The sequence below is a fragment of the Lepidochelys kempii genome, chromosome 25, assembly GCF_965140285.1.
Source record: "Lepidochelys kempii isolate rLepKem1 chromosome 25, rLepKem1.hap1, whole genome shotgun sequence".
In the NCBI taxonomy this organism is placed as follows: Eukaryota; Metazoa; Chordata; order Testudines; family Cheloniidae; genus Lepidochelys; species Lepidochelys kempii.
In genome coordinates, this window is record NC_136404.1 from 4,744,153 (window position 1) to 4,979,532 (window position 235,380).

Genomic DNA, 235,380 nt, shown 5'->3' on the forward strand with positions numbered 1-235,380 from the left:
ACACGTTTAATCTCATTATGCACTTACCCAGCAAGCCTGAGACAATGATGGCTTTGGCAGAGCAGTGTTGCAAGCCTGCACAACCGTGAACTCTGAGCCCACCTCCATGGATACTGCTTGTGAGTCACCTAAAATGGAATTGACATGAGCAAGCACTTGAAGGAAAAAATGGTGACCTATCTTTCATAACTGTTCTTTGAGATGTGTTGCTCATGTCCATTCCATTCTAGGTGTGCATATGCCCATGCATGCGGCCGTCAAAGATGTTTGTCTTAGCAGTATCTGTAGGGTCAGCTGTGGCACCCCCGAGTGCCACACTCACGCGCCGGTATGTTAGGCACCGCCGGCCCTACATCCTCTCAATTTCTTCTTGCCGGCAACTCTGACAGAGAGGCAGGAGGATGGGTAATGGAATGGACATGAGTAACACATCTCGAAGAACAGTTATGAAAGATAGATCACCATTTTTTCCTTCTTCATCTTTCATAACTGTTCTTCAAGATGTGTTACTCATGTCCATTCCATTTCCCATCCTCCTGCCTCTCTGTCAGAGTTGCCGGCAAGAAGAAATTGAGAGGATGTAGGGCTGGCGGTGCCTAACATACCGGCGCGTGAGTGTGGCACTCGGGGGTGCCACAGCTGACCCTACAGATACTGCTAAGACAAAAATCTTTGACGGCCGCATGCATGGGCATATGCACACCTAGAATGGAATGGACATGAGCAACAAATCTCAAAGAACAACAGTTACGAAAGATAGGTAACCATTTTTTATAATGCCAGTCAGAAAAGGCTAGAACGCCTCATCTCCTGGCTCCCAGCTCTATGTATCTTCCGTAGGCAGTAGGTATTTTGTGGAGGAGTAGCATCGCTTTTCCATGTGCCCCATTTCTAGTACTGTGTGTATATGATACAGCAGGATCATCAGAATCCAGGAACATGCAGGTTACAGTGGGAACATTCAAAAAATGAGCAAGCATCCAACAAGCTTTAGGGACTTTATAGTGCAGGTTCCTCTCCTTCTGACTGTGCTTCAGAGGTCAGCGCCTATGGAAGAGGTGCTTTCTGTTGGACTGAGAAGGATCTTGGTTGGGTAAAGTACATGGAGCATAGAGTTAAGGGTCTTGATGGAACTCTTCTATTGGAATAAGCTTTCTGGACTTTAGTACTTGCAGTTATACTGAAGAGATTTTTTGAGGCTTAAACTGATTGCCCAAAGTGTTGATGTAATAACACCTTGCTTTTAAGATCTCTCTCCCTGTATTTTTTCATCCCATCACTTCTGAGATGGGCAGGGGCATGCTGTCACTCTGTTGTAAGCAGTATCACAATTGATGTTACGTGTGGGATACCCCAGGTAGGGACATGCTGAAGAGAAATAGTCGTGATGCCAAAGATAACAAAGACACCTGGCAAAAGAGAGAGACTGTTCAGACTCAGCACAAAACTTCTAGCCCCCGTTTTTTGGAAATGAGGAGGGAGTTTGCCTGGGATCTGCCTGAGAGGAGGTATGCTAAGGGCTGCATTAAGGAGGCTGTGTTGGTGAGTATCTGAGTGCCTGTTGTGGGGACAGTTTGACTGTGTGTTTGATTGGTGGTTTGAAAAGTGTGAATAGGGAGTGCTTTGTTCCAGGTGAGCCTTGAGTGGGCCTGACTGTATAAAAGCCAGTCAGCCAGTCAGCTGCGAACCAGCTGAGCAGCGAACAGCAGAGCGGCTAACAGAGGGAGTTTGCCTGGGAGTTCGCCTGGGGAGAGCCTGCTGAGGCTTACATCTGGCTGGCTTCTCTGAGTACTTACTACAACTCCTGAGTGAGCTCGTAGAAGGAAGGTAATATGGATGGGGAGCGTTCAGCTGTTGTGACCTGCACTGGATGTGCCATGTTCCTTTCTTCCAGAGGACAGAAGCGACTTTGTCTGTACAAAGTGCAAGCTGGTCTCCATATTGAAAGAGAAGGTTCAAGGTCTGGAGCAACAGGTAGCAACCCTGCGTTGCATAAGAGAAACTGAAGATTTCCTGGACAGACATCAGGATATGCTTGTACAGGCACAATGTTCTGAAGATTCAGAGCAGGCTGCGCAGTGGGGACAGGAGGATGGTGAAGAAATTTGGCACCATGTGACTCCAGAAGAAGAAAGGGGAGCGTCCATGTACCAGCAACGCAGATACAAGTAAGTAACCGTTTTCATGTTCTCTCCACAGGTACTAATGCGGAGAGTGGACTAGATGATACATCTGAGGGAAGGGAACAGAAGAAGACTCCGCCGATTGGAAGGCATGAGATGCACTGTCCTAGGGTTGGGAGTTCCACGACCACCGCTCCCAAGAGAAGGTGGTGGGTGGTGGTGGTCGGGGACTCTCCCCTCAGGGGGACTGAGTCATCTATTTGCCGCCCTGACCGGGAAAACCGAGAAGTCTGCTGCTTGCCAGGAGCAAAGATTCAAGATGTGATGGAGAGACTGCTGAGACTCATCAAGCCCTCGGATCGCTACCCCTTCCTGCTTCTCCACGTGGGCACCAATGATACTGCCAAGAATTACCTTGAGCGGATCACTGCGGACTATGTGGCTCTGGGAAGAAGGATAAAGGAGTTTGAGGCGCAAGTGGTGTTTTCGACCATCCTCCCTGTGGAAGGAAAAGGCCTGGGTAGAGACCATTGAATCATGGAAGTCAACGAATGGCTACGCAGGTGGTGTCAGAGAGAAGGCTTTGGATTCTTTGACCATGGGATGGAGTTCCAAGAAGGAGGAGTGCTTGGCAGAGACGGGCTCCACCTAACGAAGAGAGGGAAGAGCATCTTTGCAAGCAGGCTGGCTAACCTAGTGAGGAGGGCTTTAAACTAGGTTCACTGGGGGAAGGAGACCAAAGCCCTGAGGTAAGTGAGGAAGCGGGATACCGTGAGGAAGCGGGAGCACGCGAGATGGCAGGGCTCCTGCCTCATATTGAGAAAGAGGGCCGATCAGCGAGTTATCTCAAGTGCCTATACACAAATGCAAGAAGCCTGGGAAACAAGCAGGGAGAACTGGAAGTCCTGGCACAGCCAAGGAATTATGATGTGATTTCAATAACAGGGACTTGGTGGGGTAATTCACATGACTGGAGTACTGTCATGGATGGATATAATCTGTTCAGGAAGGACAGGCAGGGCAGAAAAGGTGGCAGAGTTGCACTGTATGTAAGGGAGCAGTATGACTGCTCAGAGCTCCGGTATGAAACTGCAGAAAAACCTGAGTGTCTCTGGATTAAGTTTAGAAGTGTGAGCAACAAGGGTGATGTCATGGTGGGAGTCTGCTATAGACCACCGGACCAGGGGGATGAAGTGGACAAGGTTTTCTTCCGGCAACTCACGCAAGTTACGAGATCGTAGGCCCTGGTTCATATGGGAGACTTCAATCACCCTGATATCTGCTGGAAGAGCAATACAGCGGTGCACAGACAATCCAAGAAGTTTTTGGAAAGGGAAGGGGACTATTTCCTGGTGGAAGTGCTGGAGGAACCAACTAGGGACAGAGCTCTTCTTGATCTGCTGCTCACAAACCGGGAAGAATTAGTAGGGGAAGCTAAAGTGGATGGGAACCTGGGAGGCAGTGACCATGAGATGGTCGAGTTCAGGATCCTGACACAGGGAAGAAAGGAGAGCAGCAGAATACGGACCCTGGACTTCAGAAAAGCAGACTTTGACTCCCTCAGCGAACTGATGGGCAGGATCCCCTGGGAGAACAACATGAGGGGGAAAGGAGTCCAGGAGAGCTGGCTGTATTTTAAAGAATCTTTATTGAGGTTACGGGGACAAACCATCCTGATGTGTAGAAAGAATAGTAAATATGGCAGGCGACCAGCTTGGCTTAACAATGGAATCCTTGCTGATCTTGAACACAAAAAAGAAGCTTACAAGAAGTGGAAGATTGAACAAATGACCAGGGAAGAGTATAAAAATATTGCTCGGGCATGCAGGAGTGAAATCAGGAAGGCCAAATCACACCTGGAGTTGCAGCTAGCAAGAGATGTTAAGAGTAACAAGAAGGGTTTCTTCAGGTATGTTAGCAACAAGAAGAAAGTCAAGGAAAGTGTGGGCCCCTTACTGAATGAGGGAGGCAACCTAGTGACAGAGGATGTGGAAAAAGCCAATAAAAAGGGCTTTTTTTGCCTCTGTCTTCACGAACAAGGTCAGTTCCCAGACTACTGCACTGGGCAGCATAGCATGGGGAGGAGGTGACCAGCCCTCTGTGGAGAAAGAAGTGGTTCGGGACTAATTAGAAAAGCTGGATGAGCACAAGTCCATGGGGCTGGATGCGCTGCATCTGAGAGTGCTAAAGGAGTTGACGTATGTGATTGCAGAGCCATCGGCCATTATCTTTGAAAACTCACGGTGATCCAGGGAAGTCCCGGACGACTGGAAAAAGGCTAATGTAGTGCCCATCTTTAAAAAAGGGAAGAAGGAGGATCCTGGGAACTACAAGCCAGTCAGCCTCACCTCAGTCCCTGGAAAAATCATGGAGCAGGTCCTCAAGGAATCAATTGGGAAGCACTTAGAGGAGAGGAAAGTGATTAGGAACAGTCAGCATGGATTCACCAAGGGCAAGTCATGCCTGACTAATCTAATCGCCTTTTATGATGAGGTAACTGGCTCTGTGGATGAGGGGAAAGCAGTGGACGTGTTGTTCCTTGACTTTAGCAAAGCTTTTAACTCAGGCTCCCACAGTATTCTTGCCAGCAAGTTAAAAACGTATGGGCTGGATGAATGGACGATAAGGTGGATAGAAAGTTGGCTAGATTGTCGGGCTCAAAAGGTAGTGATCAATGGCTCCATGTCTCGTTGGCAGCCGGTATCAAGTGGAGTGCCCTAAGGGTCGGTCCTGAGGCCGGTTTTCTTCATAGAATCATAGAATATCAGGGTTGGAAGGGACCCCAGAAGGTCATCTAGTCCAACCCCCTGCTCAAAGCAGGACCAATTCCCAGTTAAATCATCCCAGCCAGGGCTTTGTCAAGCCTGACCTTAAAAACCTCTAAGGAAGGAGATTCTACCACCTCCCTAGGTAACGCATTCCAGTGTTTCACCACCCTCTTAGTGAAAAAGTTTTTCCTAATATCCAATCTAAACCTCCCCCACTGCAACTTGAGACCATTACTCCTCGTTCTGTCATCTGCTACCATTGAGAACAGTCTAGAGCCATCCTCTTTGGAACCCCCTTTCAGGTAGTTGAAAGCAGCTATCAAATCCCCCCTCATTCTTCTCTTCTGCAGGCTAAACAATCCCAGCTCCCTCAGCCTCTCCTCATAACTCATGTGTTCCAGTCCCCTAATCATTTTTGTTGCCCTTCGCTGGACTCTCTCCAATTTATCCACATCCTTCTTGAAGTGTGGGGCCCAAAACTGGACACAGTACTCCAGATGAGGCCTCACCAATGTCGAATAGAGGGGAACGATCACGTCCCTCGATCTGCTCGCTATGCCCCTACTTATACATCCCAAAATGCCATTGGCCTTCTTGGCAACAAGGGCACACTGCTGACTCATATCCAGCTTCTCGTCCACTGTCACCCCTAGGTCCTTTTCCGCAGAACTGCTGCCTAGCCATTCGGTCCCTAGTCTGTAGCTGTGCATTGGGTTCTTCCGTCCTAAGTGCAGGACCCTGCACTTATCCTTATTGAACCTCATCAGATTCCTTTTGGCCCAATCTTCCAATTGGTCTAGGTCCTTCTGTATCCTATCCCTCCCCTCCAGCGTATCTACCACTCCTCCCAGTTTAGTATCATCCGCAAATTTGCTGAGAGTGCAATCCACACCATCCTCCAGATCATTTATGAAGATATTGAATAAAACCGGCCCCAGGACCGACCCTTGGGGCACTCCACTTGATACCGGCTGCCAACTAGACATGGAGCCACTGATCACTACCCGTTGAGCCTGACAATTTAGCCAGCTTTCTACCCACCTTATAGTGCATTCATCCAGCCCATACTTCCTTAACTTGCTGACAAGAATACTATGGGAGACAGTGTCAAAAGCTTGGCTAAAGTCAAGAAACAATACATCCACTGCTTTCCCTTCATCCACAGAACCAGTAATCTCATCATAAAAGGCGATTAGATTAGTCAGGCATGACCTTCCCTTGGTGAATCCATGCTGGCTGTTCCTGATCACTTTCCTCTCATGCAAGTGCTTCAGGATTGATTCTTTGAGGACCTGCTCCATGATTTTTCCAGGGACTGAAGTGAGGCTGACTGGCCTGTAGTTCCCAGGATCTTCCTTCTTCCCTTTTTTAAAGATTGGCACTACATTAGCCTTTTTCCAGTCATCCGGGACTTCCCCGGTTCGCCACGAGTTTTCAAAGATAATGGCCAGTGGCTCTGCAATCACAGCCGCCAATTCCTTCAGCACTCTCGGATGCAACTCGTCCGGCCCCATGGACTTGTGCACATCCAGCTTTTCTAAATAGTCCCTAACCGCCTCTATCTCCACAGAGGGCTGGCCATCTCTTCCGCATTTTGTGATGCCCAGCGCAGCAGTCTGGGAGCTGACTTCGTTAGTGAAAACAGAGGCAAAAAAAGCATTGAGTACATTAGCTTTTTCCACATCCTCTGTCACTAGGTTGCCTCCCTCATTCAGTAAGGGGCCCACACATTCCTTGGCTTTCTTCTTGTTGCCAACATACCTGAAGAAACCCTTCTTGTTACTCTTGACATCTCTGGCTAGCTGCAGCTCCAGGTGCGATTTGGCCCTCCTGATAACATTCCTACATGCCCGAGCAATATTTTTATACTCTTCCCTGGTCATATGTCCAACCTTCCACTTCTTGTAAGCTTCTTTTTTATGTTTAAGATCCGCTAGGATTTCACCATTAAGCCAAGCTGGTCACCTGCCATATTTACTATTCTTTCGACTCATCGGGATGGTTTGTCCCTGTAACCTCAACAGGGATTCCTTGAAATACAGCCAGCTCTCCTGGACTCCTTTCCCCTTCAAGTTAGTCCCCCAGGGGATCCTGGCCATCCGTTCCCTGAGGGAGTCGAAGTCTGCTTTCCTGAAGTCCAGGGTCCGTATCCTGCTGCTTACCTTTGTTCCCTGCGTCAGGATCCTGAACTCAACCAACTCATGGTCACTGCCTCCCAGATTCCCATCCACTTTTGCTTCCCCCACTAATTCTACCCGGTTTGTGAGCAGCAGGTCAAGAAAAGCACCCCCCCCTAGTTGGCTCCTCTAGCACTTGCACCAGGAAATTGTCCCCTACGCTTTCCAAAAACTTCCTGGATTGTCTATGCACCGCTGTATTGCTCTCCCAGCAGATATCAGGAAAATTAAAGTCACCCATGAGAATCAGGGCATGCGATCTAGTAGCTTCCGTGAGCTGCCGGAAGAAAGCCTCATCCACCTCATCCCCCTGGTCCGGTGGTCTATAGCAGACTCCCACCACTACATCACTCTTGTTGCACACACTTCTAAACTTAATCCAGAGACACTCAGGTTTTTCTGCAGTTTCGTACCGGAGCTCTGAGCAGTCATACTGCTCCCTTACATACAGTGCTACTCCCCCACCTTTTCTGCCCTGCCTGTCCTTCCTGAACAGTTTATAACCATCCATGACAGTACTCCAGTCATATGATTTATCCCACCAAGTCTCTGTTATTCCGATCACGTCATAGTTCCTTGACATCACCAGGACCTCCAGTTCTCCCTGCTTGTTTCCAAGGCTTTGTGCATTTGTATATAAGCACTTGAGATAACCTGTTGATCGCCCCTCATTGCCAGTATGAGGCAGGAGCCCTCCCCTCACAGACAATCCTGCCTGTGCTTCCTCCCGGTATCCCGCTTTCCCACTTACCTCAGGGCTTTGGTCTCCTTCCCCCGGTGAACCTAGTTTAAAGCCCTCCTCACTAGGTTAGCCAGCCTGCTGGCAAAGATGCTCTTCCCTCTCTTCATAAGATGGAGCCCGTCTCTGCCCAGCACTCCTCCTTCATGGAACATTCTTCATTCTTCATGGAATATCTTCATAAATGATCTGGAGGATGGTGTGGATTGCACCCTCAGCAAGTTTGCAGATGACACTAAACTGGGAGGAGAATAGTTACGCTGGAGGGTAGGGATAGGATATACAGGGACCTAGACAAAGATTGGGCCAAAAGAAATCTGATGAGGTTCAACAAGGACAAGTGCACTTAGGACGGAAGAACCCCATGCACCGCTACAGACTAGGGACCGAATGGCTTGGCAGCAGTTCTGCAGAAAAGGACCTAGGGGTTACAGTGGACGAGAAGCTGGATATGAGTCAACAGTGTGCCCTTGATGCCAAGAAGGCCAATGGCATTTTGGGATGTATACGTAGGGGTATTGCCAGCAGATCGAGGGACGTGATTGTTCCCCTGTATTCAACATTGGTGAGGCCTCATCTGGAGTACTGTGTCCAGTTTTGGGCCCCACACTTCAAGAAGGATGTGCATAAATTGGAGAGAGTCCAGCGAAGGACAACAAAAATGATTAGGGGACTGGAACACATGACTTACGAGGAGAGGCTGAGGGAGCTGGGATTGTTTAGCCTGCAGAAGAGAAGAATGAGGGGGGATTTGATAGCTGCTTTCAACTACCTGAAAGGGGGTTCCAAAGAGGATGGCTCTAGACTGTTCTCAATGGTAGCAGATGACAGAACGAGGAGTAATGGTCTCAAGTTGCAGTGGGGGAGGTTTAGATTGGATATTAGGAAAAACTTTTTCACTAAGAGGGTGGTGAAACACTGGAATGCGTTACCTAGGGAGGTGGTAGAATCTCCTTCCTTAGAGGTTTTTAAGGTCAGGCTTGACAAAGCCCTGGCTGGGATGATTTAACTGGGAATTGGTCCTGCTTTGAGCAGGGGGTTGGGCTAGATGACCTTCTGGGGTCCCTTCCAACCCTGATATTCTATGATTCTATGATTCTAAGGAGGAGCTCTTGGGAGAACAGTCTTGGTTATAACACCTCATTCTTTGGGGCTTAAGCTTATCTCAAACTAGTAGGTCGAGACCTGCAAGGGGGACAGATTGTCCCACATCTGCTTATTATTTCTTGCTCCCTCCCCCTCCTCCCCCGAAGCATTTGGTGCTGACAACTATCAGTGACCAGAACTGACACACTAGATGTGACCTCTGGTTCACTAAGTCTATTATCCTACGTCCCTACATCTAGAGGGAGAGAATGGAATAACAGTCACCCCAGTTCCAGATTGAAGTCAGAGACGAGGTATGCCCCAGCCATAGGAACCAACCTAATTGAGCCACCCCTTCTATGCGTTCACGAGGTAAAAAGGAAAAAGAGGCTGGGGAGTTGAGTTGTAGATACAAGAGATTAAACCACATGGAGAGCTGATTAGAGTGTCCAAGCCAACATCCTTCACAATCACCTGATTTCGCTTCTGGTCCCCTCTCATATTCCCCAAAAGAGATGGACTGGTCAAGAAGCTTCTGTTGCGAGAACAGTGAGGAAGGAATATACATTTCAGCAGGGTTACCAAAGTAGACCAGGAAGGAAACAGGTATTGTGACCTGCAAAGGATGTAGAATCATAGAAAATCAGGGTTGGAAGGGACCTCAGGAGGTCATCTAGTCCAACCCCCTGCTCAAAGCAGGACCAATCCCCCAACTAAATCATCCCAGCCAGCGCTTCGTCAAGTCTGACCTTAAAAATATCTAAGGAAGGAGATTCCACCACCTCCCTAGGTAACGCATTCCAGTGTTTCACAATCATCCTAGTGAAAATTTTTTTCTTAATATCCAACCTAAACCTCCCCCACTGCAACTTGAGACCATTACTCCTTGTCCTGTCATCTGCTACCACTGAGAACGGTCTAGATCCATCCTCTTTGGAACCCCCTTTCAGGTAGTTGAAAAGCTATCAAATCCCCCCTCATTCTTCTCTTCCGCAGACTAAACAATCTCAGTTCCCTCAGCCTCTCCTCGTAAGTCATGTGTTCCAGTCCCCTAATAATTTTTGTTGCCCTCCGCTGGACGTTTTCCAATTTTTCCACATCCGTCTTGTAGTATGAGGCCCAAATCTGGACACAATACTCCAGATGAGGCCTCACTAATGTCGAATAGAGGGGAATGATCCCTACTTATACAGCCCAAAATGCCATTGGTCGCCTTGGCAACAACGGCACACTGTTGACTCATATCCAGCTTCTCGTCCACCGTAACGCCTAGGTCCTTTTCTGCAGAACTGCTGCCAAGCCATTCGGTCCCTAGTCTGTAGCGGTGCATGGGATTCTTCTGTCCTAAGTGCAGGACTCTGCACTTGTCCTTGTTGAACCTCATCAGATTTCTTTTGGCCAAATTCTCTAATTTGTCTAGGTCCCTCTGTATCCTATCCCTACATTCCAGCGTATTTACTTCTCTTCCCAGTTTAGTGTCACCTGCAAACTTGCTGAGGGTGCAATCCACACCATCCTCCAGATCATTAATGAAGGTATTAAAGAAAACCGGCCCGAGGACCGACCCTTGGGGCACTCCACTTTATACCGGCTGCCATCTAGACATGGAGCCATTGATCACTACCTTTTGAGCCCGACAATCTAGCCAGCTTTCTATCCACCTTATCGTCCATTCATCCAGCCCATACCTCTTTAACTTACTGACAAGTATACTGTGGGAGACCGTGTCAAAAGCCTTGCTAAAGTCAAGGAACAAGGCATCCACTGCTTTCCCCTCATCCACAGAGCCAGTTTTCTCCTCATAGAAGGCAATTAGAGTAGTCAGGCATGACTTTCCCTTGGTGAATCCATGCTGACTGTTTCTGATCACTTTCCTCTCCACTAAGTGCTTCAGAATTGATTCCTTGAGGACCTGCTCCATGATTTTTCCAGGGACTGAGGTGAGGCTGACTGGCTTGTAGTTCCCAGGATCCTCCTTCTTCCCTTTTTTAAAGATGGGCACTACATTAGCCTTTATCCAGTCATCCGGGACCTCCCCCAATCGCCATGAGTTTTCAGAGATAATGGCCAATGGCTCTGCAATCACATCCGCCATCTCCTTTAGCACTCTCGGATGCAACGCATCCGGCCCCATGGACTTGTGCTCATCCAGCTTTTCTAAATAGTCCCGAACTACTTCTTTCCCCACAGAGGGCTGGTCACCTCCTCCACATGCTGTGCTGCCCAGTGTAGTAGTCTGGGAGCTGACCTTGTTCGTGAAGACAGAGGCAAAAAAAGCCCTTTTTATTGGCTTTTTCCACATCCTCTGTCACTAGGTTGCCTCCCTCATTCAGTAAGGGGCCCACACTTTCCTTGACTTTCTTCTTGTTGCTAACATACCTGAAGAAACCCTTCTTGTTACTCTTAACATCTCTTGCTAGCTGCAACTCCAGGTGTGATTTGGCCTTCCTGATTTCACTCCTGCATGCCCGAGGAATATTTTTATACTCTTCCCTGGTCATTTATTCAATCTTCCACTTCTTGTAAGCTTCTTTTTTGTGTTTTAAGATCAGCAAGATTTCACAGTTAAGCCAAGCTCGTCGCCTGCCATATTTACTATTCTTTCTACACATCGGGATGGTTTGTCCCTGTAACCTCAGTAAGGCGTCTTTAAAATACAGCCAGCTCTCCTGGACTCCTTTCCCCCTCATATTGTTCTCCTAGGGGATCCTGCCCATCAGCTCCCTGAAGAAGTCAAAGTCTGCTTTTCTGAAGTCCAGGGTCCGTATTCTGCTGCTCTCCTTTCTTCCCTGTGTCAGGATCCTGAACTCGACTATCTGATGGTCGCTGCCTCCCAGGTTCCCATCCACTTTAGCTTCCCCTACTAATTCTTCCCGGTTTGTGAGCAGCAGGTCAAGAAGAGCTCTGTCCCTAGTTGGTTCCTCCAGCACTCGCACCAGGAAGTTGTCCCCTACGCTTTCCAAAAACTTCCTGGATTGTCTGTGCACCACTGTATTGCTCTCCCAGTAGATATCAGGCTGATTGAAATCTCCCATAGAAACCAGAGCCTGCGATCGAGTAACTTCCGTTAGTTGCCGGAAGAAAGCCTCGTCCAGTTCATCTCCCTCGTCCGGTGGTCTATAGCAGACTCCCACCACGACATCACTCTTCTTGCTCACACTTCTAAACTTAATCCAGAGACACTCAGGTTTTTCTGCAGTTTCATACAAGAGTTCTGAACAGTCATACTGCTCTCTTACATACAGTGCAACTCTGCCACCTTTTTTGCCCTGCCTTGTCCTTCCTGAACAGTTTATATCCATCCATGACAGTACTCCAGTCATGTGAGTTATCCCCCCAGGTCTCTGTTATTCCAGTCACATCATAATTCCTTGACTTTGCTGCACCGTGTGTTCTTTCCTGCCTGAAGGCAAGAGACTTTCTGAGTAAGACATGCAAGCTGATGCTGTATGGGAAGAAAAGAACAACTCTTAACCCTACATCAGAGAAACTTCAGGCATCACCACTGTAGATTCAACCAGGGAGCAAAAATCAGCTAAGAATGAGCAGGAGAGAGTAGAAAATAGAGATGATGATTGGCAGTTTGACTATGGGGAAAGGCGAACTAGGAGGAATTCTACATGACTAAAGCTATCTGATCAACATCAAGTGCTTGGTGTGACAACTATAGAGAACGTCTCTGTGAAATCCGCTAGAGGAAAGGAAGAGAGTTGCAGGGGACATAACTGCAGGCAGCCACTTATCTCAAATGTTTGGATTGGGTTATGTCCAAGAGAAGCCATCCATAGGAAACACACCTTATTGGGGAATCCATGTTAGGAAGAGTCAACAAAACATTCTGAAGGGGACAGACACACAGCAGGATGGTGTGCTGTGCTGCTTGAGCTAAGGCAAGGCTGCAAGATTGGACAAGATTCTTAAGACAGCAGGCACGATGTCTGTTAAATTTTGGCACCGATGACTTGGTTTCACAGATAATTGAAGACTTCAGGGATCTTGGAGGGGAACTGGTGACAAGGAAAGTCCAGATGATCATCACAGAGATCTTTGTGGTTCCACAAGCAAGGGAACACAGGCAGAAGATTCTTGGGGTGAACTGATGGCTAGGTAAGTGACTGGAACATCACAGCTCCTCTTCCCATATAAGATGGCCTACAGTTCAGTTCCCCTTCCATTGTGAAGGACGCTGTCTAATCTTGGTTATCGACGGGCTAGACAAGTCAGGTAGGTGTTAAGCTGCGACAGAGGAGGGCATTAAGGGAGTAACCACCATTCATATGCTCAAATATGTAACTTGGTCTCGAGGTGTCATGGATGTAAATCAAAGTATCAAAAGACATAAAAGGAATAAATGTATTTAATTTCTTCTATGTCATTCCCAGGAACCTGTGTATTAAACAGGAGGGATTGGAATTTCTTTCATGTGTAAAAGAAAATTTGACGTTGGTAATAAAAACATGATGGGAAGATTCACATGATTGGAATATTAAAATCACTGGCTATAACCAGGAAGGGTAGAGGGAGCTGGACACATAATCAGAGGCTTTATCTGCACACAGACTTGCACCAGTTCAACTTAGTTTGTTTATAAACTAATGTAGTTAAATCAGTGCTAGTTTGCATGTAGACAAGTCCAAAGATGCGATTACCTGCTTTAGAATTATTGACAACTTGGAAGCACAAGATCTTAAGGAATATTTGGGGATCAATTATAAGGCACAAAAGAAGACATTGAAAGGAGTCTGTTATGGACTACCAAATAAGATTAGAGAACAGGGTAAACAGCTCATTAAGCACCTATCTGTAATGAATAGAAAGAAAAAGTGCATTAGCCAGGGAGGATTCCAACCTGAGAGATTTGATGGCATGAGACCTGTAATAATAGAAAATTATAATTTTGAAAAAAGAAAAGGAGTACTTGTGGCACCTTAGAGACTAACCAATTTATTTGAGCATAAGCTTTCATGAGCTACAGCTCACTTCATCGGATGCATACTGTGGAAAATACAGAAGATGTTTGTTTTTATGCACACAAATCATGAAAAAATGGATGTTTATCATTACAAAAGGTTTTCTCTCCCTCCACCCCACTCTCCTGCTCGTAATAGCCTATGTAAAGTGATCACTCTCCTTACAATAAGAAAAGGAGTACTTGTGGCACCTTAGAGACTAACCAATTTATTAGAGCATAAGCTTTCGTGAGCTACAGCTCACTTCATCAGATGCATATCGTGGAAACTGCAGCAGACTTTATATATACACAGAGAATATGAAACAATACCTCCTCCCACCCCACTGTCCTGCTGGTAATAGCTTATCTAAAGTGATCATCAGGTGGGCCATTTCCAGCACAAATCCAGGTTTTCTCACCCTCCACCCCCCCACACAAATTCACTCTCCTGCTGGTGATAGCCCATCCAAAGTGACAACTCTTTACACAATGTGCATGACAATCAAGATGGGCCATTTCCACCACAAATCCAGGTTTTCTCCCCCACCTCACCCCACCCCCACAAACAAACCCACTCTCCTGTTGGTAATAGCTTATCTAAAGTGATCACTCTCCTTACAATGTGTATGATAATCAAGGTGGGCCATATCCAGCACAAATCCAGGTTTTCTCCCCACCCCCAACACACACACACAAACTCGCTCTCCTGTTGGTAATATTTATTTGAGCATAAGCTTTCGTGAGCTACAGCTACAGGTAATTACAAATGGATAGTCAGATACAGACTATCAGTCCTCATTCTCAAAGGCACCTGCACAACACTTTCAAAAGATGAGCTTTGGAGCTTAAATTCATAACTTTGCTAGACACTAAAAATCATGGTCTTAATAAAGACTGGATTTATGGCATTCTGTTTATGGCAGTCTGTAACTCACTAACATCCCTTTACTACAGGGCCCCTTTAGAATGTGATAATTACTGATGCTAAACTATCTGTTTGACCTTGTATTTAGCTGTGACTCTCTGAATACCTTTCCCAGACCTGAGGGAGAGCTCTATCGTTTGAAAGCTTGTTTCTCTCAGCAACAGAAGTTGGTCCAATAAAAGATACTACCTCACCGTCCATGTCTGTCTGGTTAGCCCGATGCCAGGCATAATAATGGAACTGATAATATATGCTTCTATCAATAAAGAATTTAAGGATGGAAATGCCAGTCAGAAGGGCTAGACAGAATATAGTTCTTGTAGTAAAAATAAAATTTATACTCTTGTAAAATAATTATATCAAGAACAAAGATAATTATGCTGATGTAATTTACTTGTATTTCCTAAAGGCATTTGCCTTCTTAGAACTGTACAATTTTTGATTTAAAAATAAATAAATAAAGCACTGAACCATATTAATGTGTGGTCCCTATTAAATGGATCAAAAATATTATTTAAGTGGGGGTTTTTGAATGGGGCTGTTTCTAGTATGGCCCTGTAGTGAAGAATTAGAGAAAGGATGACCCAGTGGTTAGGGCCCTAGCCTGCAACAATGGAGACCTGGGTTCAGTTCCCAGCTCTGTGTGACCTGGGGCAACTTACATGAGGCCCAGATCCACAAAGGTGTTTAGGCACTTAAATCCCAGTTTTGGCTCCATGGTGATCCACAAAACTCCTGCCAAACCCTATAGGTGTCTAAACTAACTCAGTGCCTACATTTCTGCCTCTGAACGTGCACACTGCCACCTCCTGCTAAGCCTCCAAGTGCCTATCTCCTGCCTGAGCCTCAGGACAGTTCACAAATCAGGGGAAAATAGAAATTTGCTAAAGTTGTGGAGGGGTCTCACCCATTGGATTGGATCCCATTTGAAATGTGGTAAAAAGTGTGCCACCAAATAACTTCTAGCCCAGTGGTTAAAGCACCCTCTTGAGAGGTGGGAGACCCCCTGTTCAAATTCTTTCTCCCCCTCCAGCAGAGAGAGGAATTGAACGTGGGTCTCCCACATCTCAAATGAGTGCTGTAACCACTGTGCTAAAAGTTATAGGGTGGCTAGCTTGAAGACTAATGTAGTTTTGAATAAACTATTGGTAAAACCCATTTGATCTAGAGGCTACCACCTCATTAGTTTTTGTGTCTCAGTTGCCTTCCTTGTGGCCATTGCTTTGGCAGAGACTGTTAATTGGCAAGAAATTCAGTTTACAAAGATGCTTTTTCTATCACTTTTCCTGATGAAATAGAACTCCGGGCAGCACCCAAGTTCCCTCCTGAAGTTGTTTCTCCCCTTCAGTTAGGATATTATTCCCCTAAATTAGAGAAATAAATTTAATGGCATCACCTAGAAGTCTGAGCCATTACATTTTATTAGGGTAAATAATTTTTCAGGAAAACAAATGCTTTACTTTTTAGGCCTGTATTCTTCCCATCCACCAGATCCTACTGTCATGTTAACAGATGCAGCAATCACCAGTTGTGATGCCCTCTAAGAGAAGAGCTCTGGAATACAAAATAAGCTTACATGTTTGTGTGTTAAAATTGAGAGCAATTTGATCACCGCTGATGGCCTTTTCCCCCCTTAGGTACCCAGAAGAGTTGTGTAAATATTAAGACAGTACCATCATGCATTCTATCAGCATTTAGGATGGAACTGGATCTGTCTGAGAGAAAATAGCATCAGTTTATCTTAAGGTCTGATTCTAAACTAATTTTGTTATACTTGTACAAAAGGGCTAGGGATATCCTTATTATGGTTTTAAACAAATTTCAGTTGAAATGGTGCAGCTTTCTCTGGGTATGTCTACACAGCAAAGAAAAACCTGCCAGCTGATTTGGGCTCATGGGGCTTGGGCTGCAGGGCTGTTTCACTGCTGTATAGACTGCCCAATTTGGGCTGGAGCCCAGGCTCTAGGACCCTGTAACATGAGAGGGGCCCCAGTCTTGGGCTCCAGCCTGAGTCTGGAAATCTACTTAGCAATGAAACAACCCAAGTCGGCTGGCACGGTGGCTAGTTACTGTGTAGACCTATCCTCCGAGACAAGGCTTAGGACCAATGGACTCTGTCCCTCAACTGCACTGAAAGGGTTTATAAGACTAGTATTTTTTTTTTAATTTCAAAGATTTTCATTCCATTTTGGATTTGAGAAAAAGAAATTTCTTAACAAATTCAAATTTTGTGTAGGAATATTAGCGGTCTTTATTCCTCCCTGCAATCTTCAGGAGGGAGTGGAATTCTTGATCTGAAGAGCAATTAATAGTATGTAGTATGTAGGTTGTTTGGATTAAGGTGGCTCTCAAAGGTCCCGGTGAATTTAGCGGCAGCCTCCATGACCCAAAAAGCTTTTCAGTCTAACTTGAAATGAAGCAACAAGTGTTTACAAACAGTGGCTTTATCCTTACTCCCTTTTCCCTCAAGGGTATGTAGGTTTTAGTTGTCTTGATTCTGAAAATATAAAAAGGTTTTTTTAATTAATGAAATCTGCTGTCCCCAACTGTCACAAACTGTCCGTTCCTGGCTGGCTGATTTCTGCTAGGTGCTGTGCACCTACAATGGTCGCTGAGGCCCTGCTTACACTTTCTTATTGCAGCCTTGCAGGGCCAACCATCATAAGGCCCAAAGCTGTCATTGACATTTTGATTAAATAAACATTAAAGGAAAATATGGGTTTGGGCAGCACACACCTATTTGCATAATTTTAATAGCATTTGCTTTTGTACTTGCCACATAGAAGATGCAGTTTATATTTTTCTTACAAAAACAGAAAAAAAATTAAGAACACCCCAGAAAATTACATTGAATCATACATAGAAATTTTAGATCCAGCTTATAAAATTTTTGTTCTTGAAATAATAGCCTCTGCACGGCACACTGTAGAATGCCCCTGAGGTATTTCATACATAGCACTGTAGTAAATGAAACCATGAATTCACACCATTGTCTCTCTTTTGGGGTAATGTTGATTGCTAATTCAGTAGAACCACTGAGGTCTAAGTATGACTGTTTTAAATTGTTATTATGTACTGCAAGGAACAGGCGCTTGCATGCATCCAAAACCCCCATGCATGTTAATGGGAGCCTTTCCACAGACTTCAAAGAGAGTCAGATCAGGCCCTTGTGGAATTCACTCAGTGTTTCCTTCTAGGGAATGCAAAATAAATTAATGGGTGTTTGGGAAAGGCAGAGCTTTGTTATATTGGAGTGGTAGCAATACACTGGGATGGGGGAGAATGTTATCTCCTGAAGGATGTAAACTCACTCATGATTCCCCTGTCCGTCCCCCCCCCCCCCCCAAAAAAAAAACAGTCTTGATCTATTAAGGCTGCATTTGGAACAACATTCAAAACAGGGCCAGGTCCTCAGCTGGGAAATCAGCATAATTTTATTGGGATCTGGTCAACTCACTGATGGGGAAAAATTATGTGGGGAGGGTTGGTTCATATGACATGTTTTATACTTGAGGAGGAAGATTGATTCATAAATAAAATATATTCAAAAGCACTGTTTTAGTGCTTGATCATATTTTTAAAAAAACATTTAAAGCCAGATAAAATTGTATTTTCCATTTCCTTTTCATGCCTACATGCAGTTTCCAGTTGCTTGCATTTAGTTCAAATTTATCATGAAGAAACCAAAGATTATTTTGATTCTTGTATTCCACTCTCACCATGCAAATTTTGCCATTCATTCCCAAATCTTATGTTTAGTACCTGCATCTTCACCATACTAGCTGGAGCAGTCATTGACAGAGCCACGAATGGTTGTTGGGAGCCTTATCAAGTGAAAAAATTGGAACATTTCCAAACAACTCTGCTCCTAAATTCTGTGTCCAAAGATGTCCAAACAGCCTGTTCCTTGAAGACAAAATTACATTTGGAATGACAGCAGAAAGTCTGCTTGAAATGTCCATTTTTAGAGAATATAAAATCTCTCTCTAAAAAAAGTTTACCAACCACAATTTTAAAATAAGATGGTCAAAAAATTATCTGCATAATAAACATAATGCAAACTGACAGCAATTGCGAACAGAGAATGGGTGAAGACCATTGCTGGACGGTGACAAAGCTCTGCCTTGTCTCAGCCCCTTTTTAAAACAACCAGCTAAGGTTCTTCTCTAATAACTATCTATTCCTCTGTCCTCGAAAAAGAAAATTGTGTTGAGAAAATAGTGGCATGAAACCTTTAAAAATCTGTTGCTCTGGACTGTCAAGACAACGACTTCATAGATGAGGCCTCGCAGGTTAAAGCCTCAAGCAGTTGGCGCTACTGCTTCCTGTTTAACTTCTGGCCAGTGCAGTTGTGCTGCTGTAGCTCTTCGAAGCCTCCCAAAAATGGATTTTTCTGCCTTTTTTGTGCACAGTAAGGCCCACATGTACACACAGAGTAGAGTGGCTACGTGTTAGCACCAAAATCCTCTTCCTGGGAATGAAAATGCTATGGCCATTACACCTGGCAGATATTGTAATTAACTCCTGTTCGTTCGGACAACGTTTCTACAATCATTTCCATCACGTGGTCTTTGGGCTGGAGAAGGGAGTTCTCGGCAGAAGAAAGCTTCTCTGTGTTGCTCACTGGATCTTGCTGCAAAAACAAGAAAGATCTACTCTTAATTCTGCTCCCTGACCTGCCCACAGTTTTTGTATTTGATTTTAGCTCCGGCACCCCTCTTTTTTTCTCCCAAATGGATATACGTACTTTTTCTGGCTTTGGTGCAAAATCTTTCTGGCAGACATGTGCTATGATGCCCGCAGCCAGTGCATCACCTAGGACGTTGGTCATTGTTCTAAGTCGATCTCTAGAAGAAAAGAGAGCAGTGAGAGCCAGTAGTTTTGGTGAAAGTGCTGATGGTGATCAATATTGGGAAGATTAATCTGATTTCCCCTGCAAGAACACCAGCAAAATAAATAATCTCTTGCATTTCCATACTACCTTTTATCCCAAAGAGATCCCAAAGTGCTTTAAATATATGCACGCACAGTACACTGATTTGTCTCACCTAACATTGCCAGGCGACTGCCTCTGGAGTAACATGCAACAGCTATTCAAAAGGACACTGCCAGGTCATAGAGCCCTACATTTTTGATTTATCAAAATGTGAATTAAAAGTTACAAAAATCTAAAAATTTATAGATATTTTTAAATAAGAATTTTACTTATATTAGTAGAAGTAGATATTACCTTAGCATATGTATTGATGGGACTACTACTGGAATACTGTATTCAATTTTGGTGTTCCTGCTTTTAAAGAGGATGTTGAAAACAGGATTTAGAGAAGAGCTACAAGATTTGAGGTCTCGAAAACACTTTACAATGCAAGAGTTGGGTAAAATCAATAAAGCTCCTTAAAATGCCTCAGGGAGTTTTAGGATTGCAATTCCCATTGAAAGATTTCTGGTCCTAAATCCTTTAAACTAAGGCCTGGTCTACACTTCATGGTTAGGTTGACGCAAGACAGTTTTTATGTAGACCTCCCTATGGATGTATCTACACTTAAATTTCGCTTCTTCTGCCGTAACTGCCCCACTACACCAACTGAATAGCACCACCTCCCCAAGCAGCATAGATTCAGGGTGGATGTAGTTAGGTCGATGAAGTATCAGCATAGATGCTACGATACTTACATCAACTGTTCTTGGCCTCCAGGAGCTGTCCCGCAATGCCCCACATGGCTGTTCTGGTTGCCATTGTGAATTAGTTGCCCAAGGGTCATGTGGACAATATGCTGCTCCTCCCTTTTAAAACCGTGCACATTTTTGAAATTCTTTTCCCTGATTGCTTGGCTTGACGAGCACACCTAGCCTCTCTTCACGGTTGAATGTAACTGCCCAGCTGACCACGCCGGCTACACGCTGCAGATGTGCTCCTGCCTGGGGTATACAGGAGGTTTTGCATCTCCTGGGCCTGGTGGGAGAAGAGGCTGTGCAAGCCCAGCTCCACTCCAGTCACAGAAATGTGGACATTATGAGCAGATTACTCAGGGACAGCAGGAGAGGAGCTACAAGAGGACCAGTGGCAGTGCCTCCTGAAAGCCAAGGAGCTGGGGCAGGCATACCAGAAGGCAAGAGAGGCCAACAATTGATATGGTGCGGAGCTGCAGACCTGCCACTTTTACAAAGAGCTGCATGCTATCTTTGGTGGAGATCTCACTATGACCCCCAAGAGCCCTGTGGATACTTTAAGTGAGCCCAAGTCACAGACCCCTGCCATGAACAGTGAGGAGGAGGTGGAGGAGGAATATGGGAGCCAGGCGACCGGGGAAATCTAGCTGCCTGGTGAGCCAGGACATGTTTTTGACTCCACCACTCAGCCCCAACAGTCCTGCTGAGGGAAGCCTGATGCAGGGGAAGGAACCTCTAGTAAATATGCCATTTTCTTTGAAATTCCAGGGATGGAACCCCCAAAGTAACAGGACACATCTGTTGATTTACCCTTTTTTACTTGTGCTAGAAGAGGTAGTGAAACAGCCAAGAGAGGGGCCACGTGGAGCAGTTTATGTGCCCAGAATCCTTCGTAGAGATCTCAGTGGAACTTGGATGGAGGTACTCTGCAATCCTCTACTAAAGGTTTCTGGGGAGGGCCTTTAAAACCTCTAAGGATGGAAATTCCACCACCTCCCTAGGTAACCCATTCCAGTGCTTCACCACCCTCCTAGTGAAATATATTTCCTAATATCCAACCTAGACCTTCCCCACTGCAACTTGAGACCGTTGCTCCTTGTTCTGTCATCTGCCCCCACTGAGAACAGCCTAGCTCCATCATTTTTGAAACCCCCCTTCAGGTAGTTGAAGGCTGCTATCAAATCCCCCCTCACTCTTCTCTTCTGCAGACTAAATAAGCCCAGTTCCCTCAGCCGCTCCTCGTAAGTCATGGGCCCCAGCCCCCTGATCATTTTCGTTGCCCTCTGCTGGATTCTCTCCAATTTGTCCACATTCTTTCCGTAGTGGGGGGCCCAAAACTGGACACAGTACTCCAGATGTGACGTCACCAGTGCCGAATAGAGGGGAATAATCACTTCCCTCAATCTGCTGGCAATGCTCCTACTAATGCAGCCCAATATGCCATAAGCCTTCACAACAAAGGCACACTGCTGACTCATATCCAGCTTCTTGTCCACTGTAATCCCCAGGTCCTTGTCTGCAGAACTGCCGCTTAGCCAGTCTGTCCCCAGCCTGTAGCAGTGCATGGGATTCTTCCATCCTAAGTGCAGGACTCTGCACTTCTCCTTGTTGAACCTCATCAGATTTCTTGTGGCCCAGTCATCCAATTTGTTTAGGTCACTCTGGACCCTATCCCTACCCTCCAGCGTATCTACCTCTCCCCCCAGCTTGGTGTCATCTGCGAACTTGCTGAGGGTGTAATTAATCCCATCATCCAGATCATTAATAAAGATGTTGAGTAAAACCAGCTCCAGGACTGACTCCTGGGTCACTCTGCTTGATACCGGCTGCCAACTAGACATCGAGCTGTTGATCACTACCTGTTGAGCCAGCTTTCTATCTACCTTATAGTCCATTCATCCAATCCATACTTTTTTGACTTGCTGGGAAGAATACTGTGGGAGACCGTATCTCAAGCTTTGCTAAAGTCAAGATATATCATGTCCACTGCTTTCCCCATGTTCATAGGGCCAGTTATCTCATCATAGAAGGCAATCAGATTGGTCAGGCATGACTTGCCCTTGGTGAATCCATGTTGATTGTTCCTGATCACCATGATTTTTCCAGGGACTGAGGTGTGGCTGACCGATCTGTAGTTCCCCAGGTTCTCCTTCACTTTTTTAAGAAGGGCCTGGGTGGCTTCAGGATGCAAATAGCAGCTGTGCTGTCTGCCTTTGTCACTCTCAGGAGTGAGATACCAGCTAAAATCACCCCTGCCTGTGGAAAACGGTGCTAGTATTCAGTCTCATTGCCCCATACACATATACTCAGGCTTGTGAGCTATTCCCCCCTCATTTCCCCTACCTCCTCCCCCCCTGAGGGCCACATTCACAATGGCAGGATGCTGTGACTGGTGCTGTGGTCTGTCAAGCCTAAGCAGATGTGACAATGTACTGCTTACAACTTTTGGGAAGCAAGGGGAGTTCAGTATCCTAAGTTTTGATTTCCATTGTGAATACACTGACAATGGTACCTCTCTGTGTTGTATCTGCAGCTGCTGCCATTGTGGCCTTCAGGGTCTCCTCCACACCCGCAGAAAGCCTGAGCCAGATAAGGAAGAGAAAGAAGAGGACTTTTGCTGGCATGTTCCAGGAGATCATGCAAGCCTGTGCTGCATCAGAGAATGAGACCAGGGTCTGGAGGATGACCATTTCAGACAGCATGGAGAAGGAAGAGTTGAGAGGAGAAAGGCCTGGGAGTCCAAGCAGGAAAAGGAGAGGGAGATGCACTAGGACATAATGGGGTTTCTCATGCAGCAGAGATGCTGCACTGACTCTGGTAGACCTGCAGGTATAAAAATCCTGTGCTCGCCTCCCTCTGCAGCCCATAGAGAACTCAATGTCTCCTACCTTCACCCCCCTCAACATTCCTCATGCCAGTGTTCACTCTAATTTTTCCCACCCATGTGCAGATTGAATTTTGTTGTGTGCACCACTATGGAGGTGATGTGTGACACATCACCTTCATATTGGTGCACGCAACAAAATTCATGTGGTGGGGGTAGGGCCGAGGGGTTCCTGTGGGAGGGGGCTCAAGGCTGGGGTAGAGGGTTGGGGTGCAGGGGGTGAGGGCTCCGGCTGGGGGGGCAGGCTCTGGGGCAGGGCTGGGGATGAGGGGCTCAGGGCTGGGGGCAGAGGGTTGAGTGCAGGGGGTGCAGGCTCTGGGGTGGAGCTGGGGATGAAGGATTTGGGGTGCAGGAGGGTGCTCCGGGGCTATGGCAGGGAGAGAGAACTCTTTCCCCCTCCTCCTCCCCCTCCCCCCGCCCCAGTGCTCTCTCCTTGCAGCAGCAACTGGGCTGGAGTGGAAGAGGCACCTGTCCCTGTCGCTCTAGGGCTGGGGCTGCAGGATAGGTGCCCCTCCCCTGGCCCCAGCAGGTCCGGGCCAGGGGAGGGCCCTGGCTGGGTCCGGTCCACAGGGTGAGTTTGGACGGGGGGGACCTCGCATGGCAGGTTGGGGGCAGGTCCCCAGCCGGGTTCCCTAAGCGCCTGCGCGGTGCTAAGTAGGCTGCTGTGCGTCCGCGCAGCTTACAGGGAACTTGGGTCACTGCACACCCCTACCACTCCACCCCAAGGGACGTTACAGACCATCAGCTACACATAGACTGACCTGTGAAAGCCATACTTGGTGTATGTGTACCTGAAATGAAAATGTTTTTTTCTTGCCCCTTCATAAGTTCTGTTCCCTTAATTTATTAAGTTTCAAAGGGTTTTGTAATTGCCTGGTTCATATTACAGAATAAAAATCCATTTTTTGGAACAAAATTCATCTTTATTGGTTCACAACATGTGCTGTCTGGTGCTGAGTACGTCTGATAAGCACCAATTTCCTGTTACTTCATTTTGTCACAGAAACCATAACCTCATTCAAGACTATATAATAATAGGTGCATTGGCAATGTTCTATTTCTACACACACAGAATCACCACAAGAATCGTAGCAGGCTGCAAAAGAGCAAGGCCAGGTAGAGCACACTGTTCTGGTTCACTTTTAAATGTTCTTTCAAAGCCTTCCTGAGCTACATCGCTCTGCACTGAGCCCTTCTAATAGCCCTTGTATCTGGCTGTTCAAATTCAGTATACAGCAGCTCCAGCTCCATCACGGTAGAAACTTTCCCCCTTTGACTCTCAGATATTATGCAGAACACAGCAGGCAGCTATCACCATTGGGATTTTTTTTCACTGAGGTCCAATCTTGTAAGTAAACAATGACCCTTCAGACAACCAGAGGCACATTCAACTGTTATTCTTCACCTGCTGAGCTGATATTTGAAGCATTCCTTGGTGCTGTCAAGATGGCCAGTGTATAGTTTCATGAGCCATGGGAACAAGAGGTAGGCTGGGTCTCCCAGGATCACTATTGGCATTTCAACATTCCCCATGGTAATCTGCTGGTTGGGAAAGGAAGTCCCTGCTTGCAGCTTTTTGCACAGTCCTGTGTTCTTAAAGATGCCTGCGGCATGCACCTTCCCTGACCCACCCACATTGATGTCAGTAAAGCATCCCCGGTGATCCACCAGCAGTTGCATTACCATGATGTACTCTGTGGCAAGGTGGTCTGGTGTTAAAATAGAGATGTGTGTGCCATCTATTGATCCTCCAAAGTTCACGAAGCTTATTGCTGCGAACCATCCACTGTGTCCTGCGTAGCAGGAGGTGCATAATGGCCCTGCACACTTGCATGACAGTGGCCTCCATTGTGCATTTCCCAACTCCCAGATGGTTTCCCACTGACCCGTAGCAATTGGGCATTGCAAATTTCCACAGTGCAATTGCCCCTCACTTCTCTACTGTCAGTGCAGCTCTCATTTTGGTGTCCTTGCGCTGGCAGGCTGGGGCAAGTTCGGCACACAGATCCAGGAATGTGTCTTTGTGCATCTGAAAATTCTTCAGCTACTGCTAGTCATCCCAAACCTGCATGATAATGCAATTCCACCAGTCAGTGCTTGTTATTCAGGCCCAGAACTGGTGCTCCACCATCCGCAGCTTCTCCATGAATGCCACCAACAACCTTGAATTGTTTCTGTCTGTGTCCCACAGCGATCTAGTCTTCAAGGAAATGTCGTGTTCCCCGCAGCTCCTCTTCGGGCTCTGCAGATACTGCAAGATCAGGCACCCTGTGCTTGCAATGCTCATGACAATAATGCAGAGCTCTGCACACTCTGTGTGTCTGTCAGAGATGGTGGCCAGTAAGGAGGGATACATGGGTTTATGGGGATTTTGAAGAGGTGTGAAATACTATGGGATGCAGATGAAATTATGGGATGGAGAACACTTCATTATGGGAAGTTGACCCCATGCTCCCAGTCACACCTGTGCAACCCGTTTCTGCTTCATGAAGCATTGCAAAAACTTCCCAAAACATCCTGTGTTGCATGGTGGCAAGTTGCACAGTGAAATACCAAGCCACGGTGCACTGCACTATGCATCAATATGAGCGCTCCTGGTGAGGAGGTGTGTGCCGACACAAGGAGCATAGCGCGCACAAGCGATGTAATAACTGCGGCTGCTGTATGGCAATGTAACTTAAGTTGACATAATTTTTGTAGTGTGGGTATGGCCTAAGGAAGAGATAAGAACATAAGAATGGCCCTACTGGGTCAGACCGAAGGTCCATCTAGCCCAGTATCCTGACTTCTGACAGTGGCCAAAGCCAGGTGCCCCAGAAGGAATGAACAGAACAGGTAATCATCAAGTGATCCATCACCTGTCACTCATTCCCAGCTTCTGGCAAACAGAGGCGAGGGACACCATTCCTGCCCATCCTGGCTAATAGCCATTGCTGGACCTATCCTCCATGAATTTATCTAGTTCTTTTTTGAACCCTCTTATGGTCTTGGCCTTCACAACATCCCCTGGCAAGAAGTTCCACAGGTTGACTGTGCATTGTGTGAAGAAATACTTCCTTTTATTTGTTTTAAACCTGCTGCCTAGTAATTTCATTTGGTGACCCCTAGTTCTTGTGTAATGAGAAGGAGTAAATAACATTTCCTTATCTACTTTCTCTACACCAGTCATGATTTTATAGACCTCAATCATATCTTCCCTTATCCGTCTCTTTTCCAAGCTGAAAAGTCCCAGTCTTATTAATCTCTCCTCATACGGAAGCTGTTCCATGCCCCTAATCATTTTAGTGGTGGGTAGAAAGTTGGCTAGATTGGGTAGATTGGGTTGGCAAGGTGGGTAGAAAGTTGGCTAGATTGTCGGGCTCAACGGGTAGTGATCAATGGCTCCATGTCTAGTTGGCAGCCGATGTCAAGTGGAGTGCCCCAAGGGTCGGTCCTGGGGCCGGTTTTGTTCAATATCTTCATAAATGATCTGGAGGATGGTGTGGATTGCACTCTCAGCAAGTTTGCGGATGATACTAAACTGGGAGGAGTGGTAGATACACTGGAGGGCAGGGATAGGATACAGAGGGATCTAGACAAATTGGAGGATTGGGCCAAAAGAAATCTGATGAGGTTCAATAAGGATAAGTGCAGGGTCCTGCACTTAGGACAGAAGAACCCAATGCACAGCTACAGACTAGGGACCGAATGGCTAGGCAGCAGTTCTGCGGAAAAGGACCTAGGGGTGACAGTGGACGAGAAGCTGGATATGAGTCAGCAGCGTGCCCTTGTTGCCAAGAAGGCCAATGGCATTTTGGGATGTATAAGTAGGGGCATAGCGAGCAGATCGAGGGACGTGATCGTCCCCCTCTATTCCACATTGGTGAGGCCTCATCTGGAGTACTGTGTTTTGGGCCCCACACTACAAGAAGGATGTGGATAAATTGGAGAGAGTCCAGCGAAGGGCAACAAAAATGATTAGGGGACTGGAACACATGACTTATGAGGAGAGGCTGAGGGAACTGGGATTGTTTAGTCTGCGGAAGAGAAGAATGAGGCGGGATTTGATAGCTGCTTTCAACTACCTGAGAGGTGGTTCCAGAGAGGATGGTTCTACACTATTCTCAGTGGTAGAAGAGGACAGGACAAGGAGTAATGGTCTCAAGTTGCAGTGGGGGAGGTTTAGGTTGGATATTAGGAAAAACTTTTTCACTAGGAGGGTGGTGAAACACTGGAATGCGTTACCTAGGGAGGTGGTAGAATCTCCTTCCTTAGAAGTTTTTAAGGTCAGGCTTGACAAAGCCCTGGCTGGGATGATTTAATTGGGGATTGGTCCTGCTTTGAGCAGGGGGTTGGACTAGATGACCTCCTGAGGTCCCTTCCAACCCTGATATTCTATGATTCTATGATTTTTGTTGCCCTTTTCTGAACCTTTTCCAATTCCAAAATGTCTTTTTTGAGATGGGGTGACCACATCTGCACACACTATTCAAGATGTGGGTGTACCATGGATTTATATAGAGGCAACATATTTTCAGTCCTATTATCTATCCCTTTGTTAATTATTCCCAGCATTCTATTCGCTTTTTTGACTGCCACTGCACATTGAGTGGATATTTTCAGTGAACTATCCACAATGACTCCAAGATCTCTCTCTTGAGTGGTAACAGCTAATTTTGACCCCATCATTTTATATGTATAATTGAGATTGTGCTTTCCAATGTTTATCAACATTAAATTTAACCTGTCATTTTGTTGCCCAGTCACCCAGTTTTGAGAGATCCTTTTGTAGCTCTTTGCAGTCTGCCTGGGTCTTAAATATCTTTAGTGATTTTGTATCATCTGCAAATTTTGCCACCTCACAGTTTACCCCTTTTTCCAGATCATTTATGAATATATTGAATATAACTGGTCCCAGAACAGACCCCTGGAGGACACCACTATTTACCTCTCTCAGTTCTGAAAACTGACCATTTATACCTACCCTTTGTTTCCTATCTAACCAGTTACCAATCCATGAGAGCACCTTCCCTCTTATCCTGTGGCAGCTTACTTTGCATAAGAGCCTTTGGTGAGGGACCTTGTCAAAGGTTTTCTGAAAATCTAAGTACACTATATCCACTGGATCTCCTTGGTCCACATGCTTGTTGACCCCCTCAAAGAATTCTAGTAGATTGATGAGGCATGATTTCCCTTTACTAAAACCATGTTGACTCTTCCCCAACAAATTATGTTCATCTCTGTCTGACAATATTGTTCTTTATTACAGTTTTTCAAGCAGTTTGCCCAGTAGTGAAGTCAGGCTTACAGGCCTGTAATTGCCGGGATCACCTCTGGAGCCCTTTTTAAAAATTGGTGTCACATTAGCCATCCTCCAGTCATCAGGTACAGAAGATGATTTAAATGATAGGTTACAGATTACAGTTTTCACAGTAGCAGACGTGTGTTCGTCTGTATCCACAAAAACAAAAGGAGGACTTGTGGCACCTTAGAGACTAAGAAATTTATTTGAGCATAAGCTTTCGTGAGCTACAGCTCACTTCATCGGATGCATTCAGTGGAAAAATCTCCCCACTGTATTTTCCACTGAATGCATCCGATGAAGTGAGCTGTAGCTCACGAAAGCTTATGCTCAAATAAATTTGTTAGTCTCTAAGGTGCCACAAGGACTCCTTTTCTTTTTGAGGTTTCAGAGTGGTAGCCATGTTAGGCTGTATCGGCAAAAACAACCAGGAGTCCTTGTGGCACCTTAGAGACTAACACATTTATTTGGGCATAAGCTTTCATGGGCTAAAACCTACTTCATCAGATGCATGGAGTGAAAAATACAGTATTATAGCACCTAAAAAGATGGGAGTTGCCCTAGCAAGCGGGAGGGGAAGGGGGGTCAGTGCTAACGAGCAATTCAGTTAAGGAGGAAGTGGCCTATTCTCAATAGTTGACAAGAAGGGTTGAATACCAAGGAAGGGAAAATTACTTTTGTAGTACTAATGAGGCCAATGCAATCAAGGTGGCCCATTTCCAACAGTTGACAAGAAGGTGAGAGTATCAGCAGAGGGAAAATTACTTTTTGTAGTAACCCATCCATTCCCAGTCTTTATTCAGGCCTAATTTGATGGTGTCCAGTTTGTAAATTAATTCCAGCTCTGCAGTTTCTCGTTGGAGTCTGTTTCTGAAGTTTTTTTGTTGAAGAATTGCCACTTTTAAGTCTGTTGTTGAGTATCTAGGGAGATTGAAGTGTTCTCCTCCTGGTTTTTGAAGGTTAACAATTCTTGATGTCTGATTTGTGTCCATTTATTATTTTGTGTAGAGACTGTCCGTTTTGGCCAATGTACATGGAAGACTGGCATTGCTGGCACATGATGGCGTATATCACATTGGTAGATGTGCACGTGAATGAGCCCTTGATTGTGTGGCTGATGTGGTTAGGTCCTTTGTTGGTGTTCCTTGAATAGATATGCGGGCAGAGTTGGCAACATGGGTTGTTGCAAGGATTGGTTCTTGGGTTAGTGTTTTTGTTGTGTGGTGAGTATTTGCTTCAGGTTGGGGGGCTGTCTGTAAGCGAGGACTGGGCTGTCTCCCAAGGTCTGTGAGAGTGAAGGGTCGTCCTTCAGGATAGGTTGTAGATCCTTGATAATGCACTGGAGAGGTTTTACTTGGGGGCTGTAGGTGACGGTTTCAGGTAATTGAAGGCTGCTATCAAATTCCCCCCTCACTCTTCTCTTCTGCAGACTAAATAAGCCCAGTTCCCTCAGACTCTCCTTGTAAGTCATGGGCCCCAGCCCCCTGATCATTTTCGTTGCCCTCCGCTGGACTCTCTCCAATTTGTCCACATCCCTTCTGTAGTGGGGGGACCAAAACTGGACGCAATACTCCGGGTGTGGCCTCGCCAATGCTGAATAGAGGGGAATAATCTGCTGGCAATGCTCCTACTAATACAGCCCAATATGCCATTGGCCTTCTTGGCAACAAGGGCACACTGTTGACTCATATCCAGCTTCTTGTCCACTGTAATCCCCAGGTCCTTTTCTGCAGAAATGCTGCTTAGCCAGTCTGTCCCCAGCCTGTAGCGGTGCATGGGATTCTTCCGTCCTAAGTGCAGGACTCTGCGCTTGTCCTTGTTGAACCTCATCAGATTTATTTTGGCCCAATCCTCTCATTTGTCTAGGTCACTCTGGACCCTATCCCTACCCTCCAGCGTACTCACATCTCCCCCATTTTAGTGTCATCTGCGAACTTGCTGAGGGTGCAATTAATTCCATCATCCAGATCATTTAATAAAGATGTTGAACAAAACCAGCCCCAGAACTGACCCCTGGGGCACTCCGCTTGATACCAGCTGCCAATTAGACATCGAGCCATTGATCACTACCTGTTGAGCCTGACAATTTAGCCAGCTTTCTATCCACCTTATAGTCCATTCGTCCAATCCATACTTCTTTAACTTGCTGGTAAGAATACTGTGGGAGACCATATCAAAAGCTTTGCTGAAGTCAAGATATATCACGTCCACCGCTTTCACCATATCCACAGAGCCAGTTATCTCATCATAGAAGGCAATCAGGTTGGTCAGGCATGACTTGCCCTTGGTGAATCCATGTTAACTGTTCCTTATTACCTTCCTCTCTTCCAAGTGCTACAAAATGGATTCCTTGAGGACCTGCTCCATGATTTTGCTGAGGACTGAAGTGAGGCTGACTGGTCTATAGTCCCCAGATTCTCCATCGTCCCCTTTTTAAAGATGGGCATTATATTTTCCTTTTTCCAATCGTCTGGGACCTCCCCCAATTGCCATGAATTTTCAAAGACAATGGCTCTGCAATCACATCTGCCAACTCCCTCCCTTCATTGCGTTGGCCTTGTTAGCGCTACAAAAGTAATTTTCCCTCCTTTGGTATTCACCCCTTCTTGTCAACTGCTGAGCACGGCTCCCAGTGCTGTTGTACTGTCTACACTGGCCTGTTATAGCGCTGAAACTTTCTGTGCTCATGGAGTGTTTTTTCACACCCCTGAGTGAGAAAGTTGCAGCGCTGCAAACTGCCAGTGTAGAAAAGCCCTAAGATATGATCTGGTCATGGTCTGTACATACTTGAACAAGGAGAAGACATCTAAGGTCTTGTTTACATAGGGACACTCGGGAAAATTGAGCTGAATTAACTAAAGGTGTGAGTTTAAAATGGATTAGTTAAACTGCATTAAACACCTGTGTGCATGTTCATATTCGGAAATAAAGTGGACTTAATTTGATTTAGGCCTGGTCTACATGAGGCAATTAGGTCTGTAGGATTTGTGAAAAATCCACAACCCCCTGAGTGATGCAGTTAAACTGACCAAACCCATGGTGTAGACAGCACTAGGTAAATGGGAAAATTCTCGACCCAGCTACTGCCTGTCGGGGTGGTGGGTTATCTACGCCGACAGGAGAACCCCTTCTGTTGGAGCAGGTAATTACAGCAGAGCAGCTGTGTTGCTGCAGCATTTTAAATGTAAACCAGCCCTTGGTTTAAGCAAATTAAGCTAAAGCCACTCTAATTCTGAACGAGAGTGTCCACCCAAGGGTTTAATGCCATTTAATCCACTTTAAAAGTTAATTTGAATTAACTTTTTTGATTGTCCCTGTCTAGACAAGCCTTGATTCTACAGTGCTCTTTAACAGAGTGGGGCACAACAAGATTCAATGGCTGAAAATTGGATTAAAAAAATTTAAACTGAAAACAGGATGCAAAATTTTGAGTGTAATTTACCCTAGGAACAGTTTATCAAGGGATATGGTGGTTTCTCAATCACTTAGTCATCCAACAGATATGTTCTAATTCACCCACAGGTTTTTGGTCTTGAAGCAGAAATTACTGAGTGAAAATCTATGGCTTGAGTTGTGCAGGAAATCAGACTGTGACCATAGTGGTCCCCCTTCTTTACTTAAAACCTATGAATAAGCATAATTTCTGCCCTCTATATCTCTGTCATGTCCCGTCTTATTTGTCTCTTCTCTAACATATGCAGTCCCATTCCTCTTCAAGTGATCATAGAATCATAGAATATCAGGGTTGGAAGGGACCTCAGGAGGTCATCTAGTCCAACCCCCTGCTCAAAAGCAGGACCAATCCCCAATTAAATCATCCCAGCCAGGGCTTTGTCAAGCCTGACCTTAAAAACTTCTAAGGAAGGAGATTCCACCACCTCCCTAGGCAACGCATTCCAGTGTTTCACCACCCTCCTAGTGAAAAAGTTTTTCCTAATATCCAACCTAAACCTCCCCCACTGCAACTTGAGACCATTACTCCTTGTCCTGTCCTCTTCTACCACTGAGAATAGTGTAGAACCATCCTCTCTGGAACCACCTCTCAGGTAGTTGAAAGCAGCTATCAAATCCCCCCTCATTCTTCTCTTCCGCAGACTAAACAATCCCAGTTCCCTCAGCCTCTCCTCAAAAGTCATGTGTTCCAGTCCCCTAATCATTTTTGTTGCCCTTCGCTGGACTCTCTCCAATTTATCCACATCCTTCTTGTAGTGTGGGGCCCAAAACTGGACACGGTACTCCAGATGAGGCCTCACCTATGTGGAATAGAGGGGGACGATCACGTCCCTCGATCTGCTTGCTATGCCCCTACTTATACATCCCAAAATGCCATTGGCCTTCTTGGCAACAAGGGCACGCTGCTGACTCATATCCAGCTTCTCGTCCACTGTCACCCCTAGGTCCTTTTCCGCAGAACTGCTGCCTAGCCATTTGGTCCCTAGTCTGTAGCTGTGCATTGGGTTCTTCTGTCCTAAGTGCAGGACCCTGCACTTATCCTTATTGAACCTCATCAGATTTCTTTTGGCCCAATCCTCCAATTTGTCTAGGTCCCTCTGTATCCTATCCCTGCCCTCCAGCGTATCTACCACTCCTCCCAGTTTAGTATCATCCGCAAATTTGCTGAGAGTGCAATCCACACCATCCTTCAGATCATTTATGAAGATATGATTGTCCATGTGTTTTCTAATCTTGATGCACATGTGTATGAGATCAGATTCTTTCAGCCAGCAGAGTCCATGGGGGCTCATGTCCTCTCTCATCCCCAGCTAACAGCATAAAGCAGGTCCAAGAGTCCCTCAGGTGCTTTGCCAATACAGAATGCCAGAGTCACTCTAGTCATGGGAAGGAGGGCAGACTGTGGAATCCATGTGGACAAAACATCTGGAAGAATCAGTTACTGTAAGGTAAGCAACCAGTCGTTCACGGTTGCCTGTTTGCTTGGAGGTGGATGCTCGGTTAAACAATGACTGTAGGACATCCATATCAAAGTGGTCATCTAATCTGAAAGTTTCACGCTGAGCAGAGATCTTCATTGAGCTGTCTTACAATGATGCCCAGGTTTTTTTCTTAAGTTATTATAGTTAATTGGGAGACTTACACAGGCAGTCCATGAGTCTGCAGTATTCAAATCACTGAGCATAATGGTAAATGACAAGATAATTACCCATTGCCCCTCACATGAACTAATCTGTATAGACTAGATACTGGTTGACAAAGTAGGATCCTACTATTGGAAGAAACACTTGGGAAGCTGGATCAGTCAGAGACCTCAGCTCTGCCAGCCCCATTGTGCCCACTGTGGTTTGTCCTCTCCCTTCTTGGCAGGATAGTTTTGTGCTCAGACTTTGTTATTGCGACACATATTCACACCCTACACATTATTGTAATAATCTTTGTACAAAATGTGCCTTGTGAGGTATCTTTGAAAACTAATAAGTCACTGGTCATTAATATTCTTGTGTGATCATAGAATCTCAGGGTTGGAAGGGACCTCAGGAGGTCATCTAGTCCAACCCCCCGCTCGAAGCAGGGCCAATTCCAATTTTTGCCCCAGATCCCTAAATGGCCCCCTCAAGGATTGAGCTCACAACCCTGGGTTTAGCAGGCCAATGCTCAAACCACTGAGCTGTCCCTCTCCCACATGTGATGTGTGTACATGATGGGTATTAAGAGTTAGAGACATGCTGGAATGATAACTGTTCAAACCAGGTGTGTCATGGGGAGTTGTTAAACAGGTCTGTCCTAAACAAAGGAATTTACATATAAGCAGTAAACTGACTCATCACACTAACAAGTGGGAGAGAAGACAGCATGGCAGCTACACCAGGCAGGAGAGAGATGCTTGGTCTGAGTTTTACTTTTCAGAATCCATTTAGAAGGTGGGCTGCTCTACGAAGATGGGGGAGGGAGGGCTGAATCTCAAGTGATAAGCAATTGAATCAACTGATTGTATGCTGCATTACTGTATTATACACATGTTTAGAGTGAAGTCTTTTCTGAAAGTTGTGACACACTGGTGATTAATAACATTATTAAATGTTTCAGAGTGGGAGCCATGCTAGGCTGTATCAGCAAAAACAAAGAGGAGTCCTTGTGGCACCTTAGAGACTAACAAATTTATTTGAGCATAAGCTTTCGTGGGCTAAAACCCACTTCATCAGATGCATGGAGTAGAAAATACAGTAAGCAGTGTATATATATTACAGCACATGAAAAGATGGGAGTTGCCTTACCAAGTGGGGGTCAGTGCTAACGAGGCCAATTCATTTAAGGTGGAAGTGGCCTATTCTCAACAGTTGACAAGAGGAGGTGAATATCAGGGAAAATTACTTTTGTAGTGTTAATGAGGCCAATGCAATCAGGGTGGACATCGCCCATTCCCAACAGTTGACAAGATGGTGTGAGTATCGGCAGAGGGAAAATTACTTTTTGTAGTGACCCATCCACTCCCAGTCTTTATTCAGGCTTAATTTGGGGGTGTCCAGTTTGCAAATGAATTCCAATTCTGCAGTTTCTCGTTCAAGTCTGTTTTTGAAGTTTTTTTGTTTAATTGCCACTTTTAAGTTTGAGTGATCAGAGAGATTGAAGTGTTCTCCTACTGGTTATTGAATGTTACAATGCATAGAAGCTCTCAACACCAACATTCCACACACAGATGGACTATATGCTGTCAGGAACAGTTTCCCCCAATAATGTCACAGCAAACCTGGTGGCTGAACTGTGTGACTTTGTCCTCACCCACAACTATTTCAGATTTGGGGACAATTTATACCTTCAAATCAGCTGCACTGCTATGGGTACCCGCATGGCCCCGCAGTATGCCAACATTTTTATGGCTGACTTAGAACAGCGCTTCCTCAGCTCTTGTCCCCTTACGCCCCTACTCAACTTGCGCTACATTGATGACATCTTCATCATCTGGACCCATGGGAAGGAGGCCCTTGAGGAATTCCACCAGGATTTCAACAGTTTCCACCCCACCATCAACCTCAGCCTGGACCAGTCCGCACAAGAGATCCACTTCCTGGACACTACAGTGCTAATAAGCAATGGTCACATAAAGACCACTCTATTCCAGAAACCTACTGACCACTATACTTACCTATATGCCTCCAGCTTTCATCCAGACCACGTCACACGATCCATCGTCTACAGCCAAGTTCTAAGATACAATCACGTTTGCGCCATTTACTCAGACACAGACAAACACCTACAGGATCTCTATCAAGTGTTCTTAAACCTACAATACGCACATGGTGAAGTGAAGGAACAGATTGACAGAGCCAGAAGGGTACCAGGAAGTCACTTACTACAAGACAAGCCCAACAAAGAAAGTAACAGAACGCCACCAGCTGTCACCTATAGCCCCCAACTAAAACGTATCCAGCGCATCATCAAGGATCTACAACCTCTCCTGAAGGACAATCCCTCACTCTCACAGACCTTGGGAGACAGGCCAGTCCTTGCTTACAGACAGCCCCGCAACCTGAAGCAGCAAATACTTACCAGCAACCACACACCACACAACAAAAACACTAACCCAAGAACCAATCCCTGCAACAAACCCCGTTGCCAACTCTGTCCGCATATCTATTCAAGGGACACTATCATAGGACCTAACCACATCAGCCACACCATCAAGGGCTCGTTCACCTGCACATCTACCAATGTGATATATGGAGCAATGCCAGTCTTCCATGTACATTGGCCAAACCGGACAGTCTCTACACAAAATAATAAATGGACACAAATCAGACATCAAGAATTGTTAACCTTCAAAAACCAGGAGGAGAACACTTCAATCTCCCTAGATACTCAACAACAGACTTAAAAGTGGCAATTCTTCAACAAAAAAACTTCAAAAACAGACTCCAACAAGAAACTACAGAACTGGAATTAATTTGCAAATTGGACACCATCAAATTAGGCCTGAATAAAGACTGGGAGTGGATGGGTCACTACAAAGAGTAATTTTCCCTCTGTTGACACTCACCTTCTTGTCAACTGTTAGGAATGGGCGACATCCACCTTGATTGCATTGGCCTCGTTAGCACTGACCCCCCCCCCCACTTGGTAAGGCAACTCCCATCTTTTTGTGTGCTGTAATATATACACTGCTTACTGTATTTTTCAATCCATACATTTGATGAAGTGGGTTTTAGCCCATGAAAACTTATGCCCAAATAGATTTAGTCTCTAAGGTTCCACAAGGACTCCTCGTTATTATGAAATGTATGTATTAACACTATATAAGGAATTATAGATACTCATTGATGTTAGGCTGTGCTGACTGCCCAGATAGGAGGAATTGTCACAGCTAACGACCTGTCTCCTATGTAAATTAAGCATGATAGAATCAAACAATGGAAGCCCCATTTACATAGAAATCATACAGGGGAATGGAAACCTCATAGGAAGGGCTACAGGGACTCTTTGGCATCTGTCACTAGACAAACAAATAGGCCAGAGTTCTTGCAAGCTGAGAAAGATGGGCCCTTCAGTGTGGGGGGACCTTGTCTCTGGAACTGAATATTGGTGAGAAACACACTTAGACAAAGGTCTTTCACATAAGAAGACAAGGGAAGCTAGCACCTTGTGCTTTTGTGGACAGTCCTGGCTGAGGGACAGTCAGCCATGACTGGGAAGAATGACTAGTGAGAGAAACCATCTTGAACAAGCTTGTATGTTGCTAGATTAAATTTTCATAGAATCATAGAATACCAGGGTTGGAAGGGACCTCAGGAGGTCATCTAGTCCAACCCCCTGCTCAAAGCAGGACCAATCCCCAACTAAATCATCCCAGCCAGGACTTTGTCAAGCCTGACCTTAAAAACTTCTAAGGAAGGAGATTCCATCACCTCCCTAGGTAACGCATTCCAATGTTTCACCACCCTCCTAGTGAAAAAGTTTTTCCTAATATCCAACCTAGACCTCCCCCACTGCAGCTTGAGACCATTACTCCTTGCTCTGTCATCTGCTACCACTAAGAATAGTCTAGATCCATCCTCTTTGGAACCCCCTTTCAGGTAGTTGAAAGCAGCTATCAAATCCCCCCTCATTCTTCTCTTCTGCATACTAAACAATCGCAGTTCCCTCAGCCTCTCCTCATAAGTCATGTGTTCCAGTCCCCTAATCATTTTTTGTTGCCCTCCGCCGGACGTTTTCCAATTTTTCCACGTCCTTCTTGTAGTGTGGGGCCCAAAATTCCAGATGGAGCCTCACCAATGTCGAATAGAGGGGAACATCACGTCCCTCGATCTGCTGGCAATGCCCCTACTTATACATCCCAAAATGCCATTGGTCTTCTTGGCAACAAAGGCACACTGTTGACTCATATCCAGCTTCTCGTACACTGTAACCCCTAGGTCCTTTTCTGCAGAACTGGTCCCCATTCGGTCCCTAGTCTGTAGCGGTGCATGGGATTCTTCCGTCCTAACTGCAGGACTCTGCACTTGTCCTTGTTGAACCTCATCAGATTTCTTTTGGCCCAATCCTCTAATTTGTCTAGGGCCCTCTGTATCCTATCCCTACCCTCCAGCGTATCTATTCTCCTCCCAGTTTAGTGTCATCTGCAAACTTGCTGAGGGTGCAACCCACACCATCCTCCAGATCATTTATGAAGATATTAAACAAAACAGGCCCCAGGACCGACCCTTGGGGCACTCCACTTGATACCGGCTGCCCTCTAGACATGGATCACTACCTGTTGAGCCTCACAATCTAGCCAGCTTTCTATCCACCTTATCATCCATTCATCCAGCACATACTTCTTTAACTTGCTGGCAAGAATACTGTGGGAGACTGTGTCAAAAGCTTTGCTAAAGTCAAGGAACAACACGTCCACTGCTTTCCCCTCATCCACAGAGCCAGTTACCTCATCATAGAAGGCAATTAGATTAGTCAGGCATGACTTGCCCTTGGTGAATCCATGCTGACTGTTCCTGATCACTTTCCTCTCCTCTAAGTGCTTCACAATTGATTCCTTGAGGACCTGCTCCATGATTTTTCCAGGGACTGAGGTGAGGCTGATTGGCCTGTAGTACCCCGGATCCTCCTTCTTCCCTTTTTTAAAGATGGGCACTACATTAGCCTTTTTCCAGTCGTCCGGGACCTCCCCCGATTGCCATGAGTTTTCAAAAATAATGGCCGATGGCTCTGCAATCACATCCGCCAACTCCTTTAGCACTCTCGGATGCAGTGCATCCAGCCCCATGGACTTAGAATCATAGAATATCAGGGTTGGAAGGGACCCCAGAAGGTCATCTAGTCCAACCCCCTGCTCAAAGCAGGACCAATTCCCAGTTAAATCATCCCAGCCAGGGCTTTGTCAAGCCTGACCTTAAAAACCTCTAAGGAAGGAGATTCTACCACCTCCCTAGGTAATGCATTCCAGTGTTTCACCACCCTCTTAGTGAAAAAGTTTTTCCTAATATCCAATCTAAACCTCCCCCACTGCAACTTGTGCTCATCCAGCTTTTCTAATTAGTCCCGAACCACTTCTTTCTCCACAGAGGGCTGGTCACCTCCTCCCCATGCTGTGCTGCCCAGTGCAGTAGTCTGGGAGCTGACCTTGTTCGTGAAGACAGAGGCAAAAAAAGCCTTTTTTATTAGCTTTTTCCACATCCTCTGTCACTAGGTTGCCTCCCTCATTCAGTAAGGGGCCCACACTTTCCTTGACTTTCTTCTTGTTGCTAACATACCTGAAGAAACCCTTCTTGTTACTCTTCACATCTCTTGCTAGCCGCAATTCCAGGTGTGATTTGGCCTTCCTGATTTCACTCCTGCATGCCCGAGCAATATTTTTATACTTTAGAAGTTTTAGACTTCTAGATGTGTGTGTTCTCTTTTATTTGCTTGTAACCCTTTCTGACTTCATTCCTTTTACTGAGCATCACTTAACCTATGTCCTATTGTTAATGAATTTGGTTTATTTTACTATAAGCCAGCTCAGTGCAGTGTTTAAAGAGAAGGGTGTATTTACCAGTTAAGTTAATAAGCTGTGATGTGTTTTTGTGTCTTTAGAGGGTCAAATGAACCTTATTGTTTCTCTGAGCTGTCCAGGAAAGGGCTGGCCATTTCAGGACACACAGTTTGGGGAAGATTCTGCACTGGGAGTGAGCTGGGGTCACCCTGCTAAGATTGTCCAGATGGGCTCAACACCCTCCGTCTACCTGCCTAGACCTTCAGAAACGGCTTGTGGTACACCCAGCCCTGGGAGCTCTAGGTGCCTCTGTATGTATGATCAGTAACAGAGCAGACCTGAAGGAGCTGAGCGCCTCTGACTGGATGACTCAGACAATACCTCAATCTCATAAGAGTACCTCCTTTGCGTGCTACCAGGATGGTCCATCCCTGGCATGGTGTACTGGTAGAGGGACGTCAGCTAGGGGAGCCAAAATTTCATTGAGCATTTCTTACAGTCACAGTTTACTGAGGGGTTAGCACCTAGTTCCCTAAAAGTTCATGCCTCTGCTCTTAGTCGCTTATGGGCCTCATGTCCAAATTTCTTAGGATAGTCTCTTTCCTCCCTTCAGCCCCACCATCAGGTTTCTGGTGGCACTTTGAGGTTTTAACTTGGTATTCAAAAGTTAAGTGATCCCTCCTTCATACCCTTGTCCTGCTCTGACCTCCAGTTCCTCACACTTAGGAGGTATTTCTGGTGAATAAGGGAACTAGCAATCCTGCCCATCTGATGTTCCACAGCGACAAGTTCATGCTCTGTTCTCCTAGTTTTGTCCCTTCCACTCAAACCAAGGAATTTTCTCTCCCTAGTTCCTGTCCTCACACTAGGAAGAAGAGAATTTGGCATGTTCTCAACCTCAGGTGAGTCTTGAGAATGTACCTAAATGGGTCAGAATGTTTTAGGAAGGAAGAATTCCTCTTCGTTCTATTTGGGGGCTCTAGGAAAGCCCATGACACGCCATCACCAAATGGATCACAACCTGCATCAAAGAGATACATCGGCCACATTTTCAAAATTGGGCACTGAGCCTGGAGCCTGACCTTCATCAGGGCTGAACATGATTCCAGCCAAATGGAACGTCTAAAATCAGGCCCAAGCTGGGCATTCAAAAAGGTTGGCCCCATAAATTACCAGCCACTTAAGAAAATTGTGCTTCAGCGATTTCCTGAGGGTGTCACAAGGAGTCCGTGGCAAAGACAAGAACACAATGCAGAGTTCCTCGTTCCATGCCGTGTTCTATGTCCCCTAGACTCCAGCCACGTCCGTTAGAACTACTGTAGTTATATTTGCATAGTCAAAATACCTAGGGGTCACTGTCCTGAAGACTAAAAGCAGCAACACAGGATATGGGGAAAAAGTACTTACAAAGCCCAGTCAACTGCAATGATCAGTGTGATGTCATCCGTGGGCAGGCCAACAGAGGTTAGTACAATGACCATTGTAACGAGCCCTGATTGGGGGATTCCCGCTGCACCTATGCTTGCTGCTGTCGCTGTTATGCTGCAGAAATAGAAAGGCCACAGCACCTCAGTTACTTGGAAGGCTCTTCGTGATTTTGATTGTTTGGCAAGGTAAATGTCACCTCTTTCAATCAGCATTCATCACCCAGCCTCACCCCCTCCCAGGCTTTCACATCACCCTGGTGAGCTCCGTTGACTAGCTGGGGAACACTCACTCATAAGCCCCTCAGTATTAAGCCTCAGTGTCCCCCCAACCGACTTATCTGCCTGTCTCAACCAGTGAGCCACCATTGCAGATTACAGAAATATTTCAACATATGTCTGATGTTTCTGTGCACCTAGTGGCTTGTTCCGACCCCTGCAAACTTTTCATATAGCAAAGGCTCCTTGAAAATGTATGTGCAGGCTAGATTTGAAAAAGAATGCTTGTAATTAAGCAAAGTTTTAATACAGATTTTTGTGACAGATAGCTTTAGGCCTAGTCCTGCTTCTACTGAAGTCAACAGGAATTTCTTCCTATTGACTTCAGTGGCAGTGAGAAAGCGAGAGAGAGTGTGTCCATCTGTCCATACATAGGTGACAACAAACAACGCTTTAGCTTCAGCTGAAGCAGCAGAGGCCTGCATTTGTGGAGCAGAAGGACATGTAATTATGGAGAGGTGACGGCCTCTGTACAGTTAAGGTTGCAACCATGGTCTCATTATAAAGCTGACTCTGAATCCCCCTTGTAAATAAAAGAGAAGTCTCCTCTCTTGCTGTCATGTTTCTCAGGTTGTCCATTGCTAGCTAGCAGGGCTGGCCTTACCATGAGGTGAACTGAGGCAGCTGCCTCAGGTGCCAGACTGGGCGGGGGGTGCCACTAGGACCTAGAGTGTAGAAAATTGTGTCTGCTGCTGGCGCATATGTATTCTCTCTGCTCCAGATGCACAGAGATGGGGGAGCGCTGTGCTGGAGGAAGGAGGGCACAAGAGACAGAACAGGCAGGCAGGAGAAAAGGTGAGAGGGAATAACAGAAAGCAGCAGGAGTTTCTGGGAGAGAGAGGAGGAGGAGGAGCCTCTTATGTACCTCTATTCGACACTGGTGAGGCCTCATCTGGAGTACTGTGTGCAGTTTTGGGCCCCACGCTACAAGAAGGATGTGGATAAATTGGAAAGAGTCCAGCGAAGGGCAACAAAAATGATTAGGGGTCTGGAACACATGACTTATGAGGAGAGGCTGAGGGAACTGGGATTGTTTAGTCTGCAGAAGAGAAGAATGAGGGGGGATTTGATAGCTGCTTTCAACTACCTGAGAGGTGGTTCCAGAGAGGATGGTTCTACACTATTCTCAGTGGTAGAAGAGGACAGGACAAGAAGTAATGGTCTCAAGTTGCAGTGGGGGAGGTTTAGATTGGGTATTAGGAAAAACTTTTTCACTAGGAGGGTGGTGAAACACTGGAATGCGTTACCTAGGGAGGTGGTAGAATCTCCTTCCTTAGAAGTTTTTAAGGTCAGGCTTGACAAAGCCCTGGCTGGGATGATTTAATTGGGGATTGGTCCTGCTTTGAGCAGGGGGTTGGACTAGATGACCTCCTGAGGTCCCTTCCAACCCTGATATTCTACTATTCTACCTCTATAGCACCTGCAGGAACCTGGACTGATTACACCAGCTTCTCAGGGAGCTTCCTGTTTCCTGCTGCTTCCCTGAACCCATTTGAGGAGAACAGGCAGTCAACTGTAGTAGTAGGAGCCAGTGAGGCCCTTAAGACGCTGATATCTTCCCTCACTCAGGCCCTGCTACCAGCCTGCTTATTTGTCCCCTTCAACTGAGTGTTGAGAGCCAGTATAGCTGGCACGGAACTGCAGTCATGAGTGCAAGAAGAAAACGCCCCTCTGGGGCAGCATTCAGAAAAAGAAAGAAAGCAAAGGATGCTCTCCTGAGAAGGAGCTCTGCTGAGATACATAGACACAAATGTTCATGGTGAGCCTTCTGGTCCCAGTGAGGATGTGAGTGGTGATGCCTGATCTTCCAGTTAGAGTGCAGGTGACCTTGTAGCTATTGCAGCATCCATATCTCCATCTCAAATGGATGTAACCATGCACATTCCTGAAAAAAAGTGTAGCTCAGAGAAGAGTGTGGTGGAGACGCAAGAAACAGCTGCTGCTGAGTTTAGTTCCTTAAATCTAGATGATCCAGGACACTTGAGCAGTAGCCTAAGGGACTTCCTTGTACTGCATTGGCCACAGCAAGTGAAAAACATCATGTTCCCCAAAGACAATGAAAATAGAAGTTTCCATCCAACACATTACTGGTGTGAAATCCCCAATGGTGACAAAGTGCAGAGGCCACGGCTTATGTACTCAAAAACCCAGAATGCTGCATACTTGTACAACCCCCATCATGCACGCAGCGATACTGGTACAGAGGTACCTTTTACCAGCCTGGCTTATTCCTCTTCCTGAATGGGAATGAACTGTACCAGTATAAGCACTTCTATACCAATATAACTGCATCCAGGCTCAGGGAATTGTACTGCTTTAGGCCTGATCTACACTTACAGTTAGGTTGACATAACTATGGTGTTCAGGAGTGTGGAAAAAACCCCACCCTTGACCAACACAGCAATGCCAGCAAAACCCCTAGTATAGACACAGCTTCCTTGCACAGCATTTGTACACCAATAGAGAAACTCCTGTCGGTGCAGGCTGCATTCACATGGGCTATGCCATGGCTATGATGCTCTAGGATCTGTAGAGTTAACATGCCCTTAGAGTATATAGGACCTCAAAGGCACTGCAACAGGTAAAGAAGTAGTGAGATGCTTCTGTGCTTATGATATGCTACCGTCCAAACACGTCTACCTTAACATTGGTCATTCTGTTACATGTCTGAGTGGGAAATTTGGTAGCTGTTATGATACGCTGTCCTTAGATCTGGATAGGGAAGAAAGAGAACAGATTTAGTGTAAATAAAGGAAGAAATGTATTTACCTTATAGTTATAATTTGTCCCAAGTCCAAATCGTACTCATTGACCTGAGCAATAAAGATTGCAGCGACTGCCTCGTACAGTGCGGTCCCATCCATATTAATGGTTGCGCCAACAGGGAGAACAAATCGTGCCACCCGTCTGTCTATTCCATTGTTTTCCAGAAGACATTTCAGGGTGATGGGCAGGGTTGCTGAGCTGCATTGCAAAGAAATAACAATTTCCATTGCTGTTGGTGTCATTGAGGCAGTTAATAAGAAGGCTGCTGGAGGCACAAGGTCACCAGATCTGCTCAGTGAAAATTCTGTACATCAGCTTCCACCTCCCTCTTAAACAATGGTGAAAGGAAAGTGTCAGAACTCTTTGTCTCAATTGGGGTGAACAGTGAGGTGGCAAAGTTTGCAGACAACACAAAAGCTGACCACAAAGAGTTACAAAGGGATCTCACCAAACCAAGTGACTGGACAACAAAATGTCAGATGAAATTCAATGTTGATAGATGCAAAGTAATGCACGTTGGAAAACATAATCCTAACTATACATATAAAATGATGGGGTCTAAATTAGCTGTTACCCCTCAAGAAAGAGATCTTGCAGTAGTGGATAGTTCTCTGAAAACATCCACTCAATGTGCAGTGGCAGTCAAAAAAGTGAACAATGTTAAAAATCATTAGGAAAGGGATAGATAGAAAATATCATATTGCCTCTCTATAAATCCACAGTACCATCCCCATTTTGAATACTGTGGTTCTAGAGTGGTTCTAAAAACCCTTAGCACTGACTGAACATGCAGAAAGAGCAAGGCTTCCTTTAAATTTCTTACCACGCTGACTTATTCTCCCCCACACTGCTCAAACCAGGCAATGGCTCTAATTTTCATGGAGAACAAGGCCCAAGCCACATCTAAAGTTTCAAACTTCAGCTGTTTTTTTGCTGTAGCTTCATTCAAAGGACAGTTTTTGGAGAGGGGGAGGGGTTTAAACAATGAGTAAGTATCATAACTCTCCGATAGTTCAAATAGAATCATAGACTATCAGGATTGGAAGGGACCTCAGAAGGTTATCTAGTCCAACCCCCTTCTCAAAGCAGGACCAATCCCCAACTAGCTGGAAGGAGTTTGCTAAAGTATTTCCCTTGCAAGAATAGCACTTGAGGGACCAGTGATTAGTACATTACTCAGCAAACCCTTGTGTTAAACCAAGGATGAAAACATTTATACACACCCTAGACTTGAATAATGAAACCAGCTTCCCTCTCAGCTGGAACAATGGAATGTCTGTGACGAATGATGACCAGACCCACTTTGTCATACCTGGATGATGTCGCAAGGGCGATCAGCAGGGCTTGCAGTATTCCCTGGATGAAAGCGAAGGGGTTTTTCCTGGTAATGAGTGCAAAAAGCAAAGGCAATAGGATAAGTCCATGGATGACTAGCCCTGTCACCACCGTTATGGCATAGAGTCCCAATTTCTTTCCAATCACAGCTGGATCCTCCATTTCCAAAATCTTCCCAGCAATGAGAAACACAATGCCAAATGGGAAGTACCTACAATAAGAATAGTAAAAATTTGCTCATTGGGATAGGACCATAGAAAATGTCATAACAGAAAAGACCATCCTGTCCTGCTAGAGCAGTGGTGGGCAACCTGCATGCGGCCTATCAGCGTAACCGCTGGCAGGCCCCCAGACAGTTCATTTATATTTGCATGGCCACCTGCAGCTCCCAGTGGCTGTGGTTCGCCATTCCTGGCCAATGGGGCTGTGGGAAGCGGTGCGGGCTGCAGGACCGTGCTGGCCACCGCTTCCCGCAGGTCCCATTGGCCAGGAACGGCGAACCATGGCCACTGGGAGCTGTGGGTGGCTGTGCAAATGTAAACATTCTGGTGGCCTGCCAGCGATTACCCTGACAGGCTGCGTGTGGCCTGCGGGCCGCCGGTTGCCTACCCCTGTGCTAGAGTGTCTCCAGGTGTGGCCAAATGTTGTATAAACCAGAGAAAGGTATAAAATTCCACATGATGAATCCAACCGTTACGCTATGTGGTGAGATGGGATATTAGATGGGGAGGGCTCTGGGTTACTACAGAGAATTCTTTCCCAGGTGTCTGGCTGGTGGGTCTTGTCCATATGCTCAGGGTCCATATTTGGGGTCATGAAGGAATTTTCCCTCCCATCAGATTGGCAGAGACCCTGAGCATTTTTCTCCTTCATGTGCAGCATGGGGCACAGGTCGCTTGCAGGTTAAAACTAGTATAAATGGTGGATTCTCTGTAACTTGAAGTCTTTAAACTGTGCTTTGAGGACTTCAGGACTCAGCCAGAGGTTAAGGGTCTATTTCAGGAGTGGGTGGGTGAGGTTCTGTTGCCTGTGATGTGCAGGAGGTCAGACTATATGATCACGATGGTTCCTTCTGACTAAAGTCTATGAGAGCTCCTCTTGACCCAAGCTCATTAACCTTTTATATCCTGAAGTATGAGAATTAGTTCTTATTTTTTCCTAGCTAATGTAACTGCTGAGGCTCTTCTTACTACAGAGAACCAGTAGCCTCATCTCTTTAGTTAATCTTCAAACAAACCTTCTATTGCTGGAAGCCAGATTTCCATCTCCTTTTTCTCTCTTCACCCAACTTTACCAAACTGAAACGAGTCCCTTGAAACTTCCCGGGGTGATATTTTACCAGAGTAGAGTTTTTCAGAAGAGTTTGAGGCAAAGTGGACAAGGCATTTGGGAGCTGTGGCTTTAAAATATATTCCAAAGAGTCTGGACAACATTCCAAACAGACTATGCTGACAGCTTGTACCACAGGCTCTCAAAGAAACTGTGGAACCACCTGATCAAAATCCTCTACAGCAAACCGGGAAAGATTAAGAATGAGCTCTCAAAACTGGATGCTCTCATAAAAAACCAACCTTCAACACAAACTTCCTCGTGGCTGGACTTTACAAAAACTAGACAAGCCATTTACAACACACACTTTGCTTCTCTACAAAAGAAAAAGGACACTAAACTATCTAAACTACTACATGCCTCAAGGGGCCACAACAGTGGTTCCCTTAACCCACCCAGCAATATTGTTAATCTATCCAACTATACTCTTAGCCCAGCAGAAGAATCTGTCCTATCTCAGGGCCTCTCCTTCTGCCCCTCCACCCCCATGATCATGATACAGTTCTGTGGTGACCTAGAATCCTATTTTCGGCATCTCCGACTCAAGGAATATTTCTAACAGACTTCTGAAAAACATACTAACCCACAGAGACCTTCCTACCAAAACTGCAAAAAGAAGGATTCTAGGTGGACTCCTCCTGAAGGTCGAAACAACAGACTGGACTTCTACATAGAATGCTTCCGCCGACATGCACGGGCTGAAATTGTGGAAAAGCAGCATCACTTGCCCCATAACCTCAGCCGTGCAGAACACAATGCCATCCACGGCCTCAGAAACAACTCTGACATCTTAATCAAAAAGGCTGACAAAGGAGGTGCTGTCGTCATCATGAATAGGTTGGAATATGAACAAGAGGCTGCTAGGCAGCTCTCCAACACCACTTTCTACAAGCCATTACCCTCTGATCCCACTGAGGGCTACCAAAAGAAACTACACCATTTGCTCAAGAAACTCCCTGAAAAAGCACAAGAACAAATCCGCTCAGACACACCCCTGGGACCCCGACCAGGGGTATTCTATCTGCTACCCAAGATCCATAAACCTGGAAATCCTGAACGCCCCATCATCTCAGGCATTGGCACCCTGACAGCAGGATTGTCTGGCTATGTAGACTCCCTCCTCAGGCCCTGCGCTACCAGCACTCCCAGCTATCTTCGAGATACCACTGACTTCCTGAGGAAACTACAATCCATCGGTGATCTTCCTGAAAACACCATCTTGGCCACTATGGATGTAGAAGCCCTCTACACCAACATTCCGCACAAAGATGGACTACAAGCCGTCAGGAACAGTATCCCCAACAATGTCACAGCAAACCTGGTGGCTGAACTTTGTGACTTTGTCCTCACCCATAACTATTTCACATTTGCGGACAATGTATACCTTCAAATCAGCAGCACTGCTATGGGTACCCGCATGGTCCCACAGTATGCCAACATTTTTATGGCTGGCTTAGCACAATGCTTCCTCAGCTCTTGTCCCCCTAATGCCCCTACTCTACTTGTGCTACATTGATGACATCATCATCTGGACCCATGGAAAAGAAGCCCTTGAGGAATTCCACCCATGGTTTCAACAATTTCCATCCCGCCATCAACCTCAGCCTGGACCAGTGCACACAAGAGATCTACTTCCTGGACACTACAGTGCTAATAAGCGATGGTCACATAAACACCACCCTATACTGGAAACCTACTGACCGCTATGCCTACCTACATGCCTCCAGCTTTCATCCAGACCACACCACATGATCCATTGTGTACAGCCAAGCTCTACGATACAACCGCATTTGCTCCAACCCCTCAGACAGAGACAAACACCTACAAGAACTCTATTGAGCATTCTTACAACTACAATACCCACCTGCTGAAGTGAAAAAACAGATTGACAGAGCCAGAAGAGTACCCAGAAGTCACCTACTACAGGACAGGCCCAACAAAGAAAATAACAGAACACCACTAGCCATCACCTTCAGCCCCCGACTAAAACCTCTCCAACGCATCATCAAGGATCTACAACCTGTTCTGAAGGACAACCCATCACTCTCACAGATCTTGGGAGACAGGTCAGTCCTTGCTTACCAACAGCCCCCCAACCTGAAGCAAATACGCACCAGCAACCACACACCACACAACAGAACCACTAACCCAGGAACCTATCCTTGCAACAAAGCCCATTGCCAACTGTGTCCACATATCTATTCAGGGGACACCATCACAGGGCCTAATCACATCAGCCACACTATCAGAGGCTCATTCACCTGCACATCCACCAATGTGATATATGCCATCATGTGCCAGCAATGCCCCTCTGCCATGTACATTGGCCAAACTGGACAGTCTCTACGTAAAAGAATCAATGGACACAAATCAGATGTGAAGAATTATAACATTCAAAAACCAGTTGGAGAACACTTCAATCTCTCTGGTCACTCGATTACAGACCTAAAAGTGGCAATTCTTCGACAAAAACTTCAAAAACAGACTCCAACGAGAGACTGCTGAATTGGAATTAATTTGCAAACTGGATACAATTAACTTAGGCTTGAATAAAGACTGGGAGTGTATGGGTCATTACACAAAGTAAAACTATTTCCCCATGTTTATTCTCCTCCTCCCCCCCCTCCCCTCACTGTTCCTCAGACGTTCTTGTCAACTGCTGGAAATGGCCCACCTTGATTATCACTGCAAAAGGTTCCCCCTCCCTCCCCCCCCAAACCCCGTTCTCCTGCTGGTAATAGCTCACCTTACCTGATCACTCTGGTTACAGTGTGTATGGTAACACCCATTGTTTCATGTTCTCTGTGTATATAAATCTCCCCACTGTATTTTCCACTGAATGCATCCGATGAAGTGAGCTGTAGCTCACGAAAGCTTATGCTCAAATAAATTTGTTAGTCTCTAAGGTGCCACAAGTACTCCTTTTCTTATTCCAAAAATGATGAGTGTCAAATGCTACAGCTTGTGCAGGCTAGTTTGGGGCTTTGGAATAGGGAGAATTAATTAGTTATTCAATGTCCTTTCGTATATTTATGATGTTTCACAGCATTTTAAACACTGCATGTCAGCACGGGCATGCTTTAGAAAGCATACATCTGCCCAATACAGTTGTTCTAAAACAAGTCCAGTGCTCAAGAGAGTTTACAAAGCTATATATCTATATAACATAAACACACAAACCCCTATGTTCAAAGACCATTAAGATTATGGAGGCTACATCTACACTACAGCCAGGATGGACACTCTGAGATCGATCCACCGGCGGTTGATTTAGCGGGTCCAAAGACTCACCAAATCAACAGCAGATCGCTCTCCAGTCAACCCCTGTACTCTATCCCTAACGAGATGAGTAAGGTGAGACAAGAGGAGAGTTTCTTCTGTCAACCCCCCGCAGTGTAAACCTTGTAAACCTTGTGGTAACTCTACCTAAGATATGTGAACATAGCTGGAGTTGCATAGCGTAAGTCTACTTACTGGGATAGTACAGACATAGCCAAAGTCAAGCACTCAAAAGTTAAGGTAATATCAGAATTAAGGTTGCCTATGCAACTTTAATTTGGCCCCCTTTGAGCATATGCACTATCAAGCACTCTTTGATTACATGCTTGCATACTACTTCCCCTTCCGCCCCACCCCCCCGACCCCTGTCTCATTCAGCACACAGGGTAGACACTCTGGTTTGCTGAATTCTAGTGCAAGAGCCCACATCAAGGTTTCATCTGAAAGTTTTCTAACCACAGTTAATGTGAACCAGTAACCTAGGTCATGTCTATACTCTTGTCACAGGCTGTGATTGCTTTGACCTAGCTAACTCGCATACTCGTAGCAGGGAAGTTATGGCAGCATGTGGGCTAGCCCCCTGAGTACTTACCCAGGATTCAGGGTGGCTTGTACAGCCCACATTGAACCAAACGCCTGCTACCAGCACTCAAGTGACCTAGATTAAAGCTGGCTCAGGAATGTTGACATGAACTGCCATTGCACCCCCAATAGAAATCAGAATGATTATAAAATGAGAACGATTAACTCTCAGACGTAAGGGTATGAATAGGTCCATTTGATGAGACTTTCCAAGTGCTTTGCTTTTATGTTGACTGCAGAAGAGGGAATATTTTAACATCCTGAACTTACAGTTCCTGAAATTTTTTTCTTTTTTGTAGCAATTTAACTGCAACTGGGCTTAACTGGGAGATATGAAAATACCCAAATCAAGTCAATCAGAATTATTTACTTACCAAACCGCCATTGAGACAATCTTCATAACTGCTTCATTCAGACACTGGCACACGTTGACTAAAGGAGTTCCACGCTCACCCATTTTCCCTAGAAGGAGGCCTGCAACCAGACATGTTAACTTGAGTTACTAAACAGCATTGATATGGAACATAGAATCAGAGGATTGGAAGGGACCTCGAGAGGTCATCTAATCCAGTCCCCTGCAATTATGGCAGGACTAATATCCAATCTAAACCTCCGTTGCTGCAATTTAAGTCTATTGTTTCTTGTCCTATCCTCAGAAGTTAAGAACAACAATTTTTCTCCCTTCTCCTTGTAACAACCTTTTATGTACTTGTAAACTTATGTCCCCGCTCAGTCTTCTCTTTTCCAGACTAAACAACCCAGTTTTTTCAATCTTCCCTCATAGGTCATGTTTTCTAGACATTTAATCATTTTGGTTGCTCTTCTCTGGACTTTCTCCAATTTGTCCACATCCTTCCTGAAATGTGGCATCCAGACCTGGACACAATACTCCAGTTGAGGCCTAATCAGCACAGAGTATAGCGGAAGAATTACTTCCCGTGTCTTGCTTACAACACTCCTGCTAATACATCCCAGAATGATGTTTCCTTTTCTTGCAACAGCATTACACAGTTGACTCATATTTAGTTTGTGATCCACTATGACCCCCAGATCCCTTTCCACAGTACTCCTTCCTAGGCAGTCATTTCCCATTTTGTATGTGGATTGTTCCTTCCTAAGTGGAATACTTTGCATTTGTCCTTATTGAATTTCATCCTATTTACTTCAGACCATTTCTCCAGTTTGTCCAGATCTTTTTGAATTATAATCATATCCTCCAAAGTACTTGCAGCCCCTCCCAGCTTGGTATCATTTACAAACTTTATAAGTGTACGCTCTATTCCATTATCTAAATCATTGATGAAGATATTGAACAGAATCGGACCCAGAACTGATCCCTGTGGGACCCCATTCATTATGTCCTTCCAGCATGACTGTGAACCACTAATAACTACTCTCTGGGAACGGTTTTCCAACCAGTTATGCACCCACCTTATAGTAACTCCATCTAGGTTGCATTTCCCTGGTTTGTTTAAGAGAAGCTCATGCAAGACAGAATCAAAAGCCTTACTAAAGTCAGGATATACCACGTCTACCACTTCCCCCATATCCACTAGGCTTGTTACCCTGTCAAAGAAAGCTATCAGGTTGGTTTGACAGGATTTGTGCTTGATAAATCCATGCTGACTCAGAGGTGAAAGTAAGCTGGTATGGTAGAGTACACCTTGCCACACTGGACCAGCTTCCCCGGTGGTGATTTAAAGGGCCCAGGGCTTGAGCCACTATGGGGAGCCCCAGGCCCTTTAAATCACCGCCAGAGCCCTGCCGCCGCTACCCCAGGGCTCCTGCAGGGGGGGTCTGGTGGTGATTTAAAGGGCCAGGGGCTCGAGCTGCTGCGGGGAGCCCCAGGCCCTTTAAAGCGCCACCCAAGCCCACTGCCAGAGCCCCAGGCTAGCAGCAGCAGGCTCTGTCGGTGATTTAAAGGGCCCGGAGATTTAAAGGCCACGCCTCTTCCGGTTGAGGCCATGCCCTCACTCAGGACTCCGGCGTACTGGTAGTCCTTTAAGTTACTTTCACCCCTGTGCTGACTGTTATTTATCACCTTATTATCTTCTAGATTTTGCAAATTGATTCTTAATTATTTGCTCCATTATCTTTCTGGAAGTTAAGCTGACTGTTCTGTAGTTCCCTGGGTTGTCCTTATTTCCCATTTTATAGATGGGCACGAGATTTGCCCTTTTCCATTCTTCTGGAATCTCTCCTGTCTTCCATGACTTTTCAAAGATAATTGCTAATGGCTCAGCTATCTCAGTCAGCTCCTTGAGTATTCTAGGATGTATTTCATCACGCCCTGGTGACTTGAAGTTAAGTAATTCTTAACTTGTTCCTTTAACATGCAAAGACCTTCAGTCGCTGGTGGCTGCAATATAGGGTCAATTGACAGACTCCCAAAAGAGCAAATTTCTATTCAAGATAAACATCCTTGCAATTTATATTATATTATTATTATTATTCATGTTTATTACAGTAGGACCTAGGGACCAGTCAAGAACAGGGCCCCAGTGTGCTAAATACTGCACAAACACAGAGTCAAGGACAGTTCCCTACATCAAGGAGCTGGCAATCCAAGGCTGTCTTTACTGCAAAGTTAGCTCGAGTTATCTATACTCGAGTTACCTCCGCTCCAGTTAGCCTCGCTTGAGGGAGAGTGGACACACTGCAAAATAACACTCAAGCTGCACAGAGTAATTGGATCAGCAGCACAGAGCAGCTGCATCCCCACTGCATTATTTGCTCCAGCATAAGCAGCACTGAAGTGTCATTCCCCTACAAACTTCTGGGAATCAGTTTAGGAACAATATTTGAGTTATACCTTGAGCTGCTACTGCAGTGAAGACAAACCCAAAGTAGAAAGTCAAACGCTGGGCAGGGAAGAGGGATATAACAAGCTTTGGACCTCTGTAAAATTTATCTGAATTTATTTAGCCCCATATCCTGACCCCACCCTCTCTGAAGTCATGTTATCTTTCCCTAACAACCTAGGCTTATGATAGACTCATAGACTTTAAGGTCAGAAGGGATCATCGTGATCATCTAGTCCGACCTCCTGCACATTGCAGGCCACAGAACCTCACTCACCCACTCCTGTGATAGATCCCTAACCTCTGGCTGAATGACTGAAGTCCTCAAAGCACAGTTCAAAGACTTTAAGTTACAGAGAAGTCTGATCTGGCCCCTTCTTTTGGGCAGGGAGCTGGTAGGCCTACTTCACCACCACCAAGCAGTAACTTCTAGAGGCAGGTGGACTATTTTTCCTGCTCCTATTTGGTAGTAACAGAATAATCCATTTCCTGTGGCACTGACCCTCCAAAAGTTAGTTTTGTGAGATTAATACAGCCCATAATGCAACAGACTAAACTACCCCTCTTCTTGAATGAGAGGGATTGCACCTTATTTCTACTATAGTACTGTATTCACCTAATAGCATGTGACTTTGCCTATTCTTGTTTGATTCCATAATGACAAATCTTACTGTGTTGGTCATACTCAGGAGTCAAGACTGCTGGGGAAGCCATAACTCTCAATTTCCTAGCTTTTAACAAAATAAAAGTAGTTCTTCAAGTATCTGCCAACATGGTTCCCATGGCATGTGAGATCAAATTTACTGGGAAGCAGTGTCTGCTAGGGCCACCCTGCACCCTTGATGTCCTTGTGTCCCTCCATCCCCACACAGAGTAAGGCCATCTGACTTTCAGTTTCTTCTTACCGCCTATATGTGAGACAGAATGCCTTCAGTGCCAGCCTGCTTCTCAGTGATCCTACTGCAGTTAGTTGCTGGTGACTGGTTAGTGCAGTTATTAGGTAGTCAGCCCTTTTTGTTTACCCATTGGCTTTACCAACGTTTTTTAAAAAATTTCCTAGATAGCTAGATGGCTTGGAGCCCCCTTGGAGTTGAGCTGTTACAGCAGAAGCTACATCCACAGGTTTAAGACATGCCCCTCCTTCGATGCTTCTATGCCACTCAATGATGGGCGCGCTTAAATGCTTTTCTTGTTTTGGCAAAGGGCATATCCCTGGCTATTGCTCCCTGTGCTGCTCTTTTCCAAGCGACACAGCAGGCTTGGGGTGCCTGCCTCAAGTTATTTTTCTGGAGTGCTCTGTGAAGGCTTCTCCCACATGACGAAGAACGATATATCTAAGGCTCAGGCCTCCATCCAGTCCCTCTCAGCTAGCACCCCAGTGAGATTCCACCCTGAGCACCAAGGCTGAGACACCCAAAAGACCCCAGGTATCAAGTTTGATCCATGTGCCAATTGTCTCAAGAAGGGGTAGCAATGAGCATCACTCCAGAGACGAGAGAGAGAGGTCTCCTTCTCCAGGGCCTTCAGAATCACACAAGAGACTCGTCTCAAGCTCTGCAGCTGAGGGGCAGCTAATGATCTAAGATTCCTTTGGTGCCCTGATACCAGTATGAACAGAGTGCTTGTGGTACCAGCTAAATCCAGTAAGCGCCTTTCCTCTGGCTTTCTGGGCACCCAGCCCATCGATACCGTCCTCCTTGGCATCCGCGGCCTGTCGAGCACAGAGTGACGTGTCTGTGGGCCTACTACTGCAGTCGCACTTGCTGGCTCATATGACACCAGGAGTGCTAACTAGACCTTTGGCCACCAAATCCATAGCCACACAGGTAGCAACTGGGCCACCAGTCCTGTCTACACCCCTCGCAGGTAGAAGGAATGCAGAAGCACCCTAGTACACCAGAAAGGGTAGCCCTACACTGGCAGAGGTGTATTCCTTGGTCTTCTCCCTCGGGACATAGTAAAGACTCATCGACTCATCCCCCTTCCCCTCCATGGGCACCACACTGGGAGTAAGGGAGGGCAAGGGGTAGGACTGCTGTGTGTTGAGCATCTATTCAACCTACCCTTTGAAAGATGGCCCAGGAGGATCTAAATATTTATTATAGTTGCTTTAATTCATAAGTTACACTGAGTCATTGACGTGAAACTCCAGAGAACCCCTAGATAAGCCACAGAGGAGTAGGAAATTATAGTCAGTATGGGCTTAACTGAGATCCTTGCACTCAGCCCAGAGTAAGGGTTGGCATGTAACAGTGGCACTTTCTGTTGTCCCCTTGCTCGGAGAGGGGAGGACAGGGGAGTTAGCTGTTCCCCTGCTGTGCTGGCGGGAGGGAGGAAGTTACTCTTCCTTCCCACCCAGCCAGCAGCTCTACCTGGAGGTGGGGACTGTGGAGCCAGGGTTTCTCCATCTTCACCTCCTCTCTGCCGCTTGCTCGTGGGGGAGGGGTGCGCACTGGGTTAGCTGCCCTCGTGTGCCAAGAAAGGCTAGTCCAGTGGTTTTCAAACGTTTTGTATTGGTGACCCCTTCCACACAGCAAGCCTCTGAGTGTGACCCCTCTCATAAATTAAAAATGAGGGGGGTTAATTTAATTTAACAGAGCTGACAGCTCATGACCCCCATGCACCCACCTTGTGACCCTGAGGGGTCATGACCCCCAGTTTGAGAACCCCTAGGCTACTGTCTGTCTAGCCCTAGAGAGAGAGCAGTTAGATCCCTTTCTGTCAGTCACACCCTGGGAGAATGTCTGTGCAGTGAATGTTGGACCCGCGGAGAGAATTCCCTCATATGGCCAGCTAGAAAACAGCAACCGCTGTCCTGTTCTAGGAGCCTGTGATGACTTCAGAATGGCATGGGATGGGCTGAGATACTGGCCCAAATGAGCGTCATTAGAATTCTGTTCATAATCTTCAAGTTTAATGTTGGTATTTTTAGAAACAGCAACCCCCAGGCTGAAGCTCTGGACAGCCAGAGGCAAGGCAATGTCCGTTGAAGAGGCTACCTGAAGAACCACAGGGGGAAACTACCTGAAGCCAATGCATGTTCAGGTTACGTGGCAAATCCCACCTGCTTGCAGAAGGCTTCGCTCAGTATCTGAAGACAAGGAATTACAATAAAAAAAAAGGTTTCAGAGTAACAGCCGTGTTAGTCTGTATTCGCAAAAAGAAAAGGAGGACTTGTGGCACCTTAGAGACTAACCAATTTATTAGAGCATAAGCTTTCGTGAGCTACAGCTCACTTCCTCAGATGCATATCGTGGAAACTGCAGCAGGCTTTATATATACACAGAGAATATGAAACAATACCTATTCCCACCCCACTGTCCTGCTGGTAATAGCTTATCTAAAGTGATTTCCAGCACAAATCCAGGTTTTCTCAAATTGTGTGGGGGGGTGGAGGGTGAGAAAACCTGGATTTGTGCTGGAAATCACTTTAGATAAGCTATTACCAGCAGGACAGTGGGGTGGGAATAGGTATTGTTTCATATTCTCTGTGTATATATAAAGCCTGCTGCAGTTTCCACGATATGCATCTGAGGAAGTGAGCTGTAGCTCACGAAAGCTTATGCTCTAATAAATTGGTTAGTCTCTAAGGTGCCACAAGTCCTCCTTTTCTTTTTAATAAAAAAAAACACACAGTGAGCAAATGTTGCTGACCCTGGGGAGAACTGAGTCCACGATGGACGTCTCCTCAAATCTTGAAGGAATGTCTGTGTGGAGCACCTGCCTCTGTATCTAGTCTGCCATCTGCCATCTCCTTTCAGAGGTCCAGTTGCCACATCACAATCATTCCATTCCAACACTGAAGTGACCTTCCTTCCTGCCGGTCCCACTCTGCTACCTCCCTTCTCTACCACTAATGACAATTCCTCCCTCCTTCCCCCTCCCAGTTTCATGGCCTTGGTGTAATCTTCATCTCTTTTGTCTACTGCTCCTGCCTTCACCCCCATATGCAGTCTCTAGGCCACATCCTGTCAGTTCTTCCCCTTTATTATAACCAGATACACCATTTCCTCTATCCCCCCGCCCCTGGTCCATGATCTCACCCGGATCACTGCTACCTTCTCTTCTCACCTCTCTTCCTTCAGTCTATTCAAAACATCCCTGTGCATCAGTCACCTTTCTCTCCCACTGCACTGACCACATCACCTCCATCCCTTTAAGTCTCTTAATTGGCTTTGTGCACCTTACCACAGTAGTTCTCAAACAGGGGTACATGTACCCCTGGGGGTGTGCAGAGCTCTTCCAGGGGTAATCAACTCATCTAGAGATTTGCCTAGTTTTACAACAGGTGATGTAAAAAGCCCTAGTGATGTCAGTAGAAACTAAAATTTCATACAGTGACTAGAGGAAAGGAGGACTTGTGGCACCTTAGAGACTAAACAATTTATTTGAGCATGAGCTTTCGTGAGCTACAGCTCACTTCATCAGATGTTTACATGGCTGTTCCTCTGATACAGTGACTAGTTTATACTGCTTTGTATGCTACACACTGAAATGCAAGCACTCAATATTTATATTCCGATTGATTTATTTTATAATTATATGGTAAAAACAAGGAAGCTAGCACTTTTTCATTAACAGTGTGGCTGTGACACTTTTGTATTTTTACGTGTGATTTTATAAGAAAGTAGTTTTTAAGTGAGATGAAACTTGGGGTACACAAGACAAATCAGCCTCGTGAAAGGGATGCCGTGGTCTGGAGGGGTTGAGAACCATTGCCTTACCACATCAAGTTCCCTCCCCTTCAGAGCCTTACCTAGTCTTGCCCCTGACTTACATCTCTGATCTCATGCCCTCCTGTTCTGTTCTCTCCTTACTCCTCCACTCATCTGCTTTTCATTTTCAGCTTCATCTTCGACCATGTCATCCCCAGTGCTTGGAACAATCTCCAATTTCTTGCTGCCAGCAACTCATCTTTCCTTCCTCACCTCCCCCACTTAAAATCCAGAATCTTTCCTTTCTTGTTCACCCATCATCTAGCCTCAATTTCCCTTCCCTCATTTGCTGTTCTACGATGGCTTGGTTCTGTTAGGTTACAAACACAGAATACAGAGTAGCAGCCGTGTTAGTCTGTATCCGCAAAAAGAAAAGGAGTACTTGTGGTCCCTTAGAAACTAACAAATTTATTTGAGTATAAGCTTTTGTGAGCTACAGCTCACTTCATGGGATGCAACATCTGATGAAGTGAGCTGTAGCTCACGAAAACTTATGTTCAGATAAATTTGTTAGTCTCTAAGGTGCCACAAGTACTCCTTTTCTTTTTGCAAAATTATTTAAAACACTTAATAAAGAGCCTATTTTCAATAATTATTACCCATATTAATAGAATTACTTGTAAATTCTCATAAAATGCATCTTGTACTGGGAATACACGGAGAACAAGCCCTGCCTTGTTAAGTTTCAGAGTAACAGCCGTGTTAGTCTGTATTCGCAAAAAGAAAAGGAGGACTTGCGGCACCTTAGAAACTAACCAATTTATTTGAGCATGAGCTTTCCTGAGCTACAGCTCACTTCATCGGCTGCAACACAGTATGAACACAGAGGTTTAATCAACGCAACCTTAACTATGGAGCTGCTATGATGCCTCTATAATTAAAAGCCTCCAAATAACGCTTGATCAGTGGGTAGCATGAAATCTGACTCTGTATTTGGCAAATACCTATTGTAGCAGAAAAGATAACAATCCCCAAGACATTCATTTCACTGCTGGCCCCAGGCAGGGTCCGGTAGGTCATTTCCGGAGAGGGGGTGATCTCAAGAAGCACAGGCCTTTGAATTTCGGGATTTTCATCGTCAGGTGCAAAGTAAATGAAGCTGAGAGGTTTCCCTGGGATCTTTGGAAAGCCTGAAGATTTTACGACTGGGACGAGAACTGTTCGATACTGCAACAAAATCGAAGAAATTAAAAGATAATGGCCTACTAGCAAAGGGCTGGATTGTGCGCCACTACCATTGACTGGTGCCAGTTCAAGCCCAAAAACTGCAAGCGGGGAGCTTCTGCATGAGGGAGAGTGATATAAAGATCAGCTTGAACTACCTCTGAAAATAAAAGAGACGAGCTGTGACCTGAGCAAGAAACCAGGATGGGAAAGTGTTTTTGTTTCCTTCAGATCACAGCCCAAGCATCCCTGTGTGCAGTCTACAGGATGCACTTGATGGTACATGCACAGGTCACTTACCTGCATGATAGACAGGGTGACATATGTCCTGTTTTGGCTGGGACAGTCCATTTTAAGCCCTGTCCCTGGTGTCCCGATTTTTGTGTGTGTGCAAAACTGGGCATTTGTCCCATTTGCTCTTGTCAACTGAGCGTCAGCAAAAGCAAATGGGACAAATGCCCGGTTTTGCAAAAAAATGGGGCTTGCCCCCTCCTGGGGCACGGAGGAATGTTCAGGGGGAGTGAGCGGCAGTGCGAGCCTCACCCGGAGGGCAGGGCCGTCCCTACCCATACGCAAAGTACGCAGCTGCGTAGGGCACCAGGAAATTTGGGGCACCACATTTCCTGGTGCCCTGCACAGCTGTCTGCTGCTCCAGGGCCCCCACCTCTGCCTCTTCCCACCCCTGCTCTGCCCCCACCTCTCCCCTCTCCCCTGAGGACTCCAGAAGCAGTCCTGCCTGTCCTCACTGGTGGCGGTAAATAGAGTCACCCGGCCCCAGCCTGCTCCGTTCCCCTGGCTCCCAGCAGTGCCGCCGGCGAGTGCTGGGGGGCGGTTCCCCCTCCCCCCAAGCCTGGGAGCCAGGGGAGCGGAGCAGGCTGGGGCCAGGTCACTCCACTTCCCGCAGGAAGTGGCCAGCCCCTCCTCCCCCACACCGCGGAGGCCTGGGGCAGGGCCCCACACAGTCCCCTTGTGCGGGGAGGCTAAGTAGGGCACCAAAATAGCTAGGGACAGTCCTGCCAGAGGGGCTTGTTCAAGCAGTGACACCAGGGCCCAGGTCAGTCCTGCGTGTGGGGTGCATCCCCTAAGGCTCAAGCCAGCTCTGCACGGGGGCGGGGGGCAGCTCAGATGAACAGCTCGGGCTGTGGTGACAACTGCCCCCAGCTAGGAAGGGTCGGCCTTGCTTTGCAGTCACCAGGACAGCGTTTCCTATGTCTCCCTCGCATTTCTCTCTCTTGCCTTTTTGCTTCACTCTCTTTTTTCCTTTCCTTGCTCATTGACCTTATGATCTTTCCCCCTGACTTTTTCAGTCTATTTCTTGCTCTATGCAACTTTTCTCGGTTGTGGAACAGTTCTTCTCTTTTCCTTCTCTCTTCCTCTTCAGATGTCTCCCCCTCTCGTGTTCCACATTCCAACCGCCCTGGGCTCTCCCCACCTTCACCGTCTCTCCCATGCTTTCTTCTGCCTCACCCCCCCCCCCAAATCACTCTCTTCCCTTCACCCTGCAATTACTGCCTCCCTAGGAAAACCCAGCAACTACCAACCACAGGTGCACGTTCGCCTGGAATAGGCTGGTACCTGCCGCAGGCTCCCTCTACCCAATCCACACAGTCTTTGTGACACAGCCTCCACCCTGCAAAATCCACACGTGCCAGTCTGCCTCCCCTCTCCATCCCCACCACACATGCAGCCTCCTTCCCCTAGGCCGCCTCCCTGCACCCACAGAGAGGCTCATTCTCCCTCCCCGCTCCAGTCCCCATCCATTCTCCCTTTCTGGCTCCTCACTCTTCATTTCTTGCCCTCCTCCCAGCTCTCTACCCTTCCTGCCCCTACCTCCTGGTGATTCTCCACCCGTACCCCAACATGCCCCTCGGGGTGGGGATGGCGCATCTGCACAGGAGGCAGAAGCTCTGCTGTTCGCCCTTTCCCTGCAGGCTCTGCCATCTGGTACCAACAAGAGCTCGGGCCAGAGATAAAGCGAACGGCTCGGTTTAGAGCAGCATTAATGGCCAGATTTCCAAAGGAGTTGAGCCCTGCGGGTCTTTGGGAAATCTGGCCCTAGGCAATGAGAACGGGGAGTGGCTCGTTCTAGTGGAGAGCAGAAGACCCTTTTCATTTTTAACTCCCCATGTGTACGGAGGCTGAGTCTGGGGAGGATGGGACATATCACCAGCGAGGAAACCCCCACCCACCAACTGTGCAGCCTCCCAGCCAGGAGGGCTCAAAGCCTGGCCAGGGAACATGTGCTGCCCCAGCACACACGGCTGGGTTGAAGCTTCCAATCATGCGCCACGAGACGGGATCCACCCTTGTGATGAGCCACAGTCACTGTGGGTGAGTGTGGAAGGGGGGATGCTTCTTCCCAGCCAGGCTCCTATGGCAAAAGGTGCTAATCACTGATATTGAGAGAGCCACCCAAGCCCACAGGGTTGCCCATGTGACCCATCCCCATGAGGCTGTTTTGATTGTTCTCAGGAGCCTAGAGGTGACTTAGGAGCTCAGAATCAAGGGAACTCACCTGCTGGAATGAAGCTTCAATCAGGTTAGAAGGAAACATATTTCTGTAAGAGATGAATGAGACAGGAATGAATCAGCCGCATGAGCTTGAAAAGAAACTGGAGAACCTCTTTGCAGGATTAACATTTGTAGAATTAAGGCGAGTAAAGTACATTATGGCTTATGCTCATTCAGTTCTACTGTCCCTGTTCCAAGTTTAAATCAGGAGCAGAAATGGGATTGAAAAATCAAGTGATAACATGGCCTTTGAGCCAAATATGTAAACCCAGAGGCTAATGTTGTATTTCTGAGAACCCATTTGTCATAGAATTAACTAGGTGTTTTCATTGGCTATTGAGCCAAATCCTGCCATCTTTACCTAGGGAAAACTCCAGGTAACATGGATGGGAGATTTACAGTAGTAGGGACTGAAGGATTTGGCCCACAGATGTGCTCAACATTGTAAATTCAGCAGGGGGAAGGCAGCAGTGGTATGAGTTTTGTGAAACTTCTCAAAAAATTGGCTGCAAAATCCTTAACATCACATCCACCATATTCTCTCCACTGCCAAGAGGACAGCTGTACAGTCCCTGAAATCTAACCACCAGATAGGGATCGAACCAGCAAAAGGGTCCTCAACCATAATGATTACGTTAATGAGGCCAGCTGACAACTCTCTGACACCAACTACTATAAAGAACCCAAAAATGACCCTATACCACAATTCACCCAGGAATTTAAGGACATAATCAAATCCTTCCCCAAACAACTCCAAGAAAAATTCTACAAACTCATCCCCATGAACACACCCTAGGGACCTTCTTTTCCTCCAGAAACTCCACAACATTAACAGCCTCCCTCAGAACACCATCTTTGCCCCAATCGATGTCACTTCCCTGTACCCCAACGTCCCTCACAATGATGGCATCACTGCCAGCCTCAAATAGCTACACGACAATGGACAACACTCAGAGATCCACCCCAAACACCTCACCAAACTCCTCCATTTCCGCCTCTCCCAATTTTACATTCAACAACAAACACTTTGTCCAGACCATGGGAGCAACCCTGGGTACTAGGATGGCTCCCCAATGTGCCAACCTCTTCATGGGCCACCTTGAAGAACAATTTCTGGACAAATGCACCAGGAAACCAGTGAACTACCTGAGACATCAATGATACTTTCGTCCTCTGGACAGACGACTTAAACTCCCTCACAGATTTTCACAACAACTTCAACCACCGCCACACGTCCACTAAACTCTCTCTGGGACAGTCCCACGCCAGCATCAACTTCCCGGCCACCACAATCAGCTTCAACAAAGGAATCCTACAGACAACTATATACAAGAAACACACAATCACCACACCTACCTTCACATGTCCAGTAACCATCCCAAACACACCAAGAAATCTGTTCGCTGCAGCCAGGCATTCACATACCACAGAATATGCTCAGAGGAGAAAGTCCGGGATATAGACCTTAACACGCTTGAAACCGCCTTCGCCAAACAAGGGCACCCCACCAGAGAAGTAGATTGGATCATGGACTGGGCCACCCAAGTGCCCTGAGAGAACCTGCTTCAATACAGAAATAAAACCCCTTCTGACCCCACACCCCTAGTTGTCACCTACCACCCCAGTCTGGAACCCATATAGGGTATCATCAAACAACTACAACCCATATTTGATGGGGACCCCATCCTGAAAGAAATTTTTCCTGAACCCCCACTTCTGACCTTCAAACACCCTGTAACCTCTCCAAGCTCAGCATCAGAAGTAAGCTCTCCATTGATCAGGACCCACCAACTCAAAGCAGCACCAGACCCTGCCAGAACAACAGATGCAAAACCTGCAGCCATATCTCCACTGCTATGATGATCAACACCCCCCACAACACACCTTTCAGGATCTATGGATCCTACACACGCCTATCACAACATCTCGTGTACCTCGTCCAGTGCACTAACAATGCCCACAAAACAGCTGTGTGGGTGAAATGACGTGATTGGAATAACAGAGACTTGGTGGGATAACTCACATGACTGGAGTACTGTCATGGATGGTTATAAACTGTTCAGGAAGGACAGGCAGGGCAGAAAAGGTGGGGGAGTAGCACTGTATGTAAGGGAGCAGTATGACTGCTCAGAGCTCCGGTACGATACTGCAGAAAAACCTGAGTGTCTCTGGATTAAGTTTAGAAGTGTGAGCAACAGGAGTGATGTAGTGGTGGGAGTCTGCTATAGACCACCGGACCAGGGGGATGAGGTGGATGAGGCTTTCTTCCGGCAGCTCGCGGAAGCTACTAGATCTCATGCCCTGGTTCTCATGGGTGACTTTAATTTTCCTGATATCTGCTGAGAGAGCAGTACAGCGGTGCATAGACAATCCAGGAAGTTTTTGGAAAGCGTAGGGGACAATTTCCTGGTGCAAGTGCTAGAGGAGCCAACTAGGGGGGGAGCTTTTCTTGACCTGCTGCTCACAAACTGGGAAGAATTAGTAGGGGAAGCAAAAGTGAATGGGAATCTGGGAGGCAGTGACCATGAGTTGGTTGAGTTCAGGATCCTGATACAGGGAAGAAAGCTAAGCAGCAGGATACGGACCCTGGACTTCAGGAAAGCAGACTTCGACTCCCTCAGGGAACGGATGGGTAGGATCCCCTGGGGGGACTAACATGAAGGGGAAAGGAGTCCAGGAGAGCTGGCTGTATTTCAAGGAATCCCTGTTGAGGTTACAGGGACAAACCATCCCGATGTGTTGAAAGAATAGTAAATATGGCAGGCGACCAGCTTGGCTTAACGGTGAAATCCTAGCGGATCTTAAGCATAAAAAAGAAGCTTACAAGAAGTGGAAGGTTGGACATATGACCAGGGAAGAGTATAAAAATATTGCTCGGGCATGTAGGAATGAAATTAGGAGGGCCAAATCGCACCTGGAGCTGCAGCTAGCGAGAGATGTTAAGAGTAACAAGAAGGGTTTCTTCAGGTATGTTGGCAACAAGAAGAAAGCCAAGGAAAATGTGGGCCCCTTAATGAATGAGGGAGGCAACCTAGTGACGGAGGATGTGGAAAAAGCTAACGTACTCAATGATTGTTTTGCCTCTGTCTTCACGAACAAGGTCAGCTCCCAGACTGCTGTGCTGGGCATCACAACATGGGGAATAGATGGCCAGCCCTCTGTGGAGAAAGAGGTGGTTAGGGACTATTTAGAAAAACTGGACGTGCACAAGTCCATGGGGCCGGATGAGTTGCATCCGAGAGTGCTAAAGGAACTGGCGGCTGTGATTGCAGAGCCATTGGCCATTATCTTTGAAAACTCGTGGCGAACGGGGGAAGTCCCGGATGACTGGAAAAAGGCTAATGTAGTGCCAATCTTTAAAAAAGGGAAGAAGGAGGATCCTGGGAACTACAGGCCAGTCAGCCTCACTTCAGTCCCCGGAAAAATCATGGAGCAGGTCCTCAAAGAATCAATACTGAAGCACTTACATGAGAGGAAAGTGATCAGGAACAGTCAGCATGGATTCACCAAGGGAAGGCCATGCCTGACTAATCTAATCGCCTTCTATGATGAGATTACTGGTTCTGTGGATGAAGGGAAAGCAGTGGATGTATTGTATCTTGACTTTAGCAAAGCTTTTGACACGGTCTCCCACAGTATTCTTGTCAGCAAGTTAAGGAAGTATGGGCTGGATGAATGCACCATAAGGTGGGTAGAAAGTTGGCTAGATTGTCGGGCTCAACGGGTAGTGATCAATGGCTCCATGTCTAGTTGGCAGCCGGTGTCAAGTGGAGTGCCCCAGGGGTCAGTCCTGGGGCCGGTTTTGTTCAATATCTTCATAAATGATCTGGAGGATGGTGTGGATTGCACTCTCAGCAAATTTGCGGATGATACTAAACTGGGAGGAGTGGTAGATACGCTGGAGGGCAGGGATAGGATACAGAGGGACCTAGACAAATTGGAGGATTGGGCCAAAAGAAATCTGATGAGGTTCAATAAGGATAAGTGCAGGGTCCTGCACTTAGGACGGAAGAACCCAATGCACAGCTGCAGACTAGGGACCGAATGGCTAGGCAGCAGTTCTGCAGAAAAGGACCTAGGAGTTACAGTGGACAAGAAGCTGGATATGAGCCAGCAGTGTGCCCTTGTTGCCAAGAAGGCCAATGGCATTTTGGGATGTATAAGTAGGGGCATAGTGAGCAGATCGAGGGACATGATCGTCCCCCTCTATTCGACATTGCTGAGGCCTCATCTGGAGTACTGTGTCCAGTTTTGGGCCCCACACTACAAGAAGGATGTGGATAAATTGGAGAGAGTCCAGCGAAGGGCAACAAAAATGATTAGGGGTCTGGAACACATGACTTATGAGGAGAGGCTGAGGGAATTGGGATTGTTTAGTCTGCAGAAGAGAAGAATGAGGGGGGATTTGATAGCTGCTTTCAACTACCTGAGAGGTAGTTCCAGAGAGGATGGTTCTAGACTATTCTCAGTGGTGGAAGAGGACAGGACAAGGTGTAATGGTCTCAAGTTGCAGTGGGGGAGGTTTAGGTTGGATATTAGGAAAAACTTTTTCACTAGGAGGGTGGTGAAACACTGGAATGCATTACCTAGGGAGGTGGTGGAATCTCCTTCCTTAGAAGTTTTTAAGGTCAGGCTTGACAAAGCCCTGGCTGGGATGATTTAATTGGGTATGGGTCCTGCTTTTGAGCAGGGGGTTGGACTAGATGACCTCCTGAGGTCCCTTCCAACCCTGATATTCTATGATTCTATGATTCTATGAAATCAGACAATCACTACACTCTCAAATGCACTTACACAGGAAAATGACAAAAGACAAAAACACCCCATCCCCTGGGAGTTTAAATTACTCTACTAGACACTAAAAATCACGGACTGACAAGAGACACTGGATTTAGGCCCTGTCTACACTGGCAAGTCTCTGCGCAGTAAAGCAGCTGTGAGCGCGGTAACTCCCGAGGTGAGCACACAGCCAAGCCCCTGAGTGCGCAGAAACTGCGCAGTTGCAGCGCTCTAAAAAACCCACCCCGATGAGAGGCGTCGAGCTCCCTGCGCCGGGGGTACAGCGCTGCAAAGCAACAGACGATGATGTTAAATCTTCATATTGCATCGTCTGCACCGATCACAATCACCTCCTAGCATTATGAGCATTGCACTCCCAAGCATAGCAACAAATAATAGTGGCTTTCAGCTTCAAATTGCTGCCTCAAGGCATCCCTGATCCTTATGGCCTCGTGCTGTGCCCCTCTAATAGCCCTGATCTCTGGCTGTTTAAACTCAGCCTCCAGGCGCTGAGCCTCTGCGATCCAGCCCTGAGTGAAGCTTTCACCCTTCCCTGCACAAATGTTACGGAGCGTCCAGCACGTGGCTATAAGCCTAGGATTATTGTCATCGGCCAGGTCCAGCCTCCCACAGCGGCAGCACCAGCAGGCCTTTAAAAGGCCAAAAGCGCACTCCACAGTCATTCTGCACTTGCTCAGCTTGTTGTTGAACTGCTCCTGGCTGCTGTCCCATGTATGGCTTCATAAGCCATGGCATTAAGAGATAAGCAGGGTCTCCCAGGATCACAATGGGCATTTTGACTTCCTCTATGGTGATTTTCTGGTGCAGGAAGAAAGTCCCTGCTTGCAGCTTCCTGAATAGGCCAGTGTTCCAAAAGATGTGTGCGTCATGCACCTTTCCGGGCCAGCCTGCGTTAATGTCTGTGAAATGCCCCCAGTGATCTACAAGCACCCGGAAAACCATAGAGAAATACCCCTTCCAATTAACGTACTCGGTGGCTAGGTGATCTGGTGCCAGAATTGGAATATGCTTGCCATTGATCACCCCTCCGCAGTTAGGGAAGCCCATTTGTGCAAAGCCATCCACAATGTCACGCACATTGCCCACAGTCACGGTCTTCTGGAGCAGGATGCGATTAATGGCCCGGCACACTTCAGTCAACACAAGTCCAATGGTCAACTTTCCCACTCCGAACTGGTTAGCAACCAATCGGTAGCAGTCTGGAGTAGCCAGCTTCCACAGTGCAATCGCCATGTGCTTCTCCGGCAACAGGGCAGCTCTCATTCTCGTGTCCTTGTGCTGCAAGGCTGGGGCGAGCTCATCACACAGTCCCATGAATGTGGCTTTCCTCATCCAAAAGTTCTGCAGCCACTGCTCATCATCCCAGATGTACATGACGATGTGATCCCTCCACTCAGTGCTTGTTTCCTGAGCCCAAAAGCGGCATTCCACGGTGGTCAGCACCTCCATGAATGCCACAAGCAATCTCGTGTCGTAGCTACTACGTGTGGCAAGATCAATGTCACATTCCTCTTGCCTCTGTAGTTTAAGGAATAACTCCACTGCCACTCATGATGTGCTGGTCAGAGCAAGCAGCATCCTGGTCATCAGCTTGGGATCCATTCCTGCAGCCCGAAGAGACAGAGCACGCAGCGCACAAACCATTGATGATTTAGTTGGAGATCGGTCCTGCTTTGAGCAGGGGGTTGGACTAGATACCTCCTGAGGTCCCTTCCAACCCTGATATTCTATGATTCTATGAAAGATGGCACCAAATGCGGACGGAAGCCCAGGGAGCGCTGGGATGCGAAGCAATGCATCATGGGTCACTGGGACAGAACCCAGGATGCCCCATGACCCCCTCCGCCTTCCCACAACTCTTAGCGGCAGAAGAGGAAGAGATGCTCGGTGGGACAGCTGCCCAGAGTGCACTGCTCCGAATACCGCTGCAAGTGCCACAAGGGTGAACACGCTATTGCGCAGGCAGCTGACAGTGTGAACACACCACAGCGGCTTCCCTTCAGCGCGCTCTGAGCGGCGCTGGAACTCCCGGCGCTCCCACTCTGCCCGTGTAGACACACCCTTATTGTTCATTGCAACAGTCTGTAACCCACGAACCCCCTCTTTTTGTCCTCTGACTGCAGAGGTGTTAACGGGCCACCGTACCTTGAATGGTCCCTTACAATATGTGCTAACTGCTTATGCTAAACAAGCTGTTCCCCCTTGCATTTTCCTGTGAGTTTTGATGTAGTTCCTTTCCCAGGCCAGAAGAAGAGCTCTGTGTGTCTCAAAAGTGTGTCTCTCTCACCACCAGAAGTTGATTCAATAAAAGATATTCCCTCACCCACCGAGTCTCTCTAATATCCTGGGCTACAACTACATGGCATACAAACTATTTCTCTACATTTCAGAATTCATTGAGCTCTTAATAACCTGCTCCCTTCATGTCACTGGCTGTGCTCTGGTCACTCCTGCCAAAGCCTGGCTGCCAGACACAAGCCACTCAGAGCCCTTGCTAGAGGCCTGCAGCCGGCTGGCTGAAGTGGGAGAGTGGAAGGAAGATGGTGGCCAGGGTGCCCAAGAGCTGCACTCATCATGACTCCATCCATGAACATAAGAACAGCCGCACTGGGTCAGACAAAAGGTCCATCTAGCTCAGTCTCCTGTCTTCTGACTGTGGCCAATGCCAGGTGCCACAGAGGGAATGAACAGAACAGGTAATCATCAAGTGATCCATCCCCTGTTGCTCATTTCCAGCCTCTGGCAAACAGAGGCTAGGGACACCATCCCTGCTTATCTTGGCTAATAGCCATTGATGGACCTATCCTCCATGAACTTATCTAGTTCTTTTTTTAACTCTGTTATAGTCTTGGCCTTCACAACATCCTTTGGCAAGGAGTTCCACAGGTTGACTGTGTGTTGTGTGAATACTTCCTTTTATTTTTTTTTAACCTGCTGCCTATTAATTTCCTTCGGTGACCCCTGGTTCTTATGTTATGAGGAGTAAATAACATGGGCAGTTTCTGCCAGTGGGGCTCCTGTGGAGGCCAGGCTGGAACTCAAAGCTGCCCTCCCTGAGCATATGCCCCAGGGCGAGTGGCTGTGGGGCTATCACCTGCCCCCCACTGGGGTATCTCTCAGGAGAGGGAGGGCAGCTGACTCAGTGCATGCACGTGGGGGAGATGATGAGTTGATGGGGGGTGTTGTGGGGGGAAGAAAAGAATTAACTGACTTTGTTGGGGCTCATGATGAGTGCATTCATCGCAGGGCCCCCTGCCCGTGGGGAGAAAGGAGAAAGCAGAAGGCTGCAGCTGAGGGAGTGACTTCTCGGTGGCAGCTGGGCAAGAGCAGCGCCCCCTCACTGCACTGACCGTAGACACCTGGGGTGGGATCCACGGAAGGCTGTGGGCTTTGCAGTGCCCAGTGTCACAGCACCTAACTTTTGGGCACCTAGAAAATCACAGGAACAACACTGAGTTAGGTGCCTCGGCTCCTACACGATGACCCCGGCCCACACCGAACAGCCAGCAGAGGAGCAGTGGTGACGGCCACCTTAACTTTTAGCCCAGTGGTTGCAGCACTCACCTGGGATGTGTGATGTCCAGGTTCAGCTCCCCCATCTCTGCCAGAGGGGAACCAGGATCCAGAGGTGGATTACGGATGTGTAGGGTGCTGGGCCAGAGCAAGAGGGTGCCCCCCTCCCCCTGCTCCTGCTGGGGAAATGGGGTCAGGGCACAGGGGCTTCCCCCACTCCCTGGCATGAGCGCCAGGGATGGTGGAGCAGGTCAGGGCACAGGGGTGCCCATTTTTCCAGAGTCCCCCCAATTGGCCAGGGTCCTGGGGGCCAATCCTCCACTGCCAGGATCTGAACAGGCGTCTCCGCCATCCCGGATGGGTGCCCAACCACTGGACTACAGAGTGCCTCTCTTGCACTCACTCCCACCTTCCTCTCCACGATAACTAAGTGTTTATCCACAGTGGAATGGCCACGGGGCCGGAGAGACTGGAAATCACTCTGTGGCCTGGTGGTTCAGGCCCTGAGGTGGGAGACCCCGGGGGCCCAGTCCCCTTCCTCCAGTCACTTTTTTGTAATTGAGCCACAGTAGACCAGCTTCAGGGACCCAACATCCCCAGCTCAGTGGGTAGCACGCTCTCCTAAGAGGTGGGAGGCCCCTCTTCAAACCCTTTCACTACCCTGGCAGAGAGGGGGATTGAACCTGGTGTTGCTACACCCCAGGTGAGTGTGCTAACCACTGGGCTAAAGGTTGTAAGGTGGGTGGGTACTAGTGCCGCCTCCTCCTCCAGCCAGGTTTTGAGTGGGGCCCGATCTAGCAGGGCTGCTCAGAGACCACATACAGATTGGGCTCTGCGCACAACTTAGGGAGCCGAATGCCGGTCTCCCCCCAGTTCATGACTTGTTCTGGGGCTTAACGCAGGAGATTGGTGTCTGGATGCCTAGAGAGGCGGCAGCATGCTCGCCCCACAGTCTAAAATTTGGGTATCTACTGTCTAGGGAACTTTTACCGCAGAGAGTGAGGTGCTGAGGCAGTTTAGGTGCCCACAGGGTTAGGCAGCAGCTGAATGGGAGTTCTGGGGGTCGTTATGGTGCTGCGCAGAGGGGTTTAGGCATCGATGTTGCTGCATGGATTGCAGTCAGAGTCAATTGTAGTGTGAACAAGTGCCCGCTGGTGAAATGCCTGGAGTTGTACCCACTTACTCCAGGGCTGAATTTGGCCAATTTCTTCTTAAATGTTCTTTGAGCCATTAGTCTTGTTAAAAGCTTATTTACCGTGCGAAGATCTTGGCTGTAAACAATAAAACAGGACCCGTATTTATAAAATCAGGGCTATTCCAGAAGGTGCTAGAGAGTACCTGATTAAATCCAGTAAGGCGTCTGCAGAGCTTAACACCACGTTGCCCACGGTATACTCCTCCTTTTGGGCAGCAGCGCCCGGATGAATGTTGATCACAAGCACAATCCCAACAGTCACAGCCATGAATGTAGTCCAAAGATAATAGGTGAGTGTGATCAACCCCATCTTCCCACAGGCCTTGGAGTCTATGGTGGCCAAGCTGGACATCAGACTGAAAGAGAAAAGAACATGCTCAGCGAACTCTCACAACTGAACTGCACAAGACATGTCTCTGGCAAAGACCGCCCGAGTCACCAGCTCCATGCAGTGCTTGCTCCGGCAGAGCCCCCACTGGCCATGAGATCTGCAGGGTGCTTGCCACCCCGCCAAGGTCCTGAACTCCAATCCACTTAAGCTCATTGAGCTCAATCATCTGCTCAGTGCACAGGGCTGGACAAGGAGCAAACAACATGTTCTCTTCCATTATGACAGGAACGGAGAACAATGCTGAAAATAGGGTCGTGTCAGCCATTATATCAATCACTGGGCGTCTTCCGCCTGGGATTCCATGTCCAATGCTGGTCATGCCATTTGAAATGGGCAACAGAAATGGTTAGAGGCCTGGAGAGACTTCATGTGAGGCCTCAGAGACAAGAGAAATAAGCAGTGACATGACAGAGGGTTAGATAAGGTGACCCAGGAGTTCTCAGATTCTCCGGACCATGTCAGGCAGGAAGTCAGATCATAATGGTCTATGACTCATAAATGAGACAGTCAGTGAAACTGAAAGGCAACAAATTTTAAGGAATCTGGTGGCACCTTAAAGACGAACAGATTTATTAGGGCATAAGCTTTTGTGGGTAAAACCCACTTCTTCAGATGCATGGAGTGAAAATTACAGATGCAGGCATTATATACTGACACATGAAGGGAAGGGAGTTACCTCACAAGCAGAGAGCTAGTGTTGGCCTGGGGAAGGATAGCTCAGTGGTTTGAGTATTGGCCTGCTAAACCTAGGCTTGTGAGTTCAATCCTTGAGGGGGCCATTTAGGGATCTGGGTCAAAATTTGGGGATTGGTCCTGCTTTGAGCAGGGGGGTTGGACTAGATGACCTCCTGAGGTCCTCTCCAACCCTGAGATTCTATGAATTCAATCAGGGTGGATGTAATCCACACCCAATAATAGATGAGGAGGTGTTAATTCCAGGAGTGGCAAAGCTGCTTTTGTAATGGGACAGCCACTTCCAGTCCCTATTCAAGCCCAAATTAACGGTGTTAAATTTGCAAATGAATTTTAGTTCTGCTGTTTCTCTTTGAAGTCAATTTCTGAAGTTTTTTTGTTCAAGTATAGCTACTTTCAAATCTGTTATAGAATGTCCAGGAAGATTGAAGTGTTCGCCTACTGGCTTTTGTATGTTACCATTCCTGATGTCCGATTTGTGTCCATTTATTCTTTTACATAGGGACTGTCCGGTCTGGCCAATGTCCATGGCAGAGGGGCACTGCTGGCGCATGACGGCACAGATCACATTGGTGGACGTGCAGGTGAACGAGCCCCTGATGGTGTGGCAGATGTGGTTGGGTCCTCTGATAGTGTTGCTCATTCACCTGCATGTCTACATCCAGCCTGATCGAATTGGCCCTGTCAACACTGGTTCTCCACTTGTGAGGTCACTCCCTTCCCCACTCCCTGGCAGGAGCGCCAGGGAGGGTGGAGCAGGTCAGGGCACAGGGGTGCCCATTTTTCCAGAGCCCCCCCAATTGGCCAGGGTCCTGGGGGCCACTCTGCCACTGCCAGGATCTGAACAGGCGTCATTATAGAGAAGCTGCATTTTCTCTCCCAGCTGTTCTTTTCTCTCCCCGTTGGGGTCTGGTTTGTTTTATTTTCTGGGAAACAGGATCGGACTTTAACAGCAACAGCTCCAGCTCATCTCCCTTTTTTCTGTCTCACGCGTCCCAAACCAGGAAAGTTCTTCCCACTTTTAATCCATCTAAGGGCTAGAGAGCTAAGGGGGGTGCAGTTCACCTTGTCTCACTAATCTCCTGGGACTTATACAGCTACAGCTACACTGCATATGTCGAAGAGACTGCCAGACAGGGGGGTTTTCCTTCTAAAAACTCTCGACAGTTAAGGGAAAGGAAGAAGGGATGCTGTTCAAAGCCTTACTTAACACTTTTCATTTTTAAGGCTTTAGCTGTTTTTCCTTCTTTTTCTCGATCTTTAATAAAAGGCCAGAGAGATTTGTAGTTTTGTGTTCCATGGGACTAAGCCAGCTGGGGTCTCTGTACTCAGAACCCCACATTCGGTTTAAAACTCAGTGTTGTACAGTGACAGGGTCAGGTGAGCATCTTTGACTGGCTGTGTCCATTTATTTCACTGAAATTAATACAACAGGTTTCTTGCACCTTCTTCTGAGGCAGCTGGTCCTGATTATCATCCAACAAGCATCCGAGCCGGGGGATCCCATTGCCTGGTGTCTCGAGGGACACAAAGGGGCGGACACGTGACCTCCCCACATGACTCCTCCCCTCCTGCCCCCAGCTCGGGGCCCCTGTGCTCTCCCCGTCCCCTCCCAATCCCACGTTACCTGGGGGGGGGTCTGTCCTCCTGCTGCGCTGGCTCTCCCCGGCTCTTCCTGGCAGCCAGGTCCTGGAGCCACTGCCTGGGAGAGCGCCGGGCTGCCTCCCTCCAGGCTTGGTCCCCAGGACAGCGGCTGAGCGAGTCGGACTCCCCCCATGCCCCCCAAGGCATGCTCAGACGCTGAGTCTGGGTGGGGTGCAGCCTGCTGCTGCCACAGCCAGGCACTCTCCCAGGCAGTGGGGTTGGAAGAGGAGAGGCTCTGGCCCTGCCCCTGCTCCTTCCTCTCCCCACCCAGGCTGGCTGCTGGGGGCACTTGACCTTGCTAGAGGGGCACTTGGCCCTCTGGGCACCTACCACAAGTCACCCATCAGAGGCAGTCTGGAATGTCCATGGTCCTGAGCTCTTCCTGAGTTACAGGAAAATGGAATGTTTCTGAATTTTGCAAAAGCCTTTGTTGAGCTCTCCCAATGGGCTTGTTTTTACACATCCAAACTCCTTGTACATGCAGGGCTGGTCTACACCACACCATTACATCTGCATAGCGACATTTCACACCCCTGAGAGACTGTTAAACCAACTAACCCCAGTGTAGACCATGGTAGGTTGAGAAGACTTCTTCCATCGACCGAGCTGCCGCCTCTCAGGGAGGTGGACGACCGCCAACGCCAGGAGAGCCTCTCTCATTGCTGTAGGAAGTGGCTGCACTTACTGAAGCACTACAGTGGTGTAGACAGAGCCTCAGGCCATGTCTACACTGCCACGTATGTCAGCAAAACGTATGTCGCTCAGGGGTGTGGAAACCCCCCGCCCCAAGTGACATACGTTTCACCGGCATAAGGGCTCACGTGCACAGCACTGTGCTGGTGGGAGAGCTGCTCCTGCTGCTCCTTGCGGTGGTTTTATGATGTTCACAGAAGCTCGTTTTCTCTCTCTCTCTCTCTTGGCAGAACAGAGCAGCTCCAGCTCACAGCTATACAGCTGTACGTCCGCTGGCATAGACGTGGCCTTTCGGAAGGACTAGACCATGGGCTGTTTTAAACAAACCTGGTCTATAAAGGTCTCAACATCCTGCTAATGTGAACCGTTGCTCTGGTTATTTGTCAGCAGCTCCAGCATGAAATTACAGTACTCTGAACCAGCACATTGTCAAACAGCTGCATTTGCTCCAGTGAACAAGGCAGTTAAGTACATTTCTGCCAGCCATCTCTGGCCAAAGGGCTCTGACTTGGAGAGTGTGCAGAGAGATGGCTGCCCTGCAATGCGTTAGGCCCAGATCATGCTTGCTCCAAGTTCGGAAGGCCAAGTTTGGAAGGTCATCTTTCTGGACCACCATTCCTTGCTGCAAAAGTCTGAAGCCTAGGGATGCATGCAGGGGAGCAGGATAAAATCTGGGAGGGCCAGATAGGAGGAGTGGGCAGACCAGGGATGGTCAGGGGGCTGCATATTGCCCTTCCTTCGGCCCAGCTCTGAGTATATGCCCCAGAGATTAAAACACAGCCCCAGCCTGTATTATCTTTTCTCTAGAACCCACCTTTTTTCTAAAGTCTGCAGGACTGTCTCCTGTGGACTCTAGCAGAGTCCACATTGGGCCTATGGCTTCTGATGGCCTGCTAAGTTCTACAGCAGACCCCGTGAACTTCAGAAAGTCCACAGGAACTCAGAGGTGGGAAGTGGAGCAGGAATTGAGGTGGGGAGGTTGCAGAAGCACAGGAGTGGAAAGTTGATTCACAGAAAGCGGATAGGGAGCTCGTGGATCTAGGATCCCACAGAGTTCCTAAGCTCTGCGGAGATCTTTGACCCCTTGTTTCCCTAGTTCCCAGAGTCCTGCAGAGCTCCCTGGCTAAGCTCAGTCCATTGCCCTCCAGAGACTTGGGCTGCACAGGGGTACTGCACTCTGTCCACCATGATCCCTATATGTGTCAAAAACATTTCAGACTTGTCATTAAGCTTGGCGAGCACATGGAGGGAGACATGAGAGTGTAGAACCCCCTAAACAACAACACCACAAATCAGGCCAAGGAGTTTGAAACAATAAAAGGAAGAGGGGGGTTGGACTAGGTGACCTCCTGAGGTCCCTTCCAACCCTGATATTTTATGATTCTATGATTCTAAGAGGAAAGCAATTTTAGAAGCGCTGATTCAAAAAAATATAAACTTCCCAAAAATTCACAGATGTGGCCATAATGTAGAACACAGTCTATAAAAAAATGTTTTTTAAAAAACCCTAATATATATAACTGAAAGGAAAAATAGAAATCAGACTCTGATGTGAAACATTAGATGATGAAAAATATTGTGAAAGAATTAATTATGAACAAATTCCTGGAACATTTTCTAATGACCTCTCTAGAATCAGGAATCAATTTTTCAGAGTGTTCAACAAAGCTAAATATTGGTGATTAGAGGCACTAATTTCTCAAATTTAATCTTAAATTTAAATATTTTATGTGGATGTCATTATTTATATCCATAATTCTACAGGGTGACACTTTTTTTAAAAAAAGGAAATTACAAACACAAACCACGAAGCTGAATGCCAGGTAAGGTAGTTCAGATAGCACCAGCGCCAAGCCAGGAAAGAATAAAGAAATCCAGTGGTTAGTTTCTGGAAACACATTACACAGGAACCAATTGACAACAGTTCATAGAAAGGACAACACTTGTGCATCGAACGGGCAAGTAAAATACCCAGCCAAAACAAAGCTCCGAAGCTCCATCTTCAGCCAGGTGCAATGCATGGAGCTGTAACTGACAGTGCCTGTACTATGTTGACAACAAGAAAAGGAGGACTTGTGGCACCTTAGAGACTAACCAATTTATTAGAGCATAAGCTTTCGTGAGCTACAGCTCACTTCTTCAGATGCAACGTTATTGGTAGCAAATGATCAGGTGGGCTTCCTGCAGGGAAGTCACTGGAGCGGGCTGGAAATGGAAATGAGAGGAGGCTAATGCTGTGAGGGGCACGTGTCACTGCTCATAGGCACATGCCAGAGACAATTTGGACTCACGGTGTATAGGTGTAAAAGCTGCTGATTGGATCTGCCAGGGCAGTCAGTGCTGGATGATCAAACGGGATCACACAGCAATACTGACAAAAGACAGTGTGTGTTGTGCAGTCTCTTTTGCTTTTGGCAGTGGGATTACACCGTGGGTATCCTCATTCCAGAGTAAAGGGGATTGTGTCAGTGTAAAGGGCAGTGGGGGCAGCCGGGAATGGGATAGAACTAGAGCGATTCTACCTGGGGGGTTGTATGGGCATTCCTATAAAACATCAACGTAAGGAATTTGTGCACTTAATTCAGATTCCCCACTCCAAAATGACCATCCTCCTCATTCTCTGCTGCCCAGCTACATGTATCCCTCTACACCGTGATTACCCTCAGCTGTCTGACTGCAATCCCAGAAGGGCTGAAGAAGCGATTCGTATGCAAATAATCCTGGTTTGGGATGAGTGAATTAGTTTGCCAATCAGGTTATCAAGCGGGTGGGGGAAAATGGAGAGAAGACTTGATTCCCATCCATTCATTCAGTCTCCTGCAGGTAGAGTGTAGCATGTACATTTTGGATCAGGTCTTCTGGCGATGTTGCAGACTGCTGTATGTTAAGGTTGAGGCGGGTGAGGTTGGAAGCCAGGATATCCCTACAGCATGTACGAGGCCATTCGCGGGGGTCTTTTCCATGCAGCTTTTGTGGGTTCAGACGCATAAAGCTAGTGGGCTGGTCTGAACTCCGGCATACTGGGGTGGGAGGTGGGGGGCACAAGGAGGGCTGCCCGCACCGCAGCAGGTAACCTGGGGGGGGGCAGGGGAACCGCTCCCCACCCCAGCTCCCCTCCACCTCCCTGGGCCTGAGTGTGAAGCCGCCGCCTGCTTCTCAGCCCTCCCCAGCTTCCAGCATGAACAGCTGATTTGTGGGAAGCGTGGGGGGGGGAGAAGCAGAGCAGGGCAGCGCGTTCAGGGGAGGAGGTGGAGAGGAGGTGAGCTGGAGCCGGGCGCGGGGCGGGGAGCTGCCGGGGGCTCTGCACCCACCAAATTCTCCCCCTGGGGCCTCCAGCCCTGGAGCTCCCACGGAGTCGGCGCCTAAGGCGCCACTTTTGATGTGATCAGTGGGGGCAGCAGCCGCTCCCCCTGCTCCCCCCCCAGCTATGCTCCCCCGCCTCTAGGAGCCAGAGGGACCTGCCAGATGCTTCCTGGGAGCTGCCCCAGGTAAGCACCACCAGGACTCCCCACCTCGCCCCCGGCAGGTCCCTCTGGCTCTTAGGGGCGGGGTGGGCACCCACTACGGTGGCCCACGAGACCCTCCTGCCCAGTTCTGGGGGCAGTCAGGGGACAGGGGAGGGGGGTGGATGGGGCAGGAGTCCCTGGGGGCGGGGGTGAGCCACGACACCCTCATGTGGGGAGGAGGGAACCAGTTGTTAAGATTTTGGCAGCTTATCGCTGCAGCCAGGCCAAATCTGAATAAGTGGCACTGTAACCTGGCACATGGGGTCACAACCCCACTCAAATCTGGGGCAGCCGGGCAGGTAACCTGGGTCCCTGAGCAAAATTCTGTCTGGGCCCCAGGAATAATCTGGCTCCCAGTGCTCAGGAGTGTGGGGGGCAGAGGCACCAGAGGGAGCATTTCTGAGTGGGAGGGAGGTCATACTGGGATGGCTGCACTGGCTACACCTGTTGCTTATGTAGGACATGGTGTCTCTTCCCGGCTTCTGAAGGTGATATGTCTTTCACGGGCATGTTGTAAAAGCAATCACCAGCTGGTGCTATTCTACATAGTTTTACTAGTTCTAAATGCTGCATTGTTGTTACTTTTATGATGTAGTTTCTATTTTGAGAAGCTGTTGCAAACAGTAGTCAGTTTGCTCCCTGTAACTCACGTAAATTCTTAGAGCAGAATTATGCCCTAGGAACTTGGCATTGGTGTTTTGGCTGAGACTCCTGAAAAGGGGAATTTCCCTGCATGCTGTTTGACTATGTCTGTTCCAGGACTGGCGTTTAGGTATAAATAAAACAGGTTACGCTAAGAAAATAACCAGACTCTGTGTCACAGGTTTGTCTTCCAACAGAAATCCCCTGAAGTCTGCTACTGCCCAGGAAAGAGGCAACAGGCATAATACCCAGGGCTATTTGTAATGCCGTATTTTCTGCAAAAGCCACCTCTTGACACAAAATGTGATCCCGGACTAGGCCTCATGGTTGTGATATAACCTTGAAACTCTGAACTGAGCATTACCCGAGTGAAGCTGTCTGCCTGAGTCTGAAGACTGCCTGAAACAGTAGCTCAGAGCAGTGCCCTGTTTCCTCTCCTCTCAGTGGGGCTTAATTCTGAAACCCAATTCCCCTGCCCTGCCGTCTGATGTGCCAAAAGCCCCAATTGCTCCCCACCTAGCTGTCAAAACCCACAGCTGTCCCCTTAAGACCTGTGCAATGCAATTATGTGCTGTCAGTACAAACATCTGTGCCACATTAAAAACCTCAGAGCCACGTCTCAATGAGTGTGCTACCCACTGGGTGGCAAAGCTAGATCTTTATGCTCTGATCCAATAGATATTTAATTCTCTTTACAAAGTGGAACAGCTCCACCAGGACACATTAAGAAAGCATTACAGAGCCTGACTATAACCCGCTGATGGGACCTACGTTCACGGCTCAGCTCTGAATCAGGAAACTTTCTCTGTTTTTTGTCATGAACAATTTCAAAAGGTCTTGTTGTGTTCATTCTGCATCAAACCTTCACATTTTTGGTGAAATGTAATTCTTGTTTTCCAGCCAGCCCGATTCACTTCAAGACATTCTAACATTTGGGTATTTTAAAAAGATGATGAATTTTTGTAAAATAAGCATTCTCTTGGTTTTTGGTACTAGTCGGGCTCCATTCAAACACTTTCAACCTTTCCTCATCTTTAACTGAGTTTTGGCTTGCAAAAGTAGCTTAAGTGAATCCCCTGGTGCATATATGCTATTACTTTAAAAAAAAAACTGTTAAAAGAACATTATGATTGTCAAGTCAAGCTCTCAAAAGTTAGGAAATAACAGAAGTATGGTTTCCTGTGTAGCCTTAATTCTGTTTCCTTGTGTATATGAATTATGATGAGTTTTTAATTACATGATCACATACTATTTCCCCCAACTATTTTAGCTGCAAGCCTGGAGCAAACTCTACTAAGGAAAACACAGATGGGAAACAGCGATTTTGGTAGTTTATAATTTGACCAAATGTGGGTGGATTTTTCTTGGGAAGAGCAAAAGACCCCAAGACTAACTCCCTGTCTAATTTCAAGCTCCTGATGTAAACCATGGAGACATCAGTTCTTTTAAAAAAATAGTAAGAACAAAATGTTTATAATGGAAAATGATAAGGAATCTAAAAACCTGGTGTCTGAACTGTGTGACTTTGTCCTCACCCACGACTATTTCACATTTGCAGACAATGTATACCTTCAAATCAGCGGCACTGCCATGGGTACCCGCATGGCCCCACAGTATGCCAACATTTTTATGGCTGACTTAGAACAACGCTTCCTCAGCTCTCTTCCCCTAACGCCTCTACTCTACTTGTGCTACATTGATGACATCATCATCTGGACCCATGGAAAAGAAGCCCTTGAGGAATTCCATCATGATTTCAACAATTTCCATCCCGCCAGCAACCTCAGCCTGGACCAATCCACACAAGAGATCTACTTCCTGGACACTATGGTGCTAATAAGCGATGGTCACATAAACACCACCCTATACCGGAAACCTACTGACCGCTATTCCTACCTACATGCCTCCAGCTTTCATTCAGACCACACCACATGATCCATCGTCTACAGCCAAGCTCTAAGATACAACCGCATTTGCTCCAACCCCTCAGACAGAGACAAACACCTACAAGATCTCTATCAAATATTCTTACAACTACAATACCCACCTGCTGAAGTGAAGAAACAGATTGACAGAGCCAGAAGAGTACCCAGAAGTCACCTACTACAGGACAGGCCCAACAAAGAAAGTAACAGAACGCCACTAGCTGTCATCATCAGCCTCCAACTAAAACCTCTCCAAAGCATCTACAAGGATCTACAACCTATCTTGAAGGACGACACATCACTCTCACAGACCTTGGGAGACAGGCGAGTCCTCGCTTACAGACAGCCCCTCAACCTGAAGCAAATACTCACCAGCAACTACACACCACACAACAAAAACACTAATCTAGGAACCTATCCTTGCAACAAAGCCCGTTGCCACTCTGTCCACATATGTATTCAAGGGACACCATCATAGGACCTAACCACATCAGCTACACCATCAGGGGCTCGTTCACCTGCACATCTACCAATGTGATATATGCCATCATGTGCTAGCAATGCCCCTCTGCCATGTACGTTGGCCAAACCGGACAAATGGAATAAATGGACACAAATCAGATGTCAAGAATTATAACATTCAAAAACCAGTCGGAGAACACTTCAACCTCCCTGGACACTCAATTACAGACCTAAAAGTGGCAATTCTTCAACAAAAAAACTTCAAAACCAGACTCCAACGAGAAACTGCAGAACTGGCATTAATTTGCAAACTGGACACCATCAAATTGGGCTTGAATAAAGACTGGGAGTGGATGGGTCATTACACAAACTAAAAACTATTTCCCCATGCTAATTTTTCTCCTACTGTTACTCACATCTTCTTGTCAACTGTTTAAAATGGGCCATCCTGATTATCACTACAAAAGTTTTTTTTCTCCTGCTGATAATAGCCCACCTTAATTGATTAGTCTCATTAGACTTAGTCCTGGTCTACACTACGAGTTTAGGTCGGATTTAACAGCGTTAGATCTGTTTAGCCCTGCACCCGTCCGCACTACGAAGCCATTTTTTCTGACTTTTAGGGCTCTTAAAACCAGTTTCTGTACTCCTTCCTAATGAGGAGATTAGTGCTGAAATTGAACTCGCTGGGTCAAATTTGGGGTAGTGTGGACGCAATTCAATGGTATTGGCCTCCGGGAGCTATCCCAGAGTGCTCAATTGTGACCACTCTGGACAGCACTCTCAACTCAGATCATAGAATCATAGAATCATAGAATATCAGGGTTGGAAGGGACCCCAGAAGGTCATCTAGTCCATCCCCCTGCTCGAAGCAGGACCAATTCCCAGTTAAATCATCCCAGCCAGGGCTTTGTCAAGCCTGACCTTAAAAACCTCTAAGGAAGAAGATTCTACCACCTCCCTAGGTAACGCATTCCAGTGTTTCACCACCCTCTTAGTGAAAAAGTTTTTCCTAATATCCAATCTAAACCTCCTCCACTGCAACTTGAGACCATTACTCCTCGTTCTGTCATCTGCTACCATTGAGAACAGTCTAGAGCTATCCTCTTTGGAACCCCCTTTCAGGTAGTTGAAAGCAGCTATCAAATCCCCCCTCATTCTTTTCTTCTGCAGGCTAAACAATCCCAGCTCCCTCAGCCTCTCTTCATAACTCATGTGTTCCAGTCCCCTAATCATTTTTGTTGCCCTTCGCTGGACTCTCTCCAATTTATCCACATCCTTCTTGAAGTGTGGGGTCCAAAACTGGACACAGTACTCCAGATGAGGCCTCACCAATGTCGAATAGAGGGGAACGATCACGTCCCTCGATCTGCTCGCTATGCCCCTACTTATACATCCCAAAATGCCATTGGCCTTCTTGGCAACAAGGGCACGCTGCTGACTCATATCCAGCTTCTCGTCCACTGTCACCCCTAGGTCCTTTTCCGCAGAACTGCTGCCTAGCCATTCGGTCCCTAGTCTGTAGCTGTGCATTGGGTTCTTCCGTCCTAAGTGCAGGACCCTGCACTTAACCTTATTGAACCTCATCAGATTTCTTTTGGCCCAATCCTCCAATTTGTCTAGGTCCTTCTGTATCCTATCCCTCCCCTCCAGCGTATCTACCACTCCTCCCAGTTTAGTATCATCCGCAAATTTGCTGAGAGTGCAATCCACACCATCCTCCAGATCATTTATGAAGATATTGAACAAAACCGGCCCCAGGACCGACCCTTGGGGCACTCCACTTGATACAGATGCACTGACTCGGTAGACAGGAAAAGCCCCGTGAACTTTTGAATTTCATTTCCTGTTTGGCTAGTGTGGTGAGCTCATCAGCAGAGGTGACCATGCAGAGCTCTTCAGCACAGGTGACAATGGAGTCCCAGAATCACAAAAGAGCTCCAGCATGGACCGAAGGGAGGTACTGGATCTGATTGCTGTATGGGGAAACGAATCCATGCTATTAGAACTCCGTTCCAAAAGATGAAATGCCAAAATATTTGAAAAAATCTCCAAGGCATGAAGGACAGAGGCTATCACAGGGACCTGCAGCAGTGCCGTGTGAAACTTAAGGAGCTTAGGCAAGCCTACCAAAAAATCCAAGAGGCAAATGCCCGCTTGGGGTCAGAGCCCCAGACATGCCGCTTCTATGATGAGCTGCATGCAATTCTAGGGGGCACCCCTACCACTGCCCCACCCCTGTACGTGGACTCCTGCAAGGCGGGAGTCTCACGCAATAGGGATGAAGATTTTGGGGATGAGGAAGATGATGAGGAGGGGGAGGTTGAAGATAGTGCACACCAGGCAAGCGGAGAAACCGTTCTCCCCGACAGCCAGGAACTGTTTATCACCTTAGAGCCAATACTCTGCCAACACTCCCAACCCGGGCTCCCGGACCTCGAAGGCAGAGAAGGCAGCTCTGGTGAGTGTATCTTTGTAAATATAATACACGGTTTAAAAGCAAGCATGTTTAATGATTAATTTGCCCTGAAGACTTGGGATGCATTCACGGCCAGTACAACTACTGGAAAAGTCTGTTAATGTGTCTGGGGATGGAGCGGAAATCCTCCAGGGACATCTCAGTGAAGCTCTCCTTGATGTACTCCCAAAGCCTTTGCAAAAGGTTTCTGGGGAGGGCAGCCTTATTCCGTCCTCCGTGGTAGGTCACTTTACCATGGCAGGCCAGTAGCATGTAGTCTGCAATCATTGCATAACAAAGTATGGCAGCGTATGGTCCCAGTGTTTGCTGACATTCAAGCAACATCTGTTCTTTATCTCTCTGTGTTATCCTCAGGAGAGTGATATCATTCATGGTCACCTGGTTGAAATAGGGGAATTTTATTTAGGGGACATTCAGAGGTGGCTGTTCCTGCTGGGCTGTTTGCCTGTGGCTGAACAGAAATCATCCCCGCTGTTACCCATGCGTTGGGGGGAGGGATAAAGTGATCATCCCAGAGAATTGTGTGTGGGGGGAGGGGGGGTTAGTTGGGTTTGTGCTGCATGTTAACCCGAAAACCGCAGCCCCTCCTTTTAAATGGCCAATCCAACGGGTGCTTGGTATGGGAAATGGGGGCGCTGCTGTTTGAAACCATTCCCACATGGTAGGAAGGTTAAAGAAGCCAAAAGACTGTGGCTTACCATGGCTGTCTGCAAGCCGAATTCTGTTGCCCGCCGGCCCTGCATGTGTGATCTCTCACACTATACCGGCAGGCCCTTGATATAAGAGGCAAAATGCGACCTTGTAAAGAAACCACACGTGCTATGTAATGTTAACAGCTTGGCTCACCATCAAAGAGTCTACCCATTGTTCTCTAAAATGTCTCTTTTTAAAGACTAATCTCCCTTTTTTCCCTCCTGCAGTGGCAAATGTTTCAATGCTCCCCCTATCATCTCGGTCCCAGAGGCTATCAAAGATTAGAAGCCGAAAAAAACGCACTCACAATGAAATGTTCTCTGAACTCATGCAGTCCTCCCATGCTGAAAGAGCCCAGCACAATGCATGGAGGGAGACAATGTCAGAGTCCAGGAAAACACAAAATGAAGGTGAGGAGAGGAGGGACGAGCGAGAGGAGAGGAGGGACGAGTGACAGGAGAGGTGGCATCAGCATGATGAGAGGAGGCAGGATGCAATGCTGAGGCTACTGGAGAATCAAACTGATATGCTCCAGCGTATGGTTGAGCTACAGGAAAGGCAGCAGGAGCACAGACCGCCACTGCAGCCCCTGTGTAACCAATCGCCCTCCTCCCCAAGTTCCATAGCCTCCTCACTCAGACGCCCAAGAATGCGGTGGGGGGACCTCCTGGCACCCAACCACTCCACCACAGAGGACTATCCAACAACAGAAAGCTGGCATTCAATACGTTTTGAAATGCAGTGTGGCCTTGTCCTTCCATCCTCCCCTCCTCCTCCACCCCACCCAGTGCTTCCCTCCTCCCTCACCCCTCCCGGGCTACCTTGGCAGTTATCCCCCCATTTGTGTGACAAATTAATAAAGAATGCATGATTTTGAAACAACAATGACTTTATTGCCTCTGCAAGCGGTGATCAAAGGGAGGCGGGGAGGGCGGTTTGCTTACAGGGAAGTAGAGTGAACCACGGGGGCGGGTTTTCATCAAGAAACAAACAGAACTGTCACACCGTAGCCTGGCCAGTCATGAAACTGGTTTTCAAAGCTTCTCTGATGCGCCGTGCGCCCTGCTGTGCTCTTCTAACTGCCCTGGTGTCTGGCTGTGCATAATCAGCGGCCAGGCGATTTGCCTCAACTTCCCACCCTGCCATAAATGTCTCCCCCTTACTGTCACAGATATTGTGGAGCACACAGCAAGCAGTAATAACAATGGGAATATTGGTTTCGCTGAGGTCTAACTGAGTCGGTCAACTGCGCCAGCGTGCTTTTAAAAGTCCAGATGCACATTCTACCACCATTCTGCACTTCATCGGATGCATAGAATGGAACATACAGTAAGAAGCTATATATATATATATATATATATATATATATACAGAGAACATGAAACGGTGGAAGTAGCCATACCAACTGTAAGAGGCTAATTAATTAAGACGAGCTATTATAAGCAGGAGAAAAAAACTTTTGTAGCGACTTACCTAGCTGTGAGGATGGCAGTGAGTCGACCGCTGCCGCTCCCCCATTGACTCTGCTTCCGCCTCTCGTGAGCTGGAGTTCCAGAGTCGACTGGGAATGCATTCAGGGATCGATTTATCGTGTCTAAACGAGACACGATAAATCGATCCCCAATAGAGTAAACTCTGTTCTGTTGCACGAAAAGGAGAAGGAAAGAAACCTGCATCTTCTGGATTCCTACTTTTCCGGTATCAACTTTAAAGTATCACCATCACAGAGCTGTTGAAACTGTTTTTACATTTCTGCATTTCCTTTTCACATGTTGATGATTTATTAAGTGACAATTAATTTGAGGATGTTACTACTTGTTCCCCATCTTCTCAGGACTTATCACCATGAAAAAAAGAATAGGAGCAGTGAGATTGGAAAGGCGGCAGAGAAGTACTTTCAGTAAGTAAACTCCATGTTGGAGTTTGTTACAGCATACTTAAAAATGGGCACAAATATGCTTCTGATAAGTCATGCCTGAATAAATATAAATATATATATTACAATGTCAATGCATGCAAATGTGCAACCTACTGATCCTTGGTTAGAGGATGGTTTCAGGATCTGAGTGTCTCCCTCTATCCGGCTTTGTAAAGAGGATGGGTTGGCTCCTGTAAATACATTTGCTCAGCACAATTTAATAAAAGTGACTTTTTATTCTTAAAGTAAGAGAATTGTTCTTACCTAGAAGTAATGAGGGGTAGAATCAGCATTTTTAACATCCTCATAAGGAGCTCTCCAGGAAAAGAAAAGTATTGCTTCTCCTGTGTAAAGAACAAAGATTGATCAGGCAGGAGAATCAGCTGGCAAGATGTAAATAATGGAAATATACACATTGTTCAAAGATAGAAAAATTACAGATTCTCATTCTTGCAACAGATCCCTAATTCCAACTTTGTATCTTTTTTAAAATCTGTTCTCTCCCCCCCACCCACCCCCATTGTCCAGTACTGGGACTGGCAATATGGACAACAAATAGAGTGTAATAAAATGAAGGCAAAGATGGAAAAGGATGTTAGACTACTGCACTTGAAGGAGTCATTGGAAGTACACTGTCCCCATGGTCCTGTAGCAATAATCAGAATCACTTTCTCAACAACTATTAGTAATATTAATTCCTGGACATTGTTGGTTATAGATGTAAGCAGGGTCTGAATGAATTCTTCCTTGACATCTAGCTGAGAGGGGGAGAGACTTCAAGAACAAACTGTATTTACATGTTTCAGAGTAGCAACCGTGTTAGTCTGTATCCGCAAAAAGAAAAGGAGGACTTATGGCACCTTAGAGACTAACAAATTTATTTGAGCATAAGCTTTTGTGAACTACAGCTCACTTCATTGGACGCATGAACATGAACACACCTACTCCGCTGAGATATCCAGCAGATAGAGTGGTGTAATCAACTTTGTTTGGTGTTGGCTTACAAATCACTTTAGTACTGAATGCAGGGGTAGTGAAATGCTGTTACCAGTGTTATTATTGTATGGATAAAGGGGAGTAGAACTGTGCTTAAGGTGTCCCAAATGAGGGGGGGTCACCCTCAGCTGAAAGGACCTCATTAAGCCAGGGGCTCGAATGCCAGAGCCCTGGGAAGGTAAGAAGGGTGGGGACAGGTATCCTAGCTAAAAGGATTGTACACCCTCCCCAAGGGTTCCCCTGGTCTGGTTTAACCTGTTCCTTCCCACTGTTCAAAGAAAGAGCTAAATAGGCTTCATGAGGAGCCTCTTTTGTTATTTTAAATGCTCCATCACTGAGAGCTGAAATCAGTTGAGATGGGGCAGTGTCTCTGCCCAGCCTTCAAAGAGCTGAAAATCACTAAGAGAGGGATGTGCAGAGGTCACAGCAGAGAGGCAGGTGGTAGCAGAAGGCGACTAACAGTGGGCTGGGGAATGAGTGGCTGGAGAGGTGGTGAGAAGAACGAGCAGCTAGTGAGGTTGCTGCTGGCTCCACCTGGCAGAAGGGTTACATGCTCTCAAGAAGTTGGGCCTTATTTGCATATGTAAAACAGGCAATTGCAAGTGACATCAAGTGCAATTGGGTGCAACCTTTTCACTAGTTGCCCAATGCACAAAATAAATTGTAGATCCACATGAGGGAGCAAAAGTAATCTGGTAAGCATATTGGTCTGGTCATCTATGTATTCAAAACTTTGAGACGCAACATAGGTGTCAGTCAGTGTTCTGGGTACCAACCCCATGCATTAAAAATCATAACATGAACGTGACTAAAGGACTGCCTGTAAATAGATCTGCCTAAGTGCCCCTCCCCCAGCATCCTTAATGAAGGAGGAACTATGGGCTTTGCAGCATGCCTGGAAGAGTAACAAAACTGGGATCTGGTAGACAAAGGCAGGGAGCAAGTTCCAAAAGCAAGAACCCTGCATGGATGACATCCTGCCAGTGGCTACGTCTCCTGTGTATCGAGGGTGTTCCAGTGCCTTTGGTGACCTCAACTGTGGCAGCGTGTCCTGGGGAGAAAGGCAGTTTCTCAGGTAATCAGGTTCCATTTAGGGTTTTATAGGTTAAAATCAACACCTTTAATTCTACTCTGAAGCTTATTGCACACCAGTGAATATCGCGGAGCACTGGTCTTATGAGTTCCCAGCATGCAATTCCACTTGAGTGGGCTGCAGCATTTTTCACTAGCTTCAGTTTCTGAATAGTTCCAAGGAAAAGCCCCACGTACAGCATTTTACAGCAATCTAATTTTGAGATGACAAAGATCGGGATAACTGTGGCATGGTCACTATTGGAGAAAAGGTCACATTCGTCTTACCAGGTGCAGATGAAGTGCTCTTCGCGATGGCCATTAGTGTCCTGCAGGTGCAACTCAGGATCTAACACACAGAATCATCATAGAATCATCAAATATCAGGGTTGGAAGGGACCTCAGGAGGTCATCTAGTCCCACCCCCTGCTCAAAGCAGGACCAATCCCCAATTAAATCATCCCAGCCAGGGCTTATTTAAGCACCTCTTCACATTTTAATCTAGGTGACAAACCGTGACACTAAACTGAATCACTGGGTTTATGTGTCTGAAGGCTGATTGAAAAGCTCGGTGTTCTGGTCTAATGCTATGTTCTCTTTTGGGTAAAAATAAATAAAATCCAAACAAAGCAGAAACATTTTGTTCTGGCATTTTTGAAATACAACAGTGACTTTTAGACTTGAAATAACTTTTCATTTAGAATTTTATTTGATTTTTCATTTAGTTGCTTTAAAAAGCCAAAAAAAAAAAAAAAAAAAAAAAAAAGCACAACCCTTGAGAATGAAACAAAGCATTTGGTTTAACCCAAAACATTTTTTCCTCAATTTTTTGTTTTGCCTCCAAACCAAAAAAGTTGATTATTTGCACAGCTCTACCCTGGAAATAGAGGTGCCTAAGGCAGGCCAGGCCTTTCTCACAAAAAATGGGGGGAGAGGTTCCCCCTGCACTCAATAGCCTAGTGATTAAAGCATTTACCTGGTACGTAGGAGGCCCAGGTTAAAATTCCTCCTCTGCCTGACTTATAGCAGGGAATTAAATGCAGGTCCCCCACCTCCCAGGTGAGTGTCCTACTCACTGGGCATTTTGGGCCTGGGCCTCTCTCAATCGCTCCTGTTAGAGCTGTTCCACTTTGCATCAAATACTTGAATCATAGAAGATTAGGGTTGGAAGAGACCTCAGGAGGTATCTAGTCCAATCCCCTGCTCAAAGCAGGACCAACACCAAATAAATCATCCCAGCCAGGGCTTTGTCAAGCCTGCCCTTAAAAACCTCTAAGGAAGGAGATTCCACCACCTCCCTAGGTAATCCATTCCAGTGCTTCACCACCCTCCTAGTGAAATAGTGTTTCCTAATATTCAATCTAAGCCTCCCCCACTGCAACTTGAGACCATTACTCCTCGTTCTGTCATCCGCTACCATTGAGAACAGCCAAGCTCCATCCTCTTTGGAACCCCCTTTCAGGTAGTTGAAAGCAGCTATCAAATTCCCCCCCATTCTTCTCTTCTAAATAATCCCAGTTCCCTCAGCCTCTCCTCATAATTCAAATGTTCCAGCCCCCTAATCATTTTTCAGAGTAACAGCCGTGTTAGTCTGTATTCGCAAAAAGAAAAGGAGTACTTGTGGCACCTTAGAGACTATTATGCTCAAATAAATTGGTTAGTCTCTAAGGTGCCACAAGTACTCCTTTTCTTTTTGCTAATCATTTTTGTTGCCCTCCACTGGACTCTTTCCAATTTTTCCACATCCTTCTTGTAGTGTGGGGCCCAAAACTGGAGACTATACTCCAAATGAGGCCTCACCAATGAGGAATAGAGGGGAATGATCACGTCCCTCAATCTGCTGACAATGCTTCTACTAATGCAGCCCAAAATGCTGTTAGCCTTCTTGGCAACAAGGGCACACTGTTGACTCATATCCAGCTTCTCATCCACTGTCACCCCTAGGTTCTTTTCTGCAGAACTGCTGCCTAGCCACTTGGTCCCTAGCCTGTAGCGGTGCATGGGATTCTTCCATCCTAAGTGCAGGACTCTGCACTTGTCCTTGTTGAAACTCATCAGGAATTTTTTGGCCCAATCCTCTAATTTGTCTAGGTCCCTCTGTATCCTATCCCTACCCTCCAGCGTATCTACCACTCCTCCCAGTTTAGTTTAGTGTCATCTGCAAACTTGCTGAGGGTGCAATCCATGCCATCCTCCAGATTATTAATGATTATTAATGCTCAGTCACTTCAATTATACATTTGACCTACTGGCTTTATGGCTTCAGCCTTAAATTTCTCTTTTCATTTTAGTTTTTGTTACACTAAAGTGCAGGGAACAAACAATAACTAATGTATATTTGCTAAGGATTTCTGGAACAATGTAAGTCATAAGATATTTTTGCAGCAGTACAGAAAAAGAATTAAATCACTAGGCCAATTTTACCCCTGGTGTAATTTCACTGGAGTCAATGGAATTACAACAGATTAATTATACCCCTAGCTTTCGAAGTGCAACAATATGCTATACCTTTCAATACCACACTATATACAATACAGTATAGCATACCTTCCAATACCCCACTGTACACAATATGCCAAAACTTTCCAGCCCACCACTGTCTACACTACAGCATACCTTCTAATACCCCACTCTGTATGCAGTATTTTCAGAGCTTGTAATTTATAAGCCCCTATTAGGTATCCACATATTGTAAGAGAAATAATATTGAAGTATGTATCCATGTAACATGCAGCCACAGCAGTCATGGGTGCAATAAGGTGACACTCAGGATCACTGCACGGCTGTTGTGTATTTGCACCTGGTGGGAGACAGCAGCTAACAACACTTTGTCTTTATCGTTTCTTGGCAAACGCTTTGCAGTGGAAACATTGCCATCAATGCTACTTTCTGTATTTCCAATGTGAGCATGAAGTGGCTCTCTTGTTGCATAGCAAGCCCACCACAATGTTACTCTGGGAATAGGGCGAATACGCTGTAGCCCTACAGCAAACCAATTGAATGAGGTGTGTCATAAATAAAAAGGGAAGGGTCACCACCTTTCTGTGTACAGTGCTATAAAATCCCTCCTGGCCAGAAGCAACATCTTGTTACCTGTAAAGGGTTAAGAAGCTCAGCTAACCTGGCTGGCACCTGACCCAAAGGACCAATAAGGGAACAAGATACTTTCAAATCTTGAGGGGGGAAAGGCTTTTGTTTGTGCTCTTTGTTTACATGGTTGTTCTCTCTTGGGACTGAGAGAGGCCAGACAGGAATCCATCTTCTCCAACCCATCCTAATCTAAGTCTCCAATATTGCAACCAGTATAGGTAAGCCAGGCAAGGCGGGTTGGTTTATCTTTTGTTTTATGTGAATTTTCCCTGTGTTAAGAGGGAGGTTTCTTCCTGTTTTTTGTAACTTTAAGGTTTTGCCCAGAGGGGGATCCTCTGTGTTTTGAATCGGGATACCCTGTAAAGTATTTTCCATCTTGATTTTACAGAGATGATTCTTTTACCTTTTCTTTAATTAAAATTCTTCTTTTAAGAACCTGATTACTTTTTCATTGTTCTTAAGATCCAAGGGTTTGGGTCTGTGTTCACCTATACAAATTGGTGAGGATTCTTATCAAGCCTTCCCCAGGAAAGGGGGTGTAGGGCTTGGGGGGATATTTTGGGGGAAGACATCTCCAAGTGGGCTCTTTCCCTGTTCTTTGTTTAAAACGATGGTGGCAGCATACGGTTCAAGGACAAGGCAAAGTTTGTACCTTGGGGAAGTTTTTAATCTAAGCTGGTAAGAATAAGCTTAGGGGGTCTTTCATGCCGGTCCCCACATCTGTACCCTAGAGTTCAGAGTGGGGAAGGAACCCTGACATGGTGGCAGAGCGGTGGGATCATTTTTAGATCATTTTGAACCAGAAGCACAGCAGGATTTTAAAAGGTTTTGTAAAAGGTGATTGCAGCTGCAGAGTCTGTCTCTCTGCCTGGGGGACAGAGCAGCAGGCATAACAAAAGGATTTTTCTGTAGCCTGAGACCAGCTATCAGAAAAAAAAAAAAGGTATCAGGTTACAGCACAGCAAAATTTTACAAGCCAGGTTGCTTTTTTCTTTCTAACTCTCGGGTATAGCTAGGTTAAACACAGAGAGGTTAGAATGACAGAAAGCAATACCCAACAGAAACTGGAATTAGCCAGATCTGGGACTGAGGAAAGACAAAAGGAACATAAAAGATGAGTAGAACTCAGACAGATGGAGATGGATGCACAAGCAGCCAAAGAAAATGAAAGGGAAGCTGCCCACAGGAGAGCTATGGAGGCAAAGGCTAAAAAAATGGAGGAGAAGAAAAAAGAGAGGAAGCATGAACTGGAGTTGGAGAAGGTAAGGGCTGAGCGGAATCTACTGGATAACCCAAACAATCCTTCCCCAACAATCCACAAATGGGAGCAACTATGTCCACAGTATGATGAATCCAGTGATATTGCTGAATATTTTCTCACCTTTGAGAGACTGTGCACACTCCATCAAATTCCTGAAACTCACAAGGTGACCACATTGGTCACAAAATTGACTGGAAGAGCACAGTACATATTCAATAAGATGCCTATTGAGGAGGCTTCTGACTATAATAAATTCAAGGATTTGGTTTTAAAACAATTTCAAGTTACACCTAAAACTTACAGAGTAAAATTTAGAGCCCTTAAGAAAGGACCTGGACTAAGTAATGTGGCTTATATAAACCAGATGAAGGATCTGTTAGATAAATGGGTCAAAGGAAGGGGGTAACTAGCATTGAAGGAATGTGTGATTTGATGACTCAGGAGCAATTCCTGAATATGTCCAAGGAGGATATAAAACAGTGTTTATGGGGTAAGAAAATGGACTCAGCAGAAAGTCTTGCTTCTTATGCTGATCAATACGAGCAGTCCCAGACCACCAGAGAGGCGGGGCAAACTGGAACAAAACAAGTGGAGGGAGGAGAGAGAAACAACCCTGGTTGCAGTTGAAACGGATACCAGAAGGAACACCCCCAGACCACACCCTACTACTGGGGGCAGCCCAAGGTCCCAACTACACCCCAAGGAACACTCCAGACACCTTATCATCCTGCCACACCGTTCTCCAGCAACCCACTTCGCCCCAGTGACCCATCAGCTCAACAATGTTTTAAATGTAACAAGCCGGGGCATGTAAAGGCCAACTGCCCCAAGAACTCCAACAGATTACAGTTCATTGCACCAGAATCACACCAGAGGTCCTCAGGCCCAGATACCTCCCAGATACCCTCAGAGCAGAGGGAAGCTGTGAGTGTGGGCAGGAAGAAGGTCACAGGGTGTAGGGACACCGGAGCACAAATGTCGGCTATCCATGCTTCCTTAATGGACCCCAATTTAGTCAACCCAGAGGTCCAAGTGATGATTCAACCTTTCAAGTCAAGTCCAGTTTGGCTAATGTACATGGCAGAGGGGCATTGCTGGCACCTGATGGCATATATCACATTGGTAGATGTGCGGGTGATCGAGCCTCTGATAGTGTGGCTGATGTGATTAGGCCCTATGATGGTGTCCCCTGAATAGATATGTGGACACAGTTTGCAACGGGTTTTGTTGCAAGGATAGGTTCCTGGGTTAGTGTTTTTGTTGTGTGATGTGTGGTTGCTGGTGAGTATTTGCTTCAGGTTGGGGGGCTGTCTGTAAGCAAGGACTGGCCTGTCTCCCAAGATCTGTGAGAGTGATGGGTCGTCCTTCAGGACAAGTCATAGATCCTTGATGATGCTTTGGAGAGGTTTTAGTTGAGGGCCGAAGGTGATGTTTAGAGACTAACAAATTTATTTGAGCGTAAGCTTCACCCCCAACTAAAACCTCTCCAACGCATCATCAGGGATCTACAACCTGTCCTGAAGGACGACCCATCACTCTCACAGATCTTGGGAGACAGGCCAGTCCCCCAGTACTGTTCCTCACATGTTCTTGTCAACTGCTGGAAATGGCCCACCTTGATTATCACAACAAAAGGTGGGGTTTTTTTTCCCCTCTCTCTCCTGCTGGTAATAGCTCACCTTACCTGATCATCTTGTCACAGTGTGTATGGTAACATCCATTGTTTCATGTTCTCTATGTATATAAATCTCCCCACTGTATTTTCCACTGAATGCATCCGATGAAGTGAGCTGTAGCTCACAAAAGGTTATACTCAAATAAATTTGTTAGTTTCTAAGGTGCCACAAGTCCTCCTTTTCTTTTTGGGGAGGGGCATGTGACCATTCCTGCCCCTCCCTAGCATCACCTTTTATGGTAGCAATACCGCAACCCCCTCACGATAACCTTGTGACCCCCCCCCCAACTCCTTTTTGGGTCAAGGCCCCTACAGTTACAACACCGTGAAATTTCAGATTTAAATAGCTGAAATCATGAAATGCATGATTTTTTAAATCCTTGACTGTGAAATTGTCCAAAATGGAACATGAATTTGATAGGGCCCTAGCCCTGGGGCACATGGGCTCATTGGGCACGGGAACACAGCAAACTGAACCTCAGTGGGTCATTGGGCACAGACGCTCAGCAGGCAGGGAGACTCCCTCCAAAGCTCAGCAGATGTGTCAGATGGGGTGTCACTGGGCCCTGAGAATCACCAGGCTTGGGGCTTGCTCCACTTAAGTAACCAGCTTATCTCTGCTATGGGCAGCATGCTGGGAGACATAATTGAAGTGACAGACATTTCTAAATCCTGCCAGATTAAATAAAGTTGTTCCAGAATGAGCGGAGCTCTGAGAGGTAACAACCAAACAAAGGCGCCTCTCAGCTACCTAGCATCAGAGCCAGCTAAAATAATGCCTTTGTCAAAAATCGGGAGAGAGTTGTTGTATATTCTAAGAGAACCAATGAATCTAACACATATTTTTAACTTTATGTTATTCATTAGCACTGCATCAGAGCCAGATTCCTTGTCCATGGTCCAAAGGGTCCTGGGAAATGCTGAAAGATCGGATTAGTACATTACATTTTGGCTCAGTTAATTCCTCTACAAGAAGCTCACAGACAAGAGGCAGCATGATGGCAGGTATCAGAAATTGCTAAATTCTAATCCCACCTCTGCCACTGACTAGTGGTGTGGCTTTGGGCAAATCTCTTCATCTCAGTTGCCAGATCCCTATAATGGGGCTCACTATTTATTGACACACTTCCCAGAGCTGGTGGGAGGATTCCTCAGACTTTGGACAGAGATGTAAAGCGCTATGCATGTGCTAAGTACTATGACAACAGAACCTGGCTCATTTGCACAGTGGAGAAAATCCTGCCCCCAGCAGCGAGCCTGAGTAACTGAACCAGGAACAGGGCAGATGTGTGGAGAGGGGGTGGTGAAATGAACTATTCCCCAAGGCTGCTGTAGCTCCTTGGTGGAGTAACTTGGCGTAGCCTCTCCCAGGGAAAGACCAGACAGCACTGGGTAAGCTAGCCCTGCCTCTCCCCTTACCTACCCATGTCATAGAATCATAGAATCATAGAATATCAGGGTTGGAAGGGACCTCAGGAGGTCATCTAGTCCAACCCCTTGCTCAAAGCAGGACCAATCCTCAACTAAATCATCCCCCAGCCAGGGCTTTGTCAAGCCTGACCTTAAAAACCTCTAAGGAAGGAGATTCTACCACCTCCCTAGGGAATCCATTCCAGTGCTTCACCACCCTCCTAGTGAAAAAGTTTTTCCTAATATCCAACCTAAACCTCCCCCACTGCAACTTGAGACCATTACTCCTTGTTCTGTCATCTGCCACCACTGAGAACAGTCTAGATCCATCCTCTTTGGAACCCCCTTTCAGGTAGTTGAAAGCAGCTATCAAATTCTCCCCCCCCCCCATTCTTCTCTTCTGCAGACTAAATAAGCCCAGTTCCTTCAGTCTCTCCTCATAAGTCATGTGCTCCAGCCCCCTAATCATTTTTGTTGCCCTCCGCTGGACTCTTTCCAATTTTTCCACATCCTTCTTGTAGTGTGGGGCCCAAAACTGGACACAGTGTCCTACACCTATCTGCACACTGCCAGACAAGGAGCCCTTGCAGAACTGGGCTGCATACCATGCTGGCTTGCCCTGTCCCCACCTTGTGCAATGGAACTGCACTGGTTCCTCAGACAGGGACACCGCCCTAGCAGAGGGAGGGGCAGGGTTTGCCCCACTGTGAGTGAATGATTTCTGTAGATCAGTAAGTGGAGAAACGTTGAGACTGCATGGAGGATTCCCCACCAAAGGGGCCTTTAGTCTGGCAGTTGCAGTTTAGGTTGGATTCCTATGCAAACCTTCAGGCTGTGCCAATCAGTACCTTTTGTGAAAATAAATAAGCATTAGTTCTAAGAGAGCCTGCTAATGGGCTGGCTCTGCGGCTACAGCTCTGCTGGGGAGCAGGGATGAGATGAGCGGGTGTTTTCCTCTGCACAATTCATAGTGGGAGGTTTAATTTAGTGCGGCTTAACACATTTCTACACAAAAGAAGTGTTATAGCAACAGCTCCTTTACACCGAGGAGTTTGAAACATCCCCCCCCGCCTGTGATCCCACCCCAATTTTTTTGCCCATACAACGTGTTTCTGCCACTTACCAGCTCTGTCAGCTCCAGAACGCTTAGCGAAAATCCGAGCAGGCATCCAGTTACAACAGAGAGCATCGAAAGAGTCAAGAGGCCATTCTTTCTCCAGAAAGCTCGGATCCAGTTCCAGATGGCCGAGCAGCTAACGGAAAGTGAGTTTAACAAGGCTTTTTTAATACGTTCCCACATGATCCTCTTCAGAGGTCCAGAAAGTTCCACTCCGAGCAAAATGTCTCTTTGATGCTGCTAATATTCCCAAGGTTGCTAGCAGTCATCATTAGTGATCTTTCTTGTTCTGCAGAATCATTTCCCTTTGCCAGGTTCAGAACCCACCAGAAACCAGATCAGAATCAGAGAACTCTCTCTCACATAATACCAAAGGGAGAACCAGTGTTATACTGCTATTTGGGACCCATTCGCCTTAATGGAAAGTGACATGTTAGACTAGTTAATCCAAGCTTTCTAGCTGGCTGGAAGAAAGGTTGATGACAAAAACATGCATAGGTTAACCCCTTCATTGCTATGTGGTTGCACCAGGTACACTCTCCGCAGCGCTCCCCGTGGACATGGAATCAGAGAGGTTAGAGGACGTTCACACTGCCCAGGAAGCTAGTCCTGGATGGTCGATCCTACAGAGCTTTCACTGGGGTGTACGAGCTTTGCACAGGGTCACAGGTTGAGCGTCCCTGCGGTGGGTCACACACTGGGGCTTTAGTAGGCTGACAGCAGTGACTGGAACTTGGATCATGAGAACCGAGATCTGCACATTTCCTTCTTGGTCCCTAATATAACAAGGCCTGTCTGGGGCCTCTGGGTGCCCCTGCAATATCCTTGTTTAATCATAATTAGATCCTGCAGCTTTTGTTCTTACTGTAGCCCCAAAGTCCCACTGATGGATCAATATAAGGGTCTCTGCAGCATAAGAGAGATTTGCAAAACTAAGAATATTCACTATGATCATTAATAAGGCAAATCAAAGAATTAGAGTAGTACCAAGATCCCAACCTATACAACACCTAAGGGTGATGTGAAAGATACAGTCACCTGAGATATTACAAGATTTTCTAAAGCTATAATGCAAAGATAGGTTTCAGAGTAGCAGCCGTGTTAGTCTGTATTCACAAAAAGAAAAGGAGGACTTGTGGCACCTTAGAGACTAACCAATGTATTTGAGCATAAGCATCCAATGAAGTGAGCTGTAGCTCATGAAAGCTTATGCTCAAATAAACTGGTTAGTCTCTAAGGTGCCACAAGTCCTCCTTTTCTTAATGCAAAGATAAGTTTTCTTTAGGTAAAACACGGTATTGTCAGAAATGTGTGAACAGAGAGCTAAAACTGTGCAACTGTTAAGCTTAGCAAAGCCTGTTACAAGACAGATGGAAAATACCGAGGTCCACAGGAGGTCTTGTTAGGAGCAGTGTCCCTTGATGTAATCATATCTTAGGGCTTGCCTTCACTACAAAGTTAACTCAAGTCAACTTGAATCCTGTCCCCATGCTAAACCTCTTTGCTTGAGTAAGCTGGCTCACCAGGGGCATAGCCCAAGTGAGCATAATTTGTCGGCTGCTAACACAACCATTACGCAGCGTGAGCACAGGCTTGCTCCATGCCAGTGGTGCTCGTCCTTGAGTGCCTTCCAATAATCCCCCGTGTGCCCAGAAGGGTCAGAAAAGATCTGTCAGGGCTCATACATGATAAAAAGCCCAGAGAAGAGTTGTTGCAGGATAAGTATACAATTAAAGAATTAAAGTTAATTTAGCTTTGGTTAAGGAAATATATCTGTGCTCCAAAGAAAGACCCTGACTCAAGTAGAAGGAAGGCCTTGGGGAGAAAGGCAGTTGTAAATCTTATCTGGATTAAGACTGGAAATAAGGGGGAACTATCTCAGATTGGTTTTTAGACGGTCAATCATTGGCAATAACATCACTTTGTTGCCGGCACCCAGTTCCAAGAGGCTAAACAACAGCTAAAGTTGGTTCGTTACCCGGTGTGCTACACCCAATAATCACAACAGGGTGGAGAAGCAGAAAAGTTTATTTGCAGCTTCAAAAAGGTACAGGGAGATTTGAATCTCAAATCCTGTACACAGAGCAGGAAGTTACACAGGCTTTTATACATCCTTTTTCCCAGCATACTTATCCAACAGCAAGCTGCCCCAAGTATCCATATAGCCAGCCAATCCAGTTCCCAGCTAGTTCCCTGGTTCTCTGTATCATTTGTTAAACTATACATAAAGCTGCTTTATTCAGCATTGTTCTTCCATATCTGCCATGTGTGGCCTTGTTTAGTTTCAGGCAGTCTGACTCTGGAACATATTGTTGCAGATTCTCAGCATAACTGCTGTGTGTGCCTCCAGGCCGGGGGGCCAAGGACACTTGGGCCTAGTACGCAGAGCTGCTGCGAGTGCCTCAAGGCGGGAGGGGGGGCCAAGGACACCTGGGCCTAGTGCGAGGGGGCTTCATCGACACTCGTGGTCTTCCATCCCCTCGAGTTACCTAGTGGCCATGCCCCAGTGTCCCCAACAACTTGTTTGTTAAAGGGTATAAAGAGTAATTTCTGAAAGGGTTCATTGCTAATACCTGCCTGACCATGCTGGAGCTGACCAATAAGGGTCTAAGCACCTCTGGGGTTCGCCCATTTGTGAGTATCTTGGACAAATTCTTAGAAAATTTTTGTTACTGTTTGAGTGTAGTAAATTACTTATTAGTTAGGCTTTTTAGGCATGTTTAGAGCAGCTGTTCAAAGTACCATTTGGCCTTTGGATTTAATAAAGGAATTTACAGTTAAATTGGTGTTTTCCCATATTAATAGTGATTTCAAATATTATTAATAATTCCAACAGCCATGGTCTTGGGCCAGAATCACACACAGGGTCAAAGCAGTATCACAGGGAGAAGCCACGCCCAGGGTCAAAGCCAGAGTCGTGACTGGGGTTAGGACAAGGGAGCAGGAACTTGGTCTCGGGGGTCTGGCCAACAGGTGTTTGACAGGAACAGGAAGCTTTATGTTAAGAACTACTCAGCTGATCCCACTGAGTCAGCAGTAGCCTCTGTCGTGGGGCATCAGCGACAGTTTCCCGCAGTGGCCTTGCAGCCTGGTGGTGTAGTGAGTAAGGCTCCTACTTACTAAACCCACCAGCCTGGGGTCGAGACCTCTAGTGACTGTCACCTGCCCTCCCCCTGGAGAGGTACCTTCGGGTGAAGCTTTTTTCAGGGCGGCCCGTGGTTTTGCAGGGGCATGAACATGATGGGCTGGCTCCAAGGACGTTCTTCAGGCCCCTAACCTCCGCAGTGAAGCAAACGGTGCGGCGCTTTCTGCGTCTGGGAACCCAGCACGTTCCGAAGTGCATAGTCCTTGTGGGCCTGGACGCGAATGGGGGGCAGCGGTAGTGGAACCAGATCATCCAGGAACAGCTTCAGGAGGCATCCATGAAATGCTGGATGGACCTTTCAGAATCGAGGGATCAATTCAAATGCCACCAGATTGATTTGCCGAAGAATGGGGTAAGGGCCTGTGTTTCAGTTGCCCAATTTGTGTGCAGATTGGCCAATCTAGACATTTAGTGGACAGCCGTACTTTTTGACCATCCTTCCGAGGTGGGGCCTCTTGGCAGTTTTTGGCAGTGTGACATTTGTAGGCTATTTTGGCAGCTTCTACATCAGGGGTGGGCAAACTTTTTGGACCAAGGGCCACACTTGGGAATAGAAACTGTATGACAGGCCATGAATGCTCACAGAATTGGGGTTGGGGTTTGGGAGAGGGTGAGGGCTCTGGTTGGGGATGTGGGCTCCAGGGTGGGGCCAGAAATGTGGAGTTCAGGAGGGGACTCGGGGCTGGGGTGGGGGAGTAGGGTGCAGGGTTGGGGGTGGGGCTGGGCATGAGGAGTTTGGGGTGTAGGAGGGTGCTCTGGGCTGGGACCGAGGGGTTCAGAGGGTGGGAGGGGGATCAGGGCTGGGGCAGGGGGTTGGGATGTGGGAAAGGGTTGATGCTCCGGCTGGGGGTATGGGTTCTGGGGTGAGGCTGGGGATGAGGGGTTTGGGGTGCAGGAGGGTGCTCTGGGCTGGGATCAAGGGGTTTGGAGGGCGGGAGAGGGGTCAGGGCTGGGGCAGGAGTTGGGCCATGGGGAGGCTCAGGGGTGCAGGGTCTGGGCGGTGCTTACCTCATGCGGCTCCCGGAAGCAGCGGCCATGTCCCCTCTCCGGCTCCTCCACAGAACCAAGGCCAGGTGGCTCTGCGTGCTGCCCTGTCTGCAGGCACTGCCCCTGCAGCTCCCATTGGCCGCAGTTCCTGGCCAATGGGAGCTCTGGGGGTGGGGGCACCACGCTTGTGGTGGGGGCAGCATACAGAGTGAAGCCCCGTGACTGCCCCTACACATAGGAGCTGGAGTGGGGCCATGCCGCTGCTTCCGGGGGCAGCATGAAGTGGTCCCTGACCCTGCTCCCTGGCTGGAGCGCCAGAGTGCCGGAGCAGGGCAAGCCCCTGACCCCGCTCCCCAGCAGGAGCTCGAGGGCCGGCTTAAAACGGCTGGCGGGCCGGATCTGGCCCACAGGCCATAGTTTGCCCACCCCTGCTCTACGTGCTCCTTTAGGTTAGGATCTTATGAATAGACTGTACCGGATCTGAGGCAGCAGAAACTGCCACAGGTGGTGGGGGACAGAGGGATGGAGCCATGGATGAAAACCATACTTGGAGTAAAAAGGACTGAATTTGGTAGAAGCATGTTTTGCATTATTATAAGTAAATTCGGCTAATGGGAGTAATGCAATGTAGTGATTTTGGCATTGGTTCAGCAAACTGTGTAGCTACTGCTCAAGTACCTGGTTGACTTGTTTTGATTGGCCAGCTGTCTGGGGCTGATGGGAGGTGGATGTATGAGAACGGACATCCAGGAGGTGAAACGTTTCCTTCCAAAACCTGGATGTCAACTGAGAGCCCCAATCTGCGGTAAGATGATTGGGGAGACTATGGAGTTGAAAAGCATGCATAATTAGGAGTTGTGGGTAGTATCTGTGTTCGAGAGGTGTACACGTGGAAGAAGATGCACCATTTTGGTGAGCTGATCGAATATGGCTAATATGATATTGTGTTGTTCTGCTTCTGTACGACTAAGAAATCAAGAGTTATATCTGACCATGGTCAGGAAGAGGTTTTGGTTGGTATCAGGCTGAAAGACTTGCTTTTGGAGGTCTTAGAGTGCAGGTGTCATAGGACCTCACATCATCCTGCATCTGCAGCCACCAGAATGAGCGAGCTACTGCACGCCAAGTCTAGGACTGTCCAAACTGACCCACCCAAGGGGTGGCATGGTGAATGTGCAGTACCTCGAGTCACAGGGGACCCTCGGGGATATACAGGTGGTCATTAACATAGAAGAGCTTGTCGGACCAGAAGTAATGGTGTAGGGTGGTCCCAAGGAGGCCCTCCTTGGATAATGTTACGAGCTTTACAAAAGGACCATGAGGAAGAGCTACTTGACGTGAGGTAAAGAAGCCCGATGACAGTTCCACAAAGGCAAAGGTGTGGTTTTACTGTGTTGGGTGGTGGTTCTTCGGGATTCACAGGTTCCATATAGTTATCTCCCTTCCGTGAAAGGGCATCTGCCTTACCCTTTTTGTGGCCTGGGCAGTAAGCGATTGTGAAGTCAAACCTTGAAAAGAACAAGGCCCAGCATAACAGCTGCTGATTCACAGCCTTGATGGATCATATATATTCCAGGTTTTTGTGATCTGTTAAGACTAGTATGGGGTGTTTTGCCCCTTTGAGGTAGAGTTGCCATGTCTTGAGCCCTGCCTTGATTGTGAGTAATTCCTTGTCAGCTATTTAATAATTGCATTCAGCTGAAGTAAGTTTTTTGGGGGGTGGGGGGAAGGACAGGGATGCATCTCCTGTTGGGACCCCGTTCTTTGGGACAGTACCGCCCCAATGTCTACATCAGAGGCATCAGTTTTAAGGATAAAAGATTGGTTGGGGTCAGAGTGGGCTAGCACTGGGGCTGAGGTGAAGTCTACCTTCACAAGTTCAAAAGCTCGACAGGCCTCAGGAAGTCAGTGAAATTTAGCAGGTTTATGAAGGATGGTGGTTATGGGAAATGTGACGTTTGAAAAGTCTGAGATAAATCTATAGAAGTTGGCAAATCCCATGAATTTCTGAATGTGTCAAATAATCCAGAGCTCTGCCCAGTCCTGAGCCGCTGACACCTTCTGAGGATCCATCCATAGCCCTCCTGCTGATGGATGAACCCCAAAAATGTGAGGATCACTTATTGAATTGCTCTTTTCCAGCTTTGCGCACAACTCATGCTGGTGTAATCTTGTGAGAACTTTGCAGACATGTTGGTCATGGCTTGCTTGGTCACTGGAGTATATTACGGCAGGTTTCAGAGTAGCAGCCGTGTTAGTCTGTATTCGCAAAAAGAAAAGGAGTACTTGTGGCACCTTAGAGACTAACCAATTTATTTTGTGCTCATGAAAGCTCATGCTCAAATAAATTGGTTAGTCTCTAAGGTGCCACAAGTACTCCTTTTCTTTTTGGAGTACATTAGAATATCATCCAGATATGCAACCACATTTTGGTCTAGGATGCCTCAAAGAATGTTGTTAATTAGGTACTGAAAGGCGGCAGGGTATTAGTATCTTTATTTGTCTTGCAGTGGTGCCTAGAGGCCCCAGCCAAGTTCAGGCCCCACAGTGCTAGGCGCTGTACATATACATAGTAAGGGACAGTCCCTGCCCCGAAGGGTTCACAATCAAACAGGAGAGACAGAAGAAGAACCAGTTTCCCCATTTCACAAATGGGAAACAAGGCAGAGCACAGTACAAAGATTGTACAGGGAGTCTGTGGCAGAGCCAAGAACTGAAACCAAATCTCCCAAATCCCAGGACAGGGCTTTAATCACAAGATCAACCTCTATCTCTCTGTGGCCAGCTGCCAGGGGAAGACTCAACTGGATTGTCACTAGCTCACTTGCAAAGAACAAGAAATTGGGCTTGTCCCTTTTTATTCCATTCTGAGCTATCAAGGCCTAAATGGTTTTTGAAAACTCCCCTTGTCTTTCCCCTCAAGCTATCAGGACTATCCTGTTTGGCCTTTCCTAGTTTTGCTACATGCCACCTTAGCGGGTGGCAGAAATGGAGCAGGAGCCTTCTCAGATCTCAGTTCAAGGGATGGGGCTTTGAATCATTAACAAAGATATCCTTCCTCCCAACTGGGTTTTGTATTTGCACCTGTGTAACTCAGTGTTACTGGACTCTCCGCCCCTTCTCAGGGCCAGTCTCCGCTGGCGGTGCTTTAGCGTGGTTTGTGTGGTCGCGGCGCAGCGCTGGGAGAGAGCTCTCCGAGAGCTCTAGGACAACTACCTCCACGAGGGGCGTAGCTACCAGTAGTGGGCACTGTCTACACTAGCGCTGAAACTTGCTGCACTCAGAGGGGGTGTTTTTTCAATTGCCAGTGTAGACAATTACAGTAAATTGCCAGTGTAGACAAGCCCTAAGTTGCTGAGGCTTCACATACTTGGAAGCAGAGATATCAGATTCTTCTCAGGAAAAACAAGACAGACGAGATCTGGATTTCTAAGCTAAACAACCAGCAAAATTAAAAAAACCCAAAAAACTCTCAGGTCATCACCATACTTTACATAGACAAAAACAAGACACACAGCAGATTCTTTATTTGCAGCTCACTTGTAACCTGTTTCTCTGAACACTATTGTGGTTCCTGTCCTACTTTTGAGTAGTTTTGCTGAATGCGGGGCAAAATCCTTCCAGAAGCCCAACATATTAAAAAATTAACCACCCTGCCATGTTACAAAGGACACGTTGCTTTTGGAACACTAACTGTGGAGAAGGCAACTCCCATTTCGAAGAAGGAAACTTGCATTTAATGTTTTCATGTTTCTGTCCTCACAGCCTCCCCCCTCTGCTGGTGAAATCACTTGCTGACTTTGGTGGAAGAATTAATTTCATCTGAGGAAGATAAGCAGAGAATATATGTATCCATTAGAGAGCTAATAACTAAAGATCTGCTGTACAGAGCAGATCTGCACCCACCCATCCGTGTAGGTATGCAGAGCTTTTCTCCCCAGTTCCCACTCTACATGTCTGCCGGGGAGCAGTCAGAGTTAGCGAACTCACTGAACAACTGGCCAGGAAAAGGTGAAATGGCTCAGCCAGCCCAACCAGTAACATCTGCTCTCATAAAAGCGGCAAAGAGTGGATCTGCTCTCATGTGGTTCTTTGTGGATTCAAGGGAGGTGGGCACAGGGGGTGAGCTGAAGAGACAGTGGGGGAAAGCCATATGAGAAGGGAAACAAAGCAGGTCAAACTTGCCAGGAGCTCAGAAACCTCTGGGGAGGAGAGAGAGAGATGGGGTCTCTCAGGGAAGAGAGACTGGGGAGAAGGAAACCCCAAAGAAGGGAGAAGGGGAGTGAGATCCTGGAGAGAGCAAGGGTGAGCCTGCTGTCTGGTTCCTGGAGACTGAGCAATGTAATATACTCAAATTCCTATCTACTATTAATAAGCAAATAGTACGCATATTTGGCGGCCCAACATGGGCAGGTCTGGTAGGACCCTCCACAGAGCAGTCTCTGCATTGCAAAGGATCTGCTCTACTCCCCTGCAGATGAAATTAATGCCACTAGCCATGATGGGAGGTGGGCAGGAGGCATCATGTCCAGACTCAAATATCTCCAGTGAGCTAGGCTACTTGTCTCACTGTAAATTACAAGCGCTTAGCCCTGTAGTCACCTCTGAATCTGGGGTGGGGAAGGGGAAGTGGGGTTAATTTGGATACCTACCTCAAAAGGCAACGTCATCGTAAATGTCAGTGTCCCTACGATTGAAAAGAACAAGGTACTGTGAGATTTATGGCCTTTGGACAGCTGTTTCGCTTCTCTCATGTGTCTCTGGGAAGCCATGGACAGGTAGAGGCAGAGTCACACGGGCATGTAACAAGTTAAAAAAGCTTTAAATACAGAGCATAGGAACATGGGAATAACAAGACCAGATCAGACCCAAGGTCCTTCTAGCCCAGTGTCCTGTCATAGAATCATAGAATATCAGGGTTGGAAGGGACCTCAGGAGGTCATCTAGTCCAACCCCCTGCTCAAAGCAGGACCAATCCCCAACTAAATCATCCCAGCCAGGGTTTTGTCAAGCCTGACCTTAAAAACCTCTAAGGAAGGAAATTCCACCACCTCCCCAGGTAACGCATTCCAGTGTTTCACCACCCTCCTAGTGAAAAAGTTTTTCCTAATATCCAACCTAAACCTCCCCCACTGCAACTTGAGACCATTACGCCTTGTTCTGTCATCAGCTCCCACTGAGAACAGTCTAGATCCATCCTCTTTGGAACCCCCTTTCAGGTAGTTGAAAGCAGCTATCAAATCCCCCCTCATTCTTCTCTTCCGCAGACTAAACAATCCCAATTCCCTCAGCCTCTCCTCATAAGTCATGTGCTCCAGTCCCCTAATCATTTTTGTTGTCTTCCGCTGGACATTTTCCAATTTTTCCACATCCTTCTTGTAGCGTGGGGCCCAAAACTGGACACATACTCCAGATGAGGCCTGACACAGGTGGTATACGTTTCTAATGTCACAATGGTGTTCTCATTATCCATAGTAAAGGTCCAGTCCTTTTGTGAATCCTCCAGGGCTCTTGGACTCAGTGGTATGTAGTGGCAGCTAGTTCTATGGGTTAATTTTGCATCATGTACTTCCTTTTATCATTTTCCAATGTCTTACTTTTTGATTTCTTGCATTATAAGAAAGGGCAAATAGGAATGGGTGTCTGACTTTCTCTAAGCCAGGTTTCAGAGTAGCAGCCGTGTTAGTCTGTATTCGCAAAAAGAAAAGGAGGACTTGTGGCACCTTAGAGACTAACCAATTTATTTGAGCATAAGCTTTTGTGAGCTACAGCTCACTTCATCGATGTGAACTGTAGCTCACGAAAGCTTATGCTCAAATAAATTGGTTAGTCTCTAAGGTGCCACTAGTACTCCTTTTCTTTTCCCTAAGCCATTTGTTATTTTCTGTTCCTCTCTCATGTCCCTTCTGGATTTGTCTCCTGTCTGGATTTAACTGTCGCTATATTTTCAATCTTGTTTCACAGGAGAGGTTTCCAGGCCTCTAAATCAATTTTGTGGCCTGTCTCTGAACCTCTCTCTATTTTCTCGGCAGCCTTTGGAGATGGATATGAAACATCAGAACTGAACGCAGCTCTCTGAGGCGGGGAGGGGTACTGATTTACATAGACTCATGGGCTTTAAGTCCTGAAAGTACCATTGTGAACATCTAGTCTGACCTCCTGCACATCACAAGCGACGGAACCTCACCCAGCCACTCCTGCAATGGGCCCAGAACCTCCGGCTGAGTTACTGACATCCTCAAATCATGATTTAAAGACTTCAAGTTACAGAGAATCCACCATTTACACTAGTTTAAACCAGCAAGTGCCCCGTGCCCAATGCTGCCGAGGAAGGCAAAAAACCCCAGGGTCTCTGCCAATTTGACTGGGGGGGAAATTCCCTCCTGACCCCAAATATGGTGATCAGTTAGATCCTCAGCATGTCGGGAAGACCTACGAACCAGACACATGGAAAGAATTCACTGTAGTAACTCAGAGCCTTCCCTTTTTTATATACTGGCATTATAGCATTTTCAGCATTATCTTCAGTCACATTCCTTATGCAAGCTAATATTGCGTTAGAACCTGTCAATATGTAGGATCTAGCAGACCTGTGTACCATCTGTATTGCTATATGAGTCAGAGACCTGGACCCTCTTATAGGCAGACTTGGAACAGCTAGAGGCAGTCCATATGCACTGTCAGCACCAAATCCTGAGCATCAAGTGGTTTGACTGTGCAAAATGTCACAGTCTCGCAAAGACTTGGCCTTCCTTCAGCTGCTCATTATATTCAGCAGTGGTGTTGCATGTTCTTCAGCTGTGTGGCCAGGATGGACAAAAACATCCCTGCACCCTGAGCTCTCAAAATCTGCACTGACACGCAAAGGGGTGTGCGCTCTGACCCTACCCGGTGCCAGGCCACCCCAGAGATTCGTGGATTCACGGGATTGAACCACATCTGGGAACTTCACTACGCAAAGCCAAGTGCAACACCATCACCCTTGGTCACTTTGGCTGGCGCAATGGTCCATCGTAGACTACGTGTGATTGATGATGAATGTGTATGAGTCATCTAATCGTCCCCTCCAATGTCCACTACGGTGCCTTTGTCAATGGTGAATTCCATCTGCCATTGTGCTATCCATTCACCTACCTTTGTTGGCTCCCTCTAAAGTTCCTCACATTTTTCTCGAGTCTTGAGTAACCTATTTCATGTTGTGTCATCTATAAATGGCATTCGCCCTCTTTTCAAGACCACTACTAAGGCTATGAAATACCACTGGTCCATTTACAGGACTTTGGGACATCCCCCTGTTGAACCTTTCCTGTGCTGAAAACTAACCACTGATTCCTCCTCTTTGTTTTTGTCTCAGACAGCTTTAGATCCATGATAATACATCACCTCTCGGACCGCAACTACTTCCTTTCCCTTCCCTTCTTTTGTAGCCTCATTGGAGAGACTTTGTCAGAGGCTTCAAAATTACGTCATCTAAAAGTCTCCTTTATCCATTTTTCTCACTCACAGAAGGAATCCTCCAGGCTGGAGAGTAACAGGTGGACTAAGCCTGCTCACAAGTCACAGGAGGAGCTGATAGGCTAAAGATATTGAGCACAAATCCTCCAAAATTTCAGACCTTTGAGATCTGGGTCTTGGTGCCTTCCAGGCTCTGCCCCTATAACCCAAGGGACTGTAGAACCCCACAGTCTGCTGCATGACAGGGAGGGTCCCTTCCAAGTTGCTGAGTGAATGGGCTGATGTGGGCTACTCTTGGTGTGTTGCCATCAGTGTCAGACCATTCCAGTCACTGGACAGAGCTAGGCAGTGTCCAGAACTCACAGATAGACCAACCCGTCGTGAGGATTTGCTGATCTCTAATGTATCAGTTTGATCCAGTATGCTCCCTTGTGACACCTTAAATACCTGACAGCATCTCAGCTTTGTACCTGAAAAGACTAAGTGCAGGATGGTCTCTCCCAGACATCCTTAGACTAATGCAGATTAAAGAGTTTTTCAGATGATTTCTTTGTGGTAACGCGCTACTCTCCCACCTCCACAACCTGACCTATTCTCCTGGGGTAGTCGGCCCGTGTTCCAGTGAGCTGTGTCATTCCACTATGTTTCAGTGATGCCTAATATATCAAGGTCATAAGAACATAAGAATGGCCATAGTAAGTCAGATCAATGGTCCATCTAGCCCATTATCCTGTCTTCCAACAGTGGCCAGGGCCAGATGCTTCAGAGGGAATGAACGGGGCAATTATTGAGTGATCCATCCCATCATCTGGATATTAGGAAAAACTTTTTCACTAGGAGGGTGGTGAAACACTGGAATGCGTTACCTAGGGAGGTGGTGGAATCCCCTTCCTTAGAAGTTTTTAAGGTCAGGCTTGACAAAGCCCTAGCTGGGATGATTTCGTTGGGATTGGTCCTGCTCTAGGCAGGGGGTTGGACTAGATGACCTCCTGAGGTCCCTTCCAACTCTGATATTCTATCATTCTATGATTGAGTGGATGTTTTCAGAGAACTATCCACAATGACTCCAAGATCTTTCTTGAGTGGTAACAGCTAATTTAGACCCCATCATTTTATATGTGTACTTGGGATTATGTTTTCAATGTGCATTACTTTGCATTTATCAACAATGAATTTCATCTGCCATTTTGTTGCCCAGTCACCCCATTTTGTGAGATCCCTTTGTAAGTCTTTGCAGTCTGCTTTGGACTTAACTATCTCGAGTAGTTTTGTATCATCTGCAAATTTTGCCACCTCACTGTTTACCCCTTTTTCCAGATCATTTATGACTATGTTGAACAGGACTGGTCCCAGTACAAATCCTTGGGGCACACCACTATTTACCTCTCTCCATTCTGAAAACTATTTATTCCGACGCTTTGTTTCCTATCTTTTAACCATTTGCTGATCCAGGAGAGGCACTTCCCTCTTATCCCATGACAGCTTACTTTGCTAAAGAGCCTTTGGTGAGGGACCTTGTCCAAGGCTTTTTGAAAATCTAAGTATACTATATCCACTGGATCCCCCTTGTCCACATGCTTCTTGACTGCCTCAGAGAATTCTAGTAGATTGATGAGGCATGGTTTCCCTTTACAAAAACCATGTTGACTCTTCCCCAACAAATCATGTTCATCTATGTGTCTGATAATTCTCTTTTTTACTATAGTTTTAACAAATTTGCTGGTACTGAAGTTAGGCTTACCAGCCTGTAATTGCCAGGATTGCCTCTGGAGCCTTTTTAAAAAATCAGCATTGCATTATTTATCCTCCAGTCATCTGGTACAGAGTCTGATTTAAATGATAGGTTGCAGAACACAGTTCTGCAATTTCACATTTGTGTTCCTTCATAACTCTTGGGTGAATACCATCTGGTCCTGGTGACTTATTACTGTTTATCAATTTGTTCCAAAATCTCCTCTATTGACAGGTCAATCTGGGACAGTTCCTCAGAATTGTTATCTAGAAGGAATGGCTCAGGTTTGGGACTTTCCCTCACATCCTCTCCAGTGAAGACTGATGCAAAGAATTCATTTCACTTCTCTGCAACAGCCTTGTCTTCCCTGAATGCTTCTTTAGCACCTGGATTGTCCCGTGGCCCCACTGATTGTGTGGCAGACTTCCTGCTTCTGATGTACTTAAAAATAATTTTGCTGTCAGTTTTTGTGTCTTTTTGTAGTTGCTCTTAAAATTCTTTTCTGTCCTGCCTGATTATACTTTTACACTTGACATGCTAGAGTTTACATTCTTTTCTATTTTCCTCACTAGGATTTGACTTCCAATTTTTAAAGGATGCCTTTTTGCCTCTAATTTCCTGTTTTACTCTGTCGTTTAGCCATGGTGGCATTTTTTGGTTCTGTTATTGTCCATTGTCAGCTAGTCTGGTTGATCTTTAGAGCTTGAAAATAAATGTCTAACCAAGAGAGAAAGGTATCTGTACTCACAGCTGCAGCAGCGTCACCCTGGGGACGTAGCCATCTGGAACAGACAGCAGAAGGAACACATTTAATGGAAATATAAATTCTCACCCAGGCAGTGAAGGAATCAGGCAAGCAGACCTAGAGGGCCACAACCTCAGCAGAATGTCCACTCTCAGAGGGGGCAGCAGAGCAGGGCAGGAGACGGATGCACAGAAAGTCAGTGCTGGGACTGGAGACTGACGCAGGCTGTATGGGGCTGGTGTAAGTGCCAGGCCCTAGATCTGGGTGTGCAAGGGAGAACAGTAACAACCCTGCAAGCCTGCACCAAAAGCAAGACTGGCCTGGAGAAGCTAAGCTGGATCCTCTGTTGAGCAGCCAGTGTGGTCTCTGGCAGTGGCCAAAGGGGGCAGCAAAGTGAGAGACACTTTGATCTAGGGAAGCTCCACCCAGCCTGCCCTATTGGCTGGAATCTCACTTGCAAAGTCTGGCAGTCTAGAAAAGGACACCCCATGCTGAAAGAGACGGGAAGAGTCTACCTGCTATGAAGGTTGAAGGGCTGGGAAGAGTCTGCCTCTGCTGGGGGTAGCCACAGGACCAAGAAGAAGGTCCAGTGTGTGGCAGGGCCCTGACGTCTGGTGGCTCCAAGGCCCATTTAATCAGAACGTGCATGAGTGGAAATAGGGCTATTTTGAGTCTTGTGACTGGAGCAACGAGAACTCCAACAGGCTGGAGTTTTGGAGAAGCCCCCAGGATTCAAATCCTCCTGAGCATCCCTTCGCCATCCTCCTCCAACCCCCTCATCCCCTTCCCATCCTCCTCCAAGCCACTCAACCCTTTCCCATCCTCCTCCAACCCACTCATCCATTTCCTTTGTCCTTTCCCCAGGCTCCATCTCTCCATTCCCAGGAGCCCCAGCCCGCCAGCAGCCCCACTCTTAATGACACGTTGGGCACAGCACGGACAGTTTGGCTCTGGCTCTTGGCTGTGACAGGAATGAGATGAAAGAGGCCCTCCCCCTCACTCGGGCACACACACATCCCACCAGGAAGCCCTGGAGCTCTTACGATGTGCAGGCTGCAGCTGGCCCAGGAGAGATGCCAGACTGTCAGCAGCCAAGGCCGCCAGCTGGTTTTCAGCAAATGCTGGGGCTGTGGGGAAGGAAAAGCAGGACACTGAACTGAGCTTTTTGGCCCCTAAACTTGGAAATGTTTGAGATCTAGGATAAAACTTGGGTCTGTTCTCCCCAGTGGCAGATTTCACAGTCTCCTGGCGTAGATTTTCCTTCAGTTCAAAATGCAGGTATGAAGCCAGGTGTTTTACTGTCCGGGGTTGCTGAAAGAGCCATTAACAGCCTGTCTCCATATCTGCCTAGCTGGCATGCATACCACGTCCACATAACCCACCCCCGCTCCGCGGGGTACTGTCTCAGCAGGGTACTGTCTCAGCGGGGTACTGTCTCAGCGGGGTACTGTCTCAGGGGTACTGTCTCCCTCCAGTGGTGGCTGGGTCACAGGGAGAGGCTGATGAGCTCCTACGGCCAGGGCTGACAGAGCTGGGTGTGTCAGTTCAGGTGCTGGCGGTGTGGGCTTTTCAGAGCCCTATATCCCCGGTTCGATCCCTGGTACCAGCAACCCACCCGAGAAGCAAGGCATTACACTGGCCACCGGAACGCCTCAGACTTACACTTCCACTGGTTGTTCCGGCAGAGTAGTCTCTCGGGACTCGTAAACTGAATGACATCCAGAATCTCTCCTCGTTTGAGCGGCAGATTCTTCCCTCCCCCTTTCTTCTCAGCAACGTTGGGATCGACCATCATTCGGGTCAGAGCACGGATTTCCCCTTCGAACTGTAATGCGAGCAGAAAGGAGACACACTGCAAATGGCTCCATCACTGACGATGGCTCAAGATGCCTGTCCGAGGGCTGGCCAAGCAGTTCTGGTGTGGCCGTGTCTTTCCTCGGCGGGGTCACTCCCAGGAGGCCAGTGGACTAGGAACTGTTTCCCCAGCCGTGGTGACCTAGTTTAACATACTTTCCCTATAGGTGGATGGAGTTGGGGGCACAGCAGCCCTGAAGATGCCTCCATGCTTAGGCCAGGCTCCTTTTTACAGGTCTTCGTTTCTCACAACTGGTGCTAACCGTCATACCTGACAGCACTGTGCCCATCACTAGCATGTCACTCTCCGAACGCTCTGCAGGGGCTGCCGACAGCCACAGGGAGCAGTCAGGGACGACACTCCTGGACGTTGGGTCTGGGGTAGCCACGAATGGCACTGAACAGGGACTGTGGTTGGGAGCTGAGTCCCCCACAAGTCCAGCTGGCATGGTCAGAGTACCAGAATGGACAAGCAGACTTCACATCAGTCATCACCTCATTGGAGAATGGGAGGGAATCCACGGAGAGGCTGACAGAGAAACTGCTTGGGCCCTGCAGCTACTGGTGCTCCAGACCTACTGGGGTGCAGCGGGGAGGGTCTTTCCTCCGGGAGAATGGGCTGGAGCTAAAAGTGCAGAACTAAGCGTCAGGCAAGAGGGGTTGTAATCCTTGCTCTGCCAGGCTTGTTCCGTCAGCCTGTCTGTGGCTTGTTCCCCCGGGGTGAAAGGAGTGAGCATTGGAGCTGGTCAGGCTGCTTCTCCTTTGGATTCATCCAAATCCAAACGTGTCACAGGAATGTGGCGAGTGGGAATGGAGGTGGGTTTCTGAGGGAAGCCAGCCTGGTTTCCTGTCCGCTCTCTCATCTTCCCAGCCCCCTGCCTGGGGGGCAGCTGTGGAGCTGGGACCCTGGAAGCCTCTGCTTGAGCTGGGATTCTTGGGGCTTCTAGGATGGGAGCTGGGGAAATATTTTGAAAAGGTTGGAACATAATCTTGTTTTGATTTTTCTGAACAGTGTTGAAAATTCCAGTCCGTGGGAAACTGACATTTCAAGATATTGTTCTGATGCGGAGCAATTCCCTTCCTAATTGTGGAATTTTCCTTGGCAGAGAATTCTGGGTTCTGACCCCGCTACAGATAACACTGCCCTACCTCATTGGGTAAATTCCTGAACGCGAAGCCTGGTCTCTGTTAAGGGAATTTGCCCTTGTGCAACTGCATCAATGTACTCTCTGGTCCAAACCCCTAATATAGACGTCCTTCACTGGCACAAAGTGGGGTGTAATTTGGAAACTTGCTTAATACCTGTCTTTGTGCTGATCTGATGCATCCATATTAGGGGTTTGCACACAGCCCCGCTCACCCCTTCCCCATATCACCGCTTACCCCCATCGTCCCCTCCCACATCCCTGCTCACCCCCGTCATCCCCTCCCACATCCCTGCTCACCCCCGTCGTCCCCTCCCACATCCCTGCTTGCCCCTATCATCCCCTCCCCCCACTTGCCCACATCTTCCCCTCAGATGTTCCCACTTACCCTGTCATCCCCTCCCTATGTCTCCACTCACCCCATGATCCCCTCCCCATGTCCCCGCTCACCCCGGTTCTCCCCTCACACGTCCCTGCTCACCCTCATCATTCCCTCCCATGTCCCCGCTCACCCCTGTTGTTCCCTCCCATGTCCACACTCACCCCCCATCATCCCTTCCCACGTCCCCATTCACCCCGTCATCCCCTCCCCATGTCCCCGCTCACCCCCGTTGTCCCTTCACACGCCACCCTCAGTCCCGTCATTCCCTCCCAGATCCCTGCTCACCCCCGTCGTCCCCTCCCACATCCCTGCTCACCCCCGTCGTCCCCTCCCACATCCCTGCTTGCCCCTATCGTCCCCTCCCCCCACTTGCCCACATCTTCCCCTCAGATGTTCCCACTTACCCCGTCATCCCCTCCCTATGTCTCCACTCACCCCATGATCCCCTCCCCATGTCCCCGCTCACCCCGGTTCTCCCCTCACACGTCCCTGCTCACCCCCATCATTCCCTCCCATGTCCCCGCTCACCCCTGTTGTTCCCTCCCATGTCCACACTCACCCCCCATCATCCCTTCCCACGTCCCCATTCACCCCGTCATCCCCTCCCCATGTCCCCGCTCACCCCCGTTGTCCCTTCACACGCCACCCTCAGTCCCGTCATTCCCTCCCAGATCCCTGCTCACCCCTGTTGTTCCCTCCCATGTCCCCGCTCACCCACATAAGAACATAAGAATGGCCATACTGAGTCAGACCAAAGCTCCATCTAGCCCAGTATCCTGTCTTCCGACAGTGGCCAGTGCCAGGTGCCCCAGAGAGAATGAACAGAACAGGTAATTATCAAGTGATCCATCCCCTGTCCCTCATTCCCAGCTTCTGGCAAACAGTGGCTAGGGACACCATTCCTGCCCATCCTGGCTAATAGCCATGAATTTATCTACTTTTTTTTTTTAACCCTCTTATGGTCTTGGCCTTCACAACATCCTCTGGCAAGGAGTTCCACAGGTTGACTGCATTATATGAAGAAATACTTCCTTTTATTTTTTTTAAACCTGCTGCCTATTAATTTCATTTGGTGACCCCTAGTTCTTGTGTTATGAGAAGGAGTAAACAACACTTCCATATCTGCTTTCTCTACACCAGTCATGATTTTATAGACCTCAATCATATCCCCCCTTAGCCATCTCTTTTCCAAGCTGAAAAGTACCAGTCTTGTTAATCTCTCCTTATACGGAAGCTGTTCCATACCCCTAATCATTTTTGTTGCCCTTTTCTGAACCTTTTCCAAAATCAATATATCTTTTTGTAGATGGGCCGACCACATCTGCACACAGTATTCAAGATATGGGTGTACCATGGATTTATATAGAGGCAACATGATATTTTCTGTCTTATTATCTATCCTTTTCTTAATGATTCCCAACATTCTGTTTGCTTTTTTGACTGCTGCTGCACATTGAGTGGATGTTTTCAGAGAAATATCCACAATGACTCCAAGAGCTCTTCCTTGAGTGGTAACAGCTAATTTAGACCCCATGATTTTATATGTATAGTTGGGATTATACTTTCCAAGGTGCATTACTTTGCATTTATCAACGTTAAATTTCATCTGCCATTTTGTTGCCCAGTCACCCAGGTTTGAGAGATCCTTTTGTAGTTCTTCGCAGTCTGCCTAGGTCTTAACTATCTTTAGTGATTTTGTATCATCTACAAATTTTGCCATCTCACCTTTTACCAGATCATTTATGAATATGTTGAATAGGACTGGGCCCAGAATAGACTCCTTGGGGACATTGCTATTTACCTCTCTCCATTCTGAAAACTGACCATTTATACCTACCCTTTGTTTCCTATCTTTTAACCAGTTATCAATCCAGAAGTGCACCTTCCCTCTTATCCTGTGGCAGCTTACTTTGCATAAGAGCCTTTGCTGACGGACATTGTCAAAGGCTTTCTGAAAATCTAAGGATACTTTATCCACTGGATGCAATAAAGTGGTGAGGTATGATTTCCCTTTACTAAAACCACGTTGACTCTGCCTCAAGAAATTATGTTCATCTATATGTCTGACAATATTGTTCTTTATTACAGTTTCAACCAGTTTGCCTGGTACTGAAGTCAGGCTTACCGGCCTGTAATTGCCGGGATCACCTCTGGAGCCCTTTTTAAAAATTGGCGTCACATTAGCCATCCTCCAGTCATCTGATACAGAAGCTGATTTAAATGGTAGATCACAGACTACAGTTAGTAGTTCTGCAATTTCACATTTGAGTTCCTTCAGAACTCTTGGATGAATATCATCTGGTCTTATTGACTTATTGCTGTTTAATTTATCAATTTTTTCCAAAACCTCCTCTAATGATACCTCAATCTGGGACAGTTCCTCAGATCTGTCACCTAAAAAGAATTGCTTGGGTTTGGGAATCTCCCTCACATCCTCAGCTGTGAAGACTGATGCAAAGAATTCATTTAGTTTCTCCTCAATGGCCTTATCATCCTTGAGTGCTCCTTTAGCATCTCGATCGTCCAGTGCCCCCACTGGTTGTTTAACAGGCTTCCTGCTTCTGATGTACTTAAAAAAATTTGCTATTAGTTTTTGAGTCTTTGGCTAACTGTTCTTCAAATTCTTTTTTGGCCTTCCTAATTATATTTTTACACTTTGCTTGCCAGCCTTTATGCGCCTTTCCATTTTCCTCACTAGGATTTAACTTCCACTTTTTAAAGGATGCCTTTTTGCCTCTCACTGCTTCTCTTACTTTGTTGTTTAGCCACAGTGGCCCTTTTTTGGTTCTCTCACTATGTTTTTTAATTTGGGGTATACATTTAAGTTGAGCCTCTATTATGGTGTATTTAAAAAGTTTCCACACAGCTTGCAGAGATTTCACTTTTGGCACTGTACCCACATCCATACCCATTGCTCACCCCCGTCATCCCCACCCACGTTCCCGCTCGCCCCGTCATTTCCTCCCACGTCCCTGCTCGCCCAGGTCCTCGGTCACCCAGTCATCCCCTTCCGTGTACATGTTCACCCACCGTCTTCCCCTCCTATGTCCCCGCTCACCCATGTCCTCACTCACCCCTGTCATCCCCTTCTGTGTCCCTGTTCACCCACCGTCTTCCCTTCCCACATACCCGCTCGCTCCCATCATTCCCTCCCCATGTTCCCGCTTGCCCCCATCATTCCCTCCCCATGTTCCCGCTCGCCCACCATCATTCCCTCCCCATGTTCCCGCTCACCCCCCATTATCCCGTCCCATGTCCCCACTCACCCTCATCATTCCCTCCCCATGTTTCCGCTCCCCTCCGTCATCCCCTCCCACGTCCCCGCTCGCCCCCCCTCCCCACCAGGCGGCAGCTTCACATGACCCAGTGTGAATGAGGGAGCTGGCGAGGGCAGACAGAGCAGTTCTGTGGAGGCAGCATGGGGGAGACCTGGGAAGTGAGCTGGGCGGTGAGACTGGGGTAGAAGAAGTGGAGAAGAGACGAGCTCTCTCTTCATCTCCCTTCCCCCAGCCCCCAGATAGTGGCCCATTTCTCCATATGCCCCCATTACCATGCACTCTCCACAGCCCCATACCCCTGCTCACAGCCGTGCTTCCCCTTGCACCCTGACACAGCCTCATTCCCCAGCAACTCCTCCCCCCCCCCACGGCCCACTGTCCCAGTCCGCTCTCACCCGTAGGCCACATCTCAGGAAGCAGACAGTGGATGTGGGAGGGAAGTGGTGTCGCATGGTGCGAGGGCATGTTGAAGAATGTGGGATGGGAGGAGGCTGGGGGCAGAGCGCCTGTGGGGATGAAGACAGCTCTGCGGGGGATGCGGTGGAGGAAGGGCTGCATTGACAGGAAAAGCGCCCAAATCAGCCATGGCTCTGACAGAGTGACAGGATGGCCCAGTGCTTTGGGCACTAGCTTGGGAGGCAGGAGGCCTCGCTGCAATTCCTGTTGGCCTACAGACGTCCTGGGGGACCTTGGCCAAGCCTCTCTGTGCCTCAGCTCCCCATCGGCAACCTGAGGCTAGCAGCACTGCGTGTGCGGGGAAGTTATGGGGATACACATGTTAAAGACTGAGAGGTGCTCATATGCCACCAGAGACTGTAAGGCCAGGCCGGATCTCTAAGATCATCCCTCACCTCCTGCACGGCAATGGCTGGACGGCACTGGCCAGAGAACGGCTGTGCTGGATGGGGCCGGATCACACCGGAATGGCGGACCGGCACTTTGGCTGCAGAACGTGACCTTGCAAATATGGGGTGTGTGAGGTCACGCTGGTGGGGTGTTCTGGCAGGTGGCCATTCAGGACTTCACCGCTGGGAACCTGACACTGTTATTTCTTCACTGAGCCCATCATTTCTACTTGAGCTAGGGCAGATCTTGTAGTGGGGGACCTAAGACTGTTAAGTCTAAGCTAACAAAGATTTTGGTCTGGGTTCCTATTAAGAGTTGTTTTATAGAGGAGATCTCTCTCTAGCTTTGTGCGAAATCCCTGTCACATAGGGCACCACCTTCACTGTGGCTGCAGGAGGGGAATGACTGACTGACTGCACCTCATGGGGGGATTGCTGTGAAGAAGGGCCCATTGCTGCTCACCTTGAATTTCTTCCGAAATTCCTTGTCCGTCTGCTCTTCTTTCTTGCACTGTTTGAGATTCTTCACATGTTTCCCGCTTAGCTCTGAAATCTGGGCTTTTCTGCAGAGCCAGGAAAAGTCACAGTGATCTTCCGGAATGTTCAGGAGAGGCAGCCCGCCCCCCAATCCTCCCTTGACCAGTTCATAATAAATCATCCATGGCAATAACACCGCAGCCTGCTTCCACTGCTGGGGATGCCCCACTACAGCCCAAGGTCTCCATCTGTCCAGGGCTTTGGGGCTGCGTTCCAAACTAGCAGAGAAGTTAAACTGTTCGGGCCAGATTCTCCACTTGGTTCTGTGTCAGCTTTACGCCAGTGAACTGGAGCACAGAATCCGTGCCTTTGTGTTTAACTTTATCAGGCCTGACTCACAGCCCTGCAGTGTGTTCAGGTATTTACTCCGGCACAGAGCCAGAGTGAAACATCCCTGGCCTGTTTTGCACTCCCATGTCTGGTGTAAATGACTGCGCAAGAGGCGGGTCTATAGTGAATCGAGCCCATAGATGACCTGGAGAATCAATCTGCACCAATCCATTTGCTAAGCTAAGGTATATTCCATGCAAACCACCACAGCAAGCCCTGGCTTTAATGCAGTGTGAAGATAAAGAAACTACAACTTGAAATTTTAAAGGTGAAGGCTCAGTTCCTTTCTTTAACGCCACCCATGTGGGGGCCTCTTATTCAAAGATGAACTGCAAAGCCAAACATGGGGTTATAACCATCAGGCTTCTTTATGATACAGACTGTTTTAAATAGGCTTTTAAAATTGTTTTCTTATATTATAGCTCCCGGGCTCTCACTTCCGTCTGGATAACAAGGACTCGGAGAACCAATGCCCCACAGAGCCCTGAGGCCCAGACTGAGCTGGCAACCCCATGGAGAGAGCGAGTCAGGAATTTTTCATCCAAACAGTGGAAAATGCAGCTTTTTGATCATTCAAAATTTTCAGTGGGAAAATTTTAATTTTGCTGAATCCTTAATTTTCCATCAGAAAAAGTAAAACAAAGTATTTCATTCAGGTAGGGTTGAAACATTTGGGTTTGTTGAATTTTAATACAGCCAAATGCACAGTTATACAGAGGGCTCTACCGAATTCATGGCTGAGTTTCCCAAGCAAAAATCATGTCACATCTACACAGTTACCTTTATCAACCAAACAGTGCTTCCCTTCCACCTGCCCAGCTTGGCCCAGGGGACTGGGAACGGCACCAACACACACATAAGCATTTGGATAGGGACTGAGCCCAGGGCCCCTAGAGACACACAGGGCATTTAGCACAGAGCCCTAGTAAGAGAAGTTTGTGCTGATCCCATGAGTGGGGAGCTCAGTCTTCTGTCCTGTTTTGGCCCAGCTGGAAATCTCTGCCCAGAGCCACGCGTGCTCTGCAGTTCCGCAGCTGTGCAGTTTAGGCTTGGTCTACATCCAAAAACGAGACCGACCTAGCCACATTGCTCAGGGCTGTGAAAAATTTCAAACCCTGTGAGACGTGGGTGGATCAAGCTAACCCCAGCTATAGACACAGCTAGGTCAACAGAAGTGTCTGTCAACCCCACTGCTGCCCCTTGGAGAGGAGGGTGAACTGCACTGACAGGAAAACCCCTTCCGCTGGTGTGGGACGTGGCGCTGTCCCGCTGTAGTCTGGCCCTGGCCATAGGGTGAGATCCATGCTGGAAAAGAGAGAACTTTGGAAATGTGACCTGACCGTGCTGGCTGCCTGAGGCTCTTACGGGGCCTCTCTGCAGATCCCCAGAGCAGAGGACGCTGTTGGAGCCCTGGCTAGGCAGCTGTGGCTCATGCTATAGCCGCACGCTTATAGCTCTTGTGGTTGCCCGGTTCAGTCCCGCAGGGCTCAGCTAAAACAGCGGCCCTTGCAGAAGCACAGCAAATGCGCTAGGTGATGCCCAATGTTTCGGCATGTGAGCAGCATTGAATAAATAAATCCATTGATTACCTGGGCTCAGTGGGCGGTGGGGGAAATCTGTCAAGGGTCAGCTTGGCACCTGTACAAACAAACAGTGCATGGAGAGGAGTCAGTGAGGCTGGTGTGGCAAAGCCGCGTGCTGAGACAAGCTCAAAGGGGTGGTTGGCGGGAATGCTTTGCCGGCATCGGAGGTGGAGGCTGGGTCCCATCCAGCCCTAGAGCCTGGCCCCCAGGGTTTTACCCTGTCTTCTCTGTGCCAAATGATGGGGCTTCCTGTGTGGAGATGACTCCACAGCTAGAGCCCTCTCTCTGTCAGGAAGGCTTACATTTTACCCTGCCCCTCTCCCCCTTGAAGGGGGCATCCTGGACTGGCAGGAGGGCACTGAATGCCCTAGTAGTTTCTTTCTTCTATGATGTTGTCCTCTGCAAATACCTGGAGACCATTCTCAGGTCCCTCCTTTGCTGTTGCTTAGCCAGTCTTTAGGAAGGGTCAGTAATCGGTCTCTCCAGCCCCTTCACTTTGGCTCTGACTTCCCCGCCCCCGAATTGATGCACATCTTTCTGATACTGATGTGGCTGGAACTCAGAACTCCAGCCATCGCTTCCCCAGAATCCCACCACATCACCATAATAACACAGTACCCTGCTCGACAGCACTGTCGGTCATCCGCACACTGACTGCGCATTCACTCACGCTCCTGCCTCTGCCCAGCAGGAAACAGAGACCGAGGACTTTACCTTGGGGCTCTGCAAAGGATTTTGGGTGTTCAGCCAAGAAGGGGAACTTTCAAAGCAGAGGTGGATTGTGCTTTGTCTTTGAAAATCTGCTCTTAGCACTGGGTGCCCAAGCTGACTCGCGACTCAGCTAGGCCCCTGGCCCTTGAGGTTTCCAAACCCCACTGCTAGAGGGTGCTGTGCTCTCCAGGTGCAGCTGTTATCCTTGGGTACAAGGGGAAGGATTTGGGGTCTAACCCAAGGTGTGTATCTTAGACTGCTCTATCCCTGCATGTGGACATTCTGACTCTGGTATGAGCAGTCCTGTTTATGTCTCTTGGGACGGGATTAAGGTAAACAGAAAATGCCAGTGTTATAAGGGAACAGGAGAGTTCCCTTGTGGATTACACTGTATGATAAAACTTTGCCACATAGCCAAGGCCCAGATGCCATTGCCTTCCGCATCCACCCCATGGCCTCAAGACCCTTCAGCCAGCTGCTCCTGGGCACCTGTGGCTGCTTGGACAATACAACGACCCCTCTGGTGTCTGAACTCCTGGGGCAGTGGATGGGGGAGGGCACCTTGGTGCCAGGCTCTGACAGTGCTAATACAGCCCCTTTCCCCCATGCTGCGCTAGCAGGCTGCAGAAGCACAAGACACAGTTTCTATTCGCTCTGACTTGAGTTCTCAAAAGCTCAGCCAGGTGCTATTCGGGCCCCCACTGAGGGACTCGGGCAGTGTATGGCATCTGCCCTGGTCCGAGCTGATCAGAAATGTCTCTGATGCACACAGGGAGCAGGGGAGGAGGGGGGGTTCAGGTTTGCACACTCACTTTTCAGAGTGGAGCTGCACACTACACTTGTAGTGGATGGTGAGCTCCTCGCGAGCTGTGCTCTGAACAGTGTCTAGTAGGCAGTGGCCACCTTTTTATTTGCAGTGCTGGCTACATACCCCCTGCCATAACCCCTGCTCCAGTCTGGGGTACGTACCTGTTCCAGAGCGGGGACTTGCTGGGAGCCGGGAAGCAGACGATAACGGACGTCCTTTCCCTATGCCAATTGGCCCAACTGCTTCCACATCATCATATATCTGCTCTTGGTGACTGGGGCAGCAGAAAGAATGGGATTAGGGAGCTGAGCTGTGGTGGGTGTGATTGCAGTGCAAGAGCCGAGTTTAACAGACTGTCACAAACATCAGCACTGCAAGAGGGTGGATGGCAAGGGGCAGGAGGCCAAAATGTCCCTGGGGCTGGCAGTGGGCTGCAGCAAGGACAGGACCATGCGACACTGTAAGGCACCACAAGGAGTGTGGTTTGGGGCTGCAGGCTGTGCCGTCATTTTGCAGAGTGCTGCGCCTCCCTTGTAGCAATGAACCACAACAGGGTGTGAGCTAGATGGTGATCGGTACCTGAGCTACAGAGGGAGACCAGCGCCAGAGGTTTCAAAATTATCTGGTCCCCCAGTGACTAGGTCTCCCACATGAGACACCTCGGGCTGCTACTGCTTTCTGGACGCTCCCATTGATTTCATTTGGAGATCACGGTCCTCAGCATCACGGAAGAATCACACCCCGGAGGTCTGATTCTCCTCTGCCCTGCAGCTTGTGCCATTTAGTCTCGTGCACCGTGGGTACGAAACACCCCCATAGCAGAATGGCGGCACTGAGCTCTGGTCTGAATGACTGTCCAACAGGGAATCCAACCTGAGGTGTCTCATATGTGGCACCCAGAAACTGCAGCATCCAGAACCTCAGGGGCCACTTCTGAAAATGCTGGACTGTATCCGCAGCTCTGGCCTTCGGTCAGCAGCAGCCCATCCTGCAGCTGGGGGTGCAAAGCAAGAATAAGAAAGATTTACCATCTCAGTACTTCCGCCGCTGACCTCAGGACACGAGGAGATGAAGCAGCTTGAGGTGCAAGTCGGACTGGGGAAGACCCAGCAGAATTTGGCTTCAGGTGACCTATGGCAAAGGTTGTGGGGACGGGGAGGGGTAGAGGGGAAAGCCAGTTCACTGATGGCTTCAAGCCAGTTTCCTGGGTTTGTCAGGGCAATGCAAACCTCCACCCCCACCAAGAAACTCGTATTTAGATTCCAGATCTGCCCCCGACCATTCTATATGCAGGGTCGTCCTACCTTCCCCACTGGAGAGGGCCATGAAAGCAGGGGAGGAAAAGAAGGGAGATGTGGTCTGTGCCCAAACCAGCCCGCTAGGCAAGGCACAGTCATGGACTCCTCCACAGTCTCCTGGCCAGGGCAGTTCTCTGGTCTCTTAATCATGCTGCCTCACCGTTCACCTTGCTGTTCAAAAAGTCTCCCATTAAAAGGCTGCTCCCACCCATCACTGCTCCCAGGAATTCTATTCAGCCAAGCCCGCCCCTGGGATGAACTACAGGGCCTTTCACTGGCTTGGAACAATACATACAAATCTCCTTAGCACAGTGAGGGGCTCCCAAGTAAAAAGCTACTCCCAGCCCACTCGTTCCATCTTGGGTTCAGTAGCCAACTAATTGCAACTGCAGCCACTGACCAATGACATGTCTCTATACAGCATCGTCAACCCCAAGCAATGAAAAACCATGACTCAGGCCCCCCAAAATCTCGAGATTGGCTTAAAAATCACAAGAGGATTTTTTAATCCTAATAAATCTGGGGTTCTTTTTGCTCTTTTAAGGCACTCGCTGGCCATGTTTTCAAGCTTTCCTCAAAAAACATTGGGGCTAGAAAGCTACTTTTCTTTTTAAATGCAAGCTGATTGCATGACCCATGAGCTGGGGCTTTACGAAGTGCACTAAATATCACCTCATTTGTGAGATAAAATTGTGACCATTTACAACACTGTGTGCCAGTCCTTCAAGGTGCAGTAACCACAAACACCCCCCCCCCCATGCTTCACACTCCATCCATCACAAGCTTCCATCAGCCCTGGGAAGAGGGGAGGGAGAGGCCAGGCTTCAGGGCATGTGGGAACAGAGCAGAACTGACCCCTAATAGCCCCTCTCCATTGGCCCTGGGAGAAGGAGAGAAAAGGCAGCGAGAAAGCCCTTGTCTATGCTAGGAAGGGTTTGCTGGAATAGCTATGCCGGCAAGCCCGCCTAGTGGAGATGCAGCTGAGACTGGTAAAAGAGTGGGTTGCCACTTTTTGCAAAAACACTTTTATGCCACTCTAACTGCATAACAGTGTCTACATGAAGGCTTTTGCTGGCATAGAAATGTAGCAAAAAAATCACATACCTGGCATTGCTCTACCGGCAAAAGTGTCTCATGTAGACCTGGCCACAGTCAATGCAGAAAGGCGCTGGGGGAGTTCACTGGACGTACAGCTTGTACGGTGCATTGCAGTGAATGAGTCGGGTGCTGTGTCGTCTGTTGGTGTAATAACACTGCCTCTGCGGGCAGCAGGAGAAGCTCTCCCATGGACAGCACTGCCCACGCCGGCGTGTCTGTGGGTGTAACCTAGGTCACTCGGGGGCGTGGTTTATTTACACCCCTGAGCCACATAAGTTATTCTGACATAAGCTGTAGTGTAGACACTACCCTTAGAAAGGGCTGTCTGGTGACTGCTAATGATGCAATTACCCCGCTGATAGCCTCTGAGGAAGGAAGGCCAAGCAGGCTGGCTGAGGCAGTCTGACTTGCTGGGGAGCTCACAGTGTAGGCAGGGAAGTGTGCAGCTTGGAACAACCCTGGTCAGGAGGGCAAGAGACTTGGTCTCCACCCAAGAGAGGTGATGGCTGAGGGGCTGGAGCCTAGAGTGGGTGCCCTGGCTGGACCCCGGAGCAGAACATACCGGGGGCAGTTGCCCAAACTAGGACATCATCACAATGGTTTCAGAGCTGGTCACACAGAAGTGTAGCTACCCCACACAACCCGAGTTCTCCCTATGGACCAAAGGAAAAGCGGGTACTGGCCTAGAGGCAGGTCTAGTGGCCAGAGTGATCAATGGTGTCCAAGCAGCACAGTCCCTACTTTTTAAGGTCGGGGGTTCCTGCCCCTTGCACAGCTCCCAAGTGCTATTAAACCAGAACCCTGAAGACTGCATCACTGGCAGCGATTAAGTCTTACAGTTCTCAGAAGAAAGTGAAAGAGGCTTGCCTTCCCTGATGACCCCACTGCCAGCCCTCCACAGGCCATTCGTCACCGTACACCGGAATCCAAGATCGTATTGACTTGCATTGCAAAAATCCCAGAAAGTCTGCAGGAAGGCGCAGCCTCCCCCCGCCCCCGATGGGTGAAAGAGCCTACAACAGTGAGCGCCACAATGACAACGCACATCACACTCAGCCCATCTCATTCTAGAGGGGGTTTCTATTATAGCTTCATTCCAGCTCTCTCCCTTCCATTGTCCAGAAATGGATCCTCCCCAGGCCCGGCTCCCTAACACCCTTGGACTGCCCGCCTTCCTATATCCAGCGCTCCCCTGGACTGACTCCCTCCCCCCGCCAGACCCTGCACACACCTGGGTCCCCAGCTACCAGACTGGGCATTGAGTACCAGTGTCTGGCACCCCCTAGTGGCTGTCCAGGACAGTAGCACTGCTGTTTGAAATGCCTTTGCTGAAATGTGGGACGATTTGAGTGTTTTTAGACCCCCAAGTAAAGAACAAATCAGCTTCCAGCCCAAAGACAGCATTGTCCAGAAATGGATCCTCCCCAGGCCCGGCTCCCTAACACCCTTGGACTGCCCGCCTTCCTATATCCAGCGCATATCCAGCAAATAGCATTGGTGGTTCAGTGGTAGAATTCTCGCCTGCCATGTGGGAGACCCGGGTTCGATTCCCGGCCAATGCACAGTTGTGGCTTTTTGGGGGGGAAGGATAGCTCAGTGGTTTGAGCATTTGCCTGCTAAACACAGGGTTGCGAGTTCAATCCTTGAGGGGGCCATTTAGGGATCTGGGGCAAAAATTGGGGATTGGTCCTGCTTTGAGCAGGGGGTTGGACTAGATGACCTCCTGAGGTCCCTTCCAACCTTGATATTCTATGATTCTATGAAGGCAGAGAGGGCTGGACTTGCTGTGAGGAAGCTTGAGTGTTCGGAAATAAATCCAGTTGCCTTAGAGGGCAAGCCAGGCATTTCTTCAGCCATAATGGGAAGCCTGTGAAGTTGCAAGTGAACTGGACAAGGGAGCTCCTTCGGTAAGGCTTGCTGTGAACAGCCTGCTCCCATATTTACCAGCTTCCCATGCTGCCTGGAGCGCAGCAGCAGGCTGTTACAGAGCCCCTGGCAGCGCAGGAGAAGCTCTTCCAGCCATCCAGGAACATACTGTATGAATGCACTTAACCCAACCGGCCAGGGACATTCCAAAGCCAGGAATCAGCTGGCAGGCATGTCTGGTCATTGCATGGTAAACTGATACAAGACGACATGGCACTGGACACAAGAGATGCAGATGCCAGGGCTCAGATGTGAGGAGAGGCCAAGCTAGATTCGCTACATTATAAATTTGTGCCTGAAAAATGAATTCAGCCCAACCCAGGCAAAACCAGTAATGTAGTGGGGGGACACCTGCACAGAAAAGACAAACAGCAGGAAAAGAGGACAATGCAGAAACTATTGTGCATTGAAATTACTGTGCATCATTATTGTGTGATAGTCAGTGGGTGAGGGCAGAGAGACATGTCCAGAGACGGAGATAAACCTTTTTACGAAAGCCTACTGACTGCACAGGTAGCAAAACAAGGTCCATTTGGATGAAGGCAAAAGAGGCCAGCACACCTGATGTATCCATAGTCTTTATTATAGGTGCAGATAGAACACCAGGAAAACCCTGACGTGTGCACCCTGGCAAACAGCCAGGTAAGGAAATTCTGTCTCAGAAAGGACTGTCATGTGACCTAATAACTGCACCAATTACTGACAAGAAGGAAACCCAGCTTTGCAACAGTGTGAAATCAAACTAAGGTTATGTGATTATTCTTATCACTGAGCTGTACATGTAAGAATTACACTTTGAAGTGGTAAAAGAGTTACAGAAACCATTTGTTTCGGCTGAAACCTGTAAGGAAAAGATTCTAATTATAGAGAATGAGGAACCTGTCTGCAAGACATCTCAGAGTGAAAATGCACCAGGGATGCAGGAGAAGAGCGTGGCTGACACAAGGATTATGGTATGGATTTAGGCTCCTGATTATGGTATGGATTTAGGCTCCTGATTATGGTATGGATTTAGGCTCAGTGTTTAGGGGCACCCCTTAACACTCATAAGAACAGGGTTTGATTCCCTGCTTCCCCCACATAGGGTCTGTGTGACCTTACACAAGTCACTCACTCTCTCTTTGCTTGCCTTCCCCACCTGTACAAGGGCCATAACAGTACTGCACTACCCCAGGGGATGTAGCGAGGATAAATATATGAATGACTGTGATGTGCTCAGATGTTACAGCAATGGAGGCCGGAAGTACCTGAGACCAGCAGAGTGCAGTTCAGAGGAGGGCCCCAAGTCAGGGGTGCCAGAATCGGGAGGTTGCAGGGCCATGCCTGTCCACTTTTTAACATGGGTGTAGCTGCCTTGGGCAGGCGCAGAGTGGCAGCAGGGGCTGCTGTGCTTCATGGTAGGAAAGCTGAGAAGCTGGGCGGCACACCTTTGGGAGTGGAGACACGGGTCGGGGTCTGCTCTCAGGCACCCCAGTGCCCAGCGCAGGTCGAGGGTTCAGGGCTCCGCACAGCAGCTCTGGTTCCCTGGGTGGCTCTTGCCATGGCCAGCCTCTGGCTTCCGGCCTGGCCAAGGGGCAGGGCCCTGGGGGAAGAGGGGGAGCAGGGGGCAAGGCCACAGCTCGGGCACCCGTGGTACCACCACTTCTACACAGGCTCCAGCGTCCCGGCCCCAAGTGTAAGACACGGAGCACGAACTGGCTAAAGGGCCCAACGTCCATCCTTCAGAGCAGTGCGAAGGAGAGCAAAGCCCCCAGCAAGCTTGTGGAATGAGGGGGTTGTGAAAAGAGCTAAGATCAGCAGGGCAGTGATCTTATGCAAGTTGCTTAGTCCCTGAGGACCTCAGCAGAGCACTGTTCCCTGCCTACGTGGGGAGGAGTGTTGCCAGACTGAGCCAACACAAAAGTCTTTGCAGTCATTAATACCAAAGGTGGCTTCTGGCAATTCAGGCTGGACACAAAAAGCAGGAACATGACAACTGTCTGGGCCCCACTCGGATGCTCCTGCTGGCTCAGAGTACCCTTCCCAATTCTACCCGCTACACAAAAGTATCAGAGAGCATGCAGGGCTGTCTGGGGGGGGAGATTGTTCCTGGTGAGTTACTGCCAGCTACAGAGAAGTTCATTAGTTTCCTAAGCTCGGGTTACCATATTTGAACATTCAAAAAGGAGGACACTCCATGGGGCGGGGGAAGAGGGATTTGCTCGCACCCTCTCCTGCCCCTGCCCCAACTCCACCCTTTTCCTGCCCCCATTCCAACCCCTTCCCCAAAGTCCCCGCCCCAACTCTGACCCCTCCCTGCCCCATTGGACCCCTTCCCCAAATCCCCGCCCTGGCCCCGCCTCCTCCCCTGAGCACACCGCATTCTCCCTTCTCCCCTCTCCCTCCCAGCCACACAAAACAGCTGTTCTGTGGCGCAAGCACTGGGAGCTAGGGGGAAAAAACGGGCACTCTCTTGAGTAATCAACATTCACTCTCTTTCTTGAATGATCAACTCTTCTTTGGGGAAAAATAATAATGGCAAAATCCCGGATGTTTTTAGATATTTAAAAATTCCTCCTGGATGGTGATTTAAGAACCAAAAAGCCAGACATGTCCGGGAAAATACCAGTGTATGGTAACCCTACCTAAGCCAACCAGTGTGTAAGCAGCTCTCTCCAGCTCACTTCCTAACTAGGCACCATTCTGGTCTTTCTTTTGCTACAGGCAAAAACAAGCACAGCATCTCAGTAATTTCTGAGTCCTCATTAATTTCCTCCATCTTCTCATTTATTAATGGATCGACTTCCTCTCTAGTTCTTCCCCCATCCTGTTATGTTTATAAAACCTGCCTCTTCTTTCCCAGAACCGCATCTTTCCCTTCCACTCAAAGGAATTCCAGATCCTAATTCAGCAGCTTTTCCTTCCTGCACTAGTGACTCCCCATCCTGCAGGGCCGCTCTCCTCTAGCTGCCTGGAGGTTCGCATGTAACCAAAGTACTCTTGTACATACCATGCCTCATGCCTCTCCCTGGCTCTGGTGCAGGATAAGCATGTGTTCTGATAGCAGCAGCCTTCCAGAACCCCTCTAGATCCACCTCAGGAGGGCGCTGGGGTTTCATTGGCTTGACTCCCAGTGCTGTTGCATGTGGCAGCGGCTTTCTCTTAGGAACCTTAGGTTGCCATTTCTCTGGTATGCTTCTTGGAGAGTCCAGTAGGGATGGGACAGCTGTCCCTTTGGCAGGAACCAGGGGGGCACCAGCATTTACCCCTTGATTCCTAGCATGTTTGATCAGTGGCCAGGTCTGCTGAGTCCGGCTTCTCTCAGGAAGGTTTGAATTCCACCTTGTGCCCTTTTGTTCAGGGGGTGCCTCTCGTATTCCTGTTTGCAGAACGGCTGCGTGGAGGCTGGATTCCATAGCATTTCCATCCTTGGAGTTAGCCACCCATGCTGGGTCTTCACAAAGGGGCCCCAAGCCTGGAACGTCATCCTGACACAAAGGAGCATTTTTCAAACCCATCCTCCTGGTTTTGGGTAATTTAGTAGATTGGTCCCTCTCAGATCCAGGTTTAAGTGCGTGTGTCTCCTCCTTTGCAAGTGAGGCTGCAAGCTGACTCCCTGGCCTGTTGCTCATTTCAGAGAATTTTTGCCTGTTCCCTTGGAACTTGGCCCGTAGGTGCTTAACACGTTCTCCTTCCTAGGACAGAATAGACAACGTTCATTTCCACATGTGTCTGAGGATCATTAAGGACAGTTCTAGGCAATCACCCTGACAATGTCCATGGAGTAAAATTAATTGAAACCACAAACATTTCACATCCCACCTGGCAAACGATCATTCTTTGTATTATAGTAACAACTAGAGGTCCCATTACGTAAGGATCGGCACAAAACTGGAGAGAAAGAGCCTACAGTCCAAACAGCCAACGGGGCCCTGGCGCAGCTGCGGAGCCACGGGGCCTCGATGCTGATGGCAGTGGCTGAATAATCTCAGGGTTGAACCTCCTGCTTGTTCTGCGGATGGGGGCAAAGATAAACACCCAGCCCCCAACAGAACAACCTGGAGAAGCTCCAGGGGTCACTCTCGGGGAGTTTTTCTCCTCTGTTCCTTCTCCCGCGGTGCCCTCCGAAGGGGTTCCAATGGGAGGGGCACTCTGACCCCGTGGGGTTACTTCACGCTGACACCAACAGAGCGAAGAGTAGAATTTAGTATCCAGACACTGCACAGGGTTTGGAAGGGAGCAAAGGGCCCAGTCCTGCTCCCAACCCCAATCGAAGTCAATGGCAAAATGAGGGGAGTCAGGAGACAGCCACATTCCCTCTCCATCCTGCTCCTGGTCCCTCTGGGACCATCTTGCTGCAAAGCGATTCCCAGGGAACCTGTCAGCCTGGCTGCCGTGTGAACCGAGAGCCCGCTGCTGCCTGGAGACGTTGGCTGCTGCGTGACTGGGCCTCTCTGGACAGGTAATGCAGAGTTGCTGGTGTCGGCTGCACCCTATTACAAGTGCAATTTCCAGTGCAAAGTATTTGTGCCCTAAAACCCGCTTGCTCTTAGGTGCATCCCTTGGGTCACACAGCCCTTTGAAAAATTCCCTCCTGGGTGCAGCTGACTGGCCATGGCTCTAGCAGGCAGCTCACTTGTACCCCAGTTGCATTTTTCTTTGCAAAGCCTGGCAGGTGCAATAGCCTGACTCAAGGGTGTCAGCTTAGGCTGCCATTTGGGAACCATGGCCTCACTAGTGACCGCTGCAGCTGTAGGCAGAGGCAGTCCCAGTTGCATGCCTCTGCTCGTCACCTTGCCCTCGCTGTCACCGCCATCTGGGAGAGCGAGTCCTGTGTTTGTGTGGGAGGAGCTCCCCACGCTTTTCAGAGCAGTGCCTGGTGAGTTTCCTGTGCGGTTAGTATTGTGCTGAGCTCACACTGTGAAGTGAGGCAGGCTAGTAACTGCACCAGTGAGGGGCTGGCCTCTACAACAGCATTTCAGAGCTGCCCAAATGGCCTAGAAACCTCTGTGTTGGAAATCCCCGGGGAATGGCTGCCTTGATTGCTTTTGGGGTAGCACTGCCAAACTAGTGCATGCCAGAGAAAAGCAGGTGTAATGTAGTTGGAATTTTGTAAAGCTTGTATTGTAAATTTTGTATAGCATGGACCGCATCCCCACAAAGGGGTCATCCCGTGAGCCGCCCACCAGTCATTTCCCAGCCCGTGCAATACCTATTTTGTCCCTTTACAAAACAGCTAATCAGCACGTTTGGATTTGCTCTCCCAAAGCTCTTTGCTCTTCCCCCTGCTACTCCCAGACTTAAATTGTACTTTGTACTTGTACATGATTTAGTTTTACAGATGGGGGATTGGACACAAAGAAGATAAAGGCAAAATTTTAAAACTTGAGTGCTTAAATGTAGGCACCTAAATGAGTTGCCTGATCTCTAAAGCCGGGAGCACTCCCAGCTTTCTTTGGCATCAAGGGGAGCAGGCACGGAAGTAGCCACTATCCCCAGCAGTTGCAAGATGAGTATTGTTACGGGCCAGCAGTAGCACAGATGGAGACAGAACGTGGCATCTGTCCTCCAAGTCTTTACTTCCCCCACAGGCCAGGTGGCTTCTGAAGAAGCAACTGTATAAACCAGCTTTTTCAAGATTCACAAGTGCGAATATTTGACCCAGAATTGCTTTTTGAACCACGCCAATGTCCATTTTGCAGCCATTTCATGAATTCCAAAAAAAAAAAAAAAAGGATGGAAAAAAGTCCAGTTATGAACTAAAGCTGCTGATACCCCCATATCCCGATCAAATTCCAACTCAGGTTGTTGTATTCTACCTCCCTAAATGCCTCTTTGGTGTCACTCGTGTACAGTAATCTTCTCTGCTTTCATAGATTTTAAAGCAAGAAGGGACCCAATCTTCTAGTCCAGTGGCTCTCAAACTTTTTTACTGGTGACCCCTTTCACCTAGCAAGCCTCTGAGTGCAACCCCCCCCCCCATAAATTAAAAACACTTTTTTATGTATTTAACACCATTATAAATGGTGGAGGCAAAGCAGGATTTGGGGTGGAGGTTGACAGCTCGCGACCCCCCATGTAATAACCTTGCGATTCCCTGAGGGGTCCCGACCCCCGGTTTGAGAACCCCTGTACTAGTCTGATGCCCTGCACAAGCCAGTTTTGCCCTGTGATTCCTGCATCGAGCCCAACAGCTTGTGATTGAACTAGAGTGTAGCTTTGAAAAAGACATCACATCTTGACCTAGTTTGTTTAGTGTCGCTGTGTGCCTCTATCCAGCTTCTGGGTTTGACCAGAAGGCGGCTGCATTTCAGTGCTGAGTGAAGTGATCCCCATCTGGTTTACATCTCACACTGCAAAGCAATCTGATATCCTCTGGTGGTTCTTTGTGCACCACATTGGACAAATGCAAAAGTCCTACTGTCCACGGGGATGTGTTGCACAATGCTTTTTGCTGCTCCTCTGACCTGGAGCAAGGCTCACCCTGTGTTGCTCTTGCTGTGTCTGGCTGGCAATAAGACACTCCATCTTTCCTACTGCTATGGAGGAATGGCTGTGTCCTGTTCTCCTGCCCTTGTGTTCCTCAGAGACCAGGTGTGAACAACTCAGACACAGTAAATTACTCACCATTTTCTGTCACCACGCGCTTGCTTCTCTCCCTCTCTCCATGTAGATTCAAATGTCCTCACGCAGAATTGCCCGTGGGAGGTTGGGATCCAGCATTTGTATGTAGCCTGATCACCCTCTGCCTTCACTGCATCTTGAAACCAAAGGCTTTTGCCAGGTGCGTGACAAGCGACTGTCTAACTTCAGGAAGTAGTTGTGGTCTGTATGAAAAGCAGCGAGGGGCGGGGGAGCAGCTCTTTCTGACCTAGCTTCAGTCGGTGCCAGAGTGGTAGCACCGGGTCCTGCTGACACTGAGCTGGGCGTAGCTACACAGCCTTGGTTCTTTGGAGTAGAGTTGGACAATTGTTTTCTGGCAAATAGAAATTTCACTCCAAAAAATGCATCTTTCAGGGTCCAAAATTATTGGCAAATTTGGGTCAACTTTGGCAAATAGTTCATCTGAAAAAAAACCCCCAAACCAAAATTGCAAATGTCAGGATGCTTTGTGTTGACATTTTCAAAACAAACCACTTTGAAACTTTTGTAGAAAATGTTGGCATTTCATTTCAAGACAACATTCACAGTGTTTCCTTTGACCTGAATTATTTCATTTTGTCAAGAAAAAATTTAAAAATTCCGTTTTGTTTTGTGACTAACCAAATTTTTTCTCGATTTTTCAGTTCAGCCATCAAACCAAACCCTCAGTTCTTCCCTTAGCTCTCCTTTGGATGTAAGAACTTTATATTGATTTGAAGTTGAAGTATGTGTTATCAGTTGTTGGCTGCGTGTGTTCTCTCCATGTGCTGCACCAGCTCTGCGCAGACAGCCCGTACAGCTGATCTTGATTGAACTGCCCAAGAAGGCCACAGACTTGGTTTAGTAGCGAAGGTGCTCAGCCAGGTTTATTGCTGAGAAAGCACAGTACTAGTACCTGGCAGACTCTATGGGGCCACTAATACGTGTATGCCCGTGACAATGGACTCCGCTCAGTGAGCGACAGGATCTTCTGCTCCCCACTAGGCCAGACAAAGACACCCCCTCTGTGGCCCCTTTTTATGCTGATACAACCAAGTTACATATTGCCCCTCTGATGTGGTTAGTTCCCACCCTTTACCTTGTGCATGTTGGCTCGATCAAAACATCTCCAGCCATCACCCTGTCATCCTACTATCTCTTTAGGAGGGGTCAGTGTGTCCTGTATTATCTTTGGGGAGTGTGTTTATACCATAACCTTGTATCAGGGTGTCCTGGTACCACCCTTCTGGAATGTGTTTATGTAAATATCTAGTGTGGTTTTGGAACGAAGCCATGTTGTTGCCAAGTTCCTGTGCCAGACAGTGCACCTGTAAACAGGCATCTGTTTTATAACAGGGCCTGACTCTTGCTAACTTTGCTTTATATCAGCAGGGCCTGACTTTAGTTCAGGCCTTAGGCGTCACTTCAGGCCCCTTATACCATGCCTCATGTCTCAGGTTCTCTCTTTATACTACAGGGAGATGGTTACACTCCTGTGGGTGACTATCTGGACAAGTTTTGTTAGTGAGTCATATAGTATTACAATGGCCAAACTGAATGCACTGCTCCTGCTCCTCAGAGCATCATGAGATTTGCAGAGAGCACAAGGCATTCGCGATCAGCAACTGTGTTGCCAGGGCAGGGAGTTGTTCCTGAGGGGATGGTAACACAGCATTTTCCAAAGGAGGCCAGTATCAATGCCCCTGTTTTACAGATAGAGAAACATTAAGTGACTTTGCAGTGTCACAACCAGGGAAAGAACTCAGGTATCTGGAGTCCCAGCCTAGCACATGCACTGCTGGACCATGCTGCCTCCCCTAATGCTGTCATGTAATGATAATGTGAGCTCACAGTCATCTATTGTTATCGCGCTGCCTTAGGGTCCTCCGTTATCCTTTCCCCCATTTTAGAGCAGTTGCCGAAAGTCACTGTTGGTAGAGCTGGAAGGTCTTAAATATGGCAGACTCCAGTCTCCTCCGCATAGCTACACTGCCTTTTGAAATGAATGTGCTAGGCCTTGTTTTCATTCTCTGTTCTAAACACCAGACCTCATTCTCCTCCCATAGCCAGGAGCAGAACCCAGGAATCCTGATTCCAACCCCTTTTTACTGCTGTTGAGCAAATAATCGCTTAGCTCACGAGCAAAGTGTATGCCAGCTCGAAGGGTACCTGTCTGCGATGTAAATCTGAGGGCCTCTATTTAAACCCTGCTGCTGATCCATGAGGGGACAGTATGGTTCCACATCAGGACTTTTTTTTTGTCAATTCTGTTAAAGCAGATTTTGCTTAAAAGCGGATTTGCAGATTTGCATCTTCTAAAACCTACCCAAAAAGTCAGATCGTTCTGTGAACAGGTAGGGCAAGTACCTGACAGCTTGAAGCAGAATCAAGGACTCGCCCAGAGCAAAATAACTCTTCCCACAGGCCACCTTGTGTGCACAGTAGAGCAACCCGGCATACTCACTTCTCTGAAGCACCGAGACACACTGCAGATAGCAAATAGCTACCTATGAATAACGTCAGTGCAATGACCAAGGAAAAGGCCTATAGGAAGGAAAGGGATGATCTTGTTTGTGATCAAGGAAGTAGCTTCATACACCTGCTCCCCTTGAGATCTGGGCTCTGTCCCTGGCTTACCAGAGACTTCCTATGGGATATTGGTTGAAACAGTTAAAACAGATCAGCTGCAACTGTCACCTGCTTCTGATCTTAATCTCACTGAGCCTCAGTTCTCTGTGCAAAATGGGGGGTAACAGTACTGCCCTGCCTCTGTGGGGTCGGACACATTAACTGACATTTGGGAAACAAATAATACGTGCTGTGTGAGTGACCTAGCACTGGACTGGGGGTTCTAGCAACAGTGAGAGGTTGGAATGTGCCAAAAGTGGGGGATGGGAAGGCTTATGGAGAGTTGTGGAGCAGGGCAGTTGCCAGCTGGCTGGTGGCTATACCACCTTGCTGGTTAAAAGATTTAAAGTGCCCGCTTTTTTTTCACTTGAGCACATTTAAGCTCTCGACAGTGTACAGGCCTGTAGTCTGGATGGCGGTGCCATGTTAGGATAAGCTAAGAAAAATGATAAAACAACAGCAAAATACACCAATTGAGTGTAAAAAGAAAAGGAGTACTCGTGGCACCTTAGAGACTAACCAATTTATTTGAGCATAAGCTTTTGTGAGCTACAGCTCACTTCATCGGATGCATTCAGTGGAAAATAAAGTGAGGCCCTTCCCCAAATACTGGAAATACTTTCCTTCCCCCGCCCTCCAAGGGGCTTTACTATGAAATATTGCTGGTTTTCATATGCTTATTCCTGTTCCCTGAGGTTTATATTTTAATGAATTACTGGAAAGAAAGGATCTGAGAAGTTGCAATTGGAAAATCGCTGTAACTAGGGCCCAAGGTAATTCTGGCATCTGTAGTCCAGTCCGGAGATGAAAACTCTGAGGAGACGGGCAGATTTTTAAAGCGCCATGTGGGATGCCTAGCTGCTTTTGAAAACCCCATTGAGCACCAATCTGCATCTTTAGCTCCCTAAATATCTGACCCATGGTGCTCAACAGCATTAAGATCACAATTTAACAAAGCACTGAACATGTGCTTTAAGTATTGCCTCAGCTCCAGAAAACATCTCAAATGGCCTTTCTCCACCAAGATAGAGCCCTGGGCACTAGTTTATTATTGCACAATGCCAAGCATTGGAAACACCCCAAGGAGCAGCACAAGAACAACAAGAGACCCACAGAAAACAAAGTTACCCTAAAATGAAGAACTGTTATACCCTCCTCTTGTAGCCCTGACCATTAGGAACCTGAATGCATCCGATGAAGTGAGCTCTAGTCCACAAAAGCTTATGCTCAAATATGTAACCCTTCTGCCCGTCAGAGTTGGCAGCAACAAAGGCCGGGTTCAATATCTAGGGGATCCATTCCAATAACACAATGCAAACCGGCTTGAGCCCCCACCCAGTGACCTGGGACAAATATATACCACCCCCGCTGGGCGCCTCCAAGAGGCAGTACTTCCCCTCTCGCAAGCACGTAGTCTGAGTGTAGCAAAAAGCCTTTTAATAACAGAGAGAAACAGTGTGGCATTATGTTGGGGAAACACCACCCACAGGATTCATAACACAACCCATGAGCAAAAAAACGCACCTCAAGCAAACTGGGGCGTGTCCTTTCCCTTTGGTTCTTGAGTCCAGCAACCCCAAATCCCCCAAAGTGCCAAAAGTCCAGTGGCCCAAAAGTCTCTGTCCCTGGTCAGGGCAGCCCCAGAGTTCGAAAGTTTATCTGCAGAGCTTCACCTCCCAACTGGGGGGCAGGGGGAGAGAGAGAGAGGTAAGGGGCACCTTACATGATCTGAAACTGACCGCCCCACAGCTCCATAGGCCTTCGCTTCGCTCCGCCCCGCCAGCTGCCCCACGAACTGCTTCGCTCCGCTCGGCTCTGCTCCCCACAAGCAGCTCCCGCCGTCCCACGAACTGCTCCGCTCCGCATCCCACCAGCAGCTCCCACTGTCCTACAAACTGCTCCCCCAGCCTGTCCACAAGGCACTCCAGCACTCCTTGCAAACTCCTCCACCATATCTCTTCAGGCTCCCCCGCCTACTTAACACAACGCTCAGGGATTTCAGCTCTTAGGTGAATTCAGCTTGTAGTAGGGGAGCCCCAGTGCTGGTGCACCGTCAGCCCAAAGTGAATTCAGCTCAGCAGCCTGTAACTAGACTCCCAATGGAATCAAAATTAGCTCTGATATTCCACAGTGGAGAGAGGAGGAAGTGCAATTAGCATGTAAGGCCCTCACCAGGGGGAGGCCATACCACCAAGCATTAATACCTATCCCCAGCCTCTCTCCATTCACTGGGTTTTGGAACCCATGATCCTTGCCTAGCGAGTGCTGCTTAGTTGGTGGTGAGTCCCTCCATCATAACAAAAGGCCCAGTACAGTTCCAAGCACAGTTCCCATAGTCAGGGTAATAACAATTTATTCTTCCTGACCCAATAACAGAGACACTGGGGATCCCACAGCAGCCAAAGTGACCATTTGGGCAGCTATGGGCTCATGCTAGGTGGGGTGGGTGTGCCTATGCAAATGAGATCAGCCCCTGAAGTTCTTTTCCACAACTTGCCACACCTCACCACCAGATGTCAGGGTGGAGCTCATCCTGACTCTGCTTACAAATACATTGGTTAGTCTCTAAGGTGCCACAAGTCCTCCTTTTCTTTTTGCGAATACAGACTAACACGGCTGCGACTCTGAAACCTGTGTGTAAACTGGCTCTCTAAACATGTTAGTAATAATTCGCTATGGTCAGCACTAAGACCATTCTTCTTGTTGCGGGGTGGCCAGTGGCCAGTTTTGCTGTCTCAGAGGCGGCAGCTGTACACGGGGTCCAAGAGGGCAGGGAACGAATGGGCTTCCGAAGCAGGAGGCAAGCCCTGGTCTGCCATCTGAGCTCTATGCAGAGAACACCCCATGAACTTTAGGAAGAGGATGGCCTTGGGGTTAAGGGTATGTCTACACTTTGGAGCAAGCAGACACAAGCCTCCCCATCTGGGTCAACAGACAGGTTTGTGGGGCTCACACTAGCATTCTAGAAATAGCTGAAGTTGCACCTCAGGCTGGAGCTCGGGCTCTGAAACCCACCCCAGCCCCTAAGTGTCAGAGCAGCTGTTTTTAGAGTGTCAACAGCACTAGCCCTGCTAGCTCGAGTTTGTCAAACCCCGGCTAGTAGGCTCACTCCCACTCACTCCAAACTGCTGTGTAGACAGACCCAGAGACTTTAGGACTCGGGAGCTCAGGGTGCAACTCCCTGCTCTACCACAGATTTCCTATATGAGCTTGGCCAAGTCACTTAATCCATCTGTGCTTCAGTTTCCCCATCTGTAAAATGCAGAAAATACTACCCTACCTAGCCCAGCATCCTTTGATCCCTATTCCCTTTAGGGACCCTTGAGGAGGGGTGGGGCTAACTCAGGAAGAAGAGGGGTTTAAAAAGTCAGCTCCTAAGTGACCAGTGGAGCAGCAAATGGGAATTTTGCAAGGGAATTTTGAGGGTGCATGAGAGCCAGACACACCTAACAAACATATGCTAAACTTAGCCCAATATCCCCCTTAAAAACAAAGAATTAAGAAACGAACAAAAACCCTGCACGAGTCAAAATAATATAAGCAGATGGCCAGCAACAGGGTGGGGGATATGCACTGAATGCAGCATATTCAAGCACCTGCCTTGTGGGCAGGTGGTCTATGTGTGCATTTGGTGCACGCAGCTCCTGGCCCTCAGAGGCTGAATATGGGCTGAACCAGAGGAGCTCAGGGAGACAGACCAGACTTTCCAGGACACAGCAGAGCGGGCCCAGTCCCAGTCTGGCAGCCTCTGTGCTGTTGGGGAGGATGAAAGCCTCAGGGAAGGAGAACATCAAGCTGGAACAGCGGGAACTGATCTCACGGTTGGGACCCTTCTTCCTAATGTTGTCATGGTATCCTTGCTCACTGAGGACACCCCTCTGGGGGAGGGGATCCTGTTGTTAGGAAAAAGAACAGGAGGAGTTGTGGCACCTTAGAGACTAACAAATTTATCTAAGCATCAGCTTTCGTGAGCTACAGCTCACTTCATCGGATGCATTCAGTGGAAAATACAGTGGGGAGATTTTATATACACAGAGAACATGAAATAATGGGTGTTTCCATACAGACTGTAACAAGAGCGATCAGGAAAGGTGAGCTATTACCAGCAGGAGAGTGGTGGGGGGAACCTTTTGTGGTGATAATCAAGGTGGGCCATTTCCAGCACTTTACAAGAACAGTAGGAGGGGAAATAAACAAGGGGAAATAGGTTTCAGAGTAGCAGCCGTGTTAGTCTGTATTCGCAAAAAGAAAAGCAGTACTTGTGGCACCTTAGAGACTAACCAATTTATTTGAGCATGAGCTTTCGTGAGCTACAGCTCACTTCATCGGATGCTTATGCTCAAATAAATTGGTTAGTCTCTAAGGTGCCACAAGTACTCCTTTTCAAGGGGAAATAGCTTTACTTTGTGTAATGACCCATCCACTCCCAGTCTTTATTCAAGCCTAAGTTAATTGTATCCAGTTTGCAAATTAATTCCAATTCAGCAGTCTCTCCTTGGAATCTGTTTTTGAAGTTTTTTGTTGAAGAATTGCCACTTTTAGGTCTGTAATCGAGTGACCAGAGATTGAAGTGTTCTCTGACTGGTTTATGAATGTTATAATTCTTGACATCTGATTCGTGTCCATTTACTCTTTTACATAGAGACTGTCCAGTTTGACCAATGTACATGGCAGAGGGGCATTGCTGGCACATGATGGCATATATCACATTGGTGGATGCACAGGTAAACAAGCCTCTGATAGTGTGGCTGATGTGATTAGGCCCTGTGATGGTGTCCCCTGAATAGATATGTGGACACAGTTGGCAACGGGCTTTGTTGCAAGGATAGGAAGAAACAGGAGACAGTAATGCAGGATTCACTTATTAGAACTTGAAGTCTAGAGAGTTGGGTTGTGATGACCGGGAGGGACTCCAGCCATGGGGGAGAAGGGGGGTCTCGAGGCTTCAGCCATGGAGGGGTTCTCGGGGCTCCAGCTGCAGAGGAGGGTCTCAGGGCTGTGCTCCAGCCGCAGAGCAGGGAGAGGGTCTTGGAGCTTGGGCTATGGGGGTGTGGGGGTCTTGGGGCTCTGGCTGCAGGAGGCAGGGCAGGGAGTCTCAGGGCTCCAGCTGTGGGGGAGGAGCAGGGGGTCTTGGGGCTCCAGCCCTGGAGATGGGCTCAGGCTTCGGGGGGCCAGAGGGCTCTGGCAACAGAGGGAGGTCAGGGGGGTTCAGGGCTCTGGCTGCGGGGGGGCGGGGAGGAGGTCTCGGGGCTTGGGCTGTGGCAGGGCAGTCTTCGGCCACAGAGGGAGGGGGTCTCGGGGTCTGACCACAGAGGGGAGTCTCGGGCCGAGGAGGGGGTCTCAGGGAGAGGGATGTGGGGCAGGCAGGGGTATCGGGGCTCCGGCTGCAGGGGAGGGGGGCGCAAGGGGTGGAGCCAGAGGCTAGCCTCCCCGAAGTGGGGCTCCATCCGCTACCCATGAGGAAAGGGCTAAATAAGAAAACAAAAAAAATCATAATGCTACTGCATAAATCCACGGTATGCCCACACTTCGAACACTGTGGGCAGTTCTGGTCGCCCCATCTAAAAAATAATTAGAATTAACAAATGTAAAGAGAAGGGCAACAAAAAGGATTGGATAGCTGGAACAGCTTCCCTATGACAACTGGGATTCTTCATCTTAGAAACAGACGACCTGGGGGCACTATGAAAGGGGTCTATGAAATCATGACTGGGGTGGAGGAAGTGACTAGAGAAGTGTTATTTACTCCTTCTCATAACACAAGAACTAGGGGTCACCCAATGACATGAATCGGCAGCAGGTTTAAAGCAAACCTCAGGAAGTGCTTCACACAAGGCACAGACATCCTGGGGAACCCCTTGGCTGGGGATGTTGTGAAGGCTAAAAGCAGGGGGGGCCGGGTATCACAGGCCAGGGAAGGCTAAGCCTTCCCTAACCTAGGCTGTGGCCCCTTCCAGGCTGTGCCCCCCTCCTCTGAGGCAAGCCGGGGTTCAGCTCCCCCGTTCCGCTCTGGAGCTTGGGGTGTGGCCGGGGCAGTGCTCAGGCCAGCCCAGGGGTGGGGCCAGCGGGGGCTCCTTCTGCCCTGTGGGGTGGGGGCACTTGGGGCTCCGGCCGCAGGAGGCTTGGGGGGCGGGGGACTCAGGGGTGCTCGGGGAGGGGGCAGGGGGCTCGGGGGCGGAGGCGCTTGGGGGCACTCGGGGCTCCGGCCGCAGAGGGCTCGGGGGTGCTCGGGGCTCGGGGGCACTTGGGGAGGGGGCAGGGGGCTCGGGGACGGAGGCGCTTGGGGGTTCGGGGGCACTCGGGGCTCCGGCCGCAGGGGTCTCAGGGGCGGGGGCGCTCGGGGGCACTGGGGGTGCGGGGGGCTCAGGGGCACTGGGGTCTCGGGGGCGGGGGGGCCCGGGGGCACTCGGGGCTCCGGCCGCAGAGGGCTCAGGGGTGCTCAGGGGCACTGGGGGCTCGGGGAGGAGGCAGGGGGCTCGGGGGCACTCGGGGCTCCGGCCACAGAGGGCTCGGGGGCACGTGGGGCTCGGGGGCACTCGGGGAAGGGGGCAGGGATCTCGGGGACATTGGGGTCTCGGGGGCACTCGGGGAGGGGGCAGGGGGGCTTGGGGGCACTCGGGGCTCCAGCCGCAGAGGGCTCGGGGGCGGGGGCGCTCAGGGCCGCTCGGGGAGGGGGCAGGAGGCTCGGGGGTGGAGGCACTTGGGGGCACTCGGGGCTCCGGCCGCAGAGGGCTCGGGGGCACTGGGGGCTCGGGGAGGGGGCAGGGAGCTCGGGGGGGGGCTCGGGGACACTCGGGGCTCTGGCCACAGAGGGCTTGGGGGCACTGGGGGCTCGGGGAGGGGGCAGGGAGCTCGGGGGGGGCTCGGGGACACTCGGGGCTCTGGCCACAGAGGGCTCGGGGGCACTGGGGGCTCGGGGAGGGGGCAGGGAGCTCGGGGGGGGCTCGGGGACACTCGGGGCTCTGGCCACAGAGGGCTTGGGGGCACTCGGGGAGGGGGCAGGGGGGGGCTCGGGGGCACTGGGGTCTCAGGGCTCAGGCACTCGGCGCCACTCGGGGGCACTCGGGGAGGGGGCAGGGGGCTCGGGGGTACTCGGGGAGAGGGCGAGGGGGCTCGGGGGCACTCGGGGCTCCAGCCACAGAGGGCGAGGGGGTCACTGGGGGCTCGGGGGCGCTCGGGTAGGGGGCTCGGGGGCAGGGGGGGCTCAGGGGCACTGGGGTCTCGGGGGCGCTCGGGGAGGGGGCGGGGGGCTCAGGGGCGGGGGGGCTCGGGGAGAGGGGGGGCTCGGGGCGCTCGGGGGGCTCAGGGGCGGGGGGGCTCGGGGGCGCTCGCGGGGAGGGGGGCGCTCGGGGGGAGAGGGGGGGCTCGGGGGGAACGCGAGAGGGCCCCGGCCTGTCATGGCTGTTAGCCGGCCACGAGCCCGAGCCCCCGCCCCCGGTGCCCCGGGAGCCCCCGCTGCCCGCCCCGCCCCCGCTCCGGTCACTCCCCCTCCAGCTCCCGGCCCGGCCGCCCCTTGCTCTGGCCCCGCCGGCCGCTCTGGGGAGGCCGCACAGCGCAGCCCCCGGGGGCCCCCGAGCGGGCCGGGCTGCGCGCGCCACCTTCCCGCGGGGGAGACACGTGGGCCCGGAGTCACGAGGGGGAGGGGCCTGGGCTGAAGGGGCGCGCGGGGGACCCTGGGGGAAGCGCGCGCGCTCCCGGGGAGGTCACGCGCGGTCTCGTCGGTGGGGCGCGCGGGCGGCCGGTGCGCAGGCGCGCTGGGCGCCCGTGTCCAGCATGGCGGCGGCGGCGGCAGCGGAGGCGGGAGCCGGGGCCGCGCCCCCCGCGGAGGAGCCGGGCTCGGGGTCGCTGTGCGCGGCCCCGCTGCGCCTGGCGCGGCTGCCCCTGGCCCGGGTGAAGGCGCTGGTCAAAGCCGACCCTGACGTGAGCCTGGCCAGCCAGGAGGCCGTGTTCGTCCTGGCCCGGGCCACGGTGAGGGGCGTCCGGGGCCGATTGCCCGGGCGCTGGGGGGGCGCACATCCGCCGTCCCCTTCTCCCTCGGCCCGGCAGCCCGGGGGGTGCCCATAGGTGGGGGAGCGGGGTGCCTGTGGGGGGGCACCCAGAGGTGGGGTGGGGTGCCTGTGGGGGGAGTGGGGTGCCTGTGGGGGGAGCACCCAGAGGTGGGGTGGGGTGCCTGTGGGGGGAGTGGGGTGCCTGTGGGGGGGCACCCAGAGGTGGGGGTGGGGTGCCTGTGGGGGGAGTGGGGTGCCTGTGGGGGGAGCACCCAGAGGTGGGGTGGGGTGCCTGTGGGGGGGGTGGGGTGCCTGTGGGGGGGCACCCAGAGGTGGGGTGGGGTGCGTGTGGGGGGGCACCCAGAGGTGGGGTGGGGTGCGTGTGGGGGGAGTGGGGTGCCTGTGGGGGGAGCACCCAGAGGTGGGGTGGGGTGCGTGTGGGGGGAGTGGGGTGCCAGTGGGGGGAGCACCCAGAGGTGGGGTGGGGTGCGTGTGGGGGGAGTGGGGTGCCAGTGGGGGGAGCACCCAGAGGTGGGGTGGGGTGCGTGTGGGGGGAGTGGGGTGCCTGTGGGGGGAGCACCCAGAGGTGGGGTGGGGTGCGTGTGGGGGGAGTGGGGTGCCTGTGGGGGGAGCACCCAGAGGTGGGGTGGGGTGCGTGTGGGGGGAGTGGGGTGCCTGTGGGGGGAGCACCCAGAGGTGGGGTGGGGTGCCTGTGGGGGGAGTGGGTTGCCTGTGGGGGGAGCACCCAGAGGTGGGGTGGGGTGCGTGTGGGGGGAGTGGGGTGCCTGTGGGGGGAGCACCCAGAGGTGGGGTGGGGTGCGTGTGGGGGGAGTGGGGTGCCTGTGGGGGGAGCACCCAGAGGTGGGGTGGGGTGCGTGTGGGGGGAGTGGGGTGCCTGTGGGGGGAGCACCCAGAGGTGGGGTGTGTGTGGGGGGAGTGGGGTGCCTGTGGGGGGAGCACCCTGGGGTGGGGTGTGTGTGGGGGGAGTGGGGTGCCTGTGGGGGGAGCACCAAGAGGTGGGGTGGGGTGTGTGTGGGGGGAGTGGGGTGCCTGTGGGGGGAGCACCGAGAGGTGGGGTGGGGTGTGTGTGGGGGGAGTGGGGTGCCTGTGGGGGGAGCACCCAGAGGTGGGGTGGGGTGTGTGTGGGGGGAGTGGGGTGCCTGTGGGGGGAGCACCCAGAGGTGGGGTGGGGTGCTCATGGGGGAAGTGGGGTGCCTGTGGGGGGAGCACACACGGGTGGGGGTGGGGTGCCTGTGGGGGGAGCACACACGGGTGGGGGTAGGGTGCCTGTGGGGGGAGCACCCAGAAGTGGGGGTGGGGTGCTCATGGGGGAAGTGGGGTGCCCATGGGGGGAGCACCCAGAGCTGGGGGTGGGTGCCCACGGGGAGGCTGTGGGTCTGTCCTATTTCTGAACTTTGCTTTTCCTCTTGCGTTACACTCTGACTCTCTTCCGCTATTTCTTCTGTTTGCGGCTTTCCTCTCCTCCCTCTCTCCCTTTCTGAACTGCCTGCCCCAGGCAGCTTTTAGCTTTTTTCAGTGAAGCTGTGCTGGTCACCGCTGCCCTTGGATACACGTTGATTTATATTGTATTTGGCATCAGGTCAGTTACTTGCACTGGTCACCAGCAATAGGTCCTGCTGTCATTTAGGCAACACATGTTCCCGCCCCAATGTGAAACTGACTGGCGTGCTCTTTGGTGACTGAAGTACTCTGTGCTTCAAAGCCTGAAGAATTTAGAATCACAGAAACGTAGGTGGTCAAGTTCAGTCCCCTGCACTGAGCAGGGCAAGTAAACCTAGGCCATCCCTGACAGGTGTCTATCCAGCCTGTCCTTAAAAACCTCCAGTGACGGGGATTGCACAGTTTCTCTTGGAAGCCTATTCCACTTCTTACTATCCGTATGTTTAGAAAGTTTTCCCTAGTACCTACCTAAATCTTTCTTGCTGCAGATTAAGCCCATTACTTCTTGTCTTACCTTCAGGTTTCAGAGTAGCAGCTATGTTAGTCTGTATCCGCAAAAAGAACAGGAGGACTTGTGGCACCTTAGAGACTAACCAATTTATTAGAGCATAAGCTTTCGTGGTCTACAGCTCACTTCATCGGATGCATAGAATGTTAAATAAATTTGTTAGTCTCCAGCGTGCCACAAGTCCTCCTGTTCTTTTTGTCCTACCTTCAGTGGACATGGAGAACCAGTGATCACGATCTTCTTTATAACAGCCCTTATGTTTGAAGACTCTTGTCGGGTCCCCGCTCCGCTTTTTCTCACATGCCCAGTTTTTTTAATCTTTCCTCATAGGACAAGTTTGCTAAACCATTTATCATTTTTGTAGCTCTCCTCTAGACTTGCTCCAATTTGTCCATGTCTTTCCTAACATGTGGTGCCCAAAACTGGACGTATTACTCTGGCTGAGGCCTCACCAGTGCAGAGTAGAGAGGGACAGTTACCTCCTGTGTCTGACATACCTCGCTCCTGTTAATATACCCCAGAGTGATATTCACCTTTCTCACAACTGCATCATGACATTGGCTCATATTCAATTTGTGACCCACTGTAACCCACAGATCCTTGTCCATTTCAGATTATTGCTTATTTTCATGCACAAGCAACAAAGAGCCAGGCCATCATAATCTCAGTGTATAGCCCAGTGGACAGACCACTGGGCTCCAGCTCAGCCTCTGCCTTGCTGTATGATCTTGAGCAAATCACTTCACTTCTCTGTGACTCAGTTTCTCCATCTGTAAAATGGGGATAATGACACTGATCTCATTTGTAAAGTGCTTTGAGGCATACTGACAAAAAGTGCTAGATAAAAGCTAGGTAGTGTTATTAATCTGCACTCTATAATTCACACATAAAACTGTCACTTCCACATATGATTTACCTATAGGGCAGCAGTGAGATCTCTTACTATTGAAACTTTTTTACTTTTACAAAACATTACAGATCACTTACTAGCATATACCCAAGATTGTAAAAACCCTCTCAAAATAAGTAGAGAGAAATGCGCTTTAAGGTACAGAATCTGCTTTTTCAATTGAGATTGGTCAGTGTCATCAATTTGCAAAATCAGTTATTTGCAGCAAGTCTTTCCAGTTATTGGCATAAATTAGCACAGTTCTCTCCACTGTCTCCGCATAAACAAGACCAAATAAGAGATGCCAGACTGTTTTGAAACCCTTGAGTATTCAAGCGGCAAAGAGTCCTGTGGCACCTTAGAGACTAATACCCACTTCGTTGGATGTAACATGTATTCACCCACGAAAGCTCATGCTCCAATATGTCTGTTAGTCTATAAGGTGCCACAGGATTCTTTGCTGCTTTTACAAATCCAAACTAACACGGCTACCCCTCTGATACTTGAGTGTTCAAGAGATTCTTAGTCAGATCAGATCAGAGCCTGATCCTGCTAACACATTTAGCTGCATTTCAGGGAAACGTCCCCTGGAAGAACTTTTCATATATAATTTGAAACTAAAGTAAACTTCTCTGGTTGCAATGTAAAATAAGACTCTCTTAAAAAAATCTCCCTCTTCTGGCCTCTACCCCACAACAGCCTCCTAGAGTTTGGATGGTGTCACAACATGGGCTGTGTCCATGCCTCTCTTATGGCAAAGCAAAACTGAAAATAACCTGTTTAGGTTGTACAGCTTCCCCTGTCACTGTTTGCCTGTTACTAGCAGCAATATTGGGTCCCAGAGGAACATGACTTTGAGATGATAGATGCAGTGGAGGATTAAGATTTGAAGTTAATTCTGGACTTGATCCAGTGGGGAGGCTGTCATCCTACAAGAAGCAGGAGAAGGGACTTTCAGTGCCCCAGGTACGGACTTGTGATGTTCGTTAATCTGATAAGAAGCCTGTGGCTGTAGGCTATGGCAGTGGTCCCCAACCTTTCTGTGGGAATAGCATATTCCTATTCCCAGAAGACTGTGGCGGGCGCCAGACACCCCGCCGCCAAAATGCTGCCGAGAAGCAGCAGTGGCAAGAAGCATTTCGGCAGGCGGTTCTTCTGCAGCTGCGCTCAGCGGCGGCATTTCGGCGGCACGGTATCCTGCGGGCACGCACAACTGCCCCAGCGGGTGCCATTGCGCCCGCAGGCACCGCATTGGGGACCCCTGGGATATGGCATATTTATTATTATTTAACTGCTGACTGTGTGCTCAACACTTTATGGAACACCGAGCTCATACAGTCTCTACTTCAGGGAGATTACTGTTTAAACAAGAGACACAGAGAAGATAGGATGCTTTGGGAACAACAGAAGAGGGAATGACTAGGATTTTTTTAAAAAAGTGATAATGTTGTTAATTTCCTTCTGGGCATTGTGGAAGAAGTGAGCCATTAGGATGGATTTGAATGGCAAGAGAATGGTAGCTTGACAGACCAGAATAGGGAGGTTATTCCATGCATAGCAGGAGCATTAAAGGCAGGAGGCAGTTGTCAGAGACGTGGCTAGGAATTGTTAGGGAGCAGAGCAGTAAGAGACCAGTTTGGAAATGTAGGCAAGAGCTAAGATAACTTCCTTCTTAGCATCCCCTAGGAGGCAAACTAACCCAACAGGTGATGAAGAGTAGGCAGGGCGTGACTCAGTGACTCCTGCAGCTGCCATTAGAACTCTCTGGACACAGAGCGGGGAAGCATACTGCACCATCCCACGGAGCGGTCCAGTGTGCACGCCTCTGTCCTGGAGAATTCCAGGAGCAATTCTGCTTGAGTGGGGCAGCTCTATGCCACCTCCAAAATGAGCATGTGAATGAATTGCCTTGTAGGACCCTTAGAATGTTTCGTTCAGTCACTTGCTCCCATTGGAGAGCAATATCTCCGGCAGCCCTTTTGCAGAGATTTTGGTTGTATAATCCAGCTTCCGCTTTCATTCAATAGTCAGTCCATTTTCTGTCTTGGTTGTGAGACTTTTTCATTTAGATTGGTGCTGAGGCTTGTGTGGCTTTATTATGGTCTCTTTCAGGGCTCTTCCAGCTCTCTTTCAGTTACCCTCACTAATTATCCTGTTTAACTCATCTTATCTATTAGCTTCCTTCATTTTATTAATGTCACTTATTCTTCCTGGCTGACAGAGTAGCCTGCACTTTTCTCCCTTCCTGGATTTTTGTTGCAGGTTACCATGGTTTAGGGCAGATAATTTGACTTGAAGGCCTGTGATGATCAGCTTGCTCTGAATCTGACTGTAGCATATAAAAATTCTGCATTCCTGTGCCGTGGAAAAAGTGGCAGAAGAGCATAGAAATCTCTTTACATGTACCCATAAAGGTGCAATCATTTAAGGGCTTATTTTATGAGAAGTTACATTTGCTGATTGGATCAGAAGACCTGAAGCAGATTTGCCAGGTTACACATTTGCAGCATTGAAGCTGAATGTCACCGGTCCTGCTCAACAAGTGCCTGTGCGTGCTGCAGGACGGTGTATGACAGCCTGTCAGATGGACTCTTGCCAGCCAGCAGGGAGCTGGCCAATCTAATACTGAATGGGATAGTGGGTGCCTCTTCTCAGGGAGCAAGATAAATCTCTCCTTAACAAGCAGTGCTTATAACCTTGCTCAGAAAATCACCACTTGCTATTATTTGCCTTGTCAGTTACAACCTGGTCTCAAACTTTCTCTTTTTAGAGCACAACAGTCTTGCTGTTTAGTTTCAGAGTAGCAGACGTGTTAGTCTGTATCCGCAAAAAGAACAGGAGTACTTGTGGCACCTTAGAGACTAACAAATTTATTTGAGCATAAGCTTTCGTGGGCTACAGCCTACTTCATCGGATATATAGAATGGAACATATAGTAAGAAAATAAATATATATATATATATACACACACACACACACAGAACATGAAAAGGTGGAAGTAGCCATACCAACTGTAAGAGGCTAATTAATTAAGATGGTCTCTAAGGTGCCACAAGTACTCCTGTTCCTTTAGCTGTTTAGTGTTTGTGAAACCATTAAGGGAAATTGTAGAAGCCCAGAATGCTTCAGCAGTTCAGTTGCTGAAGGTCCTGTCTGTCATCTCCCTATAGCAGGTTATGCTACCTCTGCATTGCCTTGTTTGGCCAAGATAGGGACCTGGATGATCATGAGCTGGGTAAGGCTCAGCCTGAACTCGAGGATGCTGGAAGGGAGAAGAGTCTGGAGAGTTGGTAGGAGGTTGTTTACTCCCTCTGTTAAAGGTGCATGTCTGCCCTTTGTCAAAGAATTCCACAACCTCAGGCTCTCCTAATTTGAGATAATAGTGGTGGCTATAAGTGCTGTCTAGGAGGTTGCAGACTTTGCTGCAGAAATCCGTTGTCACTTGCATGCAGAATTGCTATAATGTTCTCAAGGCTATCCTGGAAGAGCACTTGGGAGCTTTAGCTAGTGCAGAATGTGGCAACCCACTTTCTTAGTGCACCAGGCTGACGTGAGCACTGTACACCTCTGCTCTGCACTCGATTCCAGCTTGCTTCTGGTTGCAGTTCCAAGTGTTATGATTGATAAGCTGTAAATGGTCTCTCTGTGCCCTGATGAGATCAGCTGAGCTACTCTTGCTCTCCGTTCCAGTGGTTGTGCTCTTGTAGTCTGGTGTCTGGGCAGTGGAGAGTGTCTAGCTGTGGAATTTGTTCCCTCTTCTGATCAGTCAGAGCCTGGGTTCCATGTACTTCAGGGCACAGTACAAGATGTATTTATTTGCTGCAACTAAGAAGCTCATTTGGTGGTAGGTGGAGGTACTTATAGATAGGTTATTCTACATTGTCCATTGAAAGTTGTGCAGATATGACTGGCTCTCAGAAGGTGCAGTGATGGGCAGTTGGTAGCTGGTATCCCTGACAAATACTTACTTTGGATAGCAAAGCCTGCTAAGCTCAAATCATCAAATGTCATAATTTTGCAAGTTGCAGGTCCTGGGGTAGGAATATTAACCATGGGCCTCAGTAATCCATGAAAGTGGATAACTGTTTCACAGAATCAGAAAAGTATGTTGCATGTTCAAGTGTGATGTTTTGAGAGAGAAGAAAAGCAAGACTCACACTCCTTTCCCTAGAGACTAACCAATTTATTTGAGCATGAGCTTTCATGCTCAAATAAATTTCGCGAAAGCTCATGCTCAAATAAATTGGTTAGTCTCTAAGGTGCCACAAGTACTCCTTTTCTTTTTGCGAATACAGACTAACACGGCTGTTACTCTGAAACTCCTTTCCCTCATCTCCAGATATACACAGGGACCTCTAAAGACAACCCTTCCCCCCGCCCCCGGCACCATAATAACACTTGTCCCTGATATGCAGTAATTGTCTAGTTTAAAGGTTTCATTGAATATTCTTAGAGCTGATCAATAGAAAGGGAGCATCTAGAGGGGGAGAGGGTGTAATTTTGTCCTTTAATCCTTCAGAGCTCAACTGTGCTTGTAACAACAGGTTGCAGTCACACCTTTCACTTGTTGTAACAATCTGTCTCTTCCATCCTGTAGGAGTTGTTTGTTGAAACCATAGCTAAAGATGCTTATGTGTATGCTCAACAAGGAAAAAGGAAAACTCTGCAAAGGAAAGACTTGGGTAAGAAGACCATTTTTGTTATGCTAACCTTTGTCAATAATATTATTTGACTGAAGGCTCTTTCCAGACGATTCCATGTGTTTTGTGGCATTGTGGGTGCAGATTTAAAACCGTATTATCTTGTTCCCAGAAATGAAAAGAAAAAAGTTCTCTTCTGCCAAATATTACACTGTAAAATATTCCCCTTCCCCTCCCCATAGTCTCCAAAATGAATAAACCTATTTTTAAAAAGTCATTGTTAAAATCATATACTGATGTGTATAAAATATCTCTGCACTTGAATTGGTTTATCTATGCCAATTGTTTTCAATTCACTTTGTTTTACAGATAATGCCATTGAAGTTATTGATGAGTTTGCTTTTCTGGAAGGTGAGTTTCTGGTTGGTTTAATTTTGGTTTAATTTTTTGCATACATTGTCTCCATATTGACAGAGGGAGAGCAGATATTTGCAGATCTTTCTGTTTTGACTTCAGTTTAGTAATAGCTAGTGGCCCAACTAGAAATGTGCCACTTGTCTTGGTAACATTTGAAATTCAGCATTCAAAACATTGAATTGAGGTGTGAAGTGGAACACCAGCAATGAAATACCTTTCAGGGAGATTTGTTCTTAGAATTTTGTGATCTGGTTAAGCTTTGATAAGTTACAGCATCTTCCCTTGGCTGCTTGTAAAGTAGTTTCCACTGTTCGTTCATGTCTATCTGTGCTGTCTGCCTTTGCCCCTTTTGAATTTCTAGGTACTTTGGACTGACCTCACCAGGAAGAAAGGAGTTTCCTGAAGAAGGAGTCAGCGGAGTGGGGTGGCCCTTGGAAGACATGGCATGAAATTTTCAAATTAATCTAGACAAATTTTCGTGGAAGATGTCTCTGTTCCTAGACTACTTTGGAAATCTCAGCAAGAATGTATTGTAAAAAGTTCAAGTTGTGATAATTCTTTATTTAAAATCCATATTTTTTCATACATTTTTGTATGTAATATGACCTCCAGCTCACATTTCAGACTTTCACTGTGTAACACAGCAATAGCTCGGAATAGCCATGCTGTACTAGTATCTCCTTAGAACTTGGTGGTAATAAACAGCATTGTGATCCTGCCTCTGAAGTCCGAGGGTAGTTACTTTTTTATGGAAATGTATTTCTTGTTTTTGTTACTCTCTTGGCCAAATAGAGTTAAATGTTTCTTGACCAATGGGTGTAATAGTTTATCTTCAATGTGTCTACGTGAAGGGACTGGGGTGGGGTGCGCACATTCATGCATACGTTATGGGAAATGTTGGCCTCATAGTGGGTTAGATAATATAACTTGGCATCTCAGTTGAACTAGGCAGTGTTCTGCAGGCAACAGTTGCAGATCCTCATTGAGTTGAATTTTGCACTTAAAAGAGGGCTTCAGTCTCTTTGTTATGTAAGGAAAATAGAGCATTATCTTTCCCAAAATTGCAGCTCGTACTCTTTGAGCATAGAATGAATTTTCTGAGAATTTACAAGTAAATCCATTGATTAGTATAGCAATTAAAATTATTTTTAAAATGGGTCTTTAAAAAAATGTAGAATATGTCAGATCTCCTTCCCCCCTGCCCCTCCCATGGCCATAAGGAATGAAACAGATGTCTGAAACTTCCCATGTAGTTAAAACTCACTAATCTTGTCTGTAAGTGGCATATGAAGAATTTTTCGTTTAGAATTAGTAGTCATTTTTCCCTGTCACTCTGCAAAACCAAAAATGTTTTCTACAGCTGAGGCTGAAGAATATTTTACTACAGAGAATTCAGAGTAGAACTGCACTTTCAAAATGACTGCCACCTCTTGTTCTCAGGGGACTAAGGCCACAAGAACCCTTGAGCAAACATGGCTGCTCTCTCTCTTCAGCTGCTCCTCAGAGATTTTTCCCTCAGCCTGCTGACAGCATAGGTGGTCAACATCTTCTCTGAAGGCAGCTTGGCTTCACTCTTGCTGGGAACAATGGGAAGCACTGGCCGTTTTGAAAGACGCTTAACTGAGGGTAGCTCATGACTTCAGTCCCACTGAGAACAATGGGAGACGATAACCATTCTGAAAAAAGGATAAATCTTTGGGAGTTACCGTTAAGGAGAAGATTTTACGTACCAGCCTCAGCTGACAAAAGGACATGGCTACACTTGCAGATATAGAGCGCTTTGAGTTAAACCCGCCTTCCGAGAGCGCAGTAGGGAAAGCGGTGCAGTCAGTCCCCAATGACAGCTGCAAGCACACTGGCGTGGCCACATTTGCAGCACTTGCAGCAGCATTGGGAGCAGTGCATTATGAGCAGCTATCCCACAGAGCACCTCTTCCCATTCTGGCGCTGTGGGAAGGGGGCAGGGGGTGCGGGGCATTCTGGGTCCTGTCCCAATGCCCCGTGATGCATCGGTTCGCATCCCAGCATTCCCTTTGCTTCTGTCCACATTTGGCGCCATCTTTCAGCGGTTTTTGTACAACGCGCTCTGTCTTCCCTTTCGGTCTGCGGGAATGGAGCCCGAACTGCTGAGGAGTATGCTGATGAGTCTCACCAGCACGTCATGTTTGGCAGTCGAGTTATTCCTTATGATCGAAAGTGACAGTGAGGATTCTGACGATGATATCGACTCGAGTAACGCATATGACACAAGTTTGTTTTTGGCATTCACGGACATGCTCACCACTGTGGAACGCTGCTTTTGGGCTCAGGAAACAAGCACTGAGTGGTGGAATCACATCGTCATGCAAGTCTGGGATGATGAGCAGTGGCTGCAGAACTTTCGGATGAGAAAAACCACTTTCATGGGACTGTGTGAGGAGCTCGCCCCCACCCTGCGGCGCAAGGACACGAGATTGAGTGCTGCCCTGACGGTGGAGAAGTAGGTGGCTATTGCAGTCTGGAAGCTGGCAACTCCAGACAGCTACTGATCGGTCGCTAATCAGTTTGGAGTGGGAAAGTCGACCATTGGAATTGTGTTGATGCAAGTTTGTAGGGCCATTAATCTCATCCTACTCAGAAGAACCATGACTCTGGGTAATGTGCATGACACTGTGGCTGGCTTTGCACAAATGGGTTTCCCTAACTGCGGTGGGGCAACAGATGTGATGCGTAGTCCAATTCTGGCACCAGCCCACCTAACCTCCGAGTACATTAATCGGAAGGGGTATTTCTCTATGGTTCTCCAGCACTTGTGGATCACTGTGGGCGTTTCATTGACATTAACGCAGGCTGGCCCGGAAAGGTGCATGACACATGCCTCTTGGAACACTGGCCTGTTCAGGCAACTGCAAGCTGGGACTTTTTTCCCAGACCAGAAGATCACCATAGGGGAAGTCGAAATGCCCCTTGTGATCCTTGGAGACCCTGCTTACCCTTTGATGCCGTGGCTCATGAAACCCTACACAGGGAGCATTGACAGCAGCAAGGAGCGGTTCAACAACAGGCTGAGCCAGTGCAGAATGACTGTGGAGTGTGCTTTTGGCTGTTAAAGGGCTGCTGGCGCTCTCTGTATGGGAAGTTGGACCTGGCCGATGACAGCATCCCTGTGGTTATATCCGCGTGCTGTACCCTCCATAACATTTGTGAAAGGAAGGGTGAACGATTCACTCAGGCATGGAACTCGGAGGTTCAACACCTGGAGGCTGAATTTGAACAGCCAGAGAGCAGGGCTGTTAGAGGGGCCCCGTGCGGGGCTGCAAGGATTAGGGATACCTTGAGGGAGCAATTTGAGGCTGAAAGCCACCAGTAATGTCTGCTGCCCTGCATGGGAGTGAATTGTAGTGGTTCCAATGTTAGTAGGAATCTGTGTTTGCTACGCTGACTTGCAGTGCCTGTGTCTTTCCTGGGCTAAGGTATCTTTTACTTTATGCAGTAATAAAGAATGTTTTCAAAGCTAAAAAATCCATTTATTATTTATTACAACTTGCAGCCGGTGCTAACACAGATGGCTGAGATCTCAAGGTTGCATCTGTACAGGCAAAATGCAACATTTCACAGAGGCAGCATTGTTCACACCAGACAGAGCAATAATTCCCCCGTACTTAAGGGCAAGCACAATCTACGCAATAGCATAATTTGCCTGTCCCAAAGCAAGCACACACAACCCACGGGAGCCCCAAAATGGTGAATAAGCACAGGGGCAAGGGGCATGATAGTTTCATGGCTGTACTGCCCTCTGGGTTTCTGTGCCTTGGGGAGAGCCAACAGTGGCAGGGGGCTTCTATACTGAACACTGTCCCCACATTTTCTACAGGAGTTCGTCCTGGAAGAGATCTCGCTGCTGAGGGTGACCTGGGAAGCAAGGGAGGGTCTTGTACTGCAATATGGCTTCTGCCGTGGCCCATATGCAGCTTGCCTGTATGCAGCAATGGTCCCCCCGCCTCTCATGGCACAGTGGCGCAGACAAGTTAGCCTGACTGGGACAAGGATCAATGTCCTATTCCGCATCTAGGCATGCATGCAGCCCTAACCCTCCTTGCCCCAAGAGCCCGCACCCAATAACTTCCTTCCCTAAACAAAAGCCGCTTACTGGGAACCTCCTCTGGTGTTTGTCCTTCCCCAAGCACCGGCCGCCGTGACTGGCTACCCTCCTCCTGGCTTGAGAACAGCTCCTGGCTGCATGCATCTAGGGATGCTGGGGTGTCTTCCTCCGCCGGAGCACTCTGGCTCCCGCTTTGCTGCTGCTGCTGCTCCTCCTCCTCCTGCCTTGTTGCATTGGCCTCTGAGGTGTCCATGGTGGTACTCGGCGTGGAGGTGGGGTCGCCCCCAAGTATCGCGTCCAGCTCTTTGTAAAAACAGCAGGTCGCGGGGGCAGCACTGGAGCAGCGGTTTGCCTCGTGGGCTTGTGGTAGGCGTTCCGCAGCTCCTTCACTTTATCCCTGCCCTGCAGTGCGTCCTGGTCATGGCCCCTTTCCAGCATGGCCCTTGATATCTGCCCAAAGGTTTCATAATTCCTATGGCTGGAGCGCAGCTGGGACTGGACAGCTTCCTCCCCACAAACACTGATGAGGTCCAGCACCTCGCTGTTGCTCCATAGTGGGGTTCGCCTGGCCCGTGGAGGCATGGTCACCTGGGAAGATGCGCTGAGAGCACTCCACGCCTGGCTGAGCAAACAGGAAGGGGATTTTCAGAATTCCCAGATGCTTTAAAGGGCGGGTCTGATGGTTGGTCACCTGAGGGCAGGGCAGTAGAGCTCAAAGTGATGCCCAGCGTGGCTAGAACTGGCATTGTGGGACACTTCTGGAGGCCGATCACGGTGCACCAACAGACCTGGTGCCGCGGCGCTCTAGTGGGGGCGCAGCAAACGTTATTCCACTCGCCAGGTGGAGACCAGCAGCGCTGTAGCTGTGGAGTCAGAGCGCTCTACGTGCCTGGCCAGCGTGGACGGGGAGTGAGCTAGGGTGCCCAGGGCTCCTTTAATGTGCTGTAACTCGCAAGTGTAGCCAAGCCCAAAGTTTTAGTTATGAAAAATAATGGCAAAATAACACCATTAATCCTAAATAGATAATTCCAAAAGCTACCGCTAGGATCATGTACTATCTGCATAACGGAGAAGATGAGGGAGGGCGAAAGTGAGATGTACACTGCGACTGCTTTGGCAAAACAGCTAACTGGCCTGTATGCTTTGGCTGCCTCGAGCTGCTCCAGGGTGAGGGCAAACCAGCCAGAGTATACGGGTGAATTTGGCCATAAAAGTTGACATTTAAAAACTGATTGTTACATCATATCTCCAAATCATTGCTCAGTATTCATGTGTGACTTTTTTAATTAAAAGGAAATTCCCTGACATAAACTACAGTAAGCTGGAGTTAACTCTGAGTGCACGTATCAGTAAGGTTGAGATTTGGTAACGGGTATTTTTAGTAAAAATCAGGGACAGGTCGCAGGCAATAAACAAAAATTCATGGAGGCTTACGACCCATCCCTGACTTTTACTAAAACTACCCGGAGGTGGTGGGGAGGACAGAGCGCTGCTGGGGCTTGCAGCTGCTCCAGCCCCATCGCTGCTCCTGTGGCTCAACCCCAGCCACTGTCTGCCTGGGGACTGCTGCCCCAATGGCCCTGGGGTGGCCGCTGGTCAGCTGTTCTGGCGGCCCTGGGGCTAACAGCTGCTCCAGCCCTGGTCCAGAAAATGTCCCAGAGGTCCTGGAAAATGATGGAATCTGTGACCTCCGTGGCAGAATCGTAGCCTTTGGTTATCGGTAACTTAGGGTAAAATACGTTACTAGATGTTATAATTATCCCCAAACTAAGCATGCTAAACTGAGGAAATTTGCAATTAACACATTGAGATTTGTTTTAACTTTAACCTTAAGATACAGAAATGTAGAGTTAGGGCACTCAAACAACCTTAACTCTGCTTTGTAGTCACACCACTGTTGTGTTTAAATATCAGTTTAATCTAATCTGGGGCCACAGACTCTAACATGTCTTAGAAAAACCATACAATAATCATATGACTATAGTAATTCCCTTCACTTCAGTGCAACTACAGCTAGTACAGTTTCTTGTGTCCAAAACCTCTCAATGAATTGCCTACTTCATAAAAATAAAGTAAGTGAAGAAGAGCCAAAGTCCACATTGAATAAATGGCGAGAGTTATGCAGGGGCTGCAAGCTGGCCATAAAGCAAATGAAAGTCACAGAGATCTGTAACTTGCACTGATTTGCCATGCAAGGGGTGTGCAAAATGAGTGTAACTTACATGTATTTGGTATTGTGGGGACCAGTTCATAACTATCATAAGCAAGTGCAAGTGGGAACGCTGAGGATGGTCTGAGTGTAAGATACAGTCAGGGATGCAGCTTTAAAATGTATCTTAAATCTTCCTGTTGGTTAGTTTTCTTGCTACATCTCTCCCTGAGGGCCTGACCTCTGTCCTGTCGAGGCCTAATTCTGCCCTCAAGAACGTGGGTGTGAACCTTTGGGGTTGAAGTTTTCTCTCATTTAAAGGTGTGCAACTTCACTGATTGCTGCACCTGATAGTGATGGCTGAATTGAATCCTTGATACATAAATTGCATTCTTACACATTTGTCTTGAGTGCTAAACCTACACCTGCTGCACTGACCCCACTGTTTGTGTCCATGGGGGCAGGACCCACTTACTCCAACTTTCACTTGGCCAACCTGGCCCAAGGATTCTAGCAATGTCCTCACAAAGAAGTCCTAACTAATGCATGTGTTCATATCCCTTAGAACTAACAAAATACCCCTGAGTTAACACCTGTTGAAAATGTCTTTGGCCGCAGAATACCCAGTCCTCAATCCTAAGTGCAGCCACTGCAAATAGTGCAACCTTTATTTGAGCTTATGCTCAAATAAATTGGTTAGTCTCTAAGGTGCCACAAGTCCTCCTTTTCTTTTTGCGAATACAGACTAACACGGCTGTTACTCTGAAACCTTTATATCTATGTTTGTCCATGTAGAATGGGCTTAATACCCTGCATGTGCATGGCACTTTTTGCCTCTGTATCTTAAAGCACATAAAGGTGGCTCAGCATGGGTAACCCCATTTTACAGGCACTGTGACTAAGCACATAGATTTGAATCTCTCCAAGAGATATTGTAGTGAATAAGACCAGTGTCTCATTTCAGAGCTCTGGGTTCTGTTCTCAGCTTTGTCCCAGGCTTTCTGTGCCCTTGTATGACTTGCTTAACCTTAGCTTCACAATCTGTAATGGGAGTAATGATATTTGCCTATTTTCCTAGGTTAGGACTATAGGGTTGTGAGGCAAAGAGAAGTGAGACCTTTCAGTGGAAGGGGTGACAAAGTAACTCAAGATCTCCTGGCTCCCAACCCAGTGCTCATTCTCACAGGGAAAGAGGCCATTTTCATGGGAATGCAGAGCAGTAGACTGCATGTGTCCAAGGGCTTGTTTTAACAGATCCTGTGTTTCCCAGAAACATTTTGGAGTAATTCATGGGACAGGAGGATTCAATTTGCCTACACTTCCAAAAATGAGTTTTGGGGCCTCCATTTTTGGACATCCAAGTCCAGACACCAAGGGTTTGATATTTTCAGGGAACTGAGCACCTACAACTCCAGCTGAAGTCCATGGACTCTGCAGGTGCTCAGCACCTTTGGATGTGATGCCCTAGTCTAAAATTAGGTCTTTACAGAGTCTGCTAAGGTAACTGAGGACAAAACTGAACCCTATGTGGCTATCCAAAAATTGAGCATCCAAAATGAGCGGACACTTTTGCAAATGGAGGCTTCAGGGCCGGATTTACACTTTAGGACAGCATCTTCAGCACCCTCCTGCCTACAGTTGACCTTCGTGTTGCACACAGTTTTAGAGCGGTAAGGCGCCCCTAGAATGCTGGCACCCCAGGCACTTGCTTGCTGTGCCTAATTGGAAATCCAGCCCTGGGGGCTGTAGAGTGCAGCTAAGTTAGCTGTGCACAGATGCACCATGCAATTGACCTTAGTGACACAGACGCCGACCTTCTAATGTGCTGGGGGGCGCTCAAACCCTGGCTCTGCCTCAGGCCTTGCCCCCACTCGACCCCTTCCTACAAAGCCCCCACCCCACATCTTCCCACCCCATTCCTCCTCCTCGCTCCTTCCCCTCCCTCACAAAGCCTCCTGCACACTGTGAAACAGCTGATCCTGGAGGGTGGGAGGCACTGATCTGTGAGGCCTGCTGGTGGGTGGCAAACACAGGGGGGTAGGGCGGAGCTGATAAGGGGCTGCCGGTGGGTGCTCAGCACCCACCATTTTTTCCCCATGGGTGCTCCAGCCCCGGAGGACCCACGGAGTCGGTGCCTATGCTTAGTGACACTTACAAACTTCACAAAATCTGCTCCTGTAAAGGCGTAGAACCTAATTTTCAAATATGGACAACTCTAGCTCTTTGGGGCGGGGAGCGTCTTTTTGTTCTGTGTTTGTACAGTGCCTGGCACCCTGGGGGGCCTCCTAGAATCCTAGAGATTAAGGCTGGAAGGGACCCCCAGATCATCTACTCTGACATCCTGTAGATCACAGGGTCCCTACCCTGCCCTGCACCTCCACACTAACCACAGCAACTGAAGTGAGACCAAGGAGTTACAGCCCACAGGAGAGTAGGCTGTTATGTGGCACAGGCAAAGAAGAGGCGGGACTGTGGTGCATCGGGGTTAGAGGCTGCTGCAATGGCAGGGAAATGATTAAATGATATATAGCCAGATAGCCTAGGAAGGTGAAAAGTCCACAAGGTGACTGCCAATCTGACTTGGAGAAAAATTCCTTCCGAACCCCACATAAGGCCATCAGTTAGATTGGGGTAGTCAATAGGCAGACCATGGGCCAAATCCAGACTGCCAGACACTTTGGAATGGATGCCAAAATCTTTTTATTTACTTATTATTGTTGTTATATTTTTTATTATTTCCTCTGGAGTCTGGACCTCAACTATATCTTGACCAAGAAATTTGGACCTTGACAAATAATTGACCACCCCCGAGTTAGGATCAGCCAAGCACCTGGGAGAGAGAATGCCCAATGCCACCTCACAGCCCTGTCCCTCTCTGTCCAGTGTCCTCTCTCCAGCTTTGGCCATTCCTGATGCTCTGGAGGAAGGCAACAAAAAAAACAAACAAACAAAACAACCTGAAACCCTCCCACAGTACGTCCCCTTGGTCCATGACTGAGGCACCTAGGCAGTACGCCAATATGAATAATAATTAACTATCAAATCAAGGCCAGTTTCCTTCAGAGAAAGGAAGAGCACTGCTCCTCAGGGAGCTCTCCCTCTCTGCCAAAGGCAGCCCTGTGGACTATCGGGCTGTTCCAATTATTTTTACATCTTGGGGAAGGGGTATTATTTCCACTCTGCTTCCTGTCAGAAACGGGTGAATTGGTTTTGCTCTGATGCCCGACTATGAAATTCACCTTCAGGCTTTTCAACCTTCCAAGACTGGAAAATTTCAGTTTCAAAGGTGAATGTTTCAGAAGTTCTGAGTGACGGAAAACTCAGGTTATAATTCCAGAGGTGCTCAGGCAACCATCAGCAGAGCGTGTCGTGGGGAGCTCCTTGCTGTAACCGAGGTGGTAAGATGACGTATAGGCCGAAGAAAAATGCACCCTGTGCACCACTGGTTACACTGGGACATGTGCCCTGCACTGCATTCCGCAAGGGGGCTGCATGTGCGTCAATGGGACGTTCGCAGCCTCCCAGCTGGGTGCCTGTGCCCTGGGCTTTGTGAGAGGCTGCTGGAGTTCACTCATAATGACCTTGTTCTATCATTCTTGCCTCTGTGGGTACAGAATAAGGAGCCTACAATCAACACATACACCCTGAGGAGATTTCCAGGAGCCCAGCTGCAAGTGGCTGTGACCAGGGGAAGCAGACATCAGGGTTCCATCTAATCAATCACCTGGCTAACAAGGGAGTCTCCGGTCTATCTCCATCCCAGCCCCCTGGTGTAAGGCCTTTGCAAACCCTCTGACCCATTGTGGGATTGAATTTCTTCTCCTCAGTCACAGAGGCAGAGCACAGAGATGCACAGAAGCATTTTCCATGATACATTATGAAGTTTCTAACAGCTATGACCGATCATGATTCACTTCAGCCAGTGGGACATGCTCCAGGTGTTCAGGCACTCGGAGCAGGGATGGTGTGGGACGGTCACTTTATTTTCCAACCTGATAGAAGCCAGAAGGTAAAAAAAGAACAAGCGGAGACGTTGTGTCTCCTCCTTCCCCAACTAGTGCCCCAACTCGGTGCCACGTTCGCCCTGGTCTGTGCTCCATGCCCTATGCCATGAGCTTTCATCCCTGCACCCTCTTTCTTCTCCTTTGTGCCCAGTGCTGACTCTGCCCTCTCTTCCCAGTGCCCTGTGCTCTGCAACCTCTCCCACACTGCAGGGCTTCTGGGCCTGCCACCGTTCCGCACACTAGTGACCTTTGACAGATACAGAGCCTGACAGCCCAATTTCTTGTAGCCCCATGAGTTTTCTCAACTACCTAACAAAGAGGGACCCTGACAGCTACGCTTGTGGCCTCAATCACGTTAACTCAGTGGAACTAGCTTTACTCAGTTGAAAGAAGGACCTGTTTTCCTAGTCTAGACAAGGCCTGTGAGAGCCCTTCAGGGAGTTATATTGCAGTCCCAGAAACCAATGCACAATCTAGAGACAATTTCTTGCTGCACGTAGGAAGGGTCCATGGTGCTTCTGCTCCTCTGTAGCTCAGGAAGGAGGAACTTGCCTGCTTGTTTTTACTGAGCAAGAAAGAAAGAAACTTCTTCCCAGTTGAAAGGTTCAGACTTGTTAAAGAAAGAAAAAATGAGGAGTCCGGTGGCCCTTGAAGACTAACAGATCTGTTAGTCTTCAAGGGGCCACTGGACTCCTCGTTGTTTTTATGGATACAGACTAGGGTGACCAGATGTCCCGATTTTATAGGGACAGTCCCGATTTTTGGGTCTTTTTCTTATATAGGCTCTTATTACCCCCCACACCCTGTCCCAATTTTTCACACTTGCTGTCTGGTCACCGCTACCCCTCTGATAAAGAAAGAAAGGCAGAAAGGGAGGCCCAGATACCTGCCTTGGGCTGCTCCCCAGAAGGAATGCTCTGCAGATCTCCTATGACTCTGAGCCTTGCATGATGCATTTGTTTACCAAAGAGCTAGGGTTAATCTATAGTCTGGTGTTGAAAAGAAACAAAAGATGGTTATCTCCAGAGAAAAGGCAATGAATGAGGCTGAAGAACTTGAGTCGCTTTTAAATGAGACAACTTAAAAATGACTCCAAGCTACTGAGAGCTTAATTAGTTTGAAAGTGGTGGTGAGAACAAAGGCCCCCTGAGGGGAGAGAAATCCCCCATCCTGCGGTGGAAAACCTGCCCTTTCCAAGCAAGGCTTTGAAGTGTGGCTGGAACCCGCTCCCCTAGACAAGTTGGTGATGAGATTCCATTACTGCTGAGGCCACTTTGGTGTTTATTCAGATCCCAATCTTGGCAACATATGTCAGTAATATACAGACCCATTTGTCTCTGTTGCAAGCGCCTTCTCCCCTGCTAAGGGAGCTCTAGCTATAAATATCTGAGATAGGAATACTGGAGACAAGTCAGTGTCTTCAAGGGTGCAGCTATGAGGGATCTTTCACTGGCTACCGTGCTTCTCAGTGGCCTTTTCTGTATTCCCAGCCTTGTCAGTAAGTCTCATTTCTCTTTTCCTCCCTATGGTTTTTACTGCTCTGTGTGCTGATTTTAAGGAGTAAAGGACTTGCGAATGAACAGGGGAAGTGCTAAGGTCAAGTGTAGAATTATTTTAATATCCGATGCATCCTTTCCTGGAGAACCGGATCATCTCTACTTGTCTGCTCCCTCTTCTATACAGTGCTGAGATGATTGTCAGACATCAGCAATAAGCTGGGGCATGATTCTGCCACGCTGAGTAAAGTGAATCATAGAATCATAGAATCATAGAATATCAGGGTTGGAAGGGACCCCAGAAGGTCATCTAGTCCAACCCCCTGCTCAAAGCAGGACCAATTCCCAGTTAAATCATCCCAGCCAGGGCTTTGTCAAGCCTGACCTTAAAAACCTCTAAGGAAGGAGATTCTACCACCTCCCTAGGTAACGCATTCCAGTGTTTCACCACCCTCTTAGTGAAAAAGTTTTTCCTAATATCCAATCTAAACCTCCCCCACTGCAACTTGAGAATGGGGATGGCTGAGAATGGGGATGGCTGAGAATGGGGATGGCTGAATCAAGGATTAATTAATGGTAATTAATGATAGAGTGTATACAGTCTATCCTTGCTGTGGAGTAGTCTTGGAGATCTAATGGGTCATTTCCATTTTTAACTACTTTGATCCTGCTTATTCCTTAAAACAAAATCATAAAGTTAAAGAAATGAGGTCTGTATGCCTTCTGCTTGGAGCTCAATCTCCCCTTCCAGCTACAGAAGGAAGGCAGCTCAAGCTGTAAGCTGGTGATCAGATGAGCTTTATGTTTTGTGAGTGCAGGTGCAGGAGCCATCAGCAGGAAGAGTGAAGGGAGGAACTTGTTTGCAGAGAGGGGCTGCTGCAGGAGGCAGAGCCATTCTGTCTATATTGGGCACGGTAAGTGAACTTCTCCTTTAGGCTCTGAGAAGCCTGATTCCTTTAAACATCCCCACTCCTGTTCCATCGTCAGCATCCCTCTGGACATTCTATGGATGCACACAAGACTTCACTGTCATTTTATTCCCAAAGAGCTAAGGTCTGAAGTAAGTAAATGTAATGGTGACACCCCAAGGCATGCTGCCTAATCAACTTCTGGGATGATGCACTCCTAGCAAGATCCTTGAAAGGCTAATTCTACTGTTCACTTATATAACCAGGTACTAAAAGCACATTTCACAAAATATTAATTAGTGGGAAGATTAGTTAATTGGTCAATACATTCTCCTGAACCAAACAAGATTTATTTTCTGTACCAAATGTATTGAACTTTCTCTCAAGACAAATGTTTGCATCCTTTCAAAGTTGTATTAGTTCAGAGGTGTATTGTACCAGAACGACTTGATTTTCAGGAGTAATCTTGGGAGTGCTTTGTAGTTGAAGCTGTGTTGGTCCCAGGCTATTAGAGAAACGAAAGCTCACGCTCAAATACATTGGTTAGTCTCAAGGTGCCACAAGTCCTCCCGTTCTTCTTGCGGATACAGACTAACACCTGAAAGCTGGGTGAGGTCACATCTTTTTCTGGACCAATGTGCCGCTTCTTTTTACAGTGAGTGCAAATTAAGAAATCCGTTAAAGGGCTGTAACTACTGAAAGTTGTACATCGTTAAGCCTCTTTGTTTTCAGTTTAAACCAATTTTTAACAAAAAAAATCCTGGGTTTTACAACAATTATTTTCATTTTTTTCTGATTTTCACCCTATTTTTATATCATTCATATATATACAAAATAGCTACTCTTATTAGGAAAATACAATACGTTGCAAGAGCTGTATGTATTACAATAATACATTAGTCTGTGTGTAAATGCAAAGCTGCCTGTTGAAGTAAGGCTCTGTATTAGTCTAGAACAGCGGTGGGCAAACTTTTTTGCCTGAGAACCACATCTGGGTATGGAAATTGTATGGCGGGCCATGAATGCTCACAAAATTGGGAGTTGGGGTGTGGGCTCGGGCTGGGGGTGCGGACTCTGGGGTGGGGCCAGAAGTGAGGAGTTCAGGGTGTGGGAGGGGTCTCCAGACTGGGGCAGGGGTAGGGTGACCAGACGTCCTGATAAAATCGGGACTGTCCCGATATTTAGTTGTTCGTCCTGTGTCCTGACCGATGTACGGTCGGGATGCCATTTGTCCCGATATTTTGCTTCGGCGGCACTCCGGCTTTTTTTATTTATTTTTTTTTTGCTTGGGGGGGCAAAAAACCTAGAGCCAGCCCTGGTTGGGGGGTGAGCCTGTGACTGCCCCCCCATGTGTCCCGATATTTTGTTCTTGTCATCTGGTCACCCTAGGCAGGGGGTTGGGTTGCAGAGGGGAGTGAGGGCTCCAGCTGGGGGTGTGGGCTCTGGATGAGGGGTTGGGAGTGCAAGAGGGTGCTCTGGGCTGGGACCGAGGGGTTCAGAGGGTGGGTGGGGGATCAGGGCTGGGGCTCAGGCTCTGGGCGGTGCTTAGCTCAAGCAGCTCCCAGAAGCAGCAGCATGTCCTCCCCTCCGGCTCCTACGTGGAGGCGCAGCCAGGTGGCTCTGTACGCTGCCCTGTCCGCAGGTGCTTGGGGCGGGTGCAGCATCCGAAGCCCCCTGGCTGCCCCTACAAGTAGGAGCCGGAGGGGGGACATGCTGCTGCTTCTGGGAGCCACGCGGAGCAGGGCAAGCCCCTGATCCCGCTCCCTGGCTGGAGTGCTGGAGCAGGGCAAGCTCTGGACCCTGCTTCCAAGCAGGAACTTGAGGGCCGGATGCGGCCCCAGGCAACAGTTTGCCCACCCCTGGTCTAGAAGATACATACAATAAACAAACAGGCACACAAGCGTTGAAATAAGTGTGCAAAGAATGATCAGGATTAGAAGGGACCTCAAGACCAATCCCCAATTTTTGCCCCAGATCCCTAAATGGCCCCCTCAAGGATTGAACTCACAACCCTGGGTTTAGCAGGCCAATGCTCAAACCACTGAGCTATCTCACCCCTTCTCTACCATACATGTTCATCTGAACATACTGATGCTTCTCATGCCCACCATGTACACATTTCAAGCAGCTAGCAGCTAACAGTTAAAGAGCTGACATACTAAAATGGAAAGAAAACAAAAATCTGTATCAGAATTCACTTCAGAACACTAGGAAGTATTCAAAAGTTTAAAAAAAAAAAAAACAGGAGAAAAGGATGAAGGTGAGTGTGTGCTTCACATGGTGTGGCCCAATTATTAAATGTAAATATTTATAGGCTAATAGTTCTAAGTCTACAACAGTCAAATGTTTATCCAAACAAAAAGTTTTATTTGGGGATTAAAGAACTATTGTTTTCTTAAACTCAGAGATGGCATATATTGAATTCTCTTTTAGTTCTGCAGCAAACCACACTGAATTCCATTAATCAAAGCATTAATTTACTGAATACTTTTCCACCCGTCCTTCCGTCCACCAAAATAAACTCTGATATTTACCCAGAAAAATTATTAATAGTTTTTCCACCAATTGTCACCTGTTTTAGTTGTTGGAATAATAAACACTGATAAATTCCAGGGGAAAATTAAATAAAATAAAAACCAAAAACAAAGGGCCCTATATAGTCTTGGTTCCTTTTGCAGCCAGCCAAATACAGTTGTAGAGGCTTCCTAAACCAGCTTCATCTATGCAATTTTGACTGTAAATGTTATCATTTAATGGTTAATGAACAGGACTAGAACCTACAGAGTACTTTTCCGAGCTTTGCAATGGCTCAATGTGACATGTGCCTCAGTTTCCCAGGGCATAAAGCAAGAACAATCATCTCTACCACAGGGAGGGCTGTGAGAATTAATCTCTCTCAGTGCTTGAGGTCCTTGGGCAAAAGTGCTGTCAAAGTGCATAGTAGTATCACATCCAAGTTGAGACAAACTTTCTGCAATGGCTTGAAGTTTGGAGCTGTGGCAGGTACTTTAGCTGAAGTTCTCATGGTGTATTGCCAGGCAAGAAATGAGGGAAAAGGGAATAGAGGAGACGATAGCTTCCAAACCCCCTCTACATTTTTACAGCACAGAGAAGTCTAGAAACAAAAAGCAGAGTATGTCCTTCTGTAGCTTATCTAGATAGCTCTGGAGTTCTTGCCTGCTCCCTTTTGCTTTGCTAAGCATGGGGCTTTTATATAGCCCTCATGATTTCAGACACGGTGCAAAACACCTCAGAAAGCCTCAGTCATTCTAATTGTCTTATTATGCTGTCATGCTTGTTAAGAATATGTTCATATTAGTGACTCCTTTAGAGGTAGCACCAGGCCTTCTGTAGTGAGGCCTTGTATACAAACTTACACCAGTTTAACTAAAGGTGTGATTTTAAACCAATTGATTTAAAGTGATGAAAAACACAGTGTGGATGCTCTTAATTCATAGAATCATAGAATATCAGGGTTGGAAGGGACCTCAGGAGGTCATCTAGTCCAACCCCCTGCTCAAAGCAGGACCAATCCCCAACTAAATCATCCCAGCCAGGGTTTTGTCAAGCCTGACCTTAAAAACCTCTAAGGAAGGAGATTCCACCACCTCCCCAGGTAACGCATTCCAGTGTTTCACCACCCTCCTAGTGAAAAAGCTTTTCCTAATATCCAACCTAAACCTCCCCCACTGCAACTTGAGACCATTACTCCTTGTTCTGTCATCTGTTACCACTGAGAACAGTCTAGATCCACCCTCTTTGGAACCCCCTTTCAGGTAGTTGAAAGCAGCTATCAAATCCCCCCTCATTCTTCTCTTCCGCAGACTAAACAATCCCAGTTCCCTCAGCCTCTCCTCGTAAGTCATGTGTTCCAGTCCCCTAATCATTTTTGTTGCCCTCCGCTGGACTCTTTCCAATTTTTTCACATCCTTCTTGTAGTGTGGGGACCAAAACTGGATGCAGTACTCCAGATGAGGCCTCACCAATGTCGAATAGAGGGGAACGATCACGTCCCTCGATCTGCTGGCAATGCCCCTACTTATACATCCCAAAATGCCATTGGCCTTCTTGGCAACACGGGCACACTGTTGTTGACTCATATCCAGCTTCTCATCCACTGTAACCCCTAGGTCCTTTTCTGCAGAACTGCTGCCGAGCCATTCGGTCCCTAGTCTGTAGCGGTGCATGGGATTCTTCCGTCCTAAGTGCAGGACTCTGCACTTGTCCTTGTTGAACCTCATCAGATTTCTTTTGGCCCAATCCTCCAATTTGACTAGGTCCCTCTGTATCCTATCCCTCCCCTCCAGTGTATCTACCTCTCCTTCAATTTAAACCCGGAGTATATCAATTTAGTTTAAGTAGATTCCTTATCAAATTAAACTGAATTGATATAAACCTGGTTTAAACTGAACTAAGGTTATGTCTACTTTTGTTGGTAAAACTTTTATCAGTCAGGGGTGTGAAAGAACACATCCCTGACTGACAGAAGTGTCACTGACAAAAGCGCTGGTGTGGACAGCGCCAGGTCAGTGGGAGATGCTCTCCTGCCAACAGAGCTACCGCTGCTCATTGGAGGTGGTTTAATTATGCTGGTAGGAGAGCCCGCTCCCACCAGCTCAGGTCTGTAGTGTAGACATAGCCTAAAGGCTTGTCTACAAGGCGACATTGTCGCCAAAACTCTTGTCTTTTGCGGGTACTTTTAAAAGCCCCCCGCGAAAGAGAAGTTTTGCCAACGCAAGCGACAGTGTGAACGTGGCTTTGTTGGCAGGAGTGCTCTCCTGCCGACAAAGCTTACGCCACTCGTGAAGCTGGAAGTATTTTGTCGGCAAAAGTGCTGACAAAATACCGATGGAGAGTTGACACAGCCTTGTCACTTAAAGCTGCGTAGCGTAGACAAGCCCTAAGTGTCCACACAAGGCCTTGTCTACAGGAATCATAGAATCATAGAATATCAGGGTTGGAGGGGACCCCAGAAGGTCATCTAGTCCAACCCCCTGCTCGAAGCAGGACCAATTACCAGTTAAATCATCCCAGCCAGGGCTTTGTCAAGCCTGACCTTAAAAACCTCTAAGGAAGGAGATTCTACCACCTCCCTAGGTAACGCATTCCAGTGTTTCACCACCCTCTTAGTGAAAAAGTTTTTCCTAATATCCAATCTAAACCTCCCCCACTGCAACTTGAGACCATTACTCCTCGTTCTGTCATCTGCTACCATTGAGAACAGTCTAGAGCCATCCTCTTTGGAACCCCCTTTCAGGTAGTTGAAAGCAGCTATCAAATCCCCCCTCATTCTTCTCTTCTGCAGGCTAAACAATCCCAGCTCCCTCAGACTCTCCTCATAACTCATGTGTTCCAGTCCCCTAATCATTTTTGTTGCCCTTCGCTGGACTCTCTCCAATTTATCCACATCCTTCTTGAAGTGTGGGGCCCAAAACTGGACACAGTACTCCAGATGAGGCCTCACCAATGTCGAATAGAGGGGAACGATCACGTCCTTCGATCTGCTCGCTATGCCCCTACTTATACATCCCAAAATGCCATTGGCCTTCTTGGCAACAAGGGCACACTGCTGACTCATATCCAGCTTCTCGTCCACTGTCACCCCTAGGTCCTTTTCCGCAGAACTGCTGCCTAGCCATTCGGTCCCTAGTTTGTAGCTGTGCATTGGGTTCTTCCGTCCTAAGTGCAGGACCCTGCACTTATCCTTATTGAACCTCATCAGATTTCTTTTGGCCCAATCCTCCAATTTGTCTAGGTCCTTCTGTATCCTATCCCTCCCCTCCAGCGTATCTACCACTCCTCCCAGTTTAGTATCATCCGCAAATTTGCTGAGAGTGCAATCCACACCATCCTCCAGATCATTTATGAAGATATTGAACAAAACCGGCCCCAGGACCAACCCTTGGGGCACTCCACTTGACACCGGCTGCCAACTAGACATGGAGCCATTGATCACTACCCGTTGAGCCCGACAATCTAGCCAGCTTTCTACCCACCTTATAGTGCATTCATCCAGCCCATACTGGATGGAGAACGTTGCAGCAGTTTAACTAAGGCCCTGTCAATACTTACAATCTGTTCTGTACTCATGGGGGTGGCACTGGAAGAGCGCTCATGTAGTGAGTTATGCTGATGGGAGCGAGCTCGCCCGTGGATACAGTAAAACCAGCTCAATGAGATGCTCTCCTGCTGGCAGAGCGCTATGCACACGAGTACTTACGACACCCTTGAGCGACAAAAGTTCTGTGATGTAAGTGCTAGTGTAGTTATGGTCTAACTGTGTGATTTTAAACCGGTGCAAATTTCTATGTGGACACTTATTCTGGTTTAAAGCAGGCCCATTGTGGTTCAGCCTAAATCAACTGGGAACAGATTTAATCTAAACTGAAGTAAAAATGTCCACTGATTTAATTGAAATTGATTTTTAAATTAATGTAAAGTGAAACTGAAGCAACTTTGAATACAGACAAGGCTGCTGGAGAGAACTAGCCAATTTTCTGAAGTATTTCTAGGGGAAACAATTATTAGCTGATAATCACTGGTGTTTCACAGGCAAGAAATGCCCAACTTGAATGTGTGAGACTTCCTCAGGTGGTGTGAGGACCAGCTTGAATGCTCTGTTTGCCCATGAATTAGAGAGTTTACCCAGACACTCCGACTATCTTGGTTAAATAATTCAACCACAATAGAACTTCTCACATTCTCCCTTTGCTAATATGCAGATATAGTGATTCTCACCAAAACACGGGTGGTCTTCGCCCCACTTCTCTTTAAAAACTAGAGGGCAGAGACATTGTCGTGTGATTTCCTGTGACTAAGCGCATATTGCTTTTTATAAAATATGCTAGAGTGAATTAGCTAGTCTACTACAAAGTATATAATCATGAACTACAGTCAAAATAAATGACCACATTCTATTTGTGGATTTGTGTGTGTTTGTTCTTTGCAGAATTAGGCAACCATCTGCAGCAGAGGGTTCTTCCAGTTTGTCAGCTCTCTGAGGCATGGATCATCTTTTTGTTCTGTGTTTGTACAGTGCCTAGCACAATCTGGTCCTGGTCCATGGCTGGGGTCCTAGGCATAGCAAAATACAAATAATAAATAGTAAGAATTTCTGCATTCTGTAGGGATTCTGACTTCATCTTTCCTATATTCACAGACATCTCTGGCAGTCCTGTAAGTCTGGATGTTGGGAAGTGCAGGTCCCACTGTTTATCCCAAAGCATAAACTCACATCAGTCTGGATTTCCAGGGTTTTCCAAACATTCCTCTATGCTGGACTTTCTTAGAACTAAAAAGGTGAGAAATGTGCATTTCCATGTTTTGCTATCACCACAATGGCAGCAGTTACATCCAGAAGTAGGTCATGCATTATGGTTTTCTGTATGCTCCTAAATAGATCACCTGAAATATACTAAACTGCGCGTCTACCACTGGGGTCGGCAACCTGTCAGACGTGGTGCGCCGAATCGTCTTTTATTCACTTTCATTTAAGGTTTCAAGTGCCGGTGATACATTTTAACGTTTTTTAGAAGGTCTCTCGCTCTAAGTCGCTATATTATATAACTAAGTTACTGTCGTATGTAAAGTAAACAAGGTTTTCAAAATGTGTAAGAGGCTTCATTTAAAATTAAATTAAAATGTTGATCTTACGCCGCCGGCCCGCTCAGCCCGCTGCCGGCCTGGGGTTCCGTTCACCTAGGCCGGCAGCGGGCTGAGCGGGGCCTGCGGCCGGGACCCTGGCTGGCAAGGGGCCGGCAGCCAGAACCCCAGACCGGCAGCGGGCTGAGTGGGGCCGGTGGCCTGGCTCCGCCCGCTGCCACTCAGCCTGCTGCCGGTCTGGGGTTCCATCCGCTGGCTCCTGCCAGCCAGGGTCCCGGCTGCCAGCCCCTCTCAGCCCGCTGCTGATCTGGGATCCCGGCCCTGCCCACACACAGTGGGTACCTACCTTCTCCCTGGTTCTGGCCATTCTCTTCCTCTCTCTGCACTGAGCTGAGCGTGGGAGTGCACTGAGCACAGGGCTGGGGGTGAAGGAGCAGGCTGGGGGTTGGGGTGCAGGGTCTGGCCAGGAGCTAGAATGGGGGAGGAGGCTCAGGGTTGGGGCAGGAGGTTTGGGTGTGGAGTGCTTACCGGGGCAGCTCCCATTTGGTGAGAGGAGTGCAGGTGGGAATGTGTGGAGGGGGGCATGCAGGAGCTCCCATTTGGTGCTCAGGGTGGGGGTGGGAATGTGGGGGGTGCAAGAGTCAGGGCATGGGATGTGCAGGGTGCAGGAGTCAGAGCAGGGGGCTGGGAATGTGTGAGGAGGGTGCAGGAGTCAGGGCAGAGGGCTGGGGGCATGTGAGGGGGGTGCAGGAGTCAGGACATGGGGTGTGGGGGGCTGAGTATGTGTGGGGGGGTGCAGGGGTCAGGGCAGAGGGCTGGGTGTGTGTGTGGGGGGTGCAGGAGTCAGGGCAAGGGGCTGGGGGTGTGGGCTAGGGTCGTGGGGATGCTCCCAGCCCCCTGCCCAGAGCGGCTCACGGCAGGGAGCTTGAGGAGATATGCCCTGATTCCACCCCCCTTCCCCAAGGCCCCATTGCGGCTCCACTTCTCCCCCTCCCTCGCAAGGGCCATCTGCTGATCGGGAGGGAGAGGGGGAGGGGAGGAACCCAGCAAGCTGGGGAAGAGGCGGGGGAGAGGGGATCTTGCCTGCCTTGCAGCAGCAGCCGGCAGGACCAAGCTTCTTCACCCTGCCCCTGCGGAGGGGAGAGAAGAGTGGGCCGGGGTGGGCGGGATTTTTAATGGCTCACTGCTGCCGTCCAGCAGCAGCATGCCATTAAAAATCGGCTCGCCTGCCATCTTTGGCACACGTGCCATAGGTTGCCGACCCCTGATCTACCATATTGTCCTGCCAGCCCAGAATTCTCCTTGGGTGTCAGAGAGAAACAGCCAGAGCTCAATTGCATATGGAGATACGCAGGTTAGACAAACACTTGTCAGGGATGGTCTAGATAGTACTTAGTCCTGCCTCAGTGCAGGGGGCTGGACTAGAAACAGGGTTGCCAACTCTCATGATCATTATTGTTTTCCTTAAAGCCCCAGTCCCAGGAGTCAAGTGGATATGTGATGATTTCAGCCTTCATTCCTAAAGAAAAACTATGTTTCTAGCCCTTGTGCCTGAGGAGAAAGCTTCCATATGTGATCCCAGTGCCTCCCAAAGGGTCAAAAAGCAGAAGGCAAATAAAAAGAGCAGCAAATCTATTATTTGTACATGATCTCATTATTCTAAAGCCAATCTCATGATTCTTGAACATTTGGGGTTGGCAATGCTGCTTCCAGTCCTGTATTTCTATGATTCTGCAATATTTCCTACATTATAATATCTTGACTAGATGGTGTTTGATGGACTTTGGGACAGTGGCATAGCTAGGACAGGAAAACTGTGTGGGCCCCGGCTTTTGGGTGGGCGATGACAGGGGGCGGGAAGGGCAGGAGGGATGGGGGGCCATGGGAGGGGGGCAGGAAGGATCAGGGGTGCAAGAATAATCCAGTGCCCTGGAGATGGGGGGCAGGAGGTGGGTGGGGGAGCCCAGACCCCCTCTAACCAGCCCTTGCTGCTCAGCAGGCACCAGAAGATGAGGCTGCCCCTCCAGACCCCGGGCCAGTGTCCATCAGCCCAGCCACATGGCGCATCCATCTCCTGCTGGTGCCATGCGCTGCTGCCCTGGTCTCCGGCCCCAGCGCTAGACCCGCCCCCGCGAGGCACACCCCCTGCAGGGCTACCCTGGAGCTGGAGACTGGGGCACCAGTGCGCTGCACCAGTAGGAGAGGGACATGGCCGGGCTGACGGACACTGAGACAGGGTCAGGAGTCTCAGCCTGTGGATTTGGAGGGCTCCGGCCCCGATCTGGGTGGGCCATGGTCCACCCAGACCCACCTGTGGCTATGCTCCTGCTTTGGGATCACTTAACATCCCCCCCACCCTTGCAGCCTAGCACTGATGCTGGTACTTTAGGCCACATCTGCTCTACACTAGGTCCCAGTAATTAAAAACTTCTTTCCTAAGCTTGTCAGTTTGCACAGGTGGGAAGAGGCCAGGTGCATTTTCCTGTCTGGGGCAGTAAAATTGGCAGCCACAGAATCAGATCATTTGTTGTGGTGTTGGCCTCTCTCTAGGCCATCAGGGCTCTCCCAGCAGATCCTTAGTAGGGATACTTCCCCTCCCTTTGTATAAAATGACCTGTGACACTTCAGCCGAGACAAAGAACCCTAATTAACAAACTAGCAAGCACCCGTGCTGTTCAGGACTTGTCTCCTCAAAGGTTGCAGCATTTTAACTATACACATATAAATACAACAGTACAAGCCCTTAGAGTGGACACAGTTATCCTGGTATAAATGTGATCTATACCAGGATAGTTATTCCTGTAGAGGGAAGGGCAGTATTCATAAGCATATTTTCCACTCCACTTTCCAAGTCATTAATGAAAATATTGAATCGTACTTGAACTAGGACACAGCCCTACAAGACACCACTAGATACATGCCCCCAGTTTGACAGCGTACCATTGATAACTATTTGTTGAGTGTGTTTTTTCAACCAGTTTTGCATCCATCTTATAGTAATTTAATTTAGACCACATTTCCCTAGTTTGCTTATGAGTATGTCATGGTGGAGTGCATCAAAAGCCTTATTAACGTCAAGGCAAATCATGTCTACAACTTCACCCCATCTGCTAGACCAGTAACCCTGACAAAGAAGAAAAACAGGTTGTTTTGGTATGACCTGTTTGTGACATCTCAGTGCTGACTATGCCTTAAAACCCTATTATCCTCTAGGTGCTCACAAATTGATTGTTTAATAATTTGTTGCAGTATCTTTCCAGGTATTGAAGTTAAGCTGACTGGTCTATAATTACCTGGGTCCTTTTTGTTCCCTCCCCTGCTTTTTTTAAATATACCTGCTGCCTTGTGACTGTTCTGTGCAGTTGCAGGACAGGCAGATGGAGCTGCCTCTGTCGACTGGAGCAGAACGTTCCTGCCCTTTGGATTCCCATTGTGAACCCACTAGAGTTCACGTGGAGCGGGTGCTGCTGTTTGAAGGGGTTCAGGAAGTGGAAGTGATTGAGGCCTGCCAGTGTAATGCAAGCCCAGAGGAGTGTCTCCGGCTGCCATCCCTGAAAACCTTCTTTCCGGACACCCCGTTGGAGTTCACTGTGGATGTTGGAAAGTGCTCCAATCCAGCCCATGCAAGAGGTATGGAAAAAGAGGAGGAACTTTTCTCTCTTCATCTTACGGGGTGGGCGAGAGGAGTTGATGAGCTGGGGTGAACACGGGGAAGGGGTTACTCCTCGTCAGATCTCCGGGTTGGGATCAGCACCTCAAATGCTACTATTGCAACCTGAGAATGACAGGGGAAATCTAAAAACCTCCCTTATGCTACTTAAAGCGATGTCTGACTATTGGTTAGACAGGAGAGTAGTTCATATGTTCTGGCATTTAATGTAAGCCCCTTGCACTGAGGCAGCAGGGTGTATGGATTAGGTATGGGGCTTGATGCTGAGGACTCCTGGGTTCTAGTCCCACCTCTGCTGTTGACCTGTAGTGCAACCACTTGACCTCTCTCTGCCTGAATGCCCTCTTCTGTAAAATGGGTTTGATGATAATTTTCTGTCTCTGTGAGTTGACGTGAGGAATGATAACAATATGCGCCTTTCATCTGAAGATAATTTACATGGAGTTCTCAAGGAATGCGGAACAGTTAGAGGGGCCACCCGCCAGATGAGACGTTACAGTGAGCACAGCTGCACGGCTGTGAGGTCTCCCGGGTAGCCGACAGGAGACAGCTCTTCTGCCAGCACAACTAAACCACTCCCTACAAGTGGCAGTATTCTTCTGGCAGGAGAGCATCTCCACCGACCTAGTGCTGTCCACCCTGGCACGTTTTTCGGTGAAACTTACGTTGGTCGGGGTGTGTTTTTTTCCTGACTGACAAAAGTGCTGGTGTGGACAAAGCCTAAGTTTGCAGATGACATTGAAAGTGGAGGCTGAGCAAACAGCGATGAACAGTGCCCCCAGCTTGCAAAGGGGTGGGCAGTAGGTGGCTAATGCATTTAACTGGAGACAAATACCAAATAATTGGGTTAGTAGCAATGAACTTGTCTGGGAAATATGCACTAAATGCAGTATGATCAGGCGTAAGTATATGGGAGTAAAGATTACTGTGAAAAAGATCCTGGAAACCCTCACTTTAGAACTGCTGCAGAAAAGAGGTAAACAATCCTAGGGGCTTGTCTACTGGGGGAAATTGACCAGAAGAGCTTTGGGGAATAAATTGTTCTGAAATAACTGGCAGTGGAGCCATTCTGTTCCAGAATTTATTCTGGAATAATTAGCCTGCTTTGTGAGCACACAATAATTCCAGAATAAAGTGACTTGGTGCCCTAAGTGACGTTTGACAACACAGGAAGGATTTGGATTCAAAATGCAGAACTTGCTTTGTGGAAGCTTATCTGGGGGAGGCAGATTCAAGGAGGACAGAGGTTATGACCAGTGGGGTTCATGGTGCCAGAGAAGGGACTAAGGCTATGTCTACACTGCACACCTTACAAGGGGACAGCTGCAAGGTACGCAGTGTAGCCGCTCTTTGTCACGGGGAGAGAGCTCTGCTGGCAACCAAGTAAAACCACCTCTAACGGGGGGCGGTAGATTCATCGCTGGGAGAGCGTCTCCTGCCAGTGAAGCGCTGTCCGCATTGGCGCTTTTCATCGTTAAAACTTTTGTCGCTCTGGGGTTTGTTTTTTCACATCTCCAAGCGACAGAGGGTTCCATGGAAGTGCAGTATAGACATCAGTAGAGGCTGCTCTGGGATAGTGGGATAAGCACAGTAGGTGACTGATTCTGCTAGAATAACCAGCAGTGAAACAGTTGCTAGTTAGGTTTCAAAGTTAACATCACATTGAAATAAAAGGGGTGCAGTTTACATCGTACTTTACAGGCCTGCGGACAGCAATTCTGAGCCCCAGGGCAGAGCAGTCAATGGGCTCCCTGGAAAGGGATGTGCCCGCCCGGCTGCCTTCACCACTGCCGGTACCACCCAGCATGCACCTAGGAGACAGGCAGGGCCGTACTTACCCATACGCAAAGTACGCAGCTGCGTAGGGCACCAGGAAATTTGGGGCACCACATTTCCTGGTGCCCTACGCAGCTGCATGCTGCTCTAGCCCCTGTTTGCCTCTTCCCCATGCCCCCGCCCCTGCTCCACCCCAGTCCCACCCCCACTCCACCCCTTCCCGTGAGGACCGAAGCAGGGGTAGGGCCTCCCCTGCACTCACCGGGCGGCAGGAAGTGGAGCGACCCAGCCCCAACCTGCTCCGCTCCGCAGGCTCATGCTGGGGTGTGGTTTCCCCCTACCCCCAAGCCTGCTCCTGCCCCCCTGTGGAGTCCTGGGACCAACCACCCTGTGGCAGGGCAGGGGTAAAACCCCCTTTAAAGCCCTGCCAAAATGCTGGCTGCAGACGGCTCTCTGGTCAAAAGGCCAGGTAGAGAGACATGGGTATGCAGCAGGGACCCAGCTGTAAGCCCTAATGAGGGCTAGCTCAGAGCAACAAGCAGGGTCCAGTGGGAACAGCTGGGCTAAAGAGTGGGAGGGCTATAAAAGCCCTGGGAAAGCCCCAGTGAAGGGGTGGTTGGGGAGGAGACAGGAGGGCTGTTTCTCTGTCTCCGTATCCACTGGAAGGAACCTCAAGGGCCAGAAGACCCTGGGAGGGGTCTGGTGTGATTGTTGTTTGGGGAATTGGGACTGCACAAGAACACTGTAAATAAAGACACAAAGGTGAAACCACTGAAGAAGGTGGTGGGACTCTTTATTATACCAGCCTAAACACAGGGTGCTGGCATAGACCCTGTGACCCCCCCTGGGCATATGGAGGCCTGGGGCCCCTCACAGCCCGCCCCCGCTGTGTAGGGCACCAGAATGGCTAGGGATGACCCTGGAGTCAGGGCCAGATTAATTTTTTGTGGGTCTGGTGCCAAATATATTTGTGGGCTCCCCTGGGGGCAATGGAGCATGTTGGGGGGAGGTTGGTACCTGGAGCGAGGGGCCAGCAATGGGGCATGGCAGGGGTGGCCCCACTCTGCCCAGCCCAATGCGAGGGCACTATTTACAAACCGACAGCGGCCAGATGTACAGTGGTCTGCCCAACCTTGTGCTGCCAGCAAGCCCCTTCCCCTCTGGGGCGGGCCCATGCTATGCCACCTCCCAAAACCCGCCTATGCCCAGCCTCCTCCCTATGCCAAGTCCCCCCCGCCTACAGCCCATCACAGCAGCCCAGCACCCTGCACGCCACCATCCCTGCCCAGTGCTCCCACAGCCCCACTTCAATTTCCCAGCACCCCAACACACACAAACCTCCCCCACCGCCCAGTGCCCCACACCCCCTCACAGCCAAGAACCCCACACAGACCCCACAGAGACCCACTCCCCCGTGACCTGCTCCCTGGCCGCACTCACAGGCCCTGCTGAGCCAGTGCAGAGCAGGGATCCCCCCACCCAGAACAGTCCTAGAGGGCAGAACACCTGAAGCTTGGGAGCACAGAGCAGTCCCCCCACGGGCCGCACCCAGCCCTCCCTGCCTGGGGCTGGTTCCTGTGGCGGAGAGGAGGCGTTTCCTTGCAGGGGCAGCACAGAGCAGCCACCAACTTCCCCAGCCCGCCAGCCTGCCGCTTCTGCCCGGGCAATTTAAAAGGGTCTGGGGCTCCCAGCTGCTGCCGCAACTATAGCAGCAGACCAGCTGGGGGCCCCAGGCCCTTTTAAATCACCCGGGCACCTGGGCAATTGCCCCCTTCCCCCCCCCCCGTTTGGGCCTGATACTTTATCTGGAGTGACCTCCAGCTTTGAACTTGTAACCTTCAGTGCTAAAACCCTGACTTTCTGCTGCTGGACTTAAACCAGTCCAGTCCAGCAGCCGCAGACACATGAGCAGAGCTGCTCAGGAACCGGAGTGTCCATTCTGCAGGGAATTCTAACATTTCAAAATGTCCTTTATCCTCACTTGGAATGAAAAGTTGCATTTTCAAAATTTACCATAAAACAAAAATTGCAAAAAATGTTTCAGACACATCAAAACTATTTTCTTGAAACATTTCATTTCAATGAGGTTGAAAAGTTTCATTCAAACTTTATCGTTTTGACTTTTCGGTCATGTTATAACTTATAACATAATATAGCATCTAAGTTGAAATGATAAAGTCTAAACAAATTATTACAATAACTTCCTGTTGAAAATTTTGTTGAAATTGATAGGATTCCATGAAACCTTTCAGTTTTGTCAAATCGGTATTTTCTGTGGAAAAACTCTTCCATCAGAAGGTTTTTGACCAGCTCTACTAATAAATATCTTATGTGGACCAGCCACTAGAGAGGGACAAAGACCCACTCTCCAAGTATGGGATATGTAAACAGCAGCAGCACAGAAATAAGTCCGGAGAGACTTACAGAAGAAAGGCCCAGATTTTTAAAGGTATATTGGCACTGCTGTGCTCAGCGTTGTGATGCCTAGCTAATTTAAGAACCTAAAACTCATTTTGAAAAGTGATTTAGGTACTCTGGGGGGCCTAAATCTTATTAATTAGATTCCCAAGTGCCTAAACCCCATAGGCTGAATGTATCAGGTGCCTAAATCCCATAGACTTGCTTGGGCTCCTAAATCAACTAGGCACTGCAATGCTGAGTTTGGCAATGCCTAGATGCCTTAAAAAATATGGTCCAAAGCCAATGGCATGATAACAAGGAACACAGGGACCTCTGGGTGTGAAAGGTGCTGTTCGGACTCCTGGAACAGAGCGGGCACGTGTAGTGAGTTTGGCCTCCTCCAGCTGGACAGCATGTGTGAGATCTGGTAGGAGGACACAGCCAACCAAGAACTAAATAATGCAGAACTAGAGTGAGTGGAAGTATTGTATATGCAAATTACACAGGTGTAAGGGTGGAAGAATTAGGCCCTCTGTCTCCAAGCTCAGTGGAGGCTTTTCTTTCCCTCAGGATATTCGATGTGTGGTTGGAGGAATGTGGTGTGGGATGCTAAGTGTAGCAGAGTCTCTCTACTTAAAATATCTTTTGTTCCCACATAGGACACAGTAAGGTATGTGAGGAAGAATCTAGTGGTTAAAGCCCAGGGGTGGGACGCTGGAGATCTGGTTCTGTTCCTGGCTTGGCATCTGACTTCCTGTGTCAGCTCAAATTGCTTCTCTTTCTCTGTCTCTCATCTGTAAAGTGACAATAATGGCTGGGCTGAGATTTTCAAAGTTGCACAAAGGATGTGGACGCCCAGTTCACATTGGATTAATTGGGCCTCGGAATCCTAGAGGCAGATCTGAAAATCCCCCAGTAGTTCTCAGTTTTCAGAAATGACCAGGGATTATTGGGATGCCCAAATTGAGACACCTTGAGGGAGCCCAGTTTCCAGACAGTGCTGAGCACCCACCCCCTGGAAGCCTGGCCCCTTCTAGGCATCTGCTGCTGGGCACCTGATCGCTGGTCAGTTTCGAACATTTAGGCCAATGACACCTTTCCTGTGTTGTCAAGTGCCTGGAGATGCACAGCTGGAAAAGCACAAAGTATTCTCACACCCTCTTTACAGCAGTCACAAAGGCTGAATGACTTGCCTGAAGGGCGGGGGGGAGCTCAACCTACAAGCCAGAGAACCAGAGTTTGACTCCTGGGTCTGATTCTTATTAGCTGTATTGCTAGCCACGCTCCTCCACCTGTAAAACAGGGATCTTCATCCTTATTTACCTACCTCACAGGAGAAAGGGGGCTGAGAAGGTTAGAGAAGAACATCTGTTCTTATGCTCAACTAGTGCATTAACAAAGAGCCATATTGGACAGATTGTGTGTACCCTTCAAGTCAGTCACTTTGCTATTTTAAATAAATGTAGTTTGCTTTAAGAATGTTGTTGCTGATGAGGGTTATTTCATATCACAGTAGCCACACTCAGGATGAGGAAACCAGTGTGTGAGCCCATGACCTGGCACCCCAAGGTCCTGCTTTCAATCTCTCCATTTTGTTTCCACTCCTTGGACATAGGGCTTCCTCCTATAAGTGCTGAATCTCGCCTTGTCTCAGTCTCCTGTACTAATCCCTTCAGGACATTTTGTAGTTTATTTCTGCCCTGGTTGTTTGCTCCCCATCCAGTGCTGGCATCATCTGCAAACTGGACCATTGTTGAATTTACACCTCCTTCTAGGACAGTGGTTCTTGTGCTGTTTTCCACAGAGCACTGCCAGGTGGTTTGCAAAGCTGCTTCTAATAATGAAGCATCTGTTGGTCTTCCGTCAGTGATGATTCTTTCTGCTGGCTCTAAACCACTCCGGAACTCACCTAGGGTTTGAGTTGCTGATGTTGTGGTTTTGACCAACTATATTGAAACAACTACCTCTTCACCCGCTTTCCCGGTGGCTGCTGTGTGTCTGTCTTTGGGGCAAATTCAGCTGTGATCAGTTTTTTGGACACTAGAACTGGATGAGTATGAGACATGCAGGAAGACAGTACCCAGCTGCAGAGCGATTAGAGAAACAAGGGGAGAGTCACTACCAATACAAATAAAGTGCCACACCCAGGGCACCAAGACAAAAGGGGAGGTGTAGCCCAGTGGCTGACCCTGTTAATGAGTTCAGTATCATCTTGGCTTCTTAGAGGGGTTACACAGACCAGACTGGATTCCTGGCTTAATATATTGTCTTTTCACACAGCTACATTGTGGCTTTGAAACCACAGATCTTGTTTGGTGGGGGGACTCGAGGATAGTAATGCTGAAATCCCTTGGAAAACCAGAGAGGGGGAATGTCATGCCCTTTAATAGGGTTTAGTATGTACAGAACTGCATCAGTTCTACTGGCTGGTGTGGGCCATGGTCCCACCCTTACCCCATCCTTTTGGGCTGTCTGTCTCAAGGAGCAATCTCCTCCTCTCAAGTTTACTGGAGCTAGCCATTGTCTGGACATGTACTTGCCTCAAAGTAGGGATGGGATCAGGATTGGGAGGCTGGATGGTTAAGAGTCCATGGGAGAAGCTTTAGTGTAAGAAGTGAGTCCACGGTAACTTTTAAAAACCACTGAACAAGAGTGCTGATAGTGTAGGTCACAGCACGGAGCCCATTGAATACGGAGCCCTCTTGAATCCCCGTAATGATCACGCCAATAATACGTGTCCTTTACCAGTTTCCAGACATTTATATATTGACTCCCTTCACCAATTGCCTGGAATAGATATCAACCCTTGGCTTTATCAAAACCACAGCATGACAATGTACAGCTCATAAACCGTAATGCTGTGCAATGGAGGAATATCAGAGAACATTCATCACCTCAATGAGCCAGTGTCTGTCAGACCTGAGTGAAAATAATAGTGAAAATTTATGGAAGGGCAGGAAGTATTCAACACTAAGATCCAAACTGAAAGTGTGAGCCAGATGTCAGACCACAGTGATGTCTGCTAGCTCAGGCAGGGGATCATGAGGAGAGGAGCTAATCAAATCCAAAAGGCGATCCAGAAAAATTGAACATCACAATATGCTACTTTACCACCCAACTCCTCAAAGTAGCTCTGAGGACAATACTTTCCTTTGCAAAGGGCTTTGGCTTCCTGCACGATGTAAGAACCATGTAAAAGTAAATTCTCTTCTTCCCTAGACCTGTTGGTAGCTCAGCCATTAATATGTTTAAAAAATTATTAAATATTCATTGGGTATAAGTCTGGCAGCTCTTCCTCAGGCATAACTCGAACAGATTTCGAAGAGTGGACTTTGGGATTTGGCCCCTGGAGAAGGAAAGTATGTCTGTTGGGTGCATGATGTCTGCATCGAGCATAATATCACTGCCACACGCAGTGAAATCACCAAGGCAGCAACATAACAATCAAAACAGTGGCTCAAGTTGGCAATAAGAAGTGTGCCCAGGGCTTGCTAACTGAGAGACCAGCTCCTAACCTAGAAAGTGAGCACTTTCCATGTGGTACTTTGCATGATTTAGGCCTGATTCTGCAGCTGCTCTGTACACAGAACTCACGCTGACAATGCCCAGCAGGAATGTTGCACATGCAAAGGCCTCAGGATGGGGTCCCACATGAAATTACACTCTCGTTCTCACTCTCATTCTCTTTCAGGAGGACTCTTCTGTGCACCTGTAAAGTTCGATTGTGTTCTGATCAAAAGCCCAAGTGGTGTTGAGGTGGTTCAAACTCTGGAAAACTGTGAAATGAAAGAAACCTGCTATCGAGTTTCCTATGTGGAATACTATTATGAAATCATACACAACTCTGCTGGGGACAGTGAGGAGCGACTGACGGTTAGTCAACTGCATGCGGCTCTAAAAGAGTCTTAGGGTTCGTCCAGACACAAAAGGTGTACTGCTTTAACTACAAGCCGCACAATTCCCTCTTTTGTGTGGACGCAAGTTAAACTGGCTTAAGGGTGCTCTATACAGGTATTGCTATTCCTATACAGTCAAGGGCAATTAGTTATAATGGAATAAGCAAATTTATACCAGCATAACTGGGCCCACACTATGGGTTATACAATGGTTTACTTCATTAAAAAGTCACATATCTAATTGAAATAGTTACACCGGTACAATATCTGTGTATTGGTGAGGTCTTATTTCACTGCAATGGATTACTCTACAATCCCAAACTAAGTTATAAAGCAATTCATTTTATTTTCTTGGGCAAAAGAATTCAGTCAAATGTTTAATGTGACTTTAAAGTACTTCTGACACAATGAAAGCTGCATCCTTTACCAGAGTTAATACGATTCATCAGTTAAAGATAGGTTAAAATAACCCCTTGCATGTAGACAGTATCCGCACACAGCACTGTCCCACAAGCAAGACTTACTGCCAAGTAGCTGGAATGCTGTGTCCCTTCGGGCGTTTATTGGCAGGGCCTTGCAAGTGATTTTAATGTCTTTGTTTTGCAAATCTTTTCAGGAAATTGATGTAGGACGGTGCTTGGGGAGCTGCACCTCAGGGAATCATTGCCTGCTTAGGTAAGCACAGCTGTTCACACACAGCCCCTCCCCTTACAGTAGGGTTAGCTAAAATCCTCTAAAAATGCAGCTTCCTTACAGAATGAAGGACAAATTCTGCACGAACTTATATCTGTGTATCTCCATCGACCTGAATTCAATTGAACAAGTGTAAAGTCAGCATCCAAGCTGCCTCCAAGGAGTCTGTCATTTTCATTCCATTGCCAGCTAGTACCATTGGGCTCCTGTCTCAGAGTTTGGTAGGGTATTTTGCACTGAGTTCACTTGGTCTTTCGCAAATTCACATCCCACTTTGGTATTTCTAGTAATGTCATGAGAGTCGAGCAAAGGGAATCAAGCATAGACTCTGAAGATGGCAATCCAAGTGTGAGTTTTATAACTTGGACACTGTTTCTACAGCAGTGGGTGCACTATAAGAATCTGGACAAAGAACTTGCAAGCTTTCTTGTTCTATCAGACAGCCAAATGCACATGTATTTAATAGGTTTCAGAGTAACAGCCGTGTTAGTCTGTATTCGCAAAAAGAAAAGGAGTCAAATAAATTGGTTAGTCTCTAAGGTGCCACAAGTACTCCTTTTCTTTTTACGTATTTAATAGATTCTAAAGCCAGAAGGGAGCACTGTGATCATCTAGTCTGACCACAGGCCATAGAACTTCTCCCAAATAATTCTAGATCATATCATTTAGAAAAGCATCCAGTCTTGGTTTAAAAATTGTCAATGATGGAGAATACACCACGATCCTTGATAAATTGTTCCAATGGTTAATTACTCTCACCATTAAACATGTATACCTTATTTTCAGTCTGAATTTGCCTGGCTTCAATTTCCAGCCACTGGATCATGTTATACCTTTCTCCTTGAGACTAACACTATAAAGCAGATTTTCTAATCATTTCATTGTTCTTGTGACTCTTCTCTGAACCCTCTCCAATTTAGCAACATCCTTCTTGTTGGACACCAAAGCTAGCCAGGATCTTATTGAAGACACTATGGCAATGATGGCCCTGCTATCTGTGGCCGAAATTGCCTTCTTTGCCCATAGAAGTCATGGCATGGTGAGGTGCCATCCCCGTGGAATCTTTCCCCCTTAAACTGCTCTCCATAGATGTCCCTCTGCAGGCATCCCAAATCTACAGTTGGTTTAAATGAGAGAGGGCTGGTAACAGGGTGTTCTTGGTGACAGTCTTTGGTTTTCACATTCACTTTCTCCCTTGATGTACCAGAGCCTGGATTTTATCATCTTTTTGACATGCTGCAAACTCACCTGTTGTTCTAGGCTTTGTCTGGGTGGGTGAGGTTTGGGAAATGGGAAGTGGTGTTGCTTGTTTTGAGGTTTGGTGCAGTCAGAACTTGTCTGGGGATGAGAACTGCTGTCTTTCGCTGCCTGTTGACATGTATTTGGCTACAGTTTGTTTTAGTTTTGCACCATGCCTAGGGAGTTCTGATAAACACAAACGAAAACAAATAAGCAACAATAAATAAATGATTCCCATTTTACAGATGGGGAAATTGAGGCACAGAAATATGAAATGGCTCAACCAAGGAGCCTGTGAGAGAGCATCAAACAGAATCTAAACTGGCAGATGCTCCAAGTGCATCTTTCCACTTCTGGGGCTGAGAGCAGCCTAACCACTCTCCACCTCCACTGTCTAGAGTCTTCTGTGCAGTTTGCTAATGCTTTCTCTGGGTGTTTAAAAATAGTTTATTTGTACTGTTACTATTGCTTTGTCCTCTTTGCAGTTCTCTGTACATGCTGAAGACTGTAAGCTCTTTGGGGTAGGAACCACTTTTTTTTCTGTGTTTGTACAGCACCTAACACAATAGGGTCCTGGTCCATGATGGAGGCTCCTGGGCAGAGAGACAGTGTAGCCTAGTGGGCAAAGCACTAGACTGGGACTCAGAAGACCTGGTTCTATTCCTGAATCTGTTGTTAGTCAGCTGAGTGACCTTGAACCAGTAAATTCACTTCTCTGTGCCTCAGTTTCCCCATCTATAAAATGTGGGGAAATTATACTTCCCTTGTAATTGGCTGTGAGATCTACTGATGAAAAGCTCTGTATGAGAGCTGGGCATTACCACAATACAAATAATAATTGTGCACCCAGGCTTGCTTCAGAGACCAGACATGAGTTGTGAGCCCAGCTTTGTCAGAGGATGTGAGCTATGAACCCAGATCCCTGGTCAGACTGAGAGTGCTACGTCTTCTGTGCATCTTGGTAATCAGTGCTTTTGTTTTTTAACGGAAGGGATTCGCAGAATGGAGGGAAATGCCTGGTTTGGGCGGAAGGTGCCTCCAGCCATTGCGTCCCTCACCAGTACAACACACACACATTCAAGAGCCGCAGTGGCAACATCCGCACCGTCTTCGCCATCCAGAAGTGTAAATGTGGGAGTTATTAGAAACTTCGGGGAGTGAGGGATTGGAGCTTCCAGGGAGGGGAGAGTGCAAATAGCACCTTGTCCTGCCGTGCCCACCCTCTGCCAGACTGTCTGTACTATATGTAAATGAGAGAAGGCTATTTTATAAATTAAAGGTATTTTAAACAGTGGTTGTGTGGAAATTAACTACCTCCAGAATGTTTTGCAACTTTTTAATAAACACTGCGGGCCATAGTCTGTGTCTGGGGAGCGTTTGCAGCTCCTAAGGACTCCAGTGGGAGCCCATGTGTATCCAAAGCCAGAATACGGCCTTGTAAGAGCCAGAACCTAGAAAGGCTAAAGATGGGCTTTTATGTGCCTCAGTGTTCTTCTCTCCCATGTTCTGTGTGAATAACTGCATGCCAAACACACCTGTCTGCGTGTCCTGTGAAAAGAGGCAAAGTGCATTACTACCGAGAGACAATTCAGCTGCGCAGCTAGGGGGCCTTCCCAGGACTGACCCCACCAGGATCCAGTACCTTTGTCATTTTTTAGTTTTTACAAATATACACTCACATACAAAATATGCTTGAACTGTGACAACATGGATAATGCCCCATAACACACACAGACACGGAGCGGAGGAGGCAGGAGAGGAAGGAGGAATCAGGAATCGGGGGAGAGGGAGCAGCAGTGGGGAAGCAGTAGGAATGGGGGAGAGGGAGGCAGGGGAATGTGTTGGAGCAGAGGCCCATCTGGACATTTTCCTTTCTTGGTGTGTAGACTCTGAGCAGTCCCAGACCTACACTGTTCTGTTTTACAAACAGCCCTGCCCTTGGCAATGGGGAAGTGTGCAGAGGAAGGAAAGAATCTGAACAGTTTCCTCCTGCCAATTAACTAAAAGCTACTCAAATTGCTTGTAATTAGCTCCTGTGTATTCTGGATAATTAGGAGCCCTCTCACGCTCCTTACATTGGATTAGAATAAATTATAGACACCGATTTTCAAAGGAGACTTCGACATTATCCTAATCCCATTAAACCTTCATCTCCTGTACCGTGCAGCCCAGCAGGGGGCTCAGATGGGCCAGGCACCCCACGGACTGCCTGGCCATGAGAGGATCCATTTTCAGGTCAGTCAGTCTAGGCTGTGATGTGGGGGAAATGAAAGGTGCGAGGAGAACCTTTCTGCCCCTGCCAGCCCTGTGAGAGTATCAGGAAGAGCAGCACGTCCTGGGTCTGTAAGGAGAGGAGGAGACCAGGCTGCAGTCACTTCCACTGGTGAGACGACTGAAGGTTTAAGGAGTTGCCCAACATTGCAGCCAGGTGTGAGAACAAACTTAGGAGGGTCCTTCAGCAGAGTGTTGCTGGCTGACTCCAGGTGGCTGACCGAGAGCAGTCCAATGTTCTCCCATCATTTTAACCCTTCAACCATTTTCTCCATCAAGCTAAAGTGCAGACTCTGGGATGAGGGCAGCACAGCTTGCAAATATGACTGAAGCAGCCTAACAGCCCAGCTGGCAGAGGCTGCCTGGGCAATTCACTGAACCTGTACTGCCCCCAGCCACCTGCTCCGAGGTTTTAAGGCCAGAAGGAACCAGTCTGATCATTTAGTCTGACATCGTACATAACATAGGCCAGACTCAGAGAGTTCTTGCAGGGGAGAGAACTCCCTAGTGTGTCCCTGACACTATCTGGCCCAGTGACTGGTGGTTGGACTAGAGCGTAGCTTTTAGAAATACACATCCAACCTCAGTGTAAAGACTCCAGGTGGTGATACATTTACTTCTTTGCATCTTATTTCCAATATGAATTGGTCTAGCTTCAACTTTTAGCCATTGGATGTTGTTATGCCTTTTTCTGCTAGATCAACGAGCCTCTCAAAGATATCTAGTATCTCCTTCTGTAGGTAATCATAGGTCATGCTCAAATCATCTCTTAATCTTTAATAGATTAAAAAGATTGAGTACCTTTAGTATCTCACTGTAAGGCAGGTTTTCCAGACCTTGAATTGTTTTTGTAGCTCTTCTCTGAACCCTCTCCAATTTTTTAATATCCCTTTTAAAGTATGGACACCGAAACGTCACACAGTATTCTAGTCGTGGTCTCATAAATGCTGTATACAGATGTAATATCACCTCCCTAGTCCTGTTTTCACATCGAAGAATCATTTCAGCTCTTTTAGCCACAAGAGCGCAATGGGAGCTCCTGTTGAGTAGGTTTCCACCATGACCTCTAAGTTCCTTTCAGAGTCACTGCTTTCCAGACTACAGTCTGCTGTCCTCTAAGAATGACCTATTTCTTTGTTCCTAAATGTCTGGCTGTGCATTTGGCTGTATTAAAAATCAGTGTTGTTTGACTGTGGCCAATTTACTAAGATATCCCATTGCTCTGTCTCAGTGACCTGTCCCTATCATTATTTACCACCCCTCATTTGTGTGATCAGCAAACTTTAGCAGAAATCGTTTTATATTTTCTTCCAAATCATTGATAAAAATATTGAATGAGTTGAGAGAAAACCATTCCCTGAGGAGTCTCAACTCATTGATAAATTCCCCATTTACAATTAGGTTTTGAGATCTATCAGGTTTTTTTTTGAGCAGTCTGATATGTGCCACATGGATTTTGTATAGTGATAATTTTTCAGTTGGAATCACATGGTTGTAAGCCAAAATTCAAGTATATTACCTCAACACAGTTACCTTTATCAATCAGACTTGTAATCGTATCAAAGAATGATATCAAGTTTGTTTGACAAAACCTATTTTCCATGAAACCATGATTGGCATGAATTATATTTTTGTTCCACATCAGTCTTTCCATTAATATTCCTAGAATTCATGTCAGACCTACTAGCCTATAACCAGTCTCTCCATATACCCTTTCTAAATATTGGCAAAACATTGGCTTTTGTCTGGTCATCTGGAATTTTCTCAGTTTTTCAAGTTATTCAGAGTTAACATCAAAGATTGAACATCATTCAAGTTTCAGTGGGGGAGGTTTAGGTTGGATATTAGGAAAAACTTTTTCACTAGGAGGGTGGTGAAACACGAATGCGTTACCTAGGGAGGTGGTGGAATCTCCATCCTTAGATATTTTTAAGGTAAGGCTTGACAAAGCCCTGGCTGGGATGATTTAGTTGGGGATTGGTCTTGCTTTGAGCAGGGGGTTGGACTAGATGAGCTCCCGAGGTCCCTTCCAACCCTGTTATTCTATGATTCTATGATTCATAGATTCCAAGGCTAGAAGGGATCATTATGATAATCTAGTTTGACCTTCTGTGTAACGCAGACCATAGCACATCCCTAACCTAATTCCTAGAGTAGTTCTTTTAGCAAAACATCAAATCTTGTTTTAAAAATTTCCGATGATAGAGAATCCACCCTGACTCTTGGTAAATTGTTCCAATTATTAATTACCATCACTGTTAAAAATTTATGCCAAATGTCCAGTTTGAATTTGTCTAGCTTCAACTTCCAGCCATTGGATCATGTTATACCTTTCTCTGCTAGATTGAAGAAACCATTATCAGATATTTTTTCCTATGTAGGCACTTACAGACTGTAATCAAGTCACCCCTTAACCTTTATCTTTAAGGTTAAGCTAAATAAATTGAGCTCCTTGAGTCTATCACTATAATGCATGTTTCTAAGCCTTTAATAATATCAATTGTCCAGGAGTCTCAGACAACTCCTTTAAAACTCAGGTGCAGTTACCTGGTTTTTAATTTTAGTAGATGCTGTTTATCATCCTCCTTACTTACCGTTAAAATAGAGAGTATATGAGTACTCCTGGAAAGTGACTTTTAAATTCTCTTTCTATGACTATTCCAATGTGCCATAAACACTTGTGCCAGCAAAACTTGATCACACAAATGTTTGTAGAAAGTGATAACAAAAGGGGCAGGAACATAGCTGAAATGAACTCAATGAAAAATTTGAATGAGTATTTGCAAAACATTTTTGTACAGTTACCCATCTCTCATGTATATGTGTATGCTTTGATGGTATGATAGACAATTGCTTTAATAGTCTTAGTATATAACTAGGGGTGGGAAAATCAATTCAGGAAAATTAAGAATTGGGCCTAAACTTTCCCCATTTCCTGAAACAGACCTTAAATTTCCATTGAAAATGGAAGTTAATCTAATTTGGCAGTCTCTCTTGAGCCACTGCAGCTCCTTTCATTCTTCTGGTACCCTGGGCCTTTGCTATTTAGGTAGATATAGCCATATTTTAAATTGTTTGGGGCAGAGACTATCTTTTAGTTATATGTGTATTCAGTAGGTAGCACAATGGGGCCCAGATCCCTGATTGGTGCCTTTAGGAGCTAAAACAACACACATAATAAATAAAAATATAGATTAAGGCATGATTCTGCAAACACTTATGCGTGTACTTTACTTTGCATATATACGAGCAGCTCCACTAAAGTCAATGGACTTGCTCATATATGTAAAGTTACAGTATCTGTGCTTGCAGGTGGGAGGCCTTAGTCATGAACCAAAATGCCACACATACCCCTGGAAATATTCAAATTTTGTGTGTTGCTGCTGCTGCATACAGAGGTTTTGCCCTACCCCACTGCAAAGTCCTGAGTACTCCGCTGGAGACTGTGTGAAACTTTGGGCACCATGTTCGGAAAGATGTGGCTAAACTGGGGAGAGTCCAGAGGAGAGCTCCAAAACGGACACAAGGTTTAGAGAACCTGATGTATGAAAAAAGGTTTTAAAAATTTGGCTTGTTTAGTCTTGAGAAAAGAAGACTGGGGGAGACCAGATAACACTCTTCAAATATGCTGAGGGCTGTTATAAAGAGGGCGGTGATCAAATATTCTTCATGTTCACCGAAGGCAGGGCAAGAAGTAATGGGCTCCATGTGCAGCAAGGGAGAGTTCGGTTAGATATTAGGAAAAACTTTCTAACTGTAAGAGTAGTTAAGCTCCGGAATAGGCTTCTGAGGAGGATCATTGGAGGTTTTTTAAGAACAGGTTGGACAGGGATGGTCTAGGTTTACTTGGTCTGGCCTCTGTGCAGGGGGCTGGACTTGATGACCTCTCGCATTTCCTTACATTTCTGTGATTATATGAAAATCTGATATAATTTGTTGTCCATAATCACACTTTGGTCTCTTTTTGCATTAATGCCTCTCACTTGTCTCCCGCCTGTTCAGTGTCTGTGCTTTGGAGTCTTTTCCCCAAGCCCCCAGTTTTTCCAAAGTGGCTACCTAAAGTTGGGCTCCGAAAGCCAGATTTTCAAAGGTGGGGAAGACCCTGAATTCAGTGATACCTGTGAAAATCAGGTCACTTTATTTAGGTTCCTGCATAGAGATTTAGGAGTCCAATTCTAGGCACAGGTCTGACAATTTTGGCTAAATGTATCAATGTATGTTTGCCTTTTGAATTCCTACCCATACTATTAATCTAAGTCAGCCTCTCAGAACTGCCACAAAACTTTACCAACCCAGGTAAAAAAATGCATTAGCCTGCCATTCCTGCATGGTGCTACTCCATCACCATCTTCATCTGCATCTGCCCCAAGGTTGGGAAGAGGGGGATGCTATCTGGTAATTCCCATTTTGTGCCTGTCCTCTATCTTTTACCCAGGGGCTTAAACATGTGGTTTTGGCAGAACCGTTTCATGGCTGTTCTCCTTAATTCTTTCTCCTCATTGTGTGTGTGCTGATGTGCCACTCATAGTGGCAGTTTACTAATGGGTGCAAGACGCTGCTTCCTTCAACACAGCAGGGGATGCATCTTTTGTGTGTTGTAGGATTCTGGCTAGTCCATTGGTCCTAAGACTGTTGCTGCTTTGTGCACATACAACCAAGCTGTAATTCCTGGTAATAGGTAACACAGACCTGGGCAGAAGAGGATGCCCTTGGTTTATCATGGCTGAATGTATTATGTATTACTTACAAAAATGTATGATGTATTACTAAGGTCCTTCCACACACAGTGCCACCTTTTCCCCAGACCCTTCCAGAGCTAGGCACTTCAAAACCTTGGACTCAGACTTACAAGAAATACCCACTTCGTTGGATGCATCCGATGAAATGGGTAGTCACCCACGAAAGCTCATGCTCCAATACGTCTGTTAGTCTCTAAGGTGACACAGGACTCTTTGCTGCTTTTACAGATCGAGACTAACACGGCTACCCCTCGGATATAAGAAATACTCAGTTAAGCTCCCTGCCCTCATGCATAGCCCTGGCAATGCTTGCTAGTGAAGTGCAAACGTACAAAGGAATTCAGGAACATAAGGATTGTCAGACTCTATCAGAGCTGAGGTCTATTTAGTCCAGTATCCTGTCTCTGACAGGGGCCAGCACCAGGTGCTTCAGAGGAAGGTGTAACTAAGAACCCCCTGGTAGCAGATGTGAGATAATCTGCCCCAACCTCCACCCCACATAGGTCTCATCCTGGTCTCTAATAGTTAGAGACTGGCTTAAAACCTGAAGCACAAGGTTATCTACCCCTTCTGGAAATTGTTGTTATAATGAATTATGGTAGCGCTGGATATTCTTGATATCCATAGAAAAGTCCAATGCTTCTTTGAATCTTGTTAAATTCTTGGCCTCAATGAGTTCCACAGTTAATCGCACACTGTGTGAAAAAGCATTTCCTTTCATCAGTTCTGAATTTCCCACGTGTTAATTTCATTGAAATTCTCCCAGTTCTTGTGTTTGTGGCAGAGATAACAAATGGTCCTGATCTACATTTTCTAGACAAGTAATTATTTTTTAGACTTTTATTATGTCCCTTCATATTCATTTCTCTTCTCAGGTAACAGTCCCAGTCTTTTCAATTGCTTTTCATATGAGAGTTTTTTCTGCCTCTTGATGATTCTTGTCGCTCTTCTCTGAATCCCCTCTAGCTCTACTAAACCCTCTTTGACTTGAGCTGTCCAGTATTGCACACAGTATTCCAGATGAGGCCACACCATTGGTTTGTATAAAGACCATGAAATGCCCCACTAAGGGGCTGTTTCACACACACAGAATGACTGTATAATGTTACTCCCCCCCATACCCCCCCCATGAGATGGCAGCTCCTTGCTGGATTGTTCTTTTGGGAATGGGGAATATTTGCCTAAAACACGGGAACATAATAACAGGGAATCCTCTAAACCATCATTAGCCTCTTTAATTGAGACTGTGCAGCTGGAAACGAGGAGGACAGGGTAGTTCAGTGTGTCCAGTGTGATCCCTATATTGCTGCTGGCCAGGCCGTGCTGAGGGTCCCGTTGGATGGAAGATAAAAGCTTCCTGATGTGGAGTTGTGTTGGCAGAGAGAAAATGGCGTTGGCTGTGAGGGAGAGGTAAGGTCATGCTATTGCCATTGCCCTCCCTAGAGAGCTGAGTTAAGGTTCCATGGTTGGGCCGTGTGTGAAGCAGCCCGTTAATTGTACATGTTCTACTTTTCGTCAGTCTGTGCTTTGCTGTTCCTTCTCATACTAACGTTCTCTTCAGGGATATGGGGTGAGAGGAGGCGATTTCAATGGGAATTGGGTGCCTAGATAACTTTTGGATCTGGCCTTTGTCTCTAACCCGGAGTGGGTTTACTCATCTGCCATGGCTGGGACAGCAGGTCTTTATAGACAATGTTAGACATTGCTCTGTGTCTCAGGGAGCTTGACTTCCCCCTGATACTAGTGCTGCAGAGAGAACCACTGCCAGAGAGTCCCTGCCTGCACAACAGCTCCCCTGAGAGCCACAATCTTGTCAAAGAAAAGAGCCTGATCACTACTAGGGAAACGTATGTCACAACATTCTCCCCATGTCTGTCCCCAGACTTCCCCCTGATCTCATCTGGGGTACAGTGCTAAGGTGACAATGAGATCAGGAGGACTTGTGGCACCTTAGAGACTAGCAAATTTATTAGAGCATAAGCTTTCATGAGCTACAGCCCACTTCGTCGGCTGCATAGAATGGAATATATATACAGATAAGTTGGAAGTTACCATACAAACTGTGAGAGGCTAATTAGTTAAGATGAGCTATTATCAGCAGGAGAAAAAAACTTTTGTAGTGACAATCAGGATGGCCCATTTAGACAGTTGACAAGAAGGTGTGAGGATACTTAACATGGGGAAATAGATTCAATATGTGTGGTGACAATGGTGAACAATGCATGTCTCAGAGATGGGAGTGTAGTGAACTGGGGTAACGTGGCTTCAGAAACACCTGGAGCGTAATCACTATTGTCAATTTAAAACCAAAACCCTTACACAGAGCACAGCAGTGACCCATGGTCCTGCAACATGCCCAAATATGCCCTCAATGTAACTGTGATGTACCCCCAAAGGCCCCCACAGAGCATCCCCACCACCAGAGAATGGATGATGGGGAATGTGGGATGTCCCAAGAGCTTTAAAAGGCTCCTGAGGCACAGATCTGCCCTAAACAAGCCAAAATAGCCTCTTAGGGAAAGGTCATTATAAGCCTTCTAAACAGAGGCTGCTCAGACAATCTGCCAGCCTAGGCAAAACTTCAGTGTGCCTCCCCGCTCCTCATAGGCCTAGGTTGGCGTATTTGGCCCTGACACACAGGATCACAACACCACTCAAATTTGGTTCTACCACCCCTCCATCAGGAGTGGCCAGGCCAGCACTGCCATCCTAGACAGCTGCATAGTTTGTTTATAGCTAGAGCGGCCTCTGGTCCTAAGGCTCAGTTCTGTTCTGTTCATTCCCTATGAAGTACCTGGCATTTGCCACTGTCAAAAGACAGGATTCTGGGCTAGATGGACTTTTGGTCTGACCCAGTATGGCTGTTCTTAAGGGATGGTGAGTCCCCCCAGTATTGCCAACCTCAAGTGTTCAAAAATTTTGACTCAGGTCCAAAAATACAAGAGATTGGCCTAAAAATCATGAGGGTTTTTTAAAATTTTGAATGTGGTAGTGGGGAGTTTCCCCCTTAATCTTCAGGTTTCTGAGACTTTAGGTTACTCTCAGGGCATATTTTCAAGCTTTTAACCACAAGGGTTAGAAAATTACATTAAAAAAAGTAAGAAGAAAGAAACTGAGATTTTGACATAATCCCATGACTCCAGAAACTGGGGATTTAAGAAAAAAACACCAAATATCGTGAGACTCACAGTAAAGTCACAAAAGTTGACAAGAAGTGACCCAACGGCTGGAGGGGTGGGCATGGCCCCTCTGTGCTTCCTACAGCACCTAAGGTGGTGGTCGGGTCACTACACAAACCACAGAAGAGAGTCTCTGGCTTTGTCTTCCAGCTCTCCAAACTGCTTTTCCTAGGCACCCCATTCTCTACTCCCTCCCTGCACAGCAGAGGTCCAGGCCCCCTCCCGAGCCCAGCTTCTGCCCCACTACCTGAGAAGGCTCTGTTCAATCCCCATCTCTCCAATGCCTCTTCCTTCTCTCTACACAGCTCTTCTGTGAGGCAGGGCAGGAGTATTATTCCCATTGTACCCTGGGAACTGAGGCCCAGAGAGATTAAGGCCAAAATTACTAGCCACCTAGAAACATTCTGTGGTAAATGTCTTACCCAAGAGCACATAGGAAATCTGTGCAGAGATAGAGATAGAAACCAGTCCTACTGTGGTCCATTGTATCAACCATAGGCTCATCATCTTTTCTTTCAAACTTCTTGCCTCATTCACTGCACAGACCTGTGTTTGTGTGCAACTGTTTACAAGGAAAATTCATCTGCATGTCTCACTGTGTTTAGCAGAGATGGATATGCAGGAATAGGTGCACTGAACAGTCTGCATAGACAAGGACATTCATTTAGCTTAATTACTGGTTGTGCTACATGAGGGAGCTAGTTTTTGTTCCTGGCTCTGTCTGACATGACCTTGTGAATCCTTTCTCACACTTCCAAATTCCTAGTTTTTCAGGTTGATTTGACATTTTTGTACATTTTAGAAAATGCAAAATCCAGTTTGATAGAGACACTTAGCTAGGGTCGGTCCTCGGGCCGGTTTTGTTCAATATCTTCATAAATGATCTGGAGGATGGTGTGGATTGCACCCTCAGCAAGTTTGCAGATGACACTAAACTGGGAGGAGAGGTAGATGCACTGGAGGGTAGGGATAGGATACAGAGGGCCCTAGACAACTAAGAGGATTGGGCCAAAAGAAATCTGATGCGGTTCAACAAGGACAAGTGCAGAGTCCTGCACTTAGGACAGAAGAATCCCATGCACCGCTACAGACTAGGGACCGAATGGCTCGGCAGCAGTTCTGCAGAAAAGGACCTAGGGGTGACAGTGGACAAGAAGCTAGATAGGAGTCAACAGTGTGCCCGTGTTGCCAAGAAGGCCAATGGCATTTTGGGATGTATAAGTAGGGGCATTGCCAGCAGATCGAGGGACGTGATCGTTCCCCTCTATTCGACATTGGTGAGGCCTCATCTGGAGTACTGTGTCCAGTTTTGGGCCCCACACTACAAGAAGGATGTGGAAAAATTGGAAAGAGTCCAGCAGAGGGCAACAAAAATGATTAGGGGACTGGAACACATGACTTACGAGGAGAGGCTGAGGGAACTGGGATTGTTTAGTCTGCGGAAGAGAAGAATGAGGGGGGATTTGATAGCTGCTTTCAACTACGTGAAGGGGGGTTCCAAAGAGGATGGATCTAGACTGTTCTCAGTGGGAGCTGATGACAGAACGAGGAGTAATGGTCTCAAGTTGCAGTGGGGGAGGTTTAGTTTGGATATTAGGAAAAACTTTTTCACTAGGAGGGTGGTGAAACACTGGAATGCGTTACCTAGGGAGGTGGTGGAATCTCCTTCCTTAGATATTTTTAAGGTCAGGCTTGACAAAGCCCTGGCTGGGATGATTTAGTTGGGGATTGGTCCTGCTTTGAGCAGGGGTTTGGACTAGATGACCTCCTGAGGTCCCTTCCAACCCTGATATTCTATGATTCTATGATTCTATAGCCTTAACTAAACAGGGAAACAGAAATTCTATCAAGGGTATCCCCAAGCTCCCCCATTCCACCTAGTGAGCAGCATGATCTCCATAGCCTCACCACAACCCTCTGCTAGTTAAGAAAGCAAACACTTTACAAAGGGGTTGCACAAATATTTTCTAGACAACAGTAGAATGCTGAGAATCATGCGTCCTGGTTTCTCTTCCTGGATCTGGGAGAGGAATGTACAGATTGAACACCCAAGAACAGAGATTTAGCAGGTGTCTGCTGAAAAGCAGTGTGACTAAGGGGATAACAGTCTTTCATGTTGAAGATGTGGGCTCTATTCACTCCTCTGTTTAAAACGGCTTTATGCACTTTCTCAGCCACTTTATGAGTAAAGTGAGCGAAAGGGGACAGGTTTCAGAGTAGCAGCCATGTTAGTCTGTATCCACAAAAAGAAAAGGAGGACTTGTGGCACCTTAGAGACTAACAAATGATTTGAGCATAAGCTTTCGTGAGCTACAGCTCACTTCATCGTGAAGGGAATAGCTTTGGCTGGGAGGGGCCCATATTAAGGCCAAGAGCTCATGAGCAATCTGGGGTTGCTCTCACACTTCTCTTGGCTTTTCATCCTGGCATGCTTGAGGTGTACCTCATCTTCACCAGCCTGGCAAACGGTTCTTATTTCTCATGTGTATTGTGGTAGCACCTGGAGCCTGCCATGGTAGTCCAGACACGTAGTGACACAGTCTCCACCCTAAAGAATATACATTATAAATGGCCATGACAGACAAAGGGTAGGAAGAGAAACGGAGGGCAAGTGACTTCTCAGCAGGGTAGGGACAGAGCTGTCCCACAGCAATGCCTGATCCACTAGCCCCGACTGAGCACTGATTTGCTGTTAGGAGGTAGTTCAGTGCAACAACCATATGCCCAGGAGTTGTTTTCACAGCAGGGAATGGGGTTTGAGCCCCTCTATCCAGTCAGTATGGGACTGTGTCTACAGTATTAAGCTATTTTAATCACCTGAGCGTCTAACCCTGCTCAGAACAGATCTAGATGGTTATAACGGTGGTGGTTGAAGGTGGTGGGTCTATTGCACTTCTCCCGAGGTCCAGGTATTTGTTTTCAGACTAGTGGCAGTCTGTTGTCCCTGCCCTCTCTTTCCTCCCCCCACCCCCCAATGTTATGCATGGTTTGAAGTATCTTCCTTGAATATTGCACTAGAAAATGTCTCTTGGCCCTGATCTCTCATCACTCTGGACAGTGGTTCTTATCTGTCAGGTGCATTTCTTACCTCTGCTACATGAGGGGCAGAGTCCATTCCACCCTTTTCTACACTCTTTGTTCAGAGCTGTTCAATTCCTGAGCACAAAGGTCCTCCTGTTTGCCCCATTAATGCCATCATTAGAAGGCAGTTAGTCTCCTATGGAGAGCAAACTCGGCTCAGCCAGTGCCTTACTACAATGGACATGGATGTTTACTCCAGAGAGCAGCGCAGGTGCCCTTCCTGCCTGCTCCCTTCCCTCCACATTCTGCTCTCAAATAACAAGAGTACACAAGTGGGCTTCCTGCTCCATACAGCTTGTGTACTGGGCTAATTGCTGAAAGGCGTTCAGTAGCCCAGTTTCACACCTTGTTAGCGCTGCAATTAGCTCTCTTTACCCTTCCTGATGGCTCATTTACATATTTGACTTAATTCCATCTCTCCCCCCTGTTATAAATGTGGTGCTGGATAGAGGGTGGGAGTTATGCAGGGGGACTGGAAGAGGACAGCCATGCTGAGACTCCTGTTGCTGCTGCTTCTTGCCAGGCTGCAAAGCTGCAATCCCAGACCCCCCAATGTCCTTCCAGAGGAGGATTCAGAAGACACAAGAACAGAGGCTCTTAGGAGGCTTTTGGAAGTATTTGGCATAGAAGACCCTCCCCGCTCTCCCCATCATATCAAGCAGCCTCCCCAGTACATGGTGGACCTGTACAACACGGTAGCAGGAGCTGATGGCATCACCAAAGACCCTGACATCCTGGAGGGAAACACCGTCCGCAGCTTCTTGGATAAAAGTAAGAACTCTTGGTGGCTTCGGTTGCCCTAATGATCTGCTAGAGTTTGTGTGTAGTTTTCCAGGGCTCTTGGTGCTTGTTTGAATCCTAGAAGCCAAGGGGAGGCCTGGAGTAAGCAGTATCCCATATGCGCTGATGAAGCACATCCTCCCAGAGAATGTGCAGCATCAGAATAGAGTGTTTAGAATGTGCCCATGTGATGTTCCTTTTAGTTTGGCTGAAACTGGGGTCACCAAAGTTTCTAATCTGACCCTTTGGTCCAGCTCACAGTGATGAGATGCATTTCCTGTTCATCTTATCGAGTGTGGCTAAGAACGAGAGGATCCTGACAGCAGAGCTGCATCTCTTCAGACTGCGGACTAAGGTGGCTGAGGGACCTTTCTACAAGAGACATCACTTCTGCCAGGTAAGGAGAGATGAGAAGCGCACATGCCTCTGCTTGGAAAGTGCATGGGCCATATTCTGCTCTAGTGACACTACTATGAATCTGGAGTGACTCTTGTACATTTACTGAAAGTGGGATTTGGCTCCTGGTTTGTGTGCTGACCTCACCAAAGTTGGATCCTTACTGACTTAAGCTAAATCAATATAAACCACTTTTAAATCAATTTCAGTGTCCACACAATAAGTTGCACAAATTTAAGTAAATCAGTTTCTAAAAAATTGGTGCAATTTTTATGGGTAGACCAGGCCTTAGATTACAGAGGTTTCTGACTAGGCTAACTTGACTTTCCCCCATCTCTTCTCCTTTAAAACATAGACTTTCAATGAGATTTTCCTCTTCCAGTGGCTCCTGGTGCTAACTGCCTTGTATTCCCTATCCCCAGGTGAGTGTCTATCAAGTCCTGGACAAGAACAAACTGGATTCCTTTGAAGGGAAGAAGCTGCTAGCAGCCAGACTTATCGCTTTGCAGGGCTCTGGCTGGGAGGTGTTTGGCATCACACAAGCTGTAAGTGTCTTCAGCCTAAATTCAGATGTGTACAGAGAGGAAGAATGAAACCTTCCTATCTCTTCTGTCAGCAAACTGAGCTCCCAATGCCCTTCCTTGGCCTCCAGCTGCTTCAGCCTAGAGGGGCAGCTGCTGGGGGAGGGGAGGGAGGGGATGTCTGTCAAGGCTTTTCTGACAGGTTTCAGAGGAGCAGCTGTGCTAGTCTGTATCCGCAAAAAAGAACAGGAGGACTTGTGGCACCTTCGAGGCTTTTCTGTGCAACCATTTGAAAAAGCTGGCTGAGTCTGCTGGCCCTCTCCTTTGACACTGCAGCCTTGACAGCAGATCCAGCCATTTCACAACCCTGGGTTCTTGAATCAACAGAGGTGACCTGCAGGGGTTTCCACTGAGGCTGTGCTAGCCAGGCCAGCCGGGTTTAAATCTTATTTACAGAACTGCTTTTGAACCGTATTGAAATGGCTCCTCTAGAACCAGATGTAGCCCTGAGTAACACAGCTGTGAGCATGGACAGCCCAGATGTTACAGTACAGATGTCGTTAGGACACTGGCTATAATCTTCACAGTCTGAGAAAGGGACAGAGAAGTCTGGATTTCTGCTAAAATTTAGTTTGAAGTGAGGTTATGATCAGGAAAGGGGAGATGGAAAGCTCAGTGGTTTGAGCATTGGCCTGCTAAACCCAGGGTTGTGTCTTGACCACATCCATAATCCACCATTTGGGTCAGGCTCCGAAGGGATGATCCAGGAGCCAGAAAGAACCCACCATGACTGATCCTTGGCTGAGTTTGCAGGGCTGGTGGCAACCAGGAACAAACATCTCTTCCCTTGGCAATGGGGCGTCTTCCCTCGAAACCAGAGAGACTGAGCCCACCACGCCAAGGGGCAGGTGGTGTAGTGTTGAGAGTGTGTATTTCGGGAGAGACGCCTGGCACCATGTGTATATTTGCAGGGTGACATCCGGTGCAGTGTCTACATATGTGGGGTGATACCAAGAGCAATGTACATATTTTTAATATGAACCATGGTAAAAAATATATGCTCAATATCACAAACCAGGTGTGTCTAGATCCATGGTTATTATGAAACAAGAAGATATTTTCCAGAAATATTAACTAATGTAAGAACTAGTCAGGAGAGAAAAGGCACCAAGGAGATGTGACGGGCTTCCTCTGTAAGGGCTTGAGAGGCAATGTGTCCATTCGCTTATAGAGCAACCTTTAGCCATCGGTCACAGGATTCTAGAATAAAGGGTGAGCTCTGGGCCCACTGAGAGCTGCACAGAAATAGCACCGGCCGGGGTGTCTGGGGAGCTCTGGCTCCAACCTGGGATCAGACCCAAGCGGAGTTGTTCTCAGGGAAGCTCAGTTCATCTCCTTTCCTGACTGCAGGGCTCAGCACAGGCAAGGGCAGGGACACGTGTGCTGCTTGTCCCCCTTGGCTGCATGCAGGATTCAACCCCAGGACAGGGGAATAGCAGGGCTGGTGAGCCTCACTGCCCACTGCTGATCTGTGTGTTAGCCATCATCAGGCAGGGCTGGCTGTAGGTGTTTGGACTGACACAATCTGAGGACTGAGACGTCCTCACTGGTTTGGAAGATGCATAGGTACCCAGTATCTCCTTTCTGTACCTCACGGTGCCTTCCTGGGGGCTGGGTCCTGTCCCTTCACAGGTGCTGCTGCCATGCTGACTGTTGTGTGGTTTTGCAGGTTCGTGACTGGATGGAAGAGGACAGCAGTAACCACGGCCTGCTGGTGACTGTCCGCGGCTTGGGGAGTGCTCCAGTGGATCCCAGCATGGTGCGATTTGCATCAGGAAGAGATCATCATGAAAGCAAGAAGCCCATGCTGGTTCTGTTCACTGATGACGGGAGACGAGGAGCTGCTCTGCCCATCAGCAGCCTCCCAGGTCAGGCAAACCCACCCATGCTCCGCAGGGAAGGACACAGAGTCGATGAAATAATGAGGGAATAAAGTGCAGCTCTTCTCTGCAAAGGGGCTGCAATCACTTCCTTACTCACCATTCGAAGTCACGGTTGCTGGGGCCCAGATCTGCAAAGGTATTTAAGCACCTAACTTCCATCCAATGGGAGTTAGGTGCCTAAATACACTTGAGGATCTGGGCCCTGCTGACTAAACTAGGGGTCACTGCTTTGAACGCTTCTAACCCGTTTGGAGCCCAGGCCAGCTGTGGGAGGGGGGCTTGGCTTGTCCATGGCTCCATGCCTCACCAGCTAAGTTCCAGCTATACTTGCTCTTGTTCATCACGGGTGCAATGCAGGGAGCCAGGGACTCTGATCCAGGGTGAGTTTGCAGGGCTGGCAGCTGAGATAATTTATGTGTAATCTGAGGAGATTCAACATAGAGTGAGAGGCAGACTGCCTCCTCCCCCCCGTCCCCTGAGCCATTTGGGTAAAGTTCTCTCTCAGAGCAGAACTGGACTGTAATTCTCTGTCCTGCACAGCTTTCCCCTTCTGTGAAATGGGCATAACAATCGCTCCCCAGCCTGCCCCTGAAAAGCACTGTGCGAGCCTCAGGTGGAAGTGGCTAGTTATCTGCAAAGTATAAAGTATTAAAGACCCTTGTTTTTATGCTGTCCCATGAAAGAGGAACGGGGGAGGGGCATCACTGTTAAATTAGTGGTTGCAAATTTAACACAAATGAAAAGAAATGCTGCTTCCCTCCAGCTTGTGGCAGTGATCAAGCAGTGGAATTTCCTGCTGTTGGATAATAACACTTGTAATTATGCTGGGATGGGCTAATGAAATGTCATGGTTCAGGCTCATCAGCTGGTCTCCAAAAGGATCAGATCTTTCCTCCTTACACAGATCACTGTGGCATTAGCCAGGTGTATTGCAGGGATGGCTGCCTCGAGGAATTGCCCACAGTTAGAGCCAGGATACTGGACAGACCAATGCTCTGATCTGGTAAAGCAAATCCTGCTTTCTAAAGCTCCATGGCAAACAATGGAACATGAAGGGTTTGCAGTTCCTTTCTACTGTGCAGCAGAACAAACTCTTTAGAGAGCTAGGCTTGGACATGGGTGCAGCCTTTTAGGCATGTATCTGCCTTTCTCTCATGCTATGTCAGCTCCATGATGGATGCAAACTCTTTGGACCTGAGTCTCTTCTCTACTCCATTGCAACTCCATGGACTCGAGTGGTGTCCCTCCTGATTTAAACCTGTGTGAGTGAGAGAAGAATCAGTCCCAAAGTGCTCAATGATTCAGATTGACACTGGGATTTTTGAGAAGGGGGCTGAGTGACTAGATGGGGAGGCTGATAGTGAGTGCAGGAAGGGGGTGGTTCACACTTGCAACCTTGCTTTCAGTCTCATTTCAGGTTTGTCTGATCAATAAGGGATGTTATTCTGATCTCGTTACTCCCTCCTAGATTTGAGCCCTAAGACTCCAGACCTCCCGGCTGAGCCGCTCGTACCAGAAGTGAGTGGGGCGCGGACTGCCCGCTCGCTGGATCGGTTCCTGCCATGCCAGAGACAACTCCTCTCTGTGGACTTTGAGGAAATCGGCTGGTCAGGATGGATAATCTCCCCGAAAAGCTACAACGCGTATCACTGTAAAGGATCCTGTCCCTTCCCCCTGGGCGAGAACATGAGACCAACGAACCACGCCACAGTGCAGTCCATCATCAATGCCCTCAAACTGAGCCAGGACGTCAGTAGCCCCTGCTGTGTCCCAGACAAACTCTTCTCCATCAACCTCCTCTACTTTGATGATGATGAGAATGTTGTCCTTAAACAGTATGATGACATGGTGGCTGGGAGCTGTGGCTGCCACTGATGCCTGTCCTATAGGAACAGCAGGAATAAGTCAGGGCAACAAGGAACTTCCCTCCCTCAATTGCAATCTGCTCCCAGGAGCCAACCCTCCAAGAGCCACTCACCAGTGTGAGCCTATGCTATGCTGCCCCATCTCCAGCTGCTACCACTTGGCTCAGTGGGGCAATTACACCAAAACAGCACCTAGCTTGCCTAAAGCACCTGGGAAATGCTTTGACTAAAGAAAAGCAGCCTAAGCCTGAGATGCCTTTGCGTGCCCCTGGTCCCCTCAAATTGTTGTTGTGGCCTTTGTCACATGGCTAAAACCTACATACCATTTCAAAAGCTGTGGACTTGGTGCATTTAAAATAAAACTGAGTGAATTAAATTTCCCAGCTCCATTCAGAAACAACGAGGAGTCCTTGTGGCACCTTAGAGACTAACAAACGTATTTGGGCATAAGCTTTTGTGGGCTAAAACCAGGTCCACACCTGGTTCCAGTTCCACAGAGTGTGGTGGAGAGAACCATTGTGAAGCGTTGTCCATGGAAAGGCCTCCTTGCAGGCTGTACGATATGTATATAGCAAAAGCACTAATATATGATGGAAAACTCCTGTACAGTGTGCCTGTAAATGTCTGTACATTTCTGCCTTATGCAACCTGTAAAATGAATTCAGAGTAACTATTAAACATAGGACAGAAGTTCTTGGAGTGGGGTTTCCTTTGGCAAGGCTGCAGTAGCCTGGTGGCTGTTCATGGGGCCTAGGTCTGGGATACAGAGTCATTCTTCTCCATGTCACGTGGTCCAGGTTAGCAGCGGCTCTGATGTATGGAATGAGCTGGTGGGCTCAGCCTGTCCCTGCACCTGCTGTTACTCTTCATCCCAGCTGAAATGTCACACACCGGCAGGGCTCCTGGGGTGAGCAAGTTCCATCTCCCAGCCACTAGGGGGCAGCTTTCTCTACCTCCCCCTGCTGGCTTCTCGCCTGCCTCTCAGTGCAGCACAAGATAGGAACACGACGAGCAAGTAGCCATAACTTGTACCCCCCCAAAGTCCCCAAACTGGGGGTTCCAAAGGAGCAAACAGCCCCCGAAGACAGGAAGATGTGGCTGCCTCCTTCTGCCCCTGAGACAGTTCACGTCTTCTCAGAAACTGCAGCTGTTAAGGGCCATTTAATGTGGGATTGGGATCCTGATTTGAGGCTGGTGCTTGCAGCGGGAGGGGGATGGAGGCAAATCTGGTCTGCCTGCAGGTTAAGTCGTCATGGTCAGTCTCTGACTCCAGGTTTCTGAGAGAGCTTCACAACCAAATGATCTTGGCATCTTCCTTTCCTTAAGTCACACGCTGAGACTGCAGAGATGGCTTTTCAGCCTGGCCCCAGGCAGCAGGGGGCAGTTTTAGGACCTACGAAGAAGGGGAGGGGGAGGCAAACACTGTAGTTAGAGCTGGACCCCCTGCTACTGAGGAAAGTCCAGTTGTTTGTAATGTGCCCTCCCCACCGTGTGTTTCAGGTGCTGCACAGTCACACCCAGCTGGGCCCCAATCTCCCCCACCGGTTAATGGGAGTTTTGTCACTGACTCCAGGGGCAGCAGGACTGCCCCCCCCCCATGAGGGCTTTTAAAACACACAGAGAGAAGCTCTCTGCACACATCTTTCCAGTGCAGAGATTTCTTGTTGAAAAATAATCTTTTGTCAAAACTGAATTTTTTTTCCAAGTTCTTAAACTTTCCATGGAGCTTTTCATACAATGATTTTAGCAAGAAGGCTCTGGAAATGGTTATAGAGCAGTGTCATTTACTCACAACCTGCTGGTTTTGGTTAAATGGAAATTTTCGATCGTTTTCATGATTGAAAATTTTCAACAAAAAAATTCAACATAAAAATTTTTTTGGAAAGAGATTGTAAAAAGCCAACGCCTGTGAAAGGAAAACGGCACCAGTGTTGCTGGGAAAGATGGCTGTGGATTTCAATGCTGCTTTTAGCTCCCTCTGGGCTCCACCCAGTTCTGCCTCCTCCTGGACAGATCTGTTGAGCTGCTCTTCTTCTAAGCCAGTGGTTCTCAACCAGGGGTACGTGTACCCTTGGGGGTATGCAGAGCTCTTCCAGGGGGTCCATCAACTCATCTAGATATTTACCTAGTTTTACAACAGGCTACATAAAAAGGAAGAGCAAAGTCAGTACAAACTAAAAATTGCTTATGCTGCTCTATACAGTGAAATGTAAGTACAATATTTATATTCCAATTGATTTATTTTATAATTAGATGGTAAAAATGAGAACGTCAGCAATTTTTCAGTAATAGTGCACTGTCACACTTGTATTTTTATGTCTGATTTTGTAAGCAAGTTGTTGTTAAGTGAGGTGTAACTTGGGGGTTCACAAGACAAATCTGACTCCTGAAAGGGGTACAGTCCTCTGGAAAGTCCAACCCCCTGCTCAAAGGAGGACCAACACCAACTAAATCATCCCAGCCAAGGCTTTGTCAAGCCTGACCTTAAAAATATCTAAGGAAGGAGATTCCACCACCTCCCTAGGTAACACATTCCAGTGTTTCACCACCCTCCTAGTGAAAAAGTGTTTCCTAATATCCAACCTAGACCCCCCCCACTGCAACTTGAGACCATTACTCCTTGTTCTGTCATCTGCCACCACTGAGAATAGCCAACCTCCATCCTCTTTGGAACCTCCCTTCAGGTAGTTGAAGGCTGCTATCAATTCCCCCCTCACTCTTCTCTTCTGCAGACTAAATAACTACAGTTCCCTCAGCCTCTCCCGGTAAGTCATGTGCCCCAGCCCCCTAATCATTTTTGTTGCCCTCCGCTGGACTCTCTCCAATTTGTTCACATCCCTTCTGTAGTGGGGGGACCAAAACTGGATGCAATACTCCAGGTGTGGCCTCACCAGTGCCGAATAGAGGGGAATAATCACGTCCCTCGATCTGCTGGCAATGCTCCTACTAATGCAGCCCAATATGCCGTTGGCCTTCTTGGCAACAAGGGCACACTGTTGACTCATATCCAGCTTCTCGTCCACTGTAACCCCTAGGTCCTTTTTTTCAGAACTGCTGCTTAGCCAGTCAGTCAGAACAGGTAATCATCAAGTGATCCATCTCCTGTCACCCATTCCCGGCTTCTGGAAACAGAGGCTAGGGACACCATCCCAGCCATTGATGGACCTATCCTCCATGAATTTATCTAGTTCTTTTTTGAACCCTAGCTTGATAAATCGCGAGGTGGGACTGATGAGGCTCCTTCACCTCCTTCGGGTTCATCATGTTGCAAAAACCTTTCAGCTCCTGATGTGACACCCCTCAGTCACATTTGGTGCCCAGCCTGGGAAGGATCCTGACACGTTGTCTCCTGGCATGGGCAGTGAGCAAGGCTAAGCCGGTCTCAATCCTCTTTCACACGGCTTCAAAAATAGCAGCTGCTTAGCCTGAGGACACAACCCTCCTCCCTCACCTGCTAATCCCTGAATTCCTACCTAGAGTCGGGTTTGATGGCAAAACAACACTGCGTAAATCTGTGCTGACTAGAAGCGCAGACTGGGGGCTGGGCCGTGTCCATTTGGTCAGACGCCTGCTCTGTACAAGCAGGAACACCGTGTGCCAAGCCAGCCTCAGGGTCCTTTCAGGGATGGTTATAACCCTCATGCAAAATACACTCCAAGAGCAGGATAGTGGAAAATACCTGGGTGTTTAAATGCACAGCAACAACCTGTGGATGGTCTTAACATCGATATTCCAGCTCCTCTCCAGCTCAGACCTTCAGTTAATGGTGGCTCCAACGTTTATCAGCTCCCTACGCACGTTCTGGGCAGTTTGCTCGTGGAATGTGCAGTGACTGGTCAGCCCTGCCATTCCGTGAAAGTGTGAGCAGTGTGATGAAATATTTGTGCAAGCTGCCTTCACTGGCCATTTCCCTGCTGGCTGTGTATTTGGTAGGTTACATTGCTCCCGGGGTTCCCCTGCACTGTAAGCTACCCAAAGTCCTGCACCAAACCTGTCTGAGGTGGCGGTGGGGGGGGGAGGTGCGGCGGTTGTGCGGGGACTGACGTAATTATTGCAGCTGCTAGGGCTGTGGCAAACCAACCCTCCAAGATATACCATGGCATGGCTTGGAGGCAGGCGCTTCAATCACTAAGCCCTATGGGCACTAACCCTGGGGAGCCCCACAATGACTCCGACAGGTGGCTAAATGAAGAGGTTTTTAACTGGGGCTGGCAGAGAGGGGAAGCTGCAAATACCGTCAGTGCAATGGCTTCAATAGCTGCAATTTAATGTAAAACAATAATGGTTCCCATGAGGGCCCTGGGGAGGGCAGTGCACTAGGTTAAGGCTCCTGAGGCCTAATGCCTCAGATGTCGTTTCAGTCCAGCGTCCACTAGAGACAAACAGGAGTTTCTAGGTTTCCAGGCCTTGATCAGTTACTGGGGTGTCTCCTTGGGGCCCCCTGCCTTGGTTACCTGTCCCGCTTCTGATGCTTCCCCACAAGTTCTGCACAGGGCTGATCCTGCAGTTCTGCATTCTCCAGCCATCACACCCTGTTCACATGTGGGTCTGCACGGATGGCCAGTCATCACACCCCATTCACACCCGCACCTGCCCTGATGCCAAGCCATCACACCCTGTTCTCACCCAGATCTGCACGGATACCCAGCTGTCACACCCTGTTCTCACCCAGGTCTGCACGGATACCCAGCTGTCACACCCTGTTCACACCCAGGTCTGCACGCATACCCAGTTGTCACACCCGTGTCTGCACTGATACCCAGCTGTCACACCCTTTTCCATGTGTTTCCCAGGCTTCTGCTGTAGCTGGCTCTGGATGCAGCTCTCTGGCAGTTTCCCCTGCTTCTCTAGGCATGCTATGCAGCTGCCACTTCCCCAAGCAAGTTTGCCCCTGCCCCCACCTTTGAGAGGGCCCCCAAACTGAGTGGCATTGTGATCTGACACATGAAGTCACAGCACCAGTCAGGTTTGCCTCGTGGCCCCTTCATCATGCGGCAACGCCCAGAGCAGGAAGCTGGGACTAAGCCCAGCAGGCCAGGAAGGGATGCTATGGGGTGAGTGCAGGCTGGGCTGGCTCCCCAGTCCCCTGGTCTTCTCTCAGCAGTAATTTTTTTGGAAGCAGAGGGTTGGGGCTCAGTTTCAGATTTGCCTCTGATCCCCATAAACCTCTGTGCAGCCCAGCCAAGCACCAGGATCATTCCTGGCTCAGGGTTTTTCCATAGAGTTTCTGCCCCATCTGCCTATTGGCCAGCTGAATGGGGTACATAATATAATTGGGTACCATAATATAATTACATGTAACATCCCTGTGGCAGGAAAAACACCACAGCAGCCCAACAAGGTAGCATTTAATTTCAGAAAGGGGAACTACCCAAAAATGAGGAGGTTAGTTAAACGGAAATGAAAAGGGGCAGCGCCAAACGTGAAATCCCTGCGACCTGCATGGCCACTTTTTAAAGACGCCATAATAGCGGCTCAACTTAAATGTATACCCCAAATTAAAAAACAAAGTGAGAGAACCGAAAAAGGGCCACCGTGGCTAAACAACAAAGTAAGAGAAGCAGTGAGAGGCAAAAAGGCATCCTTTAAAAAGTGGAAGTTAAATTCTAGTGAGGAAAATAGAAAGGAGCATGAACTCTGGCAAATAAAGTGTAAAAATACAATTAGGAAGGCCAGAAAAGAATTTGAAGAACAGCTAGCCAAAGACTCAAAAAGTAATAGCAAAACATTTTTCAAGTACATCCGAAACAGGAAGCTGCTAAACAACCAGTGGGATCACTAAACAACCGAGATGCTAAAGGAGCACTCAAGGACGATAAGGCCATTGCGGAGAAACTAAATGAATTCTTTGCATTGATCTTCACGGTGGAGGATGTGAGGGAGTTTCCCAAACCTGAATCATTCTTTTTATATTACAAATCTGAGCAGGGGGTTTGAGGTCCCTTCCAACCCTGATATTCTATGATTCTATGAACTGTCCCAGATTGAGGTGTCATTAGAGGAGGTTTTGGAACAAATTGATAAACTAAACAGTAATAAGTCACCAGGACCAGAGGGCATTCACCCAAGAGTTCTGAAGGAACTCAAATGTGAAATTGCAGGACTACTAACTGTGGTATGCAAGCTATGATTTAAGTCAGCTTCTGTACCAAATGACTGGAGGATAGCTAATGTGACACCAATTTTTAAAAAGGGCTCCAGAGGTGATCCCAGCAATTACAGGCCGGTAAACCTGACTTCACTACTGGGCAAACTGGTTGAAACTATAGTCAAGAACAAAATTGTTAGACACATAGATGAATATAATTTGTTGGGGAAGAGTCAACATGGTTTTTGTAAAGGGAAATCATGCTTCACCAATCTGCTAGAATTCTTTGAGGGGGTCAACAAGCATGTGGACAAAGGGGATCCAGTGGATATAGTATACTTAGATTTTCAGAAAGCCTTTGACAAGATCCCTCACCAAAGGCTCTTAAGCAAAGTAAGCTGTCATGGGATAAGAGGGAACATCATCTCGTCTCATGGATCAGCAACTGGTTAAAAGATAGGAAACAAAGGATAGAAATAAATGGTCAGTTTTCAGAATGGAGAGAGGTAAATAGTTGTGTCCCCCAGGTGTCTGTAATAGGTCCAGTCCTATTCAACATATTCATAAAGGATCTGGAAAAAGTGGGAAACAGTGAGGTGGCAAAATTTGCAGATGATACTAAACCACTCAAGATAGTTAAGTTCCAGGCAGACTGCGAAGAGCTACAGAAGGATCTCTCAAAACTGGGCTGACTGGGCAACAAAATGGCAGATGAAATTCAGTGTTGATAAATGCAAAGTAATGCCCATAGAAAATACCCCAAACCCTGGTAAATCTTACTGATCTTTCTGCTGATCAGAATCAGGAGAGCTCTGCTGAGATGTAGTCTGTGGCCAGCAGCAATGGCTTTATGGCAAACTCTGATTTATCATTTGTATTTTTTCTTGTATAGCTGTTGTTTAGTTCAATAAAAATTAAAGAAAAGGAAAGAAAAGGAAACACCAAACCAGTTTTCTTTACACTTCGCATGAGGTTTATTCCCTGATGGGCCCCATAACACAACAGGTTTGTGGTTTCTAGCTGGAGTAGTTTTGGCATTAGAAGAGTGTGAACTTTCTGAATTACCCACTAACGCTTCAAGGTTTGCAAAAAGAAAAGGAGGACTTGTGGCACCTTAGAGACTAACCCATTTATTTTATTTATTTATTTATTGAACCAAATAAATGGGTTAGTCTCTAAGGTGCCACAAGTCCTCCTTTTCTTTTTGCGAATACAGACTAACACGGCTGCTACTCTGAAACCTGGCTTCAGGGTTTGGCCATGACAGAAAATCTCCTCACGTGCACAAGGAACATGCAGGGAAGTGTGCAGCTGAGTGCCCTCACACACGGATACATGAGGACAGCTGAGTCTGCACAACCAAGAGTTTAAAGCGCGAGCAGACACCCACAGACACACCTGCACACAGACAGATCACTGGACTCTTGCACCAAAAGACAAGATCTGCCCACGAATGCAGCGGGTCCCTTGTAAAACATTCAGCCCAGGGTCCATAGAAGGCAGACTATGAAGGGAATCTATGTTCAAAGTCTGCAAACAGCTTCCCCCGGCTAATCTAAAGACAGTACCGGCTCTGCCAACCTGCTCTCCCTGGCACAGGCACAGAGACATTTGCCAGTGAATACGACACACTGTCCCATTCTGTTTTATTGGATGAACATTCCTGCTGATGCAGTCTCGGGCTCCGCTCTCCAGCAGAGAGATTTCCCAGGAGCCAAAGGAGTAGCAGCGTGAGGACGGTCCCCGAAAAGTGAGTTTGCCGAAGAGCTCAGCAGGTGCCACCGCTGCCCCTGCCAGCCTGGGCAGTGGGTATCATAGGCTGGGGGAGGCTGAGCCTCCCCAAACAGCCAACCATGGCCCTGCCCACACTGTGCCCCCTGCCCCCCCCGCTTCTCGCTCTGCGGCACGTCCCCTGTGCCAAGGCCCAGGCTCGGGCTGGGCTGATGCTGGGGCCATGTCGTGCGCCTGCCTGGCACTCCAATTGTAAAAGCTTCTTTGAGGAAGAGACACGATTTCTCAGTGGCGTCCATTGGGTTCTGCTGGGGCACTAGAGCTAGAAAAGACTTTGATGTCCCATCAGCCCCTGGGGCCCAGGGCAGAGCAGCCCTCGGCAGCATATCCTACCTGGCTTTGTCTCACCTAGTTCTGTCAGCAGCAGTGGGCTTCCACGCTTTCCTGGGGGGTGACCAGGTCTCATCCTGATACATCTGACTGCTGGGGAATGTTCCTCCATTCAGCCTAATTGCACCCCACTCTTTCCCAGGGGTCACATTAATTCCCTGCTTCCTCTCATGGCTTGGAGAGCATTCTCAGCCCCTACTCAACTCCCTGAGCCAGGCCAGGCAGCTGCAGCTGTGCCCCACATTCCATTCCTCCAGCCCCTGGGTCCTTTTTGTTGCTCTTCTCTGAGCTCCTGCCCCACAGGCAGTCTGTCCCTGGGACTGTGCTGTCCAGGAATGAGTGTGGCATTCCAGGCAGGTGACAGCAGAGGCTCAGTCGCCTCCCTACAAACAGCCTGGACATTTTTGCAGCCGTATCACATTGCAAACGCCAGCCTAACCTGCGGCTCTCACTCACTCATTCCTACATCCCAGGGTCTCCCTCACAGCAAATGTGCATGTTCCCTGGAGGTGAAGTGGCCAGGCCAAGGAAGTAGGCAGACAATTCCAGGAGGCCTACTTGGGCAAGGGGGCTGAGTGTCTAGCCTAGCCAGATGGATGGCCTAGTTGTAGGGTAGAGTATCCATGTTGGATGGTCCAGCTGGGTGTGTGTGTCTAGGTTGGAGGTGGGGTAGCCAGGCTGGGAGGTCTGGTGACCAAGTTGATGCGGGGGTAGTTGGGTAGTCAGATTGGGAGTTCTGTTACCCAGGTCGGGCGGGCTGGGTGGTGGGTGGGGTAGCCATGTTGGATGGCCCTGGTGGTGGGAGAGGTGTCTAGGTGGGAGGTCAGGTGGCCTGGTGGGTGCTCAGAGTAGTCTGGGCACGTGGCCCGCGTGGTGGCCCATTCAGCGGTGCACATGGGCGTCACCACTGCAGCATTCAGCCAGCTTCCTCAGGGCTCGCTCCTTAAAGCGAATCTTCTTGGTGAACTTGAGTGTGAGGCTGGTCTCGTTCTCATTGGCTTTCAGCTTGGCGTAGTAATCGGAGAACTTGTTGTAGAGGATGGAGATGGGCATCCCATTGAGGATGATGCCGAAGGAGATGCACCCGAACGCCACCATCCTGCCCAGCACCGTGTCAGGCACGGTGTCTCCATAGCCTACTGTGGAGAGACTGACCTGGAAGGGGGTTGAGAGAGGGAAATGATCAGCCCCCGCGAGCTCACATCCCAGCAAGCTCCTCTGGGCCTGCTCAGCTTCTGAGCCAGGCCCCACCACTGAGAAACTCACCCCACCCCCACTGCCACAGCCTGATCCTGCGTCCTGCACCTGACAGCTGAGTCACAGCCCACCAGGGTCCTCTCCCCACACTCACCCAAGCTGGGCACCACTCCAGGTGTCTCCCCTAGGCCCAACCCTGCGACCAGCTTGAGGGTCCACCTCACCCTGTCACCCCTCCCTCCAGCCTGCCTGTCCCTCTCACACCCACTATCCCACGTCACCCTCATCCCCACCACCTGAACACCAGACCAGTGTCTCTCTCAGCCCCAGGGGTCCAGGCATCAGCCCACGTGTCACCCCCTCCGCCCTCAGAGCTACTCACCAATCCATGAGTTCCCCATCTCTGACCCAAATTCCTGGGAAGGTCTTCCCTTCAGTTAGGTGGGCGCTTATCTGGGTGCTGTCCCTACCCCCTCCTCTCAAAACATAAACCCCTCACACTCGGGCTAGCTGGGACACACAGGCTGGTAACCTGCCCACATTGCAAAGAGGATAAAGGCTAAATCCCTTGAGTGCTAATATTTATAGAATCAGGGGCCTCAAGGGGTCATCTAGTTCATCCCCCTGTGCTGAGGCAGCATTGAGTAAACCTAGACCATCCCTGACAGGTGTCTGTCCAGCCTGTTCTTAAAACCCTCCAGTGACGGGGATTCCACACCCTCCCTTCGTAACCTGGTCCAGTGCTTAACCACCCTGAGAGTTAGCACGTTTTTCTGAATTTCCAACCTAGAGCTCCCTGGCTGTAAACCAAGCCAAATCCTCTTGTGCTGCTCTTGGTGGACATGAAGAACAATTGATCACCGTGCTCTTTATCACAATGGTGACAGGTATGGCAATTTTCTGCTTATCTTTGGGAGACTTTATCCAATTAAGTTTAAGTATGTTTGGGGTCCACTGTATTAAGTGAATGGCTTCATTTTTAGGATGGCCAGGTTTGGATGTAATCTCTCTAGGGGGAGATGTGACAGATGTGAGACTTAGGAGTTCAAAGGACTATACTGAAAATGTGCCAGGCAAGAATGGACTTAGCTATGTCCTTAGGAAAGGGTGATTATTTGTTGTTACCTATTCCTGGAGACTGGAGCTCAAAGGCCAAGCTGTGTAAAGAAATGGCTGAACTGCCTAGCTGGTACTCTGGTTCTGAATCCAAGACAGTTATGAAGTTGTAACCATGGGGAAAACTCAGTCGTGGGGTTTGAAGTACTGACTCCCACCAGAGGCCGTGTTTGGAGTTGGGGGATGATCTCTCATAAGCTTTTCAGGATGCGTGTAGGTTCTTCTACTGTTTTTAATGTGTTTTCTCTGTAATGCTTTCATCATAAGAATAAAGGTGCTTGCTTAGAAAGAGCTATGTGGTAACTTGTGACTGCAGGCAAAACACTGGTCATAGCTTCTGGAGAGAAAACACAGCACAGTCTGGCTTGCTGGGGATATCACAGTGTAGGCAGGGAACTGTGTAGCCTGGAAATGCCCGTCAGGAGGGAGATGCAGGTCTCCTCCCAAGAGAGGTGATGGCTGGGAGCCAAAAGCCTAAGAGTAGAAGACCTTGAGGGACCAGTTTCAGAGTAACAGCCGTCTTAGTCTGTATTTGCAAAAAGAAAAGGAGTACTTGTGGCACCTTAGAGACTAACCAGTTTATTTGAGCATAAGCTTTCATGAGCTACAGCTCACTTCATTGGATGCAACCGATGCAACTTGAGGGACCAGTTGCCCTGAAACTGTGTAAACAATCTTTTACATATGGGTGTGTGTCTGGGGCCCAGGCCAGCCCCCACAGGGGGCAGGGAGGGAGTGCCACCCAGCTCCCCTCCTGGCCCCAGCTCCATCTCTAGCTGCTGGCCCTGCACCTGGGGCTCCATTCCTGCCCCTGCCCCTAGCTGTGGCCCCAGTCTTGGCCCCGTTATCCCAGTGCAGGTACTCCCGTCTCCCAGAGCTGTGGCCCCACTCCTCATCCTGGGGGAGGGGGACCATGGACCGGGGTAAGGGGGGGCATGAGGTAAAAAGTTGGGGGACCACTGGTGTACAGTGACAGGCCTACAGACAAGCGGGCCTTTGAAACCAAACGAGCCATTGTAAGACGTCAAAAGGACATAGACTTTGTTGACTGCCCTCCCCACTCACATGAAGAAGAGTCAAGCACCAACACTTGTTCTATCAGTTTGGACACTGGAGAGAAGCAATAAAAATCCCTGACAAGGAGAAACTGGATTCCTATGCTGCTTGTACTCTGAGGGGCAAGACTTCTAAGCATAAGCAAGGAGTCCTCACCTGTTTTACCTGGCTTAGCCCCAAAGGATACAGAGTCTGCTTACTACAGATTTTTCTAGTCATTTGAAACCCTCTGAAACCTGCCTGTATCTCATTTGGGTGTGTATGCTGACCTGGTTTAATGTTGCAAACAACTCTCATTTATTTTTCCTAGTTAATAAACTTTTAGTTAGTTTGTTCTTCTTCCGGTCTAGCTCTGTGTAGCTCAAAAGCATGTTTCTCTCCCCAACAGAAGTTGGTTCAATAAAAGATAATACCTCAGCCACCTTGTCTCTGTAATAGCTTGGGACCAACATGGCTACACGAACACTCCCCTTCTTAGCTTCTGTCCTGCAAATGTCTAAATCCGGCTCGTCTACACGCAGGAAGGAGCTGTTCCTGATTAGCTCCATGTGTAGACTCTGATTCTGGAATGCACTAACACAGTTATTGCACTTTACATCTACCCTCCACCTTAATCAGAAACAACTTCCAAGCGTAGCCAAGCCCTTAACTGCCTAAATCAGGTGAATGGTGACAAACGCTTCTAGGAGACATGGGGGCTGATTCCCACCCACCCGTCTCCCACCCCTTGTGTCAATGCTCATGGCAGTGAAAGGTGCGTGACAGATGCCTCCAGATCAGGAGGGAAGAGTTTCACACCCACTTTCACACCCACCTGGTGTGAATAAATGGCTACACAAAGCAATGGCAGGGCACTGGCAACCCAGGCCCCAGGAGTTCAGTACAAAGTAGATGTGCTTCAGATAAAGTAACTCATTGGGGGGTCTTCAAAGCTACTGGCGAGGTCACAAAATTACTATTTTCCTACCAACCAAGATGGTGTTAGAATGATAGGAAACAAACCAACAACAGGAAAGGAAGATAAATAGAATCACTGGCTCGGTGTTTAGATTGTGCAGTTTGGATGTGGTGAGATTGCTGCCACCTAGACTTTTCTAGACATGGATTTTCAGAGGGTCACTTGCTGAAGCTTGGCCTGAGAGGCTGGAGTGGACTTCTTGCTTCAGGACAAGGAGTGAGCTCCATCAGCCATTCCCCTGGAACCCAGAATGGACCATCATACTCCTGGGCCTCCACTCTCCTCACCCTAACAGATGTCCTGACCAGCCCAGCACAGAGATTCAGATGCCATCACTGCATGTGTCTGGTTAACTCCAGGGCTGTGAACCTGAGATTCCTGATTACACCCACTCACTGGAGGGGAATTTTTCCACCTCCACCTCTTTCCTTCTGTCAAATCAGAATCTGGTTTAGTTGGCCAGGACAGCAGCCCCTTTGACTGTGAGCCCATGGCCAGCAAGGCCAGCTCTCCACATCCCTTTATCCCAAACCTGGTAAAAGTTTGCCAGCTCTGAGAGTTTTAATAGGAGCATGCTACTACAGCTGTAATTCTCCCAGCAGCTGAGCTGAGCCTTCGTATCTTTTCTTTTTCCTTTGAGTTCTTGTCTTTGAAAGAGACAAGAGTGGACTTCAGCAACTCAGAATAATCTCTGACCCAATGTGCATCCCCACAGGAACTTCCCATACCATCTAAAGAGAGCGGAAGCTGTGGGCTCTCCCTGAGAAAAGACACCACACACCTGCAGGGAAGGGAATGAGGCAAACTATTGAAAGCCCTGCTTAACCCTTCAGTCTCCAGTGCTTTAACTGATTTCCTTCCCGCTGTGTGTTAATACAAGGTTAGCAGGTTTTCAATGGTGCTTGTTAGCGTGGGAATCACTGGCCACAACTTGGTGTGACCCCCACACCACACAAGGTTCCATAAACACCCCCACTGGACTTGAGACAACTTCTATCAATACAAGAGTCCTTCCCTATGCCCCAGTCTGGGCCCCTCCTCCCCCACCCAAGCTCAGGCCAGAATGATTTCTCCGCGCATGCCCGCCACGAGCCCAGGCTCAACCTGTGTCGCTCTCCCCCTGCACAAACCCCAGGCCAATCTATTTCCTGTTCATAGACCCATGTGTTTGGGTTCTGAGCTGTGCATCTTTCCCTTAGGCCCTATGAGCCCAGGGCTGAGCCATGTGTCTCCCTTCCACTGCATGAGCCCCAGACAAATCCATGTACCTTCCTCAGTCCCCAGAATCCTGATCTGTGCATCCCCCTTACACCCAGGCCGCAACCTGACTTGTGTGCCCCTCCCTGCAGGAGCCATGACCCAAACCCCATGCTCCGCTCCCTTCATAGTTGATCTCCATGCCCTCCGTCCCCTGCCACCAGCTCTGATGTTGTTCCGGGTATACCCTCCCCCTCCACAGCTCTCCCCTCCAACATGATCCCAGGCACTGCTGTGTGTCCCCCTCTTGCCCTATCCCTCCCGCTGTACGCCGTGTGGGAGCCGCCTTCCCTGTGCCCTAGAGAATGGGAGCCATGAGCACCAGTCACAGACGCTCACTGTCCCTGGATCCTGAGGGTTTAGCACCCTACACCAATAACTAGACATGGTGCTCTGCATGTTCCCAGTGCTGCACAGATGGTCCTGGTGCCTGGGGCGTGAGTGTCCTTCGCTCCCTGGCACAAGGCTAGCAGTTCCTGGCTCACATCGGCCTGGTTAGACTCTAGCCCTGCCAGGGTTTGGTTCTCAGCTACAGCTCCTCACTGTCTTTGAGTTCTCTGAAGTGCTGTGCCACAGAGCCAGGTCCATCTGCCTGTCCCCACCTTGGTATCCCTTACACCATCGCTAGCGTCCTATGCTGTGAGGCAGGAGCCCCCAAGCCTGGTGTCTCACTCCCTGATGCCAGGCTTGTTTCGGGACCCATGCAGCTTTCTAAGGGGCTCACTGTGCTGCGCTGCCATACTCCCGTCACCAACTTTCCCCTCCAGAGTCAGCGGGGGCCTGGGCAGCCTCTGAATTCAGGCCTGAGCCCAGCAGTTACTGCTTCCATTGGGGGAGACTCAGGCATGGTTCTGACTCCTGGCCAGCAGAGATGGTGAATGTTCCTATGGCACTGAGCTCAGCCCCAGCAGATTCAGTTGTACCCCTCCCACACATTTCCCTCTACGTGGGGTGACTGCATCTTACCGCTGCCCACCACCAGGCATCAGGGATGCTGGTGAAGTTGGTGCCGGGGACATCATGTTCCACGGAGTGCATCAAAGCCGAGAAAGTGAAAACACCCAGGGCAATGAAGAGGAGAAGGCAGCACACCTGCTGGTAGCACTGGCGGATGGTGAAGCCGAAGGCCCTCAGGCCAGTGGAGTGGCGCGCCAGCTTAAGGATGCGAAAAATCCGCATGAGTTTGATGAGTTTCAGGACTTTCCCCAGCTTGCCCACACTCTCCATTTTGTGCCGCTCCTCGTGGTAAAGTGCATCCCCTTCATCCAGGTGCTCAAAGAGAATCTGGATGTAGAAGGGCAGGATGGCCACCAGGTCAATGGCACTGAACGCTGCCCGCAGGAACTTCTGAAAGGTGGCCGTGGATATGAGCCGCATGAGGTACTCGGAGGTGAAGAAGATGGCACAGGTGGTCTCCAGCTGCTCCATGAATGCCTTCCCAGTCTTGTGCTGCATCTCCTCCACTGTGCTGAGCGTCATGCCCACAATGGAGATCAGCACAAAAAAGCTGGACATGACGGCGATGATCTTAGCAGGGACGGAGGAGTAGGGTTTCTCAATGAGGTTCCAGACAGCTTTCCGGAACTCCCCCAGACACTTGCCCTCAAAGTGCTCCTCCCGCTCCATGGGCTCTAGCTCTGCCTCCAGCTCCCGCTGTATTTTCAGGTACTCTTTGAGCTCATCTTGCTTCTCCTCAAACAGGATCCGGCAGCATTGCTGGGAATATTTCAGGTGGATACCCCAGTACTCAATTTCCTCCACAAAGTTAGTGGGGCACAGCTCCTCCATGATCCACAGGACCCCACTGCGGTAAAAGTGGAAGATGTAATGGAAGATTAAAGGGTCTCGGTCGAAGAAGTACTCATTCCTCTGCACCGAGTAGTCATCACAAAGTTTCAGCTTCTTCATGGGGTCCGTGGAAATGGCCAGCTTCCCGATTCTGGTGATGGGGTAACGGGCAGCCATTTTGTAAGCGATCTGGAAAGATTTGCCCCCAACGTTGATGTTGAGGAAGCATCTGCTCTGTCGGGAAGGAGCCTTGCTTTTCTCCTGGTTCCTCTCAGTCACATTGTGCATGGAGCTCCACTGCTTCACCAGACTGTCTTGTGCAAACGGGAAGAAGACCTCTTCTTCCTCTGGGGTCCGACAACACCCATGGTGGTCCCCAATTTTCAGATTGGCAGAGAGGCTTGTGCGCCTCTTCCCCAGTTGCCTCATGGTACCTGGCATTTCACATCAAAGATCCAATGACAGCCTGAGGGTTGACAGCTTTGATTTCATGGTAATGCTTCCATTAGGCGTGTGCTGACTAAGAAAAGTTCCCTGTACTCGTAAAGAGGCTACCGAGAGCACCCCACCTTCAGCCTCCACGGGCACAATCTGCATCAGCGCTTCATGCGCTGATCCCCTGCCCTGCTGGGCTGACAAAGCTGATTGCTTATCAGACTGAGCAACTGGGCTTATGCTGCGGAGGCCGGAGACAGCAAAGTTCTAGCTCCTTAAGACAATAATAAGATTGACATTTTAACCCTTTATATAAGGAACTATTTCCATACAAGCATTTCTTTCATTCTTTTTCTTGTTGCCTCTATTTTAGCTGGTTGTTTCTCCCACAGACTAGCCCACTTTCAGGTAGGGAGACAGCCATTTATCATTTCTGTTTCTGAACCTAATTGAAGGGCACATGACCTGTCTCATGGTCATTTAGCTCCTGCTACTGTCTCAAGTGCCAAGGAGTCAACAGGAACAGAACTGCCTGGGAACTTCTACCAGCTTTAACCTCCCTGGGCACCCCCTGCCGAGATACTGCTCTGAGATTTAGTCATTCATCAAGCACCTGTGCTTTAAAGCAATTGCTACCTCTCCATTCTGTCATCACTTTTCTGTGTCATTGCAACAAGACACACTGCAACACACAGACTAGGGATGGAAGAGACCTATTGGCTCCTACTCCATTCCCAAGCCGGTCCAGGGCACTCCCTGTAGTATCGCTCGATGCTTTGTACCGTTCAATTATAAATGATAGAGGGCTTCCACCACTTCTGTCAGATGGGAATACTGGTGCTGACCTACTTTTCAGAGAGGCTTAATTAATTGTTTGTGAAGTGGAAGGGGCTAGATGCTAAAGGAAGACAATGCTCTATTACATATCCAGCCCTCCTCCCATCTCTCACACATTCCTGTGACACTTCTCTGAACACTATAAATTGTCTAAAGAAAAGGAGTACTTGTGGCACCTTAAATTGTCTGTAACTTTCTGGTAATCAAGTGCCCAGAGCTGCACAGAGGGAGCCTCCTGCTCCATGACTTGATGCCTCTTTGCATGGAGCCCATTGTCTCTTGCTACTATAATACACTCAGAACCCTGAGCTAGTGACTCTGCTAAGACCACCATGCTTTTTGGATTGAAGCAGCTGGGTCTAATAACTCCGTGGATTTGCCTACTTAGACTTCCTCTAGATGCACAGTAGTGCATTCAGAGGTGGCGTGTGAGTTAGAGCCCCTTACACTGGCATAGAAATGCCCACCCCTTAAACCTACTTGCACCTACTCTATCAAAGTCTAAGGGAGTCCCACATTTGGTGTAACTTGCAAGCCAAGGAGTTTGAAGATGTAAGGAAGTGGAACTTAAACTAGCCCTAACCCTGCTTTAAATTACTTTTTCTTCTGGTAGCAGAGAACCTGCTGTGCTTCCCTATACCTTGTGCAGTCATTTACACAAATGTATACCACTCCGAACAATGTAAATGAAAACACACTGGGCACAGCAATGGAGAACCAGAACACAAGGTAGACCACATTAGACTCCTATAAACATGTGTAAGTAGCTCCGAAGGAGTCTGAAAGGGAGTTGGTATAAATAACTTACCTCTGAATTTGCTAAATATCACTTGAGAATTTGAATGACTGTATTAACACTTAAATCCTAAATTGATGGGCATCTTTAAAATGCCTTAAATTAAATATGGACAATTCATGGGTCCAAACAAAATTTTTAATATACACTAGAGAGAAGCTATCATTTAAAACAGCTAAGGGACTTTCAAAGGAGTCTAATGGATTCAGAGCTAGATTTTTTTAAAGGTATTTAGGTGTATAAAGGGATTTCCAAAAGCATCAATTGCATATTCAGGCACTGAAATACCTTTAAAAATCTGGCCTTTAGATATTCAAATCCCACTGAAAGTCACTGAGAGTCAGGCACCTAACTCCCTGTGGCTGCATACATGATTAAAGGCTAGGAAACCAGGCATTATTTAACAAGCATCATCCGCATGGACGCACGTCCTCTGGAATGGTGGCTGAAGCACGAAGGGGCATATGAATGTTTAGCAGATCTGGCACGTAAATACCTTGCACCGCTGGCTACGAAAGTGCCATCTGAACACCTGTTCTCACTTTCAGATGACATTGTAAATAAGCAGCAGGATCTCCCGTAAATGTAAACAAACTTGTTTGTCTTAGCAATTGGCTGAACAAGTTGTAGGACTGAATAGACTTGTAGGCTCTAAAGTTCTACACTGTTGTTTTTGAGTGCAGTTACGTAACAAAAAATAAAAATCTACATTTGTAAGTTACACTTTCACGATAAAGAGATTGCACCACTGTACTTGTATGAGGTGAACTGGAAAATATTTCTTTTATCATTTTTACAGCACAAATATTTGTAATAAAAAATAATATAACCTGTGCACTGTGCACTTTGTACTCTGTGTTGTAACAGAAATAAACAGATTTGAAAACGTAGAAAAACATCCAAAAATATTTAATAAATTTCAATTGGTATTCTATTAACAGTGCCATTAATCACAATTAATTTTTTTGAGTTAATCATGTGAGTCAACTGCAATTAATTGACAGCCCTGCTGAAAATCTTTAAATTAAGATTGGATGTTTTTTTCAAAAGATCTGCTCTAGTTCAAATATGAATTAACGCAGGGAAGTTTTTTAGCCTGTATTATGTCTGACTAGCTGATCACAATGGTCCTTTCTGGTTTTATAATCTATGAAAATCACAGCCTAAAATTATAAAGATGGACCAGACCATTATGACTGACACTTAAAACTACCATAAGCAGTAACGATGCAGGACAGGTAGGTGCATGTAAGACTGTAGAAAAATCGGTATGTTGCACTGTGTTATCTGAGAGATGGCACATGACCACAACCAACAGACTGTATGGGAACAACAGACACACAAGTGGGCAGAGCTAATGGTGCACTAACATAGGCATTTCCTCACTTTTGGATATTTAACTGTGCAGTTCTATTCCACAGGTCATAGCTTTTTGCATTTAATGTGTGGAGTTGAAGTGGGAGCTTGATTAATACCCCTGATGTATCCAGTCAGTTACCAACTCCTGGCTGCACTTTTTTCACATTCCCCAAAATACCACCCTTCTCTTCCTTTGCTATGGTAAAGCACTCTCACAGGCCTAGGTCACACTGTCTCAATGACTGCAACCTCCTCCTCTCTGCCACACCCAATTCACTTCTCACTCCCCTCAACAGCAGGCAGAAGCCTCTTCATTGGCTACTGACCAGCCCACTGCTGCCTCATTCTCCAAGTCTGAGCTACTCTTTAGCACGATCACAGCCATGCACAATTGTGTCTCTGCCCAAAGCTCTGGCTGCATCTCCCCATTCCTTGCTTTGCTCCCTTTGCTTCAGCCTAGCCTCTCTGCTCCCTGTATTTCTCTTGCTTATTCTTGGCTGTGTGCTTTTTCCCCCCATGTTGGGACTTGTATACAGAATTTACTTCTGCCACCCTCTAGCTAAATCCTTCCTTAACTCCCATCTCCTGAGCAGCTATCAATGTTAACCCTCCAAATTAAGTGACATTGTCACATTCCCTGCCAAAAAAGCTTTGTGCTGCACTTTGGACTCCGCCATCCTCTGCGTTTGGTATTGGAATGTTTCTGTCCACACACTTGTCTGTCTGTCTCAATGCTGAGCAGTGACTGAATCAATCACAATAATGGAAATAACCCTCAAAACAAAATCCAGGAAGCCACCACAAGTTCTCTAAAGATCTTTAATTCCCCCACTGTCATTCAGCACCCACCCAATTGCCAACTGTGGTTTTTCGTCCATTGTACAGAACACAACACACGGAGCCCTCAGGGGTTCTGCCTCTTGCTAGTGCTCTATTCCAGTGCTGGGAAGAGCCAAGATTCTAAATATGTCATACTTCTTACAAACTCTCTCTCATATTACATATGCACATGTGCCCACTATACAAACCCCCAGGGAGTCCTGCCCTCTCAGGTTGCTGGCTGGAGTGTATGCCCTGCAAGCTGAAACCTCACCTTTAAAGCACCACATTCAGCCAACAGGGCAGCAAGTTTCTAGCATGTGTGCGCATATTCAGCAAGCACCTGTGCAAAGAATATAACAGGTCTTAGATGTCAGCAATGGAATCAAGGGACAAGACAGTGCTCGCCCTCCACCAGCACCAGGTTTCTACACTGGAACACTAGTTCCCTCTACAGTATTAGTGTTTTACACATTTAATAACAGTCCACAAAAAAACGTTGGGCAGACCAAGATCTGAAATGGAGACACATTGCAGCTAACAAGACTACTCAGAGGTAAAAGTGAAGAGCAAAGCTGGCTCCAGATGTTTGTCAAAACTTAAAACATCTGCTAATAAACTCTTCTAACTGCACAGAGGATGCAAAGTCCAGGGATTTCAGTTTCAAAGTGGAAACTACAGGCCCAATCCTGCAAGGAGCTTAGCGCACCTCCTGCATTGCCTGCACTGGGAGTTGACTACACTCGGGTCCTGAATGCCTGTGCTGTGCCTAGGGGCTGCTGCACGGGCTGTGACCCAATGCAAAGCGAAGCATACAGGAGACTCTCCAGTAATCCATCTCCTTGACAGTTCTCCTGCAGTCACATGATGTTTTAAGAACTTCTGGTATGTGAAGTTTGAGCTAATGTGTTAGAAATATGAGCAGTATCCTCAGGGATATAAATTATACACCCACATCACTTTGAGCTCTGCCCCACATAGGTGTGTGGAATGGAACGGCCTGCCCTGGAACAGGAGCAAATGGCTCTGCTTACCGGCAAGATACAGCATGGTAGGAAGAGGTAGTTTTCAATGGACTCTTGGTGGGCATGGAAGGGACAGCAGCCAAATGTACTGCAGAGGCTATACTATGTACTGTCCAGAGCTATTCCAGCGAGAAGCATTTTGTGGAATAACCCACATTTTGTGTGCGTGTGTCTTTAGGATGGGGGAAAATGGATGACCCGTTCTGAGATTCCAAGTGTTTCCATCACATTCTTGTAGGGTTGATTTTAGAGCATGAGTGACAGTCATTTCTGATTTTCCACTGCCATTATAATCCCACAATCTAAGCTCCCTGTGCCAAAGGAAGAGTCCTTGATTGCTCCAGTGTGATTGTCACCCAATCAAACCCCAGAAAACTTGTCCCAGAAACTGTGCAATCAGCATTTGGAGGGAGTGTGATGAGGATCACCGAGTTGGGTCCCATCTCACAGTACTGCAGCTTCCTGAAAGATGAAGAAAAACCAAGACACCTGGTTATTTAATATCCTCTGTGCCAAAGGCTTTTATTTCATTTTATTTTTCAAAGCTTGTGGGGAAGCCATCCATTGTAAAAAGCTCCAAAATTAGCAGTCCCTCAGTGTCTAGGGACTCAGAGCTTCCTCTGGGTTCATCAACCCCAATTATCTCCCCACTGCAACAAGCCAGTCATTGAAAGAGATGCCAGCAGTCTTCCCAGCACAGAGAAGCTAGGTTTGTGTGTGGGGGGAGACCCCTTTCCTTTCCCTCACGCAGAGAAAGGAACTCACTGCAGAGTGGACGGTAGGAAATGATTTCCACCCCACCAGAGAGCTAATGGAGGGCTAAGGGGTTGGAAGGAGAGGAAAGCTCGGCATGGGGGAGGGACCCCCTCTCCCTCCCTATACAGAGGAGTTTGGGTCCAGTGTGGAGTGGGAGACATACCCATCAGGGAAATGAGTCTGAAGGTCTCCTGTCCAGCACCAGCTGCTCTTTAGAAGCTTTCTCGAGGCTGAAGGTGGAGAAGTTGTTCTTTGCTCTGAATTGGCCCCATCTAACAGTGCAGCCTGCAGCCATCAGCACACTCAGGAGCACTGCAGAGAGAAGAACACACAGGCAATGAGTTGCTGTGATTCCTGCCCCTGAACTAGGCAGCAGCACTGAGGCTAAGCTGCTCTATGCTAGTGCCCCAGCATTTAGACAGACAAACCAGTAACTCAAACAGTAAGAAGTGGGGCTGTGTCCCCTGGGGGGATGATTAGTGCCAAGGCCCATGCAGTGGGACTCCGTTTTCAACAGAAGGAAATTATGTGCTTTTTCCCAAAGCTGGAAATTTAGAACCTCGGACTTTGCCACCTAAGCCCTTGAGACAAGATGCCTAGACCATGCCACTGTTGGCCTAAGCCACACTACAGCGGGAGTGGTTAGAGGAAGTCCGAGGGCAGCCATTACTGAATGAACCACAGCCTATCCAATCCGATATGAGCAGAGTTCAATTTTCGTTAACGCTACTCAGCAAAAGCCAACATCAGTCCTGCAGCACCCTTTGGATTCTCACATACCAAAAACAGCTATCACCCACAAGGTGCCTCGAGTCTCAGACAACACTAGTTTCCCAGGTTCGGAGATCGCTGGATCCTCTGAAACAAAAGCAAAGGGCTCTCAATAATTGGGCTTTCAAAGGTCACTGTCATATTGAGATTGAGTTAAGCTCAAAAAGGGGTTCAAAGCAGTTCCTATTCTGCACCTCACCTTCAGTTTCCTTGCCAATTTTGGGGTTTTCACCACCAGATTTTCGTATTTAAAAAAATGTCTTCTCTGCCTTACTGCTGTATGAAAAGCCCACAAGAGCAACTAAGAGACCCTGATTACTGGGGTAGGGGAAAAGGGAAAGCAGAGAAACTGACAAGGTGGGTGAGGTAATATACAGATAACCTTACTCATCTTGTCTCTATGACAAGGGGAATCATAGAAACATAGAATACCAGGGTTGGAAGGGAACTCAGGAGGTCTAATCCAACCCCCAGCTCATAGCAGGACCAGTCCCCAACTAAATCATCCCAGCCAGGGCTTTGTCAAGCCTGACCTTAAAAACCTCAAAGGAAGGAGATTCCACCACCTCCATAGGTAACGCATTCCAGTGTTTCACCACCCTCCCAGTGAAAAAGTTTTTCCTAATATCCAAACTAAACCTCCCCCACTGCAACTTGAGACTATTACTCCTCGTTCTGTCATCAGCTCCCACTGAGAACAGTCTAGATCCATCCTCTTTGGAACCCCCTTTCAGGCAGTTGAAAGCAGTTATCAAATCCCCCCTCATTCTTCTCTTCTGAAGACTAAACATCCCCAGTTCCCTCAGCCTCTCCTCATAAGTCATGTGTTCCAGTCCCCTAATAATTTTTGTTGCCCTTCGCTGGACGTTTTCCAATTTTTCCACATCCTCCTTGTAGTGTGGGGCCCAAAACTGGACACAGTACTCCAGATGAGGCCTAACCAATGTCGAATGGGGGGGAACGATCACGACCCTCGATCTGCTGGCAATGCCCTTACATATACATCCCAAAATGCCATTGGCCTTCTTGGCAACAAGGGCACACTGTTGACTCATATCCAGCTTCTCGTCCACTGTCACCCCCAGGTTCTCTTCTCCAGAATTGCTGCCGAGCCATTCGGTCCCCAGTCTAGCGGTGCATGGGATTTTTCCGCCCTAAGTGCAGGACTCTACACTTGTCCTTGTGAACTTCATCAGATTTCTTTTGGCCCAATCCTCTCATTTGTCTAGGTTCCTCTGTATCCTTTCCCTACCCTCCAGCCTATCTACACTAAACTGGGAGGAGAGGGAGGACCAGAAAGGACGAGATCCTGGGGGTGAGAGCAGAGAGGTTGCCACAGAGCACCGTCACAGGAGAAGACTCAGGGTACGGCTATTCTTAAATTCCTGAGGCAGCCCACTGCAGTGCTGTAGTGCTCCAGAGCAGGCATTATCTATGGTGACGGGAGGGGTTCTCCTGGGAATGTCGGTAATTCACCTTCCCTAGTGTGGTCTACCCCAGGGCTTCGGTCAGCATAGCAATGTCTCTGAGGGATGGGAGAGCCATAGCTATCCACTGGAAGTTCCCAGTGTACACCAGCCCTAATTTTCTCTCAGCTGTCCAAGAGGCAGGAATCCCTGATGTCACGGGTGCAGGTAAAAGGTTTGCAGACTAAAGGAAGATTTAAAGGTTGGTGGTGTTCCTTTAAGAAATCTGATGAGGTTCAATAAGGATAAGTGCAGGGTCCTGCACTTAGGACGGAAGAATCCAATGCACCGCTACAGACTAGGGACCGAATGGCTAGGCAGCAGTTCTGCGGAAAAGGACCTAGGGGTGACAGTGGATGAGAAGCTAGATATGAGTCAGCAGTGTGCCCTTGTTGCCAAGAAGGCCAATGGCATTTTGGGATGTATAAGTAGGGGCATAGCGAGCAGATCGAGGGACGTGATCGTTCCCCTCTATTCGACATTGGTGAGGCCTCATCTGGAGTACTGTGTCCAGTTTTGGGCTCCACACTACAAGAAGGATGTGGATAAATTGGAGAGAGTCCAGCGAAGGGCAACAAAAATGATTAGGGGACTGGAACACATGAGTTATGAGGAGAGGCTGAGGGAGCTGGGATTGTTTAGCCTGCAGAAGAGAAGAATGAGGGGGGATTTGATAGCTGCTTTCAACTACCTGAAAGGGGGTTCCAAAGAGGATGGATCTAGACTGTTCTCAGTGGTAGCAGATGACAGAACGAGGAGTAATAGTCTCAAGTTGCAGTGGGGGAGGTTTAGGTTGGATATTAGGAAACACTATTTCACTAGGAGGGTGGTGAAGCACTGGAATGCGTTACCTAGGGAGGTGGTAGAATCTCCTTCCTTAGAGGTTTTTAAGGTCAGGCTTGACAAAGCCCTGGCTGGGGTGATTTAACTGGGGATTGGTCCTGCTTTGAGCAGGGGGTTGGACTAGATGACCTTCTGGGGTCCCTTCCAACCCTGATCTTCTATGATTCTATGACTCTAAGTGCTTAACGTCCCAATCCCCTGCAGCGCATCCATCCCAGCCCCCAGCCTGCCCAAGCGCTACCGGCCTCCCAACTGCGGCCCTTGCCGCCCGCCCCGGCGGTAACCGACCCGGCCGCGTGGCGCCTCTCACCCGTCCTGGCAGTGCTCGGGGCTCCGGCGGTCCCAGGCGAGGCCGGGCCGCAGCCCTGCTCATCCTGCCCGCCCGGGCAGTCGGCGTGGCCGTCGCAGCCCCAGGCGGACGGAAAGCACTCCGCCCCCTCCGCGCACTGGAACAGGCAGGGGCAGGCCGGCGGGACGCCCCAGTGCCGACACGCCTCTGCCGACTCGTCCGCGCCGTCGGGGCAATCCGGGTGGCCATCGCAGAACTGCTCCTGGGGCAGGCTGCGCACGAGCGCCGGGGTCCAGCACGGCTCGCCGCGGGGGCTGCAGGGCAGGCCGGACGCTGAAGCCGGAGGAGAAGCAGGTTAGCCCGGCCCAGCGGTGCCCGCTCCCGCATGTTGGCGCCAGCCCTGCTCGGGGGCTGCAAGGCCCGGAGCCACGCGGGGAGCCCACGGGGCGGCGGGGGGGAGGAGCCCACGGGGCGGGCACCGGCGGCGGGGGGGAGGAGCCCACGGGGCGGCGGGGGGGAGGAGCCCACGGGGCGGCGGGGGGGAGGAGCCCACGGGGCGGGCACCGGCGGCGGCGGGGGGGGGGGGAGCCCACGGGGCGGCGGGGGGGGAGGGCGGGCACCGGCGGCAGGGGGGGGGAGCCCACGGGGCGGCGGGGGGGGAGGGCGGGCACCGGCGGCAGGGGGGGGGAGCCCACGGGGCGGCGGGGGGGGAGGGCGGGCACCGGCGGCAGGGGGGGGAGGGCGGGCACCGGCGGCAGGGGGGGGGAGCCCACGGGGCGGCGGGGGGGGAGGGCGGGCACCGGCGGCAGGGGGGGGGAGCCCACGGGGCGGCGGGGGGGGAGGGCGGGCACCGGCGGCGGGGGCGGGGAGCCCACGGGGCGGCGGGGGGGGAGGGCGGGCACCGGCGGCGGGGGCGGGGAGCCCACGGGGCGGCGGGGGGGGAGGGCGGGCACCGGCGGCGGGGGCGGGGAGCCCACGGGGCGGCGGGGGGGGAGGGCGGGCACCGGCGGGGGAGGGGCTGCTGCCGGCGCCGAGAAGTGTCGGCCCGGCGCGGAGGGGGGAGCCCGCGGCGACCAATAGGGAGGGGGCAGAGCAGCACTCCGGGCGGCTCGGGACCAATAGGCGCCTCTGAGAGGCGGGGCCCCCGCGTGGGGGCGGTGTCGAGTGACCGGCAGTGAGGTCGGTCACGGTCACCCCCCGCCCGTGGCCCCGGAGCGGGTCCTCACCGTTCCCCGCAGGCGACTCCAGCCCCGCGGCCACCAACGGCCTCAGGAGCAGCGCGAGGAGCGCCCACATGCCGCCTGCACCGGCCGCTCCGCTCAGAAAGAGCGCGTGTACGCTTGGAGGTGCGGCGCATGCGCATCAGAGGACTAAGGGGGGCAGGAGCCGAGGATTTGTCCACCCCCCAACAGGACGCATGCGCAGGAGGTGAGCCGACGCGGCGCGTGCAAGGCAGTTCGTTGCCCTGCAGCAGCGGTGCGCTGTGTCTCGCGCGGGCCCCAGCGCCGCGCCCGCATCGCAGCCTGCAGCCCTGGAGGCGCCCGCTCAGCGGCCGCCTGCGAGTTACACTGCACGAGAGAAGGAAGCAGCAGGCCCGGCCGCTGCCGGAGAAGCTCGTGGCAATCTGCTTAGTGTCTGTGGCTGCCCCTGACCTGGGCTTTCCTGCCCCCCCGTGACAGGACAAGGCAAAACGACACGCGACTGATTTCCATGCACTTTGCATGAGCTATTGCCAGCGGGATAGTGAGTTTGTGTGTGTGGTTTTTGGGAGGCGGGTGAGAGAACCTGGATTTGTGCAGGAAATGGCCCAACTTGATTGTCATGCACATTGTGTAAAGAGTTGTCACTTTGGATGGGCTATCACCAGCAGGAGGGTGAATTTGTGTGGGGGGGTGGAGGGTGAGAAAACCTGGATTTGTGCTGGAAATGGCCCAACTTGATGATCACTTTAGATAAGCTATTACCAGCAGGACAGTGGGGTGGGAGGAGGTATTGTTTCATATTCTCTGTGTGTATATAATGTCTGCTGCAGTTTCCACGGTATGCATCCGATGAAGTGAGCTGTAGCTCACGAAAGCTCATGCTCAAATAAATTGGTTAGTCTCTAGGGTGCCACAAGTCCTCCTTTTCTTTTTGCGAATACAGACTAACACGGCTGTTACTCTGAAACCTGTCAAATCATAGTTGGGGCAGGCCTTTTGGCTCTCACTCCCTTTCTTACATTTCCCAACACAAACCCAAGGTCTGTTGGAGCATTAAACGTTCAACCTCAACCCACTTCCCTCTGTCTGTGGTCATTTAAGGCACCACGGCTCTTTTCCCAGAACACTTTTTGGGTTTGAGAGGGAAGCTAAAGGAAAATAGAAACGATCAATATTCTGGGAGAAAAGCTTTGCTGAGAGCTAGGGGAATGTGGGGAAACAAGGCAAAAGGGCATTTAAACAGTTTCCCTTTCAGCAGCTAGCCCTGCCATATTTGCTTGAAAGCATTCCTTCTTTAAAACTTAATGTTTAGTTATATATATTAGTAGAACATGGTGTTTTTTGTTAACTCCAATACCATATTTGGGCTAAATGTCTCCAACTGCTTTTGAGTTTATTCAGCCCAGGATACACTTATTACCTCAAACAGGAATGACCCTCATGCTATCTATATAATGGGATAAAGCTAAAGGGCAAGTTAGATGTAAATATAAATATCAGGAGAAAAAAATCTTCCTGACAGTGTGAAAGGTATATTAAGGTGCAGAATAATGTCCCAAAGACAATAGAAGCCAAATGCATTAGATGATGAGCTGAAATCTGTTTTGATCTCTACTTTCCAGGATTTTATGACTAAGAATCCCATCTCCCGTTGACAAAAAGAAAAGGAGAACTTGTGGCACCTTAGAGACTAACAAATTTATTTGAGCATAAGCTTTCGTGAGCTACAGCTCACTTCATCGGATGCATACTGTGTGGTACTCCTTTTCTTTTTGCGAATACAGACTAACACGGCTGTTACTCTGAAATCTCCAGTTGAAAATCTCAAAGGATTCAGAGAAGGCAAATTCAGCTTACCGCTCTGCATCGAGGCCTAGACGCTGCTAGATCTAATCACTGGTAGGCCTCTACGATGAGCTTAAAAGATACCCTATCATAAAAAAATACTTTTTCCTAGATATGCAGTAAGGTCTCATATTTGACCTACAACACAACTTGGCCATCTTTTAATGTAACTCCCTACCTTAATTTCCCCACCCCCTTCACCTCTAGAGTTCTTAGCCTGCAAAAAGAACCACCAATTTGCTGTGAAATCATAGAAGATTAGGTTTGGAAGAGACCTCAGGAGGTCATCTAGTCCAACCCCCTGCTCAAAGCAGGACCAACACTAACTAAATCATCCCAGCCCGGGCTTTGTCAAGTCTGGCCTTAAAAAATTCCAAGGATGGAGATTCCACCACCTCCCTAGGTAACCCATTCCCGTGCTTCACTACCCTCCTAGTGAAATAGTGTTTCCTAATATCCAACCTAGACCTCCCCTACTGAAACTTGAGACGATTGCTCCTTGTTCTATTATCTGCCACCACTGAGAACAGCCAAGCTCCATCCTCTTTGGAATCCCCCTTCAGGTAGTTGAAGGCTGCTATCAAATCCCCCCTCACTCTTCTCTTCTGTAGACTAAACAAGCCCAGTTCCCTCAGCTTCTCCTGATAAGTCACGTGCTCCAGAACCCTGATAATTTTCGTTGCCCTCCGCTGGACTCTCTCCAATTTGTCCACATCCTTTCGAACTGGATGCAATACTCCAGATGTGGCCTCACCCACCAGTGCTGAATAGAGGGGAATAATCACTTCCCTCAATCTGCTGGTAATGCTCTTATTAATGCAGCCCAATATGCCGTTAGCCTTCTTGGCAACAAGGGCACACTGCTGACTCATATCCAGCTTCTCATCCACTGTAATCCCCAGGACCTCTAACTTTCCCCACTTAAGCTGTCTTTATGGCCAAAAAAGGTGTGCTTTTTAAACAGTAAAATACCTAGTGGAGACATAGTACAGGTATTTTTTAATTCTACATAGCTAGACAAAATCTACACTATTACCCAACCACTACCCAAATCTGTGGTTGACCTTGCTGTTACAGTAAAACTACAGATCCATGTCTCCACTAGGATTTTACAGCAAAATAACATGCACTAGCTATCTTGTATAAAAATACTTTCTTTTGGCAGTGAACACAGCCTTAGTCAAACTGGTTCAGTTTGCTTTGAGATTTAGACCAATCTCCCCCAGCAGTATCGCTTTTTGCAAGGAAAGGGAGAGAGAAAGGTTTTTGCTACGGGGGGGGGTCACAATATTCATTGCTGAGTGATTGTTCCAACTGCAGCATCAGTAGGCTGTTTTGTGGGTACAACTTCACTACAGAGAGAAGTGGATGAGGTAATATCATTTATTGGACCAACTTCTGTTGGCAAAAGAGATAAGCTTTTGAGTTTACACCTGTAGTCCTTGCTGGAGCCTCAGGTATAACTAACAGTTTGAACCAAAGGCTGTGAACCAGAGTAGCCTGGCCTTGGCAAAATAACAGCACTCCAGGTATTAGCTAACACCAAGTAAGCACATTCCTGACTGGAGAGCATGGTACAAAAACATGCACATCACAAGTAACTACAGAAATGCATTTCTAAGAGATGGTACAAGAAAACACCTCTCATAAGATAAAGATGGGATGATAGAATAGTAGATGGGAATGTTTTGTTCAGACTAGCAGGTACAGGGATAAGGGTGGTAACTAACAACATCTAGATTGTAATACATAACCTGTTTGTATCAATGTACAAAAGGAGAATTCATAGGAGGGGCAACTTTGTACTTGCCATGGGGGCAGCATCCTGGGGCACTAACTGAGCAGGTACCATTGTTGTGGGCATATGTTAGAGTACCTGTAACCATTGAACCAGGGTGTTACTACCATGCTTTGTCGACAGTAAACCTGGCCAAGTGCCTTTGCCACCGAGCTTGTGGTCTTTCTTTATGAGTAACACTGAGGTCTGCTACTACAGCAGACATCAGACCTTCTAGAACAGCAAAACTGGCAGCAGTAAAAACTTACCAGCCTTAACAACATTCTGCGGCCCTAGCAACATCAATCTCTTCTTCAGATCTGGAGGCTATGTCTATACTACATATCTTACAGCAGCACAACCGTACTGCTGCAGCCGGGCTGCCGTAAGATCTCCTGCACAGCTGCTCTATGCCAGCGGGAGAGAGCTCTCCTACTGGCATAATTAAACCACCCCCAATGAGCAGCAGTAGATATGTCGGTGGGAGACGGTCTCCCGCCAATATAGCGCTGTCCACCCCAGGGTTTTGTCAGTGAAACTTTTGTCAGTCCAGGGTGTGTGTGTGATTTTTTTTCCCACCCCAACGGACAGAAGTGCTAGTGTATACATAAAAATAACAAGGAGTCCTTGTGGCACCTTAGAGACTAACAAATTTATTTGGGCATAAGCTTTCGTGGGTTAGAACACACTTCATCAGATGCATAGAGTGAAAATACAGGAGCAGGTATAAATACATGAAAGGATGGGGGTTGCTTTATCAAGTGTGAGATCAGTCTAATTAACAGCAGGATACAAAGGGAGGAAAAATAACTTTTGAAGTGGTAAGAGAGTGGCCCATTACAGATAGTTGACAAGAAAGTGTGAGTAACATTAAGGAGAAATTAGTATTGGGGAAATTAAGTTTAGGTTTTGTAATGACCCAACCACTCCCAGTCTCTATGCAGGCCTAATCTGACAGTATCCAGTTTGCAAATTAATTCCAGTTCTGCAGCTTCATGTTGGAAACCTCTCCAGTGCAT

General features: G+C 48.2%; 6 protein-coding genes and 1 non-coding gene across 10 annotated transcripts; 3 read left to right on the top strand and 4 right to left on the bottom strand.

Annotated features, from left to right (window-relative positions):
- Window positions 1–19,264: 19,264 nt before the first annotated feature.
- Window positions 19,265–97,064, bottom strand: LOC140903308 (excitatory amino acid transporter 5). The gene is made up of 11 exons (XM_073324406.1): window positions 96,888–97,064; window positions 86,526–86,605; window positions 71,359–71,571; window positions 61,712–61,754; window positions 58,977–59,199; window positions 50,891–50,990; window positions 45,304–45,537; window positions 43,995–44,189; window positions 40,930–41,064; window positions 19,517–19,616; window positions 19,265–19,402 (listed from the first exon to the last, which is right to left on the bottom strand). The coding sequence occupies exons 1-11, from the start codon at window positions 97,062–97,064 to the stop codon at window positions 19,265–19,267; spliced, it is 1,638 nt and encodes a 545-aa protein (XP_073180507.1).
- Window positions 97,065–104,595: 7,531 nt separating this feature from the next.
- On the bottom strand, window positions 104,596–124,827 carry PRAM1 (PML-RARA regulated adaptor molecule 1). Its single transcript, XM_078850625.1, has 9 exons — window positions 124,821–124,827; window positions 123,447–123,549; window positions 122,580–122,692; window positions 120,906–120,954; window positions 118,913–119,012; window positions 112,608–112,770; window positions 110,949–110,982; window positions 105,666–105,700; window positions 104,596–104,835 (listed from the first exon to the last, which is right to left on the bottom strand). Exons 1-8 carry the CDS (start codon window positions 124,825–124,827, stop codon window positions 105,667–105,669), a joined length of 603 nt encoding a protein of 200 aa, XP_078706751.1. The 3' UTR covers window positions 104,596–104,835; window position 105,666.
- Window positions 124,828–126,305: 1,478 nt separating this feature from the next.
- Window positions 126,306–126,376, top strand: TRNAG-GCC (transfer RNA glycine (anticodon GCC)). The gene has a single exon. It is a non-coding gene; the product is annotated as a tRNA-Gly (tRNA).
- Window positions 126,377–143,698: 17,322 nt separating this feature from the next.
- POLE4 (DNA polymerase epsilon 4, accessory subunit) lies at window positions 143,699–152,589 on the top strand. 2 transcript variants are annotated; one of them, XM_073323866.2, is made up of 4 exons: window positions 143,699–143,888; window positions 151,412–151,496; window positions 151,824–151,865; window positions 152,233–152,589. In XM_073323866.2, the coding sequence occupies exons 1-4, from the start codon at window positions 143,742–143,744 to the stop codon at window positions 152,244–152,246; spliced, it is 288 nt and encodes a 95-aa protein (XP_073179967.1). In that variant the 5' UTR covers window positions 143,699–143,741; the 3' UTR covers window positions 152,247–152,589. The 2 variants fall into 2 exon arrangements, with proteins under 2 accessions (XP_073179967.1, XP_073179966.1); XM_073323865.2 differs by having other exon boundaries at window positions 143,706–143,936.
- A 19,095-nt stretch (window positions 152,590–171,684) lies between these two features.
- Window positions 171,685–205,241, top strand: LOC140903239 (bone morphogenetic protein 2). Of its 2 annotated transcripts, none has more exons than XM_073324201.2 (9): window positions 171,685–171,808; window positions 175,474–175,741; window positions 183,649–183,830; window positions 184,470–184,528; window positions 199,579–199,826; window positions 200,090–200,232; window positions 200,654–200,776; window positions 202,482–202,680; window positions 204,164–205,241. In XM_073324201.2, the coding sequence occupies exons 1-9, from the start codon at window positions 171,782–171,784 to the stop codon at window positions 204,568–204,570; spliced, it is 1,656 nt and encodes a 551-aa protein (XP_073180302.1). In that variant the 5' UTR covers window positions 171,685–171,781; the 3' UTR covers window positions 204,571–205,241. The 2 variants fall into 2 exon arrangements, with proteins under 2 accessions (XP_073180302.1, XP_073180303.1); XM_073324202.2 differs by having other exon boundaries at window positions 175,480–175,741.
- Window positions 205,242–212,537: 7,296 nt separating this feature from the next.
- On the bottom strand, window positions 212,538–220,570 carry LOC140903391 (potassium voltage-gated channel subfamily V member 2). The gene is made up of 2 exons (XM_073324668.1): window positions 219,320–220,570; window positions 212,538–213,924 (listed from the first exon to the last, which is right to left on the bottom strand). Exons 1-2 carry the CDS (start codon window positions 220,568–220,570, stop codon window positions 213,652–213,654), a joined length of 1,524 nt encoding a protein of 507 aa, XP_073180769.1. The 3' UTR covers window positions 212,538–213,651.
- Window positions 220,571–224,373: 3,803 nt separating this feature from the next.
- On the bottom strand, window positions 224,374–230,889 carry CD320 (CD320 molecule). 2 transcript variants are annotated; one of them, XM_073324705.2, is made up of 5 exons: window positions 230,764–230,889; window positions 229,559–229,870; window positions 226,949–227,026; window positions 226,332–226,480; window positions 224,374–225,874 (listed from the first exon to the last, which is right to left on the bottom strand). In XM_073324705.2, exons 1-4 carry the CDS (start codon window positions 230,831–230,833, stop codon window positions 226,335–226,337), a joined length of 606 nt encoding a protein of 201 aa, XP_073180806.2. In that variant the 5' UTR covers window positions 230,834–230,889; the 3' UTR covers window positions 224,374–225,874; window positions 226,332–226,334. The 2 variants fall into 2 exon arrangements, with proteins under 2 accessions (XP_073180806.2, XP_073180807.2); XM_073324706.2 differs by lacking the exon at window positions 226,949–227,026.
- Between the last annotated feature and the right edge of the window lie 4,491 nt (window positions 230,890–235,380).

Excerpts from the sequence above, each read along its gene's own strand:
- LOC140903308 (XM_073324406.1), bottom strand. The coding sequence starts at position 97,064 with ATGTGGGAACGTATTAAAAAAGCCTTGTTAAACTCACTTTCCGTTAGC. Across the intron at positions 86,606-96,887 it reads TTCTGGAGCTGACAGAGCTG|GAGAAGCAATACTTTTCTTT; the intron begins GTAAGTGGCAGA and ends TTCTTTACACAG. Across the intron at positions 45,538-50,890 it reads ATTGTCTCAATGGCGGTTTG|GTACTTCCCATTTGGCATTG; the intron begins GTAAGTAAATAA and ends TTCTTATTGTAG.
- PRAM1 (XM_078850625.1), bottom strand. Across the intron at positions 120,955-122,579 it reads AAGTCCCCGCTCTGGAACAG|GTGCCAAGCTGACCCTTGAC; the intron begins GTACGTACCCCA and ends TTGTTTGTACAG. Across the intron at positions 105,701-110,948 it reads AGGGTGACGCTGCTGCAGCT|GGACACTGACATTTACGATG; the intron begins GTGAGTACAGAT and ends TTTCAATCGTAG.
- POLE4 (XM_073323865.2), top strand. The coding sequence starts at position 143,742 with ATGGCGGCGGCGGCGGCAGCGGAGGCGGGAGCCGGGGCCGCGCCCCCC. Across the intron at positions 143,937-151,411 it reads TCGTCCTGGCCCGGGCCACG|GAGTTGTTTGTTGAAACCAT; the intron begins GTGAGGGGCGTC and ends TCCATCCTGTAG. Across the intron at positions 151,497-151,823 it reads TCTGCAAAGGAAAGACTTGG|ATAATGCCATTGAAGTTATT; the intron begins GTAAGAAGACCA and ends TTTGTTTTACAG.
- LOC140903239 (XM_073324201.2), top strand. The coding sequence starts at position 171,782 with ATGCTGGACTTTCTTAGAACTAAAAAG. Across the intron at positions 200,233-200,653 it reads AGAGACATCACTTCTGCCAG|GTGAGTGTCTATCAAGTCCT; the intron begins GTAAGGAGAGAT and ends CCCTATCCCCAG. Across the intron at positions 202,681-204,163 it reads GCCCATCAGCAGCCTCCCAG|ATTTGAGCCCTAAGACTCCA; the intron begins GTCAGGCAAACC and ends ACTCCCTCCTAG.
- LOC140903391 (XM_073324668.1), bottom strand. The coding sequence starts at position 220,570 with ATGAGGCAACTGGGGAAGAGGCGCACAAGCCTCTCTGCCAATCTGAAA. Across the intron at positions 213,925-219,319 it reads ATGCCTGGTGGTGGGCAGCG|GTCAGTCTCTCCACAGTAGG; the intron begins GTAAGATGCAGT and ends ACCCCCTTCCAG.
- CD320 (XM_073324705.2), bottom strand. The coding sequence starts at position 230,833 with ATGTGGGCGCTCCTCGCGCTGCTCCTGAGGCCGTTGGTGGCCGCGGGG. Across the intron at positions 229,871-230,763 it reads GGAGTCGCCTGCGGGGAACG|CGTCCGGCCTGCCCTGCAGC; the intron begins GTGAGGACCCGC and ends CTCCGGCTTCAG. Across the intron at positions 227,027-229,558 it reads CCCGAGCACTGCCAGGACGG|AGGATCCAGCGATCTCCGAA; the intron begins GTGAGAGGCGCC and ends CTTTTGTTTCAG.